General features: G+C 41.1%; 2 protein-coding genes and 2 long non-coding RNA genes across 7 annotated transcripts; 1 reads left to right on the top strand and 3 right to left on the bottom strand.

The window, feature by feature from the left end:
- The first annotated feature begins 78,422 nt into the window (after positions 1 to 78,422).
- Positions 78,423 to 107,564, top strand: SLC5A9 (solute carrier family 5 member 9). The gene is made up of 15 exons (XM_044770743.2): positions 78,423 to 78,560; positions 83,070 to 83,276; positions 85,711 to 85,782; positions 88,805 to 88,909; positions 89,239 to 89,403; positions 90,656 to 90,761; positions 91,650 to 91,730; positions 92,065 to 92,270; positions 92,474 to 92,609; positions 92,733 to 92,840; positions 94,755 to 94,905; positions 95,675 to 95,843; positions 97,312 to 97,527; positions 100,479 to 100,638; positions 105,940 to 107,564. Exons 2-15 carry the CDS (start codon positions 83,148 to 83,150, stop codon positions 106,146 to 106,148), a joined length of 2,013 nt encoding a protein of 670 aa, XP_044626678.2. The 5' UTR covers positions 78,423 to 78,560; positions 83,070 to 83,147; the 3' UTR covers positions 106,149 to 107,564.
- Positions 82,366 to 85,823, bottom strand: LOC139045313 (uncharacterized). 2 transcript variants are annotated; one of them, XR_011503402.1, is made up of 3 exons: positions 85,690 to 85,823; positions 85,283 to 85,387; positions 82,366 to 82,498 (listed from the first exon to the last, which is right to left on the bottom strand). It is a non-coding gene; the product is annotated as an uncharacterized lncRNA (long non-coding RNA). The 2 variants fall into 2 exon arrangements; XR_011503403.1 differs by lacking the exon at positions 82,366 to 82,498 and adding an exon at positions 83,762 to 83,890.
- On the bottom strand, positions 87,563 to 90,731 carry LOC139045314 (uncharacterized). Its single transcript, XR_011503404.1, has 3 exons — positions 90,596 to 90,731; positions 89,217 to 89,319; positions 87,563 to 87,693 (listed from the first exon to the last, which is right to left on the bottom strand). It is a non-coding gene; the product is annotated as an uncharacterized lncRNA (long non-coding RNA).
- A 21,516-nt stretch (positions 107,565 to 129,080) lies between the features above and the next one.
- On the bottom strand, positions 129,081 to 252,654 carry SPATA6 (spermatogenesis associated 6). Of its 3 annotated transcripts, none has more exons than XM_014845249.3 (13): positions 252,354 to 252,654; positions 233,903 to 234,040; positions 232,668 to 232,716; positions 217,411 to 217,452; positions 216,258 to 216,382; positions 208,616 to 208,696; positions 203,770 to 204,063; positions 197,567 to 197,654; positions 191,119 to 191,159; positions 174,754 to 174,938; positions 170,668 to 170,719; positions 141,269 to 141,360; positions 129,081 to 132,914 (listed from the first exon to the last, which is right to left on the bottom strand). In XM_014845249.3, the coding sequence occupies exons 1-13, from the start codon at positions 252,402 to 252,404 to the stop codon at positions 132,734 to 132,736; spliced, it is 1,419 nt and encodes a 472-aa protein (XP_014700735.3). In that variant the 5' UTR covers positions 252,405 to 252,654; the 3' UTR covers positions 129,081 to 132,733. The 3 variants fall into 3 exon arrangements, with proteins under 3 accessions (XP_014700735.3, XP_044626683.2, XP_070366082.1); XM_044770748.2 differs by having other exon boundaries at positions 170,620 to 170,719; positions 252,354 to 252,614; XM_070509981.1 differs by lacking the exons at positions 232,668 to 232,716; positions 252,354 to 252,654 and having other exon boundaries at positions 132,660 to 132,914; positions 170,620 to 170,719.
- Between the last annotated feature and the right edge of the window lie 21,116 nt (positions 252,655 to 273,770).

The following is a 273,770-nucleotide window of genomic DNA, read 5'->3' as shown; positions in this document are numbered from 1 at the left end:
TCTTTCTGGTCATTGTCTGGTTTTGGTATCACAGTGAAGCTGGCACCTAACAGTGAATGGGGGCATTCCCTCCTCTTCAGTTTTCTGGAAGAGTTTCTGTAGAATTGGTATTGTTTCTTCCCTTAACGTCTGGTAGAATTCACTAGTGAAGCCAGCAAGCCTGGAGTTCTCCTTGTGGGAAAGATTTAAACCACAAATTCTGTTTCTTTAATGGATAAAGAGCTATCAAGGTTATCTGTTTCTTCTTGACTAAGCTTGGGTAGCTTGTGTCTTTTAAGGTATTGGTCCATTTCAGATGAATTGTCAAATTAATAGGCACAAAGTGGCTCATAATATTCTCCTATTATCTTGTGATAATGTCACCTCCTTCATTCTTGACTTTATAATTTGTGTCTTCTTTCTCTTTTCCTGATCAAGCCAGCTAAGAAGTTAATCCATTTTATTGATCTCAAAGAACCAGCTTTTGGTTTCATTGATCTTTTTTCCATCGTTTTACCATTTTCTGTTTCATTGATTTCCACCCTAAACTTTATTATTTTATTTCTTCTTATTTTATGTTTAATTTGCTCTTATTGTTTTTTTACTGCTATGTCTTCAAGTAAACTAATTTTTTCTTCTGCCATATTTAATATACCCTAAATCCTAACCTGAGTGTTTTTTTGTGTAAGACATTGTAGTTTTCATCTCTGGAAGTTCTATTTGAGTCTTTTGATATCTTTTATGCCTCTTCTTAACTTTCTGAACACACAGAATACAGTTATAACAATTATTTTGACTTCTTATTCTGCTAATATTAATATCTGTCTCAGTTCTTAGACTGCTTTGGTAGACTGACGATGCTCCTTCTCAGGAGCTGTGTTTTTCTGCTTCTTTGCATGCCTGGTAATCTTTGATGAGGTGCCAGAAATCACGACTTTTACCTTGTTGGATGGTGGCTGTTTTTCGTTCCTAGAAATCTCCCTGGGCTTTGTTCTGGGATGCTGTTACTGGAAAACAATCTGATCTTTTGGGTCTTACTCTTATCCCTTGTTCGGCGTAGCTGCAGCGGTTATGGTGAACTATTCCCCACTGCTGAGCAAGACCCTGTTGGGCACCCTACCCAATGCCGGGGGACTGTGATTCCTTTCAGTCTGGCGGGGGAAGATGCAATAGTCCCAGCGCTGACTGAGTGTTGGACACTGTTCTCCAATCTTTTCAGATTATTTTTACCTGGACTCCAGTGTTTCTTCACACGAATTCATTGATGGCACTCTCCTGAAGATCAGGAGGGGATCCCTGGCAGATCTTTGGGGTTCTGTCTCTGTACAACTCTTCTTCTTTGTTATTCTTTGCCGTGAACTCTAGCCCACCTGATCCTCCCAACTCTCATCTTCATCTCCTCACTCAGATTTTCTTCCCTGCACCACAGCCTGGAAACTCTCTCAAGGCAGCACATGGGGAAATCACGGGGCTCCCCTCCCGCGTTCCTCGTCTCTCAAATTTGTTGTCAAATGTCTTGAAAACTCCTGTTTCTTATATTTTGTCTGTTTCTTTTTGTTTGTTTGTTTCAGACAAGAGGGTAAACCCAATCCCTGTAGCTGGCATCAGTTTCTTAGCATGGAGATCTGACCTCTGAAAACTTGGCAGAACAACCCACTTCGGAAGGAAGAACAGGCACTCTAGCGAAGTTTTTCTGAGAAGAAGAAAATGCCCTGCTCTGTGTCCACCTCACCAACTTCTCTTGAGCCCTTGGAGAGGGCAGGAAACAGACCTCCGTGTCTCCCAGGGTTCTACTGTAATGAGAGAATAGAAATTAGAGGAGAAGGTGGGAGCTCTGATGGCCACGGACCAAGTGAGATGACATTCAGACGGAGAGGAATTGGGGGCAAAGATCGCTTTAAGACAAAGGGAAGCATGGCTATCCCTCTCTGTGGATTTATCAGGGATGGAAAGGGGCTGGCATAAAGATGAACATCTCCCTTCGAAAACATATAACTCCATGCTCCACATTATCTAATAGGAGACCAATACACTGGCAGACGCCACCAGCAACAGATGGAAACAGATCAAGCCAATGTGACAACAGGGACTTTTCCACCAGTGACAAGCAGCCACTTATTTAAGGTGACCTCTGTTATCCCCCTTTTTCCCCCTTCTTCCCTCAGTTGAGAGGCACAAGACCCAGAAAAGAAAGGAGGAGGAGTGAAAGACAATCTCAAGCCCCCTTCCCACTCTTGGAACTTGAGTTACAAGTCTGGCAAACTCTGAAGGGAGGAGAACAATAGGATATTATATTGAAGGTGTGAACTGGACCGGACTGAACTTTGAGTAACTGATATTGATAGGAAAATGATGAGATCTGCCTGGAGATGTATATCATTAGGAAATGAGACTGAGCAACTGGGTAGAGCATGGTCAACTGCAGTGAATGGAGAAAATGAGCTGATCTTTCTTTATATCCCAATGAATTGAGGATTCTCAATAAACTGGTTACATCTGATCTGCTAACAATAGCTACCAAAAATTGAGACAGGCACTGTGCCGAGCGCTGTACATATGTTACCTCCTTTACCCTTCATAACCTATAAGGTCATTACTATTTTATTTCCTCCATTTCGCAGTTGATGTAAACTGAGGCACAGTTGACTTGCCTAAATATAGTGTGTAGAAATTTCGGATCTGAAACACTGACTGCAGCAATTTCACGTGCATCACTCCTGTCGAGGGAAAACCCCTTCTACTTAACTTCATTGCTCTTATTCATGATATTTTCCCAAACATTTTGCCTGTGTTCAGAGTGTTTTCCATTTCCCCAGGCTATTTTCTGTCCAGCCATCTCCTAGTGAGACCTGGACAGCTTAGCTGCTGGGGGGAAGGTAAACGAGGTAAGGGGACATTATGGGAAAGCTTTAATTTTAAGCAGATGAAATGTAGGATCAGGGCTTACAGAACCACGTGCCAGTGAGAGGCAGCAAACAGGTGAGTGGCCTTGGACAAGTCACTAACCTCTCTGCGCTTCAGGCTCCTTATGTGTAAAATGGGGACAGTAATGTCTTAGTCCGTTCGAGCTGCTATAACAAAATAACACACATTGGGAAGCTTATAAACAACAGAAATTTATTTCTCAAAGTTCTGGAGGCTGGAAGTCTGAAATCAGGTGCCAGCATGGCCGGGCGATGTAGGTTTTCCAGGTCACAGGCCTCGTTGTATCCTCACATGGCAGGAGGCACCTTTATAAGTGCACTCATCTGGCCTGGGAGCACGAATCCCACTTTTAAGGGCTCCACCCTCACGACCTAATCACTTCCCAAAGGCCCCACCCCGTGATACCATCACCTTCGTGGGGTTAGGATTTCAGCATGCAAATTTGGGGAGGGCACAGACACTCAGAGCAGAGCAGTCATAGTACCTGTTTCACAGGGCCATGTGAAGAACAGCTGGCGGGTATAGGTAAAGCTCTTGATCAGGATCTGGCACGTGGTCTGCTCTGTCTGAGGGGTAACCTTTATCATCTGCCCTCTATGTGGGGTAAGCTCCTTTCACTGCAAAAAAAATGAATGAACCCAGACATATGTATTCCTTTTTTCCCCACGTCTTCGCTGTCTCCTTCCTCATTACCCTATCTCCATCACCACCCCAAGAAACATATCTTTACTTAGCAGAACCACTTTCCTCACTCCCAAGGGAAAGAAGGGAATTTTTTTGCTATTCCTGGAAAGAACCCACATTTGACACTGGATTTCTGCCCAGATTTTCTAAGTACACCTCTGGTTACATTGCCGGAGGGTGTCGGAGTGAACCTTCAAGCCCAGCTCTGTCTGGCGGCTGGTTACCTGGATGAGAAATCCTAGAGGCCTGTTCTGCAGTGAGCTTCGTGGGCATGTCGGGTCCCTGCAGTATCTTCTTTGTGCTCCAGGTGGCAGGTGCCACACCTGAAAGGCAGGTAAGGCAGCTGTGGCACTGGTTCTGCTGCTGGCCACAGAATCACCTGGGAGATTTCTAACAGCACAGATGCCCAGGCCCCGCCCTGAGATCCTGACGGCCTGGGTTTGGTGTGGGGCCCAGGCATCCGCGTTTTTAACAAGCTCTTCAGGTAATTATGGTTCAGCTTGTTGCAGGGGCCTGCATTTGGAAACCACTCTTTTAGAGTATTCCAGAGAACAGCAGGTGCACACAAGCACGCAGTGTGTAACTGTGCGGCACAGATCCCCTCGCTGGGCTCCTGGAACTCAGAGAGGGAGAGATTTCACAGCACGTCATAGTCGACAGCGACCTTCCGGCTCACTGATGAAGCACTCGCATAAGGAGACGGAGGCCAGGAGGACTAGGCCGCGGTCAGAGCCTTGCCCTGCGCAGCTCCCCGTGGTCACAATGCTGTCACTTCCCCACCAGCCCACGGCTCTGAGAATACAGGAAGGACCCTCCTCCCTGAGTCAGTGCCATTAGCTGCTGTTGGAATAACTCCAAGGCCCAAATAATCCAAAACTGTGTGGAACATGTTTTTGCCTGAATCAGGATTCACACCCTGGCAGCCTGGCTCCAGAGACCACGTCCTTAACCGCACTGCGATGCTGCCCCCGTGCCACTGCCCCGGCCCCTGTGCCTCCCCGCTCCGTGCCACCCTCTGCTCCTGCTCTTGGCTTCTCACTGCCCTCCGGCAAATCAAAACTTCTCTGGGCCTCAGTTTCCTCCTCTGGGAGACGGGGATCATGATTGCGTGAGAAAATGTAGACACTGCTGTGTGTAATTGTAGAAAAGGATTGGAGCTTATCTTTCCTCTCTACCCTCTCTGACTTTCAACACTTTTAAGCTGGACTCCATTTCCACAGAGGCCGAGGACCTCGGAAAATCTGTAGCCTAAACCCCTGACAACCGGGCCTGGAAGCCGAGTTACTATGAGAGGGGGCTCAGGTCTCGGTGTCCTCGCTTCCACAGCCCTGTCCTTTCCCCCAGATCACAAGCGCTTGGCCCTGCAGCCCTCCACAGAGGCTCTTACTGTTATTACTTTAAATATTCCTGACCACCCGCTGGTCACCCCGACCCCTCTCCCTGTTTTCCTTCCATCCACATTTAGCGGGTACCTGTTTTATTTGGGGCCCTGTGTTAGGGTGCTGTCAGAGAACCTTATCCATAAATAAGTGTTTGATGGGGGTTTACTTATTTACATCTAATCACATATTTAGCAATAAGCACTTGCTTTGTGCAAAATTCTTTTCAGGGAAGCTGTGAGAGATCCAAGAGAAGCAGGCAAGGCTGTGATCCCCAGTGCCCTCGGGCAGGTGGCAGAGTTTTGGAGGGAGAGAGTGCACACACACGTGGACACAGACACATACAGACACTCGCAGATACACCCCCCCCCCCCCATGAGGATGCTAAGCACCAGCAGAAGGCCGAGGGCTGTCAGCACTGCTGAGCGCAGGACGGTGGCAGGAGAACAGTTGGGTTTGGGGTTGGAGGCTGAGAAATCAGGCCTTGGCTTCTGTTCCCCTCTCCACCCCCCCTGAGGTGCTGCTGTCTCAGCCTGACCCCTGACTCTCTTTCTCTTTTAACCCCTCATGTGCCAAGTTCCTCAGGCCTCCATCTCGGACCCTCTCCTCTCCTCACTCTGCGTGGGCCTCATGAGGTATCATCTGTTTCCCTACTTTTATGGCTTCTAACTGCATCTCCAGAGGGAAGTGCCTCTACGAATTTTAGACCCTCGCATCCAGCTGCCTCCTGAGCATCTCTAACCAGATGGCTCGAATGCCACTTGCCCCAAACCACTCATTTCCCTGCTTCCTGGCTTTCCCTCTTTGAACTCAGTTGCTCGGTCAGAATCCTGGAAGTTGCTCTCGACTCTTCCGTCTCCCTTGCTCCTGCAACATCCCAGTAATCACAACATTCTTCGAATCAGAGAATCTTAGAGCTCCAACTGTCCCTGTCACAGATTCTTTTCTCTCCAACCCATCATTTTTGCTTCATGGATGATCCAGACTTGCCTGGATTGTTATAACACCTTTTACCCAACTGGTCTGCCAATCTTTGGTCCTGCCCACTGTGCATTCCTCCACACTGGATCCAGAGGAAACTCCTTAAACAAAACAACCAAATAAAACCCCTCCATCACTCACAGCCCGGAATGCCCCCTCTGCCCGCAGGGTAAGCTTCATGCTCCTGACAGCGGCCTCTGTCACCTGTGTCATGAGTTCAGTTGTGGCCCCTGAAGAGCTGTATTGAGATCCTGACCCCTGGTGCCTCAGAATGCCAGCTTACTTTGGAACGGGCTTGTTAGAGTGTAATTAGATAAGTTAAGATGAGGTCATCCTGGAGGAGGATGGGCTCTTAATCCAACGTGACAGGTGTCCTTATAAAAAGGAGAAATTTGGACACAGACAAGACATGGAGGGCGGACAGCCGTGTGAAGACCGAGGCAGAGATGGGCGTTATGCTGCCATGGGCCAAGGGACACCTGGGCCTGATGCCAGACGCTGGAGAAGCCCAGGAAGGACCCTCCCCTGGAAGCTTTGGAGGGAGCCTGGCCCCGCCCACACCTTGATTTTGGATTTCCAGCCTCCAGATTTGTAAGACCACCAATTGCTCTTGTCTTAATCACCCAGTCTGTGGTACTTTGTTATGGAGGCTCTAGCAGACTAGTACTAGCTCCATGATCCGAATACCATCTACCAGACATCAACTCTCTAGCCACATCTGCGGTCACGCGCCTCCATCCACCTGACTACCCCAGCCACACTGGATTGTTGACAGCTCTCTAAACGCACCAGCCCCGTGCACATCTTCGCTCCTGCTGGTCCTTCTGCATGAAGGCTCTTCCTCTTCCCCAGCCAGCCACTGCTTCTCCTCCATGGCCCTCCCCTCTGCTCCTGCAGCACCTCACAACCACTCTCGGGTTCTCATTTGGTCCCAGGCTCCCTGGGAGCAGGGACTCAGATTCTCCCTTTTCTTTCTCCCCAGTGCCTCGCACTGCGTCTGCCGCAGCCTAAGGCTACAAGAATTTGTTTGAGTATGGTCACATGTTCTCCCAGAGTTTATGAGGTTGGTGGGCAGCGGGATTCAAAACACTCCTTCCTCGCTCCTCGCTGGGCTGCCAGAGCGCATGCTGCCCTGATTTCACCCGCCCCTAAGAGCTACTCAACCACAGGGCATGAATTCCAAGAAGCCTCCTGGAAACTCCTGCAGCCTGCTCCCCACACTGTCACCGGGGCTCTCCAGCAGGCCTGAGGGAGGGGACCCCATGGTCCTTTGAGGCCAACACCTAATCGCTGTCCCTCTTCAAATGAAAAATGGGGAAAACACCAGCTAACTGTTGTTTAGTGACCCCAACCCCCACCTCTTTAAAATAAACACTCTTTTCAATTAGGAAGATTTGTCACTGGGGACAGTAATTCCGTGTCCTACCAAAACAAACACAGTTGTAATTAGTTTTATCCAGGAAGAAAATTAACTCTGTTTATCTTAGCATAATTAATCATTGACCCTTTCTGTCCGGGCAGCTTGGGGGAGGGTGCGGGAGTACGGGTTATGATCTACAGCAAAGGGGCATCCCGGGACCCATCTATCTCTCCTCTTGGTTACACAGCTGTCCGCATGAGTTATTTGAAATAATATTCCTGGCCAAGAGTTATGGAGCTGCCTCCGAGTTAGACTTGGAGGAACACTAAATAAGGCTATGATTTTATGGTTTCAGTCTGCTGAGAAGTTTAGACGAGTACGTATCAGATGGGCATGAAGGCACGCCGTGGACCCCAGGGTTCGCTTGGCTTCTGTTGTGCCTTTCACCGTGACCCCATGGGCTCTGGGGCTGGGCAAGGAGCTGCGGGCAAAGGAGCTCGTTCTCAATCACGAAGCAGAGGCTGTCGCTGCAGGGAGAAGGGCATACGCTTTGGGGTTAGACGGATATGCTTTCTGGTCCTGACTCTGACATCCTCTAGCCGCATGACCTTGGGCAAAACACCTTCTAAGTAAAAAAAAAAAAAAAAAAAAGGAGTATGGGGGGATCAGAGTTAGTCATTGGTATGCTCAGGGATTTCGTGAGGTTTAGAAGTAAGGTCTGCCAAGCCCCCAGCACAGTGCCTGGTACCAAGGAGTCATTCAATAAACACTGGTACGTTTTTCTATTTTTGCATGAGCTGACCAAGGGCCCAGAGATGGAGGAACACACTGAAGGTCTTTTTTAGCTGTTTTAATAGTTCCTATAACTCACGGAGACCCTACTGTGTGCCGGGCTCTGCATTATGCCCTGGAAATAGACAGAAGGCTCAGTCATGACCCCTGTCCTCGAGGAGCTCCCAGCCCACTGGGGAGAGAGAGAGACATACCCAGGCTTTCTCAATGTGTCACAGCAAATGCTAAGCCAGAGACAATGAGTGAGGTCCCCGTGGTAGAGGTGCAAACAGAGACTGGAGGGAGTCTGAGTTCACACGCTCTGGACCATGCCGCTGGTGTATCATACCTCACTTAATCTTCATGATAACTCTAAAAATAGGCACAAGGATGAAGGGAGCCAGGGACGGGGTAATTGAGGCTCACAGATGTTGAGTCATTAGACCCCAAACTGCAAAGCCAGAAAGTGGTGCAGCTGGGCTGCGAGCCGGGCTCGTCTGACGTGGAAGCCTGCGCTTTGTCAGTTTCACCTCGGGGCTCCTGGCTGCGTTTTAATGGCTGGTGTCCTGCCCCAAGACTTCCAGTCTGGGGCATTAAAGCAGTGTGTTCCCCAGGGCTGGCATTAGGAGGCCCCACAGCTAAAATTGCAGTTTCTTGGGCCCCACCTCAGTCTCTTCCAAATCAAAATCTCTTGCCAGGGGATCATTGTAAACAATTATCTAAGGTGGTTCTTACACTCTCACCATCTGTCAGAGTCATAAACATCTACTTTCTGCTCATGATGTTGAGATGGCTTCTCCAAGACAAGTGCCTGGGGTGGGGAAGCTTGTCCTCTAGATGAGGGGACAAGAGACTGCGACACCAAGGAGCTCCCTGTCCTGAGATGAGAGAGATGGAGAGAGAAGGTGAGAAGAGCCAAGAGCCCTTGAGAGGGGCTCAGTGAGCTCACACTGGGATGAGGGTCTCCAGCCGCCAGAGGCCGAGAGATGGATGGGCACCTGCTTTAAGCACGAGGCTTCTCCCTCACACAGGACTGTAATGGGGCTCCCAGAGCAGTGAAGAGCTGTAGGAGTCATTTCTTTCCTTCCTTCCTTTCTTTCTTTCTTTGTTTGTTTGTTTTTTTTTTTTTTTGCTGAGGAAGATTAGCTCTGAGCTAACATCTGTGTCAATCTTCCTCTATTTTTTTTGTATGTGGGATGCCGCCAGAGCACAGCTTGGTGAGTGGTACACAGGTCTGTGCCTGGGATCCGAACCCACAAACCCTGGGCCACCGAAGCAGAGTGCACAAACCCAACAACCAAACTACGAGGCCAGCCCCTGCAGGAGTAATTTCTTGAGGCAGGAGAGAGCTCCAGGCTGGGAGGCGGCACCTTCTGCCCCTCGCAGACGGGACCAAGGCAGCCTTTATTGATCCATGTGTTGGGGAGGCTTCTGACTTCCCCAAAACTAGCAGGGAGCTGGAACATGGAAGAGTCCCTTTTCGGTGCTGCAAAGGACTCCAGGGAAGAGAGCAACCACAGGTTCTGAGGGCACTGAGGCAGGCTTTTCGGGGCCCTGTAAGGATGGACACCCAGGCAGCAGGGGACCTCACGCATCGCCGCAAATAGCATAGGCTGACCAGGCAAACAGAATTGTATGCTGTGTCCCACTCTGCCAGTGACAAGCCTTTCAAACTTGGAAAACTTCCTCCCCTTCCCAGTGCCTCAGTTTCCCCATCTGTAGAATGAGGATGACAATAGCTATTTCGTCAGACTTTTGTCAGCATTAAATGACTTTTGTCAGCATTAAATGACTACATTATACGCATTATCTTGTTTAATCTTCGTAACAACCTTTGATTGTAATCATTCTCAAATTTACACCTGAGTGACAGTGGGGGGTTCCAAGTGACTTGCCTGAGGTTACACAGGCTTTTAGTGGCACAGTCAAGATTTAAACCCAGTTCTGTCTGATTCTAGAACCTTTGCTCTTGCCATGTTCCATAATGCCTCTTTTCTAAGAGTGAATGAATGAATGAATGAATGAGTTCCCTTACCTGTAGTCATCCAGCCTCTGAGGTTTTCTGACAGTCCTAATTGCCTCCTCTTGAAGCCAGGTCTAACTCCTCTCGTGACTTCCTACTGTAGCACACAAACCTGCTGGCCCGGGTGGCAGACGCCGCTTCCGTCCTCGGGACCTCCAGCTGCTGACAGTGCTGGAGGCGGCGTGGCACCATGGTTTCAAGCACAGACCCTGGGCTCAGGCTCTCCCAGGTGACAACTCTGTTGAGGAAACCCTTGGACCGAAGGACTCTCAGTGAGGCAGACGCCAGGACCCCAGGCTTCTTGGGGCACAGGTGGGTCAAGAAGCAGCTTGCAGCCTCCTGGAGAACTGCCTTATGCCGTCCCCAAGAGGCTGCAGCCAAGAGATAAGGGGCCACATCCCTGGAGCCCGGGATGGAGTCTGAGTTTTGTGGGAAAGGAAGGGAGGATGTCTCACAGAAATGTTTTCACTGTTTAAAATCTTCCAGTTAGAACTTTATACGCAGGATTTAATCAGCGGGAAATCCAGAAGAGACTCATTTTCTCGTTGCTGCTCTAAGGCGCTGCTTGGACTGGCTCCCCAAGGCTCTTTGCAGCACAGCAAATGTGAACGTACTGGGTACCAGGCACTGTGCTGGGCATACAGGGATGAAAAAGGGACAGTCCCCATGCTTAAGGAGATTTTCAGCTCTCTGCAGCTAGGTGGTAAGGCAGTGTGTGTGTGTGTGTGTGCGTGCGCGCGTGTGCTTATGTGCATGTGTGTGGGTGTGCATGCATGTGTGCGTGTGTGTGTGTGTTGGGAGGGACGGGGGAAGAAGAGGAAAGACTGGTGCATCCACACGAACAGTGCCTTCTCATTTACAGCCCTGGGGGAACTGGTCCCTCCACCACTGGTCAGGACCAACTCTTAGTGCCGGCCTGAGAGGGCCCGGGGAGTCTTCATCTGGGAATTGGTTGGTATTTGCCCAGAAAAGAATCTAAGAGTTGAAGTCATTCGATAAGCAGCTTTTGAGATTGAGACAGCTGAGCCCTGTGGGTGCTGGTGGACAGATAGACACCAGTCTTTGCGCTGGGGAGAGGGCTGGGGAAGAGGTGGAGGGGAAGGGACAGGGAGGAAGGGGCTCTGGGATCAGTCTGGCTTCATGTCCAAGTCCCCGACTATAGACTTTAGTCTTCGGGAGTGCAGTCTCTGCACCATTCATCTGAGAACAGCCTGAGAACCAGAGGCGGCTGCAGGTGAACAGAGAGCAGAAGGCTGGCCAGCTGCCCCCAGGTTTTTGCAGGCTCAGCCGGCAGTGACAAGGCCACAGGATTGAAGGCACCTGAGAGTCCCTTTGCCCTCAGCCCTGGTCAGAACACACTGAGCCAGCCATCTTCAGGTGCGGGGAGCACAAATTGGGGGAGATTTTATGAGGATGGGGAGGGATTTGTTAGTTAAAGTTTGAAGGAGAGAAGACCCTGGGGGCCGTGTCTTTGACTGCGAGTCTCTGACGGGCCCACGGCAGCAGCACCGGTGGACAGCCAAGCTTTAGCCTAAACCAGGGATGGCTGTCCCGACAATGGGCTGATGGGTGAGGCAGAGAGTCCCAACCCTGGGAGTGGAGGCCGAGGACTGTGTGCCAATGGGGCTGGACAGTTGGCGGGGAGGAGGGAGGCAGAGCAGTGACGCCACAGGTCCCTCACTGAGGAGCTCTCCAGTGGAAGGATGGGTGACAGTCGGGGCCATCTAGGCGTTGTTCATCCCATGATTGGAGAAAGTAAAGTTTACAGCTTAGTTTATAGGACAGTCCTTCAGGGGAGGCTACGAAACGAGTTCCTACTCACAGGGAGGTGTGGACACTCCGGCTCAGGCTTTCCCTGCATGGTCTGGCTTTTCGGGAAAAAGGAGAAGGACGGTGTCTTAGTCCATTAGGGCCGCTATAACAAAATAATGCAGAGTAGGTAGCGTGGAAACCACAGACGTTTATTTCTCACATTTCCAGAGCTGGCAGTCCAAGATCAAGGCCCCAGCAGATTCGGTGTCTGGTGACGAGTTGCCTCCTGGTTCATCAATAGGCTTTCTCGCTGTGTCTTCACACGGTGTACAGGGGGCAGCTCTCTGGCATCTCTTTCATAAGGGCACTAATGCCATTCCTAAGGGCACCGCCCTCAGGACCTCATTGCCTCCCAAAGGCCCTCTCTCCTGACATCATCACATTGGAGGCTCAGATCTCAGCATATGAATTATGGGGGGACAGGAACATTCAGTCTACAGCAGATGAGGATGAAAGAAAGAGGGGAGAGAGGCGGGGAAGGGACGTCAGAAGATGGCATCTGCTACTTGTCAGGCACTTCCTCTGTCCCAGGCTCATTCACATGTGTGGTCACATTCAGTCCTCACAGAACCATCAGCGGTGGTACAGATGATGGTCTGAGCTGCATGATCCGCCTGGGAGGCCCCAGGCGCTCCTGGCTGTAAAGCCTGCTCTCTTCTGGGCAGCCTGCTGCCTTCTTCAGGGTGGGTGGCACAGCACCTCATGCCAGAAAGGTCATCAGAGGTGGTTTCTTGAAGCCGTCACCCCCTCCCTGGAGGGCCTGCCTCCTGCCATCTGCTGGATTAGGCCAACCCGTGGGTCTAGACAAACAAGACTGGGGGCCTTGGCTCCCTCTCGTGGTTGGATTAGTCAGGAGATGCTGGCACAGGAAGCAATGCCTTTCCGGTCGCTAGGAAGCTCACTGTAACAGAAAAGGTTTGGCCACCCTAAAGGGGTAGGCGCGTATCCCAGCAACGGAGCTCTCCAGGCCACAGGAGGTGCTCTGTACAAATCTGATGAACCGTTGAACGCAACAGAGACCTGGAGGCAGAGGTGGGCCATCGGGGGAGGAGGGAGCGCAGAGGTGCTGGGGCGTGGCAGCCGGACGGGAAGACTGCCAACTGAGGCAGAGCACGGGCTCCCAGCCACCCCCAGGGGGCCTGCACAGGTCACCCTCCACTGCCGGGCCACAGAGCCTCTGCCCGCGTCATCATAGGCCTGATTTACATCAGTGGTGTTCATTCTAGGCTGCGCTTATTAATCACCTGGGAAGTTTTAAAATATCCTGATAAGCGGGCCCCATCTCTTGAGGTTATGACTTAATAGGTGCGAGGTGGGGCCTGTGCAGGGCTGTTTTTCGTCTCCCCAGGTGATTGCACCAGGCCGCCAAGGCTGGGAAGGGCTGGGCTATTCTCTGAACCCCTCAAGCTCCCACTGCCTGTGATTCCAGGCTTGTTTTTGCGGAATTTCACTAAATTTAATTTGTATCCTGTGGTAGTAGATGATGTTACTTCACCATGAGGACAATGGGCTGATATTTGTCACCAATAAACCTAAAGATAGATCTGGATGTTTGCATCCATAAGGTAATCCCAACAGCAGGCAATGGAATATGATTTATTCCCCATGTCTCTAATGTAATTAAGTGTGCATTATAAAGAAAGCTGCACTATTGAGACGCAAATTAGTAATGACCGTTTACCTTCAAATTGCCATTTTGTGGAGGTTACCATTGTGTGGTTCCAAGCACTTAAAAGTGCATTATTCATGCAGCAAACACAGGAAGTCCACCGGGAGGGAAAGTGCAACGCACTCAAGAGATGATTCGAGGCCTCTGGACTTTGTCACATGCACAAGAACTATGACTTCATTCCCTCCCCTGTGCGCTCTCCCCATATTCTGCACTGAACTGTGCGAAGAATATCACACTGGAGAAAAGGAAAAGGAAAATGATCTGCGGCTTGGGCAGCCACTCTTTAGATGCGCCCCTCGGAGCAAGCTGCTCTCGTCAGAAACGTCCAAAGGTCAAGCATTATTTTGAGGCATTTCTGGAAAGTCTCCCTGTTGGGGAAGACCACATCCCCAAAGGGAGGGGAGGAGGAAGAATATCTGAGAATTCTGAGTGTGTCTGTGTCTGGTGGCCTGGCCCCTCTGAGCTGCTGTGTCTCCCTCCATCCTGACAGGGCTGTGGCCTTGCCTGAGAGCGAGCATTCACAGGGAGGTTGCTCACGGGCCCCAGATGAGGCTCCTGCCAGATGACACACGGGCTCTGGCTTGGATTAGCAAGAAACCACGTGGAACAGTCGTATCAGTAATAAGAACCACCATTGATTGAGTGCTACCGTATTCCAGATGCAATGCTTGAATGACCCCCTGCACCAGTCTGAGGCGTGAAAAACGGTTACAAGCTTTGACTTCTCATTGAATTGTTCAAGGCCTACCTGCCAATAGCATCTGCCTTTCTGGACTTCCAAGAACATGGTACAGTACGCAGGGTGTGGGGATGCTTCCGTGTGTGCTCGGTCTAGCAAAGAGCTTCTCAGACGGAGAGAACTGGCTTCCATCCCTCTTCGTCCTGGAGATTCCTCAACTGGGTGCAAATTTAGCCCCTTCTCCTAAGTAGTCAGATTTGGGGAGGTTTTGCACAGGACAATCTCTGTAAGCCTCACAGAATCCTGTCACACCTATTCCACATCTGAGTGCGTACTTTGTGGTCTTCGGTGTGCAACAACTAAGAGGAGCAACTAAAATGTTCAGGGAAAAATCAGAGATCCACTTCAAGGTGATAAAACTTACAATGTTTGTCAGAGAGAAGCCACTAGCCACGTGGCTTGATGAAAAAAGTGTTAAGCTCTGTCTCACTTGGCAGTCTATCATATGTGTGCGCGTAATTTAATCCTCACAACAGTTTTCCAAGGAAGGTGAGTTAATCTCGTAGTTAGAATTTTTATTATTATCAGAATGATAGTAAAAGCTAATATTGTCTTAGCACTTCTTGGTTTCAGGAATTGTGCTATGATGTCTATAAATAGTGAATGATTGCTAGTCCTCACCATAAGACCATGAGGTAGGTATTATCATTTCATTTAACAAACTAGGAAATCAAGTCTTGGAGAAGTCATTTGCCCACGGTTCAGTAGTTTGCACGTTCTGTAAGTCACAGAGCTAGGATTCAAGCTGTAGATATACAAGAGTATATCTCGCTGACTCCCAAACCCGTGATTTGACCTGCCTGCAGATGTTCACCCGCCCTGGAGATAGTGGGATGCATTCTTCCAGAGGATCCTGTCCTAAGGAGGACAGGGAACATGGTTCAGAGATGTTGCACACAGTGCTCCCGCCGGGTGAGGGGCAAAGGGGGCTGCACAATGTCCCTTCCAGCCCGGGGGCTGACTTGTTTTGAATCAGCAGACAGTCTCATTGCCAAACACAGCCTGGTGCAAAGAATATGTTAAAAATCTTGGTTGAAGATAGAAAGTGCTCTGACTTGAGACTGACTGAATGATAAAGACAATCTACTAGGCACTGTCAGGGAAGGGGAGCTTACTGTGGTCTGCACTGGTCAGGGAAAGTGGAGGCAGATTTTGACCCAAGATGTGAAAAACCTTGCTTACCCTCCTCATTGACGATCATAACAGCCATCAGGCTGTGATGACTAGGGGTCTCTGGGAGCAAATTTCTGTGACCCCTTTTGTATAGGCAGCCTTTAAAAAGTCTGAAGTAGTAATTTTACCCCTAGATGGCACTCACGTACTTTTATACTTTTACAGCTTAGCTTTCAAATGAACTCAGACAGTGGTTCTGTCCAAAGTCTGTCCAACTCTGTGTCCAGCAGTGTGTTTCTCTAGGCCAGGGTGTCCACTTATGGTTAATAACGTACCAGAAGATAAACACGTTTTCATCTTATTCATTCTTAATTCATTCATGTATACTTCCTCTCAGCCCAAGAAGCATTTGAGGCCGCACAGTCTGGCATCCTGTATTATACAGATGCCCTTGCGACAGTCCTTCTGATGCCAGAGCGACTCCCATCCTCTCTGGATCCTCAGAGAGTCAGGCCTCAGACTACAAGTCTATGAAGGGACAAGATCCTGGCATCGCTCTGCCCTGGGGTAAAGTACCTGTTTTGTCTCAAGTGACAGGCAGAGGAAATTTGTCTTCTTCAACTCCACATTTATAACTCTTAGTTTTTTCTCACCTGTTCTGCTCTTCTGAAACACAGATAGATAGACAGGATGAAGGTCAGGCAGGATCAAGATCACAATAATAAGCATTGTGTTTGGAGAGGCCACAAGAAAGAGTGAATCTGAAATGTACCAAAGAGATGCAACAAACAATAAACTAGGAATATAGGAAGCGGAGGTGAGGCGAGGGCTAGTGAAAGAGATCCTGTCAGCCTCAATTTTCTAGCCATGGAGAAGCTGTGGGAACGGGGCTCAGCCTGGGCTCGTTGCATTTTGCGCTGGAGCTGAAGCATCTCTCCTGCACCCACCCTGCCCAGTATCTCATGACTATGCCTTTACTCAATAAATATCTGAGCACCTCTCATGTTACAAGACTTGGTAGAGGCACTGAGGATATAGCTACAAACAAGGCACACAAAATTCTTGCCCTTGAGCTTACATTTTAGTAGGGGAAATAGATAATAAACAATGGTGAGATCAGATGATGGTAAATGCTATGAGGAGGAAAAAATAGGGAGCCCTGACAGAGAGTGATTAGAGGTGGGGTCTGTTTAGATAAGGTGGTCAGAGTAGACTTTTCTGGGGTGACGCTGGAGCTGAAACCTGAACATTGAGAAGGAACCAGCTCTGTATTGGTGTTCCTAATTCCAAGGAAGCTGCAGCTAAATGCAGTATACCTCCCTGGTAAAATCCTAGACAGGCTTGAGACCCCACGCACAATGAAGAACAGGAAAGAAAAGTTATACCTCTTAGTAATTGCAAACAAAAGACCATAAAGCACAGGCTGAGACGTGGAATAGGTGTGACGGGATTTTTTGAGGCTTTACAAAGATCGTCCTGTACAAAACCTCCTGAAATCTCGCTACTTAGAAAAAGGGCCTAAATTTGCACAGTTGAGGAATCTCCAGGAAGAAAAGGAATTAAAGCCAGTCTCTTCCCTTCTGAGAATCAACAAGATTAGAATCTGTGACAATTTCTCAGGCTTTCCTTACACTGAAAGTTTTGAGACGTCCTGGTGAGATAGTTTGTAAAATGTCTCTCAGTTGTGATTTGTCTAATGTTTTTCTCATCACTACATTGGGGTTGTGGGTTTTGGGAGGAAGACTATAGAGGTAAAGTGTCATTCTCATAGCATCATATCAAGGGTACATATTAACGATAATAACTCATCGTTGTTGATGTTGACCTTGATCTGTATGATTTTATGAACTCATGGATATTTACTTTATACTTTTGGGTTATGGTGCAACATGATTTTATTTCTTTTTTCTTTTGTTGCTCAAATTGATTCAGCATGAAATGCTATAAATTTCCTTCTAGGCACTGTTTTTACTGCATCCCACAAGTTTTGATAAGTTGGATTTTCATTTTTATTTAGTTAAAACTAGTTTTAAATTTCTCTTGAGGCTTTTTCTTTGCCCACGTAATTTAGTAGTGACTCATTTAATCTCTCCATATACTGGAGTTTTCAGCTATATTTCTTTTATTGACTTGTAGTTTATTTTCCCTGTAGTCTGAAAACATATGTTGATCTCTAGTCTTTTAAACTTTTTCAAGTGTGTTTTATGGACTAGAATATGTTCGATCATTGTGAAGTTTCCACGTGAGCTTTTGAACAATGTGACGTCTGCTGATGTTAGATAAAGTATCTAGAAATGTCAATTAGATCAAATTGTTGGTGCTGTTCAGGTCAGTTATAGCTTACTGATTTTCTGCTTGCATAATCTGTCAGTTACCAAATGATGAGTGTTGAAGTTTCCAACTGCTATAGTGGATTTGTCTATTTCTCCTTGCAATTCTATCAGTTTTTGTCTCACATATTTTGATATGCTGTTGTTAGGTTTGTATGCATTAAGGATTGTTAGTCTTCCTGCAGTATTGGTCCCTTTATCATTATGTAAGGCCCCTATTTATCCCTGATAATCCTCCTTGTTTTGCATTCTGTAATTAATATTACTATCTCAACTTTCTTTTGATTAGTGTTTGCATGGTATAGCTCCATATACTATTATTTCCCAATGAAATGTTACTATTAATATTTGGAACAATTAACCATTAAATCAATTAAGAGTAAGAAAAAGAAAATATTTATTTTATCTTCATTTATTATTTCTCCACACTCTTCTTTGTGTAGATCTAAGTTTCTGACCAATTTCATTTTCTTTCTCCCTGAAGAAATTCTTTTAACATTTTTTTGCAAGGCAGATCTACCGTCTGTCTGCTCGAATTTGTAACATATGTACAGGTAAATGTATAACAACAACAGCACGAAGGCTGATATGGGGAAAGGACAATTTACTGCTTCAAGTTTCTTAAACTATCCATGAAATGGCATAATACCACTTGAATGTAGACTGCGATATATATGTATACTATAAATGTTAAAGCAACTCCTAAAATAATAGTTATAGCTAATAAGCCAACTGAGTAGACAGAATAAAATAACAAAAACATCCAACGGATCAAAAGAAGACAGAAAACAAAGGATAACGGAAAAAGAACAAATGGTCTAAAAAAAGGCTTACTCAGAGAAAGAGAGAATAGAGCGGTGGTTACCAGGGTTGGTGAGGGTGGGGAGACACTGGTCAAAGGGTACAAACTTCCAGTTACAAGATTAACAAGTTTGGGATCTAATGTACAACATGGTGATAATAGCTAATAATACTGTATCATATTCTGGAATGTTGCTAAGAAAGTAGATCTTAAATGTTCTCCCCACAAAAAAGAAATTGTAACTATGTGATCCGATGGAGGTGGTAGCTAACGCTATGGTGGTAATTGTTTTGTATTTAAAAGTGTATCAGATTAACACCTTGTCCACTGTAAACTTACACAATGTTATGTGTCAACTATGTCTCAATAAAGCTGGAAAAAATCCTCAAGAAAAACAAAATGTATTTGAGGGATTGATGAAATAGTAATAGCAGAAAGTTAATCATTATTGAAGATTGGTTATAGTAACACAGGAGTTTATTTTATTATTCCATTTCTGTGTGTATTTGTAAGTTTTCATAATAAAAGAATTATACACTTAAAAAGAAAAGAAAAAGAACAAATAGGATGAGTAAAAACAAATAGCAAGATAGTAGATTTAGACTCAATCACATCAATAATCACATTAAATGTACATAGTCTATGCACCTCAGTTAAAAGGCAGAGATTGTCAGGTTGTATAAAAAAGCAATTATATGCTGCCTACAAGAAACCAACTTTAAATTAAAAGACACAATTAGATCAAAGTAATAGGATGGGGAAAGATACACCATGTGATTGCTAATCAGTGGAAAGCTAGAATGGCTATATTAATATCAGACAAAATAGATTTCAGAACAAAGAGTATTACCTGGGATAAATGGAGCCATTTCATAATTGTACAAGGAACATTCAGCTAGGAGACATAAGAATTTTAAATATGTATGTACCTGATAACAGAGTTTTAAAATACATGAAGCACATACTGATATAACTAAAAGGAGAAATAGGCAAATTCATATATCTGGAGATTCCAAAACTCTCTCTGTCAATAATTGATTGATAAGTAGTCAGAAAATCAGTAGAAGACTTCAACAACACTGTGAATCAACCTGACCTGGTTCACATTTATAGAAAACTCCACCCAATTACAGTAGCAGCCATGTGGATGAGTTCCAGTCGTGTCTACAGATCTCAATCTCTTCACTAGCAGCCACTTCTGAGAAACTCCAGCCTGCCCGTGTCCTCTGGCAATGGCAGTCCACTTCCACTGAGCAGTTCTGGTGCATCCACCCTCCTGCAACCCTAGGAAACTTCTACAGAGCACCTCCAGCCTTCCCACATCCTCGTCAGAACGGGGCCACTTCTACAGACCGGAACTGGCACACCTCCTCTGTCGAGTTTGTGTGTCACTGACAGAGTGCATGTCTCTGTGGTAGCCACGCCCTCATCACAGAGGTGTGGATCTCCACCCCAGGGCAGGACACTCTCTTCTCTTCAGTTGCTTTATCTTACATTCTTCCTTAGCCTAGAACTTAGGTGCTGCACTTTTGTACCTACTACTTCGGACCCCCATAAAATTAATTGAGCAATTAGCCATATGCTACTGTTCTAGGCAACAATAGTTTGTGTGAAAATTTCCCTGTTCAACACCTGGGGTGGTTTCAGCCTCCTGACTTGGCCTTGACTGATATGCCCTACAACGTTAGGGGTGGCAGTGTACTCAGCTAAAATACTAGTCTACAGCATCCCCTGCAGAAAAGGGGCGATTGATGAGATGTTGGGTGCGCCTGGAGGGAAGCTCTTTGCAGAAGCCTAACCTGGCTGTCAAGTGCCCTTTAACCTTCCCTTAACCTCATTCTTTGTGCTGGGAAAGAGAGCACAATGGCTTGAGCTCTAGAAGTCATCATGTGACCATGAGGTGCCCTTGAGGATGAAAGCCAAATTCTTCCCAGATGACAAAGCCGAAAGAATAGATGGTCTTCAACCCTGATGGTTTAATGGAGTCACCACATGACCTGTCTCTCTCTCAACTTCACGTCACGTAAGGAAAAATAAAGGCCTTATATTTGAGAAACACTTGGATTCTGAGAATATATTATGGGAGAATCTAGTTTCTAAAACTTTACCATTATAAAGATTATAGTTAACATCCCACCACATAACATTTTTTTTCTTTTTAAATTAATACATTTTATTTCTTAGAGTTGTTTTAGGTCAACAGAAAAATTGCACAGAAAGTATAAAGAGCTCCCATGTAAACCCCTGCTCCCATGGAGTTTCCCCTATTATTAACATCTTAGATTAGCCACAGCATAACTTTTTGTCCTCAAACCTGATTCATATTCTAAGGAAATTAGAGGGCATAGAGTTTAGACATCTGAAGGATCGGATGTATATTCTTCTGTGAATTGTCGATGTACTTTTTTTTGCTATTCGTTTTTTTTCTATTCAGACGTGCACTTTTGTTATTGATTTGTAAGGGCTCTTACATATTTCAGTATTAATTAACTTTCGCTGCATAACAAATTACCACAGTCTTAGCAGCTTAAAATACTAGACATACATTTATTATTTTACAGGTTCTGTGGATTAGGAATCTGGCCATGACTTATGTGGGTCCTCGGTTTCAGAGTCTCTCACGAGGCTGTACTCAAGGTGTCAGTCAAGGTGGGGACTCACCTCAAGTTTCATTGGGGAAGAATCTGCTTCCAAACTCACTTACATGAGTGTTGGCAGGATTCAGCTCCTTTTGGGCTGTTGGACTGTTGGCCACTCTTGGAGAACTAAAAATGGAACACCCTCAGCAGCTCCGAGGGTTCTTTATCCATCAGTGGCGGTGGTCTGCTCTGCTGGTGACAGAACTGTTGTGGACCTTTTCAGTGGATTGTGGGGCTTTAAGGCGACCATCAGTCCCCACTCTGCATTGGCCACCATCTAAGGGCTTCATATCAGCTTCTGGCAAGAGGAGACCAGCCCAGGAGGTCCAGCCCCTTTACCTGGCCTGCCACTATGAAAGCTAAGGGACACACATCACTGGGACCACCGAAAACCTGTCCACTGCACATCAGTTGGGAAGCTCTGACAAAAAGACTGTCACCCCATGAACAGAGCTCTCCAACGTCTACACTCTCGTCACCCATTGCGGAAAGTGCAGTTCCTCTGTTGTATAAACCTGATTTAAAGGGCTCTATTTTTGAGATATTGTATTGTACTTTTTATTGGGTTTCCTGATTTCATGAGGATAATAAAAATTTCCAGCGTATTACAAAGTAGCTCTGTACATATTTTTATCTCCAGAAAGGCAAATTAACTTAAAAGCTACAAAGATTGGCAGATGACTTCTTAGAAACTACAGAATCCATAAGGCAATGCATTGCTATCTATAAAGGGCCGAACAACACACACACACACGTGTACCAACCTAGAATTCTATGCCCAATAAAAGTATTCTTCAGGGGCCAGCCCAGTGGCGCAGCGAGTAAGTTCGCATGTTCCGCTTCTCGGGGGCTGGGGGTTCACTGGTTTGGATCCCGGGTGCGGACATGGCACCGCTTGTCACGTCATGCTGTGGTAGGCGTCCCACATATAAAGTACAGGAAGATGGGTACGGATGATAGCTCAGGGCCAGCCTTCCTCAGCAAAAAAGAGGAGGATTGGCAGTAGTTAGCTCAGGGCTAATCTTCCTCAAAAAAAACATATTCTTCAGCAAATAAGATGAAATAAAACATATTTAGAAAAGAAAAGCTGAGGAGATTTGTAGTCAGCAGATCTGCATGAAGAACAGCATTGAAGTGATTTCTTCAGGCAGAAGGAGAATGATCCCCGTTGGAGATAGGAAAAGGCAGAGAAAAATGAAGAACACAAAACAGGGTAAATAGATTGGTAAATGATATTCACCCTCAATAACTGAAACGTATTATGGAGGAGAATATATGTGTATAGCTAATATGGAGGAAAACAAAAATGCAAAGGTGGGAAGAGGCAAAGGTTCATTAAAGGTTTTAAAGCAGTACTGGGAAATGGTAAAAGCATGATTTTGTATTAAATTGTAATAAATCAAGGATGAATGATATAGTCTCTAGCATAACATCAAATAGCAATAGAAAGTAAAACTAAGAATTTAATAGCAGGAAAGTAAAATTAAAAGATTTATTTAGTCCAAAAGAAGTCAGGAAAGAAGAAAAAAGGAACATTAATGAATTAACAAAAGAACTGCAAATAAAATAATAAAAAGATGATTAATTAAAAAGAGGGTAAAAGTCCTTAAAACAGATGGAGCCAATAGAAAATAAAGAGTAAGATGATGCCTAACAACTCAACTATATTAATAACTATGCTAAAAAATAAATGGGCTAAATACTCCAAATAATAGAATAATATCGTCAAACAAGTTGAAAATGCTGCTGACAGGAGGCACATTTTCAACTTAAGAATACAAGATGTCAGAGGTGACATCAGCATCACGGTGGAGTGAGCTCTTCCCTTAGACTCTCCCCACTAAAACACGATGAAAAGGACACTTATAAACCAACAGAGGACACTCACACAACACAATAGACGTCTGAGAGATCCACACAGCCATACGTCTGAAGGTGGGGGCGCTGGACCCCCAGGAGGAAGTAGAAGGAGGTAAGGAGATCTCCTTTCCCTCCCTCAATGGCAGAAACCCTAGGGCGCGGGGCTGCACACAGCTCTGTGAGGACAGGAGAGAGGGGCAGCTATCCACTGAACCACTATGCCACTGGGCTGAACCCTATGGAGATTTCTTAAAAAATTAAAAATAGAAATACCATACAACCCAGCTATCCCACTACTGGGTATTTATCCAAGGAACTTGAATTCAAAGAGATTTATGCACCGCTATGTTCATTGCAGCATTACTCACAATAGCTAAGATGTGGAAGCAACCCAGGTGCCCCTCAAGGATGAATGGATAAAGAAGGTGTGGCATATATAGACAATGGAATACTATGGCCATAAAAAAAGACAAAATCATCCCATTTTCAACAACATGGATGGACCTTGAGGGTATTCTGTTAAACAAAATAAGCCAGACAGAGAAAGACAAACACGGTATGATTTCACTCATATGTGGAAGATAAACTAACATATGGACAAAGAGAACCGATTAGTGGTTACCAGAGGGGAAGGGGTTGGGGGGTGGGCATAAGGAATAAAGGGGCACATTTATATGGTGACTGGCAAACGATAATGCACAACTGAAATTTTACAATGTTATAAAGTATTTCGACCTCAATAATAATAATAAAAAATACAAAATGGGTTGAAAGTAACAGAATGGATAAAGATAGCCTGTGCGAAAGGTAACCAAAAGAAAGCGAATGTAGCTGTTCTAGTATCAGACAAAATAGATCCTAAGGGAAAAGGCATTAGCAGAGATAAAGAGAAACATTTCATAATGATATGTAATGATGAAGGTGTCTATCTAGCACAAAGTTATCAAATTCCTAATACATATAGGCATATACACTAATCTTGTACCCCTCGCTCCTATTTCACCATCCTTGTATGTATCAAGGGTGTAAAACAAGGTCCAACTATATGTGCTTCTGTCTGAGTGCCTGCAGTGGACTCAATGTTTGTGTCCCTCCCTAAATGCACCTGTCAAAGTCCTTCCCCCCAGTGTGATGGTATTAGGAAGTGGGACCTTTGGGAGGTAATTAGGTCATGAGAGTGGAGCCCTCACAAATGGGATGAGTGCCCTTTAAAAGGGACACCAGAGAGCTCTCTCACCCTCTTTCCATCATGTGAAGATACAATGAGAAGATGGCCCTCTGCAGCCTGGAAGAGAGCTCTCACCAGAACCCAAGCATGCTGGCACCCTCATCTCAGACTTTCAGCCTCCAGAACTGTGAGAAATAAATTCCTATTGTCTAGAAGCCACCCACTCTCTGGTACTTTGAATTGACTAAGAGAGTGCGTACCCTTATTCTCTCTATAACCCTTATTCTTCTAGCATGAGGCCTTTGTCAAGTTTTCATAATTTCTTTTGGGGTCCATGGTTTAGCATCTGCATCCCTACCCTTGTTTCTGGGCCCTCTGGAGCCTGACTTTCTTTCTGATTTTATCTATGTCCTAAGAAGGCTCTCAGGCTTATCTGTCGCTGTGACCTAAGCCATGGCATAAACATATACCTCATAGACTTTTTGGACAGGAGGTTGGCCTGATATTCAGTCCTCTCTTTCCAAAAACGTCCCATGACCAGCACTGCATATTTTGGAGAATAGGCTCTGCCTAGCTGAGCTTGCATGATTCACCTTGTCTGTGCCCATGTTGCTGCCTTGCCCAGGGATTGGTCCTCGTTATGAATTTCTAGTTTTCTTGCATATGACCTAGCCAAACTCAGATCAAATTTTTGCCTAAGTTGTAAATATCATTTTCAGGAACGAATAATTAAGTAGAAAATATTTTTCTCTTTCGCTGGTGGTGAGAGATTTTACCATCTCATCTTAAAGTGCATACTGCTTTTATCGGAAACTATGCCTCGCTAAACTATCTTGAAGTGGGCAAAGACTGACAAGCTGGGGCTTCAGCTAGTGCAAAGACTTCTGACAAATGCTAGAAAATGGTATATAATAGACAACGTGAAAGTGTTTTCTCCGTGTGGGACACAGTCAGAAGGGAAAAGGGGAAGAAGAGAAGGGAGTCTATTATAATAGTATAATGTTATGTCTTAAATGTGTAACACGTCCATGAACTTCAAGTCATTGGTAAAGCAAAGAACATTACAAATTCTTGCGATATTCAATTTCTTGCAGAAATTATTCCAGTCACTGAGGTGTGCTTTTGGGTTGATGTGGAAGCTCAAGGGGACAGAATTCTCAGATAGAGGGGCTAGAGACACAGATGACACAGATATTTTGATTCTATGGAAGTCTGAAGAGGTTTTTGGACTTCCCCCAAATTTGGAACTAGTTAGGGTTCGAGGACACTTTACTTTAAGACACTGGAGAAGAGGAGACACCCAAGTGAGAGCTGGATCACACATCCATTCAGTCAATTCATGTCCCATTGAATCACGTCCAGCTCTTATTTCTGAAGCTGCTGGATATATGCTCCCAAATACCGGCTGGTGACCTCCCAGGAGTCACCAATGTCGGGTTAGAGGGGGAGACTCCCGCTCATAGCCTCCTTTTATCCTCACCAACAAACAAAGCCCCCATGACTACTGCCGCTCAACCTTCTGGTTCATGGTTGGGATTTAATTTCAAAGGCCATGCTCTTTCTCCCCACCTGCTGTCTCTTGAGGCAGAGCCTCCATGGGTAGCCTTATCCCTGTGGGAAACGATCAGGACCTGAGGGGGGATGGCAGACACTTGCTAATGCTTCAGAGGGGTTGCAGTCTGTTCGCCCTGCTGCTTCGCCTGGGGTGACCTACAATCGTAGAAGTTCCATACGTTCAGAGATGACTTGTGAAGCCTTACTGTGTCCTCTCACATATCATTGCTCTTCTCTGGGACTTAGTTTCCCCAAATTTAGAATGAATAGAGGGGTTTGTTGATTGGTTCTACGATGCTGGGAACAAGATCAAGTCATTACAAGGAAAGATTGACAATGCCATCTACCTTTCACAGTATCTCTGTTCTATTTTTAAAATTCTCTGCTTGGTATCTTGAGTTCTAGTCCTTGCCGTGGCCCTGCCTGGAACCCTCTTTCCTTTGGGATGGGTTCTCTGCCTGGCTCTCATTGATGCTGGTGGAGACAGCACTTCTGATCCAGGACAATCGCCTCTGTCAGTTCTCTTAGAGGTCGGCCTCTGGCTGCTTACACTGCACATTATCAGCTCCCAGATTTCCAAGTCTCTGTGACCTAAGACCTGGTGGCCTTTAGGAGACTTGCTCCTGGGTTCTGCCCTCTTGACACCAAAACTACTGCCCATGATCTGTTACCATGTCTTCTGGGGACCGAGCAGATCCAAGTGGCCTGTCTGAGCTCTCTGTCTAGAAGTCCTCCCTTTGTTCTATGCTTTCTCTATTCAAGGACAGGGCTTTCCATCAAATTATGACTTCTCCTGTTTCCATTGGGATTCCTCTGTTCTTCTCCTATGAATTCAGGCTTCAATGGATGTCCTTCACTTTGTAAAAAAAGTATGACAGAATCTTGCAGATAGAACCTGGCTTGCTGCTGATTACTAGATCACAGACATTCTGGCTGGGAAGAAAAGACGAATCTCCACAATGGAGGAGCTCCCTGGAATTTTATATTGTATAAAGGAAGGATTATCGTTGTCTGTTTAGTGACTTACTATGTCTCCATTGCCTTTCTGTTTCAAAGCCCTTTCACATAGCCTGTTTTGAGGATCATCTGATTGTAAGATAGGTTGGTGAGCAATTTTATTTTTAAAAATATTAATAAGTAAATGAGGGTTTAGAAAATGTAAGAAACTTGCTTCAAATGATGCAAAACTATATCTGCTTGAGAGAAGCAAAATTGTTTAATCTGGATGAGAAGTGCTACGAAGGCAGACTTCCTTCCATTTTGGCCATCCCCCATCCCTCCTGCCCTCCGTTGCTTATTGGGACCAACTAGAGCCACACAGCAGCCCCATCCAGAGAAAACAAGATTCCAGGCAGGGCCAGGGCAGGGATGTGAATCAAGCAAGCAGCGTATCTAAAGAATGGAGAGGCAGTACAAGGAAAGGTAGATGCTGTTGTCAACCGTTCCTTTTATTTTCCATTTGGTCACCAGCATATAATCCAGGAATGACCTGGATTCTCTCCTAGGCTCTCCATTTCTATCCTCTCTTCAGCCCAAGCTCCTACCCGGCACTGGAGTTTCTGCCATGCTCCTAAAAACTCTCTACCTGCAGCCCCATTTTATATGATATTTCAGCTAGAAAAGGTTTACTTAAGCACACAATCCCACATAAACTATATCTGCATTATATGGCTTGTGGAGACTGGAACTCTTGCTCTTCCTCATTATTAGTTGTCTGCCGTATCGTTGGTTTCCAAGAGGGAAGGAAATGTGTGGGGGAGCGCGTGAGAAGTAATGAGTCTCTCACTCTTTCCTCCCTTCTCTCCTTGAGTATTCAGAAATGTTTCCTCTTCTGGCTCTCAGAGGAACAGGAATTCCATTGGGGTAATGGAGTGGGCAAAGGAGAAACGGGACTGAAAGTTCTATTTCTCCAGCATGCCCTAGATCCAGCTGTTTTGACATATATTTAATATCTTATAAGATATAATTACAAGAGGAAGAGCTTGCCATTTTAAGAAACCTTTTGAAAAGTGAATGATCTGTCCCTCCATGTTTGTGCAGAATTACCATGTTTGACTGTTATAAAGACTGTGATAATCGAGTTCTTCTGGCTGATTGGTGAATGGGACCACCGTCCTTAAGTTTCCCTTGTCCCAGATAAATGCAAGGGGGATGTCAAAGTCATATTCATAGTCCTTCATATTCACTCTTAACTAACTCAGCACTGACTTTGTCCAGCCACATGGTAGTTTGGTTTCACAAACATGAGCCCTAGTTCCATTTAATACGTACAATAACACTTTGAGAACAGAATGAATGTTCTCTTTTATAAACCTTGCTGCGGGGCACGCAGCCCAGTTAGCAAACAGCAGCCTGGAGTGTAACCTGGGCCAGCGTGGCTCAGTCTGTTACTCCACGTTAACTTCTCGAGGTGCTCAGGGCGGTTGTCCCACGGACCGCGAGGGCATCAGAACTTGGAGTTCCCTCTAATAGGGGGTCCTGGGAGTCAGTAAGAGAAGAATCCAGGATGTGGTTCAGATAGGCAAGTCAAGCAGGCAGTTACTGTAATGGAGCAGGCCGGCAGGCTTCAGGATCCAGAAGCTCAGGGAATCAGCTAAAATAGCCCCAAAGAGCAGCTTGGGCAGGCAGGTTTTATTATTGCTGTTTTTTGTTTTCTTTTGTTTGTATGAGCTTCTGCACCTAACACTATTGTCAGCAGTCCTCGCAGGAAGGGCTTAGAAATGCGCTTCATCGTGATGCTGCAGGAAGCACTCTTGGGTACAAAGCTGGGGTGGGTCAAGGCAAGGGTCAGTGAGGGAGAGTCATTCCTCAGGAATGGAAAGGAGGGAGCATGACAGAAGCAGCAGCCATACATGGGATACAGGAAGGTACACAGACGACAAGCAGACCAAATTCCAGCCGGAGATAGCCCCAATAAACCAGTTCCAGGCAAGGCTTGTGGAGCCAGCTGAGTTCTGACCTGGGAGGGGTGTACTGGGTGAGGCTCAGAGGCCTAAAGTAGGGAGGTAGAGAGGTCTGACAGGTTTGACACGCCCACTCGGGTATCTGAAAGGCATCTCAAATTTAATAATACAGATATCAGCAGTGCGGGCTGGCGGATTGAGAAAAGGCGAGGATAGCTGGTAGATTTCACTCTAGCAGCATAGAGAGACTCGAATCTTCCTCACGTCCACTTACAGAGCTGGGGGCTTCCTGACCATGGAGAAGGACTGACACTGGCGAGTCGGGGAGGGGATGAATCGCTCCCTGCTCCTAAGTGAGGGAAAACCTTCACCAAGAGATCAGAATGATGCCCAGCAACACTCCATTTCAGCAGAGAGAGAGTCTCGGGCTACTAACCTGCTCAGACCTCTGACAGCGCCGAGAGCTCCCTTGCTGGGGCCTGCCCTTCGAGAACTCTCAGTCCCACCATGCTTCTTGTCTTTGTCATTATAGGCCACATCAAAATTCAAACTCTTACGATCTCCTCTGCTCTTGGATCTTTTCATGCCCTTTTTTTCCCTCTTCTTTCTATCTGTTGATGCGGGACACTAATTCTATCCCAGATCTTCCCCATTTTTATATAATTCTCTTCTTTCTTCCTCCCTCTGATGGTTTATTTTATATGTCAACTTGGGTAGGTCACAGTTCCCAGTTTTTGGTCAAACACCAATCTACATGTTGCTGGAAAGATATTTTTTAGATTTGATTAAGCTTTAAATCTGTAGACTTTGAGTAAAGCAGATTACCCTCCATAACGTGGGTGGGCCTCATCTAATCAGTAAAGGCCTGAAGAGACAAGACTAAAGTTCCCCAAGGAAGAAGGAATTCTGCTTTTGGACTCGTGACTGCAACATTAACTCCTCCCTAGGTCTCCATACTCCTGGTCTGTCCTATAAACCTCACACTTGCCACCCCCCACAAACACATGAGGTAAAATCAATCTCTCTCTCTCTATATATACACATCCTATTGGTCTTGTTTCTCTGGAGAACATGGACTAACACACTCTTTTAAAGAAAACTTGACTCAGCCCCATGGAAACCACTTTCCATCGCATGGGTGTCACCAATTGCTACTGCTTTCTCTCTCCCACAGTAGACCACAGAGCCAGGAGGCAGTGTCAGCATTTTGAAAGCTCCCATATACTTCTTCAGAATCATATTCTTTTCTTATTTGATAAAAACCAATCCTTCTTTGTAATTGATGCTGTCCAACCAAGATAGTACCATTTGTGTTTTCTACTTTTGTCACCCACCAACCTTCATATCACTTCCACTCATTCATTCAAGATAACAATGTTTGGCTCCAGCCTATGCATTTGAGACAGCGGTATCTATCTTGAAGGATAGTGGTTGGAACTAGAGACAATGTATGTAAAATACTTAACACTGTGAGACCCATAGTAGGCTTCAGTACAGGTCCTTGTGTGACCCCAGGAGGCTTCAATGACCATCAAACCAGCCATCCAACACCCTGGTTTCAAGGTTCTTTGACCCTCACTCTAAGAACTTTCCCCTGAACTCCTCTTGGACTACTCCTGCCACAGAAAGGTCCTGTACCTTGTTAGTTTAAGACAGAAGCATATTCCTTAAAACTCCGCACCCACTTACCACAAACTTGTTTTACACATTACAGCAAGAAAAAGGACTTACCGAGCCAGCCCAGTGGCGCAGTGGTTAGGTTCGCACGTTCCACTCCGGTGGCCTGGGGTTTGCCGGTTCGGATCCCAGGTGCGGACATGGCACCACTTGGCAAGCCAGGCTGTGGTAGACGTCCCAAATATAAAGTAGAGGAAGATGGTCACAGATGTTAACTCAGCTCAGGGCCAGTCTTCCTCAGCAAAAAGAGGAGGATTGGCTGCAGATATTAGCTCAGGGCTAATCTTCCTCAAAAAAAAAAAAAAGGAAAAAGACTTACCTAAGAAAACCATTCCTGTGATTTTCATGAGAAGAAAATTTCCCTGAACTCTGCTGGCCTCTTGCCTACCACCTTGCTTCTCCCAGCAAAAGGGGAGAAGGTGTTATGGTTGGTTGGTGACAGCATTAGTCCACATCTTTCTCAATTTGCTTGGAGATAATTTATCAAAAGTCAATTATAGCAAGGATTCAATCTCTTTCCTAAACTCAGACCTGCATAAAACCCTAGACAGTACACTTTTTTTAAAAAAACAGTTTCCATTCAGGTGGTCCCAGGGTGATACAGCTGGGGGAGGATGGGTGGGCATGGAGTACTAACAGGCCCATTTGGTCCGTACCAATTTTATCGGTGATAAAAAGTTGTTATTTACTAGCCTTCTTAGACCAGAAACTGCCCTACCTATCTAAAATCTTAAAGTACAAAATATCAATTTCTGACATCCCTTTACACCCTCAGGCTTCCTCACATGTTTTCCCACTATAACCGCCCTTTTATGCCATGGAGACCTAACCCGATACTCTTTCTTTGCTTTGTCATGGTGACAACCAACGCTGAGCTGCTCTCAGGCCCAGGGCTCTGGCTAAGCGGAGCGGGGCCTGCCCGTGGCTGTTGTCAGAGCCTGATGGGCTTCACGCATCAGAAACCCCGAACAGGTCACTGTGGAGAGACTGGGAGGTCCCTAATGGACACAAGCAAGATATTGGTCCAAGCTCCAAAAGGAGAGATGTGCGTTTGGGTGTGACCATGTTACAAACTGAGAGGCTCCGAAGCGTGATCACCGGAGTCCCTGCTGGGCGAGCAGAGAGCCCACTGTCCGCTGTTGAGAAGTGGCAGCCTCGCTGTGGAGGCTGTGACACCTGCTCTCTGCTGACCCCTTGGCCATAACTGCCAGAGGCCAGATTGAAGTCCTTTCTCTGAGGAACTCCTTCTCTTTACCCAAACTGTGAGGGTTGTTTTAATTTCTTAAGGATTTCATGAAACAATCATAACGGATGAAACAAACTTCCAATTCCAGAAGAAAGAGAGTCATCACAGATAAACAAAGTAAAATGCCAAACTGAATTTTGTAAGACGATATTTGAGAGGAGAGTTCCTTCAGTGAGGAGGCTGGCTGATACTCTGGCATACTGCTGCTGCCATTTCTGTTGCTGGTGGCAACGTGCCTTGGCCTGACTTGAGTCTGCTCATTTGAATCACTCACTGGAGGGAGCTGCCTGATGGCGCACGTCTGCCTGCTCTGGTCTCACCACAGAGCAGCAACAGTTACCAGCGTGGTGTTTCTGGGAACACGAAGGCAGCAAGGACTTGCTAAAATTTTGGATGGATGCAGTCATATACAGGGGAGTAGTTAATCCTCCTCTGCCATCAAGCAGTGGCCATTCTCAGGTTCCATTCTGCAATTTTTTTTTAACAAAATCTCTTTTTCCTGACTATATTGGCTCCTGCTCTGCTCCACAAAGGGAAGTTTGCTACTGGCCCATTTTGGGAAAGCTCACAGAGATAAACCCTTTGAATTCCACCATGAGTTCAGAGGCAAATAGAGGCTCAGAAAAGAGGATGCAGAATATAAGGTTGCCTCATCTTCTGTCAGGCTGGTGATAGACACCAATAGAAGCAGGGGACGCAGGGGAAGGGGGTCCGGGTTCAGGGCAAGAACAAGGGATGCTCATTCCTCTTCAGACAACGACTCGTTCGATTTGTCTGGTGTTCACTGTCATTTAAACTGGTCTCCCTCAGACCTAAGGTGCTGCCATCTTTAAAAGACCAGGTGTCAGCGTACCTCAGCGTGATGATTTAGAGGCAGGCCATTACAGATAGGATGCCTATCCTTTTTCTGATTCGTTGATTTCTGGTCTTGTCTTTATTATTTCATTTCCTCTGCTTTCTTAGAGTTTGATTTGCTTCTATTTTTCTAGCTTCTTAAGATGGAAGTTTGGTCATCAATTTAACTCTTTTATTGTTGTTTCACGTAGGCATTTAAAGCTACAATTTTCTCTCTAAACTCTGCTTCAGCTGCACCCCACATATTTTGATGTGCTATGTTTTTAAATTTTCATTCAGTTAATAATATTTTCTAATCTTCTTCTGAATTCTTCTTTGACCCATGGGCTATTTGGTAATGTGTTGTTTAAATTTCAATCATTTGTCTACTTTCTAGATTAAAGCTACTGATTTCTATTTTAATTCCCTTGTGGCAAGAGAATGAATTCTCCAGGGTTTCAGTTCTTTGGACCTGCTTGTGGCTCGTTTTATGGTCTGGTGTATGATCTGTCTTGGTGAGTGTTCTGGGTGTACTTGAAAATAATGTGTATTTTCAGTCTCTAAGCATAATCTTTTATAAATACAGTGTTACATTTTTTATAGGATTTTAAAAATCTTCTTTATCCTTACTGATAAAGCTCACTCTTTATTTATTTAATTGGAAGAGTCAGGTTACTCCTCCAACCAGTTGCTGTAAGTGAAACATTAAAATCTGCAATTCCAGTTGTGGATTTATCTATTTCCCTTTTTAGTTTGGTCAGTTTTTGCTTCATATCTTTTGAATCTCTTTAGTTAGGAGCATACACATTTATGATTGCTATCTCTCTCTCTCTCTTTTGTTTTTTTGCTGTGGAAGATTTGCCCTGACCTAACATCCGTTGCCGATCTTCCTCTCTTCTTTTTTTTCTGTGTGAACTACTGCCACAGCATGGTCACTGACAGATAAGTGGTGTAGGTCCACACCCAGCCACAAAACCTGGGCTGCCAAAGCAGAGCGTGCTGAACTTAACCACTAGGCTACTAGGGCTGGCCTCATAATTGCTATCTTTCCTTCCTGAGTTGCATTTTCATCACTATGAAATGTTCCTCTTTATCTCTGCTAATATTGTTTGTTCTGAAATCTATATTGTTTGATATTAATATAGAAGGATATTAATATGCTTGCTGTTCACATGGCATATCTTTCTTCAAGCTTTTCTTTTATCCTTTCCGTGTCTTCATATGTAATGTATCTCATTTCTATCCAGTTTGACAATTTCTGTCTTTCGTATCTTCCTGTCATACCTTGTTTTATGCTAGATGAGTATCCTTTAGCAGTCTACTATTTTCTTATTAGCTGTGTATTTACTTTTAATGGTTGCCTTTGGTTTAAAATACGCATCTTTAACTTGTCAGAGTCTGCTTTAAAATAATATTACACCATGTATACTGTATAATATAAGAAACCTCTATGCTTCCGTTCTCTTCTCACCCTGTTCTTTGCGCCACTGTTGCTATTTCTTTCCATCAGTATGTTCTCAGCTGTACGCAGTCTCATCTTTCATTAAACAGTCAATTGCATTGTAAGGAAGAAAATTAAGAGAGAAGAAAAATATCTTTTAAATTTACCCACATATTTCCTATTTCTAGAACTTTTCTCCTCTGATAGATTGGGATTTACACCTAGTATAATAGTCCTTCATCCTGAGAACTTCACTTTACGTTTCTGATGCTGTAGAAATGCAAAGAATTCTCTCTGCTTTTATTTTTCTGAAGACATCTGCATTTCTCCTTGATTTTTGACTTACGTTTTTTACTTGATATAGATTTTAAGGCTGGATTTTTTCTCTTGCAGCCTGTTAAAGACATCATCCCATGTTCTTCTGTCTTGTCTTTCCACTGAGAAGTCAGTAGTCATTCTTATTTTTTGTCCCCTGTGTATAACATGTCTCATTTCTCTGGCTACTTTTATCAGTAGTTTTTAGCAGTTTAATCATGATATGCCTCAGAGTGGTTTCCTTTGGTTTCCTCCTGCTTCCGGAGCTGTCGACTATCTTATTTTTCATTGTTGAAATGACTGTTACCTGGATTGCCCGCAGCCTTCTCACAAATGAACTGTGAGAAACGTTCTCTTACATGTCTCTGTGGGCACCTGTGAAACAGTTTCTTTGAGGTATATTTCCAAATATGTCCTTAATATGTCACAAATACGTGAATCCTTAATTTAATACCAAATTAAGAGAGTCCAGAATAGATGGGCTTATTTTCACTCCTTCCTCGGTGGATGTTAGCTCCCACCGTCCCAACCCTCGTCAGCACTCAATACTATCCAACTTCTTCATGTTGCTCATCTGATGAGTGAGAAATCGCCGTTCCTTTTTCTTATATTTGTGTTTATCTGACTATTAACAGGAGTATGAATTTTTTCACACAGGTTTAGATATTCAGTCTACCCTTTCATGGATTTCTTAAGTACACAATTTCACAACGTATTTGTTAGGTTTTCTGTCTTTTTCCTCTGTGATTTATAGGCATTTCCTATGGCTATAGGTATTAATCCCTTAGTATCATTAGGCTTTGAAAATATCTTCTAAGCATATCAGATATCTACCAACTTTGTCTGTAATGCTCCAGTTTAGCATAGATATTGAATTTAAAGTTGTCAAATTAATTTTTTCTATACAGTTTGTACTTTGGGGCTTTATTAAGAAATCGTTTTCATCTCAATGTCACAAAGACATTATACTGAGTTTTTATTTATATTTTTTTTTCCATGGAGTGAACCAAATTTCCTCAGGAACCCATCCTGTGCCATCAGAGATATGATTTCACCTGTTTTAGTTGCAGCTGTGGCAGGGAACAAAAGGCAGATTCAGAAGAAATTCTGAAGATAATTGAAGGAAGAAAATGTTTATTCAAGAGTGACTGGAATTAAGTGAACAGACAAGATCCTCAAGATCTGGTTACTGTGGGAAGTTGTCACTCCTCAGCATAAGGAAGGTTAAAAGAGTGTTGCCAGAGCCGGGGAGATCCACAGCAGTGGGTGATGAGCCATGAGTAGGCGCTGTAGTTGTAGGGGGATGAGCCCATTGACAGAAGTGTGGCCCAAAGCAGGAAGGGAGCAAGGAAAGAGACACTTTGAACTCTTTCTCTTCCCATCCTTCAGTCTCCCACTTGTGCCTCCCACAGGCCAGAGGGAAGGGACGTCAGGTGACTGATGTGGTGGAGGTCAGCTCTGCAAGCTACAGAATACGGAAAAGAAGGATGAGAATGGATCTGAGAGGAGACATGGTGAAAGACCTACTTATACCACATATATCAAATACCACACTTATTTTTTTGACTCTCTATACTGTTCCATTTGGATTTGTCTTTTCTCGCACCAATATCACTCTATGTTTTTTCCTTTTACTATGGCTTAGTTATGTTAATATCTTATATAGTGAATTTAAAAACTTTTCTCTCTGTTGTTTTATAATTATCTTAGCTATTAGTAAACATTAATTCTTTCATATAATTTTGAGATTAAACTACTCTATTGCTCCTAATATTCTGTTAGCGTTGTATTAGAATTTTATTGAATCTCTGAGTTAATATGAAGATAATTTATATCTTTAGAATGTTTACCTTTTCCCCTCCATGAACATGATATAGTTATTGATATAGTTATTCAGGTATATAAAATTATTTTTTAAACTCAGAAGAGATCTCATGCTTTATTTATCTTAAGCTGGTGAAAAGAAGTACTATTTTTAAAAATTTATTTGTGTTTGTCATTTTCTTATGGCTTTCTATGTAAACTGTCATATCATCCACAGGTATTCATTTTTCTCCTTCCTTTCTAATACTTATGCCACACTGACACCTTTGTTTTCTTATTATATTAGATAAAACCTTTAACTATTTAGACTTAAAGAGAAAGATTCCAAAGATTTTTTCTCATTAAATATAATGTTTATGAAGATTTCTAGAGATGGCCTTGATCAAGATAAGAAAGATCCTTGCTATCTCCATTTTCAAAGATTATAATCATATTATTATATTATATATATTATAACCATAATATTCCCTGATATAATATTCTTAAAACACTTTATTGTAATTTCTCCATCATAAAAAACTTAAATCATCCAAATCATGTGATACATAATAAACAACATTGTTTCAGGCTTTATTTTCAAGGAGAGGCAAGTCAAGTTGAAACTTGTCCTTGCTTGAGAATTGTTGTGGAATCCTGATGATAAAAATGAGTTTGAACAAACAGTCCTACACACCGGGTGTGGTTGCCACCTTTGGATTTCTCTAGTGAGGAGATGTACACTGCAGGCTGAAAAACTAAGCTGTTGCATGCAGGCATTCATTGGGGGTCTTACAGAAAGTCCTGCTGGTTGCTACATGACTATAGCACATCTGATACTGGTTTCTGTGATGGCAGGAAGCCAGCCGACCATGCCCAGACCTACAAGGCATCCTTATGATGCTCCTTCCGAAGAGCCTGCTGTCCTTCCTAGACCCATCCTCTATTTTCTGGAATCAAGTCAATGGGAAATTTAAGATTCTTTTATCTGGTCCGTCTCTTTCATTGCTCGTTTGCTTGGCTACATGCTCTGCATAGAGTGCTATCCATTGTTCTTGACCTTAGGTTCTTTTTATTCTGTCTCTGTTTTGTTGTTTAACTTTTTGGGTTTTGCTCCTTTTTCACTTCTTTCCTTGCACAGCAGTTAGCTGTAGAGGTTAAGAAAAGTAATATGTACTGTGGGTCTCTATTACTTCAAAGGGTAGACTTCTTTCAACTTTCATTAGAAGAGAACTAATAAATGGAAATAATTATGTATCCACCGTGTACCAGCAAATATGTGCCACTCATTACTTTGAATACATGATAATAATAAAGAACATTGCCTCTGTTCCAGGTATCCCAAAAACACAGAGTAAGCTAATTGTTGCATTTCTAATTAGAGTAGAAGCCAAGACTGCATCCTAAGTAACTAAAATATTTCTCTGAGAATTTCAACAAAACTTTAATGAGTTGATTCTTATATATATATATATATATAAACAAGTTTCATGACTTTATAAATCATGGTTATAAATCTCCCACATATATAAGATATGCTTTCAGTGTTCTAAACACATGTATGTGTATTTGGGGGGAATATATCAGAAATATCTGGAAGGAACCTAGATCACTAACAATTTGGAGAAGCGGAAGTACCAGCCTTGAAAGGCATGCTTTCTGTCTTCTTTCATCTTGTTTAAGGAAAGTTTAAAGCTAAAGATAAATGTTGAGTAGAAATAAATATTACTTACATTTACATTATAAAAGATGGCAATAAAATGAACAACTATGTAACTCCAACCCATTTAGGAAAAAAAGACATATGATTTTCATCATTAAACAAGATGAAAGACGACCAAAGTTCGGTTTCCAGGCCTGGACGGGCTGCTTCACGAAGCTGAGGACCAGGCGCCTTCTCCTTCACTTGCTTCAGCCTGTGGCTTCCACTTCAGGGTCCACGGTGTATCTGAGGAATAGCATCGGGATGCCATGCAGGCGGGCTGTTAGGAGCCAGAGAAGAGGGTGTGTTTCCTGCCTTTAGGGATTCAAGAAGGCTATTTCCTTCCCACTGACCAGAAACCAGTCTTACAGCTCGCCTGGCTGCAAGAATCGGAAAAGTGTAGTGTTTGTTTGGGTTGTCCAACTTCCTCCAAAAACACTGGATGTTCTTTATACAGGAAGAAAGACAGAATTATCTCTGCTAAGAGATAATTAGCAACCCATATAATGAGTAATTCAAGTATTTTAGATGTAGATATGTCGTGAGTTCTAGGTGTTGCAAATGTCTTCCTTCATATCGAACTTGTCATTTTACTTTCTTCATAATGTCATTAGGTAAACACACTATTAAATCTATTAGAGGTGAATTTAACATTTTCCATTGCCATTTTATTTTATTCATAGTTTAAGAAATTTGCCCATATCCCAATTCCATAAAAATTATATTAGTATAAAATAATCTCACGTTTTTATAGCTTTGCCTTTCAGATTCATGTCTTTGCTCCGTATGGGACACGTTTGTCAATGGTGAGAAGTCCAGAGTCTAAGTCTCTGCTTTTCCTCTGCAGTTGCCTCAGCACCATTCATATTCATGGAAGAGTATATTCTTTTCTTAATTGACTTGTAATGTTAGTTCTGTGTGGGTCAGGCTTCCATATGTGTTTGGGTCTATTATTGGGAACTCCGCTTTGTTGATTTATCTATTTGTCTATGTCTACGCTAATACCACAACTTTTTAAACTACAATCATTTCATAACAGGTCTCGATATCATTTAATTCAGGTTTTCTCACATTTTGTTCTTTCAGAAGGATCTTGGCTTTTTGCCCCATCACTGTTCTATGTATGATTTAGAGTCATCCTTTTAAGGTTCGTAGTACAAAACTAAACAAAACAAAAACAGAAGAATTCAGAATTCTGACTAAAAGTGCCTTGAATCTACAGAATATTTTAGATAGATTTGATGTCTTTATGATATTGAGTTCTCTAATCCATAAACACTCATCTCTCTGGGATCTAAAATAATGATGTAATATCTTCCAATAGTGTGATAATTTTTTACTTTTATTTATTTATTTTGGTGAGGAAGATTCACCCTGAGCTAACTAACATCCATTGCCAACCTTCCTCTTTTTGCTTGAGGAAGGTTAGCCCTGAGCTAACATCCATGCCAATCCTCCTCTATTTTGTATGTGGGATGCCTCCACAGCATGGCTGATGAGTGGAGTAGATCTGCACCTGGGATCCGAACCCGTGAACCTGGGCTGCCAAAGCAGAGTACACGGAACTTTAACCACTTGGCCATGGGACTGGCCCCTGAGTGCCATAATTTTTTAAACAAAAGTTTTGCATTTTTGTTACTTTTATTCCTGAGGACTTTATATGTTTGTTGCTATTATTAATAAATATATATGCTATATCTCTGTTGCTGGCAGAAATGCAAGTGACTTTTTAATAAGGGAAGAAACAAAATAAGTATTATTCAGAAAAATATAATTTTCTATGTAAAAAACTCAAAGGAACATGCAGCTAAATTATAAATGACAAGAGATTTTAACAAATTGATTAATAAAACATCAATTATTAACATTATGTTTGTGAAATTGTTGGATGTTGACATTATTTTGGGTTATATGTGTGAGCTTATTGTTAAGGATGTTTGTATTGTTCCCAGTTTACTTATTACCAATAATGTCATCATGAAGTTTATTGTACAGGTCTCTTGTGCACATGTGCATCTATTTCTGTTGATCATATACCCAGAAGTAGGATTACTAGATCATGGCTATGTTTATTTTCACCTCTAGTAGAAGATGATAAAGTGCTTCCAAATATCATCCTACCTGTTGCATCTTCACCAGCCGTCAACGTGAAGAATGCCCTGTACACCGCATTACACTGCACCCTCGTCAAAACTTGGTACTGTCAGCCTTTTTCATGGTACCCATGGTAGGGGTGGTGATATTGCATTGTGGTTTTAGTATGCATTTTCTTGATTCTTAATGAGGGTCTGCAACTTATCTTTACTGCTATTTGGGCATTTTCTATGCTGTGGCTGTTCATGTCCCTGGCCTATTTTTGTTTTTGCTTATCTGCCTTAAAAATAATTTGTATAACTAAAATTTAAAAGCATGGGGCAGGCTCAATGGCCTAGTGGTTAAGTTCAGTGCACTCTGCTTCAGCGGCCCAGGTTTAGCTTCCGGGTACGGGCCTATACCATGGTCGTGCTGTGGTGTCGACCCCCATGCAGAATAGAGGAAGGTTGGCACAGATGCTAGCTCAGGGAGACTCTTCCACAAGCAAACAAACAAAAATTTTGTGTATATTCAGGATATAAGTCCTTCATCAGTTGAACTTTTGCAAATATCTATCCCCGCTCTGAGGTATTGCTTTAATCTATCACATTCTTTCCAATCCCACTTCCTTTTTATTTATTTATTTTTTAATTTGTTTAGTTTGTTTATTGAGGTAACATTGGTTTATAATACTGCATCGGTTTCAAGTGTACAACATTATAATTCGACATCTGTTTATACTACAGCATGCTCACCCAGAAAAGCATACTTTCTATCTGTCACTGTATAATTGATCCCCTTAACCTTTCACCCTCCCCCTACCCACTCCCCCTCTGGTAACCACCCATCTGTTGTCTGCTTCTATGAGTTGGTTTTTGTTTTTTGTTTGTTTGTTTTGTTTTGTTTTGTTATCTTCCACATATGAGTAAAATCACACAATTTTTGTCTTTCCATTTGACTTATTTCACTTAGCATAATACAGTCAAGGTCCATCCATGTTGTCACAAATGGCAAGACTTCATTTTTTATGGCTGAGTAGTATTCCATTGTGTATATATATATATGTATGTATATATATGTATTCCTTTGTGTGTGTATACACACACACATATATATATGTATATCTTTATCCATTCACCTGTTGATGAGCACTTAGATTGTTTTCATATCTTGGCTATTGTAAATAATGTTGCAGTGAACATACAGGTGCATATATCTTTTTGAATTAGTGTTTCCATATTCTTCAGATAAATACCAAGAAGTGGAATAGCTGGATCATATGGTAGTTCTATTCTTAATTTTTTGAGGAATCTCCATACTGTTTTCCATAGTAGCCGCACAAATTTACATTCCCACCAATGCACTTTCTTTTAAATGGGTTGATTACACCACTGCAAGAAACATGTAACCTGCAGCTTTTCTCTCCTTGAGTACATTATTTTCTATTCCTGTATCATAACACACAAATCTCACCATAGAATCATAGAATCACATTATCTCTATTTTTTTTTTTTTTAAAGATTTTATTTTTTTCCTTTTTCTCCCCAAAGCCCCCCGGTACATATATTCTTCGTTGTGGGTCCATCTAGTTGTGGCATGTGGGACGCTGCCTCAGCGTGGTTTGATGAGTAGTGCCATGTCCACGCCCAGGATTCGAACCAACGAAACACTGGGCCACCTGCAGCGGAACGCGCGAACTTAACCACTCGGCCACGGGGCCAGCCCCCACATTATCTCTATTTTGCATGTAAGCACTCCATTTTCTAGTAAGTAAAATCTAACTTTTAATTTATTGACACATTTGAGGTCCTTTGTGAACTAAACTTTGCTTAGCTGTTGAGTATATGAAACCAATCACATATCCCTCCACCCCGCACGCTGACACACCTCCATATCTCAGCAGTGTCTTTTTCTCTGTCTACGATCCCTAGAGAAACAGCCTATGCCCAAACTTATTAAAAACAGTGTATCAGAGGAGGGAGTTGCAATTATAGGCAGCAAAACTGAGGGGGAAATTAAAAATGAAGCAAGAAGGGAGAGCCATTTATCCGCCTGCTTCTTCCTATTTCCTGTATCTGATTGATCTAAGTTTAGCCTACAGGCATTTAAAACCCCTCTACATGTGAAATATTTTACCCAGGCTCTTGGGCAGCTCCCGGGGAGTCTAGCCCCCACTTCCATAATGTGGCATTTCTTTTGAATGTGGAGGTAGTGGGTGGAGCCAGAAGTTCCATGGATCCAGGGGACAGACCCTGCCCATAACACTGGGGTTATGAATGTTTTCTGAAAGCTGGACCATCCCCTACAGAAGGCCCACAGGTGTTCCCATCAGGAAATGAGGCAGTGTCAGAGGCGGCAGCCAGGCCTCTCCACTGGGCGAGTGGCTAGGCCAAGGGACGGATGGGGCCGAGTGATGTGGATGTGCATAGCTGGGTTCTCTACACCTTTTATGCCCTTGTCTACAACAGCTGCCCTTCAGAAGAGAAGTCTGATGAAGGCAATGAGCCACAGCAAAAGCACAGGAAGGAAAGAGAAGAGACCATCTCAGTGCCTCTGAGACCCGTGGTTTGATGAAGTTGTTTGGTTGCACATCAAAGGGAATTCTCTCAAAAGGCAGGATTTCAAAATTCTCTGTTTTTTTTCTGTGTTACCATGATTCTTGCTGCCTGATCCCACAATTGTTATTTCATTTTCCAGATGTGCAGGAGCCTGCATCTTCCTGTGTATCTGGATACTCTGTGGCCAATCTTCTCCCATAGATGGTGGTACTCACCTCAGGAGGGCTACCTATTTCTTTTTCATAGTGCGTCATGTCTATAAAGAAAGACAATGGAGGTAAATGATGCTGAAAGAAATGAGGCCGCTTTCTCACTGCTGTTCTTCAGATTCCACCCTTTCTGTTCCAGTTTTGACAATAGAAATGAGTGTTAAAGCAAGTTGTGATTAAGAAATGTTATTTCAGTTACTGCATCTTTCTCAGTCCCAGCTCTATGCCGTGGTGCCACAAGCATGTACCAGGGAGAAAAGACAGATGAACATCTAACATCTCCCCTTGGGGAGCTCAAATTCCCCCTGGAAAGTCATAATGAATATATCCCTTATACTTAAGAAGAAACTATGATCATTTGTGCATTGATATGAATTATAAGTTTAGTAGGACCTCAGATAAAGGAGAAGTTGATCTTAGCTGGGGCTGTCCACAAATTTTTCTTAGAGTAGTTGGCCCTAAGTCTGATAACTCAGATTCCTTATGATGAGAAAGATATACATTGTCGGCAGAGACAGGAATGAATCTGGCCTAGTTCAAGGGAGTAAAAACTAATGGTATGTGTGATAGTTACCTCTAGCTTCATAATAAATTATCCCCACAATGAGTGATTTAAAACAATAATTTTATTATAGCTCACAGCATTGTCATTCAGGAATTATGGGCAGTGCTCAGCTGGGTGATTCTTCTGCTCCATGTGACATAGACCATGTCACTTGTCGCCTGGTATATTCAGCTGGTGGGTGAGTGTGATGGTGCCAAGGGCCCAGGGAGGCTTCACACACATGACTGGCACTTTGGTGGAGCAGGCTGGGATCAGTTTGGATTGCCAAAAGGCATGTCAACATGTGGCTTTCTGCCATGGTGGTCTCAGGTAGTCAGACTTTGTATGTGATAGCTTGGGGCTTCCAGAAAGATGGGTACAAAAAAAAGGGAAAAGAGAATGAGAGCTCCTCACTTCTTACAGCAGGCCCAGAATCAATTGCAACTTGTCTTCTGCCATATTTTACTGAGCAAAGCAATCTCAGAACACAGTTTCAAGAGGAGGGAACATAGACCCTTTCTCTTCATGGAAGGAGCATCAAAAAATTTGCGGTCATCTTATAAGCACATGAAAAGATGTTCAAGATTGCTAATCATCAGGGAAATGCAAATCAAAACTATACTAAGATACCACCTTACATCTTTTAAAATGGCTATAATCACTATGACTGAAAATAACAAATGTTGGAGGGGTTGTGGAGAGAAGGGAACCCTCATACACTGCTGGTGGGAATGCAAATTGGTGCAGCCACTATGGAAAACAGTATGGAGATTCCTCAAAAAACTAAAAATAGAACTACCCTATGACCCAGCTATCCCACTATTGGGTATCTACCAAAACAACTTGAAATCAACAATCCGAAGTGACATATGTACCCCTGTGTTCGTTGCAGCACTATTCGCAATAGCCAAGGCATGGAAACAATCCAAGTGCCCATCGACCGATGATTGGATAAAGACGATGTGGCATATATATATATACACAATGGAATACTACTCAACCATAAAAAAGACAAAATCATCCCATTTGCAACAACATGGATAGACCTGGAGGGTATTATGCTAAGCAAAATAGGCCAGGCTGAGAAAGACAAACACCATATCATTTCACTCATATGTGGAATACAAATAAACACACGGACAAAGAAAATGGTTCAATGGTTACCAGGGGAAGGGGAGTGGAGGGTGGGCACAGGGGGTAAAGGGGAGCAATTATATGGTGACGGACAGGAAATAATGTACAACTGAAATTTTCCAATGGTGTAAACTATTACGAACTCAATAAAAAAATAAATAATTAAAAAAAAAATTTGTGGCCATCTTTAACCCACCAAAACCAGATACAGAAGAAGGCAGCTGGGGTATATGACAAGTAAAGGCTGTTGATAGCAATAGTGACCCACATCCCACCTCTCGCCGATGAGAGCATCCTCCATTCCTTTGTTAAACATTGTTGGGGTGACTACTAGGTTCAGGCAGTGTTTTATGCACTGGGAATAATAAAGAGAGTTTTAAAAAGAGAATAGCACAGAGACTCTGTTGTTGTCTGCCTTACATATTTGTGGGCCATGAGAGAAAATAATGACAGGATTTAAAAACAGCAGGTAGTGATATGTGCTATGAAAATATGTTTAGATATGGTTGGGGGAAACGTCGAATGGGTGGGCTAGAAAAGATTTCTCTCAGGGGTTGACATTTCAGCCAGGACCTGAGAGATAGGAAGGAGGCCATGCTGGGAGGGTCTGAGGGAGGAACCTGTGGTCGGAGTGAAGATGTCTCTGAGAGCAAAGTTCAAAGTCAGAAAGGACTCAGCATCAGAGTCCAGAAAGGAGGCCGACATGTCCAGAGCAGAGGATCCTGATGAAGCATTCTTCTGTGGCCTTCAGACTAGACCCTTGGTCTCCCACTTCTTCCACAGAGCAATTCACTGAGAGCAGCTCCAGGAGCCACCAGGTGGTCCCAGTAGGTGGCCAGGCTGGCTCAGCTGCCAGCTCTGTCTATCATGGAGTGCAGAGCACGTGGAGATGGGCTGGTTTCAGGATAACTAATTCCAACTGGTTTACCTGTATGAGGATGGGCCAGAACTCTCCTGAAAAAGCACTCGCAACTACGTATGAATCGCAGTGTCCCTGAAGGAAGTCCTGGGAGAGGGCAAAATGACCTCGGAATCCACAGGATCAATGTTTATGATGGTGGGCAGTACCACAGTTTCTTTAAAGATGGTGACACCTACAAACAGGCCGTCACGGATCTGAGAGTGGCAGTAAGGACAGAGGAGCATCATCTGGAGGTTTCCTTGGTAATGCTACTCTGGAGCCACGACCCTGAATTCATGAATGCTGGGCCATGAGGAAGAGATCTCAGGGCATTTTAAAAAATGTGTTAACTTTTAAATATAATGAATTTTAATATAATTTATAGAAAAATACAGAGAATAATATAATAGCCCAGATACTGGGTTAAGAGTTTGTCATATTTTCTTCAGATCAAGTTAAAATCACCTTTGTGCTTCTCAGTACTGCCTTTCACTTTCCTCCTTTCCAAGATTTAACCATTAAACTCATATTATGTCTCTTCTGGTTTACATACAGGCATTCATAAAAACAGAAAGTACTTTTTGTGTGTTTTAAAATTTAACATAATAGTGTCATGATACATAGCCTTTTGACCTGATTATACTCTGAGTATTTTATTTTTTGATATCAATCCATGTATTCAAATAGGTACAGTTCCTTCTTTTTAACTGCAGTATAGTATTCCACCACATAAATACGTGACTACTGAGTCTTGCATTCCCATATCAGTGGGCATATTAAGGTGGCAGACAAGTTTCTGATCCTGTGTTAAACTTAATTTTTAACACAGGAAAAATTTTGTGCGTGTTACTTGTATTTATTGACTATTCCCAGTGACTGTAAGGTGTTTCTGCCATCTACCCAGCCCCTATCTCTGAATGGGTCTTTTTACAAGTTTTTAATTTGATTTTCTTGTGTGTCACCATGTTCTAATTATCTATATAATAAATATTATCTATAATATATATACACTATATCTATATACTGTAATATACCTATGCCTAAGATGATACTGCCTTATTTAAGCTACTACAGCCACGCGCCTTGATAAGTGAAAGGGCATATCTTCCAATCTGGCTATCCTTCTTCAAGACTGCCTTGGCCCTTTTCTGTAGGAATTGTAGGTACAAAATTAAACCCTCTTTGGAATTAGGATTGAAATTGAATTGAATTTATAGACTAGAGAGATTTGTCATATTTCTTTATTGAATCATTATATCAATGAACATTTACTCATGTATTTATTTTATTTCAATTTTATTTCAGTTAAATTAGATATGTTTACCCATAAAGATCTTGCCCATCTTTTGGTGAATTTCATTAGTCAATTTTTTGGATTACGAATGAGATGTTATTGTTACAAATTTTAATAATTATGACTGTGATGTGAGAATGTTACTCATTTATTTTTTGGGATTTACTTTTTGTTTTCTTTAAATGTTATTTACTTTTTGAGTAAAAACCCCCTCAAGATTGAAAATTTAATAATTTAAAGGCTTCACGATGAAAAGTCTCCCTTACACTCCCATCCCATGGCCACGAAATTCGCTTCTCACAGGCGCTAACGTGACTGGTTTCTTCTGGATCACTTCCCGAGATATTTTACATCTTTATACATAAACATATATGTATATGAATATGCAAACATACAATTATGCAGGTATATATCTTTATATTAATATTTGTATATATCCATATCTTCTTTTTAAATAAATGCTAATATACTATATAGCAGCCCTGGTGGGCCAGTGGTTAAGATTCGGCGCTCTCACAGCCATGGCCCGGGTTTGTTTCCCGACGAGGTTACCATGTCACCTGCCTGCCGTACTGTGGCAGCTTACGTTGCTGTGATGCTGAAAGCTATGCCACCAGTATTTCAAATACCAGCAGGGTCATCCATGGTGGACAGGTTTCACTGGAGCTTCGAGATTAAGACAGACTAGGAAGAAGGACCTGGCCACCCACTGCTAAAAAGAATTGGCCATGAAAACCCTGTGAAGAGCAGAGGAGCATTGCCTGATACAGCGCCGGAAGGTGAAAAGATGGTCAGGGTTCTGCTCCGCTGCACACAGTGTCACTAGGAGTTGGAATCGACTGGATGGCATTAACAACAAAAACACTATATGTGTTGTTTTGCAACTTGCTTTTTCTTACTTAATAACATGAACTAAAGGAAATTTCATATCAGTATATGAATTCTTTTTCTATTTCTTCTATGGTTGTAAAGTTTTCCATTGTGTGGATGATCCAGAAATTATTTTACCTCTATCCTGTTAAAGAATATGTAGTTTGCTTTCAAGTTTTTGGTGTGCAAATAATGTTCTAATTAATAATTTAAGTAAATTACTACAGGTATAATTTCACACAAGCAAGTATGCATCTATGTATGAAAATCTTAGCATCAGTTTGTCAGATCACACACACACACACACACACATTCATATCCTTTGTGCTTTTAATTAGACTTCGTTGAATTCATAAGACAATTTGTAGAGAACTGACGTCTCTTTCTGCACCTGGTGCAGGTTATCCTCTGGGACCCTAATCCACAGCATCAGTTTCTATGGTGAGGTTTCTGCCTTGGCAGCTGCTGAACCCCTTTAATTAAGAGCTCCCTTCACCTCTACAAGCCTCCGAGCTGCTCATTATTTTCGAATCACCCCTAAGAAACCAGCTAAGTCTCCAGGGAGAAAGGTCGAGAACCGGCTTATACCCACCTGGGTGTGGGGTGAGGTTAATGCAGCAGGATCTTCACCCGTTTGAGCCTCTGGGTTCCAAGGCTTTCTCTTTTACTCCCAGAAGTTCTCTAAAAGAAACAGGGTCATTAGCTGCCCTCCCTGGCAAGCGAACGCCCAGGGACAGAAATCGCTAACCTCTCCCTGAATTCCAGTCCTTTCCCCATCCAGGTCCTGTCATTGCTCTTTATCTTGTCAGACCTTTGAGCCTTTTGTGTTTCATCCACCTTTGGATTGTCTTCAGCAGGAAGATTGGTTCAAATCACCTTGTCATCATTACTGGCTGCCCAAACTCTAAACACATCATTTCTATTTTTAAAAATTGTATGTATTTATTATTTTTACACTTATCTACTCCCCAAAAGAACTTGATTCAGTTTGTATGCTCAAAAAGTGATGATGCCAATTTCAAAATAGCCAGTGTAGAGACGGGGATACCCAGTGGACAGGAATTATTTTTGTTTCATTTCTCAAGAAGCATCATTACTAAAAAGAAAAAGAAGAGGACACTCCCTGAGGGACAGCATCAGTGTCCACCAGAGGGTCTTTGGTGTGGTCTCAGATCAGTGTTAGCCCTACTGTTGGAGTGCAGAGGAAGGTAACTGTTTAACCAGACCCAGTTCACGAAGGCTTAGTGTCAGGGGATTACAAAATAGCCTTTCTCCTCACAGTCATGGAAGAATAATTAGGAGGCTGATATAATGAATCCCGGAAGCCCTTTTCTCCTGTTCGTCAAAACCCCACCTTAGGTGCTTAGGTCCTTTCGCGGTCCAAAGGTGACTCCTTAGTCAACTCACAGTTTGAGTCCTCTGTGTCACCTCGTGGGAGTCTTACTCCTGGTCTCCCTTTCAAGCCTACATTTCTATTCTGAGGCATTCGGGTCTCCTGGTCTGGCCAACCGAGTCAGTGTTGTTGAAGCTAAAGTGTCATTGTAGAACCTTGGATCCCATGCCCTCTTCTTGTTGATTTTTTATTTGAATTGAAGCCTTCCATAAAATGAAAAAGCAAACTCAGTCTCAGGGATAGCCAAGAAGGGGAGATGCCTTGACAATGGAGCTGCTATTTTTACGTGTTTTTTGTTGATGTTCCCGGAATCCATGTGTCCCTTAAGTTCCAATGGTTTGGTGCTAATCTACTGGGTTGGCCTGCTAGACTGCAAGCCTTTTTTAATTTAATTGTATTAACATATTTATTTTGTGCTCTGCATCTGAAAATTACAATATATGGAGGTATTGCCTGTATGAGTCTGTGGCTTGTTTTTTTCTTTGTCTGTCTGTCTGTCTCCAAGCTTACCTTCTTCATTCCCTGGGAACCAATGTTTGCCTCTTTGTACAATATCTCATACACCCCACTCTCCAGGTCACCAGCGACTGGTAGTAACGACAGGACAAAGGCTGGCATTGCACTGTCCCAATTTTCTGAACTGTGAGGAGTTCCATGCTTTATCGTCACTCAGAAATTCATTACTTTTAAAAGAAGATATTTCGATCAGGATATTAGATGTTCTCTCCTGGGAGAAGTTTTCTGTCATATTAGTCCCAACCTATAAGGAACTTAAACAATGAATGTCAGAAGACTTTCTCAGTTTTATTTCCGGAATTTCAGAGCACTTACCTTTTCTTTAAACTTCCTAAAATCTCACCAGGGGCACTTCTGATCCAGGCCCACAGCCATTGGCTTCCCCAAGTCCCACATATATTGTGGTGCCTGGGGCCCTGTGCTGTAATTTCCTTCATCTCACAGATTTGTCCCCCAGAATGTAAGCAAAGAAGTAGAAAGTTATTCCTCCATCTGATCCTGTTGCATCTTTGGCCCAATGACTCCCTATTTCCACCAAGATAGCCCTATCCTTTCAGAGCCATCATTCCTTATTTCCCATCACTTGGGCCATTTTCTGGAATTTCAGTAATAATAATTCTGTCCTTTTCTACAGGCAGCCATGGATCTTTAGACTTCTCACTTAAATTGTTCAAAATATTTTACCTTGATAACAAGAAAAAAATATACGAACCAATAAACAAATTCTTGGTGCTCCTGAATCTCCTTTCAACTCTCCTTTTGCTCTTCCTATGAAATGAACCTGAACACACACTCCTTCTGCTCCATTAGAGGTAGGAAGTGGGGCCTTAATTCCAGGGAACTGAAAACAGAAGGCAGAGAAGGTACCAGGTACATTTGAGAGTGACTTAAATACTTGACAGGAACTTCAGCCCATGCAAGATCAGTGACAGAAGTGACAGGTTATGACATTAGATACTTTAGATTTCCTAAGAGAAAGGAGTTATACATTCCAGGCTGTTCTGATGGAGGAAGAGACAGACTGGGGGACTTTGGGAGATTATTGACTCTATAGATACATCTACACAATTCACAAGACAAGCTGTCTTTTGCGAGCTATCATGAAAGTGAGACTTATCTATGATTCAGGAAGCTTAGGGCTGAAAAAGAACACAGAATTCAATTTGCCCAGCCCTCTCCCCGGTTCAGGAAGATGTCTATAACTTTGAATGAGTAGATACCATGTGCCAGCAGATGTGATAAACAATTTATAGTAAGCATCTTACTAACTTATCCAAACAATCCTATGAGGTAGGTTCTATTTATTATCATCATTATTTATTTATTTTATAAGATTTATTGTTATTATTTTATTGAGGTCATAATGGTTTATAACATTGTGAAGCTTCAGGTGTACATTACTATTTATCAGTATTCTTTATAGACTGAATCGTGCTCACCACCAATAGTCTAATTTTTATCCATCAGCATAGATATGTGTCCCTTTACCCCTTTCACCCATCCCCGGCCCCCAACCCCCTTCTCCTGTTCTCTTTGTCCATGTGTTTGTTTATATTCCACATATGAGTGAAATCATGTGGTGTTTGTCTTTCTCTGTCTGGTTTATTTTGCTTAAACTAATACCTTAAAAGTCCATCCATGTTGTTGCGAATGGGACAACTTTGTCTTTTTTATGGCTGAGTAGTGTTCCATTGTGTATATACCACATCTTCTTTATCTAGACATCAGTTAGTGGGCACTTGGGTTGCTTCCACATCTTGGAAATTGTGAATAATGATACAATGAACATAAAGGTGTGTAAGTCTCTTTGAAATGTTGGTTTCGAGTTCTTTGAATAAATACCCAGTAGTGGGAAAGCTGGATCATATGGTATTTAATTTTTAATTTTTTGAGAAATTTCCATACTGTTTTCCACAGTGGCTGCACCAGTTTGCGTTCCCACCAGCAGTGTATGAGGGTTCCCTTTTCTCCACATCCTCTCCAACATTTGTTGTTTGTTGTCTTGGTAATTATAGCCATTCTAACAGGTGTAAGGTGATACCTCACTGCAGTTTTGATTTGCATTTCCCTAATGATTACTGATATTGAACATCTTTTCATGTGCCTGTTGGCCATCTGTATATCTTCTTTGGAAAAATGTTCATATCCTGCCCATTTTTTGGTCAGGTGGTTTGTTTTTTGGTTGTTGAGTTGTATGAGTTCTTTATATATTTTGGATATTAGTCCCTTGTCAGATATACGATTTGCAAGTATTTTCTCCCAGTTGGTGCGTTCTTTTCATTTTGTTCCTGGTTTCCAATGCCTTGCAGAAGTTCTTTAGTCTATTGGAGTCCCACTTGTTTATTTTTTCTTTTGTTTCCCATACCTGAGTAGACATGGTACTAGAAAAGATACTGCTAAAACCAATAATGTAAGAGAGTGCACTGCCCATATTTTCTTCTAGGGTTTTGATGATTTCAGGTCTTACATTCAAGTCGTTAATCCATTTTGAGTTAAATGTATGGTGTAAGATAATGGTCTACTTTCATTCTTTTGCATGCGGCTGTCCAGTTTTCCTAACACCATTTATTGAAGAGACTTTCCTTTCTCCATTGTATGTTCTTGGCTCCTTTGTCAAAGATCAACAGTCCAGAGATGTGTGGTTTTATTTCTAGGCTTCCAATTCTGTTCCATTGATTTGTGTGTCTGTTTTTGTGCCAGTACCATGCTGTCTTGGTTACTACAGCTTTGTAGTATACTTTCAAGTTAGGGAGTGTGATGCCTCCAGTTTTGTTCTTTTTTCTCAGCCTTGTCTTCACTATTCCGGGTCTTTTGTTGTTCCATATGAATTTTAGGATTCGTTGTTCTATTTCCATGAAGAATGTCATTGGCATTCTGATTGGGATTGCATTGAATCTGTAGATAGTTTTAGGTAGTATGGACATTTTAACTACGTTTATTCTTCCAATCCATGTGCGTAGAATATCATTCCATTTCCTTAGGCCATCATTGTTTTCTTTCAATAATGTTTTATAGTTTTCATTGTATCAGTCTTTCACCTCCTTGGTTAAATTTATTCCCAGATATTTTAATCTTTTTGTTGCAATTGTAAATGAGATTGTATTCTTGAGTTCTGTTTCTGCTAGTTGGTTATTAGAGTATAGAAATGCAACTGGTTTTTGTAATTTGATTTTATACTCTACAACTTTGCTGTAGTTGTTGATTATTTCTAATAGTTTTCTGATGAATTCTTTAGGGTTTTCTACATATAGAATCATGTTGGGGGCTGCTCCGTGGCTGAGTGGTTAAGTTCACGCACTCCGCTTCGGCGGCCCAGGGTTTTGCAGGTTCGGATCTTGGGCATGGACAGCACCTCTCTTTAGGCCATGTTGAGGCAGCGTCCCACATACCACAACTAGAAGGACCCACAACATATACAACTATATACTGGGGGCATTTGGGGATAAAAAGTAGAGGAAAAAAAAGAGGATTGGCAACAGTTGTTAGCTCAGGTGCCAATCTTAAAAAAAAAAAAAAAAAGAATCATGTCATCTGAAAAGAGAGAGAGTTTTACTTCTCCTTTTCAATTTGGATCCCTTTTGTTTCTTTTTCCTGCCTAATTGCTCTGGCCAAAACCTCCAGTACTATGTTCAATAAGAGTGGTGAGACTGGGCCCCCTTGTCTTCTTCCTGTTCTCAGAGGGGCAGCTGTCAGTTTTCCCCAATTTGAGAATGATGTTGGCTGTGGGTTTGTCATATATGGCCTTTATTATGTTGAGGTACTTTCCTTCTCTACCCATTTTATTGAGAGTTTTTATCATAAATTGATGTTAGATCTCGTAAAAATCTTTCTCTGCATCTATTGAGATGATGATGTAATTTTTATTTCTCATTTTGTTAATGTGCTATATCACATTAATTAATTTGCAGATGTTGAACCATCCCTGCATCCCTGGTATAAATCCCACTTGATCATGGTGTATGATTCTTTTAATGTATTGCTGTATTCCGTTTGCCAATATTTTGTTCAGGATTTTTGCATCTATGTTTATCAGTGACATTGGCCTGTAATTTTCCTTCTTTGTGTTGTCTTTGCGTGGCTTTGGGATCAGGGTGACGTTGGTCTCACAGCGTGAGTTAGGAAGTGATCCATCATCTTAAATTTTTGGGAAAAGTTTGAGAACAATAGGTTTTAAATCTTCTTTGAACGTGTGGTAGAATTCTCCAGAGAAGCCATCTGGTCCTGAACTTTTGTTTTTTGGGAGTTTTTTTATTACTGTTTCAATCTCTTTTCTTGTGATTGGTCTATTCAGATGCTCTATTTCTTCTTGATTCAGTTTTGAGAGGTTATATGAGTCTAAGAATTTATCCATTTCTTCTAGGTTATCCACTTTGTTGGCATATAGTTTTTCATGGCATTCTCTTATAGTCCTTTGTATTTCTGTGGTATCCATTGTGATTTCTCCTTTTTCATTTCTAATTTTATTTATTTGAGCCTTCTCTCTTTTTTCCTTAGTGAGTCTAGCTAAGGGTTTGTCAATTTTGTTTATCTGCTCCAAGAATCAGCTCTTAGTTTCGTTGAGTCTTTCTACTGTTTCTTGGGTTTCTATTTCATGCATTTCTGCTCTAATTTTTATTATTTTCCACCTTCTGTTGACTTTGGGCTTTGTTCTTTTTTTTCTAGTTCTATTAGGTGAAATTTAAGATTACTTATTTGAGATTTTTCTTGTTTTCTGAGGTAGGCCTGTATTGCTATGGATTTCCCTCTTCAAACAGCTTTTGCTGCATCCCATAAGATTTGGTATAATGTATTTTCATTTTCATTTGTCTCCAGATTTTTTTGATTTCTTCATTGATCCAATGGTTGTTCAGTAGCTTGTTGTTTAGTCTCCACATATTTGTGACTTTCCCAGCTTTTTTCTTATAGTTGATTTCTAGTTTCACAGCATTATGATTGGAAAAGATGCTTGATATGATTTCAATCTTCTTAAATTCACTGAGGCTTGCCTTGTTTCCCAACATATGGTCTATCTTTCAGAATGTTCCATGCACACTTGAGAAGAATGTGTATTCTGCTGTTTTTGGATGGAATGTTCTATATATACATATTACGTCCATCTGGTCTAGTTTTTCATTTAATTCCACCATTTCTTTATTGACTTTCTGTCTGGATGATCTATCCATTGATGCAAGTGGCATGTTGAGGTCTGCTACTATACTGTGTTGCTGTTAACCTCTCCCTTTAGGTCTGTTATTAGTTGCTTTATGTACTTTGGTGCTCACGTGTTAGGTACATATATATTCATAAATGTTATGTTCTCTTGGTGGAATGTCCTTTTTATCATTATATACTGCTCCTCTTTGTCTTTTTTATCTTGAAGTCTGCTTTGTCTGATATAAGAATGGCAACACCTGCTTTCTTTTGTTTTCCATTTGCTTGGGGTATTCTCTTCCATCCCTTCACTCTGAGCCTGGATAGAGTATTCTTGGCTGAAAGTTTTTGTCTTTCAGTATTTTGAATATATCATTCCACTCTCTCCTAGCCTGTAAACTTTCTGCTGAGAAGTCCACCAAAAGCCTGATAGGAGTTGCTTTGTAGATTATTCTCTTCTGCCTTGCTGTCCTTAATATTTTTTCTTTGTCGTTTACTTTTGCCAGTTTTACTAATATATGCCTTGGAGAAGGTCTTTTGCATTGATGTAATTAGGAGTTATATTAACTTCATTTACTTGTAATTCCAGTTTCTTCCCTAGGTTTGAGAAGTTGTCAGCTATTATTTCTTTGGACAAGCTCTCTGCTCCTTTCTCCCTCTCTTCTCTCTCCACAATACCTGTAATCCTTATGTTGCTTTTCCTAATTGAGTCAGATATTTCTCGGAGAATTTCTTCATTTTTTTTTAGTCTTAGTTCTCTCTCCTACTCCACCAGAACATTTCTAATTTCTGTCCTCTAAATTACAAATTTTGTCCTCCATAATGTAAGCTCTGTTTTCTAAGTATTCTAGATTGCTTTTTATCTCATTCATTGTGTTCTTCATATCCAGAATTTCTGTTTGGTTTTTTTTTAGAGTTTCAATCTCTTTTTTGAAGAACTTTTGCTCATTAATTTTATTCCTGAGTTCATTGAACTATCTTTCTGGGTTTTCTTATAACTCATTGAGTTTCTTTATGATAACTGTTTTGAATTCTCTGTGACTTAGGTTGTAAATTTCTGTAACTTCAGCATTGGTTTCTGTCTTGCCATTTCCCTTTGGATCAGGAGATATATAGAACACTCCATCCAAAATAGCAGGTTACACATTCTTTTCAAATGCGCATGGAATATTCTCAAGGATAAACTATATGTTGGGAAACAAAGCAAGCCTCAACAAATTCAAGAGAGTTGAAAAAATATCAAGCATCTTTTCTGATCATAATGCTATGAAGCTAGAAATCAACTACAAGAAAAAAGGTGCGAATGGGGCAAAAATGTGGAGATTAAACAACATGCTACTGAACAAACAATGGATCATTGAAGAAATTAAAGGAGAAATCAAATATTATCTGGAGACAAATGAAAATGAAAACACACCATACCAACTCATTTTGGATGCAGCAAAAGTGGTCCTAAAAAGGGAAATTCATCGCAATACAGGCTCACCTCAACAAACAAGAAAAATCGCAGATAAGCAATCTCAAACTACACCTAACAGAATTAGAAAAAGAAGAACAAACAAAGCTCAAAGTCAGTAGAAGGAGGGAAATAATAAAAATTAGAGCAGAAATAAATGAAATAGAAACAAAAGAGACAGTAGAAAGGATCAATGAAACAAAGAGCTGGTTCTTTGAGAAAATAAACAAAATTGACAAACCCTCAGCCAGGCTCACTAAGAAAAAAAGAGAGAAGACTCAATTAAATAAAATTAGAAATGAAAGAGGAGAAATCACAATGGATACCACAGAAATACAAAAGATTATAAGAGAATACCATGAAAAACTATATGCCAACAAATTGGACAACCTAGAAGAAATGGATAAATTCTTAGACTCTTACAACCTCCCAAAATTGAATCAGGAAGAAATAGAGAATCTGAATGGACCAATCACAAGTAAAGAAATTGAAACAGTAACCAAAAACCTCCCCCAAAATAAAAGTCCAGCACCAGATGGCTTCTCAGGAGAATTCTACCAAACATTCAAAGAAGATTTAATACCCATCCTTCTCAAACTATTCCAGAAAATTGAGGAAGATGGAGCACTCCCTAACACCTTCTATGAAGCCAGCATCACCCTGATCCCCAAACCAAACCAGCACAACCAAAAGAAGGAAAACTACAGGCCAATATCACTGATGAACATAGATGCAAAAATCCTCAACAAAATTCTGGCAAACTGAATACAGCAATACATTAAAAAGATCATACACCATGATCAAGTGGGATTTATACCAGGGACACAGGGATGGTTCAACATCCGCAAGTCAATCAACGTGATACACCACATTAACAAAATGAGAAACGAAAACCATATGATCATCTCAATAGATATAGAGAAAGCATTTGACAAGATCCAACATCCATTTATGATAAAAACTCTCAATAAAATAGGTATAGAAGGAAAGTGCCTCAACATAATAAAAGCCACATATGACAAACCCACAGCCAACACCACACTCAATGGGCAAAAATTGAAAGCCATCCCTCTGAGAACAAGACCAAGACAAGGGGGTCCACTCTCACCACTCTTATTCAACATAGTACTGGAGGTTTTGGCCAGAGCAATTAGGCAGGAGAAAGAAATAAAAGGATTCCAAATAGACAATGAAGAAGTGAAACTCTCACTGTTTGCAGACAACATGATCTTATATATAGAAACCTCCAAAGAATCCATTGGAAACTATTAGAAATAATCAACAACTATAGCGAAGTTGCAGGGTGTAACATCAACTTACATAAATCAGTAGCATTTCTATATTCTAATAACAGACTAACAGAAAGAGAACTCAAGAACACAATCCTATTCACAATTCCAACAAAAAGAATAAAACATCTTGGGGCAAATTTAACAAGGAAGTGAAAGACCTATACAATCAAAACTACAAGACTTTCCTGAAAGAAATTGATGACCACATAAAGAGATGGAAAGACATTTCATGCACATGGATTGGAAGAATAAACATAGTTAAAATGTCCATACTACCTAAAGCAATCTACAGATTCAATGCAATCCCAATCAGAATCCCAATGACATTCATCAGGGAAATAGAACAAAGAATCCTAAAATTCATATGGGGCAACAAAAGACCCCGAATCGTTAAAGCAATCCTGAGAAACAAGAACAAAGCTTGAGGAATCCCAATCCCTGACTTCAAAATATACTAGAAAGCTACAGTAATCAAAACAGCCTCGTTCTGGTACAAAAACAGGCACACAGATCAATGGAACAGAATTGAAAGCCCAGAAATAAAACTACACATCTATGGACAGCTAATCTTCGACAAAGGAGCTGAGAACATACAATGGAGAAAAGAAAGTCTCTTCAACAAACAGTTTTGGGAAGACTGGACAGCGACATGCAAAAGAATGAAAGTAGACCATTCTCTCCTGTCATTCACAAAAATAAACTCAAAATGGATCAAAGACCCAAAGGTAAGACCTGAAACCATAAGGCTTCTAGAAGAAAATGTAGGCAGTACACTCTGACATCAGTCTTAAAAGGATCTTTTCGGACACCATGTCTTCTCAGATAAGGGAAACAATAGAAAGAATAAACAAATGGGACATCATCAGGCTAAAGAGCTTCTTCAAGGCAAGGGAAAACAGGATTGAAACAAAAAAACAACCCAGCAACTGGGAAAAAATATTTGCAAATCATATATCCAACAAAGGGTTAATCTCCATAATATATAAAGAACTCACACAACTCAACAACAAAAAATCAAACAACCCAATCAAAGAATGGGCAGGAGACATGAACAGACATTTCTCCAAAGAAGATATATGGATGGCCAACAGGCACATGAAAAGGTGCTCATCATCACTGATCATCAGGGAAATGCACATCAAAACTACACTAAGATATCACCTTATACCTGTTAGAATGGCTAAAATAACCAAAACGAAAAGTGACAAATGTTGGAGAGGTTGTGGAGAAAAAGGAACCCTCATACACTGCTGGTGGGAATGCAAACTGGTGCAGCCACTATGGAAAACAGTATGGAGATTCCTCAAAAAATTAAAAAGAGAAATACCATATGACCCAGCCATCCCATTACTGGGTATCTATCCAAAGAACTTGAAATCAGCAATTCCAAAACAACCCTGCACCCCAATGTTCATTGCAGCATTATTTACAATAGCCAAGACGTGGAAGCAACCTAAGTGCCCATCAACAGATGAATGGATAAAGAAGATGTAGTATATATATATATATATATATATATATATATATATATATATATATACAATGGAATAGTACTCAGCCGTAAAAATGGATAAAATCGTCCCATTCACAACAACATGGATGGTCCTGGAGGGTATTATGCTAAGTGAAATGAGCCCGATAGAGAAAGACAATCTCTGTATGACTCCACTCATATGTGGAAGTTAAATATGTAGACAAACAGAACAGGTTAGTGGTTACCAGGGGAAAGGGGGGGGGTCGGGGGTGGGCACAAAGGGTGAAGTGGTGCGTCTACAACACAAAACGACAATAATGTACAACTGAAATTTCACAAGGTTGTAAACTATCATAATCTCAATAAAAAGTTTTAAAAAATAATAATCAAGCCAAAGGGACACGTTTTAGGGTGGCCAGGTCAGATGACCCACACGTACTTACAGTGATGAGAAGGTCACTAACTCATTAGATAGCTTGAATGATTTATTTATTTATTCAACAAATATATATTGAGCATCTCCTAGATACTAGGTGTGTCCTGCATATTGACAATAAACGAAGGAGGAAGAACCCTCTTTGCCCTTGTGGAGCTCACTTCTAGTGTAGAGTGAGAAAATTCTTCCTTTTGGAACTTTGTTGTTCCGAAGTTTTGCTGGTATTTGTGATTTAACAAACAAACACAAACAAAGAACCAAAAAAACCCTAAAATTTAAAAAACCCCATAATTCTTTCAGGATCTTCTCGACTCTAAGCCAGGTATTCCCAGTCATTCGTTCCTGGCATGATATGTCTCAGGATTACCCCACAATCTCATCATTTTCCTCTAGAAATGTTATGAATCAGTAAGTGAAACTTTTTTATTTGACTTGATATGGGAAGTCATGGTTTAATAAGAAGAGTTGTCCAGTCTTTAACGATCTTTCTCACACTGTGCTGAGTCCCGCGAACATAAGTGTGCAAGAAAGACTGAAGGGCTGGAAAGCAGGGATGCTTTAGAGAAGAGCCTTATGCCTTAAGGGCCTCACATCTGTGAAGTTCTTGACTTCCAAGGCATTTTTGTCCTCCTAGCTAACTCAGAGTTTCCCAAAACTACCCCTTTGCTGGTCCTATAACCTTTAGACCTTTGTGAAGCATTCACAAGGTTATGGTGACCAGAGCTCTATTATTCCTAGATCTTATTTCCAGGCTGACTGGTTACATGCTGCACAGCGTGGAGAGAAGTAGGAAGAAATCGTTCTTCTTAACGCTGCTCTATCCTTAGCCTAAACGACTGTCAGCCCTAGCCTCAGTCTTGACTTGGCTCTGTCTTCATCCACGACCTTGCCTTTCATGCCTGAGCCCTGACACAGGTTGAACAGATCTGAATAGACATGGCAATGGGAGCTTAAAAGAGTTTCCTGTATCCTGCATGTTTGTTGTTATTTCAATGCATCCCCAAAGCCCTGCCTTCCTAATTCTCTTTCCCTTTGACTCTTCTTCAGCTCCACAGAATAGAGGGCACGTTCTCTCTGAAACTGTGTGTGAGTGTTTGCATTCCTTGACGCATGCTGGCGTCTTTCCTGTCTACTCGAAATTCAGGAATGAAGGTAAACGGGGGTAGAAAATGGGGTCTCAGGTCATCCTTTCTCTACCTGGTGCCCTCTTTACTAGGAGGTATTTAGATAAGCTGGGTGACCTCTGTAGCAGCAACAAGAGAAGGAGTCAGGGTTTGGGTGACATCTCAGGGGCTTCAGATTCCGTTCCCTGAACTGTTTCAGGCCCAGAGCGCTAGGCTGTACTGATGGCTCTGTTTCTCCCACCACTCATGGCCATAGTTACTTGTGCACCAAGGAAAAAGAGATATTCCTTCAGGTCTCACAGCCATTTCATCCCAAATTACCAAGTCCGACACTCATTTACAAAACACAATGAATGATGTCCCCTATAGGTTAGCTCCAAGCCACGATTCATAAACATTTTGGGGATACAGATCTTCTTAGAAAAATTAGTGAAAAAATCCAAATGCACAATTTTACTGATTTCATTTCTTATTCAGTTTCAAGACTACTGAAAGCTGTCATTTAACCCTCTTGACTATGCATTTAGAAGTGCGATGATACTGTATCATATACCATATTATGATAGTGTCCGAGAACTGAGCAACACATTTCACTAGCTGGCAGTCACTGGGAAGAATTTTCATAGGACAATGACTATGAACGTTGGCAAAAGGATCACTTTGTTGTTTACTAGGACTTTTTCAAGTCTATTATATATTTCTGAATTGCCCCCAACCAAAGCCCATTACATCTATTTGCACCTCAAATCTTAACAAACAAATGAGCCCAAAGGACAGAGCCATCAGGGTCAACTAGGAAGTAGCAAGAATGTGTAAGAAAGTGTAAGATAGAATCCTGTTTCCCACAGTATGGGAGGGCTGAATACCCTCAACCACTCTCTGACTACAATACACGTGCTGCAATATCTATCTGTCTATCTGTCTATCTATCCATCTATCATCTATCTGTCTATATATCATCTATTATCTGTCTGTCTATCTGTCTATCTATCTGTCCATCTATATCTATCTGCCAACCATTATTTTCAAGTTATTTTTGAGCTATTGAGAAGCATTGCTAAAGAAAATTCTTCAGAGAGAAGGGAAATAATAACAGAAGGAAAGGTAGACATTAGAAATTAAGGAGGAGTAAGAGAAATGGTAAATATCTGGGTAAAATCTATTAGAATATTCTTTTTCTCTTGAGTTCTTTAAAAACTCCAGTTGACTATCTCTCCATGTGGCCTCACCACTTGGCCCAGGACACAGGTCGGTCACAGGAAGTATAGAGCAAAGTGGATGTCTTAGGCTATCCAGGCTGCTATTACAAAGTGCCACAGATTGGATAGTTTATAAACAACAGAAATTTATTTCTCACAGTTTGGAGGCTAGAAAGTCCAAGATCAAAGTGCCAAGACAGTTGCATGCTGGCGAAGGCTCTCTTCCTGGTTCCTAGCTGGTGGCTTCCTGCTGTGTCCTCACGTGGTGGAGAGAGCCAGAGAGCTTTGCGTGGTCTCCTTTACAAAAGAACTGATCCCACGTATGAGGGCTCCAACCTCATGGCCTCATCACTTCCCAAAGGCTGCACTTCCTGACACCATCACGTCAGGCGTTAGGATTCCAACACATGGATTTGGGAGGGACACATTCAGACCACAGAAGTGAGGGTAAGCGAAAAAGCTTTAAAATATGTTGGATGGTGGAAAGCCAAAATCATAGTATTGCCTAATCAGATTTTTAATGTATGTAGATGTAATCTACAAGACAATTACGATATAAATAGGGACAGTAAAGGGCCTATTGCAGTGGTGAAATAGCGAATCTAAACAGATCGTAGAAAGTTAGGTATGTATATTTTAATCCCCAGTGCAATCACTAAAGCCAACCAAACAAAAACTATACAAAATGACAGAGTAAAGCACAAAAGATAAGTTAAAATGTAATAATAAAAAGTTGCAAAGAACTCCAAAAATGCAGGAAAGGAGAAACAGAAGAATAAGAAATAGGGAAATTATAGAAAATAAATAATAAAATGGTTGACAAATCCAAACACATCAATAATTACATTAAATGTAAATGATCTGGTTTTGTCAATTTTTCCTTTACATGTTGGAGGCGATGTTAAAGTACATACACAGTTAAAATTGATAAGCCTTACTGATGAAGGAAACCGTCATGACAGGGTAGCTGGTATTTGTTCAACAATAATGTGGCTGCACCAGTAATCTACAAGATTGGTGTGTGCATTGCGTATCTTTTTCTAACCTTTCATTTAATCTTATAAAATCTTTCATATTTAAACTTTTCTGCATGCTTATGCTTTTATGTTCCTCTTGCAAAAAGCATATAATTGGATTGTAATTTTTTAATCTATTCTGTCTGACAATAATTGTTATTTAAATGGATCATATATCCCTTTTACTTATTGATGTTTCAAATCTCTAACACTATTTTGTGCTTATTTGACCTTTCCCGTTCTATTGACATATTTCCATTCTTGCCTTCATTTTCCTTTTATTATATATTTTTAATAATTCCATTCTTATAATTTTAATCACTCCATCTGTCTTCAGCTATAATCGACATATATTTTATACAGTATTTCTATTCTCTGAGTGGTTCCCTTTGAAATCACAGTGTCTGTACTTAACTTCTCAAGTTGAAGGTGAATTAATACCTTAAACCCTCTCAGAAGATTGGAAAACCCTTGGCATAGTTTAATAATGTTTAGCCCCATTGAGTTACATTCTATAGTTGCTGTGGATTTTAATTCTATGTTATTGAAGCCTCATAAGAGGTTATTATAATTATTGCTTTCTATAGCATTATTTATTTATATTTATCCATATATTTACAACTTTTTTGATCTTTATTCTTTCTTGCATGTGAGACTACAAATACAGTCACATTCTGTCTGGTGGCCTTTACTTCAACTTTATTTCATGGCTATAGAATTTTAGGTTGGAAGTTGTTTTCTTCTGGTCACTGAATACGTCATTGCACTGTTGCTATTCTGTGGAGAGATCTGCCGTCAGTCTGATGACAGCTCTTGAATGTGAACTGGTTTTCTCTCTGACTAATCAAAAGAGATTTCATTTGCTTCTCTGTGTGTGGTGTATGTGGGCATGTGTATGGTGGGTGCGCATGTGTGTGTGTCTTGGTGTGGAATTCTTTTTATTTTTCATAATAGGGATTTTTTGCGCTCCCTGATTTTCTAGATTAGTCTCTTTTGCCAAGTCTCAAAAATTCTCAACCATGTTGTTTCAAATACTTTCTTTTCTCCGTTCTTTAACTTCTCTTCTTTTACAATTTTAAATAAGTATTGATCAGAACTTTCTACTCCATCTTACATGTCTCTTATCTTATCTTCTTTATTTTCCACTTTTTCTCTCCATGTTCTTGTCTTCCCATTTATTATCCAGTTTACTAATTATCCCCTGAAATATGACTTACCTGCTGTGGAACACATCCTTTGAATTCTAATTTCAGGAGCTATGTTTCAATATTATCAGTTCTATTTATCACTTTTTCAAATGCACCATGTCTCATGTTACTTTTTATCATTTTCTGCAGATATTTCTTAGCTGGTCTCTTTCCATTTTTGAAATATAATGTGTATAGGTGTTTTATAAGATTCTGTCTCATAGTTGAAATATCTAAAATTGTTTTGCATCTGTTTCTGATTTCTGCTGAATGTTTTCTTTGTAGCTCTAATTTATTTAACAGATATTTAATAAGGGCCTACTTTGTACCAGGCACATTTCCAAATACTGAGGATTTGACAATGAACAAAAATGAAAAAACCCTGACCTTCTGGAGCTGACATTTTGGTGACAATGTTTTGCATTAATGGAAGGAAAACTACTGTCTCTAGCTTCTCTATTGGTCCTTCTAAGTTCTCACCACTAAGACAGCCCTTTAAAGATATCAATTTAGTAATCATGGTTCCTTCTTTATCATCATTTGTCCATTTGTCACTTAAATGATTTGACTTTGAGCTCCTTCAGTATTATGGTCATATCCAGTGCACACTGCAGGTTAAAATCCTGTCTTCCACCACTGGGCTGCGATTACAAACAATTTGGTTTTATCCAACTGCTCAGAGGCCCCGTGTATCATCTCTATGACATTTCCAGAACACTGTGCCTCTGTAGCTCATAAGCAGGGGTATAAAAGTAAGTGAGAGTGTGCTCTCAGCAACCTGTGGATAAGCGAGTAGAGACGATGCCTCAAGTGTGCATTCAGCACTCAGTCCAAATTGCATGCACCCTTGGCTCATCCAAACTGCCAAGTCTTATCCCGTCGTAGTCCCGGAGTTGCTGTCCCAAACTAGGCCCAGAAAAAACAAGTAAACGAGGGCTGGAAGGTGGATTTTCCTTTGTCAGTTCTCCCTCTTCTCCTTGTTAAGTGGGCTTACACATCTGTTTTCTTTATTTGTGCATCTTTTCCAGTCTCTGTCTCAGAAGACCTGTCCCCATTGTGTAGCACTTGGATGTGGGACATATGTGTGATCCTGGGTGTACTGACGACATTTTTCACCGTACTCATTTCTATTCTACTTCAGTCCCTGAAAGGTAAGTGGGGAGGCAAAGGTGGGAGCTCTGAGGACGCTGTCTCCTGCTCCTCCACCTGAATCCCGTGAGTGTTTAGCCCGCGTTCTGTGTGACTTCTATTATGGGGTCAAGGAAGCTCTAGAAAAAAATGGTAGCTTGGTTTATCGTCATGTTTCCTTCTACCTCAGCAAGCAGAACAGGGGCATATTAGGATTTACCTCGTGCCTTGCTAGGTGCTCATTCCACTAAGTTCCAAACTCCTCCTTGACTGATAAAGGAACACGTAAGTGTGAGAATGGGGGTTTGATCACTGAAAGGCTCAGTAGCACCAGAGAAAGACCTCGGCCCAACCACACCTTGCCATGGCCAGTTAATTGCTGTTGACCAGCAGATCCATAGGGAAGTTTCTCTTTGACATCTCCATGGAACTCTTCCTTCAACTCAAACTCATGACATGCTGATGAAAGTTCCTGTACAGGGAGGGGTGGCACACCATCCTAATCGTGAGCAGTTCCTGTGTAAGAGTTACACCTAAGTATTGCATTAGAGTCAGAGCAACCAATGAGGATTTATTTTATGCCCTTCTGGATGCCATGGCTCCAAACTCTAACGAGTTACTCAATCACTGTACTCGTCTGGGACAAATAAATAAGTGTAGTCCCTCTAAGCGTCTAAGCTTGTGAGTAAAATTTCAAGGGGCCGGCCTCGTGGCCTAGTGGTTAAGTTTGGCATACTCCACTTTGGCGACCTGGATTCAGTTCCCAGGTGTGGACCTACACCACTCATTGGTGGCCATGCTGTGGCGGTGATCCACATACAAAACAGAGGAAGACTGGCAACAGGTGTTAGCTCAGGACAAATATTCTTCAGGAAAAAAGTAAATAAATAAAGAATGACCTGCTTACTGAAACTTCTCTCATTTTGCTCAAAGTTTGATATTTAAATGTAGAGGTCTTTCTCCCCAACTATGTCATAGATACCTAAATTTTAGTCTCTTTTGTAAGAATTTCTTCCAATTATAGATATTGGGAATAGAAAGAGGTAGAGATATTTGGGCAGAGTTACAGAATCCAAACCCTTGAATCTTGTTATTTACCATCCACTTGTTACACCAGCACACCCAAGGGAAATAACGAACACAGACATGGCTGGGGAAATTGCCATTCCTTAGTACTGAGAACATTCTCCCAAAGAGTTAAACCTCAGTAAGTGGAGGTCCATCCTGCTGCTATTTAAATGTGAGTTAGCCTGAGGACATGAACTAAAATGGCACCAGGTAACTCCGCTCCACAAGTCCACCAAAGGCTCACCTGCTGACTTATTGCTCCCATGGTGAAGGGAGCCTAGTGCACCCAGGAGAAAATCAGCACAGGGCCAGAAAGTTGGGACAAGAGTGTGTTTGCCCCATAGCGGTTTGCATTCGGGCTCTGCTTCCTGCCGGAGATGCTAATGGAGGCACAGGAGGGCCGGGGTAGCGTCCCATCCAGACAGCGAGCAATCTGCATGTGAGAGTCGCAGCCAGCACAAAGAAAGAGCTGCAGTGACAGCGTGAGGGCCAGTGCAGGACTGCACTCACTCCCATACAGGCTCAGCACATCCCCTTCTTGCCGTTGCTCATGGGTTTCCCTTCTGTCTCAAAGAGGATCAGGTAAATTCCAAACTGGCCCTAATTTGATGGTATCCAAAATACTCATATGCCCTAAGCCTGTGAATCAGAGGCTTCCTTTCCTGAGGAAGGCCGAGTGTGTGTCTTGTCCAGCTTGTTTCTACATGAGTCAAGCATCGGGCTTCCTTTCCCTGGATGGAAACTGCCAAACGGCCAGGTCATAGCTGTGATGTCCGAGTTAACGTGCTGCATTCAAACCATACCATTTAACTTCTTCCTTGGCAAATATCTTCCAAATATTCCAATGTGGAATTAAAACTATGTCCGTCTTGGGGGAGATTCCGCCCCTTTTTCTAGATGGCACACTCCAAGTTTGCAGCTGGCAGCTCGCAAGTTTTGTGGCTTGCATGAGACTTACACTGATATCTTTGCTCGTCTCTTATGTATGTCTCCTTCCACTCAAAGCTTCTTGAATACACTTGTAATTTACACACAAATAATTTCTTTATTTGTGGTTTTGTTTGTTTGTTTTTTAAAGATTGGCAACTGAGCTAACAACCGTTGCCAATCTTCTTTTCTTTTTTTCCTGATTTTTTTCTCCCCAAATCCCCCCAGCACATAGCTATATATATTTTAGTTGTGGGTCCTTCTAGTTGTGGGATGTGGGACGCTGACTCAACATGGCCTATTGAGCGGTGCCATGTCCGCACCCAGGATCCGAACCCTAGGCCGCCAAAACGGAGCACGCGAACTTAACCACTCAGCCACGGGGCCGGCCCCAGCACACAAATAATTTTGATAGTGGCTTCTACTCTATAATTTAACTGCACAAAACATTACAATAAAGAGATTGCTTTCTTTCTTCAATTTTGCTCTGCCTAAATAATGTAGATTAGGATGCTGAGCTTCATTGTCCTGTCCATGTCAGTGAGGCCCAGCCTGGCCTCTGAGGCACGCGCCTCTCCCTTATCCTGAGTTTGATCAGGCTTAAATCCATATACCTTCAGTGATGCCCACGGCTTCCTTAACAGGACTTTTCTCCCGACAATGATGGACATCTGACCTCTCATCTGAAACACAGGGCACTTGAGGACAGTAGACCCAGTGATATAAAACTCTGTAATTAGGCCTGCTTGTAATGATAGTGTTTGTGAATTTATCTTTGCTCCTACCCCTTCCCCTCCTCCACGGTGAGCTCCTCAGAAGACAGCCTGACTAATTCATCTTTAAACGCCTAGACTCAAAAAAGGGCTGAGAGGGAGAGTGCTCAGTTATTGCCAAATAAACTGAAGTTTTCTAGAATTCTGTACTGTCTAATCCAGAAGCTACTACCCATATGTAGTTACTTATATTTAAATTAATTAAAATTAAATTAAAAATTTTGTTCCTCAATCGCACCAGCCACATTCCAAGAGCTCATAGCCACATGTGGTTAATGGCTACCATTTTGGACAGCATAGGTATGGGATATTTCCATCATCGCAGAAAGTACTATTGAACCACGCTGGTCCAAATGCTAAATATGGAGACATACTGTCCAACGGCAGCCCAGATTTTCAGCTACTCAAGAAATCCCCACCCAATGCTAAACGCTGCAGGCAGATGGGGTCACACACAAAATAGGGTCTAGGAGCGCCACCAACTGCGGAAGATACTAAAACCTGCTCTATTGTTCCACCTTGTGTCCAACTCTTGCTATTGCACAAAGTAAGCAGTTGGTAGGGATAAATGCCTATATCAAGAAAAAAGAATAATCTCAAATAAACATCTAACTTTATACCTCAAATAACTAAAAAAAGAAGAACAAATTAAGCCTGAAGTTATCAGAAGGAAAGAAATAACAAATATTAGAACAGAAATGAATGAAACAGAGGCTAGAAAGACAATAGGAAAGATAAGCAAAAGTTAGTGAGGATTTTTGTGTGTGTGTGTGAGGAAGATTGGCCCTAAGCTAACATCTGTTGCCAATCTTTCTCTTTTTGCTCAAGGAAGATTGTCACTAAGCCAACATCTGTACCAATCTTCCTCCCTTTTATGTGGGACGCCTCCACAGCATGGCTTGATGAGTGCCAGATCTGTGCCTGGGATACAAGCCCCTGAACCTCAGGCTGCCAAAGTGGAACGTGTGAAACCTAAGTACTATGCCACCCGGCTCGCTCCTAAAAGTTGGTTTTTTGGAAAGATAAACAAAATAGGCAAAACTTTAGCTAGTATAACTGAAAAAAGAGAGAAAATGCAAATAAAATCAGAAATGAAAGAAGAGATGTTACAACTGATATCATAGAAATACAAAGGATCGTAAGAGACTACTATGAACGATTATACTCCAACAAACTAAATCACCCAGAAGAAATGGATAAATTTCTAGAAACATACAACCTACCAAGTCTGAATCAAGAAGGAACAGAATTCTACCAAATATTTAAAGCAGAATTAATACCAGCTCTTCTCAAACTCCTCGAAAAAAATGAAGAGGATAGAACACTTCTCAACTCACTTTGTGAGGCCTGCATTACCCTGACACTGAAGCCAGACAAGGCCACTACAAGGAAAGAAAATTACAGGCTATTATCCCTGATGAACATAGATGCAAAAATCCTCAACAAAATACTCGCAACCTGAATTCAACAGCACATTAAAAGGACCAACCACTATGATGAAGTCGGATTTATCTCTGGGATGCAAGGATGGTTCAGCATCTGCAAATCAGTAAATGTGATACACCATGTTAACAAAAAGAAGGATAAAAATCATATGACCATCTCAATAGATGCACAAAAAACATTTGACAAAATTCAGCATCCTTTCACGATAAAAACTCTCAACAAGTTAACTATGGATGAAAGGTATCTCAGCATCCTTTCATCATAAAAATTCTCAACAAGTTAGATACGAGTGGAATGTACCTCAACAAATTAGGTAGAGATGGAATGTATCTCAGTATAACAAAGGCCTTGAACTTAGCCCACAGCTAATATCATACTCAATGGTGAAGGCTTTTCCTCTAAGATCAGGAACAAGACAAAGATGCCCACTCTCACTACTTGTAATCGACATATGACCGGAAGTCCTAGCCAGAGCAATTAGACAAGAAAAAGAAATAAAAGACACCCAATCAGAAAGGAACAAGTAAAATTGTCTGTTTGCAGATGACAAGATCTTATGTAAAGAAAACCCTAAAGACGCCAATAAAACTGTAAAACAAATTCATGAAAGTTTCAGGATACAAAATCAACATATAAAAATCAGTTGCACTTCTATACACTAAAAGAAAACTATCTGAAAAAGAAATTAAGAAAACAATCTCAAAAAGAATTAAATACTTAGGAATAAATTTAACCAAGGAGGTGAAAGATGTGTACCCTGAACATTGATGAAAGAAATTGAAGAAGACACAAATAGATGAGAGGATATGCAACGTTCATGGACTGGAGGAGCTAATAGTATTAAATGTCCATACTACCCCCAATGATCTATAGAGTCAATGTAATTGCTATCAAAATGGCATTTTTCACAGAAATAGAACACACAATCCTAAAATTCTTAGGGAACTGCAAAAGACCCCAGATAGCCAAATCAATCGAGCAAGAAAAGCAAAGCTGGATGCATCATGCTCCATGACTTCAAACTATATTACAAAGCTATAGTAATCAAAACAGTGTGGTACTGACATAGAAAACACACAGATAGAGGGGCCAGCCCAGTGGCATAATGGTGAAGTTCGTGCACTCCACTTTGATGGCCCCAGATTCATGGGTTTGGATCCTGAGCACAGACCTACACACCACTCATCAAGTCATGTTGTGGCAGCATCCCACATACAAAATAGAGGAAGACTGGCACAGATGTTAGCTCAGGGCCAATCTTCCTCACCAATAATAATAATAATAATAATAATAAAGACTTAAAAGTAAGATCTGAAACCCAAAAATTCCAGAAGAAAACATAGGAGAAAATCTCCTTGACATTGGTCTTGGCAATGATTTTTTTAATCTGACACCAAAAGCACAGGCAACAAAAGCAAAAAACAATCAGACTAAATTTTCCACACTAAACTAATGTTTAGTTTGCACGCAAACTAAAATTTCCACACAGCCAATGAAACAATCAACAAAATGAAAAACCAAACAACTCAATTGAAAAGTGTGCAAAGGACCTTAAAAGACGTTTTCCCAAGAAAGACAACACGTACATGAAAACATGCTTAGCATCACTAATCAGGGAAATGTAAATTGAAACCACAGTGAGATAGCACCTCACATCTGGTAGAATGGCTATCATTGAAAAGACAAGAGCTAACAAGTGCTGGTGAGGACGTGGAGAAAAGGGAACCCTTGTGCACTGTTGGTGGGAATGTAAATTGGTACAGCCACTATGGAAAACAGTAGAGAGTTTCCTCCAGAACTTAAAAATAGAACCACGACATGATCCAGCTATCCTACTGTGGCGTTATATCCAAAAGAAACAAAATCAGCATCTCAAAGAGACATATGCACTCCCACCTTCACTGCAGCATATTCGCAACAGCCAAGGCATGGAAACAACCTGAGTGTCCATCACTGGAGGAATGGATAAAGAAAATGTGGTATATCTATATCTACAAGGGAATATTATTCAGCCTTAAAAAAAGAAGGAAGTCCTGCCATTTGCAACAAGGATGAACTTGAAGGGCATTATACTTAGTGTAATAAGCCAGATAGAGAAAGGCAAGTACTGTATGTTGTCACTTATATGTGGAACCAACAAAAACCAGAAGTTAAATGCATAGAAACAGAGAGTAGAATGGTGGTTGCCATGAACTTGGGGATTGAAGAAAGGGGAGATGTTGGTCAAGGGTACCAACTTTCAGTTATAAGATGAATGAGTTCTGGGGGTCTAATGTACAGTATGGTGACTATAGTTTATAATACTGTATTGTATACTTGAAATTTGCTAAGAGAGCAAATCTTAAGCATCCTCACCCCAAAAAGGGGAGGGGTAACTATGTGAGGAGATAGATCTGTTAATTAACTTGATTGTGGGAATCATTTCACAGTGTATACATACACGAAATCATCACATTGTACACTTTATGTATATTACAATTTTATTTGTCCATTAGACCTCAATAAAGCTCGGGAAAAAGTAAGACAAATTCTTGCAGGTCCACAGAATCTGCAGAGGAGGGAGCATTGTGGGCTTACACAGAGCAATTTCTTAAATGCATGGACTTTCTGAATTACTTCCTCTCCAAGCCAAGGGCACGCCCAAGTAATGTGCCCAAGGTCACACAAATAAAGATGAGGAACGGGCAATGAAAGCCAAGTGTGACTGACCCCGAATGCCCGGCTCTCTTCTCTGGCTCCAATTCTAGCTGAAACTTCCCTTGTGGGAAGGGATCTGATCTCCACCTTCTTCTGAACCCAGAAAGGTGTAGCCCAGAGCGAGGAGGTGAGCAAATTCCTGAAGCTAGTGAATCGGGAAGGTTTGTCACAAACAGCACCTGTCTTTGTCCAACAGCCACTTGGGAAATGCTAATGAGCTATGGTAGACAGATGGACTGAGAGTCTCAGAGATTCAGAAATATGTGGTTTCCAAGTGTATAGAAATTCAGGAAAAGAGATCTACTTAGTGATTTAGAATTTCAGGGATTGATAGAATTTCCTAGCATCTCAAGGAGTTTCAGAATATTTCAGTGATAGTTACAGGGTTCCAGAGAAAGTTTCCAAAAGAGAGATGCAGAAAGCTGTAGATATTTGCATATTTTTAGAGAGATATTGGGAGAGTTATAAAGAGAATTTGAAAAACTTCAGAGCAAGATTAAGAGTAGAGAAAACGGAGTCAGAGGTTTTTCTGACACTGCCTCCTACCTGCCAGGAATGTCTCAGAGATTCACAATCTTGCTGCAAAATGAAAAGCCCAGTGAGTCTCTCTTCCATCCACAGACAGCATGTGAGGGAGTTTAGTTTTGAATGCAACATGAAATGGGGTGAGTGGGCGTGAAGAAGGGATGGTCAACTAGTGGTCTCTCTGCCCAGGACAGTGGGATGGAAGAGGCTAAAATTTGTCCTAGTCCTCCCCCCGGTGGCCATCTCTTGTACTGCACATTCTGAAAAGTGCCACATTTCCGCGGCCTCAGACCCACAGAGGTCCGAATCACCTGCTCTCCAAACCAAGGCCTTACAAGAGAATTCACAGGTAACTCGCTCCCTTCTCTGAATTCCTGTGTCCCTTTCAATAGTTATAGTTGTGTGCATCATCCTGCTTCTGACAGTTACCACCATCTGAGCACTTCCCGTGGAGGACCCGGTCGAGAGCGAAGTGTTTATGTTCTCTCCTTTTATGTTCACAACAAGCATGCCAGGTACCCTAAGACATCAAGACTAAAAAAGATGAGGTCACTTGCCTAAGCTCACACAGTCAATAAGCTGATGTGCTGTCGTTCAAACCTGTATCTGTCTGACTTCAAACCCTTTATTCTTTTCTCTGTTCCTTACTCTAATCTCTTCAGCTAAATGTAAGAAACCCAGTTTCCACTTTATTTTCCCCAGTTGTGGGCCAAGCACAGGGCTGGATACACAATAGAAGCTTGGTGAATGCTGATGATTAAAAACTAGTTGAAGATTGATTGATTGATTATTTATTGATCGTTATTGATCAGTGCCCGACTGGAGTCAGTGACTGGCTTGAAAGCCATCTGAGGACGTGCTAGATGGCTTTCCTTAAACCTAATAGGCTTGCTGAGGCCAATGAGATATAACACCTCTAGGCTATAAAGGCAATTTTTTGCCCATCACATTTGCCACCTCAGGATGCAGGGGAGCTGAGAGCCCTACAGAAGTGCACGAACGTGCACAGGTGGTTCTTGCATGGGAGGGAGCAGAAGGTGGGTGCCAGAGCCTAACCAGAGCTTCAGAGTCTTGGTTTCATGCAATGAGTCTAACAGAGCAAGCACAAGCCTGACAAGAGGCGAATCTCTCCCTCTTTCCAGTTGATGGGACGTGATTCTGACGGCTCCTCACAGACAATCCGGCTTCCAGCCACAGGGGCTGGGCCTGTCTGCCTGGGAGGCAGTGGGCACCAGCTGGAAGCCACAGCCATGGGAGTGGGGGAGGACCCGCAGAGCCTGGTGAGGGAGCAGGTCTGGCCTGACGTCGGCTGTGCTCGAGGCTTGCTCTGCCACTCACTGACTTTCCGACCCTGGACAGTGACCGGAACTCTCTGAGTCTCAGTCTTCTCATATGAAAAATGGGATTATAACTTGCCTTCCATGAGAAGAGAATAACACTTCCTGGTTTCAAAGCCTATAATCTTAGCCATGCTACACCACATCAAATATAAACAGTCATGTCCTTCGTCTAAGGTTCGAACCAGCCTCAACTCTCCAACCCCATCTCCTGTCCCAGAGGGGAAGGGTTTGGAAGGAACCTGACGTGGTGTGTCTCGCACCTTGAAGTGTCAGTCACCCGTCAGCGCCTGTGCTTACAGCTCTCCCATCGCTGATCACACTGTATTCCAAGAGTTTGTTGAAGGACCGGCCCCTCCCCGAGCAGACCATGGGGTCCTTGAGAGGGCCTGGATCTGGTTTCTCTCTGGGTCCCCATGGCCTGCTGCGCACCCTGCAGGTGTCCACTGGGAGCTGCCTGGGGGAATTGCGAGGAAGGAGCCCGACCTCCACCATTCTGGAGGAGGCCCGGCCGGGCTGAGGAGGAGGGGTCACTGCCCTGTGCTGGCGCCTGCGCTCCAGCTCAGTCCGGCCAGGGATTCACTCTGTGGCCTTGGGACTGACTTCTTGGAGCCTCAGTTCCTTCACCTGTAAAGTGGGAACAATGCGTCTTGTTCCTAAGCACCTTCTATTCGGTTGGTTTGGAGTTTTGGTAAAATCCAAAAATCTTTTCAGAGTAAAGAAATTTAACTGGCAGACCACCCAGGCCTCACTCTGGAGTGTCTGCTTTTGACACGAAGGACCAGGTTGTCTAAGTCCCGGCTCTTATTGGTTCATGTGAAATAATATCGTATTCACTTCTTTGTATATTACTTACAAATTAGAAAATGAAAAATATGCAAGTAACATTGTGTGAAATAAAACAAAAATCATTCTGAATGTATAACTTTGTAGCCTGGGGTATACATTTTTAATCTGGGCTAGTGGGTGAAGATAATGAGAATGGTGTGTCGTTTAGACTATAATAGACTATACCATGTGGTATGGCTGGGACTCCTAGTATCACCCAGTATCCACTCTCTCTTCTCTCTTTACGAGTAAAACTAATTCGGATTTTTGACAGGGCACCAAGCCACCCAAAATAATGACAGCGTTTCCCATCCTTCCTTGCAGCTAGATGTGACCACGTGACCAAGTTCTGGGCAACAGGATATTAGTGGAAGTGTTGTGTGCAATGTACACTGGAATATAGAGGCAATGGCTGGAGTTTGAGCAGCTATTTTAGGCAACGAGATGGAAGATGATGGAGTGGCAAGATAAAAAGAGTAGATATCTCTTAAAAAATTGTGAATTACCTTACCAATCCTGTTTTGTCCATCTCCAGACTTTTACCTGAAAAGACAAATCTTTCTTGTTTAAGCTACTTTTAACTTGGGTATATTACAGCCAAACTTAATCCCAGCTGATATATATGACTCTGCTAATGACAATTTGCTTGGTTTTGAGTTTCACAGTTTATGAAGAGAGTTCAGGGTAAAGAAGGAAACTAATGCAATATGCATTCATTCATTTATTTTATAAAAATGTAACGAGGATCAGGGCCAGCCCCACGGCTGAATGGTTAAGTTCGTGCGCTCCACTTCGGTGGCCCAGGATTTCACTGCTTCAGATCCTGAGCCCGGACCTAGCACCGCTCATCAAGCCATGCTGAGGCAGCGTCTCACACAGCAGAACTAGACAGACCTACAACTAGATATACAACTATGTAGTGGGGGGCTTTGGGGAGAATAAGAAGAAGAATCAAAAAAGAAGATTGGCAACAGATGTTAGCTCAGGTGTCAATCCTTAGGAAAAAAAATGTAACAAGGCTCTACTGTGTTCCAGAACCTGTGCCAGGACAGAAATGAATCTGATAAAGCCCCTGCCTTCCAGAAGTCCACCACTAGGAGTGGAAACAAGCAACTATAACACAATTGACAGGAGTTATAATGGGGAGAAACTGTGGGGTGCCATATAACCCAGAATCTAGGAAAGGACATGACGTGGGGTGGGACGGGATGGTGGACAGGAGCGTGAGCCCGGGTCCCCAGGCTGCCCTGCAGCTCCTCGGCCAATCTCTTGTGAGAGGCAGCAGAGAACTGCTTATGCTCTTCCCAGGGAGGGCCCAATGCTCGTTGGAGGCTCTCCAGAGCCTTGTTCCGGGAGCTGCAGGCTCTGCTTTCTGAGGGGACGTGACAAGGTGGGGTGGCGTTGACTCAGGCCTGAAGCCGCCTCCCCAACCCCATTTGGGGCCTCTCGGGGCTCAGGAATTTGTCAGGACCAAGGGTGCCTCTATTTGGCTTGACTGTTCCGGAGTGAACACCGGTACAGAGCCACACAAAGCCATCTCACCCACACAGACACCACCACCGGCAGCCACAGCGCGTGGTGACAGAGCCTTCCCTGTCCAGGCTCTGCGCTTTACATATGTTCACTTTGTTCCCCAGGATGGCCCTGCGAGGCGAGCTTTGTTACCCTCACCGCACATACAAGGAAACGGGCGGAGAGGGGAAAGTGAGCCGCCCGGCCTCGCACAGCTGGGGAGCGCCAGGGCCGGCTCGGTCCCAGGGCTGCCTGACTTTAACGCCTGTGGACTTTGAACCCTCACTCCTCTTCTGCTTTTCCATCACAGTTCCAGCTGGACCCCACTTCCTCCACGACTCTTAGCGGATCTGGTGGATAATTTAGTAGACAGCACTTCAGCAGTCCAAGGTCATTAGAACCAATTGCAGGCATCTCGCTTCACAGATGAGGGAACGGGGACCCTCAGTGGCATGGAGACACATGCATCCGTGTGTCAGGATCACAAATGTGCTTGCGGCAGGGCATAGCTCTGCTGGTTCCTAAGCAGACCTGTTTTTTCCCTGCCTCTGTCACCTGCTGCCGCAGATCTCAGCTGCTTGCTCTTGGATTGAGCTCTGGGTCCTCATGAAATGACGTCTACAGAGAAGACTCTGATGCCAGGCGTGCACAGTTCTCCCATTGTGCTTTCACTGAGTCCTCGGAGAGTCCCCTGAGCACAGGGTCATGGGTCACAAGGATCCATCAGAGCAGCTGCCACCCTTGTTGGGGACACAGCTGAGTGCAGCCTGGTGTGGTCAGTGCTGTGATGGGGAGCACGGGGCCTGTGAAAACACAGCGGAAAGAGCTCTACAGTCTAGGCTTTGGCAGATGAGCAGCCAGAGGAGAGGAGGGAAGGGAAGAAAGGATCTGTCCGTCAGAGGACCCCCAGCAGCAGCGGGAAGAGCAAGCGTGGTGTGGCCGGGCCTTAACACTCGTAGTCTTGCCTGCCCGGTAGGAACCCTCTCCGCAGCCTCCTGAGGCTCACTGTCTAGTCCTTTATGCTCCAGACCTTGGCATTCTAGAGTCTATCCCTCTGCTGCGGTCACTCTCCCCTTTCAAAATGCCCCCCAGACCGTCTTCCCTAAGTCACCAGACCCTTGGGACCTATATGAAGCTCTGCCATAGACCCTCTGGAACTCCTCTTTCCTAGCTTGAGGTGAAGGTGAAAGAACGCCCCTCCTCCTTGACTGAGGGGGCAGAAGGGAGGGGTCCACAGTCACCCCAGAGACTATTTCCACAGCAATAGCCACTCCCCCGGCTGCCCCTCCACAGGCTGCAGGTGGATGACCAGGGCTGGTGGCACACAATTCCTCCAAGAAGCTGTCGCAGAGACAGGACCAGACATCCAAGAGATTTCCTACAGGATCAAAGGGAGGAAGCAGGAATTACGGACAGAAAAGGGGGGAGGATGGGCCGGAAGAGGCTCAGATTCTAGGGCAGTTCTAAGAAAGTTTTGGCAGGTCTGTGAAGAGTCCTCCAGCCAAAAATGCCCGTTAGGTGAGCCACACCCCCTGCAGGAGGATGCACGCAGGAAAGGGCTCAGTCCCTGCCCAGAGCAGCTGGGACAAGTGCGACTTCAGGGTGAGTGCAACGTTCAGTCCCGAGGGGGCAGCTGGGCAGCAGGCACGCTGAGTGGGGCCACTGCCAAGGCCGCCAAGCGTGGCTCCCTCGGCGTGCGGAGTGCTGGGCACCTGTTAGATTGTTCTCACCCTTGGGACCTCAGCCAAAACTGAGACAGAAAGAGTGCCACTTCAACATCTTGTTACATATACATTACTCATTTAATTTTCCCATCTCTTTAAGAGGTATGTGTTAAACACTTCATTTTCCAGATTCAAAATCTTAGGCTTAGTGGGTTCCATAATTCTCCTATCCCAGTGTAGCTGGTGGGCAACAGAAGCAGGACTCAAAGTCTGGCTCCTTGTTACGGCTCTGCTCCTTTGTGGATGCTGCCATCCCGGGACCAGCCGCGGGGCCGTCAGACTGATGCTGAAATCCCACTGGGGGCTCAGGTCACAGCGATGACTTCCGGCTTCACTGCACTTGGCAGTTTATAAAACATTTTTACAGCTGCTGTTTTATCCCACCCCCCCCCCAACCACCTGTGAGATAGTTACCGTCTCCATTTTGTAGAAGAGAAAAAGGGGACTGAGAATGTAACATGCTCGCCCCGTCCACCTGCTCCCGGGAAGAGCAGCCTCAGTGAGCCTGGGCTTATTGGCCTCCAAATCCTGTATATTCATCTCTGCTCCACAGTCTTTCCTAGACAAGCTGCTGGTCATGTGTGTGCACACGTGTGTGGGTGTGCGCATGTGCCAGTCACACTTATGCATGAGCTGTGGCCTGATGCCAAGACCTTCTTCTAGGCTCCAAACAACGACGAAGTTTCAAGTGTCAGCCCAGCCCTTCCTCCCGTCCTGAGAAACCTGTTTTCCCAGGCGCGTGGGCACAAGGGCTGCCACAGCAGCGAACTCCGCGCTGGGGTCTTCCCATCTGACCCTGGGGGCCTGGAGAACCCTGAGCCAGAATGACAGCTCTATGCCCCGGACAACATCTGGCAGCACCGGCAGGCGCTGTCCCTCAGAAGTGGGGTTTCAGAGCCTCCCACCTGCCTCCACCCTGGGGAGGAGCCAGGTCTCAGGCACAGCCCTGAGCTGAGCTGTCAGAGGCCCGGCCTGCGCCACACAGACGGCGAGCTGCTGCCCGAAGCCTGAGGCTGAGACCCTGGGCCCAGGAGGTTTTGTCTGGGTTGTGCAGGGAGGGGTCAGCCGGCTCTGGCAGGGGTGAGTGTTCAGTGACTGGAGTGTGTGACTCTTTTCTTCTTCTTTGCTCTCTTTCTCCACTCCTGGGTCTCTGTTACCATCTCTCTCAGTCTTACCCGCCTATATAGGTATCCTTTCCTCTTGGAATTAAGCATCCAGCCTGTCCCCATGGGGCCTCCGTCCTACCCACTGTGTGGTCTGGATCTGGGAGCACTCCAGATGCCTTGGCCTTTTGGTGGCCGGGTAGGGAGGGCCTGTGAAGAAGAGAGTGCCTCCCCCACCTGCCCAGACAATGTGGTTTTCTCCTCCAGGAGAGCTCCTCCTGCAGGACCAGGCCCTGTTACCTCTCTCCCCTGTGCAGAGAACACGGCACCACTACGTTGTATTCTTGGGGAATGGTGCCCCCCCTGGAGTTGCACAATGGGACAGCCCTGACCCATCGTGCCCTGGAAGAGGAGCTCCCAGCAGAAAGGCTGGCCACGAGTGGTTTCTCAGGAAGGACTTGTGAGCAGCCAGGGTGAGCTGAGCAGAGGAGCAAGGAACCTGCCTGGTTTCTCCCTGGGGCTGGGAGGGCGAGAAGGAGACAGAGGAACACACAGGCTGCGGGCAGCGTGAGACGGGATTTCCTTCCACGGGGACAATTCCAACTCCACAGCGTGGACTCCTAGACTCCAGGGCCCAAGGGCTGTTCTGTGTCCTCAGCGCTCCATGTCCCAGGCTCAAGATGTCACCGTTAGTGTTTCCCTCCCTGGCTGAAGGCTTCCCTCCCTCCCTACCCTGGTTACAATGTCAGTCCCTTTGGGACCGGAACAAACCTGAGGCTACTTCTCACTCTGGCTCTGCAACGGGATGAGCGCTTGCAGGTACTGGGAGCTGAGGGGAAGGACCACCAAGGGGTCGGGGCACTTGACATTGAGGGTCTGGACCCTGGCACCATGTTCCGGGCAGGGACCCCAGTGGGGAGGAAGCCGCAAAGGTCTGCAGGACCCTCTCCTCCCCATCCTTCCAGCTAGGTGCCTGTCTCAGCCTGAACTGCTGTGCTGGCTTCCTCAGTCTCACCCAGTCCCAGGCTGGTCCCAAGAGGGGTTTTCTAAAATGCCAGTTTCTCCGCCCACTTCTCACGCTCCTCCCCCATGCTCCCTCCAGACTCTAGGCTCCAGCTGGCCCCCACCCTGCCCTCTGCCCCCACAAGCCATTCCCTGAATGCATTCCACCTGCTTACACGCCTCTCTGTTCCTCCTGTTCCCTCTGCCTGGAGTACCTGTCTGCCTCTGGCCCTGCCCACCCCCTCACTCCAACGCAGTCTATTAAAAACGTTCTCACGTCTAGTCCACACACACACAAAACATCCATACATTCTTTGCCCAACCCCAGGGTGCAGGCCAGCCCCAAGCCAGCAACTCCCATCCACTCCCACAGCTGAGCAGAGTCAGCCACGGGCTCCCACCGTCTACACACTTCAGGCCGAGGCAGACCCCTCCCCATGACCCCAACTGAGGGGGACTCTTACCAAGCCTTCCAGGTTCCCCTGTCAAAGCCCCTCTACCCAAAACTACCTGGGGGAGGGGGCAGGAAGCTCCACGCCCTCTCCCCTTCCTGCTGGGAAAACACAACAGGGATTTGTCCAAAGAAACACTCACAAAATCCTTTTATATCCACCTCCTAGAGCCCTTAGAATCAGCAATCCAGCTCTTAGTATTTCCTTTGCAGATCTGCCCCTCATTTTCCAATTTTTATGCATATGGTATCTTGATACCTCAATAGAAACTTCCATTTTATTGGCCTATTACACTTCTGTATTTTTTTAAGACTGACTCGAACCACCTCCCTTCCTCAGAAACCCTGCCCAAGCTCCCCAGCTGGACTTTGTTGCTCCTTCCACTGAACTCCTCGCTGAAGGAGAGGGGTGGATGGATGCTGACCTGCTTTGTGCAGGAGGTGCCCGTGCTGGGTGGCCATGTGTCCTCCCGCTGGGCTGGGAGCCATTGTCCACATGCTGGTGTCTCAGGGCCTCGCAGAGCCAGGGGCACCAGCGGTGATCGCCTCCTGAGAGAGTGAAAACACGGCTACAGCCTCAGTCTCGGGGGATCTCTGAGAAGATTTCCTGGATAAATGAGGCCTCATCCTTGAATGCCAAACACCTGCCCAAAACGTGCCACCATTTTGAATGACACTCTTCCTGCCAGGACTTTGTAATCCATGCCTTCTCCAGAGAAAATCTGCCATGGTCACACTGCAATCTTCCCTCAGTGACTCCATCATCAAAACGCATTTGAATCCTCAGCTGCTGTCCAAGGATGAGCTTGGAGGGAGTGGATGAACCCTGTTTTATAGGTCTGTTCACCCCAATTTGGGCTGTCCTTTGTGTCGTCCTTTCTGCTTTTCTGGATTTAACGACGTCTCGCGTGCCACTGGCATCAGCAGCCATGCCTCCCCGTGCCCTGCACAGCCCTGCCCGCCTCCGGCAGCCTCGCTCCCACTGCTCAGTTGTTGTCTCTAATTTGTTGGGAGCTGGAGCACAAATACTAAAGCAGAAATAGACAGGATCTGAGTAGGGGGCTCAGGGCTCCCTGAGACGTCAGTGGGCACAGGCTTTACCATATCTGTTCTGGCTGTTTCAAAGCCTCTTTTGCTCCCTTCCTGGCCCTCTCTGTGCTCTGGATTGCTAACTTGCCTAGTTGGCTAACAGATGGGTATCAGATGCAGGGAGGAGTGGCTGAGGTGAGCCCAAACCTGCTGGCTTAGGGTTAGGCAAGCTGCAGGGGTTGGCTCAGCCTGGGCAGTTGTGAGGATGGGGTGGGTCAGGGCCTGTGGGCTCTGCAGGTGGGGGCAGGAGGAAGTGCAAGACCAGGTTGTCTCCCACTACACTCAGCCTCCCTTCTCTGGAAGAGTGGTTGGGCCAGGGCCCTTGCCGTGGTACCCACTGCGGCCTGAGCTCAGACCTTTCCCTCTCTCCTAGCCTCACTGCCGCACCTCCACGCAGCTCCCCCAGGAGAATGAGGGGCCTGTCATCTCAGGCGCCTGGTCCTTCCCATTTTCCTGATGTTGCCGATGCCCGTCTCACTTCCCTTGCCCCTCTTGGTGACCTGAGAAGCTCTCACTCACCTTTAAATATGAGTGGGAAGGGCCCTTCCTCTGTGAGGACAGTGGGCTACATCTCTGCCCTTCCAGCCTCTAACACTAATGGGCACTGACCCAGCTGGGGGCTACCCTGGCCTTCCTCCCAGCACCATGCCCCCTCCTCAGGCTCAGCACAGCCTGTGCCTGATGTTCTGGGCCAGGGCACCAGGGGGCCAGAGGAGAGGAGGCCCAGGGCCAAATTTCACTTCCCTTTCCCCAAAAGGGGAGGGAAGAGGGCCTGGCTCCCACACCCAGGCCTGGGATCCTCATAGGATGCTGGGGACAGGGCAGTGAGCAGGGCCCGCTTGCCTGCTGCTCCAGCCTGGGCCCCGGCCTGTGAGTGCAGTGGGATGGAGAGCAGATACTCGCAAGACTGAAATGTCCCAGCTTCAGCCACTTCAGAAGGACGGTGAGAGTGGACGCGTCTGTAGGCCTGGCGTTTGGGCCCCTTGGCCGGATGGTGGTCAGTGTCTGTTTCTCTGTGTTGACCCCAAGAGCATACAGTCACTCATAGTTTGCAGAGGGTCCCAGGAGCACATCCCGACTCATCCCAACCTCAGTGACACGGTGTGGGGGCCAGACACCCAGGCTCAGAGTTACTTAGCATCCCGCCCGCGGTCACTCTGCAGTTCAGTGAGACGAGCAGCTGGGACTAGAAAGCAGGCTGCCTGGTCCTGGGGCAGATGCTCTTGCCTGGACCCAGGGCACTCTGCATCCTTTACAGGAGCGTCCATTTGTCACAGCACAGAGCAGGAGCGTGGACTCAGAGGATGTGAATTCTGGCCGTGCTCTGTGGCTTGGAGAAAACCATGCCTCCTCCCAGGTCTCGGTTTCCTATGCTGTAAAAAAGGGGAATGAGCCCTGGGTGAACTGGAGGTAGGAGCATGTGACGTGCCGGATGCTTTGCAAGGGGAGTGGGAGACTCTCCCCACGCTGCCCCACCCCCCAGTCTCCCTCCCACTAGGAGTAAGGAAATCGCAGGGACCTGACTCTAAGGGACCTGGACTCCAGGCCCAGCTCCACCTTTACTTCCTGTGTTGCCCGTACCTTCCTGGCCTCAGTTTCCCCTCTGCACAAGCAAGAGCTTGAACACTTTGACTTCTGAAGCCCCTCCCAGCTCCAGGACTCTAAGATGCTGCTCCTCCTCCTCCTCCTCTTCTTGCTCCTCTCCAGATGAGGCTGTGTGTGCCTTTGCATTTGTGTGCATGTGTATATGTGTGTGCATGCGTGTATGTGTTTGCGTGTGTGTGAGTGTGCGTGTGTGTGTGTGTAGTGGACCAGGCGAAGGGAGTGAGTCCTGCAGAGGATGGGGGTGGAAGTTGGGGGGATAGGGGGACCGGGACTTTCCGTGCCTGTGGGGCTCGAGCTTTCTCAGCAGCTAATGGCACTCGGGCTGTTTAATCATTAAAGGAAGGGAACGGAGCCAGGAGCACCTCAAAGTCCAGCCTGGTGGCGACTGACTAACAGACGAGCACAGAGCCAGCAGCAATGGGGCCGGGAGCTTCGGGAAATGGGGTCAGGACGGAGACAGCGCTGGGTTCTGGAGTCAGCCTTCACGCCTACGACATCGGGGTCCTGGTCGTCTACTTTGTCTTTGTCATCGCTGTGGGGCTCTGGGTGAGTATGCTCAGAGGTGAGGGCCTGGCAGGGGCGGCAGAGGCAGGCTTTCACCTCTGGGGGTCACTGGTCTGGTCCGGGAGCTGGAGGAGGGATGGGCAGGAGGAAGGTGCATCAGGGAAGCACAGGGGCTGAGGTGGAAGGGAATTTTCCTCTGCAACCCCTCCTCTCATAGCTGGGCAGACCGAGGCCCAGAGAGGGATGCATCTTGCCTGCTATCACACAGTGAGCTAGAGGGAGGCCAGGCCTGAGCTCCTTTCTCATCTCCTGACTCCCTGTCTCCAAGCATCAGCTGCCTTCAGCCCCACCCAGCGCTGGCTGCCCTCTTCCCCATGCCAAAATCCCAGCTCTGCAGAAGCTTGACTCCTGGCTACCCCACCCTCCACCAGGGAGTGTCTGGGCAAGGCGCTGTGCTTTCTGAAGGATCTGGGCTCGTGTGCTCCCAGGGAGGGAGCCAGGTGGATCCTTCATTCTCTGTCATTCCCCGGGCCTTGGCACTGTGGAAGGAGCGGGGCTTTGAGGTCAGGGAGCCCTGAGTTCAGATCTCGACTCCAGCAGTGAGGTCCGCATGGCCCCAGGAACATACGAAGCCTCTCGAGCCTCAGTTTTCTCACCTGGACAATGAGAACAGGAAGGACTACGCTGTAGAGTGGTCATGACATTTGGCGACAGGATGCACTTTGCATCTGGCTTAGTGCCTGGCACACAGCCAGCAGCAATAAACGGCCGCTATTGTCACCGCGGCACTTGAGGAACGCCAGTGCCTCTAGACTCCACTGTGAAGCAAGCGGTGATGTGAGCCCAGCTAGTCGGGAACCCTCTCTGGGCCTCAGTTTCCTCATCTGTAAAGTGGAGTGAACAGTCCCTGCCTCCCAGGGCTGGTGTGAGCAAGAAACTGGCAGATGATCTCTGGCTCCTGGAGGCGGGGGCCATGAAGAGCCCAACTCCTCCTGCGACTTGGACAACTTGCTCCCCATCTCTGGGCCTCAGTTTCCTCATCTGTAACACGAATTCTTTCTGCTCATCTGGTGTCCCCGAGGACCAGAGGCAACACCAGAGAGTCAAAACAAAGGCTTAACAAGCACCTGGCCCCACGCATGCTGATCCCCGCACACACTGATCCCCACGCACACTGATCTCCACACAATGACCCCTGCACACTGATCCATGCACACACTGACCCCCAATGCTTATCCCTGCACACACTTATCCCCCTACAGTGATCCACGCACACACTGATCCCCCAGCGCTGATCTCTGCACACACTGATCCCCCTACTCTGATCCCCCCACAGTGATCCATGCACACACTGATCCCCCAACGCTGATCTTTGCACACACTGATCCCCTTACACTGATCCCTCCACACTGATCCCCCCACACTGATCCCCACACACCATGATCCACGCACACTGATCCCCATGCACACTGATCCCCCTACACTGATCCCCACACACACTGATCCCCACACACTGATCCCCACACACCATGATCCACGCACACTGATCCCCATGCACACTGATCCCCCTACACTGATCCCCACACACACTGATCCCCACACACTGATCCCCATGCATGCTGATCCACACACACACTGATTCCTACATACCCTGATCCACGCACACTCTGATCCCTTCACACGCTGATCCCCACACACACTGATCTCTCCCCGTGACTAATTAACTACTTTCTCTTGGGGAAGAGAAGCATCTTTAAATCTCTCTTCTCCTTCTCTCCTTCAGGCATTTCTCCTGTCTCCAGACCCAGCCAGAGACCTGTTGCTTCAAGTTTCTGCTCCCTGCCCAGGCCCTGCCCTCACCCTGAGTCCCCAGAGAAAGTGCTCTCACTCTCCACTCTCCTTTTGCCCTCAGAGCAAGTCCCCACACAGGCTGCTGACCACTATTGGTGCGGGATGGGGGCTTGTTCCGGGCTCCTGGATGGCCCAAGTGGTGTCAGGCCCAGGGCAGGAGAAACCCCAAAACCTCTGCCCGGGGCCCCAAGTCCCACCCTCAGAGCTGCCGCACTTTCTATCCTCCAGCCTCCAGGGTGGGAGTCCCACTGGGCAGAGGGGACTGGCTGCTGTCACCTGAGCCTGAGGTACCAATTCATTTCCTGAAACAGTGTGGATGGAGGGAGGGATGAGGGGACAAACGACAATCATCTCATATGCTTGCACAGCACTGGGCCACGCACAGTGGCTTCTCACCATTGTGAGCTCCTTTCCTCTGAACACCAGCCCTGGGAGACGAGCAGGGAAGTGCAGAGAGGAGCTGACCCCCCCAGAGACACATAGCTTAAAGACGGTGAAACCATCTGCCTCAGTTCCCGCCCTCTGCATCCCGCAGTGCCTGTGCCAAGGGGCAGGGAACCTGGGGTGGAGGGCAGAGGTTAGGGGATGCTCAGGAAATCCTCACCTCTGGTCACTTCTTTTCCAGTCGTCCTACCGTGCGAGCCGAGGGACCATTGGCGGCTATTTCCTGGCAGGGAGATCCATGAGCTGGTGGCCAGTGAGTTGACCGTCCTCCTTCCCCGCCTCTCAGCATCCAAGTCCCGTCTCATCTCCTGCGTGGACCAAGGCAATAGCCCCCGGGAGGTTTCCTGGCTCTGGGCCCCTTCTCTCCAGTCCAAATGCACCCATGACCTGAGAGATCTTGTGAACACACACATGCCTTGGGCAAGCATCCACTGGGCACCTCCTAAGTGTGGGCACCAGGGTGGACACTGGACCTACCGAGAAAATTTAGAATGTTCCTGTCCTGGAGAAGATCAGAGTTGAGCTGGGCAGACGGACTCATAAACAACATGATCCCTGCTGAGCTGGAGGGCAGCACGGGGGCTTGTGGGCACTTGTGGGAAGCCCCTGAGATCCAGATGGTGGAAGTGGGATCAGCAAAGATTTTCCTTGGAAAGTGACGCATCAGCTTAGTCCTGAAGAGCAGTCACATGTGGGCGATCACAGACGTGAAGTCCCCAACAACCTCAGCCCCGATCCTGAGGCCTTGGTGGCCATCGCACCACCCGACACATTCCTCCTGGTCCTCAAAACCAACTTCCCCTTCCTGAAACAGGATGGAGGGACGTAAGCCCTGCCTCGAAAACTAACAGTGGAGTTGTCAGCTCCTGTGGTAGCTGCCGCTGTACACACGCCTGGGCAGGCACAACTCACACACATGGCCCGTGCATGCATGCACTCACACACTTGCACACACACCACCAACCTTCACACGCCATCTTACTTCTCACTGCTTCCCTGCCTGGCCCTGGTGACAGACTCACTAGTGGAGGAAACCCAGGGGCCCCCAGAGCACCCTGGAAGGCTTGGGTTTCTGGGACAGGACGAGATGGGGACAAGGAGCTCTTGTGCCCTCAGCATGATAGATTCCTCAGGGATGTGGGGGGCTGAGGGCCTGGCAGCTCACAGGGACAGTGACAGGGTCACTGGTACTGCCAGCCACCCTCTCAACAAAGACAGCAAGCCCCCTGGAAGCTGTTCTGCTGAGCTGGTGCCCCCCTCCCTAAATCACAGCCCTGGAGACGAGTCAGCAGGAGGGGCAAGAGGCAGGACAGAGCACATCTCCTCGGGTCCATTCAGGAGAGTGACTAGGGCAGGCCTGGCTGCTCGTTCAGTCCGGTGGAGAGCAGTGGTCTGTCTCTGCAGGTGTGAGGAAAAGCCGAGGCCTCATTTCGGGAGGAGGGTGCCCCAAAGATGGGCGGTGTGGAGCCGTGCATCCCGTGGGAAGGAGGGTTTGGTGTCTCTCCCGAGGTGGACAGGGCTGTGAGCTGAGCTCTTCCCTGAGAGCAGGCATCCCCGGAGGCCAGGAGCAGACCCAGCTCTGGGTAGGGGAGCTCCGTCGCATCTGCCATGCTGGAGCTGGTGTGTCTGGGTGTCTGCGACGAAGTCCAATAGCTTTGTGCCCTTCCCTACTCGGCCAGTCCTGAGACGTGCCTCCTTCCCCTCCCTGGGCCCTGCCCAAGGAGAGTGTGTGGCTGGGAAGGCAGAGCAGAAGGAACGGCAGTGTTCCAGGTCCAGAGAAGCCTGCATGACCCTGTGATGAGCTGGGAGCCTGGGCTGGTGCGGCTGAGGCACTCTACGCTCCGGGGAGCCTAGGGGAGACTTCTCCTTCCTCTGCTTCATCTCTGCTCTGGCTAGGTGGTCCAGTCCAGCCCAGCAGCATCCCCAAGACCACCTGAGGGAGTATGTGTGTGCAGGCATAAGTGGGGTTAGGCGATGGCGGGGGCCAAAGGCCTCAGTGACGAGCATGTCAGGCTGGCGTCATCTCTGTGCCTTCAGGATGTGTGGCCGCCTCTTCTCTGACCGTCTCAGTACTTTGTTTCTCCTTTCTTTCCGTTGCCCGGCTCCTCCAGAACAGGAAGTGGGAGCAAGTGAGCCTCACATATTCTAGGCGGAGAATCTGAGGCTTTGAGAGAGGAAGTGATTTTATGAGGGTGACACAGGGAGAAAGACTGGAGCATAGCTCTTCACCTCCGACCCCCAGCCCTTTCCCCAAGGTCTTGCCTCCCCCCAGGCTCCAGAGCCCCTCTCTTGGCCTCCCCTCCCCTCCCAATTAAGGATCCCATCTAATTGTAAAGGATAACACTAGCGAGTGCTTATTAGGTGCACGGCAGCAATCATGGAGTGTCTCCTGGAGCCAGCCAGCCAGGCTGCAAATCCCCGTTCTGTCATCATTAGCTCTGGAATTTAGGCAAGTCATTCATCTGTGCTTCAGTTCCCTCCTCAGTAAAACAGGCATGGTACTAGGACCCAGCTCCCAGGGTTGTGGTGAGGACTAAGTGAGTTAGTATATTTGGGACAGTCCCTGGGCTCTGGCAATGCTGGGTAAGTATTAACGGCCATGATTGTCGTCCTTGTAGCTACTATTGCTCCTATTGCCTTGGAGTAGTTGGCTGGCCTCCTGGAAAAAAATTAACTCAACTCAGATGGAGGCTGCCCAGCCTGTGCTCCGCCCCGGGCTCCCCCCTCTGCCTGGCCTGCCAGGGAGCCTGCAGGAACCGGGGTGGCAGAGGGCCTCCCCCAGTCCCTCTTGTGCGGACCTCCCCACCTCCCCTTCAGCTTCCTTCTCTCCAGAGGCCTGTATATCGACGGCCCAGTGCGGAACTTTCTCCTCCCTACATGAGCCTTACTTCCCGCGGCTTCCCTTCTTTCCCACTTTGCCACTCACTCACTGGGTGGCCCTGAGCCAGCGACTTCATGTCTTCTAACATTAATTCCTTCCTCTGTAAACTGGAAAGATTAATACCCTCCCTCCAAATATTTGTGGAGATTCAGTGTATTGGTGCATATAAAATGCCTAGCAAGTACCTGGCGTACAGTAGGTACCCAATAAGTGTCAGTTCTGCCCCTTCTCCCCTTTGCTCCCCCCACTTCCTCTCCTCCCTCTGATCTCAAATTCCCTGAGTTGGTCCTGTTCTGTCTGCCTCCTTCCAGGCTCCTGAAGCTCATGGTCCTGCCTCCAGACTGATTCAGATGAAAACTGACCCCTGACACTTGACCCCACTTGTGCTTTGCAGATCGGAGCCTCTCTGATGTCCAGCAATGTGGGCAGCGGCTTGTTCATCGGCCTGGCTGGGACAGGGGCTGCCGGAGGCCTTGCTGTGGGTGGCTTCGAGTGGAACGTAAGGAAGCTGGCCTGGAGGCTTCTCAGGGATAACGGGGGTCTCAATCCACCCCACCCCACCCCATTCCTGGCTTTAGTGCTAAAAGGAACCTCAGAGGTGCTTTGGGGAGGCTGCATGGTGAATTGAGAAACCATTTGACAGATGAGGAAACCAAGGCCTGGAGGAGGCAGAGGGACTCATCAGAGGTCGTGTAGGACCGAGATCAGATTCCCTCATCCCTTATCTCCCCGTTCAGGGCTCTCCTCTGCACAGTGCCACCCCTGGGTAGGGGACCACACCCCCGTTGCATCTAGGACAGGGATACCTTCTTTTCCCCACTCTCCCAGGCAACCTGGCTGCTTCTGGCCCTCGGCTGGATCTTCGTCCCTGTGTACATCGCAGCCGGTGTGGTCACAATGCCGCAGTACCTGAAGAAGCGATTTGGGGGCCAGAGGATCCAGGTGTACATGTCTGTCTTGTCTCTCATCCTCTACATCTTCACTAAGATTTCAGTGAGTACCCACTTTAGTGTGGCCATCCTGTCTCTCAGAAAATGCTGAGTATAGGGCATGGCTTTTTGCTGGATCAGAGATGGATGGATAGATGGATAGATAGATGGATAGATGGATGGATAGATGGATGGATGGATGGAGAGATGGATGGATGGACAGATGGATGGATGGACAGATGGATACATGGATAGATGGATGGATAGACAGAAAGAAGGAAGGATAGGAGAAAGGAAGGATGAATCCACAAACTTCATCACCTGCTCCCCCTCAGCATTCGGGTAATCAGAGATGAATAATAAATGTTTGCTGAGTAAGTCACGGTCCCTCCATTCCAAGAACTCATAATCTAGAGTGCATTCATTCATTTATCTTTCTATTTATTGATTCTTCATTCAGCACTGTGCATTAATTGCCTAGAATGTTACAGTTAGAAAGGTCTTTATTCTTCCTCTACTGACCTAAACTCAGAAAACAAATGTAGGTCAAATGATTTGCACACGTCCACATGGAGGGCTAGCTCTGGGACTGGCACTAGAGCTTGTGTCCAATGGCCCAGTCCAGGTCTCCTGCCACTTTGCCACATTGTAGCCCCTTTAATGGGTTCATAAAACAATTGTGGAATGGGATCAACAAGCATGCTCTGAAGGGACCTCAATCATTCAGTTGTCAGGTCTAGGGTGGGAAAAAACTGTACAACCTCTTTCCACCAGTGCTTGAAAACAAGCCTAACTCAGCTTAGGCAAAGGATGCACCCTAAATTTTCCAATAATCCCCAACACGTGGAGTATCCAGAACCCGTGGTTCTTTGTGCTGGGGCTCCTGCCCCATCAGGTCAGCCATGGGCCCGTCTGGCCGTTGAGTGGCCCTCTGCTCTGTCAGGGAGCACTGAGGGGCCCTCTGGCTCCTACTCTCCTCCCAAATGGCCTCTTCTCTGACCCCAGCTCTCTGTTCGCTTCCTCAGTCTTCCCCTTCATTCCTTTACCTCTCCCTCACGGCCCCAGACTACCCTCTCAATGGACCAGATGACATTGTCTCAGCTTCAAAGTTCGATATGGTCCTCATCTGCTTTAAAATCTCCATGGCTCCTCCGTGTCTGCGAGCCCATCCTCCTCAGCATGACACTTAAGGCTCATCCTCATCATGTGTTGAGGGCTGACAGTACCCAGTGTTGCTGAGCAGGAAGCTGACATACCCTGGTGGCCACATGGAGGGGCTTGGGTGACCTGGACTTCTGGGTCCTGGCTCTTTGCAGACTGACATCTTCTCTGGAGCCATCTTCATCCAGATGGCCTTGGGTTGGAACCTTTACCTCTCCACGGTGATCCTGCTGGTGGTGACGGCCGTCTACACCATCACAGGTAGGGCCGAGGGAAGGTCACGTCAGGGCGCAGATGTCTGGAACAGAGACTGAGAAAGAGGGAGAGGTGGAGAGGGAAGCTTCTGACTGGCAGAGACACAGAGGGAAGGACTGGGGGAGAGAGATGTCCAGAGAGAGGACAGAGAGAAATGGAACCTGAGAGAGCGAGGAAGAAACAGGAAGGGAGAGAGAGGCAGACAGAGACGTAGGATCAGAGGAAAATGCTGCAAGCCACAGTGTAACAGAGAAAAGAGGTGGCAGAAAGGGCAGAGCCAGGAGGAAAGTGCCAGCCAGAGAGAGACAGGGAAGGAGAGACACTCAGAGATACTGACCAAGACCAACGGAAACAGGGAGCAGGGTGGCGATTAGTGGACTGTCACCTGGACTAGAGTCGCTGTGGGCCGCTCCAGACAAAAGTCACAAAACCGCCTTCCCCTGTCTCCTCCAGAGCTCCTCGCACAGGCCTGGGCCCCTGGGACACTGGCTCAGGCCAGACTTCCTCATGGCCACGTCGGCCTGGAAAGATGGGGGATTTCAACGGGCGCTGGGTGGGGAGAGAGGGAATACTCCTGCTGCAGCTAACAGCACAGCAAAGGAAGAGACTTGGGGTATTTATTACAGAACGACAGCAAAGAGCTGTGGCATGACAGTCAGAGGCTGTCAAGGATGGAAAGAGCTAGACCTGAGCACCTGTGACAGTGACCAGCATCCACCCTGCTGGGTGGAACAGAGGGGAGCACGCAGTGTGGGCAAAGGCAGGGGCCAGAGTCCGCCTACCAAGGGGGCCCTGTGTCTTCTCTGGTCTCCCCGGTGGCACAGCACAGGGCAGGCACCCAAGGAGGAAGGTCCTGTTGGTGCTGACTACTGAGCCCTCTCCTTGGGTCCCCAGGGGGCCTCACGGCCGTGATCTACACAGACGCTCTACAGACGGTGATCATGGTGGGGGGAGCCCTGGTCCTCATGTTTCTGGGTAAGGAAGCAACGTGAATACCCACCACCCTCAGCCCTAAATTCCTTGCTGATCTGTCTTTGGCTGTCACCACCATGGTTTGATCAGAACTTTCCAGAGCACAGAGCCATGTCCCCCCTCCAGGTTGGGGCTCCCAAAGAGCAGGATTCTCTCTCCTCCAAATCAGGGGTCTTGAGCCTGAGCCTCACATCTCTCCCTCATTCCCAAGTCCCATACCTGTTCCAAGCCGAGGGGCCCCACACAGGACTAGGAAGTGGGGGCAGGGGGGATGCGTCATGTGACAGGCCCAGCGGGGTCTCAGGGCTGTTTGACTCACTGTGGCCTCTTCCCACAGGCTTTCAGGAGGTGGGCTGGTACCCAGGCCTGGAGCAGCGGTACATGCAGGCCATCCCTAATGCCACAGTCCCCAACACCACCTGTCACCTCCCCCGGCCCGATGCCTTCCACATGCTCCGGGACCCTGTGAGCGGGGACATCCCTTGGCCAGGCCTCATTTTTGGGCTCACGGTGCTGGCCACCTGGTGCTGGTGCACGGACCAGGTGAGGCCCCAGCCAGGCTTAGCCCAGCCCACTGTGAACGGGGGTGGCTCCGTGAGAGAAAACTGGGCATCTGGATGCACAGAGGGTTGGGACTTGTCCTGGGACCGTCATAGGGGCACAGTCAGTGACCATGTCAGGGCTCACCTGTGGCTGAGCTGAGCCTGGCCTGGCCTAGTGGCACACCTCCACTGCTGCCTTTTCAGGTCATTGTGCAGAGGTCTCTCTCCGCCAAGAGTCTGTCCCATGCCAAGGGAGGCTCCGTGCTGGGGGGCTACCTGAAGATCCTGCCCATGTTCTTCATTATCATGCCTGGCATGATCAGCCGGGCCCTGTACCCAGGTAAGGCTCGCCTCCCCCCCGGGTGATGTTGGACTAGAGTGGGGTCGCACACTGTTTGTACTAAGAACACATAGTGAGTATGTTAGGCTTTGTGGGCTCTAACTGCTGTCGCTTCTTCTGCAGATGAAGTGGGCTGTGTGGACCCTGATGTCTGCCAAAGAGTCTGCGGGGTCCCAGTGGGATGTTCCAACATCGCCTACCCCAAGCTGGTCATGGGTCTCATGCCCGTTGGTGAGTCGCACCTCCCCCACACCATGCTTCATTCCTGCCTCCCAGCCTCCTCCAATCCTCACTGCCCAGGAGGGATTGCATTAAGGATGGACATGGGCAGGAAGAGGAAATAAAAACATCCACCTCCGAATATCCCCTCCCCCAATACACACACACACATGCACACTTCACAAGTATCTGCAAGGCACTTCCCTGTGCCCTGGCTTTGGAGACGCAGGGATAAAAGGCAGGCCCCTGCTCTCGGGCTCCATGTAGTCTCCAGGGTACCCAGGTAGAGGGCACAACACAATGTGACCAGAGTGGGGACACATGGGGCTGAGAGAGCCCTAGGGAAGCCACTGGCCCACTTTGGTGAAATGTTGGGTAACACTTCCCAGAGGAGAGGAAATGGAGCTGAGTCCCGAGGAGAATCTTAGACAGACAAAGGCAGAGGGCGTGGGAAATGTCATTCCAGGAAGGAGGGGCTGCATGTGCAAAGGCCCAGCACTGAGAGGGAGCGTAAAGTCTGCCCTGTAAGTAGCCCGTGCGGGCTTATGTGCAGGGGAATGAAGACATGCTCCATGGAGAGGAGGCTGTGGCCACACCTCGTTCTGGGCATAGCCTTCACTCTGAGGGCAAGGGGGTTCAGGCCAGTGTGCACAATGGGATTTGTGCTTTAGCAGGACCACTCTGCAGGGAAGTTCCGCTTCGGGGGAGGCAGGGAGATGATTAACGAGGGGCTCGTGGTGGTCCACATGAGAGGTGAGAATGGCTTGGAGCAGGTCAGTGGCTTTAGAGAGGGACAGAAGGGTTTAAAAGATATTGGTGAGGTCAACTTGGCAGGACTTGATGACTGATTGCATCTGAGGGACCAGAAAGACAGAGGAATCCAAAGAGGGCTCCCAGGTCTTGGGTTTGTGGTGACATTGAGATCGGAGATCTGGAGGAAGGGAGGTCTATGGAGGGAAGTGGATGGGTTAACTCATTCCCTCCCTCCAGCAGAACAAGAAATGAATCAAAGAAACAGTGGAGACAGCAGAAGGCCCAGCTACAACAGAGCAGCCAGAGGGGCTGCTGGAGGGAGGAGGGCGGGAGGGGAGCAGAGGACGGGGTCTGGGGTAACTCGGAGGTGTCTGGTTGGAGACTAGAAAGATATTATTAACAGAAAGAAGAAAAAGAGAGCCCGGAGGAAGATGCTGGCCAGGTTTGCAACCCCTTGAGTCTCCCAGGGAGACATCCAGGAGGGGTGGAATATTTGGATCTGCGGGAAAGAGGACCGAGGTGGGCAGGGAGTCGTCTCCCCAGGGGGAGCAGTCTGTTTCAAGACACTTGGTGGTTAGAGTCACAGACTTCAGATATCAGTGGGGTCCCTCCCTTGCGACAGGGAAAAAATAGGCCCAGAAAGGAAGGAACTAGGTCAAAGATGACGTAGCTAGTTACTTGCAGAACCAGGAAACAAATCCAGGGCTTCTGCCTCCCAGGCCAAGGCTTCGGCCTGGCACGCCAGTGTCGACAAAAAGGTACAAAACCCACTGGAAACATTCAATTATTAACCATCACCCTCCTACCCACCAGGGACTCACTAACCAGTATCTACAAACTTTGAAATGCAGACTGAGACATCAAAGCTGCAGAGAACCTTAAAGATCACCTTGGCTCATACCCCTGAATGGTGTAGATGGGGAAACTGAGGCTCGGGGAGGGCAGAGGACTCACCCAAGGCCACAGAGCAAGGCAGAGGCAGAGAGTGGCCAGAACTGGGCCTCTGGTTCTCCTGGATTCCTTATCCGTGTGGGATGGGAACCCCATCCAATGCCTTCCCCATCGCCTCCCCTCCCCTCCACTCCTGACTCTGCTGAACGCTGCAGCCTCCATGGTTGCTGGTAGAGCCGGCATTATTGGGTCAGCTGACCCCGCAAACTTGTGTCTCCCCAGGTCTGCGGGGCCTGATGGTCGCTGTGATCATGGCCGCCCTCATGAGCTCACTCACCTCTGTCTTCAACAGCAGCAGCACCCTGTTCACCATCGACGTGTGGCAGCGCTTCCGCAGGAAGGCAACAGAGCAGGAGCTGATGGTGGTGGGCAGGTGTGCTCCCCATCCTTCCAGAGCACCCCGCCTTGTAGGCAGAGCCCCTCTCCCCTCTCCTCCTTCCCTGCATCTGGGCCCTTGACCGGCAGTCAGAGCACCTGGTTTTACTGCCACTTATTTCATCCGTTGGTGGAGTTTGGGTGCCATCTGCTGGCCATCTGCATTATTGCATCCAACACATCCAAGAAAATGTTTCATCCACTTGTTTACACACCTGCAAAATCATATAGAACGCGCACTTTGAGGACTTGGCCCTGAGCCAGGATCAGTGGAGGGGAGTCAGAAGGAGAAGGTAGAGTCCCTGCTCTGAGCTAAATGCCAGTGTAAGGGAGAGAGGAGCAGAGCTGGAGGAGCCTGGAGAAGGAAGTTCTGGAGGCAGGAACCGTCCAGAAGGGGGCTGTCGTGCACAAGGTCTGCATGCAAAAGAGAAGGCAAGGCACCCCGAGCAGAGGCCAGAGGCTGTTTCCTGAGGTGGGTGGTGGGGTGAAAGGGATGGTTCCTTCCTGAAGAGCAGGTGGGCCGCGTGACTCAAAGGCATCCAAGTCAAAACTCCTGGTTTCTTGGAATCTGGCATTCTGACATTCTGGGATTTTAAGAGTCTGAATTTCTGGAATCTGAGCATTTGAGATTCTGGCTTTCTAACATTCTCTGGTTCAGTGCCCATGCATTCCCCTCCCTCTCCCTTCCTGGTTTCTGAGCATCACCTTCGCCCCGCCCCACACCTGCCACCTCAGGCACTCCTCACGTTCCCTGTGCCCTCCTGCAGAGTGTTTGTGGTGTTCCTGGTCATCATCAGCATCCTCTGGATCCCCATCATCCAGAGCTCCAACAGCGGGCAGCTCTTCGACTACATCCAGTCTGTCACCAGTTACCTGGCCCCGCCCATCACCGCCCTCTTCCTGCTGGCCATCTTCTGCAAGAGGGTCACAGAGCCTGTGAGTACAGCAGCATACCCATCTCTCCCAGGACACCAGAGGGGCAGGGGTGCGGGTCTGTCTGTGACCTGGTCTCTCTCTGTGACCTTGGGCGCACCGACTGCCCCCTCTAGCTTCCATCTCCCCATCCATAGCGTCGGGTCTAGATTCAGTCATTGACTCAACAAACATTTATCAGTCCTATTATGGAGGCTCCAGGGATGCAGTGGTTTACAACATTCGTGTAGGCCTGCCATCACTGGGCCAGCAGGGAGGAAAGAAGATTAAGGGAGCAATAATACTACAGGATAATGGCTGACATGAGAGTAAAGAGTGGGGGTACCGAGCCCATGGGATGCCCAGGAGTGGGTCAGGGAAGTCTTCCTGGATGAAGTGAAGGATTAAAGGAAAAGGGAAGAGTGTTTCAGACATGGGGAGCAGTGTGCGTGAAAGCTCAAGACAGACTGGAAGATCTCAAGGGTCTGCTCCGTCTCTGACTCTAAGGCTCTCTATGTAGGAAGAATGACAGCAATGACGATGATGGAGCAAAGTGTGAACTTACACAGGCGTCCACACAGGCCTCATTCATGGAACTGCTGAGACCTGACAGAGCCTGGGAGGAGCTAGAGGTCCGGGGATGGTGACCTTGGTTACTCCCCAGGGCAGCCTAGGAAAGACTGCCCACACCTGCTGGCTGTGCCTCGGGGAGGTAAGGGAGGTCATGGGTGTGACTCCACCAGAGCCACATGAGAGCTCAAGGTCGAGACAAAGGAGATCACAGGAACCCTCCCCCAGTGGAGTACCTGCCCAGATGTCTACTGATGTCTCCTGTTCGCAGAGGTCTAATCTCCCTGCTGATGGCCATGGCGTACAGCAGGCCTCAGTTAATTCTGGAGGCCTCTGCTCATTCCAGAATTTTTGAAATTGGGGTCAACATTTCATTTTTGAAAATACAAGTCATCTGACTCTTACATATGAGGCACAGGTATAGGTTAGGGTCAAACAATGCTATAAAGAGGATATGGGAGGTGTCAGAACTTTCTTTTGCTAAAAAAAAAAGGGCAAAAGATATGAAAACATAGAAGCAACAAAAGAGAGATATCAATTCTGATTTCCAATGTATCATGACAGGAAATTGGGAAGGGGATCTTGGTATTCCCTGTTTATTACAAAAGCATGTTACATTCTAGTCAAATATTAGGACTCACTAATTTCTCTTAACTGCACATGAGAAAACTCCGGGCCAGGGAGGTCGAGTCAGTGCTTCAGCCGTTCTGGAATGGAGCCAGGGTCCAAATCCCAGTCTGTCTGAGTCTGGAGCCTGTGCTCCTTCCACTACCCTCTCTGTCTGCCTTTAGGTTGAGACAAAGCCCCAGCATTTGCGGGGAACCCACCAAGGTGGACTTGCAAACGTTGTAACAGACCAGGGCTTCCTTCCCGGGGTCTCCCCCCTGGATCTCAGCCCTGCCCACCTCTGCTCTCTCCGCAGGGGGCCTTCTGGGGCCTGCTGTTTGGCCTGGCAGTGGGGCTTCTGCGCATGATCCTGGAGTTCGTGTACCCAGCCCCAGCCTGCGGGGAGGTGGACCGCAGGCCGGCCGTGCTGAAGGACTTGCACTACCTGTACTTTGCGCTCCTCCTCTGCGGGCTCACTGCCGCCGTCATCGTCACCGTCAGCCTCTGCACAGCCCCCATCCCTGAGGAAAAGGCAAGTGGATGCTCGTCCTGAGGCCCCTCAAGATGCTCCCCCAGCCCCGTGCCTGGAATTCCACCACCGAGTTTTGCTCCATGGGGTCATGGTTCCCTGTTGCCATACAGAAGTCCCGGGGAGGAGAAGCTTTTTGGGTTATTAATTCCCAAGTGAAAAGGAATCATTCAATTGGAAAATGACTCAGCGAGCACCCACTCCGTGCCAGGCACTGTGCTGGGGTTACAAAGACGAATGGTCCCTGCCAGCGACTGTCCACACTGGAGAGGGGCCGAGTGGGGGGAGGACACAGACACCAATGCAAAGAGTTACTCTATGGGGAGAGAGAGTGCAGAAGGACCAAGCTCAAAGGAAGGGGCTGGATACAGAAGGCGAGGTAGTCAGTCACCCCTGGGGGCCGGGGAGGGTTCCCTGACAAGGTCACTTTGATTTGGACCTTGAAGAATGAGTAGGGATTTGTTGACTGGTCAAGCAGCATGTAAATGAGAAAAGAGAGTCTGCCGGAGTAAGAGGTCAATCGGAGGTCCTCGCTCTGCCATGCTGACGGATTCGCCTGCCCTCGGCACCGAGGCCCAGCCTTTGAAATCTTCTTTCTTTAGAGCAGCAGGGCAGTGGCTCGGGCTGCCATAAGAAAGGACCACAGCCGTGTGGCTTAAACAGCAGAAATGCACCTACTCACAGTTCTGGAGGCGGGCAGTCTGAGACCAGGCTGTTGGCAGGGTGATTTCCTCTGAGGCCTCTCCATGGCTTGAAGCTGAAATCTTCTACGTCTTTATCTTCACGTGGTCTTCCCCCACACCTGTCTGTGTCCGAATCTCCTCTTCTTATGACACCAGTCATATTAGGTTAGAGCCACTCGAATGACCGCACTTAATCTTAGCTACCCCTCCAAAGACCCCATCTCCAAGGTCAGTCACACACTGAAGTACTGGGGGAATTTGAGGGGAACACAATTCACCCCATAACAGAGCCAATGCCAGAAGCTGGCCCCTGAAACACTAGGTGGAAATCATTAACAGCACCCCTTACCTGTACGGCGCTTTAGAGTTGTCAAAACAACTTTATCCCCTTGGTGTCACGAATTCCTACAAACAAGCAGGACAGTCACAGATGAGCCAAGGGAAGCCGACTTCTCCAGTGGGTGACTCCAGAAACGACCTCCTCCCACTGCTTGAATCTTCAGCTTCCTCTCCACTGTCTGCTGTCTCATTCCCACACTGAAGTGTTTCCCCGTTAAAAATCCTCTCCCTGGGTCCTGTTCTCTAGTTCAGCTGCCTCTTTCCCTGCCCCTCAACAGCTGACTGGTCTGCGCTTCTCAACTCTTGTCTACATCTCAACGCTCTGTGGTCTGGCTGCTGTCCCCACCTTCCTACTGAAATCGCTCTCACCAAGATCCCCAATAACCTTGTCACTAAAAATGAATGCTCACTTGCCCATCTTTATTTTAAGTGAATTCTGAGGAGAACCAGACCCCACTGACCACTTCCTGCATCCTGAAGACCTCTCTTCTCTTCACTTCCATGATGTGTTTCCCTCTGGCATTTTTTTTCCTACCCTTCTGATCATTCTTCTGCCTTCTTCTTGGGCTTTTCTTCCTGATCCTTAAAGATCATTGTTCCTCAGGGACCTACCTATGGCCTACAAGCCTTCTCACCCCACAGTCCCTCAGCTGTCTTATCCACGCCCATGAATTCAAACACCCTCTGCATAAAGACACTCAACTTTCTATCTGCAGCCAAAACCCCTCTCCCAAGATTCAAACTCAAAACCCAGCTGCCTCCTGGTGACATAAAGAGACACTGATAAGGACACACATTGGAAGTATAAAGTTTATTGAGTGATATTTACAAGCAAAGCAGCAGGCCAGGCTCTCATAATCCCGTAGAGGGAAACAGCTGGAAGCCCAGTGGTAAGTGTCCCAGGAGAGGGGCCCTCACCCCACACTCTGTATGTATTTGTAGGAAGTTAGGGGCAAGCCAGGGGCACCTGGCTCAAGACGTAACAAACTGCTGCCTGGCCAGAAAAAGAGCTTTGCTGGAAAGGAGGCAGTCCAGACTCGGGCAGCGATGGTTGGGTGCAACTGACATCAGCCAGAGAACGTGCCGTGTTCTTCTCTGCTGAGTTTCCAAAAAGGTGGAAGAGCGAAGGCCACCTGGGCTGTGCAGGGGACACAAGGTTCGTTCCTCCTCACCTGGACGTCTCCACTCAGAGGTCCTACAGACTCGTCAAGCTCATCATCATATTTGCGTGTGTGCATGAGCCGCCCCTGCCGTTCGCTGTCACTTCCACTATCACCCAAACCCACTCCTCCTGCCCATCCTGTCTCTGCGAGGGGCACCACTGCCCACTCAAAGTTCACGGCAGGAACCCGAGAGCAGGTTAGCTGCTTCTCTCTCCCTCACCAAGCTCATTTAGTCACCTCGGCCTGTAGATCTCACTCCTTAACATTCCTTAAGACGCTCCTGCCTATCCCCTCAGGCCCTCTTGATTTCTTGCTGCGTTTTTGTAACAGCCTTCAGGCTGGAACCCATCAGTTCACTCCTGAGAGACCTTTCTAAATCCCAGAATTTATCTTCTCTTCCCTTTGCCTAAAGTCTGCAGTGACTCTCCACTGCCTACTAGTTTTTTTGAGTAGCTACTCCTCAGTGACCTTGGAAGCCTTTTGTCACTGGGCGCCTGCCTCCCTGTCTGGCTTTGAGCTCCTGGGCTCAGGGGTGGTGCCTGCCTGGACTTGGTGTGTTCTCAGCAGTGGTTACAAGCCCGGCGTGGAGCGGGTGCTCAGCAACTGCAGGTTTTCGAAGGAAGGGGCAGTCAGGCTAAGAGTCAGGCCCCTGACTCCCAGCCCTGCGCTCCTAGCTGCTCTGGCGGCCTCCCATGAAGGGGGCCCCCTTGTTACAGCAGGACTTCCCTCCAAAGGTAACTGAGTCCAGCAGTGTTCTCTTTCCCTCCAGCTTGCTCGCCTGACGTGGTGGACACGGAACTGCCCCCTCTCTGGGCTGGAGAAGGAGTCCCATGAGGGCACACCAGAGGCATCAGAGGTGCCATCCGGGGAGTGCCCTGCAGGAGACGGAGGGGCAGAGGACTCCAGCCAGGACTGCAAGCAGCCTGGAGGTAGGCTGAGGGCATGCTGGGGGTGCAGCATAGGGGAGCAGTGGGGACAGACATCGTGTCACAGGTCCCCAAAGACCTCATTAGGGGGTCACTGGGGATGCCAAAAAATATGTTCCCTCCTCCTTTCCCATATGTCTATTAAAGTATTTGAGAAATAAGACAAATGAGTAAGGCAGATGGGAGCCAATATATTGCCCTCGTTCCTGATAAAATGTAGTGGAAAGATTTGTTTTCTATCATGAGGAGGTGCACTTCCTGATACCAAACCCCAGCAGCAGACAGAGGCATCCATCACAGGGACCCTGTGAGCACTGCACTGCCAAGAAGGAGGGGGAAGGGACCAAGCCAAGCTGCCCTCTATCATCCCCAAATCTACCAACAGGGAAATCCCTTCACCTCCCCTGGGCTCAGTGAAGCGAAGGGCAGAGAATCAAATGGTGTTACACTAATTGAGTTCCTTCTCATGGAAGGAAACATCAGGCATGGCAAAGAAACAGCCCCCCTCACCGCCACTTTATTTATTTATTTAACATTTTTTTCCCCATTAGCCTGAGCAGTTCTGGCTACAGTCACACAGAAGCATGGCTATCCCTCATGGGATGAGAGTAGCCATGCGTCCACACGGTTCTGCCTATCTTGATGAAGTTCCTCCAGACCAGTCATCATTCCTATGGGGATCCTGCTTGGCTGCTGATGGGCCATATAAATTTTGCCTCTTGGAGGTTCTTAAAAGTGTTAGAACAGGACATTAATTAAATTCACTCCAAGGCCACACAGTATCTAAAGTTGAAAACTGGTGTAAGGTATAATGTGGCTGTTTCAGATGTAACGCAGCTATAACCTTCTTGTAGTGTGATGACATAACAACGTTAAGATATTCTGATATAATGACAACATCATTGAGATTTCCCAAAGTATTAAATTCCCAAGGAAAAATTAAAGTCAGAAAGTTAAGTCAGTTTTCAAGTTAAGCCCCCAAATCAATTCTCTTGCCCTTGTGAGTAGAACTATAATGAAACATAAGTCCGAAAGTTACTGCCTGCCTCTGGTAGAGGGAGCCCCAGAGCCCAGGGGGAGCTGGGGTGCCTTGGGCAGCTGCCCTCTCCCACTGGATTGGGCAGAGCTCCAGCAAGCATCAAAAAATGTCTTAGTTCCATTCACAGCCTCTAATGTGACAAACCGTCAATAATGACAGCAAATTAAGAGCATAGATAAGGTTATCAAAGCACCACTTGCTGGACCCGCATGGCTGGCCGCACTGTGCCCCTTGGCTCCCACGCCCTTGCCAGGTTCCAGGGGCCCCATGCTCCGCCTGAGGCCTGAGAAGCCTCCCACCTTTCCTGAGGCCCTTCACCTTTGCTAAGGCCCTGACTTTAGAGAAACAGCCACTTGCCTACAGTTAGTGACATCATCAGCTCCAGAAGCCCACCAATATCTAAAACTCAAAGCTTCCTGCCCAAGCTGCAGCAGGTAAAAGCCAGTGGTCACTCTAAAAAGCTATCCGTAATGGAGAAGGTAATCATTTACGAACTTCCAAGGTGGAAACCCAGGTAGGCTCTTGTCGGAAAGCACCAGCAAAACTCAAAGTCGCCCTCCCTCGTCTAATCAGCTGTCCCCATTAGTTGAGAGATATTTTGTTTTGCAGCAATTCTTTGTCTCTTTTTCAAACTTTGTGGTCCATGCACCAGACATTGGAGTCTCAAAACTGCTTCTACCACCATCATCCCAAGGCTAGGTCCTGGCCCCTATGAGCCTCATGGCATGGTAGAAGCAGTCTGAGAGCATGGCTCTCTGTAGATGAGATAGCGACCAAGAGAGAGGAAAGAGGAAGGGATGAAGAAGAGGAAGGGATGAAGAGGAGGAGGGATGAAGAGGAGGAAGGGATGAAGAGGAGGAAGGGATGAAGAGGAGGAAGGGATGAAGAAGAGGAGGGATGAAGAGGAGGAAGGGATGAAGAAGAGGAAGGGATGAAGAGGAGGAGGGATGAAGAGGAGGAAGGGATGAAGAGGAGGAAGGGATGAAGAGGAGGAGGGATGAAGAAGAGGAAGGGATGAAGAAGAGGAAGGGATGAAGAGGAGGAAGGGATGAAGAACAAGAAGGGATGAAGAGGAAGGGATGAAGAAGAGGAAGGGATGAAGGAGAGGAAGGGATGAAGAAGAGGAAGGGATGAAGAGGAGGAAGGGATGAAGAGGAGGAAGGGATGAAGAGGAGGAAGGGATGAAGAGGAGGAAGGGATGAAGAGGAGGAAGGGATGAAGAGGAGGAAGGGATGAAGAAGAGGAAGGGATGAAGAGGAGGAAGGGATGAAGAGGAGGAAGGGATGAAGAGGAGGAAGGGATGAAGAAGAGGAAGGGATGAAGAGGAGGAAGGGATGAAGAGGAGGAAGGGATGAAGAAGAGGAAAGGATGAAGAGGAGGAGGGATGAAGAAGAGGAAGGGATGAAGGAGAGGAAGGGATGAAGAAGAGGAAGGGATGAAGAGGAGGAAGGGATGAAGAGGAGGAAGGGATGAAGAGGAGGAGGGATGAAGAGGAGGAAAGGATGAAGAGGAGGAAGGGATGAAGAGGAAGGGATGAAGAGGAAGGGATGAAGAAGAGGAAAGGATGAAGAGGAGGAAGGGATGAAGAGGAGGAAGGGATGAAGAGGAGGAAGGGATGAAGAGGAGGAAGGGATGAAGAGGAGGAGGGATGAAGAGGAAGAGGGATGAAGAGGAGGAGGGATGAAGAAGAGGAAGGGATGAAGAAGAGGAAGGGATGAAGAGGAGGAGGGATGAAGAGGAGGAAGGGATGAAGAGGAGGAAGGGATGAAGAGGAGGAAGGGATGAAGAAGAGGAAGGGATGAAGAGGAGGAGGGATGAAGAGGAGGAAGGGATGAAGAAGAGGAAGGGATGAAGAGGAGGAGGGATGAAGAGGAGGAAGGGATGAAGAAGAGGAAGGGATGAAGAAGAGGAAGGGATGAAGAGGAGGAGGGATGAAGAGGAGGAAGGGATGAAGAGGAGGAGGGATGAAGAGGAGGAAGGGATGAAGAAGAGGAAGGGATGAAGAGGAGGAGGGATGAAGAAGAGGAAGGGATGAAGAGGAGGAGGGATGAAGAGGAGGAAGGGATGAAGAAGAGGAAGGGATGAAGAGGAGGAGGGATGAAGAGGAGGAAGGGATGAAGACGAGGAAGGGATGAAGAGGAGGAGGGATGAAGAGGAGGAAGGGATGAAGAGGAGGAAGGGATGAAGAGGAGGAGGGATGAAGAAGAGGAAGGGATGAAGAAGAGGAAGGGATGAAGAGGAGGAAGGGATGAAGAACAAGAAGGGATGAAGAGGAAGGGATGAAGAAGAGGAAAGGATGAAGAGGAGGAAGGGATGAAGAGGAGGAAGGGATGAAGAGGAGGAAGGGATGAAGAGGAGGAAGGGATGAAGAGGAGGAGGGATGAAGAGGAACAGGGATGAAGAGGAGGAGGGATGAAGAAGAGGAAGGGATGAAGAAGAGGAAAGGATGAAGAGGAGGAAGGGATGAAGAGGAAGAAGGGATGAAGAGGAGAAAGGGATGAAGAGGAGGAAGGGATGAAGAGGAAGGGATGAAGAAGAGGAAGGGATGAAGAGGAGGAGGGATGAAGAGGAGGAAGGGATGAAGAGGAGGAGGGATGAAGAGGAGGAAGGGATGAAGAGGAGGAAGGGATGAAGAGGAAGGGATGAAGCTATGAGGGCAGCGCCCAGAGGAAAGGAGAGAGGGCACAGCTCATGCTCTCTCACAGTGGAACCCCAGGACCAGGCAGACTGACATGGTCACTGACAGCCCTCCCTGGCTTAACCCCAGGGGGCAGAGCCTGTCCCTGGAGAAGCAGGGCAATGCTTGCTCCCTGTGGGTGGCTTGCTCCCAAGAGGGACAAAGGAAGCACTGAGTCAGCCAAGAAGTTTAATGAGAGAAGAACAGCGAGGCAAGTGCTAGGGTGTGCCACAGCCCCCTCCCTGCTAATGGAAACATTGGGAATGGGGAAGAAGCATCCATCCCTGGAAGGGCCACAGGCAGGGGAAGCTCATCTGTGTTGTCCCCAGGTTAGAAAGCAAAGTGGCAGTATAATTCGAAGTCTCCTCCAAAAAAGTAAAAAAAATTGAAGGGCAACAGAATGGATCAGAAAGAAGTGTATTCATCCCAGGTTGTAGATGGATTTAAATTCACTGAGCCATTGCTCACCAATAACTATTTAAGTGAATCAGAAGAGAGTACTGGGACTGACGTATAAAATGATGGAGTCTGGTCTACAGTCAAAATGCTGAATTTCTACCATTGCTCTTCGTGCAGCTCTGTGGCTATGCAACCTTACCCAAGTCCCTTCTTTTCTGTGAGCCTCTGTCCTCCTCTGTCCAATGAGAGACCACGACTAGATGGTAACCTGGGGTCTTCACGTCTCTGACACTCTGTAGTCACATTGGACTTACCAAGTTCCAAAGCCAAAAAGATAAGAATGAATTTCCAGAGTGTCTATTCAACCTCAATGAAAGGTTTTTTATATACATTTTGCTTTAACATGCTGTCTGCTAATCCAAAAAAAAATCTTAAAAATATGTTTTCTTTATTACTTCTTTAAAATTTAGTTTTTAATGAATAGTGCTGACCTTAGCGCCTCTCTTGGCGCTGGGGAGCCCGTGTCTGCACTGGCAGTCTGCCGCACATCTAGAACGTTATGCTCCCCAGGACCTCTGCCCGCTGCTCCAGCACTGGTAACTCTTAAAAGTGCTGTCAAAATCTATGCTCTCATTTGATGCTCAAAACGCTCTGGAGAAGAACAGGGCATATGCCATTGACCTATTTGGGGGAGAAAGAACCTGCAGCTCAGAGGAGTTGAGAGACTGATGGCACATGGCCTCAGTCTGGTGATGGCAGCGCTGGCCCAGGAACAGGTCCCTGGCTTCGGGCCGGGTGCCCTTCCCGTGGCGGTGCAGCCTCTGTCTCCTTCAACTGCTCCCTCCTTCCTTGGTAAGTTAACTCTCCCCTCCGTCCTCACACGGGGCGTGTGCTCTGAAGTGGGATGAACCGTTATCCTCACTCCTGAACATGCCACCTCCCCTGCAGCTTTGAGGTGCTTCTGCTCGGTGGCTGTTTGGATGCTGTGGCCAGGGTCAGAGCCCAGTCTAGAGTCCTGACTCAGGACCCAGTCTGGGGCGGGCAGAAAGGGCTAAGGGGATGACTCCGCCCCACCCCCTCTTTCTGTGGCCTCATCTCTTTCTTCCATTTCTCACCACTCTCTCTCTCCCCTGCTCTCTCGTCACTCTCTTTTCTTCAACCTTGCCTTGCTTCTTCTTTCCTTCCTCAGATCCCCGCAGGTCCTGGGGAAAGCTGCTCTGGGGCTGGTTCTGTGGGCTCTCCGGGGCCCCGGAGCAAGCCCGGAGCCCAGCGGAGACGGCCGCGCAGGAGCAGAAGCTGACCAGCACCGAGGAGGAGCCGCTCTGGAGAAGCGTCTGCAATGTCAACGCCATCCTCCTGCTGGCCATCAATGTCTTCCTCTGGGGCTACTTTGCATGAGTCCACAGATCTGGCTTCAGCTGACACACGTCCAACACACCCCGGGCTCAGCCACAGCGGCAGGCTTTCCTCTCACCTTGCTGTCCAAACTAGAGACTACAGAGGCTGAAGCTGCAAGAGCCCCTGCAGAGCATCTAATCCAGGCTCCACCCTGGACAACTGGAGAAGTGGAGGCCCAGAGAGAGCACTGGCTCTACTCAGGGCCACACAGCAGGACTCGCACTGGGTCTCCTGACGCCAGCTCTCTTTCCATTACATTGCCTTACATTCCTACCTCAAAAACACTCCTTCTACCCTCTTGGTATGTCTACTCAAAAACTTTTACTACTTGTGTGTTTTGAGGTTACAAAAGTGGAGGATACAAGGAAAGTTGTGGCAAGAATGTTGCAAAGGTCCACATGTACCTTGGCTCACCCCATCCCTGCCTTTCCGCTTCTCCTTCCTCCCTCTCTAGTTCCCAGTCCTTGGCCCCCTATTCCCGGCAGGGCTTCACCCAGGGGGGGCTTTATACTTCCACAGGCAGCTCCACAATCGTGGCTGTCAGACCCAAAGGAGGGAGGGACCCGGGTGGCATGCAAACATGGTGACAGGTGGTGTTTGGGACAGGGAGTTCTGGGCTGAGAGACTCTCCTTGGTGCTACTCAAATTCTGCCTTTTCCACTCTCATATGTGAATGTGTACAGTCTCCGTGGCCTTGAGGAACTTAGAGTCCAGCTGGAGAGACAGCACTTGTTGAAAACAAGAGGACTCGAGTTAGGCTGCTCTGTGCGGAAGGGTAAGCCCTGCAGAGGGGCAGCACGGAGAGCCTTGGAGCCACTGCACTGGGCTGTGCCCTTTGCCCGCCAGGCATCCTCCCACCCTGGAAAACACCATGGCCCTGCTTAGGTGTCCTTCCTCCAGGAAGCTGCCTGATGCCACCACTGGGCCAAGGTCCCACTCCTGCTCCCACACCCTCTGGACCTGCTTCTGTGGCAGCACTGATCCCTGTACTGTGATCTTTGTCTCCCCAACTAGATTGAGTCCTCCAAGGGGCAAGGACCAAGGACCATGCCCCTTGTGACTTTGTACCCATAAAGTAACAGGTGTTCAATAAATGTTGAATTAGTAATTCTCCAAGGTCCCAGTAGACTTTGCACTGTGGCTGGCAGGGAACGACCTGGGGAGCCAACTGGTGGGGAGGAACCTCCAGCTGGAGTTTATACCCTGAGTCTCAGACGTCTGGAATGAAACCACAGCCCTGTCCCATTGCCAAGGACACAGGTGAAAATGTCTCTGTTTTCTTCCATGTCCCCATCTGTCTAGGCTGCCCCTGCTCTCATTGGATCCCCTTTAACGCTGCCTTCCATCATCACTTTATACTAATCACTCAGCAAAACCGAATACAAATAAAATTCTAGTTCCTTGAGGTTTCAATACAGCTGATCCTATGAACGCCCCGTTGCTGCTGCCTCCAAATTTCTGTGTCCCCTGCCCTTTTGACCTCATCTGAGTCACCCCACGTGGCTAAGCTCTCCTCACTGCTCCCCACTGACCCTTCCTGGGAACTCAGCTTTCTCCCCTGATTGTCCCCAAAACCATTCACATAAGGCATTTGTGTATAACCAATTATACTGCAGGTTTAGGGAGGGGAAGATTTTTAAACCACAGAAGCACAGTTTAAAATGAAACATTGAACATCCCTATTTTCAAAAGTTCCTTGGCAGCCTGTTCTGAGTTTCCTACCAGTCTCCCGCCTCCTGCTGCCGCCGTTCTCAGGCCCCTCCCACGGTGGATTTTCTCAGGGCTCTGGGTCCTCCATTCCGGGCCCTCCTCCCTCCTCAGTTTCCACCTCCCTTTATTAGGCTGGATCTCCTCCGCCTCCAGACCTACCTGCTCTAACCCAAAGGTTCATGAGCATGCTGTTAAACACAGCAGGACTGCTGAAGGGCGGCCACTCTCCTTCCCTCCCCTTTTTGCCTGTTTAGTTCCTCCCTGTTCCTCACATCTCAGCATGAAAGTCACATACATCCTAAGGGAAGCCACATTGTCCCAGTGATGACCTTACCCCGGCCACCTGCATCCCAGATCAGGTAATCCCCATCACCCAACAAGTAAGCTCATGGTCCCCTGACTTTACCTGCAAAGAAAGTGTCAGAGTAACATATCCATCACGTAATTACTTCACTAATATTCATCTTGTCCCCTAGATTGTAAGCTCCCCCAGTAAAGTCCCCATCACCTACAGAGGTACCTGGAGCACGGGGGATGCTAAAAAAATGTGTTGTATGAATGAGTGAAAATGAGTTAATGAACAAGAGAGCATCGTTAGCAGAGGAGGGAGGGGGAAATCAAATATTCCAAACACAGAGACGGGGAAAACCACGGCATAATCAGGAAGCAAAAAGTAGTTTAAAATGTCTGGGTTGACAAGGCCACTGCTTGTCTATATGGCTTCTTTGTGCAAGTGAGGAAAAGGTGCCCTTCCTTCTGGTAGCTGTGACTCCCACAGGGCTCACAGGGACAGCCAGAGCTCAGGCTGCATTTCCGCCCTCACATGCCCCCTTGACCAAGTGCATCTCTGCAGGCGCCACCTGCACAACCATGGAGCGGGAGCCCTGCCGAGGTGGGAGGTGAGTGGTGGGGAGGTACACCGGGGTTCGCTCAGGGAGGAGGGTCCATGCTCAGCCTGGGACCTCATCAGCTCTTCCCAGGATTACTGCACCGGTTCTTGACTGTTAGCTCTGTTCTCACTCTCTCCTCTTCCTATCACCCTATGCACTACAGCAAGAGTGATCTTTGTACAACATAAATCCTGTGTCACCTACGTGTTTAAAATTCTCTAGAGACAACGTTTCCTAGCCTGGGATGAGGCCCTACAAAAACTGCTAGCAATATCTCCAGGGTTCAGTCCTTGCCCGCTTCTCTATCCCAGCCAAAGAGAGGCTGTTCTGTGCAGCGGTTAAGAGCAGGGACTAAGGCCTGACCTTCTGGAACCAAATCCCAGCTCTGCCATTTGCTCACTACATGATATCAGGCAAGTTGCTTAACCTCCCTCTCCATTTCCTTTCTACAAAATAGAGCCGTAATTGCAGCTACTTCAGAGTTGTTCAGAGGACTAAGAGTTAATTAACATAAAGTATTTAAAACAGTGCCAGGCACACAGAGTCATGATTAAACTCAATAAACACTAGCTATTGTGACCACTGTTAGTAGCAGGAGAGATGGGCCCACAGAGGCACGACACCACATAGCCTGCTGTCAGAGCAAGGGGGTGGGCGAATTAATTTTTCCTGAGGAATTGGGAAAAGACATAACAAGTTCTTCATATTTGAGCTGTTTGGAGGATGAATAGGAGTTTTCTAGAAGTCATGCAAGGTAGAGGGACGTGTGCGCGAAGGTGGGAGGGTGCAAAAGTGCATGCTGGGTTCCCATAAAAATAGGGATCATAGTTACTCATTCGCAAATACCAACCTGACACATTTAGTTTCCCTCATAAATCATGTTTTGTTTCAGCCTCTCACCTCTGAGGCAGAGCCGGGAGGTTTATTTGACCAGGGACAGGCAAGAAGGAGCATTTGACCACTGTCGCAGAGGCTGTCAGTGCCCCACCCACGTCCCCTAGGCACTCACCAGGCCTATTTGCTGGGTGACTCTGCTGAGGGCTTTCTCTGGCTGCACAAAATACTCAGCCCTGCATAGAACAAGCTGGAAGTGCTGGGGAATTGAGGGCTGGGAGCGGCCCTCAGCCAATGGCAAGCAAGAGTCGGCAGATGAGCACTTACCAGTTCCTTGCCCCTCAAGGGGCTTGTTCTAAACCATCTCCAGAGGTTCTCGGGGACTGAGTCCCAGCTGCCCAGAGTTAACCTGCTCGTTAACTCATCCCACACAGCTGCCTTCCCGGCCAGCCCTGCCCCTTTTCCCCCTCTCCTGCTGGCGATTCCTGGGATCGCTCCCAAACAAATTACCTGCACCTGGTTTCGTGTCCTCCTGGGGAAACCAAACAGAGAGAGTCGTTTAAGACTGGAACATTCTCAAGTCCTGGCTTAGTTTTGCTACCACTTACTTCTTGACTCCCCCCGCCCCACCCAGACCCCATACCTGTTCCGTCATCCTGACTAAGGGCCATGCAAAGATCTGAACTGGTTTAGATCACGTCTAGGGAGACTTCCCAAGTGCTGACATCATGTGCTTCTGACCCAGTTCCACCTTGTCTCCCTGGGGCGGGGAGCGGGTGGCCGGGCGGTGGAGAAGGGTTCACAGGGAAAGCGAGTCACGGGCAAGCACGCTTGAGTGGAAACAGCGCAAAGGGAAAAACTGAGAACTAGTTTTCAGAGAATTGAGATGGGTTTGCCACGAGCAATAATAACGTTTAGAAGTAGCTTTGGACTGTGAAAGGACGACGTTTAAAAACAAATAGCACTCTTAAAAATATCGTGAAGAAACGTTTCTGAAAGTGATTTGCAATTGAGCTTGGACCAGAAAAGTGCTCAGTTTAATATGTGAGACTTGTGACTCTGTCCCTGGGTGTGAGAGCTCACATCAGTTAGAAGGGGGTGGAAACTGCTGGAAACTCAGGCAAAAACAGTGTCAGTTTTCCATTAACCTAGAACTCACGTCTCTCTAGACTTCCAGCCTTAAGTAAGATTACTGTAATTTCTTCTTCTCTCCAGGGTGAAAAGTTGGGAGACCTTTAAAGGTTATATATAAACATAAATCCGAGAGACTTAAATTGAGGCAGTTACGGCTTACTTTCATATTTCAAAATCAAATCTCAGCTGTAGCCCAGGCTCAGAGTAGAAATGTCAGTTCTTTTACTGTGATCTTGCATAAAATATATAACTTTCACTTAAAGTGGAAAGAAAACCCCACCATTACACCTAAGTAGAATACAAAAGCCTTGGTGCATCTCTCAGTAAGGTTTGCATGTAGATTTTAGAATTATGTTCAGAACGGGAAGGAACCTCAGGAGTCAGCCAGTTCCTTTCCTCCTCAGTCCAGGTCAGAATTTCTCTGAACAGCCTGCCTGACAGGTCAGGTTAGCCAGCCTCTGCTTGCACACCTCCAGTGAGAGGGAACTCATTTCCCCCGAGATAGAGCTTCATTGGATGACATTGACAATTAGAAAGTTTTTCTTTAGTCACCTAAATTCTGCATCCTTGCATTTCCAACCACTTATACAAACAAACCAAACAATGTGAAAATAACTCAGATGAATCATTTACTCTAAAATCACATCCATACCACTTGGGATTTATTCTTAAAAGAATAATTCACAAAACTGGGAAGTCCCTGTAGAAGTGCAAATTTATCCAGGATGAGAAGAACATGAAGACGCATAGGACTGATAGCTTTAGAAACCCTCACCTCATTTTATAAGGCACACTCCCACGTCCACCGTCTCATTTAGTTCCCGTTACCGCTCCAGGATGGTGCATTATTTATAAATGAAGAAACAAACTCAAGAGAGGGGAAGTGATGTCCCCATGGCCTGTCACTCTGTAGCTGAATTGGCCCTTGAACCCAGAAATCCAGCTCTACCTTCAGGCCTCTCCCCACCACGCTACTCACATACGTAGGCAGAATACACACGCAGATTCTTTGGGAATGCTACTCGTCTCCAGGTACATGGAATAAATGTGCAAAAAATCTACAGTCCAAGAAGAGGTCAATCTAATAAAAAAGACAGGCAAGTAAGCAAGTTAGCGCAGTATATTTCAATAAGGACTGAAATTGGAGGTAGGGACAAAATACTTTGGGAAAACGCAGAAAGGAGCAACAAATTGCCTGGTAGAGTTGGAGAGGGCTTCACAGACACGGCATTTAGCTTGGATTTTGAAGGGTGAGTACAGATTTCGATGTGGAAAAACGGAATGAATTATATTCCAGGCAGAAGCAGCAACACAAAGCGAGACAAGCAGGTAAAAGGGCACAGTGTGTGTGGGGTAGAGTGAGATTCTCGGTGTGGCTGAAGCCGGTGGCGTGTCAGGGTAGAAAGCAGATGCGCTTGGAGAAGCAGGCAGAGGCCATCTTAAGGACATGGAACGTCACTATGAATTGGGCGCCATGATGTAGCCAGTGGGATAGCGTTGGGGAGGGTGAGCAAGGGCAACACATATATCCAAGGAGCATCTTATCGTTTGCTTTAGAAACATCATTATGGCCACAGAAAGAGAATAAATTAAAAGGTCAGAGGCTGCTAAGGGATGGTACTTTATGAGATCGTTGTAGTACCAGTGGAAAGAAATAAGGAAGAGTCCATCAACAGATGAATGGATAAACCAAACGTGGTGTATACACACACTGGATTACTATTCAGCCGTAAAAAGGTATGAAATTTTGATGTATGCTACAACATGGATGGACTTTGAAAACATTATGCTTAGTGAAATAAGCCAGACTTAGAAGGACAAATGTTGTAACAATTCCATTTATATGAGGTACCTAGAATAGGCAAATTCACAGGGACACTAGGTAGAGTAGAGATTACCAGCGGGTGTGGGGAGGGGGGAAGGAGGAGATATTGTTTAATGGGTACAGTTTATGTTGGGGATGATGAAAAAATTTGGGGTATAGATAGTGGTGATGGGTACACAGAATTGTGAACACATAATGCCACTGAATTGTACATTTTCAAATGGTTGAAATTATAAATATTGATGTATATTTTTTATCACAATAAAAAATAAGAACTGGTGGATGGATATATGCTAAAGCAAATGTAGTAAAATGATGAGCTCAGATTTGAGCACACTGATGTTGAGGCACCTGTAAGATATGCCACTAGAATTGCCAAGTAATTATTTGTATCCATGGGTCTGAAGTCTGGTGAAGAGATCAGGGCTGCAAAACTTCCTTATAATTTCAGCTTGGGAGAAATACAACCTACTTCGTGGAACAAGTAGAACTGTGTTTTTGCATTGGGGATGGTAGTGCTGCCCAGTGGTGTAGGTAATTTTTGGATAGTGAGTTACTTGAGACTTTATTTTGTGGGGGAAACTGGGAAAGGGAGAGGAGTCGTCTATTTGTCCAGTAAGGCTCTGGGAAGTGATGTGGATCACATATGTTATAATAGAACTTGGAGGTGGAGGTGAGGACAGGACTTGTTGCCCCAGCTGCTGGCAGTTCCATGGGGAGGCGGCCTTCCACTGTCAGCCCATCAGAAACTTCCTCAGCTGCACAGCATCCCTGCCTGAGGTCCTACCCTTCCGAGGGCAGTCCATAGCCAATGACTCATAAGTCCAAAGGCACAACCATTTTAGCCTAACGTGAGACCACTCTGATGGGTCCAGACCCCCCTGTGGGGTTGGCCAAGACTGCTATCAGATCTGCATTGCAGCGCAACTTCTCCCTCTGCCCACTCTCGAGTCCTGCCTTTCACTGGTGTGGACCCAGGGCACTCCCTGATCAACATCCTGCACACTAGACTCCAGTCTCAGTGTCTGAATCCAACCTGAGACAGTGGTGTAAACAGCTAACCAAGCTCCTTTGACTTCACCTAGTCATAGCAATCACTATAATCCCAAACCATGCTGGCTAGATCTCCACAGACAGCCCCCAACCTCTGCATTCTCCACATGCCCTGGTAAGTAGCTAATGGCTATTTTCTGTTTTACAAGACAGAGTGTTAACAGGCTTCAATTAATCCAGTTGGACAAGTAACAAAAAGACTCTCATGTGTTCAGCAAATAATTCCATTCCAGCTGCCCCAAAGACCCCCACAGCAAAAGTCATTAAACTTGGGTGTTTTATTTTCTCTCTCCTGTGACCCTGAAGTGTTTGCTGACATTTGAAGTCTGGTCATAATCATTGTCCCCTAGCCACGTTTCTGAATCTTCAGGCAAATTCACAGCTGTCCCATTTTCTGAGTCAGATGTTCTAATCAACTAATCCATTCTAAACAGCCTTGCTTCTGGACATAAACAGGGAAGAAAAAATGAACCTCTTTAAACTTCAGGGTCACAAAATTGTGCTAGAAAAAGTTCCAAATGGAAACACTTGGATGGTCAAAGAAGACAGGTTTTATTAGTAAAAATAAATATATTTGAGACTTCTATGCATTGGCACGAATCCAATGAACCAAGATTGAGAACAAAAAAACTGGTCATTTAAAACCTTTAGGGGCCGGCCCCGTGGCCGAGTGGTTAAGTTTGCTGCTCTGTTTGGGTGGCCCAGGGTTTCACTGGTTCGGATCCTGGGCGCAGACATGGCACCACTCATCAAGCCATGCTGAGGCGGCATCCCACATGCCACAACAAGAAGGACCCACAACTGAAAATACACAACTATGTACCAGGGGGCTTTGGGAAGAAAAAGGAAAAAATAAAATCTTTTAGGAAAAAAAACCTTTTAGACGAATTTAATTTTTTGTTGTTTTGTTTTTGTCTTTGTACATTTCCTTTACAACAAATCTTGGAAGCCCAGTAAATTAAGCAAAGTACATCTTGCATTCTCCTCAAATTAATCTCAGGGACACACAGAATTCTTAACAAGAATAGAGCTGTATAAACCTTTATAAATAAAAGGGATTTCAAACGGATTCATTTTTTTTTTTTTGAGAAAGATTAGCCCTGAGCTAACATCTGCTGCCAATCCTCCTCTTTTCGCTGAGGAAGACTGGCCCTGAGCTAATATCCGTGCCCATCTTCCTCTACTTTATATGTGGGACGCCTACCACGGCATGGTTTGCCAAGTGGTGCCATGTCCCCACCCAGGATCCGAACCGGCGAACCCTGGGCCGCCGAAGTGGAACATGCGCACTTAACCACTGCGCCACCAAGCCAGCCCCTGATTCATTCTTTAAAATTGTAGCTGCCCAGTCAACAGTAGCTACTGTTGATTGGGCCCTGACTACGTGCCAGCCACTGTGCTAAGTGTCTTATATGTATTGTCCTGCTTTATCCTCCCAACTCACCTGAGATAGGTAGGCCTCTGTGTACAGCGTGAATGATGTTTCCTACAGTTGTGCACCATGGTAGCCCCAGGGATAAGTGTTACTTTCTTTTTCAGATAAGGAAATGGAGGTGTAGAATGATTCCACACCTTGCCACCAACTCACACAGCTGGTGCTTGATGGCAACAGGACTCAAGCTAGGCCGCTTTGACTAAGCCAGGGCTCTTACTATGCTACATTGTACCTCCTCCCCTGCTAGAAGATACAAAAACTAATTGTGGCAGGATAGATAGTGTCATAATCTCTGTAATCATGACTTTCCCTGCCTTTGTTCTTGCTGTTCCCCTTGCCTACTCTGTCCTTCTGCCTGCCGAAATTCCATGCATCCTTCAAGGCCCAGCTCAAAGGTCTGTAAGATTTCCCCTGGGCCCTTCCCTTCTCTAGCAGAATTAACCCTATCCTCCCACTGCCCTGCGTACCCTGTACCTGGCTATTTTCTGTTTTTCCAAGAGAGAATAGTAACAGCATTCAAAAATGTTTAATGGATGCAGCTCTAGTATTCCTCACATCGAGTTGAGGATGCGCATTTCTCTTACTCCTTAGACAGGAAAGGGGCATTTTCTCCAGCCCCTTTACACACCACCCCCACCTTTCTCTCTTTTTTAACTCTTCCTTCAGCCTCTAGAGTTCAGGACCATATTTGTTCATACTTATTATATTTGTTCATACTTATATTTCCATGTTGAAGCGTAGCCCACCTGTTTGTGTTTTTCTCCTTAGGACTCCACATCCTCAAGAGCAGGGATGGAGTTTCATTCACCTCTGTATCCCCTTCCCTTGGCGCCCAGCACTGTGCCCAGCACATAAGTTCTCAACAAACTTCAAAGAAATCCTTCTGTGACCTACTAAAGCGGTCTGCCGGGCGTGCATTCCCATGTCTCAGCTCAGGGAGAGAAAAGCTCTCATCAACTGTATAAATCTAGGGATACAATTCAGAATGTATTTATGGAAATTAAGGTCAAGTGTTGCTGAAGGAATAAAAAATTTATTAGTCCATTTCAAAATAGCTGCACAGAATATACAGAGCCCTGTATTTCAGCTGTTTCATTTGTGTTGTGATTGAAGAAAGGGTTCCATTTCATAGAGGAAACACCATGAGCTTAAATAAAATGTACCAAACGTCTGGGATAATGATAAATCTTGCATTATAGGTCATGCAAGACTATAGTTAGAGACATGCATTCTAATCAATCTGAGGCTGGGAGCTGTATGATATAGTATGTTATCATATAAAGGAATCTCAGTGTAGTTTAAATGCATTTATGCTTCTCTCATGTTAAAATTTATATGAAATTAGAACATTAGGCCAAAGTAATTTTATCCTTAAATGTTTAACTCACTTTGGAGAGAGAGAGAGACTGTTCACACTTTGGACACAGCAAGTTCATCCATCTAGATGGAAGAAGCAGCACACAAAAAATCCTCCTAATAGTCAAAGATGATGACATAATGTCAATGCTTAAAAGGTCCCTGACAGGACGTTTTTATTTTTGTTTTATGTAATCATATCAAATTGGTAACCTGGTCCCCAAGCCTACTCTATTTCATAAACAGAAAATTTGAAAAGGAAAAAGTGGGGCCAGCCTGTAGCTGAGTGGTTAAGTTCACGTGCTCCACTTTGGCAGCCCAGGGTTTCACCAGTTCAGATCCTGGGCACACACATGGCACCGCTTGTCAAGCCAAGCTGAGGTGGCGTCCCACATAGCACAACCAGACGCACTCACGACTCGAATATATAACTATGTAATGGGCGGGTTTGGGGAGAAGAAGAAGAAAAAGATTGGTAACAGATGTTAGCTCAGGGCCAATCTTAAAAAAAAAAAAGGAAGAAGAAATTCTGAAATAATGAAATGTGCCAATTGTCAGCAAGGGAAGGACAAACAGCAAAGCAGCATAAATGCTGAAAACAAAACAAAACAGAGCCACAGGAGAGTGGAGGCCGTCACGGCAACACAAACAGCCCTGCTCCACCTCCATAGCCCTGCACGTCCGTTGGCCAGTAGAAGGCTGACCTTCATCTTGATGCCAGAAACATCAGGAACGCATTAAAATACATTCAGCACCTGTTTTAAGGAGGTTAGGAAACACGTGATAAATTGAGAAGATGTTCCAGTCAATAGTTAAAAGAAAAAATACTTTAAAGTATAACAGAACTATTTTAAAAATTCAGATATTCAGAACTCATTCAGGGTTCAAATAGTGAGGGTTTTACTATTTGGGGAATTTATGTTAGGAAGAATGTAAAGCTTATTACAATTAATAATTTCTTTAAAGGCAAAGCACACTTTCTAATGCCATCAGATCTAACGCCTTTTCCAATTCAGATTCAAATTAAACATCACTACTTTTTAAATTAGTTCGTCTCTGACTATACCTAAATCAAAGTATAACACAGGTTATCCCAAGAACCACTTAGGTGTGTGGACAATCCTGCAGAGAGACTTCCAGATGACAGCATGATGGTGTTGCTGAAAACAAAAGGAATAATCTGACTTTTATGCCTCCTTTTCCCCCCAATCTTCACATTTGGTTTAATAATCAATACCAAAGAATTGCAATTTATATAATGTGTGCTATTGCCAACTGGCACCAATACTATCTTAAGTGTAATTATTCATATCTGGCAAGACCTGAGGTCTCACAGGACACATTTTCCCTTCATATCTTATAAACATTAGGAACTTAAGAGAGGCTACATTGTTTGTAATCATGTATAACCTAACATGCCAGAGAATCATTCAATGATTCCAGTTTGCTATTTTACCTTCTGACAAGTTCTATACAAGAGAAAGAAATAAAACTAACTTGCATTACATTCAAGATGTTGCCTATACAAATGCCAGGAAGGGAAGCAAAATGAACAGCCGGAGCATATGGCAGTGAGCTGACGGCATAAAGAAACTCGCTCGGCACGAGCAACAAGGAGCATCTTGAAATGTACAAGACATATGTGTTTTAGAAAGAAGACTGAAGTGTTTCAAAATAAAAACAGGACAAAGTGAACCATGAGTGCTGAATAAAGTTTTAATTAAAAATGGGTTTTTAGCCTGTAATGTGAATATACAATATGCTTCACAGATGGATTTTATATTTAAGCCTTATCCAAACCAAAAAGTAAGTGAGACAAATAAAGCTTCTGAAAATGGCACAGAGGCTAAAATGTATGTAAACAATAGAGAGTTCTGGTACAAACAAATAAAGAAGGAAAAGCAACCCTCTGTCATCCATTTTCTGCTTGTACATTGCAAAAGGAGATCATATAACCTACCTTTGGTGCAAGCATATTGCTTCTCAGTTTAAATATAGTAGACACATACAATCAGGAAACAACTTGAATATCCAACCACAGAGGCATGGTTAAATTGCGTCACAGTATGTCAATGTAACAGTAGATAACCATGCACCATTTCAGAAAAATGAAACATGTATGTATTGACATTAAAGTAATAAGACACAAAATGTGTAGAAAACTAACAACTTTGTAGAAATAGAATATCACAATAAAATACATAAAAACTACCAACTTATCCTTACTTTCATATGAATACTTCTGGAAAACTTCCAATTTTTATACGTTGTTGCTTTCTAAAATCAGAAAATAGTCTTAAAAAGTCCAGTTAAAGCTGAAATTTTTACCTAGAAAAACTGATATAAAATAATAATGATTCTAACTTTGTCAGAAAATGTTTTCATATTAATCTTTGATGTCTGAGTTGTGGCCCTTATCTATATAGCTGCATTCTTGGCCCAAGGCAAGAAGCAATTATTCCTAAGTTCTCTGGCTATAAGCAAAGAAAGAATGAAACACAGGCATAGAGCAAATGAAGATGTATACAGGGCCAATGGCTGTACTTTTCTATTTTTTTCCTTGAAAAAAAGGTCTAAACCAAACATAAAAGGTTATCTAAAGCTCTTTCCAATGCATTTAAACAGCATGGGTTTAAGCTGGAAAATCGCTGGCAGTGACTGTAGTGTTTGAAAGTATCTTAATGCCAGGAAATACTCTTCTATTACAAAGTATTTATTTTTTAAAGTTCAGCTGAGGTTTAAGTTTTATGTGTAATCTCTAAGATGGATCAAAAGTAAACTCAGGAACAGCCTTTCCTACTAGGTTTTCTGAAGGTTCCCTTTCGTTTAGAAGCCATGTTTATTTACTGTCATACTCCCTTGTGCTCCCCTACTTGAAACTCTAGCTCCAGGCAAGAGGTCAACTTGCTGCCCCCAAATACGCTTTGCTGACCCTATTTCCACACCTTTATGCCACTGCTCAATTTTTTTCCACTTAAAGTACTTTTCTCCTTCCCTACCTATTCCAATCCAACCCATCCTCAGACTGAGCTCATGTCCCCTCTCTGGACTCATGAAGCCTTTTCAGATAGATGACTTTAGTTCTCTCCATCCTTTGAACTCTTATTACTCATCGACTCTTCAGCAATTATGGATTCCTTTGTGATATTTCTTACTGTGTTCTTTTCAAGTATTTATGTCATCTGCTAAACTAGATTGAAAGTTCAGGAAGAACATTTAAGAAGTATTTTTTTTATGTTTGACAAGCATTCGACACTCAAGGGCTCAGTAAACATGCTGAAAGGTGAAAAATGGCTGGAGAAACACAGACTACAAAACCCTTACCCTTGGTCTTAACATGAGCTTTGGGATGTCAGATATATTTGCTTAATGATACTGTGAGAATGAGACGGCATTATCTGAACACCTAAAGATGTTTTTGGTATGAGGACACGGTTCAAATTCTACAGTTGGGCATACGGAGAGGGGTCTTGATGTGATTTCAACATACATTTCGTCCTCATCTTGGGCCCCGGTTTCACCGTATGCTCTGTACTCTGACCATACGAAACTTGAGCAGTTCCCTGAACATGCTGTTCTTCTTTCACGTCCACACAAGCTCCGACGCCCTGCCTCTCTTCCGAAAGATCATCCATTAAGATCAAGATGAAAGGCTGCTTCCTCTGTGACGTCTTCCTCCACTCATCAAGCAAGTGGTTGCTTCCTCTTTCACGCTCCTAAAACACCCACCCAGACATCTCCTTCATACATTTACTTATATTGTCTACATCCACGGCACATTAATATTTTACAACACGCTATCATAATGTGTTTCTGAGAAGTGAGAATATATCTTCTTATTTATTTTATGTTTGCCCAATGCCACTCACAATATCTAGTTCATAGTAGGTACTCAATGTTTGCTTTATGAATACATAAATGAATGAATGACCTTGCTATTTAGATAAAGGGAGAAAAAACCCTGGTATTTAAAGGTTAGTCATGGATAACCCAAATGTATACAATTTCCATGGAAATTAGGAGCCAGCCATTATTCTTCTTGGAGCTCAAGGCATTTTGTGCCTAAAGTAAAAAACCATTCAGATTATGAAGAGGTTAACAAAATGAAAACGAAAAAAGGAGGAGAAATTTAAATCAGCAAAAAGAGTCCTACATGCTCCTCACTACAGAGGAAGCTGTGAACAGGTGCTAGGCCCACGGTTCTCCAGCCTGGGCAAGCACCGCAGTCACCTAGAGACTCTCTTGGAAACACAGCCAGCTTTACTGTGTCAGGAAGTTAGGAGGAGGAAACTGTTTTAACACTCTTCCTGAGCGATTTGGATCAGGCAGGATTCGGAACCACCGAACCGGAACATAACCGGAAGCTCTACCAGGCTTTAGACCTGGATGCTATATAGTCATGCACATTCCAGTAACGAGATGACTATTAGGTATGTCTCAGATATTCTACTTCTGAATCCTATACCTAAGGAAAAGTTATCTCCAAATTATGGCAATTTCCAATTATTTGTAGTAATTAGATCACTGAATTCTTTAAACCCCACAGAACTCATTACTAAACCTTTCTAGTATAGCTGGTAAGCTACAAGTTGACTAGTTTAATTTCCCTCACTGTTCAAGGGAATGGAGGTGTGTTGATAAGTAGGTGAACTGGCCAACAGGTAGGACAGAGTAGGGAGCAGAAAAAGCAAACGTTTGGAGCTATTCACAAATATATATAAAAAAATCTGAATAATGGAAAACTAGCCTCCTCCAAATACAGAAGTGAATCAATCACTGAGAATCAAGTATCATGTCTTAAAATCCAATATTAAATCTAATCCCTAAGAAAAATCAAACAATAGTAGGAAAAGTTGTATAGGATATTTACGAGAAAATACTAACATCTGGGTTTAAATCTTAGTTCAGCCATTTACACTCCCACTGTGTGACCTGCAAGACACTTTGCCCAAATTTGAGTTTTCTCATTTTTAAAAATGTAGATTATAATCCCTGCCCTAACTAATTCATAAACGTGTTATAGAGAGATATGATAAAACAACTTACGTAAAAATGCTTGAAAATGGTAATGAGCTACAAAAAATACAAGCTATTATTTAACATAACAGTTCAGTGGAAACAGTCTTTCCAAGGCTTTAAATATTTGGTAGATAAAAATTCACTGAAGTCAAATGTTCTTTTCCTTCCATTTTCCCCAACATAAACATTTGAAAGTACTTCCTAATTCAAAAGCTGGCGTCTTTTCTCTCATTTGGCAAAAACAATTCCCCCATTGGGTTTCCAGTGGAACTGAAATGAGTTTGACTGTTTTTGTTTAAGATTATCAACAAAAACCTCTCCAAATTATGCAGTTTCTATGCCAAAACACATTCTTTATGCAGCACAGTTGTAGGAATATATCATATGTGAACAACTGCTGGGCCACAAAGGAGAATGAGAATCAGGATAGCATATTTTTTCTATCCTTTAGGAAAATGCAAAATATTTTTAACACATTCTTGTTGAGCAGAGTGGTAGATGCCTTTTCAATGTAACTTCTTATTTAACAATAGAACATTATTAAAAATGGGGTGAAAGGGGAGATAAAATGTTTCAGAAAACATACAGGTCTCAGACAAGTCCAATAGATAATTAGTCAGCTATGTAATAAATAATAAACATCATTTATAGAGCTTTCACCATGTGTGAGGCATTGTTTTGAGCACTTTATATTTGTTAACTAATTTAATCTTCAGAATGACCCCCTGTGATTGGTGGTAATGTCTTCATTTTACAGATGAGAAAACTGAGGCACAAAGGCACCACCGCCTTGTCTAACATCGCACAGTGATTAAGCGGTTGAAGACGGAGTTGACTCAGCAGTGTGATGCTAGAGGCCACATATTTAACCACTGGGCTTTTTTTCTGGACAGTGAGTAATTCATATGCAGTAAGACGCAATAGCTAAAATAGAATACTCATTAGCCAGCAATTTCCAAAAATATATTTTAAAATTTATTCATATATTTTTACTTATATTATTTATATCTTAGGTTGAGATCTCTAAAGGAAATTTTTGTAATTAAAACATTTTTAATTTAAAACTTCTAAAGAATTACCTGGTAAACCTGAGATAAGTCTACTTGTAGAAAGCTATGTGTGTATGTAGATACATGAGTGTGTATACACAGATGCGCTCACGCACGCACACACATATATACACACATACATACACCTCTGTGACTACTGTCGAACAGTATAATCTTCTGAAAAATGCGGCTGTCCAATCACATTCGTTACAAATTCTTAAAAGCTACAGAGATGTTCACCTGCTGAGATGGTCTAGCGTTACTTCTATTGATTTAGGGTGATTTAATCTAACTTCTACCTCTAACATTCCTCCACGTCAAAAGAATATAGTTAATCTGTAAAACATAACTGTGCTAAATCCAAAGCAAACAAAAGACAAAATAAACTTCCTAGGATCGAAACTGGCTTTACAGGACATACTCACAAACTAAATTTATTTTTATTTCAAAAATACTTTAACAAGTGAGGGAAGTCACACATAAAGTTTAAGTGGACAATATTCTCAGAGACTTACGTCATATGTTTAGTTTCACTTGTGAGCTCTACATAAACCTCCACCAAAGTGCACAGGTACACAAGGAAGACAGGATTCTAACAACAGAAATAATGACGCTAAGGCAGCTGTCTATGCCTGGCTGGATTTATGCACAAAACAATGAAACTGATGACAGGGAAATTATTTCTGTATCACATGTATACACAAAATTATTTATTTTCAGTAACCTCTGTATGTATTTTAAGCATCTACTATTTGTCAGGTACAACGCCAGTCACTGCATCATTTACCTAACATATTCTTCATTGTAACCATCCTAGGTAGTACCACTCCCATTTAATGAATAATAAAGTTAAAGGTCAGTATCTCCAGATAGCACCACAGTACAGAATTCAAACCCAGGCTTATGTGGCTCTTTCCACAATACTGCACAACCTACAGAAATCAAATAATTAGTAAATTTAAGAGCCATACCAAATAATCTGGATAACTTGGTCTCATGTCTTAAAATAATTTTGAAATTTTAAAATATTTATTCATATAGCTCATATCGCATTTTTCCCCTAATCAGAGCCTTAAGATCTTCCAGAATATTACCTCTATATTGACTTGGAATTTTAGTAATTATAGTTACCCTTACTGAGCACTGTGCATTGCCTGTGATGCTCCGCAGGCATCAACTGTTTAAATGATCACAACCACCCTATGAAAATATCTTCCTTTTTACAAAGGAGAAAACAAGTTCAGAAAGGTTAAGTAACACAGAGGTGACAAATTCAGAGAAAGAAATCTGACGTCTATTCAACTCTAGAACCAACAGTACTGCTATTATGCCAGAGGAAATATTTTTCAGATTGCAAATTCCTTTTCCCAGATCATTTCCAAAAAACAATATGACAGTGCCTAACATACGTGAAACAATGTCCACACTTATTTTCTATTTAATCCTAGTATTTCTCTGAGGAATGGAGGGCAATGTTTATTAATATCCAATTCCACAGGTAGAAAAAAATGAGGTTCAGAAAAGTTGTGAAGGAAGTGCTTTTTCTACTATACAATGTTGCTGTCAATCTCCTGAAAGTAGAACTTTCTGAAAACCTATATATACTTAAATCTTTCTTCAGCACTTTGTTTGCATATATCACTAATTTTACTAAAAAACAAACACACAAACAGAAACTCCAGCGAAGAATGAGTTTCATTGATAAAAGGAAGCCTCTAACAGGATCCACTTATTTTTGATTCTATTACATATGTTCAAAGACATTAAAGGTTTTCTCTCACCTTATTTCTGAACTATATCATAAACTCAGAAAGTTAAACGTCTTTAAATTTTTTTCTGCAACAGAAATGTAGTGATGCTTGTGACAGTATTTGACTTAAAGTCTATTTTGTTTTATATTAATATAACCACCTATGCTCTCTTTTGTTTATTATCCCAATAGTATTTTTTACAGAAATAGAAAAAAAAAATCATAAAAGTCATATGCAACCACAAAAGACCCAGAATAGCTAACGTGATCTTAAGAAAGAAGAAGAAAGCTGGAGCCATCACACTTCCTGATTTCAAGCTGAATCACAAAGCCACGGTAATTAACGCAGTATCGTACTGGCATAAAGATGGACATATGGCAATGGAACAGAATAGCCCAGAAATAAAGCAACACACATATGGTCAACTGATCTTTGACAAGGGTGTCAAGAAGATACAATGGGGAAAGGATAGTCTCTTTAACAAATGGTGTTGGGAAAACTGGATATCCACGTGCAGAAAAATGAAATTGGACCCCTAACTCACACCATACGCAAAAATCAACTCAAAGTAGATTAAGACCTGGAACTGTAAAACTCCTAATAGAAAACATAGGGGAAAAGCTTCTCGATGTTGGTCTTGGCAATGATTTCTTGGATATAACACCAAAAGCACAGGCAACAAAAGCAAAAATAGACAAGTGGAAGCACATTAAATTAAAAAGCTTCTGCGTAGCAAAGGAAATCACCAACAGAATGAAAAGGCAACAGAATGAAGAGGCATGGAGAAAATATTTGTAAGTTGTGGATCTGATAATATCTCTTTTATTTGTTAATAACAAAGTTTCAGTTATATAAGATGACTAAGTCCTACAGAACTACTGTACAGCAGGGTACCTATAGTTACCAAACGAAACAAGGGACACAAGGAAACTCTGGGAGTGTTGGGTTATGTCTATGACCTTGACTGTGGTGACCGTTTCACAGGTGTCTGCATATGCCCAAACTCATCAAATTGCACATATTCAATATGTGCAGTTCTTTCTGTATCAATGATACCTTAATAAGGCCGTTTAAAGAAATGGAGTGATGCTTGAATGTGCGGTTGGGTAACAATGCTCCACAGAAAGCACATCATCAGTCGTTTATCTGGAACTACCCCATAATCAACACTGATTACCATGAACTCTCGGGTCAGTTAACATAAATCTGCAGTGATATTCCTTTCATACACTTCCACCGACTTCTCCCTTAGTTCACGAGATGATCTCTTTAATCATTGTTAGTGTTTGGATGTTGGAGATTTGCCCTAGGTTTTACCGCATTAATGTTCAATTTACAGTGCAATCACTGAGGTTTTCTCTGAAGAGATCACAGCTCCACCATTAAAAACTTATGAACTGTTACAAGCTGAGTTTTTTAGCCACTTATCTATTTGAGAGGCAGAGTTTGGGTTAGATTCAAATCCAAGCTTTACTCTTTACTGGCTGTGTCTATCACTGGCCAACCACAGTGGCTTGATCCTTAGTTACCTAGTTTGTAACACTGAGGTTACTTATGCCTGCCCAAGCTCACAGAGCTGCTGTGAGGCTCAAATAAGATAACGTAGGTAAATTGTCAAGTATAGATGGTAGTCCTTAAGAAATATTATTTTAATTCCCTTGTTTTAAGAACTTTAAAAATGACACTAAGGTAGGGATGGAAAGTAAAAAAACCAAAAAACAACTTCCCCCCCAAAAACCTGCAAACATTCACATGCTATACAAATGAGAGCAGAATCCATTCTCTCCCATCAGGTTCATTTAGGTGAATTATCACAGCTTGAATGCAACGTACTAAGATTTAAGAAATTAGTAAAAAAGAAGAAAAAGACTATTTCATTGGGACAGTTTTGCTTAAATATTTACATACTAATTCCCAATTATTCAGGAGAGCCATAGTGTCTAGATTGAGTAGGTTGGTTACATGTGAAAGCTAGAAGATAGAGAATTATTCAGTCCTTCAGTTAAAAATGTACTGCTTTGTGAGTGACAAAAGATAAGACATTGGGAAAGAAAATATTTAAGCTTACCTTGGGAACTAAGAAATTTGCATTTCATAGAAGGGATTTACACTGCATTGGAATACAAGACGCTAGAAACAACTGCAGGCAATTGCTTCCTGGTCCATTGCCTAACTCTGCACTTATCGCCCAGTGCAGGAGCAGTTTAGGAGCTGGCCCTGGTCACCTGACGCTGTGTATCTTAGTCGGTCAGCCAAGTAACAGACAAACAAAAAGGCAGGCCATCATATTATATGACTTTTTTCTTAATTTAAAAGTACTCTTGAAAAATAGATTTCACTACAAAAACGCTAACCCTCTCAACTGAGGAACGAACCATTTCTTTCTTCTTGAGGACCACTGTACAACGAAGATTTTTCTCTCATCTTTTCCACTTTATCTCTTTGGTCTACAGGTATAGATAGACTAGGCTGATAGCAACAGTCTTGTTGGGTCTTCTTATTTTTTATATCCAGATAGAGTTAGGCTTTGCACTGTTTTTAGAGGCCCTTCATGTATTTTTCTGTCATGTAGTCACTTAACAAACATTGTACACCTACTGTCTGCCATGGATGCAGAGGTGAACAAGATCCTAGATCAGCAGAAAAAGACACATAGGCAAGTAATTGTTAATTCAGTTTGTTAAGGGCTGTAATAAAGATGTGCCCAGATTGTGATGCTAGGGATACACAGATGAAGAAATACACCTGTGCTAAAAGATCCTACACAGAACATAGAGTAAAACTGAGGGACTCCATAGATTATACCATCATTGTCCACCAATGGTCAAGGTAAAGTCCTTGAGTTCAGACCCTGGTTTATCTCACTAACTCACGTTCAGTACTTTTGTGGAGGTGATCTATAGAAGTACAGCAAAATGCACTTTCTTCAGTATCTTATAGATATACCTGTTTTCCCTCAAAAGCAGAGTTATTTTTGGTAAAGACAGTAAGAGCTTCTTAACTAACTTCATCAACCTTTAGAGAGTAAGGGAGCTGTGGCAGTTTGTTGGCTCATATCTGTTCTGTGTTGGGTTATTTCGCTCCTACTCTACAAACCTACTAAGTGATTTTCTAAGGCTCATGCTATCCAGGCCGATAGAACATCAGCTAATTTCGATTATCATCCCTCTCTGGAGCATGTGACGTCTCTAAGAAGAATTAATTGGGACTGCCTTTTGTCCTTACAGCATTTCTATCAACTACTATAGCACTTCTCTCACTGTGATCAGTAAATGTCAATCCCCCCAAGACTCGGGTCAGGAACTGTGTTTTGTTGATCTCTGGGTGATCAGTCAGTACTTTGCAGATTGCCTGGAACAGACTACCCTTTCAATAATATTTGTTAAATGGATGAATAGTCACAAGTTCTGGTTGTCTAAGGAATTCTATATAGTTAAATTCAAAGTATATCATTCAGAGATAAATAATACCCTCTTAACAACTCAATAACAAAAATTTGGGTTTTCCTTTACCTCTTCATTTTGTCCATGAATTTCTAGCTAGTCAGAAAATCTGGGATTGGGAGAAGATACTTCTTAATTCCTAGAAGGGCAGCCCTCACACTAACTTGCTACCCCCAGGGTCCCAACAATAAGCAAAGCGTGCAGGTGCCTGGGGTCTGATCCTCTCAGGATGCCTATTATGGCCACATACAAACTAGGGCAAGAACAACAGAAAGTTTTCATTTATTGTTATCGGACTTCATTATTTTTATCTGACTTCACAAATGCATTTTCTATTCTTGAGTTCTTCCAAGTTCTAGATTTTTAACATTATTGTACACTTCCTTCGACCTCACCTCCACCCTCATAAAACCTGCTCAATATTTAGTTTATTCCATCTTGATTTCCTATTCTCGAAAGTTCTTCAACGTCCAGCTCAAAGGTCACCTTTCCTAACGCTGCTCCAGGCCTGTCATTCTCTTTGTGTTTCTCGTACTGCACTCATCAATATCATCCGAAGCGTTTGCAACCCTGCCCACCATCTGCAGCTAAAGCGCTTGAAGTTTCCTGAACAATCACGCCCTCTCATTTTCATGCTTTTGCAAGTTCTGTGGCCCTATCACCATTCTTACATTCTCATATCATACAAGTTACCAAACCACTGCAAATGTTGAAATACACTGGTAATTTGTCTCTCTCAATAGACTCTTCAAGCTTGTGGGAAGATACATTTTTACATTTTATAGCCTCTACATCTCACACAGTGCTCAGCAAGCACGTGATGAATGGGCGGATGAATGCTGGAGGGTGTAACTGGCCTAAGATCTTAAGGTAAGATAAAAATAAACACAAGCATGTCGCTTTGGAAAACAGTTTGGCAGTTCCTCAAAATGCTAAACATACAGTTTCCACCTGATCCAGCAATTCCACTGCTGGGGGTATACTAAAGAGAAATGAAAACATGTTCTCACAAAAACTTGTACACAAATGTTCATACCAGCATTTTTCATAATATCTCAAAAGTGAAGACAATGAAAATGACCATCAACTGAATGAATGAACAAAATGTGGTATATCCATACAATGGATTATTATTTAGTAACAAAAAGAAATGGAAGTACTGATACCTGTTACAACAGGCATGAACCCTGAAAATATGCTAAGGGAAAGAAGCCAGACACAAAAGGTCACATAATGTACGATTGTGTTTATATGAAATGTCCAGAATAGGCATAGAAACAGAAAGCAGATCAGTAGTTGCCAGGGGCTGGGCGAGAGAGGGGAGTGGAAGTGATCGCTGATGGGTATGGGATTTCTCTCAGGAGTGATGAAATAATTTATAATTAGCTGGTGGTTATAATAGCATAACTGTCAATATATTAAAAACCACTTAATTGTATACTTTCAAAGGGTGAATTTTATAGTATGTGAATTATATCTCATAGAGCTATTATTAGAAAATGAACACAATAATGAGAATTCTCTATTTGCCCCAGATTTTTAATCACAGGTTTAATCTTTGAAGTCACAACACGACTCTGCTGCCTACAACTTCCTGATCTTCCACATTAATCAATTATACAATTATAGAAATGTTGGAACATTAAAGGATCATTCTAACTTAACCCCTTCATCACCTTACAGGTAAGAAAACCGAGCTCCAAGGATAAATGACTTAAACAAGTTTTAATTAGTAGTAGAACCAGGAGAACTCACTCTTGGTTCAAAGGTTCATCTTTTTTCTTAGTTGAATTGACATTTTCCTTCCTAAAATTCCCAGGTTTTTCTATTTAAAGGAAAAAAAAACATTAAAAGGAAGAAGTAAGGCTTATTTATCTTTCAGATTAAGTCCAATAACTATTACTAGATTGTGGAAACATAGAAAAAATGCTAAGAGAATAAATAGCTGCATCTTTCAGCTTCTATCAGTGAGAAAAGACAATTATTAGTACTTAAAGGCTTTACTCTTTAAGATAATACAACAGAACAATCCACAGTAATCGTTAGGGATAGCAACAAAGACTATTCCTTCCCCTAGGCAATGGAGATAATCAGACACTTAGCAAGGATGCAGCATATCTGAAAATTTGCAGCTTATCCTTCAGAAAGATGTGAGAGTTAACGCACAGGAAAATGCCTTTCAGAATTTCACCTTCTGAAGTTCCGCTTTGAGACTGACTTTTGCGGCCTCTGTCACAGCCAATGGCAGACACAGGTGCAGTGAGAACTTAGTCACTCAGGAGATTTTCTCTGATAGCAAAGCATTTTCTTTGAAGTTCATATTTGTCCTTTTTACCAAGCAGCATTTTTAAAAGGAGGAAATTTTCATTTGTTTACACACACACACACACAAATCATACTAAGTTTCACTGTTGTTAGGGACACTGAATCAATTCCGACTCCTAGGCGCCCCGGTGTAGAACACAGCAGATCCCTGCCCGGTCTTTTTGCTCCATCCGCTCACCTTCCAGCTCTATATCAGACAATGCTCTGCTGCTATTCATAGGGTTTTCATGGCCAATTTTTCGGAAGTGGGCGGCTAGGTCTTTCTTCTGAGTCTGTCTTAGTCTGGAAGCTTCTCCAAAACCTGTCCACTGTGGGTGACCCTGCTGGTATTTGAAATACTGGAGGCATAGCTTTCAAAATCACAGCAACACGCAGCCACCACAGGATGACAAACAACTGATGGTTAGTGTGGTTCCCTGACCGGGAAACGAACCCAAGCCGTGGTGGTGAGAGCACCAAATCAACCACTAGACCAACAGAGCTGGCTAAGTTTCACTGAGGATATAAGGTTTTTTTAAAAAAAAGCATTATTCAATGTTGACTTTCAAAAACTTATTGTACAAAACATCATATAACCTACAGCCAGACGGTACCTCAGTGATTGTGTGGTCCAGCATGTCCCCAGCTGGGGTCCACATGCACCTGAGGATGGCATCTGAAAAGGAGTGTGCAGAGCTGAGGAGGGCAGAATGGAAGGGAAAGAATGGCCATAACAACAGAAATGGTTACGTGCTCAATTTAGTTTAGGAAATTCTAGATTAACTCAATATTTAATAAGTACCAACTATGTGCCAGGCTCTCTACCAGGTGCTAGGCAAAAAAGGCTCATGCCCGGCTTTCTTCGAGCCTCTAACACACTAACGTTACCATGACCATGATGACCACAGGTTCTCGTTTCTGGGACGGTCACAGTTTCTCACTGTCGTTTCTGCATTAATAGCCCTCCCTTTATCCCTGTCATCCTACCTATGACTCTCTAAATTGTGGGGGACAGGGGGGTGAATACAGTCCACAGATTTTCCCAAACTTATACGACCAATGAAACACTTGCGTCTACCTTCCTTCAACCATCTCCTAGGTCAGAGGTCCACAGAACACAGTTCAGGAAATGCTCATCTACTCCATTCCCTTCAGCTCACAGCCGAGGAGACTAAGGACCAGAGAAGTAAGGTGACTCTGCTAGAAAACGGCAGAGATGGAACTACAGCCTGGGCCTCCTGCCTTCGTCTCTGATGGGCTTTCTGATCCATCATGTTGCCATTCTACATCACTCTAAAATCAATTATTAGATAACAAGCATTATATATTTTCTCCTAATACAAAAATAAGTCACCCAATTTTACATCTTTATTTCAATTTAAGTGAAGATCAAGTCCATTTTTTTTTCTTTCTAAATCCTAACTGTAGAATTAACCAAAGACGGAGTCAGTGAGAACACCGCTTGTCGTCAACTCTTCCAGCGTGGACGCCCAGTTCACCTACTTCCTCCTCTCTGCTTCCCCTCCGCTCACTCTCTGATAAGTACAAGGTAACTGATTGCTTCATGTCTCCAATGTGTCCCTGGCCTCACAGGTGTATGTTTGGGGGCGAGAGAGGAGCTAATTTTATCAACCAACAGACTCTCCAGCGCCTACAACAAAGAATTCTGCTGTAATATTTTACTCCCCTTCATGGTTCCAAGTGTCCTTTAGAGTAAAGATACTACTCTCTTGGGCCATTTGGTATCTATGACAACTCTAAAGAGGTTATATTACAATATAATTCCCTTATTCTTTACATGCTCATTTACAAAGGCTATTTTCTGATTCTGGTTGCACCAAAAGACATGGCCCTAAAAGATAATCACACAAAGAATGCTATCTTTAAAAAGTAGTTACTCATTGGGGCTGGCCCAGTGGTGCAGTGGTTAAGTTTGTGCACTCTGCTTCAGCGCTCCAGGGTTCGCAGGTTTGGATCCCAGGTGCAGACCAACTCCCCTCAGGAGCCATGGTGTGGAGGCATCCCACATAAAATAGACAAAGATTGGCACAGATGTTAGCTCAGCAACAATCTTCCCCAAGCAAAAAGAAGAAGATTGGCAACAGATGTTAAGCAAAAATCAGTTACTCACATTTTGGGTCATACATGCCTACTGCTATCTCTAGCTAACTGTTACACATTTTAGGTAACTTAGGTAGTTCTTTTAGAGAAGAGAGAGTGAATGATTATACAAACGTTAAAAAGAAAGCTATTTATAATGAGCTAAGAAATATAAATAGCTCTTTCTAAGGGAGAAAAGAGTAGAAAATACTAGTTAAAACAAGGTTTAAACTCTTGGGAAATTCATTTCTGTACAGTATATCTTTTTGCTCATTACCAAGAAAAGGGAGCTAATATAAATTAAATCTTACTCAGACAAGGTAGCCAGTCAAGTACATGAAAAGAAAATTCCAAGGTGACTAAGGCAGAAGACTATTTCTGGAGAGAACCTGTCCTGGACCTGAGATGGACATGACAATGTCCTTCTCATGTCGGACTCGGCGGCGTAACTGTTTGCAGAGCTCTGACTTTGGGAACACAGTACTCTCTTCTGTGATCAAAAAGGCTTGCCTGTGATAATTTACCATCTGAAGGAATGAACTTTTTCAAGTCTAACCACAGTACTCAGTTAGAACCCCCTGGTCTTTACAAAAAAAGGAATACAGCTATTGATCACATCAAACGTTTTCATTGAGAAGTTGACACGGGTACTCATACAGTGTATTGTGTATCGTGGATGGTCTCAGAAGCTTTCCTGTGTATGAGAAACAGAACTACAGGCCTTTTTGTATAAGTTCCTGTATATCTTGTCCATGCTGTTCTCAAAGATGGGTCGGTGGGATTTCCCTTTATAAGAGGCTGCCCTGTTGGACCAGTATTCACCATCATCCAAATGGAGAGTGCCATGTGGCCGCTGAAATGAGCTATAAGAAGGAAATAAATGATTAAAACAATAGTGAAACTAAACGAGAGGTAGCACTATATAAATCAAATATTTACTGAGTACTTTGTGGGTATGTGATACTCTGAGCTATGAGAAATAACAGACAATAAGGCCTGTGCCTTCAAAGAGTGACACTATTTTCATGAAACAATTATAAAACAATAAAATGAAAATTGTGTATGAGAGTTAAAAAGAAGTCATAGAAGAGAGATAGGTGCAGCATGGTAAAAGCACAGCCAGATAGCATGGTATGGCCTGCAGGAGAATGCTGGGCTTCACGGCAGACGGACCTGGAACTGAATTCCAGCTCAATCCTCTGTAAGCTGTAGGACCGTGAGTAATTTATTTAATTGTCCAGAATCGCAGCTTCCTGTACTATGTTTTTGTAGTATTGTTTTAAAAATCAAAGAGAATATAAGTAAAGTACAGAGTAACATGCTTACCTTGCACAGAGAAGTTATTAAATATGAGGCACTGAACTACTAGGCACTTTATACATATTTATGAAAAAAAACTTACAACCCTCTGAAGTAGTTAATTGTGGAAATTGAGGCTCAGTGAAGTCAAGTGACTTGCCTAAGACTATTCAGCTAGTAAGTGGCAGAATAGAAAGAGATACCATGTCTGTGGCTCTAAGACCCTTTCTACTATGCTATGCTGCTGTTGTCCTCAAGGAGGATAAACAAGGCACAAGAGTCTGTATTTGAAGTGAGAAGGGTCCACTGTAATTTTGAGGGTTTTTAAGAAAAAAACCGAGAGAACAGATAGGAAGCCATGAATTAGACCAGGACTAGGCTAGTTGTAATGGGAATAGAGAAGAAAAGACACCTCTTTCTGAAAGCTTGATAGTACTTTTCTAAACATACCAAATTTACAATTTTATTATCATAAACATTGAGTTCTGGGCTTAACATACCATTTGCTAGAAAGAAAATGGTGACTTTTTCAAAGACTGAGTTCACTGTATTTTTTTAAAATAAATAATTGACCTACTTGAATAAATGAAGTACTCGTTCTAGATAAGACCTCTCAGGCATGTTAGAGATTATGAATTTTGTGCCATATAAAACTGTATATCCTGGCTAGTAAATGCCACAGATATTTTCTTCATATATTTGGAATCTCACTTCATACAATTTCTTCCTTGACTTATCAGTCCCGTGAAGTTACCTCTATTGTCAATTGTGAAACAGGAACTCTTAGAGCTGGTATCTGTAAGAAGAATTTGCTATTTGGCTTGAAGTCAATCTACCACTTGAACACAATAAAATTTGACCATGAGAAAGGCAGGGAGTGGCTACGTTATTCTTAGAGCTTCATACAGTATCAGTGAGAATGTAAAGTAATGGGAACATTTATACACTCGCTTTGGAAAACACTTTGGCATGACTCAGTAAGGCTGAATATGCAACTTTAACCCAATAATTCCACTCCTAGGTACCCCACTGGAATTCTTGCACATGAGTACCAGAAGACATGGATGAACATGTTAATAATAACCACTCTTTGTAATAGAGCTAAGAATTGGGAGCAAACTAAACATCCATCAACATTAGAACAAATAAATCAAACTGTAGTATACGTATATAATGGCATAGTATACAGCAGGGAAAATTAATGATTTCTAGCTACATGTATCAACATGGATGAAACTGAAAAATCAATTGAGTGGAGAAAAGCAAGCTTCAAACAATATACAGTTATAATTACATTTATATAAAGAGTAAAACAAGAAAAATTAAATATTTATTGTTAAGAATAGATATATGTGTGGTATAACTATAAAAAAAGAGAAAGATTAACAGAAAAGTCACAATAACAGTCATTTCTATGGAAAGGGATGCAATTGGTTAGGGGCATAAGGTGGCTTTATAGATATGAGTTGTGCTCTAAGTATTTCTTAAGCTGGATGGTGAGTAAATGGGTATTCATTTATATTATTATTATTATTTAGGATAAACAAACCTTAAATATATTCCTCTGTTACAGCTGACATATGTCACAAAAAGTTTGAAAAAATTCGCTTCCATGTACCATGGCAATAGGTTCCTCCACTTCCTGATGGCTTTGCTAAAATGGGATTCTACCTCTACTTTCTAGCAATATTTACTGGATCCTGCCAAATTTTCTTCATACTTGGTACCACCTCTTTCACAATGGAAAATTTTGAAAATGATGCAGTCTTGGATAACAAAGGTATTTTAAAACATGATTATCATTACTTCTGTCTTGTCCATTCAGCATCAAAGAGTTAATTAAAACAATTTCTAGTAATGTCAGTATAATCTTTAACATTTTTCAAAAGGCCTTGGCCAAGGCTCAATACTATTGCTTCGATATAGTCACCACATTTCTTTCATTAGCTTTGCTCAAGAAGTAGTCTAGTCAACCGAATACAAGTTCTTTCATACAATTTTCACCAAGCCTAACTCCTGTCACTTAAGACAGTTTTCGACAATGTGAGTCAAGTGACGGGGAAATCACACACACAAATTCATTAAATAGAAACATTTCTGCATGTACTTCCTACCTCTGCAAACGTGTCTACCAGCCTAGTCCCCGCATTTGCCTCTCCTCCCCCACACTACATTAGGAGACCCATAGGTTGTATTTTGTTTGGTTGTTTTCTGTTTATTTGTTGTTTTGCAGTAACTATGCACTAATTAATATTTCAAAAAACACAGATATGTTCCTGTCTCTCTGTTGTCCTCATCATCAAATTTACTGTGTACTGATGGCCAGACAATAATGTCCTTTTCTAAACTCTATATTTGCCAGGCTGGTTCTACTACAATAAACCTACTAAACGCGAGCTTGACTTTCTAACACACACCACCACCCAACCCTCAGAAAGGTAAGTAGTGGTAGGGCTGCTAACCTTAATGCTCACTGTGAAGGTTTTTCCAAGATCATCGTAAACCAAATTCCTAATCCCTATCATAAATTATCATATTTAATGTTATCAGGCATAGATTTGCTACTGCTTTGGTTCCAGTAGACAATACCTTCTTTTTTCATGTCTCAAAGCTGCCTTAAAATACCACCTCAGTGGCCTGCAGTGAATAAATAAAATTCAGAAAGCTTTTTAGGAGCAACTGTGAACCTGATAAGGTTCTGTAAAGATCAGTTAAAGTGGCCAAAATAGACATTCTAGTGCTTTTAGGTATTGCAAAATTTGGCAGGGAGTTTATTTCTATTTAAAATTGCAAAATTTTTCAATTTAGTAAATAGCATTATGGTTCTCTGGAGAGAATTTGGGAATTGGTTCAGCCTTGAAGTCTGAATCACAAAACAGAGATGTGAACACAGAACAGGTCCTGATATGGTCCATGGACAGATGCTAGCAAAGAGTATCAGAATCCTAAAAACAACATTTGCTTCCAGACATGGAAGCATTGGCTTTCTAACTAATGAAATAGAAACATATTGAGTCAATTTCGATTTTCCATTACTGGGTATATTAAGTTTAGAATGTGTAAGTGACACTAAAAAGTCTTGTTATAGTAACAAGCTTTTAAAGACTACACTTCTCTATTTTACCCTGTCTCCAACACGCATCCATTCAAAGCATTTAGTAAGTTCCTACTACACTCTACAAAATACTGCATCAGGGCTGTATACCACAAAATGGTTATCTTTAAAGTGGGGATAATATTGTTATTTTATTAAATGCAGTTCACTAGTTTTTAGCAACTTACTCTTGCTGCTTGAATAGGGAGACTTCTATACAATTATGACAATGCTATTAAGAAAAAAAGACAAAAAAGGAGAGAGACCAGGATAATATCTGAGAATTGGACAGTTTCAAATCCTAAGTGTTGATAAGGTATAAATTATAAATTTATTTTTTAAAGCCTAGCCTATATGCAGAGAAGAGAAGGTCTTATGCAGCTTAGTATGAACTAGGACACAAAGGGCATGATAAAAAACAGGGAAAAAAATCGCACGTTGTCATTTATCTTCTTTTATTATTACCAGAAACTATACAGCAAACGTTAAAAGAAGTCTATTCAAATGAATTTACTGAAGAGTAGTTCTTTTGTTTACTTATAGGTCACTTATTTCCTTTCCCTGAGTGAGAATGTGTAGAAAAGAGCCCTTGACAAGAAATAAGGTATAACAGCTTTCATCATTAATTCCTCTGTTGATCCCTTAACTAGAAATGTTATTAAATATCACAATCATAAAATGAGTTTACTTAAGTAATGTCTTAGAGTTTCACCAATGAAACTGATCGTTATTAATAAAGAACTCAATTTCAATATTTAAACTATTTTTTTAAATTGAGCTCCTGATACATGTCAGAGACCTTAATGGGCAATAAAAAACAAAGTAAAACATCTATGACTTCAAGGGGCTCACACTTACAAGAAGACAAGACAGATGTACAATAAAATAGTTATTGTAAGATAAATATTGCTAAGTGAAATTATACATATGAGAGGGAGTGGCAGCATAAAGGAGAAAATGCCTAACAGTCTGTTGAGGTTGTGAAAGGTATTTCAGAAGAGGGAATAACTTGAGCTTAGTCCTACAGAATGAGTAGGCCTTCACTAGATAAGCGAGAAGACAGGGATTATTCTAGGCACCTTATTCTAACAGAACCAAGGCATGAAACCGTCTGGAATATCATGAAATACCAGCTATGTCTGAAAAGGCAACAATGAAGTAAGATTTAACTGTTAAGAGCCAAGTAGAGAATTTTACCCTGGACAGAATAAGGAGCCCACAATGGGAAGACACAGAAGGGATTTCTACCAAGAGTGGGAGATTGAATTAGGATCACTCTAAAGTCTCCTTAACCACAAATATTATTTTTAGTATATGTCTTGGTAAAGGGGACAAGTGGTCTTTACGTAAAAACACAAAAATAGTATTTTAAACTGATATTTTAAGTCATCCCTCTGGTTTCACTAATTCAGTTTGAACTTAATATAATTATCATCTCCATAGAGAACATCCCATTGGTTTTCGTTGTGCTTTTCTGAATCCCCTACCAGACACCCAGTAAAAAGAAACAGACGTAAAACTGACCTAATGTGGAGTATAGCCAGAATACTTCAGAGCATTTTCATGTTTTACCCAGTTAAATAAAATAATAAACATTTTTTATTCCTAAAGTCAGTTATCACTAAAGCTTAAACAATCACAGCTGATAAATGCAATGTACATCTAGATCATAAGATGAAGTACTGAGTCTTGGGCATAATTTTTGCTGAGAAAAACATGAAAGAAATAATTTCTACCTCTTTCTTAATATTCTCTACTTGATGAGTCACTGTCATTATACTTCCCTTTAATTCTGTAAACATGGTTTCCTTTAGTCGTTGAACATAGCTGCTAAACCCAATATCTGGGCCTCCTCAGAGACAGTTTCTAGTAACTCATTTTTTATGTGCATGGGTCACACTTTCCCATTTCTTTGCATGTTTCATAATTTTTTGTCGAAAATGACATTTAAGATAAAAATGGCAGCAACTCCAGATTCTGACCTCCTTAACAGAGTTGTTGTTTTTGATTATTTGTTTAGTGACTTCCCTGGACTGATGCTGTGGAGTCTGTTTCCCTTGCACCGTGTAGTTGTGGTATCTCTTGTTCTTCTTCCTTTTTTTGAATTATTACTTCTATTTTTAAGCCTAGCCTCCTGGGTGCTGCCCTGGGTCAGTACAGCTTTGTGGCCAGCAAATGGTTGGTCTGAGTCAATAAGCCTATAAGGCTTCCACGTTTTGCCAATGGATCTGTGTGTGGCTTGGGGAATATACTCAAAGTTCATCCAGTTTTTTTTTTTTTTTTTCCTTTTTATCCCCAAAGCCCCCGGGTACATAGTTGTATATTCTTCGTTGTGGGTCCTTCTAGTTGTGGCATGTGGGACACTGCCTCAGCGTGGTTTGATGAGCAGTGCCATGTCTGCACCCAGGATTCGAACCAACGAAACACTGGGCCACTTGCAGCGGAGCGCGCGAACTTAACCGCTCGGCCACGGGGCCAGCCCCAAAGTTCATCTAGTTTATAAGTCTGCCCTGGATTCTACTTTCTGCATTCACAAGGCCTCACATTCAGCCATGGACTAGTGGCCCCCTAAGACTCTCTCCAGTTGTTCCTGAACATATTTTCAGCTCTATGCATACACATAACATTCTAGACTATCAGGGATAAGTAGAACTTGTATCAAGGCCAACTTTGGCTATACTGTCCCTGGATTTTTGTTGTCTGCCCCAACAAGCAGTTATACCTCAAGCCTTCCCTTATCGTTTGCCAGTGGGATCATTATTGTTTCCATTAATCCCCCTGCACATGGAATTTCCCACGCTCTGCTTCATATAAAGGCAGTCCCCTCTGGCAGCAGAGCTGCCAGTTTTTCAGCATGACTGCCCCAGTAGAACTTTTGTGCCAAGGATACGGGGGATGGAGGATGGGGTTGGGAGCTCTAGGCAAAATGCCACAGACTCCTACTGCTCTTATTGATGTTCAGTAGATTTTCTTGATAAACACTTCTCAATTTGTTATATGCCTTGGGTCATTTTCCAGAGTCCTTTAATTGTTTTTGACAATTCTGTCTAGTTTTGTTGCTGCTTTTGAGGATTTGCTGAGCTCCTCATTCAGCCATTCCAGAAGTCTATGAAGACTTCCTCTTGACCCCTGTGTCAATAGGCATCCGCAGAGGGATGATATTAAGTCAAGAGCCCAAGCTCTCTCTTGACTTCTGCTGATGGAAGCCTTAAAGCAAGGAAGTGAGTGATTACTTTGAGTGTGAGTTCTCTCACCTCTGGGATGGAAAGTAGAATGGGAGTGACTTCTTTGCCTAGTACATAATAAGACTTGGGGATAAAACTAAAATAGCATCCTGATCATTTCAGTAGCTTCTGGAGCTAATATCAAAGGGGCTCTTATGAAAGGTCTTGAAGGACTGACCACTCTGTCCTACTTGGTCCAAGTATTTACATAAGAGAAGTGGCAAGGATTATAAAGTAATCTCAAAATGTGTAAGCAGAACTTTCCTGATACTCTGCTTAACTCTCTCACTTGAGAGGTATCAAAACAAAAGCTTAGCCATTAACATTACTCGATGAACTGGAAGAAGAACCAATACTGAGATTCACTGCAAACTTCAAACAGAGACCAATGCTTTTCATAAACACTACCTGCATTAGAATCATCCATGATAATTCTTAAAAGGCAGATTTCTAGGTCTCACCCTTTTATGTAAGAAAGCAGAATCTATGGGGGTAGAAATCTATATTTTTAAGAAGCAACCAAGTAATTACCATGCATAAAAAGTTTGAAAATCAGACCCTTTCCTTTATCAGCCCTACTCACGTCTCACTCAAATCAGAATTAATTATATGGATTAAGAACCCAAAATTGGGATGCTAATCCATATAGTAGCAATCTAGGGAACAGAGCTTTAAGTAAGAACTATAAAGGGGAAAAATCCTTCTTCCTCAAGGTGTGCACTTTCTTGGACCTTTCTTTTCCTGTTTGGATTGCTTCTGCTTCAAACTCACCTATAATATACTGCTTACCTTGATGAGAGGCCCAGGTTGCCTCTTGGTTGGAAAGCAGTAACTTTGGGAAGGGAGTTCACACTTACACCCTGTGTAAGGGGCAAAAGGACAAGTCCTCGCATGTTCGTAGAATGTCTAGTCTAGCTTACCAGGGTAAAGATCAGAGATTTCAGTCCAAAACCCCAGTTAGCAATAAAACATAGTCTATTATCTGGAGCTTTTTTCTTATACTTGTTTCTCAGGAAACTCAGGAAGGTGGAAGCATTATGGCAATCAGTGGTATAGCATCAAAGAATTTAGAGAAACTTTAGTTATATAAACTCATAATTTACATTCACTTTTTAATACCATATTTTGTGGCAATTGACACAGAGCTTTCAAAAGTCTTCATGAGATTTGCTAGTATAATCTTGTAAAAATTTTATTATTACTAAATTTCTGAAATCTTAGACTAAAAGAACAGAATTTCTCTTGTGTTATTAAAAAACGTTTATTCATGGTCTAAAATTACGGAAATTGTTGTTTGGATGAGAATAAATACATCTTGAAGTAAGCCCTGGATATGTGGATTTGTAGGGTAGGCATTACCTACCATTAAGTAGGATGAAAGGCCTCACCATTAGTTGACTATATTTCTTTTCATTGATAAGTTTCAGTAATGTAAACATGAAAATATTTTAATAGGATTTTATATAGTTAAAAATAATTACAAAGAAATAATTATTAGTCTGAGTTTAAATTTCCCACAAATCCAGCAGATTAAAAAGTAGGTTATCTTTATACCAACTAGGAGAAAGATCTCTATACCCTGAATTAATCAAGCTCTTACCTGTACTCTGGGTCACTGTCATAGGCAGAGTCTCTGTAGAAAAGACCTCTCTTCAGTTCTAGTTCGTCTTCTTTCTCTGGGTCTCTCTCATCCTGCAAAATTTAAAGATTTCCATTAATTGAATTTATAATTAAAATGATGCCTACGTTTCTTTGGGAAATGCTCTCCCTCTCCTCCATTATAAGAAATTGAATTAAATGCTTGGATTTCTTAGGAAATAGAAAGGTAAGTGAGGATTTATTATTCTGTTCAATAAAACTAATATAGTCTTATAATATTTTTGCTAATACTGCTTATCAAAGACTAGACACCCAGTAGATATTTCCTGCCTGTATCAACGAATGAACAGAAATGAACACTGTGTCACGGTATGTAGTAAGATGTATAGTAATGTCATACACACTGTTTGTGAACTCCTAAAATATTGTACCTGCACTCTGAAGAATAAGTATTTGGGAAAACTATGTAGATGTAAGCATTCTCACATGTACCTATGACTTAGAAAGGAAATGACTGAGACTTATCACTCACAAGCCAAAACACAATAACAAACCACAAGAGGCAAAAATGAAAGGCACAGTAGCTGGAATCAAAGTACATGGCTGCTCCTCCTTCTATGGGCAGCCTGTCCTTAATTTCTAACAGACACATTCAAGGGCACAGGAAGTAGGATTCCAAAGACACAGCTTTGTAAACTATATCATTCACAGTAATTATGTTCTCATGTATGGTAATTTTTATAGAATTTAGTATCATATATCTTTCTCAACTACTAGTCAGTGCCCTTGTTACTTTGTCAAACAAGAACAGAAATAAAGAGAACTAACAAAAGGAACTAGTAAGCTCAAGTAGATTGCTGTAAGGATTAGTATTAATAAGGGGTTTGTTCACTTTATATAAGAAATTAGCTGAACAAAAAATTATGAAGAAAAATGATTTAATAAATTTGCTGATAGCATGAGACTTGGAAGAGAGCAGAGCATTCAGTCAAAAAATGTAAGCAACTGATAGTTAAGCAAATTTAAAAATCACAGAAAATGTGAATATTTATAATTACTATAGCTTTTAGGTGAACTGAAGTCTTTTACCATTATGAAGTAACGCTGTTTATTTCTATACATGCTTTTTCCCTTAACTTTTTTTGTTTACTATTAATATAGCTACTATAGCTTTCTTTTAGTTATTGCTTGGATGGTATATATTTGTCCTTTTATTTTCAACCTTTCCTTATTATTAAGTTTATATCTTTTCCTTAAATAGCATATAGCACGATGCTGCTTATTTTTGTCCAGTCTGATAAGTCAATGAAGTGGGGCATTTACTATATTAACATCTCAGAAAAGGTAACTGCCTGTAACGAGCGCAAAAGACTCTACAAAAGAAAGTGTAAGAAATAAAAAACAACGTAATATGTTTTCAATCTTCAGAATTATGTTACAAGAAGAACTGAATGAAAGAGATGGAAATGATGACTTTTAAAATTCTATCTATATTTTACATCTATATTTTATATATTTTAAATTATATCTATATTTTTAAGTGATATAAGACATAAACATAAATCAACATTCCTTGTTTGATTTTGTCAATACAGTTGAAAAAAATTAATTTTTGACCAGGAGTAATAAAAAAATGTTGACTAAATTTTAAAAGTTTATATAAGAAAAAATATATAAAAGTACCTTTACGAAAATCTGAACCTCAATTATTCACTAAGTAAAATCCCTATTTTGAGTGGCGTCCTTCTATCCTAGACTCTGAGGACAGTAGATGACTAAGACATGGTTCCTGCACCCATGTGGAACAAGGTTTGTTTGTTCTATGAAGCTTTATGGGTAGAATGGGTCAAAGGGTGGAATTATTAGGAAACATAGTAAAGGACAAAGTAAGGAGGAACTGTCTAATTAACGGAGCATTCTAAAAACAAAATGGCTGTCTTAAGAGGGAGTAAGATCACAATCACTAAAACTATTCATGCAGAGCATGGATACCCATCCAGGTCAAGGATGTCATGGAGGGGAATTCTGCCCTGAGATAAAAAAAAAAAGGACTAGATGACCTTCATGGTTACTCCTTTCAAATTTTAAGAGTATATTTTGTGACATTTTGTATATATTCAAAACACATATCTCTAATAAGAGTCCTTGTATAATCTTTTTTTTTTAAGGTCAAGTTATATAAGCAAAGCAAGAAACATCACACCTTATTATAAGCTATTAACTATGGGTAAAGCAAGCATTTGAAGAGATGTATCATTCTTGTTAGTGCCAGCAAATACATTCCTGGGGCACGGAGAAGAGTCCCCTCTTATTCCTCACCAACATTCCCATTTGCCCACATGTAAATACAGAAAAAGATGGATGACACCAACATTTGTTGAGATCCTTCAAGATATCTAGGACTGAGTTAGGTACCTTTTAAGCCCTCAACCTTATGAAAAAGGTACTGAAAAATTAATAATTTGTCCAAAGACACAAGTTATTAAATGGAAGAGCTGGACTTTAAACCCAGATCTAACCTGATTTACATTATACTGCCTCCTAGAATGCAAATAAGCTGGACTATGAAACCAAACCCTCCATCCCAAGCCATTGTATTATTCTCCTCCATGCAAATTAGGCTCAAACTCTTTCGGCTGATATCTAGTTATTTTTTTTAGTGAGGGTATTCTGAAATAATATAGCCTGGAAGAAACTTTCAGGATTTCCATGAAGAAATGTCTTTCTTTCAGCAAAAGTCATTAAGAAAATGAAACATTATTAAAAGCAGCTCTGGGTTCCCCTTCCCTAAAACTGGCAGTAAGCTGGATGTTCTCTCGAGATTCCCTTCATCAGTGATCACTACTTTACACATGTAACTGACATCACACTTAGAATATGCCTGGGACAAAGAAATAAAAGGTATCCACTCATGCTTGCTAATTGGAAATTTTAGGACAAAAGTGGTTAAATAGTCTAAGACAAAGCCAGAACTAAAATGCAGTGATCTCACTAATTACGTCATATTTAAGGAAAACATGCATCTGTCATTCTCAAATGAAATTCTCATGTATAGTTAAAATAACTGTAAGATGTGTTTCATTGCTATCAAATTCGAAACATTATTTATAATCAGTTGTGTACAAGGACAAGAATTCAAATAGAATTTGATCACTAGTTCTAATTTGCATTATTACCCTGGACAAATCACTTAAACCTAATGGCTTTAATTTCCTAACTCATAACCTAGAGAAAATTTAGGTAGAGTTGCTCAAAGTCACAAAGATAAGAAGTTGCAGAGCTGGCCTTGAACTCAGGTTTTTCTAATTCTATAACCTGGTTTATATTACACATGTAAGAAAGTCTAGGGGGCCAGCCCCATGGCCGAATGGTTAGGTTCGCGCACTCCTCTTCGGTGGCCTAGGGTTTCACTGGTTTGGATCCTGGGGGTGGACACAGCATGGCTCATCAAGCCATGCTGAGGTGGTGTCCTGCATAGCACAACCAGAAAGACCTACAACTAGAATATACAACTATGTACTGGGGGGCTTTGGGGAGAAGAAGAAGAAAAGAAAGAAGATTGGCAACAGATGTTAGCTCAGGTGCCAATCTTCAAAAAAAAAAAAAAAAAACAAAATAACACCAAGAAAAAACATCAAGTTAAAAAAAAAAAAGAAAGTCTAAAGGGAAGAACACTTAAATGGTAATTTTGACAAATTGTTGGAGGTGTAGTGTGAAAAAGCAAGTGTGATGGTTAATTTTATGTGTCACCTTGGCTCAGCCATGGTGCCCAGATATTTGGCTAAACATTATTCTGGATGTTTCTGTGAGGCTTTTATGGATGAGATTAACATTTAAATTGATAGATTTTGAATAAAGCAGTTCTCCCTCCTCAATGTGGGTGGGCCTCATCCAGTCCGTTGAAGGCCTTAGCCTTAACAGAACAAAGACTGACCTTTCCCAAGGAAGAAGGAATTCTGCCAGCAGACTGCTTTTGGATTAGAACTGTAACTCTTCCCTCAGTATCTAGCCTGCTAGCCTAGCCTATCAGAGTTTGGACTCATCCAGCCTCCACAATGGGGTGAGCTTTAAAATTTCTCTCTCCACACACATACACATATACATCCTGTTGCTCCTGTGCTTCTGTTTCTCTGGAGAACCCTGACTAATACAGCACGAGCACGAGAAATTCCTGCAGCATATTAGCTGGAGACTTCAACACTTCACTTTAATGACAGAGAGAACAATCAGACGGAAGATCAGCAAGGAAGCAGAAGACTTGAACAACACGGTAAACCAAGTAGACCTAACAGACATCTATACAACACTCTACCAGACGACAGCAGAAAATACATTCTTCTAAAGTACACAAGGAACATTCTCCAGGAGAGACCACATGTTAGACCATAAAATGAGTCTCAATAAATTTAAAAGGAATGAAATCACACAAAGTATGCTATCTGGCCACAATGAAATAAAATTAGCAAATTAAACCCATTATTCAAAACTTTCTCACAAAGATGGGATTATTTAGAAGATTTAAGAGATAAATAATCTTACACAAACTCTTCCACAGAATCTTGGGGATATTTCCCAACTCTTTTTTATGAGGCCAGCCAACACTTGAAGGGGACACTACAAGAAAGGGAACTTACAGACCAATCATTGTCATTAACTTAGGTGCAAAAATCCTAGGTAAAATATTGGCAAATTGAAACCAGTGATATATAAATATTTTAAATTATGACCAAAAGTTTTGTTCCAAGCATGCAAGCAGGGTTTCACACTTGAAAATCAGGTAAGTAATTCATATTAAAATAAGGAGAAAGTGCACATAATCACCTCAACAGATGCAATGTGATAAAACTCATACATTTATAATAAAAAATTTTTAAAAACTTAAATAAGGAAAAGAAGAAACTTCTGTAATCTGACAAAAAATACCCATAAAACACCTACAGTAAGCATCATACTTAATGTTACATTATAAAAAGCTTTCCTCTCTGGATGGTGAACAAGACAGGAATGCCCTCTATCATCGCTTCTGTTTCATATTGTTTTGGAATCCCTAGTGTAATAAGCCATGAAAAAGAAATAAAATAAAGATTAAAGAGGGAGAAATAAAAATATCATTATTTTCAGGTTATATTATTATATATATAAATATCCCAAAACTACCATCTATTAACATTAATATGTGAACATAAGGAAGTCAGTGGATACAAGGTCACAGTACAAAAGTCGATTATAGTCATCACGCCAAGAACAAATAGAAGATAGAATTTTAGAAGATAGAATTTATAATAGCATAACAATATCAAACATTTAGGGATAAATCTACTGAAAGATGTGCGAGACTCCTAAAATTAAAACTATGATATAATTGTGAGAAATTAAAGATCTAGATTTTAAAAAATATAATTTTTGTAGATTTAAAGACTCAATATTGATAAGATGTTAGTTTTCCCCTAATCAAAACACAGATTCAAAGTAATCCCGATCAAAATCCTAGCAGTTTTTTTAAAACTGACAAGCGGATTCTGGAATGCAGATGGAAATTCAAAGAATCAAGAACAGCCACAGCAATCTGCAAGCACGAACAAAGCTGAAAGACTTATGTCATTAGACTTCAAGAGTTACTATAAACCGACAGCAATTGAGAAAGCATGGTATTAGTACAAAATTAGACAAACCAATGAAACAGAAGCTAATCCAGAAACAGACTTACATATATACAGTCCCAATGGAATAAAACAGAATCCAGGACTATCTCCATGTAAGTGCAGTCAGGAAAAGAATGGTCATTTGAAAAAAGATGCTGGATCATAACCATATGGGGAAAAAATAAACTGTGACCCAAATCTCACATTATATACACAAATCAAATCCACATGCATGGTAGATCTAATGTGAAAGGCAACCTAATAAAAGATTTTCAAAATAGAAGAATATCTTCAGAACCACTGTTAGCTAAAAGTTTCCTTCACGTGGTAAAGAAAGCACTAACCAAAGGGAGAGGACAACTGGACTACACTAAATTAAGAATTTCTATTCACAAAAGGGTATTTACTAAGAAAATAAACATGCAAGTCACAGATTGGAATATATTCATAATACAAAACTTGCTCCTCAGAAAACATCCAGGAATGACAATGAAAGATCTTAGGAGACATATGGCAGACAGAGAAGTCTAACATGTGCTTTCTGAGAAGCATTACAGATGCCAAACCAGATAAATACAAAGAAAATCACACCTTAAGTATATAATATTAAACTGCTGAAAATATACCACAAAGAAAAAACTCATAAAAATTGTTAGAGAGGGGCTGGCCCAGTGGGGTAGTGGTTAGTTCACACACTCCACTTCAGTGGCCCGGGGTTCACAGGTTCAGATTCCAAGTGCAGACCTACACATTGCTCATCAAGCCAAGCTGTGGTGGCAGCATCCCACATACAAAATAGAGCAAGACTGGCACAGACATTAGCTCAGGGCCAATCATCCTCATCAAAAAAAAAAAAAAAAAAAAGTCAGAGAAGGAAATTCTATGAAGATATTAGTGACAGAGTGTAGCAGGCAGAATAATTTTTCCTAAAGATGTCCATGCCTTAATTCCCAGAACTAGTGAATATGCTACCTTACATAGCAGTAGAGAATTTTGCAGATTTGATTAAGGTTAAGGATCTTGAGAAGGGGAGATTACCTTGGATTATTTTGGCAGGCCCAATCTAACCAAATGAGTTCTTAAAGACAGGGAAACCTTTCCTAGCTGTGGTCAGACAGAGTGAGATGAGACTAAGAATAAGGGTCAGGGAGACGGCAATGCTGCTGGCTTTGGACATGGAGGAAAGCAGTCTCAAGCCAAAGTGGGTGGTCATCAGAAGCGGAAAAGGCAGGGAAATGGTCCCTCCCCTGGAAACTCTAAAAAGAAAACAGCCCTGCTGAGACCTTGATTTTAGCCCAATGAGATCCATATCAGACTTCAGGTCTATAAAAATTTAAGATAATCAATTTAAGCCACTAGGTTTGTGGTAGTTTGTGATGGAGACAATAAAAAACAAATACACGGAAGTGCAAGTCCGCTCATAAAAACATACAGAAATTGTTTTTAATTTAGATGGAATAATTCATGGCAGACCAATACTCCGGCTGAAAACTAGAAAAGCCAGAAAAAATAATTGATATTTTTTAAACTATTAGAAAGGTGCAGAAACAATGAAAACTAGAGATACTAAAATTTCAGAGGCAATAACCTTTTAGAGGTGGACTGATGACCTGCACCTCCATTTTTCCTCAGAGCATTTGCACATGCTGAGCATGGGCTAGAGGCTGAGAACCAAGGCTTGAGTTAGGACAAGCGTCATTGCTGTGATAGTGAGAAACCAACGAAGCTTTTGATGACTATATGAGAGTGGAGTGATGAAAATGGAGTTTTATGAAGCCTTAGATACACAGCCAATTTATCAGTCATGACATTTATTGACTTATGAAACTGCATGGGACTAGAGTGTATAAAACTAACCCAATACATCTGAAAACAGAGCGGATATTCCTACAGTCTCATGGTGCTTAAGAGATAAAGATCTACCAGGGCAACAGGTCCTGAAAACACAAAAAGCAAAACTTCTGGAGGCAGTGCTCACACTTAAGGACCTGTAAGTATTTTTAAACTGGAGACACTTGACAATCTGGGACCAGCTAGGCTAAAAAATCTGGTCTTGGCTCAGGCAAAGACTATTTCTGAGGACTGAGCATCAGCAGAATTTTTTGTGAATCATACCAGACTAGAGTTGTAAAACTGAAGACTAGAAGAGCCTCAAACACATAAAAGGTCCTTGTCAAGATATTTGCCAAATTCTGAAGTTATGCCAGGTTGGGGACAACAAACTAATCCAAAAACGACTCAAAATAAAAGAACCATGCCGTACAACCAGATGGTACTTAAAAGACAAATATCCATCAGGAAGAAAGACTTTGATAACACAGAAGGTGAGAGCTGAAAGCCCTGAAAAGTAGTGAACAGACACTTGACCAATTGCAACCACATTTCCCTGAGGGTGCCTGACTTCTGAGAGCATCTGGAACTGGCCTTAGAGATGGTGCCGGTGGACAGAGAAACCAGCAGACATCTTGGTGACTATGCAGAACTGGTGTCACAAAAACAGAGACTAGAAGGGACTCAAATACATGAATAATTTCTGAAGCTTCCTGGTGTGGAAAGTAAGGAACTAAGCCTAAAATCTCTGACAAGCAGGACAGAAGTTGCCTTAGTTTCTTGATACTGAGAAGATAAAGACCTAAAAGGCTCTAACCTGAAAACACTAGAGGCTAGTGCCCAAAAAAGAGGGCTGAACTGAGATTTAGTTAAAGTTTAATTAGGGTAAACTGAGATTTATCAAAACATCAATACAGCCTCAACCCAGTTTGGTCACTTTTGACTCAAAGTTATCAGCCCCTGATGCTACCTGTCTAGTAGAGGAAATAATCACCTGGAAAAATCTAAAGTTCTTTTAACATAATATCTAGAATTAATTACAAAATAAGTGGTAAACAGAGTCAGGACAATATGACTGGTAAGCAAGAGTAACAAGACAAAGGAAGCAGATCACAAATGTAATCTAGGTATTGGAGTTAAGAGACAAGTACTTTAAAGTAACTATGATCAATATGTTTAATAAAGATGAAAAGTTACACAAAACAGACATAAGGATAGAGGATTTCCAAAAGATTTGCATCTATAAAAATGAATCAAAGAGAAATTTTACATTTAAAAATTAAATAGTTGAAATAAAAAATTTAATAGATGGGTTTAATAGCACACTGGAAACAGTAGAAGCCAAATCAATGAACTAGAAGATAGGTTCATAGGAAATGTTCACAATAAAAGAGAAAACATAATGATAAATACAGAAAGAAATGCAAGAAACTTGTGGGAGACAATCAAAAGGTATAACAGATGCAACTGGACACCCAAAAAGTAAGGAATAAAGAATCAGTCACACAGCATATTTGAAGAGATACTGGGCTAGAATTTTTCAAAATAATTTAAGTCATGAATTTACAGATTCAACAACCTCTGAGCATCCTGAGCAGAGTTAATACATAAAACCAAAACTTTGAAAGACAAAGATAAGAGTAAATATTAAAAGAAGGCAGAGGTAAAGGACATTACCTTCAAAGGAGCAAGGGTAAAACTGATCACAGACTTCTCAAGGAAATGATGGAAGCTATAAGATAATGAAGTAACCTTTTTCTTTTTGAGGAAGATTAGCCCTGAGCTAACATCTGCCACCAATCCTCCTCTTTTTGCTGAGGAAGAGTGGCCCTGAACTAACATCTGTGCCCATCTTCCTCTGTTTTATATGTGGGATGCCTGTCACAGCATGGCTTGACAAACATTGCACAGGTCCGCACCTGGGATCTGAAATGGTGAACCCTGGGCCACCAAAGTGGAACACACGAACTTAACCGCTACGACACTGGGCCAGCCCTGAAATAACATTTTTAAAGCACAGGAAGAAAACCATCTGCCAACATGGAAATCTATACCCAGTGAGAAAAAGTCCTTCAAAGATTTAGTAGATATGTAAATAAATAATAAATAATAAGTAAATAAAAATGAGAAAAATTTCCAACAGCAAGCCTGCACCAAAGAACACTAAAGGAAATTCTTTAGGCAAATGGGAAATGATCCAAAATGAAAACAGAATCCAAAAATAAAGAGCACTCAAAAAGATGAGTATACAGGCAAATACAAATATTACTATACAAAACAATATATAGACAAATATAAGTGAATATTACTATATGAATCAATATTATCAGTGTATTGTGGAATCTAAAATACATGTAGAATTAAAATGTATGGCAACAGTAATTTTAAAGGGGAAAGTGGTGTAAATGGGGTGTAAGTGTTCTAAAATTCTACCATTATCAGAAAACTAGTAAAAGAAAAAGATTAATACGTATTAGACTGTAATAAAGGATACATATATGTTATAGGGCAGCTATTAAAAGAATAATAAGCAAATATATACCCTGCAAGTTAAAAGAGGAAAAAAAATGGAATAAAAATATCTTATTGTCAAAGCAGGCAAGGAGGAGATAAAAAAACCGAACACAAACAGATCTGTCAGATGGAAAAATAGTAAGAAGATGGTATAAACCCAACAATATCAGTAATTAAACGATTACACTAAATAAAGCAAGGGAAAGAGTGAATAATACAAAATCCAACTATATACCACACATACCTTAATACAAGGACATAAAAAGGGTGAACGTACAAGGATAAAGAATACCAATCAACATTAACCAAAAGAAAGCTGGTATGGCCATAACAATGTCAGAAAAATTATATTTGAAGGCAAGAAGCTTTCTTAGAAATAAAGACATTTCACAATGATAAATAGGTCAATCAACCAGAATAAAAACGTAATCTAAACCTGTATTCACCCAATAACATAGTTTCAAAATATGCAAAGTAAAACCATAAAACGTTATCAATTGATACCCTCTGGAATAACTACAATAAAAAAACAAACAGAAAATATAATGTGTCAGCAAGGGTGTGGAGAAATAAGAACTCTCAATCCACCGATGCTGGAACACTTGGAAAAACTCTTTGGCAGTATCTTCTACAGAAGAATACACACATTCCTTATGCCCCAGCAACTCCAGTTTAGGTATATATCCAACAGGGATACATACGTATGTTCATCAGAGAACATATACAGTAATGTTGATAACAGCACTATTTAGTATCAGCCCCAAATAAAAAGCAAAATAAGCTGATAAATTATGGTACTCTTATTGTAATACTATAAAGCAGGGTTTGGCAAATGATTCTTGTGAAGGGCCAGATAGTATGTAAGCTCAGCTTTGCAAGTGACAATAGATTTTCACATATTGAGGTACATGGGGTAACTATTCGGGTTCAAAACTGACTCAGCTTGAACTAAAGAAGCCTAACTTACAGCCTATCAGACAAACATTGTACGTCTGCTTTAACCATTGAAGTAAAGAAGGCACTATCCTAAGATAAGAAAGCATACTTCCCTTCTCACGCCCTATTAGGAACACCCTACGGTAACCCTGCCCCAAATTAGTCCATTTTCCAACATTAGGGTCCTGTTGATCTGCTAATTTATAACTGAACACCTCTTTGAAACTTTGATGAATATGTATCATGGGCATGTTTAATGTATTTTCTTTGTTCCAAAAAGGTATAAGACTGTCCTGAAAACCATGCTTCTCTGGAATGCTTTCTTTCTTTCTGGAAAAGGCCTTCCTGGATGGGTAATAATCCTCAGTTTGGGTTCAACTAAAACTCACCTTATCTCTCATCTACAGAACGGCTATTCATTATTTTGTGTCAACACAGGTTACATGGTCTCTGTTGCAATTACTCATCTCTGCTCTTGTAGCTTGAGAACAAACATAGCTAACCTACAAACAAATAAATGAGCCTACCCATGTACCAATAAAAAATTATTTAAAACTTAAAAGTCTAGAATTTGCCTGTGGCCATAGTTTGCTGACTCTTGCTATATAGCAATAAAAATGAAGCACATGGATGTCAAAAACATAATGAACAGCCAAAGAGACCAGATACAAAATAATAAATATTGTATGATTCCATTTGTGAAATGTTCAAAAAACATACAAAACTAATTTATATGTTGTTAGATATTAGAATAGTGGGGAGTAGAGTGACTGAAAAGGCACCAGAGACACTTCTGGGATGTGGATAATATGTCTCAACCCAGATGCTGTCCACACATGGGTTCGCTTTGTGAATTCACTGTGCTGTACAACTGAGGATTTAAGTGTGTTATACCGAAAGGAAGCTTTTTTTTAAAGTACCTATAATAGCAGTACTAAAAAAGCCACAGAAAACACTTGCAAGAAAATTAAGCGACAAGATATTCCCATGAACTCAAAAATAGGAGGAGTTAGGAATAAACCACCAGTAGCTACAATAGACAGTTGGTAACAGCATCTCTGGAAGAGAAATCAGAGGAAAGCATTAAGGTATCTGATAAACTGAATAACCTCAAAATAACAAGAGGATTCACTCAAAACCTCAGTGGGCCAACTCAAGAACAGCAACTGAAATTGGAAGAGGCTGTCCCACATGCATAGTGATGAGTACAAACAGTATGCAGTAAATTCTGAAGGAGCTAAAGCAGTCTGGGACCCATTAAGTATCAAAACATGCCTCCCAAAATAAAACTTTACACTGAGTAAAAGCATTTGGGAGAAGAATCCAAATTGAGCAGGGAAATAAAATCAAGGAAGGAAACATTCTATATAAAAGTTGAGAAGAGAAAGAAAGCCAGGAAATCTCAGAAACTAAGCTGCCATATTTCAGAACAAGTGACAAAAACAGAAAAAAAGAGCTCTCAACCTACAAATTTAGAAAAATGAATCTAAATCATATATCCCTTCTCCAAGTTTGGGAAAAAAGAATTTCACAAAAAAATAATCATCATAAATGGATTAAATTTCATAAAAAGTTTTAAGAGAAAGAAAGACCAAATAAGGAACCCTCAAAGAAAGCACGCCAGAAAAGATGTGCTCACAAAACAGACTGAAAACGTATTAAGTTATCTACGTCCTCACAACCTGACAACTGACTCCCCAAGAGTAAGTGATCTTACAAGAGAACAAGATGGAAGCTTCAACAGCTTTTAAGATCTAGCCTTGGAAGTCACACCCTGTAATTTCCGCAATAGTGTATTGTTTACGCAGATCAGCCCTACTCGTGTATGGAGGGAGGAAACCACACAGGGGTGAGAATACTAGTAGGCAAGAATCACTGGCAGCCATCTAAGAGGTCTACTATACCCTAGGAATAAAATAAAAAAGCTGAAAGTCTTGAAAAATGATATGATTAAGAAATCAGAAAAATTTTTTTAAATGAGACGATAATCAGAAAAATCAAAAATTAAAGAAAAATAATTTGAGAAAAGAAACATAGAAGGAATGCAAAAGTGCATAAACAATCACAGGAGATAATGTCATAAGAGAAAATGATAAAAAGCAGAAAAATATCTGATTTTAAGAGAAATGAGGACATGAAAACAATTTGAGAGACAGAGAAAAATACATTATCACGTGCAAATAAGATCCAACATACGTATAACAGGAGTTCCTAAAAAAGAAAAAAGAAAAGAAATCAAAGACAAGGGGAACAGAATACTAAAAGTTACAATTCAAGAAAATGTTCACAAAAAAATTGAAAACATAATGAAAGGCACACATGGTATATGGAAAAAAATAATCCAGAATAATTAACACCAGAATGTATTCTCGTATTGTTATTGAACTCTAAAGATGAAGAAAAAAACACACACATTTGAATTTCCAGGATAAATGACCAAGTCACTTACAAGGGAAAGAAAATTGTATTTTAAGCAGATTTTGACAGTGACATTCTGTGTCAGAGACAATCAAGTAACATTCAAAGTAAAGAAAATGTAAGCCAAGAATTTTTATATGCAGCCAAACTAACTTTCTGGCATAAGGGCTACAGACAAAATGTCATTGTCATGCAACTGAGGAAATATTCATCCGTGAGCCTTTCCTTAGGTCTACTAGGGAGAGAGCTTCAGACACCAAAACGACTGGAGAAGACACTGATACAAAATGGTGAACATTGAGTGTTTACATGCAGAACTAACTCTAAACAAAGGACATAAAAGAGAGAGTATAGTATATAATGGTATATTCCCTGAAAATGTAGATGAGCACAATTGTGAAAAAGTGCAAGAGGAAAAAATGTGGAAGGCACATGTAAAAAAATTTTTAACTGTTCAGTAACCATACTTTGGTGATAGTTGGCTATTTTTGTCCTGAGAGTATTTTGTTGACAAAGGAAATGAAGACTTGGGTTACATTCCAACTTTATCATCTCTGGTGCCCCTTGAGAATTGAGACTCTTGATGTGGGAAAAAGAAGATATACAAAAGCTATAAGTAGTTAGGATAAAAACCCTGTGATCCTAATTTTGAATTGAATACATAAGGTATTTTATGGGTTTTTTTGTTTTTGTTTTTGGTGAGGAGGATTGGCCCTGAGCTAACATCTATTGCCAATCTCCCTCTTTTTTTTCTCCTCCTCAAAGCCCCAGTACATAGTCGTATATTCTAGTTGTAAGTCATTCTAGTTCTTTTTTTTTTTTTGAGGAAGATTAGCCCTGAGCTAATTGCTGCCCATCCTCCTCTTTCTGCTGAGGAAGACTGGCCCTGAGCTATGCCCATCTTCCTCTACTTTATATGTGGGATGCCTACCACAGCATGGCTTGCCAAGCGGTGCCATGTTCGTACCTGGGATCCGAACCGGTGAACCCTGGGCCACTGAAGCATAACGTGCGAACTTAACCGCTGCGCCACCAGGCCACCCTACCTAGTTCTTGTACGTGGGATGCTGCCACAGCATGGCTTGATGAGTGGTGCTAGGTCCGTGCCCAGGATCTGAACTGGCAAACCCCAGGCTGTTGAAGTGGAGTGTGCGAACTCAACCACTCGGCCACAGGGTCAGCCTCCTTATGTTTTAAAATACAACTTTGCTAGTTCTGTCCATTGAAAAGACCTAAAAAAACAACGACCAACCCTGTAGCATGAGCATCACTAGTACACAGATTTTGTTCTGAAAACATAACTTCCCAGGAAAACAAACCAGAATTTCTTAGAGAAAAGGCTGGTTTCAAATTTGGGTGAGGGAATGTGCAAGATAAGCCTAGAAGTGTTAAAGCCCACCAGGCTTACATCAAAGACGTGGAAGCCAATGTGAGGAGTTTCCCATCGGGCAAAGTGGGGCTCAGCTAAGCACCAATAAGGATAATAGCTGAAATACATCAAAACACACGAAATATATTCACATCCACGAGTCCACAATGATTTAAAAATAAATTAATTAATTAAAAAACCAATTGGTCACCTTTGTAGGATGTTAAAGGACAAAAACCTTTATTACAAAAACTGGAAAAGAAAGTAAAGGAATCATTTATTTTGTTTTTCAACTATGGATGGTGCCATTGAGTAACCAAACAGACGAAGCAAAGTTGCTCTTTTTAGAAGTATTCCAGCAAATAAATGGAGAATGGATGAAACAGTTGGAATAGTACCAGTTTTGCAACTCCTATTTAATGCATCTTGGAATTGGAATTGCTACCATGAGAGGGAGAAAGAGAGAGAGATTGAGAATATGAATGAATGAATCAGGCATTATTGCCTGCTGATGAAAGACACAGCATAACTCTTGAAAATAAAAACTGAATCTGATTAAACCTCTAGACCCCACTACCAATTTAAATGAAAGACTGCAGACAAAGGAACATGCTTAACTACCCCACAGGAATGGCATCAGCAAAACCCTGTGGGAAACTCAGCAGGACAAATGACCCAATGCTTCCAATAAACAAAATATGCAAGACAAAAATATAGTGGCAGAGTAAAAGAGAGATGGAGAATTAGCCTACAGACCAACAGAAAATTAAAAGGTAAATATAATCGTTTAAAAAAGAAAAAAATGCTCACTTGGCGGATAATATCATAACGAAAAGTAAGGAAATAATTTCTGTAACAATCAGGATACTGGACTGCTCTTATGGACGAGAGAGGATTACATGGAGGGCTACTGGGATGACTGGCGAGAGTCTATCTTCTGATGGGGTGGTGGCTAAAAGAATGCTCAGAAAAAATCATCCAGCAACATATATTTCATGCAGTTTTCTGTATTTGAGTTACATTTGTCAGGTTTAAAAGCTTAAAAATTAAAAATGACATGTTCAAAATAGTAACAATAAGACTGACACAACTTTCTACCAAAACGATACAATGATAGCTTAAAATTGCTGAAAGGAAATAACTGCCAACTTCTAATTCCACAACCAGAAGAAATATCTTCCAAAATTGAGGTAAAATAAAGAAATTTTCACACAAAAGAAAAAACAAAACAAATCAACAAACCTGGGAGAATTCATCTGTAGTAAGATCCACACTAGAGAAAACACTAGAGTATTATGACCCCCGAACTAAATAGTCATAGAGGAAGCTTGGTGCTGCAGTGTGGAATGAAGAGCCACAAACAGCAAATATGGCTACATCTAAATGAGTATCACCTACATAAAACACAAGGATGTGGGGCCAGCCCTGTGGCCTAGTGGTTAAGTTTGGCACACTCCACTATGGCAGCCTGGGTTTGGTTCCTGGGCAGGACCTACATCACTTGTCGGTGGCCATGCTGTGGTAGTGACCCACATACAAAACAGAGGAAGACTGGCACAGATGTTAGCTCAGGGTGAATCTTCCTCAAGCAAAAAGAGGAAGATTGGCAACAGCTTTTAGTTCAGGGCAAATTTTCCTCAGCAAAAAAAAAAAAAGAGAGAGAGAGAGCGAGAGAGATGTAATATCATGCTTAATAAAAACACAAGATAACAATAGTATGTTAAGTCAGGAAAGGAATAATAAAATTAACATGTTAATTTATGTTAAACTTTAATAAGAACACTTGTTTTAATCTTTAATGTAACCACCAAAAGAATAGAAAAAGAAAGTACCACAAGTTAATATGGTAGAAAAATTAAATAATAATATATACTCAATCCAAAAGAAGGCAAAATAGAAGGTAATACAGAATACAGAACAGGCAGGATAAATAATAGCAAATAGGAGATTTATACCCAAATATATCAGTAGGTACATTAAATACAAACAGACTAAATACTACAATTAAAACATGATGATTTCTACATTGTGTAAAAATGTCAATATATGCTATTAAAAAATTTCCCCTTAAATATAAACAGAAAGGTTTAAATGGTAATGATGAAAGAAGATAATCCTTACAAACCACTAACCAAATAAAGCTATTTTAGCTACAGTAATATCAAATAAAGAAGACCTAGAGAAACATTATTACTAGAAGTAAAGGTGTAAATAATACAATTCACATTTATATGCATCTAATCATGTGGCTCCAAAATATATAAAGCAAAATTGTTAGGACAAGGGAATTAGGCAAATTATAACGGGAAATTTTTAAAAATTGTTCTTTCTGTATCTGATAGAACTAGCAGAGAAGAAAAAGCAGTAAGGATAAAGAAGAACTGAACCACACTAACAAACCTGGCCTAGTTGTCAAGCACATACACTCAACAACAGATATCACATTTCTTTTTTGAAGTTCACTTGGAACCAAAAATGACCATCTAGTATGCATAAACAAAGTCTCAACAAATTTCAGAAGACTGAAAAATCAAATTTTCTCAAACCACAGTAGAATGAAGCAAAAAATAAAGAAAAGAAAAAAATAGAATCCCCCACTTAAAGAATGTTTGGAAATCTGGCAATACACTTTTAAATAACCCAAGGGTAAAAGAAAAAAATTACACTGGAAATTAGAAATGTATTTTTGTGTGTGTGTGAGGAGGATTGGCCCTGAGCTAACATCTGTTGCCAATCTTCCTCCATTTTATGTGGGACACCGCCATAGCATGGCTTGACGAGTGGTGCTAGGTCCACACCCAGAATCCGAACCTGTGAACCTCAGCCCGCTGAAGTGGAACAGACAAACTTAACCACTACGCTGCTGGCCCCTAGAAAATATTTTGAACCAAATGGTAGTGAAAATATGACACTAAAACTTACGGGATCCAGCTAATACATTGCTTAGAAGGAAATCTATAACCTTACATTCACATTATATTAGGAGAAAGCCTAAACATGAATGATGTGAATAGTCACTGAAAGTTCATAAGAGAAAGAACAGCAAATTAATTCCAAAGGAAGGAAATAATATAGAGCAAAAATTAATAATGTACGAAAAAATATACAACAGAGCCAATAAACCAAAAGTTGGTTTTTCAGGGGGGAGAAAAAGTAGTAAATCTCATAAATCCCTGACTGCAGTAAGTCAGTAAGACTGATTTCTCAGTTGCTTATAATAATCTCCATTTTATTTCCACCACAGATAAGTGATAAAAAAAAAAAGAGCACCAAACATTTATTAAACGCTTTCTACATGCCAGTGTCATTCTAAGTATGTTGCATATACCAACTCTATTAATACAAGAAACCTATGAGGAAACTGTAGCACAGAGAAGTAACTCCCCTAACGGACTGGTTCCAGACAGAGCCTTCACAAAACAGCACAGAGTCCAGTGCTGGCACATAGTAACTATTCAATAAATGTTAGCTAAATTTATTAATCGACTTCAAAATACTAAAATCTAAATTGTAATATTCCTGGAAAATCACGTATCTTTTGATTTATTCTTGATTTTATTTTTTTTTTCCTCTTTCTCCCCAAAGCCCCCCGGTACATAGTTGTATATTCTTCGTTGTGGGTCCTTCTAGTTGTGGCATGTGGGACGCTGCCTCAGCGTGGTTTGATGAGCAGTGCCATGTCCGCGCCCAGGATTCGAACCAACGAAACACTGGGCCGCCTGCAGCGGAGCGCGCAAACTTAACCACTCGGCCACGGGGCCAGCCCCTCGATTTATTCTTTCATTATATTGTCTTGGCAAAACTCAGCCCAAATTCTTACTCTTCCCTTAAGCCAATTTCTTAATGCTATCAAATCCATTTCCTTAAAGAAAAATTGATCATACACTTAGACATCTCAGTAGCTATTTTCCACAGGAAAGGTTGCCAATTAGCAGTATACGTGCTTTGCTTGGCCCACAAAATGTTTTATGTCTCTAATTTAAATTAAAGGCAACACATTTATATAAAAATCAGTACTTTTAAAAATAATTGGAAGATCTGGCAACAGTACCTGAAGTCCCTGACGGCCGCACTTCACCAGAGCTGAGAGCGCTGTGTCCTCCGGAGAGGCGACAGCCCGTCTACTGCTCACAGCACTCGATGCTCAAGTGCACCTGACTTCACGACTCCTGGACCCTGGGATGAAGTCTAACTTCTCATCCTGTTTCTCCATGATCTGGCCCAACAAGAACCGTCTGCTTTAACTGGATTATTCTTCAGAATTTCCAGAATGAGTTTTATCTAAAATTATGAACTTCTAGACAGGATAGGCTGATAGGATCAAGTCCTATTCTCTTATTTCAGCCAAAAGGCACCAGAACCTGAGGTTTAGATGTGATAGCAAAAGGACTAGGGTCTTTGTTGAAGTGATCTTTCACTTTTTCAAATAAATATGTAAATCAAAATGTTGAGTGTTTGCTCCTTTTTCAACTGGGTTTTATTTTCAACAAGAATCTTTCCTGATCACCGACTTCCATTAGCTCGTTTGAGATGGGTTTTCATTTGTTGATCGTCAAACTTCTAACAGAGTATGTTTTACTCTCCTCTGTACTAGTCGAAGATTTAAAGATTCATAAAGGACTTCTTCACTGTCCCAGAAGAGGTTGAGATTTAAATAATAAATTCTTTGTGAAATAAAAAATCCTTTTTAGACTTTTAAAAGTTCTCTGTCAAGTAAAAAAAAACCATACCTGAGGTTTATATTTAAGATGGTATGCCTTTGTCTATGGGTATCCTTCAAGTGGGACCGACACAGACTTCGGTCTGACCTGTGCTGGTTCACAATGTCAGTACACAGCTCACAATGTCCACCTCTGGTGTGTCACTGTTTATTTCTGTTTTTGAACATGTACTGTGTCCTTAGATCTCATGCTTGCATGTTTTTACGTGTCTATGCTTTCTTATTATTGGGATGATGTGTATCAGACTCTACTTTGTGTGTTTTTCTCTATAGAACGTAGTGGTTAAGAGATCAAAGACTATTAATCTGGATTCAGATCTTGGCTCCAATCATCTTAAGTAGCTATATGACCTTATACAAGTCATTTAACTTTTCTGAGCCTCAGTTCCTCATCTTTAAAATAGTACTTCTTAATAGTACTTACTTTGTAAGATTATTGTGAGGATAAAATGGAATAATACATGCATAGAGCCTGGCCTGTAGTGAACATTTAATAAAGTTATTATTTCCATGTAATCAATATCAGTTTTTCTCTGGAAGAACAATGGCATTTCCTATTTATGCTGTTTTATACTTTATCATATGCTGGGCCACACTGTTTTTTTAATGTTCCATATTCACTTTTGGTTTATTAAATACTCACTGGATTATATAAGTTCCTTATGGGCAGGAAATTTGATTTCACAGAAACATGCCCAGTGCTTTGCATAACCCCAAGGAGAGAGTATGCAGATATTTGACGAAAAATGTTCAAAATATACTATATGAATGAACATAAGCCAAAAAATATGACTAATTTCAAGAGCTTGTGTTCAGTCTGTTCTTAATGTAAACCAATTCAAGATATTGAGATTAACGCCCAGTATAAGCCAACACAAGCAACTTACTGCCTTCCATTCAAGACAGTCAGGCCAGGGACAAATATAAATTAAGACAAAAGAAGCAATGTGACGGTCCTCCACTTCTGAGTAGGAAGGAGCATTTTGTGTGTGTATGTATAGCTACACACACATAATATGTATATATATGTTTATACACGTATACATGTGTATACGCCCATATATGTATATGTATATTGTTTTTGTTTAAAGGCAATAGAAAGTTGCTTAAACAATAGTACCAGTGTTGCCAAGATTCCTGAGAGGAGGGGTAAGCTAACAGTCTGCAGCTGTTTTTTTCCTGAGGGGCATTTGTGGATTCTAAGAACAGAACAAAATGTTGAGAATCTATGCTTTGTCACAGGTCCACTGTTGGAGGACAAAGAAAGCAGCAGGGTTTTGGCAGTCTTACCAAGCTAGATGGACAAAGTCAAAAATCTGAGAGGCCAAAATCCAATGAGACAAGATGGGTGCAAAACTGAGCTGATTGTCTCCTCAAGATACTTGCAGAATGTCTGAAACTGTGCAGGGAGAAGGGACAAAAAGCTAAGCAAAAAGCCTCTGAAAAGCTGAAAGATTTTCTGCTGTCTCACTTGAGAAGATAAGAATTAGGGGGCCTGTAACTACATCGACTCTCAGTTAAAAGCCCTAAGGGCTGAAGTTAAGCACTCAATGGTTTAACTTTATTTTTGAGTATTTAGAGTCAGAGAAAGCTGTAAAGATAAAGAGTTTCTGTATACAGGAACTTCACCCTCCACTCAGGTTCTCTTAATGTTAACATCTTATATAACCACGGTACATTTTGCAAAACTAAGAAATTTAACATTGGTACAATACTATTATCTAAACTGCAGACTTTATTTGGATTTCACCAGTTTTTCCAATACTACTTCTGTTCTAGGATCCAATACAGGATATATCAAATTTCATTTAGTCCTCATTCCTCCTTAGTCTCCTCTGATTTGACAAGTTCCTGTCCTTCCTGTTTCTTCTGACCTTGACAGTTTGGAAGAGTACTGGGCAGGTATTTTGTAGAAAGTTTCTCAATTTGGTTTTGTCTGATGTATTCTCATGTTCAGACTAAGGTTATAGGTTTGGGGAACAACATCACAGAGAAGTGCCCTTCACATCCCCTGATATCAAGGGTTATACGACATCAACATGAGCGTCCCTAGTGATGTCAACCTTGATCTCTGGAAGGTAGTCTCCGCCAAATTCCTTCATCTAAGTTACTTTTTCGCCTTTCCACGCTCTATTCATTAGACGCAAATCACCAAATCCAGCCCACACTCAAAGGGAGAGGAATTAAGCTCTACCTCCTGGCGGGGCAATATCCACAATTATTATTTAGAATTCTTCTGTAAGAAAGGTTTGTCCCTTGTCACCTTTAGTCATTCATTGTTTCACTCATATCTGTACGGACTCATGGATATTTATTTTATTATTTGGGTTATAATCCAATACTAATCGTATTTATTTTGCTGCTCAAATTATTCCAGAAATGGCCATTGGGGGTTCATTTAGGTTGGCTCCTGTGTCCTTTGGATATGCCCCTATTCCCCTCACCCCCGTTTATGGACAATTCCTCACCCTCCTCACTATAAGATGTTCCATGCTAACCTTGTGTTTTCCCTGCCCCACCCCTAGAACCAGCCATTGCTCCAAGAGCCCTCGTAACTTTTATTGAACATAGGTATTTAGAAATATGTAATGGGTATTAGATCTGGGATCTGGGAGCTGGGTGTGCTTATTGCTATTGGGTTTTGCTCCTTGAGGTCCTTTTGGAGGACAAAGATAGGAAATGTGTGCAAACTAACTCATGTATACACATATCTATATTTCTGAATCAATCTATCTGTACATATATTAAAATAAACATGAATTAAAATTATATTAGACTGTAATCCAACATCACAGGGTTTATTCTAGACTTTATCCACCTTGCAACTTCTTTTTCTAACAATGAGAAACTGGCTGTCTTTATCCATAATTTATTTACTTATTTGTCCAGCTCTTATATACACATTTAGTATTTTCAGAATTGCTAATCCATATCCTTGTATGAAACACATTTCTCTGCTACAGCAGGGGTTGGCAAACTACAGCTCCCAGGGTAATTCTGGCCCCTTGCCTGTTTTATATGGCCTGATAGTTAAGAGCAATTTTCACATTTTTAAATGACTGGGGGGAAAAAGATGAAGAATATTTCATGAAAATTCACGTGAAAATTACATGGAATTCATGTGCACATGGGTAAAGTTCGATTGGAGCACAATGCTCATTTGTGCACATATTGTCTATGACTACTTTTGTGCTATATCAGCAGAGCTGAGTAATTGTGACAGGCACCCTATGGCACAAAAAAACAAAAATATTTACTATCTGCCTCTTTCCAGGGAAAAAGTTTGCTAATCCCTGAACAAGAGAACCGTGATTATGTAGTTCTTTTTGTCTTTACCCTTACAGTATCCAACCAAAATACCATATTCTAAAGTTATATACATAAGCTAATTTAAAGATATGTCTTACATTTTTAATACTGCTAGATTCATTTATTATAATCTGCATTAAGTACTTAGAAGACCCAACATCATCTTGATATTTTTTCTTTTAATTTTCATATAGTAAAGTTAACTCTCCCTGAAGTACATTTCTAGGAGTTTAGACAAATGCATAAAGTCATATATCAACCACTCCAGTATCCCAATCAGCTCCATCACGCTAAAAATTCCCCTGTGAGGCTGTTCTCTTTGTAGTCAACTGCTTCTGCATCCCCTAAGCTTTGCTATTTTAACAATGTCCTATAAATAAAATCATACAATAGGTAGCTTTGGGGATCTGGCTTCTTTCATTTAGCAAACTGAATTTCAGATTCATCATGTTGTAGCATGAATTAATAGCTCATTCTTATTGCTGAATTACATTCCACTAAATGTCTGTACCACAGTTTGTTCACCCTTAACCACTGAAAAGCATCTTGGTTGCTTCCAGTTTTTGATGATGATGAATAAAGTGTCTATAAATATTCAAGTACAGGTATTTGTGTGAACATGTGTTTTCAGTTCACTTGGGTAAATACCTAAGAGTAGGATTGCTGAGTTGTATGATAAGTGTATGTTTAACCGTATACAAAACTGTCAAACTGTCTTCAAAAGTGGCTGTACCATTGGGTACTCCCACCAGCACTGAATGAGAATTCTTGTTGCTCCATATTCTTGACACCATTTGCAACTTAATTTTTTTGGGGGGAGGGGGTATTTTTGTTTAACAATTCTAATAGGTAGTTAGTGGTATCTCACTGTGGTTTTAATTTGCATTTCTATAATGACTACTGAGCATCTTGTCATACATTTATTGGGTGAAATCTCTGTTCAGATCTTTTTGCCCATTTGTAATTGGGTTATTTATTTTCTATTGTTGAGATTGGAAGGGTTTTTTTTTTTCAGTTCTGGATATAAGTCCTTATCATATACGTGATTTGCAAATATTTTCATCCAGACTGTGGCTTGTCTTTTTATTCTCTTAATAGTGTCTTTCACAGAGCAAAAGTTTTTAATTTAATGAAGTTTAATTTATCAATTTTTTTCTTTTATGGATTGTGTGTTTGGTGTCACATATAAAGTTATTTCTAATTATAAATGAAATGGATTTTATACTATGTTTTAGGTCTATGATCTATTTTGAATTATGTGTCAAGGAGGGTTTTGTTTTGTTTTGTTTTATCTAGAACCATGTGTTGAAAGATAAAAAATAAACATCAAGATATATATCAGATACAGTCCAAAGGTCTTAAATAAGTGTAATTGAAAGTTCCAGAGAGAAAGCAAAGAGATATTGGGGCAGAAGCAATGTTTAAAGACAGAATCACTACGGGTTTTCCAAAACTGATGAAAGATATCAACCTAAAAATTTAAGAAGCTCAGTAAACTTAACATAGAATTAATTAAAAAAACCCCTACATTTAGGTATATTATATTATAGTAATATTACTAAAGACAAAATTGAAGAGCAAATCTTACATGCAACAGAGGAGGGAAACCCCACATTACTTCAAAGGAATAACAGTTGACTTTTCAACAGACACAAAAGTCAGAAGACAATGGAATGGCTTCTTTAAAATGCCAAAGGAAATAATCAGTAACCTAGAGTTTTATATCTGGTAAAACCATCCTACATAAAAGTAAAACTAAGATGTTTTCAAACAAACAAAATCAGAATTCAAAGCGAGGAGAATGACATAAAAAGTATTAAAGAGAGTTTTTCAGGCAGAAGGAAAATGACTATAGAATCCAGATGGGAACATAAAATCGCAGGAAAGAATGAAGAATAATAGAAAGCACAAACATGTGATTAAAATGAATAAACATTACTATACAAACAAAATTAATTCTTGTGTTTCATATTTGTAGAATTAAAATGCATGATAATAGATATGCAAAAAAGGCAGGTTAAAAAGAGTTAAATGTTTTTAGGTCCCAATATTATTAGGGAGGTCAACAAAGAAATAATTTGCCATGTATGCATGTCAAAATCTCTGGGGAAATCAACAACAGAATAGTAAAAAAATGAATAACAAATTAATAAAAAGGAAATGGATTATAAAAAATACCTATTAATCCAAACAAAAGCTGCATCAATCTACATAAAAATTCTAGATTATCATTCTTGGAAAAAACCTCATGTGCTACTCAAAAGATATACACTTTAGGTATAATGATAAGAAACAAAGGACAGAAAAATATACACCATGTATACACTAGCCAAAAGAAAGCCACTATAACTATATATACTAATATCAGACAAAACATACTGTAAAACAAAGAATATTACTAGAGATAGAGACATTTCAAAATAAAAGGTTTATATCATAGTCTGCAATCTGTATCCAAACAAGGATATAGCTTCAAAACATATAAAATAAAGTTAACAGAACTAGGAAGAAATAGACATGTCCACAATCTTTCTTGAAATTTGATACCTACCACCACTATACAGAGAAAAATAATTCCAACTAGATCATATATTTAAATATGACAGAAAAGAAAAAGCCTTTAGAAGAAAACATAGGAAAAACTCTTGAAGAAGACAAAAATTCTAAAACTGCTAATCAAAAAAGTAAAAATGATAAATTAGATTTATTACACTTAAGAACAACTTGAAGAACAAAAGACCCTGAATAGACAAAGCCATCCTGAGAACAAAGAACGAAGCTGGAGGCATCACACGCCCTGACTTCAAAATATCGTACAAAGCCATAGCAACCAAAACAGCAAGGTACTGGCACAAAAATGGACACACAGATCAATGGAACAGAATTGAGGGCTCAGAAATAAACCCTCACATCTATGGACAACTAATTTTTGACAAAGGAGCCAAGAACATACAATGGAGAAAGGAAAGTCTCTTCAATAAATGCTGTTGGGAAAACTGGACAGCCACATGCAAAAGAATGAAAGTAGACCAGTATCTTATACCATATACAAAAATTAACAAAAAATGGATTAAAGACTTGAAAGTAAGACCTGAAATCATAAAACTCGTAGAAGAAAACATATGCAGTATGCTTTTTGACATTGGTCTTAGCAGTATCTTTCTGAATACCATGTTTCCTCAGGCAAGGGAAACAAAAAATAAACAAGTGGGACCAAAGCAAGCTAAAAAGCTTCTGTACAGCAAAGGAAACCATCAACAAAACAAAAAGACAACCCACCACTGGGAGAAAATATTTGCAAATCATATATCCAACAAAGGGTTAAATTCCAAAATACATAAAGAATTCATACAACTCAACAACAAAAAAACAAACTACTCTACCAAAAAATGGGTAGACAAGGCCTGCCCAGTGGCATGGCAGTTAAGTTTACATGCTCCACTTTGGTAACCTGGGGTTTATAGGTTTGGATCTGGAGTTTGGACTCGCACCACTTATCAAACCATGCTGTGGCAAGCATCCCACATACAAAATAGAGGAAGATGGGGACAGATGTTAGCTCAGGCCAATCTTCCTCAGCAAAGAGAGGAGGATTGGCAGTGGATGTTAGCTCAGGGCTTATCTTCCTCAAAAAAAAAGAAAAGTGCAGAGGATATTAACAGATCTTTTTCCAAAGAAGATACACAGATGGCCAACAGGCACATAAAAAGATGTTCAACATCACTAATTATTAGGGAAATGCAAATCAAAATTACAAGGAGATATCACCTCATGCCCATCAGAAGGGCAAGAAATTAAAAAAGCAAGAAATAAGAGTTGGAGAGGATGTGGAGAAAAGGAAACCCTCATACACCGCTGGTGGGAATGTAAACTGGTGCAGCCACTATGGAAAATAGTATGGAGATTCCTCCAAAAATTAAAAATAGAAATACCATATGATCCAGCTATTCCACTTCTGGGTATTTATCGAAAGAACATGAAAACACTAATTTAAAAAGATACATGCACCTCTATGTTCACAGCAGCATTATACACAATAGCCAAGACTTGGAAGCAAACTAAGTGCCCATCAACAGATGATTGGATAAAAAAGATGTGGTGTGTATATATATACACACGCACATAGTCATATATAAAAGCCATAAAGAGATGAAATCTTGCCATTTGCAACAACATGGATGGACCTTGAGCGTATTATGCTAAGCAAAATAAGCCAGATTGAGAAAGACAAATACCATATGATTTCACTCATAGATGGAAGATAAACAAACAAACACAGATACAGAGAACAGATTGGTGGTTACCAGAAGGGAAGGGGGTGAGGGTTGAGTGAAAGGAATAAAGGGGAACATGTGTACAGTGACTGACGGCAACACCTGAAATATATAACGTTATAAACCAACGTTACCTTAATAAAAAAAATCTTAAAAATAAAAAAAGAACTTTTCATTAAAAGATACCATTAAGAGAATGAATTTATCCAAAGAGCCTGAAGTCAGCAATCCCAAAAGTCCTGTGCACCCCAATGTTTATTGCAGCACTGTTTATAATAGCCAAGACGTGGAAGCAACCTAAGTGCCCATCAACAGACGAATGGATAAAGAAGATGTGGTACATATATACAATGGAATACTACTCAGCTGCAAAACAGAACAAAATCATTCCATTTGCAATAACAGGGATGGACCTTGAGGGAATTATGCTAAGTGAAATAAGCCAGCGAGAGAAAGATAATCTGTGTATGACTCCACTCATATGAGGAATTTAAAACTATGGACCAAGAACAGTTTAGTGGCTACCAGGGGAAAGGTGGGGTGGGGGGTGGGCACAAAGGGTGAAGTGGTGCACCTACAACATGACTGATAAACATTAACGTACAATTGAAATTTCACAAGATTGTAACCTATCAATAACTCAATAAAAAAAAAAAGATACCATTAAGAGAATGAAAAGGCAAGAGACAGAGTGGGAAGAGAAAATTGCAAAACATATATCTGACTAAGAACTCATATCAAGAATCTATATGGAACTCCTAACAAATCAAAAAAGAAAGGGAGAAAACGCAGTACAAAAATGGGCAAATGACTTGAATGCTCACAAAAGAAGATATTCAAATAGCCAATAAACATATTTACTAAAGCTCAGGAAACTAAATTAAAACCATTATGTGATAAACTACTTTTTACCTATCAAATTGCCAAAATGAAAATATATACAAGCACACACACACACAACCTATCAACCAGTAGTGAGGATGTGGAACAAGTAGAACTCACACACGCTGGTAGTGGGAGTGTAACCTGTTAAAAATCACTTGGAAAATTCTTTGGCAGTGTCTACCAAAACTGAATGGACATACACTCTATGACTGAGCAATTCCAGTGGTAGCTACATATCCAGATACAATTTATACAATGTTACCCAAGGATAGCACAAGCTGCTGATAGCAGCTCTATGAAGACCCAAACCAGAAACAACCCACATGTCCATCAACAGAGGAATGAATAAATCATCGGCCGTATTTTCACACAATGAAATACCGTACAGCACAAGAGTGAAGAACTATATAACAAGATGTCTGTATGACAAAAATGTCTGAAATGCAAAAATAAAGTGAAACAGGTAAAAAAAAAAAAAAGGAATAGACACTGTAGAATGTCATTTATAAGACGATCAACACACGCAATCCTAATCTTGCTATGAGAAGTTAGGATAATGTTTACCCTTAGAGGGCGGAAAAAGGAGAGACCAATGCAGAGCTGATAATGTTTTGTTTCTTGATCTGGTAGATAATTTACATGAATCTGTTGATTTTATTATAAATCATGAAGCTATTACTTATGATATGTGCATTTCTATATGTATATTCTGCTTTAGAAACAAGTTTAATTTAAAAACAGTATGTATATAGAAACTTAAAATGGTACAAACTGATGCCCATGTCACATAATCCAGTTACAATCCCCAGGACCAAGTTTAGTGCCCAACATGACTCATGATAAATAATTGTTTTTAAACTAACTACTAACACAAGATATCAAACACAAAGAGAATATCCTGTAATTATTTCCGAGCTGTCATTCATGTATATGTTTATTTGCCTTATATAAAAAAATATGCTCATGTTGATGTTCTCTAATATTAAACCTGATAAACCTGACCTGCTCCTTTCCTTTTTAAAATATTTAATTAACATAAAAATCAGCTGGGAAGCTGCTCCAAAATACATATTTCTCAACCCCTCTCTCATTTTACCATTTAGAATCAAATCCTATTTGCAGAAAATAGAATTGCTTTATACTGGGCCACAAAACAAGAGTTCCCATATTTCGAAGGCTGTGAAAAAATTATCATAAAGTCATTACTTACTGACTCTTTCTGAGATTATCACTAACATTGTGTATAGTTCAGAAGATCTGTGGCAAGCATTTTGCATAATGACTCAGATCGGGCAGGAAGTTAGATATGTTGCCTTTAGCAAAACCATTGACTTCCATCAAATGAAGGTTGTATCTTTTCCTTCCCAGCGATTAAATATTGCAAGCTTTAAGCATCTTGGGTGGTTTTCCATCCCAATTATAAAAAGCCTTCAAGAGAAAGTTTTAGAAACTAACATATAAATGTCTTTGATGAGCCTGATGTGATTTCAAGACATTTTTTACCCGGTCATGGATCTCATCGCAGTTTGAAGGTGAACACCAATCAGAATGGAATCTGTAGGCATAAAAAACAAAGATGACTTGTAGCCAGAGGGAGAGAAAAATAAATCTTTCCAAATGCCAGACAGAAAGTCATTTTTTCCTTATTCCTATGTGACAACATATAAAGATTATAATAACATATTTTCTTCCTCTGACCAAGGACGAGCGGCAGATCCGGAATCAGGCGCCGCTTCTCAGCTGCAGAATTAAGTCCTGACGATAAGGAAACAGTCATAATAACAGAGTTTGACGTGCTTTGGGGAGAGCAAACATATATATCTGACCGTTTTAATTTCCACACATAATTCTTTAGAGCTTTATCTCTAAATAAAGATGTAGATTTTCATACCAGAACAGTATTTCATGCATAGCACCTTTAAAATTAGTTCTTCTTTTCCAGTAATTTAATCATACTCTCAAACTATGTGGAAGAAATTCCTTTCTGCATACAGAAAAATAAAACTAATTTTATCTAACAAACTGTTTATACTAGACGAAAATATTATTTAGAATCCAACAACATTCTTATTCCTTCAGAACACAGGGGAACAGAAAAATGGAATGATCCTGTCCCAGCACAGACGATGGCACTTGTCTAGTCCCAGCTAAGAGAAAGTGTATTAAGTGTATTTAAAAAAATACAAATATTGAAAAATAGGAAAGAAAAATATGACTTAAGAGTCTGAGTGCTGGAATTAAAGACGTCAAAGAAGAAATAAACCTACCATTCCTCTTCTTTAGGCCCTTCCCAAACTCAAAACTGGCATTAGTATAATTAGGCTACTCTATTTGCTTTATACAAGTAATAATGAAAATTTCCAGATCCATCTGATTATAATGCATCTATATGAAGTGTTCGTGAAAATTCCTTTATAAAGGAATGAGTACTAAAATGCTAATAGGTTGCTTAAAAGTTTGCCTTTTTATCTCCCAGTTTGTTCTTACAAAGTTACAATATTACGTTTACAGAAAGTATTAACTATTAACAGGATAAATGATTTACATAATCTGTTTTAAAGAATGCAATTAATTAATAATGGATGATCAACTATATCTAAATTTTAATCTCCTGCATTGGCAAAAGGAAGAGTTATTGCATCCATGCAAATATACTGGCAGACTTTGTTATTTGCTACATATGTAACACATCTTGAAAATCTGAGATCCAAATAGGCAGCTTCAAGGGGATCTCTTCAATAATACTACACAAAGATCCACTAGTCTGTGCTGTGGTCTAAGAAATGACTGCCAAGCCCTCGAATTCCATTTATAAAAATCGAAACCTTAAGCATGATTAAAAGCATATCAGCTCCTTTTTAATGAGATTTGCAGTATTTCTTAGTGTGATTTTAGTAATAACTCTGCAGGCTAATAGAAATTATGTCATAATATTAATTTTTATACTTTGAGGAGAAAACTGCTTCTGAAATCTAACACATAATCAAAATTGAAACCATTTTATAGTGTACTGACTCTACTGGAGGTATGTTTTAAATGAGCTTAAAGCAAAAAGCACCTTCACTATAAAAAGAAATTCATTTGCTTAGAGTCACTGATAAAGTTTTCAAAAGTCTGTTTATTCATATACATGATTAAGGAGTCAGCATTTTACAGCAATCTTAGAGGAAAATATTTAATTTTAATGAATATTTACCCAGATAAACTATACCTGTATGTTCTCTCATACTCCCAATTTTGCCTGGGATTTACAATCTACATTTACATCGGTTTAAATTGTTTATGGATTCCAATAGATTATATAAACACCCTGTAAGCATATTCCTCAGTGACCTAAAAAGCCAGATCAGAGAATGTCTTATACTTAAGGATGCGGTACTGAGTGTACTAAAAAGAACAAAATATTTTTGTTCCTAGCAATACATCTTAAAGACATTTTATTTTCCTTTATAGATGAAATTGAGATCTTTTTTAGAAAATACACTCAAAGTAGAGGTGTTCTATCTTAGTGAAAGTAAAAAAGTTTATTTACCCTAGAGAGTACTCCAATGAAACTTTATTTATTTAGATAAATTCAAAACTAAATTGCCATTATATTCTTTTAGTTTAAAAAATATCTCTACCTTCCTCAACTCATAGGTAAAATAGATAATGTTTAATATTTAGAATCACTCATTTCCTTCTAGCAAAGAACTTAGCCACGTCTACCATCCAGCATCAAAATAACCGTGTAAATGCCACTATCTACTCTAAGCCATCCCCTTTATGAAAAAGGGACAGGTGACTTAGCTATCCTCAATGAAGAATTTTTGAAGATAGGCTCAATGAAGAATTTATCAACCTGCAAAGGGACAAGCCTCAAAAGCTGGGAGAAAATTATACACAAGGGAAAAATAACACAAGACTAAAACTGATATAGTACTATAGTGGTAGACAAGTGCAGAGTTCTGCAAAATATGCGAAAAGGTAAAAAAATGAAACAACACTTATAAAAACATATTTCAAGGAGATACAGGTAAAAAAATTCTTGAAAACCTACCAATATGGCAAAGAACCTAATCAACCAAACCACAAGTCCTTAATTCTAAAAGCAGGTAAAAAGAGGGCAGCACCAACTATGTGTCTGAACATGTGAGCAGACAGGGAGATCAGAGAAAGTCCCCTGATACTGAGATGCAAGACCAGACTTCAGCAGAAAAGCTTCTCAAGAGCTTCTCCTGAACTTTTGAAGCCTAAAGATGCATAGATATATATCTCCCTCTATAAATATATAGATACATCTTTTTATCTATCCATCCATCTATCTGAACTTGGGGATCCCAATAGGCATGATTCTAATCAACTTGAAGCAACATTCATCAAAACTCCCTATCTCAGCATTAGGGCCTCCAGCATACCTCCATCTAGGCATCTGGAATGCTTAGAGCTGATGAGGAAACAGACAAACCTATCTGGCACAAGAGGGATGTTTTAATACAGCCGCCAAATTGACACACCCTTATTTGAATCATCAGTTTTGAGATGAACTTTTGAGAGACTCTCCACAGTTAATTTACACTTTGTCAAGCATGATGGCCCTAATATTCCGTAGGAATTTAGTGTGCTACTTCAGCTTTCTGATACCACCAGTAGAGAGAGGTTTTATTTCCATGTTGTTGATGGTATATCTCTTAGGTTTTCAAATTTCTATAACATGTTTTTAAAACCCAGGGTTGTTATTTTATGTCTTTTTTTAAATTTATGACAACTTTTATTTTCTATGTTACTAACCACTTGTGAGAGAAGTAAGGAATGTCCAACTTGGATTCAACAACAACAAAAACAGATGAACAGGAATTATATCTTTCATATTCAAATTATAACAAGTATCTAATTTTGGTTGCCAAAGTATTTTTAGAGGGAGAGCTGGAATCTATACATGATTAAGATTCTCTTGGGGAGTTGAGGGGAGGCTATGTGAGCAAACTAGATACCATTCACCAACAATAACAGCAGCATCATTATCACTAAAAGGAAAATATAACTTATGCTTGTTCTTTTCTTTGCTGAGGAAGATTCTCCTTGAGCTGACATTTGTTGCCAGTCTTCCTCTACTTTTCGTATGTGAGCCACTGCCACAGTATGGCTGCTGCTGAGTGGTGTAGGTCTGTGCCCGGGAACCAAACCCAGGCCACTGAAGCGGAGTGTGCCAAAACTCAACCACTAGGCCACCGGGACTGGTCCTAACCTATGCTATTATTCTACAGAAGCCATGCCTATAATAGTAAATCTCTATGGATCTACTAAAAACAATCACATATATCACATATTCTATTTTTCACTTTTATGAACAACAGTATTCAATTAAGGTTAAAGTGACCCTATTCAACAAACTCACTAATAGTTAATAAACTCACTTCAAGAGAACTAGGCTGGGAGGAGTATCTAACACTGTGGAACAATGCCATATGTCCTAAACAAAAACAAGTAAGCCTCTTAAAATCAAATTATCCTTTTACAAATAATCATTTCACATACATATTTGCTGCTTTTTCTTTTCTAATGATTATTATTCAAAAATATTAGCACAGACATGAGACTAAGCATTACCTTTCCCTGAGAGAAGCTCGGTTTAGCACAGGGCTTGGAGAATGCTTGGGCATTGTTGAGGGTGCTGAATGGACTAGTAAGGTCCTCGCCGAATGCTGGGGCTTGCCACACGACCTCGAGCTCAAATACTCATCACATCTTTCCAGAGGGTCGTCGAAGTCTCTCCCATGGGAGGTCCTGATAACCTGTTTAAAAAATTACATATGGATAAACATAATATATACATTAAGACTATACACCCCCACACATACCCCTTTGGAAAAGTAAAGAAACCAAGTATGATACCACAGCTATATTTGAAAATAAATTTCAGAACGTAGCAGTCATTATTACCACTCCATGATTAACCATTAAATACATCTGGATTGTTCCTTCCACATGTCTAAAATTCATAAAATTTTTATCAATTCTAAAGGCTTTTGAGTAGGGGTGGGGTAAAGGTAGGGGTGTACATGTACAACAAAGGACAAATACACATAAACTAACGACAGCCTAGTCTAACGATGAGGACAAACAAAATGGAATTCCAGCCCCAATATTCATTCATTGCTTCATATGTTCTGGGGACAAATAAATAAATCAGGATAGACAAATTAATAAATTTCTTCCCTTGTGGAACTTACATTCTAGTAAAATACACATTTTAGTAAGGAAAGAGAGGTTTAAAAACACACACACACCCCAAGATAAACAGGTAAAATATATAGTATGTCAAAGAATGATAAATACCATGGGGAGAAAACAAGGCAGGAAAAGAGAAGAGAAGTGCTGAACAGGTAGGGTGGGAAGGGTATATAGGGAGGAGCTGTAATTTGAAATGGGATAGTCCATGGGGACCTCACAGGGAAGAGAATGTCTTAGTAAAGAAAGACCTAAGGAGTAAAGGCCTGAAGACCTTAGTAAAGACCACATGACCTAAGTCATGGGACATCTGTGGGAAGAGCATTCTAGAAAGAGAAAAGAATAAACGCAAAGATCCTGTGGGGTGGGTGGAGGGCATGCCTTATATATCAGAAATAGCAAGAAAGCCAGTAGGGCTGGACTGAATAGTAGGAGATAAGGTCAAAAAGGTAGATTTTAAGGATTTAGGCTTCTATTCTTAATAGAGAAAAATATGCTCTTTTCTTTCTTTCTTTCTTTTTTTTTTTAAATAAGATCTCCTTTGCCACTATGTTAAGAACAGTCTATAGAGGGGCCAAGGGCAGAGGCAAGGAAATCAGCTGGAAACTATTACAACAAAATATGGAAAAGAATGCTGGCTTAGATCTGAGTGATAGCAAAGGAGGTGAAAAGTGATCAGATTCAGATGGTACTTCAAAGATAGAGCCAAGAGAATTTGTTGATGAATTAGCTGTCAAAGATAACACCAAAGTGTTTCGGCCTAACCAACTGGAAGAGCTGCGTTTGCATGATTTAGTTATATTCTTCCAACTGGAAGGGCAGAAGAGGAAGATACAAGGAATCTGGTTTTAAACATGTTGAGTTTCACATATCTATTAATCGTCTAACATATTAGAGTGGAGTTCAGGGAAGAGTCTAGGATAAACATATAAATTGGTAATTACGAGAGTCTAAATGGTATTTAAAGATATGGCACCAGGCATCACCAAAGAAAGTGAGAGTAAAATGAAAGAAGAAATGTCTGAAGACTGAGCTCTGGGAATACCCCATTATTTAGAGGCTGGGAAACAAACTGAGGAGTGGCCAGGGAAGGAGGGGAAGAAACAGGAGAATGTGTCATTCTAGAAGCCAATTAAACAATGTATTTCAAGGGAGGGGAGTAATGAACTGGGTCAAATATTGCAGATAGGTCAAGTTAGAAAAGACTGAGAATGGGCTTTGGATTTCAGTAATAGGGAGGTCATCAGTAATATCAACAAGAGTGGCTCTGATGGAGTGATGGGAGTGATAATCTGGAGTTGAGTTCAACAGAGAATGAGAGGAAGGAATTACATTAATTTAACAAATGTTTAACTTCCAGTCACTGTGTTAAGTGTTAGGACTACAGCAGTGAAGACAACGAAGTCCCTGCCTTTGTGAACTGTTCCAGCAGTCCTATTTACTAAATATTTGACCTTTAAGAAGGTCAATTTGACCTTTAAGAAAGCTACCTAATCTTTCTCAGACTCATTTCCCTCCTACGTAAAGTAGGGTTGGTAACAGCTACGTCATAGAGCTTCTATCATTTATTTAAAGTATCTTGCAGAATTTCTAGGTGTACAAATGAGTTATACAATAAATATAAGTCATTTATTATTAAAATATCAGTCCAACACAGCTTTTTGCTTCAACACTATCACAATTTTCACTGCTTTCCAGAATTACAGCAACATATGGTGAGTCACCAGTCAGCTGAGAGAATCAAGCTTTCATCCCAGAAACAAGTAGCGTGTAATTCAAATGACTCAGTTACAGTCCCAAATAACTGACCAAGAAATATGTGACATAGATTGAAAAAATTAAAAATTTCTCCATTATTAGCTGTTCACAGACACAAAGTAAAAACACAGTGAATGTCAAAAATAAGATCAAAGAGGTCCATGATCAACAAATGTAAGAGTACATATTAGAAGACTGATAGGACAGAAAAAAAGTGCCATAATGCTGTTTCTAGAATTATATTTGAATATAAGCCACCTGGCTTATAGTTGAGAGATGAGTTTCTCTTCATTAATTTCATTGCCAATTGAGTCATGTTAGCTAGCAGATCATCTCATTTTTTGAATACTAAAATTTCACCCCAAACTAGTCAGCAATGCTTTAAATAAGCCTCTTCCAGGTAACAATAACTGACTTTTTCTCTATTTATCGAATATTCATTGAGAATCTCTTGAAGAAATAATATGTTAGCTAATACTCAGATCTAGAGAAGTACAGGGATTTGAACTCACAATCCAGATAAGACAGGGCACAAACACAAAGATAACTGACAATGAGATACATTAAGTGTCAAATATGTCCTAATGACAATAACTGCAGAAGGAAATTCAAAGACTTCTAATGGTCGATTGGTGGAGGTCCTAGGGAGGAGGTGAGATGGGAATTAAGGCTATAAGTAGAGATCAGGGGGAGAAAGGGCATTCAGAACTGGGAAAAGGGCACCAGGAAAGATAATGACTACAATCACTTGGCTATCTCTATAGGAAAGTAACAGGAGAGAATATTTTAGAGGTGGAGAGGGGCACATGGTAGAGAACCTTAAATGCTGTAACTCAACACTATCCAACATTTATTAAGCATCTTTTATGTATAAAGTACTGAACAAGGTAGGAGACAGCAATCAAAGATAAATATAACCGGGGACTTTAAAGAAATTACAATCCGGAATGGGAGATGTGAAAAAACAAGTAATGATAAAACACTGAGGAAGGAAATTAGAACTAACTAGGTATACGGTAAATAATTATGCACTGGGAACACAGTTGGGATGTATTCTTTCCATGGAATTAGAGCAAATACTTGTTCAGGGAAGTTTTAAATCTAAATGGGGGACTGGGAGGTATAATGAGGGGTGGGTCTTTGGTAAGAATTCACTTCAAACTTTCAACCTCAAGACTTAGTTTAAGAAACGTTTCCACGGCTCTTGTGAGTTTTCCATAGGTTACTTATCCACTTTCAAACTCCAAATTGAATATTATCTCTTTGGCTCATGACAGAAGAGTTTTATGTCTTGGATGACTCCTCCAGAACACTGGCTTAGAGTCCAAAGACCTGAGTTAAATCCCTGTTTGTCACGTGACCCTGAGTAAGTGACTTACTCTCTCTAAGCTTCAGTTTCCTTATCTACACACTAAGGAAATAATCTTACAGATTTGCTACAAAAAATAAATGAGATAAAATTAGCAAAAACACAAAGCAGAGGGTTTGGATTATGAAAGACAATAATATTTATTTCCTCTGTTTACAGAAATCTTCATATTTCAGCATGGTTTTTTTGTTTACATTTATGGAAATAGTTCTTTAAATGGCTTTTCTAAGATCTCAGAAATGTAACAATTCTAACATTGCAAATGTTGAAATGTATCAAGATAAAAAGTCTAATATTTTTAAGCCAATCTGAAACTGTGACAGGTAGAAAAGAAAATTTCATACATTAAGTTAATTGTAATTATATAAATGTAATTATGTAAATGACATATTTTTCAAATATGTGATATAATAGTTTGGTTATACCATACTTAGGAAATAAGATTCCTGAAAAGTTGCTTACACAAGTTAAATCATAATAATGGCCATAAAACTTTTATATTTACAGGAAATTCTAGGTCAAATTGATGGAAGAGAGAATTAACCACGAAGTATATAATAGGAACCAGGAAATTCACTTCTCCAACAAATATATGTTGGAAACCTGCCTACTTAATGCTTTGTACTACACATCATGCTCTAAAATTTCTCCTTTCTCATGGGGCATAAAGTTTAAGAAATAAATACAAATAATTCTAATGGAATTAGCTGGCAAGTAGTAGAGAATAAGGATTGTAGGAAAGAAGTGCAATATAGGTACAACTTTCAGGATGGGTTCAAAAGGGAAAGAAGCAGATGTTGGTAACTGAGATCAGTTTCTCAATTTTGCTGAGAACCTTCCTTTTGAATCCTACTTCAAGCAAATGATCAGTTCCTATGTTATCCATTTTAAAAATCTATATGCTCAACTATCTGGTTTGGGTTAAGGAAGATGTACTTTCTTTACACTGGAGAAGAATTTAGAAGAAAATTCCAAAATAATGCCATGAAAATGATAAGTAATTCCTAAATGTATCAATCCTTACGGGGGGAAAATTCCCTCCCTTCCTAGACCACTCTTCTATGCATTTATGTCAATAACTTGTTTAATCCTCACAGCAACCTTATGAGGTAAGTATTTTTATTATCTATACTTTACAAGAGAGGAAACTGAAGCAAAGCCAAACAGCTATTAAATGGGAGGGGTCCCAGACCAGTGACATATGAGATCCATGGCAGAGACAAATGGAAAAGTCCCACAGCCCAAGCCTCACTGGATGCCTATAAAGAAAGTCCCACAGAAGATGGGCTCACAATCCAATCTACCAACAAGCCAATACACAGAGCTCAGGAGCAAACTGACAAACTGTTCCCAAGAAGGAAAGAAAACATCCCCCAACTAATTTTATGATGTGAATCATAACAACGCTACCAAACCATTCAAGGAAAGTAGATGAAAGGTAATTACAGACCACCCTCTAGTGACTTACTAGTGACTATAAATGGAAAAAATCTGAAATAAAATATTAACACACTAAATTCAGTAATGTTTAAAAAAAAAGAATACAACATAACCAAGTTGGGTTTACTCAAAGAATACAAGGGTGGGTTATCATTAGAAAATCTATTAATTCACTATAAAAAATCATTATCAATTCAATAGATGCTGAAAAAACACATTCAATGATATTCAACATCCACCCATAATTAAAAAATAGATATTCTTTCCAAACAAGGAATTTCAAAGGGAACTTCCTTAACTTGCTGAGATATCTAACAAAAACCTACTGCAAACAACATTCTTAGGTGTAAAACTTATCATGATCCTATCAAACACAATATCAAGATAAGAATGCACACCATTTAAGTCTATGCTGCAGCATATTAGGCTATGCTGCAGTAGCAAATTACAGTTGAAAATCAGTGGATTAACATAATAAATGTTCATTTTTACCTGTGCTTTATGGTAATACAGGTTAGCAAGAGAAATTACACTTCACAAAATTACCCAAGGACCCGTGCTGATGACACATGCAGAACAGCTTATAGCTGGACCACAGAATATAAGGCCTCATTGTCACCGTAATGAGAGAGAATTCAGTTCAGTCCTACGCCTCGTCCTGGAAGTGATCCACATAATTTCCACTCACAGCCGACTGGCTAGCCCATAGGCTCCACACACCTAGAAGAGGGCTTGAAAACACGGGAGAGGACCCGAATAGCCAATAACAATAAATGTCTCTGCCACATCCACTATCAACCACCACCTCTATTCAACATCGTATTGCAGATTCTAGTAAGTCAAGACAAAGAAATAATCTGAAAGGCAGAAATAAAATTCACTATTTGTAGATGATATGTTTTCCTCTATAAAAAAATTCAAGAACATCTAAGACATGAATGTTATACAAAAATTACTTTCAAACATCAGTAAAACATAAAAAATGCAATTTTATATAAAAGACTATTTACAATGGGAACCAAAACTATAAGTTTTCTAGGGATAAATCTAACAAACAATGTGTAACACATTAATGAAAAAGCATGTATAACTGTAGTAAGACGTGGGAACCGAGACCACATGCATTCACACAGCTTAACAGAATAAAGCACTGAGGCTCATTTACCCCAACACGATTTTACCTCAGTTCTAAGAAATTCTTGCCAGGAAAATAATGCTATAAACCATGTAATAACTTCACTATTTGCTTCAGGAACTTCCCATAAATCATCTACCTGAACAACAGTCTGCTCAATCATCAATCAGCTTCCTTCTTGAAACAATAGATTCTTAATCTGGGCAAACAGTTCCTTCCTCAGGACAACAGATCATTCAACGGGACAAATCCCTTCCTTATCCAATAACTGTTTGCTCATCAAGGTTTGCTTTAAGACCCAACCTTTGTGTCCATTAATCCTAAACTTTTCCGGAGGGGGGTGGGGGGGGGAAGTGCTGAGGAAGATTGGCCCTAAGCCAACATCTGTTGCCAATCTTCCTCTTTTTGCTTGAGGGAGACTATCACTGAGCTAACATCTGTGCCAATCTTCCTCTGTTTTATGTGGGATCCTGCCACAGCATGGCTTAATGAGCAGTGCCAGGTTCATGCCCGGGATGTGAACCCGCAAACCCCAGGCCACCAAGGCAGAGTGCACAAACCCAACCACTATGCCACCGGGCTGGCCCCCTAAACTTTTATATCACAAACTTTGCCAATTAGATTCCCTCATAAAAGCCCTATCATAAAACACTGGAGTCCAGACCCTGAAACCCTTTACTAAATATCTCTCCTTAACCTTCCCCTTTTAGAGACACTACTGAGACTTTAAAGTTGGTGCCCTCCCTTACTGCACTATGTCATAAACTCAGCTTTGCTTGGTATCAACAGGTTATTCAGTTATTGTGGCAGTCTTTGGTGAGTTGTCAGTTAATAATCCTGGAAATTCAGTAAGATCCCAAGAGACTCCCCTTACTGTCACAGCTAAGACCCTCAACTAAGAAGTAGTGCCTTCCTCTGAGACTTCTTGAGCCTCTTTCCTTGGGAGGGTCTCTCTGACTACAATGGTGAGGTGAGTGAATCTTGGCGTCGAGTCTGGGCTCTAATTCCCTTTTGTTAAAGCTCCCAAATGCTGAGCTATTTTGCCTTGCAGGGATGCAGAACCCTTTTAGTAATCTTTTCCTTATCTGATCATATTTGAAAAATTGTATTCCAGGTAGAAATGCGTCTTATTACTAACAACACTAGTACGTCTCTGTCTGTCTTTGTCACTTTTTGTTGTGAGTCTATAAGAAGACGTTCTTAGGGAAGTAAACGGGCATAAGCTACTAAATCCATCCTCGAGCCAGGCCCGAGGACTGACAGGCTCAGGCGTCCTCATCATACCAGAATCCTTACAGTAAAAACTTTGCTCTGGGTCACTTGTCAAAATATCATGAAAACTTTCCTTAATTTTTTCTTATTTTCTCCATGGGAGAAAACACCTCTGGGAGAAACTGCTTCTAAACCTTCTGTCTTCCCAGAATTGCAGATCTGTCAGGTCTCCAATTTAAGACACAAACCACTAGGCTGGGCCGCAAGACACAAGGTATACAAGCCACACACTGACCAACATATCACCAGACTCTTCTGTGTGTGTTTCAGCTTAGGTCCATGTCTCCTTTAAGTTGGATTCAAGCTTCTTACACGTATTCACACTATAATTTTAAATCACACATTTATTATGCTAAACAGCATTAATTTCACTAAGGATATTTTAGAATTACAGGGGCCACTTTGGAGAATTTTTTATACGAACAAAACCGTTTGTTTGAAAGATGTCATAGAATGAAATGGAGCAAAATCCCACACATTCAATGGTTTTCATTTCTTAACTGGAATGACAAAATTTCAAAAAAACAAATTCAGATTCCAAAAATTGCTTCCTAAAAAGATTTGCTGGGAAACAAACAAACAAACAAAAACCTCCCGCAGGAAAAAAAAATCGCTGGCCAAGGCAAATTAAAAAAATGTGAAAATTTCAAGTTACAGTTCTTTTAGGTACCCCCACATCCTAACTTGAAAGAAACAGGCTTTATCCCAGGCTTCCTCACGTCCTGTCCTGAGCTGCTCCCTTACCTCAGATCCCTATCCTCCCTCCTGTCTGCTTTCCTTCCCATCTGACCTGCCACAAACAAAGGCTAATAACTTCTTAAAATTAAATCTCCTTCAGAATACAAATGCCATATGGTTGATTTTTAAGCTCTGGTCTGTTTCTCAGCTGAAAGCCACTGTCAGACTCTCCAAAGTCTAAACAAGATAAACAGAAATTTGCTGCCGAATTCAGAATTCTGTGAACTCCAAACCAGACTTTACACATTTTCCTATCTCAATAAATGGTGTCATCAAACACCGAGTTGTGAAAATGAGGAATCTAAGAGTCATTCTTAACATTGCATGGCTCAGCTCCTTTCAACGCTCCCTGCTTTCAAAGTTTTCCTGGCTATTTTTGCCTAGTTCCTGGAATTAAAAAAAAAAACCTTAGAGATATTCTTATTGAGATCTTATTAATTTTCAAATTAAGTAGAAGAACATCTCTATGATATTGAGTCTTTCTCTACGAGAACATAGTACATCTTTTCCATTTGTTAAGTCCACTTTTCTATCAGCATTAATCCTGTCTAACACCTCCACTGCTATACGCCTCCGCTCCCACCACGCAGAGGAAGCTACCACCGTTTCTCACACTGACTACTAACTTGTCTGCTAGTACCCAGTCTTTTCCCAAGCCAATCCATTTTCCATACTGCACGCAAGAATGATATTTTCAAAGTACAAATCCAACCATGTGATTCTGCTGTTTAAAACAATTTCATTTGCTTCCCATTGTACTTAAGATAATCGCCAAAATTCCTAACACGGCTTAAAAGATTTGACTCCTATCCACTATACCAGCCTCAGTTTATACCATGTCTTTCACTTCTAGTAAGACTGGTTTTTTAGTTGCCTAGCCACTGAACCTTTATAAATGCTATTTCCCCTTTTCTCCTGCACATGTTCTTCCCTCCTTTTCATGTAGTGAATTCCTATTTATCTTCCGAGCTCCAGAGCAATCACTAATCCTCAAGATGCTTTTTCCATCCTCCTTCACCAGATCAAATCCTTAGTATAAAATGTCCAAGCTAGTGTACATGTCCCTCATGACATTTATCACAGTTCCAAGTATATATTGATTTTGTGATTTTGTTGATATCTGTCTCCCTCATTATGGTGAATATCCACGAGGGCAGAGATAATTTCTAGTTTTGCTAAATTTTTATTTCCAAATAATAGAGTTTCAGTCACATCTTTCTTAAAGGGGAAGAGAGAAATTGGGAGGGGAGAGAGACAAGACATTCTAGCTGTGGCAGGAATGGCCAGCTTTCCACTACAATTCATCTTTCCCTCCTCCAAAGTAGAATTATTGTTGAGAAGAAATCCTTGCATCTAGGTATAGCCACGTGATTAGTTCTTGGCAATAGAGTGTAGGCAAGAATGCTATGTGTCAATTCAGGCCAAGGTTTTTAAGAAAAAGATATGCCTTCTTCACCTTCTTCTTCATTTTCCACCATGTGAAGAGGACAACAAAGCTCCAGGGCAAGCCAAAGTCATAAGATGGGTCACTGCACGGAGAAAATAGCATGCAGAGCAAAAGCAGCCTCACTCCAACTATTATGTGAATAAAAACTAAATTTCTATTATATTAACCTTCTGAAGTCTGGAGGTTTATTTCCATAGCAAATAGCATTACCCCAACCAATTCAGAAATCAGTAGCTTACTGTACTGGCTTTAACATAAATCTAAATATGCACTGTCTTATCAGTCGGGTGCAGGAAGCAAGGGAATAGATATTTGAGGATGGAAAATTTAAGATCCATGTAATGCAGTGGCAAAATATTTAATAAAACTGTGGCCTGCAATAGCTTGGAGGATAGACCACATAACTTTCAAGCTTATATCTCTAGGAATATTGCTGGAAAGGACAAGAGTAGCAGTGTATGTTGGCTTTTACTTGTATTTAGCAAGAGATTTCAAGAAAGTGATGAGTTCAGGAAAGAATGGACTGATTGGAGAGTAGAAGTGATAGATTCTAGTAATTGAGGGGTTCTCAGGTCAGGAAAAGTGAAAGCCAACTCCTTGTGGACCCTGAAATGTACAAGGTTAAGACAGGAAAAGGCTTTGAGCAACAACAAAAACCCATTAAGACTTTTTCTTTTCTTTCTTTCTTTTTTTTTTCCCTGCTGAGGAAGATTCGCCCTGAACAAATATCTCCTCCCCTTCCTTCTAGATATGGCCATGTGACTAGCTCTTGTAATGGAATATAAGAAGGGAGTTGTTTGTTCCAGGCTTCTAAGAAGCAGGTGTGCTTTCACAGGTGCACCGGACTATTACAAAAATAATTTCTATTGTGTTATGACACTGAAATACCAGAGTTTGTAAGAACACCTAGCACTACCATAATAAATTGGGTGAGTTAAAATACAGAGCTAGAAATATAAACATGACTTGGATGAGAAGGATAGTGATGACATAATGGGAACAGAGTGTGTGAGTTCAGGAGCAACAGAAGAAGCTAAATTATAGGCAGCAGAGAAATCTAAACAGAAAACTCTGAACTTGATGTGATGTTCACTCATGCATTCAAACAATACGTAAGTCTCCATCCGATACCATATGCCTTGCTAGCCAGCGAGGATAGAATGAGCAAGACATAACGCTTAGCTTCATGAGTCTAGGAAGACATATTAAGTCCCTATTCTGGTAAATCAAAAGGCACCCAGTGTAATAAGGCAATGCTAGGTATGTGAGGATGTTGAAAGTGATGTAAGGCTTCTAGCAATCAACCATATATTCCACATGCATTCACAATTTTGCCTAAAGCCATGTCTGCTTCTCAATTCCACTAAGATGGTTTCCTATCTCTTTTAAAGAGGTATTAGAACTCTTCAGTTTTGAAAGTTCTCATAAAATTCATTTTTCCCAAATATTCTAGGAGTAAGGGATAAAGAAGTGGAAGCAATGTCCATTTGAGTGTCTAGCAGCAAAAGGAAGGAGAAAGAGAGGATGATAAAGATAGAGGGCAGCAGACTGAGGGGTATGTTCTTTTCGTTTTTCTTTTTTTTTTTTTTGACGAAGATTAGCCCTGAGCTAACATCTGCTGCGAATCCTCCTCTTTTTGCTGAGGAAGACTGGCCCTGAGCTAACATCTGTGCCTATCTTCCTCTACTTTATATGTGGGACGCCTACCACAGCATGGCTTTTGCCAAGCGGTGCCATGTCCGCACCTGGGATCCAAACCGGCGAACCCCAGGCCTCTGAGAAGTGAAACATGCGAACTTAACTACTGCGCCCCCAGGCCGGCCCCGGTATGTTCTTTTTCAGAGAGCTTTGCAGAAACTGTTTTCTGTCATTTAGATGAGAATAAAAATTCCTGTTCAATTTATAAGGCTGCAGATAATTCAGTGATATAATCAATATAAAAAAGCTTTAAAATAGGAATCCATTATACAAATAAAAGTTGATTTTATTATGTTTGTGGCCAAAAGAGATAGAGTCAATAAAGAAATCAGAAGTGCCAGAGAAGGTGTTAACCTTATTTAGAAGGTAAACTAGAAGGGAAAAAAGTGAAGATTAATAGGAAGATTGAAGTAGAATTGAAGACAACTCAGAACAATTCCATCCAACAGTTGATCCACATTTTCCTCAACAGGTAGAATGTGAAATCATATAGAGAAAACAAGAAGATACTTCTTAGTCCAAACTGGACTGTGTAAGAGAATTAACAAGAGAACAAAACGATGAAGCTGCATCGCAGGTCAAATGAAAGCCAGAAAGGGCACGTTTGTACAGGCCAGGTAAAATGGGCTCCATGCTCCTTTCCAGAAGCACTCTATCGTATCTACGTATCCGTGCACTAACTCGCATCCTGATTACACACGGCATCAGGGATTTTTCAACCCTTAGTCCCCAAGCCTCTGCTATGTACTGAATTGGATACCCTCAAAATTCCTACGTTGAACCCCTAACCTCCAACCTAACAATATTCGGAGTAAGGAATTAAGGTTAAATGATTATATGGGTGAGCCCCTAATCTGATGGGATTAGTGTTCTTATACAAAAAGATGCCACAGAGCTCACTCAATCTCTCTCTGCCACGTGAGGATGGAGTGAGAAGGCAGCTGTCTGTAAGCCAGGAAAAGAGTTCTCACCTGAACCGGATAAGGTGTCACCCTGATCTTGGACTTCCCAGCCTCCAGAACTGAGAAAACAAATTCCCATGGTTTAAGCCATGCAGCCTATCGTATTTGTTACGGTAGCCCAAGCTGATTAAGACAGGCTTCATTTTAAAAACAAGTATTTTGTATTGCCCTCTTCTATATCATGAAATAAAATGTATTGAAAATGTAATCTACATATTTACATATTTTTGAAATAAAAATCAATGTATTATTCCAACTGTAGTATACAGAGAAATAAAAGGAACATGACTTATAAAATGTACTTCAATATGAAAATGCTCAAATACAACTACTCTAGAAAACATAATGGATGCTTGCACTCGCTTGCACAAATAAGCCTTTGTGAGCTCACGAAGTATCTGTGAGCTTACAAGTAAGTGAGCTTGCACTCACCTATATAAAACTTCTACAAATAAGTTTGGAGTTTAAAAATGTAAGATCATAACCATTCCGTACAACAAAATCAGGACAATAAAAGAGCAGTCACAGGCTTCATCATGGTGTAATGTTACACCGTATATTTTTAACACCACAAAGCATAATCTCTGTACTATACCCCTACTCCTTTAATATACGCGGTATCTTAAAACACCAAAAAATGCTGTGTTTTATGTAGAGTTAGGCTGGTTCTAATAATTATGAACATGCTTTTCACCTCCACAATGGTCGGTGAGGCAGCTGAAAGCCATGTGGGACAGGAGAAGTCCTCACTGTTCAGAACGGTCCCACCCTCTGTAGAACAGCCAGCATCCCTGCTCATTAAATGCCAAGAGCACTTCCCCTAAATGACTGTAATAACAAAACATCCCTGTAAACGTCTCAACTGCCACCATGAGAATGGTATGATCCTCACTGAGAACAATGTATTAAATGAATGCCTATTATACACAAGACATATGGAACTACACATATGGGAGAGAAGAAGCCAAGGATTCTGGATGGAGTAATGGTAGAACAGAAAAGAGGTGCCAGCCCAGTGGCGCAGTGGTTAAGTACGCACGTTCCACTTCAGCGGCCTGGGGTTTGCAGGTTCGGATCCTGGGTGCAGACATGGCACCGCTTGGCAAGCCATGCTGTGGCAGGCATCCCACATATAAAATAGAGGAAGATGGGCAGGGATGTTAGCTCAGGGCCAGTGTTCCTCAGCAAAAAGAGGAGGAATGGCAGTAGTTAGCTCAGCACTAATCTTCCTCAAAAAAAAAAAAAAAAACAAAAACAGAAAAGAAATGAGACTAGAAGAACATAAGTAATTATAGAACAGCTGATTATAATGCATCCAGGGTGAAGAGAGTTGAGTTTGGTCAAAAGAACAAATAATGATCAAGCAACTAGAAATCTTAAAGAGAGAAGCAGCAGATAAAATAGGTATAGAGAAGTAGAAAAAATAGAAAGTAAGGATGTTAAGTAGCCATTATTCCTCAATATATATCATCCACTCAAGCCAGACCAGTAGTTTCTCTTTTCTCCCAGGACATTGTACTTATTCCAAACTCCAAGACTTTTTCATATTGCTTTCCTTCTGAAGACACTCCTCTCTCTTCTCTTGCCTACGCAAAATATATTTCTCAAAAGAACTCAGGCAAAGTCCCACATTTCTAGAAAATTTTTTGCAAGCATTCCTAGCTTCATAACTCTTTCCTTGCAGAAATCCTATAGAGTTCCACCACTGGAATATTTATTAACCAGCTACTATATGCCTATAAGGAAACAATCCTTTTTTCTTTCCATAGAAAATACAGCAGTGTTCAATGCTGCATATGTATTTCTATGAAAATCTATCTCCTCAATACAAAAATAATCCTGTAAGCTCATTTACCATCTATTGCCTTACAAGGGTAGTAGGAATAACCAATTTCTACTCTAACCCTAAAAGTGAAGAATCCAGAGGTGAGGGTGAGGGGAATTTAAAGATAGACAGAAGTGCAGTCCTTTAAAACAATTCATTTAGAAGAGAGCGTTCCAAATACACACACCTGTCTTTAAATGGGCCAGCCAACGTAGAGCTGGATTATTGTTACCTTTGGATAAAAATTAGCGTCTTATAAACTTTATCCCTTTCTCTTCATTCTGTACTTTTATATTTTTGGTTTACTTGCTTTCTCATAATAATCCACTCATACAATACACATATTTTAGGAATCCACACTATGTATCAGACAATCTGCTAGGTACTAGCAATTACCAACAAGCAAGATCAATAAGATCCTTGCCATCCTGGGACTTACAGGTTAGTAAAACAGGAAGACTTTCAACAAAGACGAAAATAAATACATCATTATAAATTGTGACGTATGACTTGAAGGAAATGTACAAAGACAGGCTTGTTCCTTAGGTAGGACAACTAAGGTGGCTTCCCTTGGCCCCATGCAAGACACTGAACATTATGTTTTTGATGTGTGTATGTGTGCGCAGGTATGCAGGTGTGTGTGCATGCATGCGTGTCTGTGCAAGAGCATATATATTACACACATCAGTGTGCAAGTATCGGTGCATGTGTGTTTGAGTAAATTCCACATAACAGGTGAGTCAGTACCAGGTGAAGTATGCCAGGCCCATACTCCTCCAGGGACAGCCTTAAACACAAGCACAACTCTACACAAACACTATACAAGGAACAGTTCTGTCCTTGTAAGCGCTATATTCATAGTCTATACTAATGGTTCTCAAATGCCAATCCTCCCATAGACGGCAAGACAGCTGCATAAGAATCACCTCGAAAGTTGTTAAAAATAAAAATTTCCAGTCCCTGTTCTCAAGTATTTCAATTTAGCAGACCTGGAATGAATTTTTATGAAGTTCCACCTGGTTGATTCTGACACTACGGGAGATTTGAGCCTTAGTCACATGGTGCCTTGACTCGTTACTTAACTGTTCCATATTTCGTTTATCACACTCAAAGCAAGGCACAGCACTATGCTATTCAGTGCCAGTAAGCACGAAATAGACTGTTTTCAAGTAAAGAAACAAACGTATTATAAGGAAAGTTGTGCTCTTTGTTTTGTTTTCCCAAATATAAAACACTTCTTATTAAGAAGCTTTCACTTAGGGACAGAAAATACAAAGTCTGAGGCACTGCTTCTCAAAATGTAGAAGAGGAACTGCTATGGCAGATAATTTAATACGTTACCCAAAATGATTTTAGATGATACACAAGAGGATTTTGCATGGCACATGGATACACACTGTACAACACTGAATCACAAAGGAAAAAATGTATTTTCTTTTCAATTCTCTTTCATTCAGAAATCCTCAGTTAGCTATCGGTATGTCTCTTACATCTATCGTTGCTTCTCTCATTTTAAGAAATAGAGAACATGACTCAGAGCCTTTGGAAAACAACAGTTACCTAGCCAGAATTTAGTAACATTGTTTTGTTTTCACCATATTTTTTAAGGCTATCATCCATTTAAAGCATGTGATATTGATTTTTCAATTACACTGGTGAGATAAATAAAAAGATGGTGAATTTAAAGAAAATAGCGTAAGTTGAATGAAAATATTGCATAAATTATGAGGATGCTCTATGAATGACTAAAATTTAGAAATACTACTGTGTGAGGTATTACTAAAAGTAACAAGCAATTTCTCTATTTGTCTCTCTCTCTTACATACACACATATATACATAGACTAACACACTCAATAAATAATTAATCCAGATGAACAATCAAAAGCCATAAAATAGTTGTAGGAAGATATTCAAGGAAGTCTATTCTACCACTTGACAACATAGCCAAAATAATAACATAGCATAATATGACAATTATTGTCTGTGCATTTTCTTGACTAAATGAATGTGAGAATCTCTGATTATACATATAAGAAACATACTTATGCTCTTTTCTGAAAGCCAGGACAATTATCCTTCTGTAATTTATTCTACATACCTTATAATCCTTGGGTCGGTAGCAGCCAAGATGAGAGTGATCTGAAAAAGGATGTAAAAAAGAATTAAACCCAACATATTTCATACCAAAAGAAGAAAATTTGGTTACATCTTTGATTTCTGCTACTGTCACTCTGTTTCTATGATTATAATTCATACAGCAGTTTTCAGAAATATCTTAAAATCCGTCAACAATGTTACATAAGCAAAGATGACAAGTTAAAATCTGTATCAGGCCTTCAGTAACTGATTTCACAAGCACTACTTTCATTAGAGTAGGACATATCTGAATATAGACCAGATTAATTTTTAATTGATAAACTAATTTGTCTAAATGAAATGGATAATTTTAGTTGATAAATTAGTTTATGATGAAATGTAATTTCAATATATAGATTTGATATTGTCAAACTACATGTATTCCTACTATTCTTGAAGTCGATGCTAGAATCAAGCGAGTATAATGGAAACAGGATGAGCTTTAGATGGTGGTAGTATACTATAGTGTACAGACCTTGTTGATGAATAGATCTGTACGACAGTCCAGGCTCCAGTATTTCACGTATGACCCCTTGGGCACATTACCTAACCTTTCTAAGTCTCAGATTCCTCAACTTTCTGGTGTACCTCTTTCATAATATTGTTTGAAAGGTTACATTAGATATTACACGTAAGGCAACAAAATAAATGTTAACTATTATTACCAACACCATCATCAACATCATTACTACTGAATTCTAAGTCAAACAAGCCTAGGTTCAATTTCTGATTCCACTACTTTCCAGATATATTAATTTGGTCAAGTTATATAATTAATCTGTGTTTCATTCCTCATAAAAGTATGAAGACAATGCTCACTTTACCTCAGAGAGTCATAGTTATGATTAAATTATACAACTTATGAAAGTCCCTAGCACAGCATCTATGACATAGTGGGTTATAAAACTATTCTAAATCTCTCCCTAAGATAAGGTCCCTAAGATAAGGACCACTACATGGTAGATGCAGATTTTGAGTTTTACTCATTACTTAAAGGGGTCAACTTTCAAGAATCAACTTTTAAGTATTATAATCTCTGTTACATTGATAGAACCATTTGCAATTCTACTTCCTTACTCACACATTCTGATCAAAAGCATTCCAATATTCTGTATTTTACCTTCCCAAACCATTTTGTCCAGGAAAAAAAACATGGCTATATGGATAGAGACCTAGGATAGCCTATATTCAGTCAATTAATTATCTTTGTTTTACGGCACAGATGTCGTTTGTTTTCCAAGTGTCCTGAATCATTATAGAGAATAGCTGAAACATTAACATCTTTCACACAAGGCCAACTTCACCATTTAATTAAGTAAGATTTAACTTACTTCGAGTGCTTTTTAAAATTCAAAATGAAAATAAACCCCAGCTCAACTCCTCCTCTGTCAAGTCTACTGTACAGCATGGCCACAAGTAGCAGAAGAAATAAAAGAATTCTAAGAACATACTGAGCTGAATTTTCCAAACTTGCTAACTTTGAAAAGTAAGGTAATAATTTCTGGACATGGTATATATTCTTTCTGACAGCTAATATAATATTAAAAGTATCAATATATTAAAACACTAGTATATCTTCTGCTTTCCACAAACCATTTATAAACTTACCCTAATTCTGATAGATTTATAATTTTCTTTCATTTTTACAAATTAAGCTTCCCAGTGTTCACATTTAATCACTCTTACCAACAATTAGGCACTAACTATATTGTAAATGCAGGAGACAAAGGAGATAAAAGTCATGGCCCATGGTTGTGAAATGCTTATAATTTATTTCGGTTAAGTTATACAAAGTTGACTAACAGCAGCATAAAAGAACAGGCTAAAAGAGAATGGTACAGACAATTAACACTATTAAAAAGTCATATCAGAGATCAATCTCTCAAGGTTGAAGGCAATCAGGAGAAACTTCCTAAAGAAAGGGAAAGTTGACCTGGGCCTTAATGAATGGGTCACACTTAAAAGCATGAAGAAAAAGAAAGAGCTAATTCAGAGAGTACGTGCGTGTGCATGCGTGCATGTGTGTGTGTGTGTGTGATCTTAAACAACTTGCTTCTTTAAACCTCATGTTTTGTCACCTGTAAAATGGTGGTAAATAATAGTATCTAAAATTCTTGAGGTTACCGTGAGTGATTAACCAATGAAATATAAGTACTTAGAATAGCAGTTAGCAGAAAATGTACACTTGATAAATTTTAGCTATTATTTGATTCTCCAATGACCTCATGAAATATGGACTGCATGTTTGTGTCCCCCTAAAATTCATATGTTGAAGACCTAACCCTCAAAGTGATGGTACTTGGAAATGGGACCTTTGGGTGGTAACTAGGGTTAGATGAGGTCAGGAGGGTGGGGCCCTCATGATGGAAAGAGTGCCCTTATAATAAGAGACGCAGAGTTTGCACTCATACACATGCACGTGCTCACACGTGTTCTCTCACAATCTCTTTCTCAATGCACACACAAGGAAGAGGTCATGTGAGCATACAGTGAGATGACAGCTGCCTATAAGCAAAGAAAACAGATCTCAGAAGGAAACCTACCTTGCTAGCACCTTGATCTTGTACTTACCAGCCTCCAGAACTGTGAGAAAAAAAACACCTGTTGTTTAAGCCCCCATTCTACGTTATTTTGTGATGGCAGCCTGAGAAGACTAATATAACACCTAAGACTGGTTATTATTTCTACGTTACATTTCAGGAGGTTGACTTTCTATACAGCTAACAAGTAATGGAGCTGAAGTCTTCGATTAGTTCAGTGCTACTTCCACTAATATAAGGATAGTAGAAGATTTCCTTATCCCAAGAACAAAAGCACACAGGAGAATAAAAGTGTCTTTAGTTTCAAAAACGACATCACATTTGGATTTGTTAACCAAATGGATGTGATATATAATCCGATTAATCAAATACCAAGTAGTGAGAAACAGTACTGGTCAAAAACAAAATGAGGCAATCAGTCATCAAAACATTTCCTTAGCAACCATCTAGTATAGAAATTAAGACCCACTTTGTACTACAGTCACCATTCACACTGGGAGTAGTCTGATAACTTAGAGCCTCTGCATCCTTCCTCTCTCCATAGCTGACCCTCACCCAACATGGTCAGATATGACTCAGTCCTAAAGGACCAATCCTGACTTTAAGCAAGGACTTAAGAAGCTTTCACCTAAACCTCAGCACTTCTGTATCAACTCATTCTTTCTGTCAAAGTAGTTCTTGAGCCCCATTCTGACAATTATAGCCAGTACATGTTCCCTATGAGTCAATCCCTATCTTGGCAACCTTCATAGCACCCTATTGTTAAGGGTATTCATCTTTCCTTTTCACAACTTCAAGGAATTGAAGCCCATTCCGGTAGTTAGTGCTACTACTATTGCAAAACTTCCATGATGCTGAATGTGTGTATCTATTTGAACCTTCAAAGAGCATCTTCCCTTAAAGTTCTTTATCAGCACTTACTCTACTGGTACCCCAATGCCCACATAACATTCTAAGGTGGGCCCCTACTCTCCTGCGAATCTTCATGGAGCGTGCAGCCAATGCGTCTGATATATGTCAGTCCCTACAACTAGAAGCAAAGCTAGGATGTCCAGCTTTATAAAACAAAACCAGGGTTTAATATCTTTCAGGGGATCCAACCTTCTAAAAAGGAAAGGCACATAACAGAGTGTTTCCTATCTCTTGTTCACTTATGATATATTCACCTGAAACCGTTTAGTCCAACCTCTAATATTTTTATCTTTCTTATTTCTATGGCAGTCAAAGTTTTGGTAGCAAGAGTCTCACACTTTTCCCCTCACTTTTCTTCTTCTCTGAAGTTTAGCACACAGCAAGTTCCCTGCTTACCAGTCAGTGACTAGAAGAGTGATGATCTTCAAAAAGGATACACAAATGGCTAATCAGCATGTGAAAAAACACTCAATGCCATTAATCAAATGCAAATTAAAACCACAATGAACTGGGACTCCATACCCACTAGAATGGTTACAATAAAAAATGGCAATAACAAGTGATGTCAAGGATGAAGGGAAACTGGAAACCTCATACACCGCTGGCAGGAATGTCAAATGGTGCAGCCACATTGTAACACAGTTGGCAATTTCATAAAAAGTTAAATAAATTTACCAAATGAATCAGCAATTCCATTCCTAGGTATCTATGCAAGAGAAATGAAAACATACATACCTGCAAAGACTTCAATGCAAACGTTCATAGTAGCATTATTCATAATAGCTAAAAAGTGGGAACCATCCAGGGGATCAGGGTGGGAATGCAGATTTACTGCAAACGCGTATAAGGAAACTCTTTGGGACGATGGAAACATTCTAAAAGTGGATTGTCGTGATTTCACAACTGTGCAAATTTATTAAAAGCATTTAATTATACTTAAAACGGGTGAATTTCACGCTATATAAATTATACCTCAAGCTATGAAAAATGTTTAAGATTAGAGAAATAAAGAAACTAAAAAAGAAGTTCCTAAAACAAAAACTATTCAGCTGCCTGCTGCTCCAAGAGACAAGGAGGCATACATTCAAATAAAAGCTGAAACAAATATTTTGCTAATAAGTATATACATGATGACTACATACTATTGTATTCAGAAAATATCAGAATATTACCATTTGTTGCATTCTACTCAAGATATGACCTATTAGGATTTGGAATGTTATTTCCAATTTATTTTACTTTACAAACAATAACCTTCAAACAGAGGGATTAGTGGAAGCTCATAGAAGATTACAATCTTACGTAAAAATGAAATGATAATTTGCAAGAAAATGTTCAAGGAGAATTTCCATTAAAGATAGTCACAAGTGAAAATTCACTCTACTGAAGAGACTCTACCATAAATTTCCATAGGTATTTAAGTAGCTGATGAGACCCCAAAATGTAACCATAGGCCCACCAGAGCCAGTTCAAATTGACACCATCTCTTATCAACAGAGTGATTAAGAGTTGTTTCTCAGAAAATCTGCCAAGTCACATAGCCAGAGAACGCACAGAAGAGGAAACCTTGACCTGAAATGACCGTGGAACCAAAGATTCTCCTTCCCACGGAACTAAAGGACCAGGACATGACCAGAAGTTGAAAGTTGGACTCTCATCAGAGGCAAGGGAGTCCATCACCCAGGAAGATCCGGTGTTAAAATCCCTTCCTCACCTTACCATAAATGGTTAAAATCTTACTATGAATGCCCACCAACCAAAACCCACCCTGCCAGGGTTTCCATGTGCCAGACTCTTCTCCCTAATCTTTTAAATTTCACCCCAAATCCCGAATTGGGGAGAGAGATCTGAGAACATATGCCTCCTGTCTCCCTGCAGATTGATCTAGCAACAAAGCTGGTTTTTTTCTCCAAAGCTGATGCCATAATAATTGGCTTTTTTTATGTGCATTGGGTAGGAGAACCCCAATTTTGAGCAGTAACAAAACATAACTGCTCAACTGCCAGGCAGGAAAAAAATATAGTCAAAAGAACAGGGGCATTAAAATTAGAGAAATGAGAAGGAAAAACTCTGTATAGTAGAAAGGCAAGTAATAATCGTATAAAGAATAATGGAATTTAAAAAAATCACTATTTAGCAAACATCATGGCAATAAACTGTTTCAGGCAAGAATCATCAATGTATGCTAAAAGGGTCAAAGTTGACGAGTAACAGGATATTACATAGTCTGAAAGTATCTCCCCAGAATTACAAAGGGAAGAATTAGCACCTCTGTGATGAAGAAACCTAGCAGACACCATCTTAATCAAGTGAGCAAATTAACATCACCAGTAACAAAGCAACATCACGTACCTCCTGACATGATGTACCTGAGAGTAACACATCTCCTCTGTTGTATTCTGGGGAAAAACGAATAATCTAAAGCTAATCATGAGGGAAAATCAAACAAACTCAAATTGAGGGACATTCTACAATATAACTGGACATTTTACAAAATAACTCTTCAAAATTATCAATGTCATTAAACACAAAGACAGACTAAGGAACTGACCAATATTAAAGAAAACTAAAGAGACATGGCAACTGAAGGCTATGCATGATGTGGGATTTCTTCTGCTATAAAGATATTGTTAAAACAAGTGGCAAAATCTCATTCAGCTTTATAGATTAGTTAATATTATTATATCATTGTTAATTTCCTGCTTTTACTAACTATATCACATAAGATAATATCTGTATTAGTCTTCTCAGGCTGCCATTACAAAGTACCATGGACTAGGTGACAAACTACAGACATTTATTTCTCACAGTTTTGGAGGTGGGAAGTCCAAGATACAGGTGCCGACACAGTCAGGTTCTGGTGAGAGCTCATTCTGTTTTCGTTAATCTATGCCAAGTTAAAGGCCTGATGGTAGCCATGGCAACTAAAGCAATGAAGAGAGAGGACTTGCAGCTTACCACTGTGCATCCTGGACCATCCATCTCTTTCACAGTCTCTGCCAGAAGGTCCAAATAAACCATCAGCCCTGGGACTTGGGGGATCAACCTAGAAGAAGGAGGATTTCAATGTAGAAAAAAGCTTAAACGTTCTTTCAGTCTCACAGCACCAGAAAATCAAGTATATATCATCAGGTTACCATGATAGTGCCAATATGGCACATTCCAAAACCAGAGCTTAGTTGAGAATTTTGCCATTCATTTTTAAATAAAATAGAAATAAAAATCCAGAAATTTTTAATTATATATTTGAGTCTACTTTAAATGAACAGATTTACACTTGAAATGTCCATTACTCCATTGCTTAGTTTGCTTTCCATTACAAAGTTAAAAAAAAGAGAGAGAGAAATCTGGCCAGCCCGGTGGCCAAGTGGTTAAGTTCGCGCGCTCCGCTTCGGTGGCCCAGGATTTCACCAGTACTGATCCTGGACGCGGACGTGGGTGGCACCACTCCTCAGGCCATGCTGAGCACAACCAGAAGGACCCACAACTAGAACACACAACTATGTACTGCGGGGCTTTGATGGGAAGAAGAAGAATAATAAAAAAAAGACTGGCAACAGATGTCAGCTCCAGTGCCAATCTTTAAAAAAGAAAAAGAGAAATCTTACTTTGCCACATTCAAAAGCCAAGTTTAGCCATTTGCTACTTATCTCCTTAGCGCATAATTTTGAATTCAAACAGTCTTCACTTGCCTGTGTTCAGAGCCCAGCACACTGAGAGCTTTAGAGCTGATAGACAATAACAGTCAACCACATTTTCTAACCAAAAATTAAAAAGTCAGAGTGATATAAATCTGTGTAAAAAGACAATTGTGTTCAAAATTAAAGACGTCATGCCTAAAAGGACAATATCAAAGAGAGTGAAAGGGAACCCATGGAATAGAAGAAAATATTTGCAAATCATTATCTGATAAGGCATCGATATCTACAATAAATAAACTTCTACAACTCAAAAAAAATCTAAAAATGGGCAAAGAACTTAAATAGATATTTCTCCAAAAGATATACAAATGACCAATAAGCACATGAAAAAATGTTCAACATCACTAATCATTAGGGAAATGCAAATCAAAATCATAGTGAGATGCTACTTCATACCCATTAGGATGGCTATTAACAAAAAGAAGAAAATAATATGTGTTGGCCAGGATGTGGAGAAACTGAAAGCCCTGTGCTCTGGTGGTGGGAATGCAAAATGGTATAGGTATTATGGAAAATAGTATGGTCGTTCCTCAAAAAATTCAAAATAGGATTATCATATGATCCAGCAATTCCACTTCAGATATTTTTACACCATGTTCACAGCAGTATTATTCACAACAGCCAAAAAGTAGAAGCAACAAGTGTCCATCAACAGATGCACAGACAAACAAAATGCAGTATATATCTATAAAAGAATATTATTCAGCTGTAAAAAGGAAGGAAATTCTGAATGTAAGACCTGACACCAGGAAATTTCTAGAAGAAAACCTAGGCAGTACACTGTTTGACATCAGTCTTAGCAGCATTTTTTCAAATACCATGTCTGACTGGGCAAGGGGAACAATAGAAAAAATAAACAATTGGGACTACATCAAACTAAAAAGCTTCTGCACAGCAAAGGAAACCATCAACAAAATGAAAAGACAACCTAATAACTGGGAGAGGACATTTGCTAACCATATATCAGATAATGGGTTAATATCCAAAATATACAAAGAACTCATACACCTCAACAACAAAAAAACCAACAACCTAATTACAAAATGGGCAAAAGGTCTGAAGAGAGATTTCTCCAAAGAAAATATATGAATGGCCAACAGGCACATGAAAAGATGTTCAACATCATTAACTATCGGGGAAATGCAAATCAAAACTACAATGAGATATCACCTCACTCCGGTCAGAATGGCTATAATTAACAAGTCAGGAAACAAGTGTTGGAGAGGATGTGGAGAGAAGGGAACCCTCATACACTACTGGTGGGACTACAAACTGGTGCAGCCACTATGGAAAACAGTATGGAGTTTCCTCAGAAAAGTAAGGATAGATCTACCATATGATCCAGTTATCCCACTGCTGGGTATTTATCCGAAGAACTTGAAAACACAAATGCGTAGAATACATGCAACCCTATGTTCATCACAGCATTATTCATGATAGCCAAGACTTGCAAGCAACCCAGGTGCCCATTAAGGGACGAATGGATAAAGAAGATGTGGGATATATACACAATGGTCTACTACTCAGCCATAAGAAATGATGAAATCTGGCCATTTGTGACAACATGGATGGACCTTGAGGGTATTATGCTAAGTGAGATAAGTCAGAGGGAGAAAGTCAAACACTGTATGATCTCATTCCTAAGTACAAGGTAACAACAACAACAAACAAACACATAGAGACAGAGACTGGACTGGTGGTTCCCCGAGGGGAAGGGGGTAAGGAGAAGGGTGAAAGGGGTGATTAGGCACATGTGTATGGTATGGACTGTAATTAGTCTTTGGGTGAGAACATGATGTAATCTATACAGAATTTGAAATATATTACAATGTATACCTGAAAATTACATAATGTTATAATTCAATGTTTACTGCAATAAAAAAGAAAAAACAAAAAAAGAATATTATTCAGCTGTAAAAATGAAGGAAATTCTGACACATGCTATAACGTAGATGAACCTTGATGACATTATGCTAAGTGAAATAAGCCAGTCACAAATGAACAAATATTGTATACTTCTACTTAGATGAAGTACCCAAAGTAGTCAAATCCACAGAGACAGAAAGCAAAATTGTAGGTGCCAGGGGCTGAAGGGAAAGAAGAATGGGAAGTTATTGTTTAGTGGGTACAGGGTTTTAGTTTAGCAAGATGAAAATGTTCTGGAGATAGATGGTGGTCATGATTACACAACAATGTGAATGTACTTAATGCCACTGAACTGTACACAAAAAACTAATTAAAATGGTAAATTTTATATTGTGTATATTTTACAATTTTTTAAATTAAAATTTAAAAAAGGGAGAGTGAAACGACAAGCCACAGAATGAGAAAAAAATATTTGCAAATCATACCTGATAAAGATCTAGAACCCAAAATATGTAAAGAAAACTTACAACTGAACAAGGAAAAGACACACAACCCAATTAAAAATGGGCAAAAACTTGAATAGACATTTCTCCAAAGAAGATACACAAATGGCCAACAAGCATAGGAAAAGATGCTCAACATCATTAGTCATCAGGGAAATGAAATCAAAACCATAATGAGATACCACTCCATACCCCCAGGACAGCTATAGTAAAAAGAAAACAAAACAGAAAATAATAACTGTTAGTGAGAACGTACATAAATTAGAAACCTCATACATTGCTGGTGTGAATGTAAAATGGGGCAATCACTGTGGAAAACAGGTCGACAATTCCTCAACCATATGGCCCAGCAACTCCACTCCTAAATATTCAAGCAATGAGGAATTAAAACAGTATTTAAACAAAAACTTGTATACAAATGTCACAGAAGTACCAGTCACATAACCAAGAGGTATAAATAACACAAATTCCATCAACAGATGCATAGATAAACAAAATGTGGTATAAATTCATACAATGGATTATTCAGCCATAAAAAGAATCAAGTACTGATACATGCTATGACATGGATGAAACTCAAAAACATTGTGCTAAATGAAAAAAGCCAGACACAAAAGGCCAAATATTGTAGGATTCCATTTATATGAAACGGCAAAATAGGAAAATCCATAGAGAGAGAAAGCATGTTAGTGGCTGCCAGGGTCTAGGGAAAGGGAGGCATGGGAAGCAGATGCTTAAAGAGGACAGGGTTTCCACGCAGGACGACAAGAACAGCTCTGGAACTAGATAGTGGTGACAGCCGCACAACAATACGAATGTACTTAATGCCACTGAATTATACACTTTAAAATGGCTGAAATGGTAAATTTTACATTATGCATATTTTACCACAATAGAAAAAAAAAGATCCTATTCCGCATGAATGAAAAAAGAATGCTGGTTAACTCCTCTAGGATGGTTGTGCCAGTTTTGTTTGGGAACATGCTAGTTGATTTCATGAAACTGCTCCTTATTCTTTAAGATTACTCTTTATCCAATCTATGTAAAACTGGTATGTCTTCCCTAAAAGTGTTAACTTTTTGCGTATGCATGTATTAAATTAAAATTTTTTTGGTTACTTATGTGTTTTTAAAATCACGAACGGCTATGGGGAAAAACAGACATCTCTATGTTTACAAATAAAACTGGAAAAATCTAGTTTCCTGTAAAATAAGGTAAACAATTTTCTAACTAGAGGTTTAGAGTAAGCATTTCTTTCTGTTCACTGGAAAGCTGACAGGGAAATCATTTAAATAAAAATGTCAAGGTTTATACCAAGCAGTATTAGAATTATTCTATTTTGAACACTGGTGTGAAAGAGAATAATAGAAATAAACATTTTAAGAGTACTTATTTCCCCAAACAATTTTTATGTGGCTAACGCCCAAAATATTCCTGGTTATCATTGTACACAGGCATTTTAAATAAAATGCTACTATTCATTCAGATTCGAATTTACTATGTCCTTTCTTTTCAATTTAATTTGCAATTGTGGGCAGACATAAAATTCAAGGCATTCTGAAACTGCCATCAAACAAGCAAGTAAACATTATCTGGATATTGTTCAAAAAATGTAACCAAAACCTATAAACAAACTCTATAGAAATAAGAAAAATGTCATCACAGTAATCTCAATAAACTATTATCATTTAAAAGTACCATTACGTTATAAATTTTCTTTTTACAATAAAAAAAAGTCTATTACTTTAGGATAAAGAACAAAGGATTCGGGCCAGCCTGGTGGCATAGTGGTTAAGTTCCTGCACTCTGCTTCGGCGGTCTGAGGTTCACCAGTTACGATCCCCCGAACGGACCTACACACCACTTATCAAGCTATGCTGTGGTAGGCGTCCCACATATAAAATAGAGGAAGATGGGCACAGATGTTAGCTCAGGGCTAATCTTCCTCAGCAAAAAGAGGAGGATTGATGATAGATGTTAGCTCAGGGCCAATCTTTCTCAAAAAAAAAAAAGGGGAGAATAAATGATTCATAGTCAAAATATAAAGATGGAATGAAATGTTGCTTAAGGAACATCTAAATTTTTTTTAACGGATGTCACAAAGAAAATATGAATTTTCAGTTGGTCTATGTTCAAAAAGCTATTGGGCCATCAAAGGAGCATATTTACATGTTTACATTTGTATTTACATTTTAGAATTTGGAAAAAAAGAATTAGAGACAGTAAAGTTAGAAATAGTTTTATAGATATTCCAAAAAGTTGTTTTGTTTCTACAGGCACTTAAATCTTAAAGTTTATTACTATTATGTATATTCATTAGTAATTTCCATTAATTTGCAAGCTTTTCTTAAGGAAATGCTTTTAAGGTAAAAATTCTTTACAAAAATTCAATAAACCATGAAGATTCTGGGAAAATCATTTATTAAATATTCTGATTATAGACCCTTAAAATTAGCCAAAGTCTATTCAACTATCACATGAACACAAGCTGTAAAGTTAAACCACATCAAAAGCAGGCTTCCATGTGGAAAGATTAGAACTACACTATCCTTACGTTAACTCTCTCCACTTTCAAAGGCCTTCCCATCCTCATGAAATAACGATTGGTTTCAAAGATCCATCATGTAAGGTTTACCCAAGGGACATAATTTCAAAGGAAACTTACTTTTCATTATAATTTTTTAAAAGGCTGGATGGTGGGTGGGGGGGGGGATTTCTTTCTTTTCTAAGGAAAACTTAGTTCACTTTTAAAACTCTATTTCTGCCATTTTAGTACAAATGTCAATTACACCTAATTTCAATTTGTAGAGTTATTACACTGCCCACTGTTTAAGGAAGGAAGGAAACGGGCACTCAGAGGATTTAACACGGCATTCATAATAGACCTTGATTTCTGTCAGGTTTAAAGACTGACAAAAGAATATTCTTTTATTCTAAGTTAATTTTCCATTTTAGATTGCTAGGCTAACAGACTGTTCAGGGAAGAAAATTATTAATATAAACTAGAAGCTGAAAGAAGTTTCAGAATAATCTTTTAGCGGAAGAACAGATTAGATCAATTTCAGATGGAAATGTTTAAGAGAACACATACATGTCTAATCACAAATGGAGGTTTATCTGTTTCTTTTTTGAATTCATAGGGTCCCAGATTTAAATGGGCTAGCCGCCGCCTGGTGTCTTCAGATAGCTCACACATGCGTCTTTTTGTGTAGGGAGATGGAGAGTGTGATTTTGAAGAAATTGTAGGCTGTTCGTAGTTTTTTGCATTTACGCAATACTTATTTCTCTCAGGTGACTTGGACTTTTTCTTTTGTGATCTAGATGTTCTGCTTGGCAGTCTGCCGTGTGATTTTTCAACTGGAGCCGGATGGTAAATAAATTTATCCTAGACAGAAAAAATAAAAATTAACTTGGATAGAAGATATACATACATAAACTACAAGGAGAAAAAAACCTGAAAAAGTAATTTAAGGCACACATCATCTATCAAAGTCAACTAAATCAGTCTTTCCTACCTGTGCAGATCCTGGGGGAGGTCACATCCACATTCTCCTAGATAACTCTGTCTAGTAATTTTTAAAGTATACTGTATCAAACAAACTTCCTCCTTAAGTCTAACAAGTATTTTATGAAAATGAAAGCCCAATATTTAATCATTTGAAAAATCTAAGAAACAAAGTCAGAAAACGTATTTTTTCAGTTTACTAAAAAATTAATGTAAACAGTTTATCATTTATAATTAAGTATCCAAACAATTGGCTATAAAATTTAAGAGATTTTGTTTGGTAACATTATAAATACACATGTCTAATTAGTTTATTATGAAATTTGTACAGAGAAAACTGTTAAAATAAGTTTAATTCACACCGCTATGATCATATTCATATGTACAATGTGAAAATCTGAATAACAACTTTATACATATTTTCATGAAATGTATTATTTGGATTATACAAGGTGATTAGGATCGTAAGATCTCTTCCAAACTATGACTTTACAATTCAATGACAGATAACCATACCATCTGAATTCTGGATCCATATTTTTACAAAACTAAAAACATATAAAAGACATTATAAACTTTAATGACTAATACTCTACCTTCTACTAAAATTGGTGAGCAGTCTAAAATTTTAAAAACCAAATGTGATATGGCTAAATTCTTTTGCATTATTAGGATAACATGTCCTCCTTTAAATATCCTCCTAACTTTAATCACTTTAAAAAACCACTAATCCTAGCCCCTTTCTAATTTCTCATCTCCCTTCCATACTTGCTAAGGGTATCTATTCTAAGTAAATAAAATATAGATGTGAAATAGAAGGGAGAAGAGTCAAATATTTTTCAAAAGTAGATAAATAAACAGGAAAGAAAACATATTTTCTTTTCTTTTCTTCTTTTAAAGATTGGTATCTGAGCTAACAACTGTTGCCAATCTTTTTTTTTTCCACTTTTTCTCCCCAAATCCCCCCAGTACATAGTTGTATATTTCAGTTGTGGGTCCTTCTAGTTGTGGCATGTGGGACGCTGCCTCAGCATGGCCTGATGAGCGGTGCCACGTCCATGCCCAGGATCCAAACCGGTGAAACCCTGGGCCGCTGAAGCGAACTTATCCACTCAGCCACGGGGCCAGCCCCGAAAACATATTTTCCAATTGGAAAAATAAGTCCATGAGTTTCATACAAACCCGCGACATCAGATTATTTCATCGTCTTTCTTTCCTCTACAACTCTTGATGTGCTCCTGAACCTTCTCCCACCTTGTTCAACAACTTCAACAAGTGATTCAGAATTTTTCTGCCTTATCCCATTTCATCCATCTCTATGACATCACACTGACTCACAGAAGCAGGAATGTTAGCACATGAAAGGCCCTTTGAGGTTTAATAAAATGTTCAAGCAATGAATCTTTCCAAGACCTTGGACTTAAATTTTCTAGTTCTCAGCTCTAATTATCTTCTTCGACTTCATCTTAGATTTCATCATTCTACAGATCCACTGTATCTCAGCCTCTGAAAATCCCAAAACTTCTCTTCCCCAACCTACTTCTTTTATTCTCACTGAACTTGTTACTTGCCGTCCTCACCTCCTCAGCCCCTGGACCTCTTTCCCCGAGACCTTCATACATTTTTAGTGTCTCTTACCGCCAGACCCAGATGAACCCATTATGATCCATTTTGGCAATTTCATCCATTTCAGTAAAGTTCCTTCTTACCCACCTCTGATTATACCAAACCTAAAGTAACTAACCTCATCATCTTGTTTCTTCATTACAATTTTTGAATGCTGAATACTACCAGAGGAAGTCATAAACGGTGGAGTATCTACTACAGATACATGTTGTCTAACTCTACTCAATCCTAACGCATCCTATTAATAACCCATAAAACGTAAAACAGCAGCTGTTTATAAAATTTATATAATTAATAACAATAATAATAATAATTATTATATAAATAATTATATATAAAATTATATATATATAAATTATATATAAAAAATAATTATAACAGCAGCAGTTTATAAAATCGTTCTTTCCTTTGACCAACAGGACAATAGCACATGTGACACAAGGAGAGACCTGAAAAGTGCTTGGGGTCTTCTAGTTCCGAAAACCTTCCTGCCACCACGTGAATGAGCCGAAATTAACCTACTAGATGATGGGAGTCTTGTGGCTATTGCCCCAGCTGAAATCAAGCCAACTACCAGAAATGTAAAGTCCCTCCCAGACCAAATAGTCAGCCAACTGCCAGACATGGGAGTGAAGCCACACTAGATCACTCAGCCCCAGCCGAGCCAGACCAGACCAGAGAACACACATCCCATTCACACAACTGTGAGAAACACTGTTTTAAGCCACTAAATTAGTGTGCTAGTGCACTGTTTACACAGCAAAAGCTACCTGATATAACAGATTAACAAATATATTAATAAAGCTATGAATATTTAGCTATTTAATAATAAATTATTTGCAGTAGGTTAAAAGAATAAGTAGAAAACTAGTTTTATTCCAGAAAAATCACAATAATATGCTTAATTTTTTCAGTCCATTCAACTGGTGGTAAAACATCTAATTTGAAAATAATGTGCCAAAAGGGATAAAGATCATGGTAAGTACTTGTACACCTAAATGATCTTATAAAGTTTATTTTACTCACTCTTCTCTTAAAAACCAAAAGAGTTTGTCTTATTCTTATATTTGAACTTGAAAATGTTGTTTTATAGACATTAAAGTTTTAATTGTAACTAATAACCCCTTTTAAAAAAGATTTATCATGTTCTCAAATAAGACCAATTAACAGCCAGAATTTTAATCTAAAAGTGTATATTCTGTTGTGCCTACCAGATGATGCTTTCTATCTTATATTGCAAATACCGGCTTCTGATCTCCCCCAATTATCTTAATTTAAAAAAAATAACCTTAGTAACAGTCACAAAATTCATTAATTATATGTTATGTGCCAGGCACATATTCTCCAATTTAATCTTTAAAGCAGTCTTATGAGGAACTTGAACACAAATCTGTCTGATTCTAAAGCATATTTTCTCAAACACCATCCGACACCACAGCCCATTCTCTTACATCTCTGTTTAAGAAAGAACGAAAAACATTGAAATAGCAATTTGAAATAAACAAGACAGTCTTCCCAAAAGTTTATAGAAAAAAACATTAGTTCATAAGTCCAATGAAACTACGAATGGGGGTGACAGTTTCACATTTAGAAGGTCCTCTTCCACTAAGTTGTACGCTTTGAATGTGTGTGCTTTCTGTGTGTATGCTATACTCCAGACAAAAAAGACTTTTCTATCCACCCACTAGAAAAGCATACCCCAATGCAGCGAGAAAAATTTTGTCTGAGCCCAATTAAAACATTTCTAACAATTTACCAATGGGTACAGTACACATCTCAAGAACAAGTCAGTAACAGCTCTGCATTCAGCAAGCATAGGGTGCTAGATCTCTGCCAGCTGTTTCAGCTTGCATTTAAAACATAAATAACTACAGCCAAACTCTGACCTACTAAGTATCTTGCTAAACCAAATAAAAAGGATCTCCTTGATAATTTTATAACTATATTTTACCTTTCTTAGCTTAAGTCACAGTTATCATCCTCAACAAATTTACTCTAAAACTGATAAAAGTAAATGAACATTCCACTCTTTCCATCAAAGGTACAGTCCTGCCCTGTTGGGCCCACTGGGCTTTAATATTACTGGCTCTTCATCTCAGGCTGGTCATTGTTACCTGGTCATAATGCAACCACATGTGAGTGTTGCCTAGACATTATTAGACAACCTGTGGACAAGGGAGGAAGGCCATCTCAGTGACTCAGTAAGAAGCTAGACCAGAAGGAAATATCAGACCTAGATATCTCAGTTTACTAAATGAAGTTTTTACAAATACAGAAGGTACTTAGACGGCAGTATCCAAGCTTCCCTTGACTGATAGCACCAGTACAGCCACCAAAGTGAGCAACAGTCCCTTAAAGAACTAGAGACACTCAAGAAACTATACTCACTAAACACCAATACCCCAGCCAGAGAACCTGTGGTCACAGTTGCTAAAAAACCACCCTTTGAACTTTTGATGGTAACCTGTAACTGCTGTAAGGAAGCCCCCATTCTTGTTCTCTGTGGGGCTTCCTGATCCTAACGTTCTTCTGACAGCCTGATTCCCCTGCAGTGAAAAAAAAAGCCCATGATGTTAAACAAACAAGCAAACAAACAAACATCGTGGCACCTTCTAGCATGTGTATCAAACTTTTCCCTCTTACAGTTAAGATGTAACCAAACTGCTAGATACCTATGATAATTGTTTTACTTTAAAAATTGACCAGAAAAAAATGAAAAGAGCTGCAGAAAAAATAAAAGAATAATGGTTGCCAAACGCCCATAAAGATGAATAAACCAGGAAACACTTTAAATAAATGATTTCACCTGAGTGCGGCACTTCCTTGAACTTATCAGACATTCAGTAATCACTGAGGTTGTAGAAAACTCCAGCTTTGGAGCAATTCCCTGAGGGGGAGAAAGAGGACATTATTAGACGTTTCAATTTAAAGAAAGATAATTGTTAGTGATGAAAATACAACCTAACGTAAAACCACTCGTCAAGGTCCAGCTGCTTCACTTGCTAGTTTGAACTTTTTATTAACGACAAAGACAACACAGTCATGCTGAATGCCAGCAAGAAACTTTCCTTGCTGCTGCTGATTCATTTGCGAGTGATCATACTACTTTTACGGAAAAATCAATATACTTTTTTCATTTTCAAGCATTTCCCTGTCAAATTATTCTAACATTTTAAAACTATTATATAATATTAAAGTCATAAGTATATGAAAATATTTAATGGATTTCAGCTCTTTTTACTTTTACAAATTAAGACATATTTAACTACATAATCAAGAAATTCTTTGGACAATCTCCTCACGTTAAGAAAAAAAAATCACAGCTGCTAGGTACGCAGTTCTCAAAAAGAGAAGAGAGAGAAGTCTCTACCAATTCCTCCAACATCTTTTTCCAAAATGTAGCTTATATTCAGATCTATGAACAAACCTGGCTTCTATTTCTCACAACATTCCAATCATCAGCTGGAACATTGTTTTTAAATAAATGGAGACAGGGCCAGCCCTGGTGGCCTAGTGCTTAAGTTCAGCACGTTCCACTTTGGCAGCCCAGGTTCAGTTCCCAGGCATGGACCTAAGCCACTCTGTTAGTGGCCATGTCGTGCTGGCAGCCCACATACTAACAAACAGAGGAAGATTGACATGGATATTAGCTCAGGGTGAATCTTCCTCAGCAAAAGAAAAGAAAAGAAAAAAAAGTAGAGACAAAGGACAAAATTCAAAGGAACAGTCACAAAGCACATGAGAAAATATTTGGAAGCACATAAATTATGCATTCACCAAAACATTAAAAGATATTGTCTGCGTCCACTGCAGCTTCACTCTAACATAGTAGAAGTCAGACATCTGTCCTCTACAAATCCAGCCTTTGATCTACTTCAGAGTTTAGAGTTTCAAACATCATGTGTTACAGATAGGGTAAATCTGAGTTGCCTAACAATTAACTGAACAATTGTTTTTCAGCAAACATATCTTTTGTCAATGATGTCCACTATGCCTAGTTGTTAGTTAGCTGCTGCTGCACAGCATATTACTTAGCAGTTTCAGACATAAGTAAACACTTATTATCTCACGTAGTTTCTGTGAGTCAGGAATCTGGCAGAGGCCAAACCAGCTGGTTTTGGCTCGAAATCTCTCACAAGATTACAGTCAAGATGTTGTTTGGGCTTCAGCCATCTGAAGGCTTGACTGGGGCTGGAGGATCTGCTTCCTGCCCGGGCTCATTTGCACAGCTGTTGGCTGGAGACCAAAGTTCTTTTCTAGCTTTTAGCAAGAGGACTCCGCTTCTCATCATACAAACCTCTCCACAGGACTCCTTGAGTGTCCTCATGACATGGCAGCTATTTCTCCCAAACCAAGTGATCCCAAATAAAGCAAGGAGGAAGCCACAATCACTTAACGACTCAGCGTCAGAGTCCAACACCATCACTTATCTCACATTCTACTCATTCGAGTCCCTAAAAACAGCCCGCACTCAAGGACAAAGGAGTCGGGCTACCTTTTCAGCAGAGGAATATTAAAAATTTTGTGGGCATATTTTAAAACCACCACAGCCCACCCACTGAACAAAAGTTATTTACACTTTTCCCATGTGTAAACTAAACATTATGCTCCACAAAAAAACAAAAGAAAAAAGTGTCGTCCTTTTACAACTTCAGCTTGAAATCCAGGACGTTGGCATCTAAGTCAAATCCTTACTCAGTCTCGTCAGCTGCGGTTCTTTAAGTGCAGTTTCTAGAATACTCACAATTAGAAGACCCATGAACTAAAGAGACAGGTCATGTACCCTACACATACCCAAAGTACACACGTGCACAGGATAATCACTATAGACAGTTCTGTTAGAAAAGGGAGAAAACAAGAGGCAAACAGGAATCACTGGTCCACAGCAATTCCAAAATCCACCCAGGAAAATGTTAGAAGTTCCTCAATTAGTTTAGTCCTATTCCTGCTCAGAAATAACTATCCATTGTTCTTGGCTCACTCTCTGCTCCCACTTCCATCCTGTGAATTATCGTTCCTTTGCAACGAGCGGTAGACTATGTTTGGAGGTGCACAGGGTTCTGAGCTTGGGTCCTGTCAACAGAATTTTGGGGATCCAAAGGCCTTTTCATTTTGTAAGGTCTGTCTCCATTTCAGACCAAGCTGGTGATGTTTCTGCCAATATAATGCTCTTAAAAAACATTTTTGGGGGCCAGCCCAATGGTGTAGCAGTGAAGTTTGTGTGCTCTACGTCGGTGGCCTGGGGTTCGAGGGTCCAGATCCCAGGTGCAGTCTACACACCACTTACCAAGCCATGCTGTGGTGGCGTCCCACATACAAAGTGGAGGAAGATGGGCATGGATGGGCACAGATAGCTCAGGAATAGTCTTCCTCAGCAAAAAGAGGAGGATTGGCAGCAGATGTTAGCTCAGCATTAACCTTTCTCAAAAAAAAAAAGCATTTTTGGTCCTAATGTGAACTCCTTATTGCAATTGATTCCATTAGACAAAAGCCACACCTTTCTCAATATTGGGCTTCTGCTGAGATTGGTGAGGGAGAATGCCCTCAAGCATCTTTGGGCGGGGAAAAAAAAACAACAAACTATGTTTGATTAAATTATTTCCTGAGGTAACATCTTGGATCTTTCTCAGATTTTAATGAAGGATTTTACAGTCACACCCTTGATTTCACCATCAGACCACAATTTCCTGAAAGTGTCTGGAATGATTTCTTCTCAGATGTAATTTCTTAATTTTAGCTTTATTTGCTATTGGGAAAGGCTAGGAATCTTTGGAAACACTAAGTTCCAACTCCTTTTGTTTAACAGCCTTTCCTTTTGCTTCTCTCTCTTCTCTCATATTTTGCTGTAAGCAGCAAGAAGGAACCAGGCAGCCCCTCTAACACTCTGTCTGAAAGGCTCTGCAGACAGATTCCCCGTTTCCTTAGGTGTTCTCTACATCCCACATTACTGAAGGTCGCTGCGTTGCTAAACCTTCTTCACTACATAACAAAGATGCCTCTTCCCTCTAGCTTCCAATAGCATTTACCTCCCTTTCCTGCAAACACTCATCTGACAGTTTCTCCAAGGCTCCTCAAGTTTTCACACACACTCTAGCAATGCTGCTCCAGCTTCTGCCCTCTCCGCAGAGCTGCCTGAGTGTCCTCACACGGAGCAGTTGGCTTACCCCAGAATGACGGAGACACGAGTGAGAGCAAGGAGGAAGCCACCACGCATTTAATGACCTGGTCTCAAAAGTCTAATACTGTCACTTCACCACATTATATCTGTTAGGGTCACTAAGTTTAGTCCATGGAATTAGCTCTGCCTTTGGAAGAGAGAAGTATCAAGTCCGTTGTGGACAGAGTTTATAACTACCATATAGCCTGATGGCAAATTATCACTTTACCCCTCCCCATATTATTGCTGGTCACAGAGAAAATACTCAGTGTTTTATCCATTATTTTTACTAAGCTTTCAAAACCCATATGTATCAGTTGGAGTTCTCCACGGAAATACAACTAATACGATACATAGAGAGAGAGAGATTTAGTTAAAGGAATTGGTTCACACAATAATAAGAGTACCAAGTCCAAAATCCACAGGGCAGGCTGGAAGGCTAGAAATTCAGGCAGAAGCTGATACTGCAGTCTTGAGTGTGAAATTTGTAAGCAAGCCAGCAGCCTGGAAACTCAAGCAAGATTTCTCAACTGTCAGTTCCTCTATGAATTTAAGTACCCACTCCATGCAAAGTACTGTGCTAAGAGTTAAATTCAAAGATGAGAAAGTCACAGATTCCGTTCTTATGGAGTTCACTGTCTAAAGGAGATATTATCATCATCACCACCACCACAATCATGATCTCCACAGCCATCGTCATATCACTAACATCTACTGGGTGTTCCCCACATGCCAGGTACTGCTATAACCATTTACAAGTTTTCATTAATCCCCAACAGCCCTATGACATCTCCATGTTATAGCACTTTGTTCCAATTTACTCAGGTAGTCTGTGGTAGTGCCAGGATTTAATCCCAGATGTGATTTAAATCCTTGCCACAGTGATGAGGACAACCTGAGACTCAGACAAATGTCTACGCAGAATCACAAGAATTCTGAGGAAGACAAACCACTGACTGGAGTGTTTTGTCCATTCACGTTTAAATATAATAATTGATACGATTGGATTTATATCTGCCACTTTGCTGTTCAGTTTATATATGTGCCATGTCTTTTATTCTTCTGTTCTTTCTAGGGATCTCACCTGTGCATGCATAGCTTAGTGGTCTCCAATGGACATGTAAGTGTTCCATTACACTCTGTGGATTATCTGTGTTTGGGCTGGGGAATGCACTCAAAGAGACAGCCAGGTCTCTAGTATCTCTTGGCTTTCACTTTTTGCTGGGCTCTCACTGTCTCCCCTGCACATTCACAGTTTCACAGTCAGCCAGGAAGGGGTAGGGAGATCATCTCAGCCCTTTCATTGCTCCCTTACTTCCAAGATCTCCCTGTCAACCTTCTGGCAGTTATGCTGCACACTCTAATTGGAACTGCAATCTGCCTAGCCAAGCTGTGGGGTTTCCTCACCCACTCCCATCTGAACCCGCCACGTTTAGCTGGCAAAGCCACACTATTTGTCCCTGTGATTCTGACATCAATTCCAACATGTGGGTTTTCCAACACCACGAGCAATTTTCCGCGACAGGAGCTAGGTGTCCTACAATTTAACTCAGTTCTAACACTATGTACCTGGTGATAGCATCAGATCCCACAGGTTAAGGGCTCAGTTTCACAAGATTGTCCCCTCTCCACTTCAGATACCAACTACAAGTCCAGGTTGTCACCTGTACTTCTGACCAATCAGCTATGAATCTGAGGTTCTCACAACCACCAACTTGGGTTCAATTAATTGACTAGAGTGGCTCATAGAATTCAGGAAAACAGTTTATTCACTGTTTACCAGTTTATTATAAAAGAATATGATAAAGGATACAGATGGAAGAAATTTATAGGACAAAGTACGTCGGAAGGGGCACGAAGCTCCCATGCCCTCTCTGGGCATGCCACTGTCCCAGCACCCACCTCTATGAGTTCACCAATCTGGAAACTCTCTGAACCCAGTCCTTCTGGGCTTTTATGGAGGCTTCCTTACATAGGCATGGTTGATTAATCATTGGCCACTGGTGACTGAACTCAGTCTCCAGCCCCTCTAGCCTTCCCAGAGGTCAGGGTGAGGCTGAAACTTTCCAACTCCCTAATCACAAGGCTGGTTACCCTGGCAACCAGCCCCCACCCTTAGGTTACCTGGGGACTTTCTAAAAGTCTCGTTAATATAACAAAAGACATCTTTATTGCCCCCATCACTTAGGAAATTCCAAGGGTTTTAGGAGCTCTGCGCCAGAACGGGGATGAAGACCAAATATATATTTCTTATTATAAATCACAATATCACAGTCCCACTGCCCAAAATTGATTCTGACTCCTCTGGGAGCAAAGCTGCTTTTTCTGCCCAGCCCCAGGCTTGGTGAAGACACAATTCTCACTGGCCACACAGAGTAAGGGAGCTGTTCCAGGCAAGAAAGCCACATACTCCTGCCATTTTTACCCAAAACTTTAGCAGTTATTCAAGCATAAATACTCTTAATTTGCCTTGTCTTTTTTTTTTTTTAATAGGGTTATTCTCTAAGTTGTTTTTTGTTTGTTTTAAGGTATACTTTTCAGTGAGGAAGACTGGCCCTGAGCTAACATCTGTTGCCAATCTTCCTCTTTTTTTTTTTTTCTCCCCAAAGTCCCAACACATAGTTGTACATCCTAGTTGTAAGTCATTCTAGCTCTTCTATGTGGGGTGCCACCACAGCACAGCTTAATGAGCAGTGAGTAGGTCCATGCCCAGGATCTGAGCCAGCAAAGCCTAGGCTGTCAAAGCGAGTGAGCAAACTTAACCACTGGGCCACGGGGCTGGCCCCGTTTGTCTTGTCTTGATTGTCTTAATTGCCAGTCAGTTTCCAGTGTCCTGAAACTGTCGTTTGTGACACTCTTACTCAGTTTTATCCTTGTTTTGTGCACTGAGAGGAAATACCAATCTCTTCATACCATCATTACCGGAAGTACCACCTTTATACACATATATTTTGCCTTAGTAATCCAACATCTGAATATATATAAAAGTAACTCAAATTAAATGAAGAAAGATACCTGTTAATAGTCCATACTCTAATGTTTAAATTGCCAATTTGGTATAATACAGCATTTTAAATTACTTTTTAAAAGACTATAATTTTTAAATCAGGTATTTTTTTCAGGGCAGGTTTCTAGACAGTTGCTGATAGAATAGAAGGTGTCTGACAGACACTGAAAATATCCCAAAGGAGGGACACATTCACAGATTGGCTAGTTAGTCAGCTTTTAGACTTTCAGCGAGCTGAAGCTGCTCTCTCCTAGGGCAGAGCGCATCATAAACCTAGACCTACAGGAGAAATTACTTAAGTCACCATATTGACTCATAGATCTCCCCAGTTTCCTTACTCAGACTACTCTAATATTTTATAAAGTTAGTAAAACAAAAGTTTGTCCAAATTATTTCCACCTAGACAATTTTTGCTTTTTTCTTCTTTGCAACAGCAGAGGCTTCTCTTAGTTTCTCTAAGTGGAAAACATTTTCAGGGATAAAAATATTTTGAAATCATCCAAGGAAAGTTGAAGGAATTTGGAGGAAGATAGGAGAGCTGGCCGTCACAAGGCAGCTTTCACTTTTAGATGTATGAATATATATTTCCATCACAGGAACATATAATAATTAATCTATCCAAACTCCTACTAATGGACATTTCAATTATTTGCATTTTTCACTATTATGAACAACACTACAAATGAACATTCCTAAGAGGGCTCTTAGTATACAGAGAGAACACAGCTCCAAGATACACACTTAGAAAGTAATAGGCGATGAGAATCTTTGCCTTTACTAGATAATTCTGAACTGTGATGTTCCAATTTACATGGCATGTAACAGTTTCCATTTTTTCAAACTTTTGATATTGTCAGATTTATTAAATTTATGGAATCATCTGGTTGTTTTAATTTGGATTTCGTTACATGCTAATGAGACTGAGCACCTCTTCAAATGTTTATTGATCATTCTTTTGAGAGAAAAATAAAGGGATGAGAAGAGAGAAACAGATAGGCATAGTGAGGAGGGGGAAAGGTGGGAGAAGAAGAGAAGAGAAATCTGAAGTATACAAGGCCAAATAACATTTGTTAATTTTGGATGAAAGATGCATGTGTTTTGTTAAATTATTTTCATTTAGATTTGAGTATGTATAAGATAACATCATAACTTCATAAAACAATTATACTTTGAACCAAATTAAACTTTGAATTAGTTCACATTTCAAATCTGAGGGCTATGTGGTGGTTTTTGACAATAATCCCATATCACAAATTGATTCAGAAAACAGTAAAAAGCACTTACTCGAAGGCCAGAAATCCTCCTCATGGTAACCTGGCGGTTTGAATCATGGTGTCCAGAAATTTGGTTTGGACCCGGGAACATGAAATCTCGTGTATTTTCTTCATATGTAGACAGTGTTTCACCCACTACAAGAAAGATATGTTATGATTCAAATTATAACAAAATATTCTATTTAGAAACAAAACCATCAACTACAATATATATAATGCCTGATGCCTTACTGAAATAAGTGCTTCAGGATCATGTTTTTTTCCTACGAAAGGAAAACTAAAATAAGGTTATGTTAAATGGATTAACACATTTCCTTATTCAGAAATGCAGTACAGATTACTAATTCTCCCTCTCCCTTTTGTAGATTTAGTACCTATGAGTTCCTAGGGCAAAAAAAATGTCCTTGTAAACATATCAAGTTGGTATGACATTTACACATCTAAAACTTAATTACCATCTCCACAAACTTTTCCTATCTTCCATTCTTGTCTACCTGCCATTATAAGATATTAGGTTACATGTTGAAAAATACGTAGGCATTTTCTAGAATTTGTGGCTACCTGAATTAGGTATGTATGTTAATATTCAAAATTTTTCAGATTATTAGTTTTGAATAAAACATAGCTCTCCATTTTTCACATAAAATAATTATCTGATTGAGATAGATTTCTTCTATAATCATAGAAATCAGTAACAGAAATAAAACTATCCTCTATATTTTAACTCGCTCTATCTCAGAGATGTGATAGGTTTACTAAATAGGTAAAGTTTTATTCCCCTCCTCTCCCAATAACAGTCAACACATAAAAACAAAGATAATTAACTACTTTATCAACAGAGGCATACAGAGTGAGATAAATCACAAAAACTTAAAAGTCAATTTTTATGAATGTCATAAAATATGCTAGATAATATCATGTTATTTTCCAATTTCAATTATTACTATTTATTTAACTTTAGAACAATGTGTTCAAATGCTATTTATGTCAATCTTTCTGAATATATAATTTTGATCTATTGATATTTTACACATAGTGGACCAACACTAGAAACTCAATGTTGTTCTTAATTTGGAAAGAAGGGGAAAAAGTGATAGTTTTAAAAAGAATTTCACTGAAATGGGTTCACACACCAATTACCTTATCAAAATATAATACAGTACCTGGTGGAACTAGTTGGATCAACTCAAACAAGGCTGTATCATCTGAAAGTTTAAAAAAGATTTCCTTAAATAAATAAAATTAATAAACAAAAATTTTTTAGTTTAGCACAGAAGTATCTAAAAGCCAAACAATTACTAGGTAGACTACATATGCTTATATCTTAGCACATTTACTGTGTATATACATATTTTTAGGTTGATACGTCTCTTACAGTTTTACTAATCTATAGTAGGGATTAACTCTTCAATCTCTTTGGGTGTTTTTTCTTAATTTTTTTTAAGACTTTATTTTTTAGAGCAGTTTTAGGTTTACAACAAAACTGACAGGGAGGTACAGAGATTTCCCCGCCTCCACATAGGCATAGCCTCCTCAATTATCAATATCACTCACAGGAATGGTACTTTTTTACCAAGGATGAACCTACACTGACATATCGTGATCACCCGAAGTCACATAGAGTTTACCCTAGGGTTCATTCTTGGTGATGCACATTCTGTGGGTTTGGACAAATGTATAATGACACGCATCCATCACTATAACATCATACATAGTATTTTCACTGCCCTGGAAAGTGTCTGTGCTCTGCCTCTTCATCTCTCTCCTCCCCTTCACCTCCCCCTCCGCTCCTATAACCACTCATCTTTCTATTATCTCCATAGTTTTGCCTTTTCCAGAAGGTCATATTTGGAACCATATGTTATGTAGCCTTTTGAGATTGGCTTCTTTCACTTAGTAATATGGACTTAAGATTGGTGAAATGATCACCACAATAACATCCATTACCATACACAATTACAAAATTTTTTTTTCTGGTGATGAAAACTTTTAAGATTTACTCTCTTAGCAACTTTAAAATCTACAATACAATACTATTAACTATAGTCACCATGCTGAACATTACATCCCCATGACTTATTTGTTTTATAGCTGGAAGTTTGTACTTTTTAACCCCTTCCACTTATTTCACCCACTCCAACCCCCTCTGCCTCTGGCAACCATCAGTCTGTTCTCTGCATCCATGAGCTTGGTTTTGTGTTTGTTTGTTTGTTTGTTTATGATTTCACATATACAGAAGATCAAACAGTATTTGTCTGACTTATTTCACTTAGCATAATGCCCTCAAGGTCCATCCATGTGATTGCAAATGACAAAATTTCCTTCTTTTTATGGCTGAATAATATTCCATTGTATATATATACTATACTTTCTTTATTCATTCATCCATCAATGGCTTAGGCTGCTTCCATATCTTGGCTATTGTAAAGAATGCTGCAATGAACATGGGCGTGCATATATCTTTTCAAGTTAGTGTTTTCATTTTCTTCAGATAAATGCCCAGAAGTGGAATTGCTGGATCATATGGTAGTTCTATTTTTAATTTTTTGAGAAGCCTCCATACTGTTTTCCATACTATCTGAACCAATTTATATTCCCACCAACAGTGCACAAGGGTTCCCTTTACTCCACATCTTCACCAACACTTGTTATTTCTTCTTTTTGATAACAGTCATTCTAACAGGTGTGAGGTGATATCTCATTAAGGTTTTGATTTGCATTTCCCTGATGATTAGTGATGTTGAGCACCTTTTCATGTTACCTGTTGGCCATATGTATGTCTTCTTTGGAAAGAAGTCTATTCATATCTCCTGTCCATTTTTTAAGTGGATTGTTTGTTTTATTGCTATTGAATTGTATGAGTTATTTATATATTTTGGACATTAACCCCTTATCAGATATATGGTTTACAAATATTTTCTCCCATTCTGTAGTTTGTTTTGGTTGATGATTTCCTTTGCTTTGAGGAATGGATATTTATTAAGAATCTCCTATATGTCAGCCTTGATGTGATATCTGACATAATGAAACAAATAATGTAAAATAAGATATAGAAACTTTTGAAGGCTATAACCAACACAAAGAGAACACAACTGTCTTGTCTGCTTTGTTTGTGAGGAAGATTGGCCCTAAGCTAACATCTGTTGCCTATCCTCCTCTTTTTGCTTGAGGAAGCTTGTCACTGAGCCAACATCCTCATGCCAATCTTCCTCTCTATTTTATGTGGGATGCCACCATAGCATGGCTTGACAACAGGTGCTAGATCCACACCTGGGATTCAAATCTGCAAACCCTGGGCCGCTGAAGAAGAGTGCACAAACTTAACCACCATCCCACCAGGCTGACCCCAGAACACACCTTTTTTAAGCAGCCAGGTTATATTTATATTTGATCCCTATCATAGATACTCAGGGGAAAAAAATCAATAAATTCCAAGAAGCAGTAGTATTATAGGCCACACACTGTGATTACAATGTAAATTAATAATGTATTTTTTAAATATTCAGACAAATCACAAATAAATATTTGAAATAGACCAAAAAGACATTAGACTCAATATGAAGGTTCAGTAAAATGACTGGATACATGATCAATATATTTTATTTGTCACTTTATTGTATATCAACCGCAAAAAAAAAAAAAGAAAAGAAAATTGAAGGACCTTATTCCCAAAAGCCACAAAGCATACAGTAGTTAGAAATACAAATAAGAAATATATGCCAAGTATACACCACCCCCAAAACCTTAGCAATAGATTAAAAGAAAACGTGTTTAAATAAATCTATATTCATCACACATCTGGAGGAGAAGAATGAATAATGTAAAAATGCCAATTCTCCCCAAATCTAATTACAATGAAAACTCAGAGACTTATCATAGACCTTGAAAAATGATTCTAAGTTCATCTAGAAAAACAAACATGTAGAAATATGATTGTGCATATATCAAATGAAAAGAATATAGATTACAGAGAGATGTAATAATTAACTATGCAATATCAGCCCAATAATAGATACTGAGAACAATAAAACAGACATAATCTGGGAAAGGAGAAGCATGGGAGAGTACAGAGAGACAGGATGAGAGTAGAAAATATTAATGGGGAACAGAGTTCTGCTTTGGATAATGGCAGTTTACACAAGCAGACCCATCACCCCACTAAGAGAACTAATAACATCTGGTCAAACTATTTTTTAAAATCTGCTTAAAGGCACAGAGAAGCTAATAAGGCAGTGAAGCATTACAGGGCCAAGATCTGGGAGAAGAAGGGAAAGCTAGGGAGATGAGCCAGACATTGGAGCTGCTTTCTCCCTAAGGGCATCTGCTAATTTCAGAAAAGGCAAATGAAAGACTGAAACTTAGCTGAGATTTTGACAGTCTCACAGACCTAGAAGCAAAATATGACTGCAGGGTCTATTAAGAAGCGGGGGGGGGGGGGCCTTCGTAAATTCTCCACGCTGTGGATAGGGCACCTAAAAGACAACATCGTAGCGATAAGGAGGAACCGGAAATAACCTGGTGTCAGGAGGAGGAGGAAGAGAAGCAGGAGTTGTCATCCTCACTGGAATGGAAACAGCAGGTACAGGTGACAGCAGGGGCAGTGTATGAAAACAGATTAAGAGACTTTACTACAACTTCTTTCTCCATAAACCTCTAAAAACAGCGGTAGCCTAGCTTACAGCCTCTGGGAGAAAGATATGAATGATTTTTCCACTGAACATGACCCGCTGAAGCAAAGAGACATAAAAAGATAGTGACATAATAAGTTTTCCAATAAAATGCCTCAGAGAAATCACCCTACGATTGACAATCTCCATCCAGGAGCAACCCCCAACAAACTTAGTAATCAGTAGTGCCAGGCACCTGTGCCACATAACTTCCAAAAGCATTTTAGTTTCTACCATTAAATATGAACAGATGGCCAACAATTAGACGATATCCTTTAATATGAAGGACAGAAGCAAAAACACGAAACAGAAAACAAAAGCAGAGGCAGCAGAGTTTTCAAGTCTCCCCAAATTCTCCCATAAAAACAGACACAGCAATTACAAAGCAAACTCAAAACCTACAGTGGACAACATCCATGACAAATTAAAGTGACAAGATATCCCCACAAACCCCCAAAATAAAGCAGATGGTGACAAACCACTAACAGCCACAAAAACCTGCAAGGTATCAGCATCTAATGCAGGAGGAAGCAGAAGGAAGTAAGGAGGTATCTAAAAGAACTGGGAAGAGAACCCCAAAAGAGCCAACAGGTGCTCGCTGGGAAGCACAGTGAGGCAATTTGAAAAAAGTAGCTGCGAATGGGAGGGAGCTTGCCCATTCCAGTAACAGGGGAGTTCAAAAGATCTACAGTAAGGTTCGAGAAATGTAGAGTGATCTCTACCACAGACACTGACCCCCCCGGGTTCCCAATCAGGATAGAGCCAAAGAAACTTCAGTAGGAGAAACTACTGTACACAATAGAATACAAATTAAACAGGATTAAAAAAATAGAAGGAAAAGAAAACCCAGGGGAAAAAAAGGACTAACAAAAGTTGAACAGAACAGAGGCAGAAAAATGCCAGAAAGCAAGCCATCATACTTCGAACACTACATAAAGGAGGACAGCGAAGCTAAAGTTATCCTGAATCACATTTCCTTCTGAAAGTTCAGGAAAAAACTAAATTCAATTACGAATGAGCAAAGAAAAGCATCAAGGCCAAATATATCAAGTTCTTATTTAAAAAATTAATAATGAGCAAAAGAAAAAAATTCGTACAATAAAAACAGCCAAAAAGATATATTCACAAAATAAATCAAAACTAAAGTTTACTATTAGAAAATGAAGAAAGTAATACAAGATACTGAAGAACTACATAAATCAAAATTAGAAAAACACGGAAGTGAGATGGTATAACTCAGGAAAGAAGCAGAAATAGAAGAGGAAGTCATTTTAGAAATGAAGACTAAAATAAAATAAACAGAAAAGCAAATAAACATAACAGATAATACCTTAAAAGAAATAGAACGAAAAATGGATTTTTTAATCAATAAGAAATGAAAAAAGATTTTAAAATATGGGAGAAAATAACAAATATTAAACAGGCGAAAAGACCCTGCTTACCACGATAGTAGTCCCTGTTGAAGAAAACTAGGGCAAAGGAAGAAAATAAATACTAAATGGAAACTCCGCCAAAAGGAAAAAAGATTAGAAACTACAAATGAAAGAGAACACATTGTACCTACAAATACCAAGCTATAAAAAACAACTTCAGGACATATTCTAGTAAAATTACCAAATTTTAAAGATAAATAAAAAATATCTTAGGCATCTAGGCAGAAAAAACAAACAAAAATGACTTACAAGTGAAAGAACATTAAACTTTGAGAAAATGATTAAAAATCTAAAATAAACTATAAAACTAAGCAAAGGAGAGAAAATAATTATTAATTCAAGTGAAAACAAAAAGTCTTGTAGGAAAAGTAACATAGTATGTATACGACACAGTTCAGCTATAAATACCTCTTACATAGTCATAACAATATAAACCACAATTGTGATAGAACTGTATTGGGGAGAGAAAGTCAGAAAATGGGCATATATATGTTTTAAGGGCAAGCAGAGAATGTACAAAAAGTATTTGAATCTTCATTTTCCACAGGGGAAAGAAGACATACTGTCTAAAATTGAAAAATGAAAATGTTTCAAGTGCAATATAAGCATGTTAAAGATATGGAAAAAAAAACAATTTAAGAGAAAGATAAAGCAGTCCCTAGGGGAGTGAGAAATGATGGAGGAGAGGGATGCCACAGGATGGCTGTCTTTGGAGTAAACTTTGTAGACTACATATAACTCTGATAAGAAGAAAAGAACATAATTCTATAACCAATTAAAAATAATGTAATTTTGACATAAACAAAAACCACATTTAAAAATGTAAGACATTGATATTTACATATATGCATAGATGTGTGTGTGTGTCTGTCTGTATGTATATATCTGGTCTGAGAGCAAGTATCACAGAATAATAAAATTAACTTCTACTGAAAAACACTATTTCCTAGTTTCTATGAACAATCTTCTATTCCTTTACATTTAAAAAATACATTTTGACAAAAATACTTCAGGAAGAAAGACCTTAAATTATTAAAGAAAAAGCTTTATAAAGAACAAATGCTGCTAGAAACCAAGTAGTGAGTTAATGTAAATTCCACCTGCTGGAACCTACGGTATTATTAGCCTCCTTTTACACCCGCCCTTTAGCGTATAACTAAATAATGACGATTTTCCTCCTTCCTCTGTAAAACTTCTCCTTTTCACATGTACTTTTACTGTGAGTTACAAAGCATAAGCACTACAGTACTCTAGAATCCTGGTGACATACAGCAAATCAAAAGCCACAGTGAGTACCCTAAGGGAGACTGCCAGAGTGCTGTCAACCCTCTGCACCAGCTAGAACAGCTGGTAATTTCCATATTTCCGTTCATAATTTCCTCTAAACGCCCGTTTACCTGCCCCAACGACAAAGTGAGCTGGTCAGAACGCCTTTGCCATTGTGGACGTAAAACACACCCCGAGTCCTGGGAGCTGTCCTGAGGATGGAGGCGGGGGACTCTCAGTCACAGAGTCTCAGACTTGGGAGGACGTACGCTCAGCCTTCAAAGCTCCTCCTAAGAGCTTTTTAAATACCTCAGACACCAGGGAGGCACTAAGTCCCAGAAGCTGGGAAGCAGGGGATCTAATGAAAACGCTACTTTTCCCTACAGGCAAGAGAAAGCAATAGGGACACCTAGTAATCTACCGCAACATAAAGTCACGTCTTCTCTTTCTCCAAATGTGGAAGGGAATGAAGCCAGAGCAGCTATTATACTATAAATTTTCAAATACAAAATAAACTTCCTAATCAAAGGATTATAACGCTAGAAGTAGGTATCTCTAAATAGGACAGTTCCAGCAATCATAAAAGTCATAACAAGAGGCAGCTATATGAGGTGTTCATGATATTTTAACCCCCTGGATGTCAAAAACCTAGTGTGTGCAGGTAGTGCCAGATGCACGAGAGACACAGCAGTGAACACACAGGGAAGTCTCTGCTTTTATGAAACACATTTTAATGAGAGAGAAAATAAAAAGTAAGCAATATATTAGTGCTAAGAAGAAAAACAGGAGTATCATTTTTTCCTATTTGCTCTGAGCAGGACCCTTTTTACACCTGTTGTCTTGGTGGAAATATTAAAAGCATACTCTTTTACTCTCAAAATATCCCATCGTAGAACTTTAGAACTCTAAGGAAAATGGGATAGAGATTGAGATATTGACCAAAAAGGTGTGCTATTTTAGATACATGGTGAGGAAAGTTCTCTTATTTTGATGATAAATCTGAGCAGTAAGTGGAAAAAAGTGAGGGAGCAAGCAATACGCGTATCTATAGAAGAACTTCTCAGTATATTTGTGGAAGTATACTGTGAGAAAGAGGGGAAGGAAGGAGGGGTACAGAGAGGGAGAGAGACTGCAGAAGAGAATCTGTCAACCTTCATGGAGAAAGGATGGAAATCTACAGTTTCAATAGAGAAATCTATGAAGTAGAAAACTTCATTCTCTTTCTTGCCTAAAAATCGCTCCCAGGGTATAGTTTAGCCATAACTAATTTTATTCTGGTCGATTCCAGGATTAAAACTGTTCCCCTAAAGAGAATGCCTTTTCTATGAATTTAAAATTGCCCTATTATAGCTTTAAATATCATTGGCATTCGATATCATTTCATATGTCATATATATATATTTCCCCAGAACCTTAGGTGATTCTGGGCCTCTAGAGTTTCCTTCAGAGGTGCAGATATGATATGAAATGGAACTGGTAAGTTCCCCACTAATAATAGTAATAATAATAACACACCATCAATAATAATAAACAAGGGACATTTTAAGTGTTTACTGTGTACCAAGGACTGTTCCAGGCACCTCATCTGAGGTTACTCAAGGATCTGACCATTCATCAGACCATCCACTTAAGGGGTCCTCAGATTTCCTTGAGCATTTGGACCATGCTCAATTTGCTATTTAGATAACATATTCTTGATGAATGAATTTTAGATTTTAGACAGACAAGCACGAAATCGTTTCGTATGTTACACAATGGGAAATGGTATATGTGACTTACAATGCCATAGTAGAATAGGTCAGTGAAAATTCTGGAAGAGTGTACATTGGTTCAGTGTTTCCTTACTTGAAATGCTTCTCTTTTTTTCCATTGACATAAAGCCGGCTTTACTTCTTTGGACTCAATTTTATATTCTATCTCAAGGAGCTGTTTCTACCATTTCCACCATCACCCTGTTTAAATTCAAAGTCTCGGTGCTATGGAGGCTCACCGCAGGGACATCTGTGAGCTGTCTCCACAGCCTGCCCCTCCCCTCCCCTCCCATTACAGATCTGCGAGGTTCAAAAGCTGACCCACACACTACCTGACCTAAAGGCAGAACATGTGTGAGCTGAGCCAAGAGCATATGACCTCGCCCACCCAACTGTGATTAGAATGAATCAAGACTTGATGAAAATTATGAAACACAGACCTCTTATTCTTAAAAACATGGTAGGAAGGTGTGAGGCCTGAAACTTCCACAATTTTGCTACTGTGAATTTTACTACCAGAAATGAGGTTAAGATCCAGGAAGATAAAACAACTATAAATGTACAAACAATTAAAATAGAGCCTCAAAATAAATATGTCAATCTGGGTCCAATTAGGAGAGAGAACCCACACAGGGAAAGTTTAATATAAAGAACTATAGACTATAATGGGAGTTAAAGTAATGCAGCATTGTCCAGGAAGATGTAAAGAGAACTTAAAAATACAGGCACAGCAGACAGAAGGAGCAGCTATTACTCCAGGGCTCAGACAGTGCACCTGAGGAAGAGCTCTCCGAAGCCCTCCTCCTCAGTGCTGAGATCCAGAGAGGGTACAGCCTTGGCTCACTGAAAGAGAGAAAAGTTGCTCTAGTGCCATGCCGGTAGAACTTACTGGAAACGTGCCTAGGGAATTTGTCAGAAATCATCCCTCTAGGGTGCCAGGAAAGCTATGCACAGGGAGGTGTTTCACCAGAGGCACTTTACCGCAAAAGCACCTGAAGGGGGATGGCTAAAGGAAGCTGCTATTGGCCACCACGTACTGCAGTACCTGGGCACCAGAGCAGCTGTAAGGGCGGCAGAAGTCTGGTGCTGGAAAAGGCAGGTGCAATGCAGGAGGCTGCCAAGCAAGCACAGCAGCAAAAGCACCTGGAAGCAAAACCCTTTCCCTCTGCCGTGTTACTCCAGGGCCCTCTCCTGCGCAGAGCTTCAGTGCCAGCCGGAAAGAAAAGAAATATTTAAAGAGCCCAGATCAATTACCACAGAGCAGACCAGAAGACTGAATTTGGAACTGAGGAGCAATAAATCAACAAACAGCACATTACATGAAGCAAAAACTGATATAAATGTAAGGAAAAACAGAAAATTCAATAATTATAGCTGGACATTCAAATGCCCTTCTTTCTGTAACTGATAAAACAAACAGACCTTCTCTCCCCGCCAGAAATAAAATCAGCAAGGAGTTAGAAGACTCGGACATTATCAACCAAGTTGACCTAAATGACTGAAATAGACTGATACAGAATAAGTCAACCAACAACAGCATAACACACATTCTTTCCAAGTGCACTTGGAATAGTCTCAAGGATAAGCCTTAGGATAGGCCATAAATAAGTCTCAATAAATTTAAAAGGATTGAAATCTTATAAAGTATATTCTCTCACCACAACAGAGTTAAATTAGGAACCAACATTAAGAAAAAAATATAAGAAGTCCCAAAATATTTGGAAACTAAAGAACATATATCAAAAGAACCCAAAGAGCAAGGAAGAAATCACACAAAAATGTTAGACAATACCTTGAAATTAATGGAAACAAAAAATAAACATCAAAATTCAAGAAATACAGCAAAATACAGCAAAAATGTGTAGAGAGAAATTTATAGCTTTAAATGCTTAGATTAGAAAAACAGAAATATCTAAAATTAATCATCTAAGTTTCCATCTCAAGCAGTTATAAAAGGAAGAGTAAATCATGCATAAGTAGCTAGAAGAAAGGAATAATAAAGATCAAAATGAAAATCAATGAAATGGAAAAGAGAAAAATAACAGAAAAATCACTGAAATAAAAAACTGGTTCTTCAAAAATATCAACAAAATTGATAAACTTTTTGGCTAAACCATCCAAGAAAAAGAGAGGGAAAACACAAATTATCAAAGTCAGTAATGAAAGAAGGGACATCACTACTAATCCTGTAAAAATCACAAGGATCATGAGGGAAAAGTATGAACAACTTTAAACAAACAAAGTAGACATCTTAGATGAAATGGACAAGTTCCTAGAAAAATACATACACAAGAGTTAACTTAGGAAGAAACAGATATATAATAAGAATTTGATATAGTAATTAAAACCTTCCCGCACAAACACAAAAAGTCCAGATGCCTTCACTGGTGAATTCTAACAAATATTTAAAGATGAAATAATATCAATCCTATACAAACAGGTTCAGGGTTCAACATAAATATATAAAAACAATTTTATTTCTATAGAATAGCAAAAATGAACTTAAAAAAGTAAGAAAATTCTATTCATAATAGTATCAAAAAGAATAAAATACTTGGGATTAAATTTAACAAAAGAAATACATTGACCTATATAATGAAAACTCCAAAACTTTGCTGAAAGAAATTAAAGATAACCTAAAAAAGAAAAAAATGGAATGACACATGTTCATAGGTCAAAGATTTGATAGTTTATGAAGGTAGTTCTGCCAAAATATATCTCCAGATAAATTATTTATTTTTTACAGACATTTGGATGGACATTTGGATTGTTTCTAGTTTTTGGGTATTATAAACAATTTTGCTGAATATATGGATATAGGGTGGGTTGTATGCTAAATATATGTTTAACTTTTTAAGGAAAATGTCAACCTGTTTTCCAAAATTATTGTACCACTTTACATTCCCACTAGCAATGTATGATGGTTTCAGTTTTTCTACATCATCCCCAAGACTTGATATTTTCAGTCTTTTAGACTATAGGCATTTTGGTGGGTGTGTAGCACAATCTCACTGTATTTTTTTTTCTCCCCAAAACCCCAGTACTTAGTTGTATATCCTAGTTGTGAATCATTCTAATTCTCCTATGTGGGATGTCACCACAGCATGGCCTGATGAGCGGTGTGTAGGGCCACGCCCAGGATCTGAACCAGCAACCCTGGGGTGCCAAAGCAGAGCACTTGAACTTAACCACTTGGCCATGGGACCAGCCCCAATCTCACCGTATTTTCAATTTGCATTTCAATAATGACTAATGATGTTGAGCATCTTTCCATGTGCTTATTAGCTATTCATATATCTTTTCTTATAAAATGCTTATTCAAATCTTTTGCCCATTTTTGAATTGCATTGTCTTCATGAGTTGTAAGGTTTTTTCTTTTTTAAAAATATTCTAAATATAAGTCCTTTATCATATAAATGATTTGTGAATAATTTCTCCTACTCTGTGGCTTGTCTTTTCATTCTCTTAATGCTTTCCTCTGAAGAACAAAAGTTATTAAGCCCAATTTTTCTCTTATGGATCACATTTTTGGTGTCATATCTATGAAATCTTTTTTAACCCAAGGTCACAAAAACTTTCTCATAACTTTTCTTCTAGAAATTTTATAGTTTTATCCCTTACATTTACGCCTATGGTTCATTTTGAGTTAATTTTTGTGCATGCTGACAGGTAAAGGTCTAGTTCTTTCTTTCCTTCTATTCTTTTTTTTTTTTTGGTAGATTTTTTGGTAGATCCAGTTGTCCCAGCATCACCTGCTGAAAAGACTACCCTTTCCCCTATTGAATTGGCTTTGCATCTTTATTGAAAACTAATGGACTAAAAATGTGAAGGGTTACTTCTGGACTCTCTAGTCTATTCCATTCATCCAAATGGCTATCCTTATGTCAATACCAGTCTTGATTACTGTAGCTTTAGAGTAAGTTTTAAAATCGAGTTCAGTCTTTCAACTTTGTTTTTTGACTATCTCTAGGTTCTTGCATTCCATATAAATTTTAGAGTCAGTTTGTTGATTTCTACATAAAAGCTGGCTAGGATTTGATAGGAAGAGTGTTGAAGAAGAATAGTGTTGATAGAAGGAACATTAAATCTAGAGATAAATTTGGGGAGCACTGCCTTCATAAACTATCAAATCTCCGATCTAGAACACGCCATGTTGTTCCTTTTTTTTTAGATGATTTTTAATTTCTTTCAGCAATTTTTTGCAGTTTTTGGAAGGGGAAAAAAGTTCCATAAAATGGAATATTCATCAATAAAAAGGAATTAACTACTAATCCATAGAGCAACACGGATAAACCTCAAAAATATTATTCTAAGTGAAAGAGGCCAAAAGACTACATATTATATCAATCCATTTATATAGAGAGACAGAAAATAGATCAGTGGTTGCTGGGAACTGGAAGTGGGCATAGGTTCACAACTGTATAAATTTTCTAGAAATCATTTAATAGCAGTTACGATGGGTGAACTTTGTGATAGGTAAAGTATACCTCACTAAAGCTGTTAAAGTAAGGGAAAGAGAGAAGAATGACCTTGCCTTTCCTATGAGAACTGTATTGCAGGGTAAGCAAACTGCTGATAAGGAAACTTTCTTTTATAAAAGAGTTCCAGCTAATAAATACAGAAAGAATGACAATATTAGAAAAATCACATTTTGTAACCCTTAATGAAAAGATGGATCTCAATGGATGCTAAAGCTATTAAATGAAAGGCTGACGAGAAACTTTACAATGAAAGAATCAGGCTGATGCTGCCTGAAGCCAAACAATCAACCTTAACATCACTAAATTTATGACAATCAGACATTATATACCACTTGATATGATGCAATAATAAGTACACAGCACCAACTGTGAAGGATTCTTGCCAAAAAATAAGCCTGAATCTAATTAAACTTCTAGGTCTAATTAGCATTTTACATAATATAAGCGGTAAACAAGATAAACAACACTTTAAAGAAGCAATCAGCCAATCCAAACCGTAGGACACTCTAAAGGACCTGGTTTGTCTAACATGCACAGCATTAAAAAAACAAAAGTGACAGACACTATTACAGAAAAAAGAAACTTAAGAGCTAACTAGTTGTGTACAACATGTGACTCACACCTTGATTGGATCCTGACTTAGCAAACTAACTGTAAAAAAAATATTTTGGTGACAAGTGGGGAAATCTGCATAATGATTGTGTATTTGATGTTATTAAGGAATTATTATTAATTTTGTTAGATGTGATACCAGCAAGGTGGTTCTCTATATACTTTTTTTTTTAAAAAGTCTTTATCAGTTAGAGGTCATGCCAGAGTATTTGTGGTGAAATGATGTATGTACAGAACTTGCTTTTAAATATTCCAACAATTTTTTAAGCGGCAGGGTGAACATGTAATGGTAATATGTGGAAAATTGCTGAAGCTGGGTAATAGGTATATGGGACTTCATCATTCCATCCTCTCTATTTTTAGAATGTTTTTAACTTTTCATATTAATAAGGTTAGGGGACAAAAAAAGATTGCAAAACTGAGGGGGGAAAAAAAAAGTAAAAGCAAAAGGGGCCCAAAGCTCACAAGAGAGGGCAGGGATGAAGACTGCTGTGGACATCACCCGGAGATAGGTAAGACATGAAGCCAAGTCTTTGCAGAGTATCATATAAGGAAAGAAGGGAAAAGAGATCAGAGAGGTGAAGCCAGTGAAATGCCAATATTTAAAGACAGGGCAGAGAAAGACGAATTTGAAAAGGATACCAAAAAGGGGAATGTCAGTGGTGTGGGAAGAGACCGAAGAGAAAAACGGAATCAGGGACATCAAGGCAAGAAAGTTTCTAAATAACAATAACCATTAAGTACTCTTCTTATGCCCTCAAATTTCAAATCAAATAAAACAAAATTGTGTTTTTTGAACAGGAGAATTTCAGAATGATGAGAGAAATAATTATCTTCATATTTGCTAAGCTACACAATTCCCCACACACTGAACAAAATGTTGAGGAAATATTAAAGTCATACACTCACTAGCACCAAATTGCCACCTAGCTAGGCTGCCATAGCGGAAGACAGAATACCAAGTGCCAGAAAGGTCATAAAAGATAAATAAGATACTGACACTGGCCATAAAGAGTTCTCTGGAGAAGAGGCACTAAACTGGAAGCTCCCTCAGCGTAAGACAACGAGCGGCCCTATTCCTCCTGTGTGCCCAGATTCCAGCATGGTGCCAGGTGCCGTGTTTCTACACTGCTAGTGTCCCAACGGGGTGCGGAGGGGAAGGCGTAGAGGAAATGGCTGACACTGATGATGCCCAATGTTGCTGGCCTTCTGAGCCACAGTTATGTATTAGACCAATATGGTGATCCTGGATCCCTTTCTATTAACAAGGATAAATAACAGAGCTTTTCCTTTCAGAACCAAAGCTTGAATAACTTACTCCCAAATGTATACCTTTGCATTGCTGCTCTCACAAACAGTCATCCCTTTTGATAGTTGATTCCTAATACTTTCAAGAATTTGTTGTTATCCAGAACCTTGAAAATCTCTTTCAAATAATTTTAAAATATTTCAAATATTTTATTTTTAAATATTAAATATTTCAAATAAATATGTCAAATAATTAACATATTGAATGTAATACAAAATGCAAAAGCATACATATTTTAAGTTACCATTACTTCAATCTTCTATTATTTACTCTCTTGATTTTCAATACACTAAGGTTAAAGACTTTTTTGCGTGTGTGAGGAAGATTGGCCCTGAGCTAATGTCTGTTGCCAATCTTCCCCTTTTTGCTTGAGGAAGACTGTTGCTGAGCTGACATCCGTGCCAACCTTTCTCCATTTTTTGCATGAGGGATGCCACCACAACACGGCTGAAAGAGTGGTATATATATAGGTCCACACCCAGGATCCGAACCCACAAATCCTGGACCACCAAAGCAGAATGCACGGACCTAACCACTACACCACTGGGCCAACCCCTAAAGACATATTTTTGTTTGTGGAGCAAAGTCCCACCTAATACGAATCTCTATCCTTACATCATAAATACTCTGTATCATCTTAATCAGTAAAAAGTTCAGATAAATCTTTTGTTTTCCATAGACCAAACACAGAAAAAGGAAAATTTTCCAGCATCTCTGCAGCACATATATTTTTTATTATTTCCAGGTATACTTCGAAATTCTAAAAAGTGTAAAAAAAAGTCTCAGGTCTGGATTTTAAAAATTCTATTATTAGACCCTTTTAAACTTTTATCTAAGCCTAAGATTAAAAAGTATAATTCTAAAATGTCTTAGAATTGGGAAATAAAAATTAGAAACTCACATTCAAGCTGTGCAACCACATCTCCAGGGTCTACTGCTTCAGGGAACACCTACAGCGAGAGAACAGAGAGGCAAGCAGGAAGAAGGGGAAGTGAAAGAAAGATACATATAAAACAGTCTTTGTTTTTTTACTCTCGTTCCCAAAATATTCCTTTCCCAACCAAGAAACTTTTGACATTACTGAGAACGGTCACTTCCTCTCTGCTTCCCACGATCACTATGGAAGATTTTACAAACAAACAAACCCTACAGCCGGCTCTGCCTCCCTCTCCAACTTCGTCTGCTAGCACTCTTCCCTTTGTTTGTTACCATGGTCTTACTGGCCTTCTTGGTGTTCCTCCAACTCATCAAGCTTATTCCCAACAAGAAGCCTTTCTATTTGCCATTCCTCTGCTCAGTATGCTTTTCTCCCAGACCTTCAAATAACTGATACTGTCTCATAATTCAGGCTCAGCTTAGATGTTATTGCATTTCTGACCACCCTTTAAAACAGACAATCCTCCTAATCCCTCAGTCCCTTTCTGTCCCCTTACCCTCCGTTTATTCCCTTTATGACACTTATCACTATCTAAATTATATCATTTCTGTGTTTACTTGATTATTGTCTGTTTCTCCTATTACAGTGAAAGCTCCAAGAGGGGAGGATTCTCGTCTTGTTTACCAAGTGCCCAGAACAGTGCACAAAACAGAGCAGGAACTGGGTAACTACTTGTGGAGGAAAGGAAGAAGGAAGGAGGAAGAAAAGGAGGAATGGAAGGACGGGGGGAGGGAGAGAGGGAGGGAGAAGACGAAAAGGAAAGGAGGAAATAAAAAAAGTGAGAAATATGATGGTAATAATTAACCAAAAGCAGCAGTTTTAGAGGAAAAAAGAAAAGAGACCAAAAGAAGTACCACAAGACAGCCATAAGTAAAATATGACCTATTCTTACCTATTAATATCTCCTCTCTCTTTTTTATGAAAAATACTTTTTAGAATTCAAGGTGCTATATTTTACATAAAACCTGCTAACACAATTTTAGACATAAACTGATCTATCACCAAAAAACGCCATTGATTCATTGTATTATATAATGCATATTTATTTTCAAGCTTCCAAATTTAAGTTACAAAGCTCCTTTTGAATTAAGTCAAAGTATGCAGTCAGCAATCATAGTTTGTGTTCTGGGCTTTTACTCAAAATTTGGAACTGCTTTGATTTTTTGCTTGTTAATATGTGATCTGATATTTGAACTCACCTTTTCAAACACCATTCTGGCATTGAAGACCAGTGGAAAGGTGGCTGGGACACATTGTGTCTTTTTGTATTGGCCAAACACACAGATGCTAAGATAGATGTCCTCCTTGTCTTTCAGTAGCACTCCTGGACAAGTTACCTGAAAGAAATTACAGAGATGATGTAACTGCTTTATGTATGCCCTCAACTATCCCAGTAAAATCACTCATAAAACATTACATAAAGAAGCTAGTCTGCTAAGCTAATAAAAATACGCACAAGAGAGAGAGAGATTCCCCTGTTTACAGAGTTAAATGAAATGCCTTTATAACTTCCACCTGTCTGAGAAATCTATGATTTTCCGTTTGGTGACTTGTGCCGTATTCAAAGCTCCACGTTCTGGCTCTCGGGACAGACACTAATAGATTTAAACAGTCAGCCTTAGGCACCCACTTTATGCTGAATGCTGACATAAAGCTATTCAGCATCATTTAATCACAAAGGATTAAACTCAGCAGAAATCAAGCACTACACTAGAGGACAAAAAAATAAAGAAAAGAAAAGAAAAAGCACAAATCTGACCTGTATTACCCTAAACAGCAGCGCACACACACCCTCATGAAAAGCAATATGACAAAGTTTCAAAGCCAGTGAATTATAAGTTTCTAGCCCAATGAAATATTTTTAAATATGAAATTGCACTTAACTATCCTCATGACAGACAGAAAGTATAGACATAAAATGTGGAGTTTTAAAAGAATACACAGCACTGTCTCTGCAGTCCCTGCCATGTTCATTGTCAGTCATCAGCCATACCGTTAATAGGATATTAAAGGCTAAGATTTGAATCCAACCTACCCACATAGCAATATCACTCAACACTCCCTAATAATACAACCAAAGTATATTTTTTATTGTCCTCTGAACACACACATTACTTTCCTGTCTCACAGTCTTCCATTATCTGGATTTCTACTCCTTACTACTCCACTCCATCTCCTCTCCGTTTACTCTGCCACTTCCCGAGGCTTACATCAACTGCCATCTCCTACAAGAACCTTCTCCTGATTCACCAGCTATTTCCATTCAATTCAATCTAGTTTAAACATTTATTATGACTTTACTACACCGAAGGTCCTCAAATTAACGATGGTTCGATATAAAGATTTTCGAACTTTACAATGGTGTGAAATCAATACACATTCAGTAGAAACATACTTAGAAGTTTGAATTTTGATCTTTTCCCAGGCTAGCGATATGCAGTAAGATGCTCTCTCCTAACACAGGGCAGTGGCAGGGAGCCACAGCTCCCAGTCAGTCTCGCCATCATGAGAGTAAACAAGTACACTTACAACCATTCCATACTCATAGGACCATTCTGTTTTTCACTTTCAGTACAGTATTCAATAAATTACAGGGGATATTCAACACTTTATTATAAAACAGGCTTTGTGTTAGATGATTTTGCCCCACTGTAGGCTAATGTAAGTGTTCTGAGCAAGTTTAAGGTAGGCAGGGCTAAGCTATGATGTCTAGTAGGTTAGGTATATTAAATACATTTTCAACTTAAGATATTTTCAGCTTAGGATGGGTTTATTGAGATGTAACCCCATCATAAGTTGAGGAAGATCTGTATTCAAGTAGTATGTTTTAGATTCTCATAGCATTTTGTAGTTCTCATAAGGGCCTAATTACTGTCTCCACGTATTTTAATTAAGTGGGTACATCTTACATCTTCTGATTATAAATTCCCTGATGATAGAAATTTTATTTTCCTCATCAATGTATCCAAAAACACAGACTTTCAGTATTAAGAAGAAGCTTAGAGGTTATCTAGTACAGTTTCAGACTTTTTATAAATGAAAACAACAGAGCCCCAAGAAGGTGTAGGTGATTTACTTACTTAAAGTCACACAGTAAATGCATTAATACAATACATTCAAAGTGCTTAAACAGTGCCTGACAGAGCATTCAACCAACACTAGCTATAGTTAGACTGAAAACCATTACCATCTGCCATCATAACATAAACTACTGCAATGAATAAACGACTAAGGCATCACATCCCTTTGCACATAGCAGTTAAGATTACTTTCTAAGTCAGCTATTTTGACTCCATCTACTTTTGCCTCTTACACTATTTCCCACTTTTGTCCTAATATATTTATTCCCTATTGATTATTAAAAATCTATTAAAATCAAGATCCTCAGCAAATTTCATTCTATCCATCAGCTTCTTTTCCTAATGTGCCTCATTAAAATCAGACCTGTTAGAGACTGTCTAAATCTGTATTATTCACTGCGGTAGCTCCTAGCCACTTATGCCTATAGTTGTGACTAGTCCAAACTGAAATGGACTGTTAAGTGTAAAATACAAGATTTGGGGGATTTTGAAGGCTTGTTCAAAAAAATTTTGAACACTCATTACAAAAAACAATATAGAATATATCTCACTAACAACTTTTATATTAATTACATGTTAAAAGGATAATACTTTGAATATATGGATTTAAATAAAACTATTGTTAAAATTAATTTTATCCACTTCTTTTTTTTTTTTTTAAAGATTTTATTTTTTTTCCTTTTTCTCCCCAAAGCCCCCCGGTACATAGTTGTATATTCTCCGTTGTGGGTCCTTCTAGTTGTGGCATGTGGGATGCTGCCTCAGCATGGTTTGATGAGCAGTGCCATGTCCGTGCCCAGGATTCAAACCAACAAAACACTGGGCCGCCTGCAGTGGAGTGCACGAACTTAACCACTCGGCCACGGGGCCAGCCCCTATCCACTTCTTTTAACTGTTTAATGTAGCTGTAGAAAATTTAAAATTACATCTTTGGCTCTAATTTGTAGCTCATATTATATTTCTGTTGGACAGCACAATCCTAATTGTTCTCACTGGAGACTGAGTCTCTTTCCAATTTGTAAGATATGCAAGAAGCCATGACTTTTTTTTTCTCATCCATAATTCTGCAAATTCTGCCATCCTTTAATGAAATACTCAGTAAATTTCCAAAAAAAAAGCAGGAAAAGGGGGTTAAAAAAATCAGATGGAACAAATAGAAAATAAATAGCAAAGTGATTGACAACCCAACCATGTGGATAATTATATAAATGTAAATATTCTGAGCATTCTAATTGAAATGCAGAAATTGTCAGGTTGGATAAAAAAGCAGGACATGATACAGTGTCTGCAAAAAAAAAAAAACACTCTAAAGGTAAAGAAACGTATAGAAAAAGCACTTTCAGAATGGTGGAGCAAATACCTCCAAAAGTGAGCCCCTCTATAAAAGCAATGAGAACACTACCAAAAACTATCAAAATCAACTTTTTATAGTTCTAGAAATTGACCAGAGGCTTGCAACAATCTGAGGAGCATTTATTCAAGAAAAATAACTGACTTTTGATAAAAACAGTAGTACAGTAGTGTTTTAACATACTCTATTCCAAATCCCCTCTACTTAGGTGTTCTGTAGCCTTGAAAATCAAACCTTACAATCAAGGTAGCCATAAGAACCAGCAGCCTCACAGCCAGTGGAGGACAACAGGGTTAGAGTTCTGTCCCCAAAGCTCCATCCCCAGGGAACTGCAATTATCTGACCTGTCTGAAAGTGACCTGCAAACCCCACTCACAGAACTTCTCTTTATTTGGCCTGAATCAGAGCTTACTCACTGCAAACAGCCTTTCCCCCAAGGTGTTTGTCAAAAACAATCAGCAGCAATTGTTTAACATCACAGATGCCTGAGGCAGTGATCACAATTAAGGCAAAAAATAAGCTGATCAAAAAATTTAAAAGGCAAATCTGACAAATCACGTGTGTGTGTGGTGGAGGTGTGTGTTGCAGGGGGTGTCTTTGACAAGCAATGTTACCTTATTGGCAATTTAGAAAGTCATGCACATGTGCAGGGCTGTGTGCACGCCTAGAAATAACCCAAGGAAGCCCTAATCTCTCATCTCTGGCTGACCTTGAGGCTTTGGGAAAGTTGGAAGTGAAGGCTAAGACAGAGTTGTAAATTGTCTGCAGGGCATAGAAAGCATGCCCCAACATGCACATACACATCCTCAGCAAAGGCTCAGAGACTTATTGGTTCAAGATATTTAAGAAAATATAAGTCCAGTCATTAGTGAGCCATGAAGCTCACTGAGCAGACACTTCAGTGGCCATACACAACAAAGAATACAGACTTTTCAGAATACAGACTTTATTTAACTCAGGAAATAACTTAAAAAACACAACAGCAAACAATAAACTCTGGGAAACAGAAGTCTGAATAACAGAGTTCCACATTATATTATTTAAAATGTCTAGTTTTCAACAAAAATTATGATATGCGAAGAAACAAGAGTATGGCCCATACACAGGGAAAAAAGCCATCAACATAAACTGTCCCTGAGGAAGCCCCGAAGTTGAGCTTACTAAACAAAGACTTTAAATCATCTATTATAAACATGGACAAAGGACCAAAGGAAATGTTGTCTAAAGATCTAAAGGAAAGTATAGCAATATGGTAATGATGTCTCATCAAATAGAGAATATCAATAAATAGAGAGAAATCATATTTAAAAAGGGAACCAAATAGAAATTCTCGAGTTGAAAAGTACAAAACAGAAATGAAAATTTCACAAGAGGAGCTCAAGAGCAGATATGAGCTGGTAGAAGAAAAAATAAGTAAACCTGAAAATACGTCAATTGAGATTATCAAGTCTGAGGAACAGAGAGAAAAAAGAATAAAGAAAAATGAACAGTCTCAGAGACCTGTGGGACACCATCAAGCACAAAACACAGATATAATGGGAGCCCCAGAAGGAGAGAAGAAATGGCCAGAAAAAATATTTGAAGAAATAAAGGATGAAAACTTCCATAATTTAAAAAAAAGCAATTTACACACCTGACAAGCTCAAAAAACTCCAAACCACACACATCATAATCAAATTTTCAAAAGACAAAGATGAAGAAAGAATCCTGAAAGCTGCAAAGAGAAGTGATTCAGCAGGCACCAGAAATCTTCAACAGGATTAACAGCTGATTTCTCATCAGAAACATGAGGCTAGAAGGAAGTGGGATGACTTATTCAAAGTGCTGAAAGACAACTTTCTTTCAAACAAGAATTCAGTACCCAGAAAAATTTTTCTTCAAAAAGGAAGGGAAACAAAAACATTCTCAGATAAACAGAAAAAGATAATTCATCACGGCAGAACTTCCCTACAAGAAATACTAAAGAGAATCCTACAGTTGAAATGAAAGGACACTAGACAGTAACTCATATCCACCAGAAAAAAATAAAGGGAACCACACAGGTAAATATAAAGACAGTATACATGTTTTTTCTCTCATTTCTCCATTCTTATTTAAAATAAAATTACAGGGGCTGGCCCCGTGGCCGAGTGGTTAAGTTCGCGCGCTCCGCTGCAGGCAGCCCAGTGTTTCGTTGGTTCGAATCCTGGGCGCGGACATGGCACTGCTCATCAGACCACGCTGAGGCAGCGTCCCACATGCCACAACTAGAAGAACCCACAACGAAGAATATACAACTATGTACCGGGGGCTTTGGGGAGAAAAAGGAAATAATAAAATCTTAAAAAAAAAAAATAAATAAATAAAATAAAATTACATAAGCAACAATTTTTAAACTGTGTTGATAGACTTATATGTATAAAGACGGAATTTGTACAACAATAAAATCATTAAGAAGAGGAGAGGGAATGGAACTAAACAGAAGCAAAGTTTTGTGTACTATTCAAATTAAATGGGTATTAATCCATACTAGACTGTTATAAATTAAGAAGTTAATTGTGAACCCCAGGACAACCACTAAAATAATAACTCAAAAAATATAGCAACAGAAACAACGGAATTAAAATGGTACACGAGAAAATAGCTAACCCAAAGGAAGGTACTAATGCAGAAACAGAGAAACAAAAAAAGACATAAGACATACAGAAGACAAATAGCAAGATGACAGACGTAAATCCAACCTCATCTGTGATTACATTAAAGGTAAATTGACTAAACACTCCAATCAAAAGGTACAGCTTGGCAGAAGTGATTAAAAACTATAATCCAACTATATGTTGTCTACAAGAGACACACTTTAGATTGAAAGTCACAAATGGGTTGATAGGAAAAGAAGAGAAAAAATTTACTATGCAAGCAGCAACCAAAAAAGAGCTGCAGTGGTTATACTAATATCAGACAAAATGGACATTAAAACAAAAAGTGGTACTAAAAATAAAGGACATTTTATAATGACATAACTAAACATATATATGACACATATTTCAAGCAGACATAACAATTACAAATATACATGCACTTAACAGAGTCCCAAAATACATGAAGCAAAAAAAGACAGGCACCTCTCCAAAGAAGACAAACAAGTGGCCAATAAGGACATGAAAATATGTTCAACACCATTAGTCATTAGGGAAATATAAATCAAAACCACACTGAGATAGCTCTTCACACCCACTAGGATGGTCAAAATAAAAAAGATGGACAAAGACAAGTGTTGAGGAGGACACCAAAAAGTTGAAACCCTCATACATTGCTAAAGGAAATGTGAAATGGCACAGCCACTGTGGAAAAAATTAAACAGTTACCAGCAAATCCTAGGTGTGTACCCAAGAGCACTGAAAGCATATGTCAATACAAAAAAATGTGTAGAAGAGTATAGCAACATTATTCATAATAGCCAAAAAGTGGACACAACCCTAATGCCCATCAACTGATGACTGGATAAGCAAAATGTGGTATAGCCACACAGTAGAATATTATTTGGCCATAAAAAGGAATAGAGTACTAATAATACATGCTACAACATGGATGAACCTTTAAACATTATGCAAAGTAAAAGAAGCCAGACACAAATGGCCACGTACTGTATGGTTCCATTTATAGAAATGGCCAGAATAGGCAAACCCACAGACCTAGAAATTAGACTAATGGTAGCCAGGGGCTGGGAGGAGAGGGAGAATGAGGAATGATAGCTAATAGTACGGGATTTCCTTATAGGAAATGTTCTGGAATTACTGGCGATTGTTGTACAACTTTATGAACATACTAAAATTTACTGAATTGTACATTTTAAGAGTGGACTTTATAATATGTAAACTATATCTCAATTTTTAAAAAATTAAAGATTCAAGATAAAAGCAAAATGATAGAAAAAGACATACCATGCATTTAATAACCATCAGAAAGCTGGGGTGGCTATCTCAATATGACATAAAGTAGACTTCAGAAAGAGAAAGATTACCAAGGTTAAAGTGGAACACTTCATATTGATTAAAAATTTGATTTACCAAGAAGATATAACAAAATTAAATGTGTAAGCACCTAATAATACAGTGTCAAAGCAAACGAAGCAGAAAATTATATAACTGAATTTCAACACTTTCCTCTCGGTATCTAATAAAATAAGGAGTCAAAAAATCCTTAAAGGTATAGGAAACGTGAACATTCAAGTAATTTGACCTAATTGAAATTTACATAAAACTCCATTCAACAACAGAAGAATAAACATTTTCTTCCAAGTGCTTATGAAAACATTCATCAAGATAGATGATATTGTGAGCCATACAACAAGTCTCAATAAACATAAAAGGACTGAAATTGTGCAAAGTATATTCTCTAGTCACATGAAATTAAACTAGAAATTAATAAAAGGAAAATATCTAGAAAAAAATACAAACATTTGGAAATTAAACAACATATTTCTAAATCATTCATGAGAATCAGAAAAGAAATTACAAGACAAATTAGAAAATACTTTCAACTGCATGAAAATGAAAAGACAACATAACAAAATTTGTTAGATATAATTAAATCACTTCTAAAAGATATACTATAGCATTAAATTTTAGAAATTCCCTTCAATTCTTTTACTGTAGAAAAGGCATTTGACAAAATTTAAGACCAATTCACAATAAAAGCTCTCAGCAAACTAGGGACTAAAGGAAATTTCCTCAACTGGTAAAGAATGTCTACGAAAAAGCCTGGACCTGATATCGCACATAGTTAATGTCGAAAGACTGAATGCTTTCGCTGCAATATCAGCAGAAAGGTAAAGATGTCCACACTCAACACGTCTATTCGACAATGTGCTATAGGTTCTACCGATATGAAAGGACAAGAAAACGAAATTTAAAAATAAAAAATAAAAAGAACTTAGATTGAGGAGGAAGAATCTATTTTCAGACAACATAATTGTGATCTACAATCTACAAATATACTACTAGAAATAATAAGGAAGTTTAGCACAGGATATAAGTTCAATACACAAAAGTCAATTCCATTTCTCCATACAAGCAATAATGCTTATAAAATAAATTTTTTAAAAATACCATTTACAATAGCATTAAAAACTTAGGTATGCACTACTTAGGCATAAATTTAACAAACTATGTGCAAGACATGTATACTGAAAACTACAAACATCACTGAAAGAAACTGAAGACCTGAACAGGTGGAAAAGTATACCAGGTTCACAGACTGAAAGACTCAAATGTTAAGATATTAATTCTCCCAAAATTGGTCTATAATTTCAGAGCAATCCCAAGCACTAGGAAAACCAACAGAATGGACATGAGGAGATCACTTAATGAAAATTAATTTGCACAACCTGAAAACAATTTTAAAATAAGTATTTAGGATCTTTCATCTACAAAGAGAAAAGATTCCATTAAAAACAACTATGAAATTAAAACCGATAAAAATGAAAATATTTGGCCAATTTAAAAAGAGACTAAGTGAGATTCTTGGAATATGTAGTCAATGAAGTTAAAAATCTCAATAGAAAAGATAAAAAATTAACTTAATAACTAAATAAGAACATAAAACTGAAGAATTCTCCTAGAACAAGAAGATATAAAAATAAATATCACACCAAAAAAGCACTTAAGAAACATGAGGAATTGATAAAAGTTCCAATATCCGTCTAATAGTACTGTCAGAAGAACAGTGAGAACAGTAGAAAACAATATTCAAAGATATAATAGGTAAGAATTTTCCAGAACTGAAGAAACCCATAAATTCTTAGATGAAAACCACACACCCAGTGCAAAACAAAATAAACTGAAATGAATCCACAGTTCTAAACATCACAGAGTACTGGAAAACATCAAGGACAAAGTGAAAACACATCATCATAGTGAAGATTTTAATACATCTCCATTACAACTTGGTGGATCATACAAACAAAAAAAAATTAATATGGAATTGAAGATATTCAGAGAAAATAAACTTGATCTGATAATGGCAGATAGAGCGCTACATCCAACAAATGAAGTGATATATTATTTTCAAGTAAATGGAGAACATCCACAACTGGATAACTGTTCAGATGCAAAGGAAATCTCAACAGAAATAATCGATATCATGCAGACCTTGTTCAATACTCCAATGCGATTAAATTAAAATAGCACCATAAAAGACAGTATGTATACATATGTGTAGGTATGTATGTGTGTCAGGGGGTGGAAGGGGAGGAGTATATACACACATATACATCCTTGAAATTAAAGCAAACTCCTAAATAGCTCATAAGCTAAAGTAGAAATCACAAAAAAAATAATAAAATATTTAGAGCTATATTATCGATCCTTTTAGGACACCATTTAAGCAGCACTTGAAAGTAAATCACGACAGATATTAAAATTGGAAAAATATTGAGAAATGCAGAATGATAACACAAAATTCAGAATAGTGATTAGCCAAAAGGAAAAAGGGAGGAGAGGTTCTTTTAGAGAGGGAGATACAGGAGACGTCACCTTTATCTATAATGTTTTACTTCCTAAGCTGGTGGGTGGCTACATGGGTGTTCATTATGTTACTCTTTATAACTTTTTGTATGTCTGAAGTATTTCAAAATAAATGTTTTAAGAATAAAAAATCTAAAATTAATGCAATAAGTATTTGACTCATAAAGCTAAAATCTACAAACACAAATGAAAGATCCTAAATGAAAAATTAGCCAATCAAATCGAGCAAAATAGAGTAAAAATAATCATCCTGACTAAAAAGATTTTACCATAGGAATAGAAACAGTGCTACATCACAAAATGTGTCCTTTTCATAGACTATGGGAACAATATTATATAATAATCTTATTATATTGAGAAAAAGCATTCGATATAATTCAATCTCAGGATATTTTTTAAATTAGGAATAGAAGAGAACTTTCTTAACTCAATAAATGAAAATCTTACAGCCAATATTATACTACATTGAACTATATGAAATTGCCTTTTTTTTCCCAAAGTGAAAAAATGGTCCCATGTCCGCAATTTCATAAGATTCAATCTAATACTTACTGGTGAAACTTCAAAAGCATAACTTAAAATAAAAAGACAAGTATGTCTAGTACTATTCCTATTATTTAACATTATACTGGAGATTCTAGTCAAGGACATAAGTAAGATAAAGGAAAGAAAAGAAAAAAGATTGTATAAAAGAAGTCAAAACTGTCTTTATTTGCAAACAACGTGATTTTCCACACAGAAAATCCAAGTAACTATGAGAACTAATCTGAGATTTCAGCAACGTTGCTGAATACAAAATGTGCAACAAAGACACATACAAGAATATTCATAGCAGCACAATTGGTAATATTCCATCTAAAACTGGAAAAAATGAAAATGTCTATCATCAATAGAATGGATACAGAAGAAATGAACAGATAGTTCTCCAAAGAAGACATACAGATGACCAACAGGGACATGAAAAGGTGCTCAACATCACCATTCATCAGGAAATGCAAACCAAAACCACAATGAGACATCACTTCACACCAGTTAGAATGGCTATTATCAAAAAGACAAAAGATAAGTGTTGGTGAGGGCATGGAGAAAAGGGAACCCTAATGCACTGTTGATGGGAATGCAAATTGGGTACAGCTACTAGGGAAAACAGTATGGAGGTTCCTCAACAAATTAAATTATGATCCAGCAATCCCACTTCTGGGTATACACTCAAAGGAATTGAAATCAGGATCTCATAGAGATATCTGCACTGTCATGTTCACTGCAGTGTTACTCACAATAGCCAAGATATGGGAACAACCTAAATGTCCATCAAGAGATGAATAGATAAAGAAGATGTGGTATATATACAACTTGATATTATTCAGCCATGAGAAAAAGGAAATCCTGCCATTTGTGACAATTTGGATGGCCCTTGAGAGCATTTGCTAAGTGAAATAAGTCAGACAGAGAAAGTCAACTGCTGTATGATATCACTTATATGTGGGATCTAAAAAGAACAAACTCAGAGAAACACAGCAGAGTGGTGGTTACCAAGGGTTGGGGGTAGGGAATGGGGAGACACGGGTCAAAGGGTACAAACCCCCCAGTTATAAGATTAACAAGTTTGGGTATCTAATGTACAACATGGTGATATAGCTAATAATACTGTTTTATACACTTGAATGTTGCTAAGGGAGTAGATCTTTAATGGTAACTACGTGACAGGATGGAGGTGGTAACTAATATTACGGTGGTAATCATTTTACAATTTATAAATGTATCAAATCAACATGTTGTACACTTATACAATGTTAGGTGTCAATCATATCTCAATAAAGCTGGGAGAAAAACACAATAAAATGGATAAAGAACTATTGCCTCACAAAACAACAGAAATACATTCTCGCAAGGAAGTTAGATGTAAAAAAGTTCATTCTGGAGAGAGATTTCGAAAGTTCAAATTAGGCTGTGAAGTCAAGAGAGTGCTTACCCTGGGGCGGGGAGGCGGGGCAGGTGGAGTGGCTGGGAGGGATGGAGCGCAAGGGAGCAATCTGGGGGGCTGATACTATTCTAATTATTGATCTCAGCGGCGACTACACACTTGGGATTTTTGCACTTTCTGAATATAGGCTACAGTTCCGTAAAAAGATAACTTAAGAAATCAAAAGCATTCTTTCTTTTCCAGTGATAAAAAAAAAAAACGCATTTATTAAGGATAGTAAAAACAGGGGCCGGCCCAGTGGCAAGGTGGTGAAGCACGCATGCTCCGCTTTGGTGGCCCGGGGTTCGCCGGTTCGGATCCGACTGCGGACATGGCACCACTTGACAAGCCATGCTGTGGCAGGCATCCCACATATAAAGTAGAGGAAGATGGGCAAAGATGTTAGCTCAGGGCCAGCCTTCCTCAGCAAAAAGAGGAGGATTGGCGGAAGATGTTAGCTCAGGGCTAATCCTCCGCAAAAAAAAAAAAAAAAAAGATAGCAGAAACAAGTAAAAAAAATAAGCTTCAACTAGAAGATCTTTGAAATTTACATTACATATGATGAATAGGTTAGCATCCAAAATATATTCAACAACAAGAAAAAAAAGAACTCTTACATTCCTAAAGGGCAAAGGATATAAACTGGCTATTCGCAGAAGAGGACACCTCTAGGATTGGAGACTGGAGCTATGCAGCCACAACCCAAGGAGTGCCCAGAGCCACCAGAAGCTGAAAGAAGAAGGAAGCCTCTCACCCCCAACCTCCCCAGCCCCCTGAGGGCATATTGACCTCACCATAGCTTTGTTTTGCACTTCTGGCCTCGAGAAATGACAGAATAAATTTCTGTTGTTTTAAGACACCAAGTCTGTGAAATATTGATATGGTAGCCCTGGAAACTAAGACAATTCCCTAAGACTCAGTAGCTCTATTTCTAACTCTATTCCCTAGAGCACTGGGTCTCAATTCTATAAGACCCAAAACCCTACTTTTACAAGAAATAGTTTGCAATTTATCTATACACATAACTAAAAAATAAACCAATGCCCTAACTGAAAAAAAATACAGAAATAATTTACAATAAAACATATATTTCTATACGTGAATGCTGAGGCAGGACTAAGCTAGAAGGTTTCATATTTGCACCTATACACAAAATCTCCGTGAAATGGACAGCTTCAAAAGCAGAATGATAGGTGTCACATATTGGCAACTCAAACACAAGCAGTGCTGCCATTGCTGCAACAATTTTCCAAAAAAGTAAACTCTTAGCAGAGTTCCAAACAAAACAAAGTACATTCTTTCCTCAATTTACATAGTAATTGTATCCCTGGAAAATTCACTGTATTTTAAAACCTTTAAAAAAAAGAAAAAGACTTGTGTTTATAAATAAAAGTGAGTTACGTTCTTAATCTCTAATAATTATACACAGGTTTTCAACTACATATGTTATGTAGAATTCTAGGTATTCAAAGTCATGCAGAATATCAGATAATTAACACCAATAGGACCCCCCAAACACTCTGGTGAGCAAAGCTAGCCCAACAAATTTCTAAAATTCTCTCCAGGGCACAGAACTTGCACCTGAGAACAACTGACACATAGACACCAGGAGATGTGTACAAAAATACTCATTGCAACATTGTCTGTAATATTAAAAAGGGATGGGGGGCAGCCCCATGGCTGAGTGGTTAAGTTCACATGCTCCACTTCAGTGGCCCAGGGTTCGCCAGTGTGGATCCTGGGTGGAGACCAATGCACTGCTCATCAACTCATGCTGTGGCAGCATCCCACATAGAAGAAGTAGAATGACCTACAACTAGGATATACAACTATGTCCTGGGGCTTTGGGGAGAGGGAAAAACAGGAAGATTGGCAACAGATGTTAGCTCAGGGCCAATCTTCCTCATCAAAAAAAAAAAAAGAAAGAAATCTTCCTGGGAAACTATCCTTGGGTGGGTTAATAGTCACTAAAAAAAAAAAAAAAAAATTGGTATTTAAAAGTCCATCAATAAGGGAACAAAAATTAAATCACTGTCATATAAATACACAGCATTATACAGGAATTAAGGATATGAACTAGATCTGCCAGAATCAACACTGACAAATTTCAACAGCGAAGTAGAAAAACTAGTTTGCAGGATACATAAAGTATGATATATTTGTGTAAAGTTTTAAAACAAACAAAATGATAGAATAGGTTGTACACAGACATACACAAGTATATAGTAAAGTAGAAAACCTGAATGAACAGAATACACTACAACTTCAGGATATTGATTACCTTATTCCTAAGAAGGGAAGGAGGAAAACTGGGGTGAGGAAGAGGTACAAACTATAAGAGGCCTTAACTATATCCGTAACATTTCATTTCTTAAAAACAAAAATCTGCAGCAAACACGTAAAATGTGGCTTTTGTTAAACTGAGGGGTCATGGCATTCAATTTTTTTCTGTAAGTTTCAAGTATTTTATAGTTAAAGTTTTAAAAAGTCTATATTCCAGAGAAATTTACTACCAACCATATTGGAACCATAGTGCAAGTGTGAGTGAGACACCATTGCACAGAAACCTGGATAAGGACCACAAAGGTTCAGATGAGCAGTGACTGAAAACGACCAAGATCTGTTCGCCCCAGTGCTCTCAATAATTTGAGCGAGGTAACGTGAGTGAGTAGAAAGAAGAACAACTGGGAAATATGTATATAAACTACCCCCAGACTGACACCGTTCAGGTAAAGCAAACAGCCGGTTTCATTGCCCAGGCATTGCGCCTTACTTTTGTATCTCCCATCTCTTCCTTCTCTTTTCCCAAATAATCTCATGAAAATTGAATTACTGAATAATAAAAAGAAAAGAGAGAGAAGCAGCAAAAATCTTTCAAGCGTTGAAAATATTAAAAGTGTAAGTGATGGGAAACATAATTCTTTTGCCGCTCTTTAAAAACAAGTTACTTAGCACATCATATCGTTCTCTGAAGATTCCCTGAGAAAAGTTACACTTTCTTCCCAGCAATATATTTTCTCTCAAGTCATATGGCTCTGTTGAGCAACACAAAATGTGTTATATACCAAAATCTTTCATGTTTACTATGCTCTTGTTCTCATATTAACACACTATTAAACATATGAGATTGTCACTAATACAAGACTGCAGCAAAAAATACACATGGGGGGGAGAGGGGAGAAGAGAATGGAGTGCCACACTTTCAACAGGCATGTAAAAATAAAACATCTCATTTCCAGTTTATAAGAATTGGGAACAAATTAAATGTCACCACAAAGGGAAAAAATTCAGACAATAACACAACATGGTATATTCTATATCTGAGCCTAGTCTCTTCAAAAGACAATGTGCACAAAAGACTTTTTACAGGAACGAATGTTCATAGCAGCTTTATCCATGACAATCACAACCTGGTAACATCCAAGTAATCATCAATAAGGAGAACAGATAAATATGCTGTGGTATACAAATACAGTAGACTACTACTCCACAATACAAGGGAACAAACTACTGATACACACACATGGAGGAAGCTCAAAATCATGCTGAGCAAAAAAAGCCAGACACAAGATATCACATACTGCATGGCCCCATTTCATATGAAGTTCAAGTCCTGGCAAAGGAATCTACAGTGATAGAAATCAGTAGAGTAGTTCCCTCAGCATGGGGCTTGACAAGGACACAAGGGAACTTCCTGGGGTGATGGAAGTGTTTTAAATTCTTGATCTGAGTAATGATTATATGAGTGTATGAATTCATCTAAATCCACTGGGGGAAAAAAAAAGAGGAGACATCGTGGGAATGAAAAATTAGAACTGCTTCGTATTAAAACGGACTAAAAAGACCCAACAACCAAATGCAAATGTAAACCCTGATCGGATACAGGTGTGAAAAAGTTAACTATACAAGTCCTTTTGGGGACAACTGGGTAAACTTGCGTATGGACTTGATACTAGGAAACTCTAATTATGCTAAGTGTGATAATGGTATTGAGGTTATGAAGAACAACGTCCTTATTTTTAGAAGATGTATTTAGGGGCGGAGTATCATACTATCAACAATTTACTTTAAAATTTTCAGCAAAAAATATTTTATACATTTACATATGTACAGATAAATTGAATTAACGTACATAGGCCATGGGATAGCTATTCATTGTACTATTCTTCCAACTATTTCCTATGTTTGAAAAATGTCAATCAAAAGTTGAGGGAAAAAGAATATGCCAACTTTTCTAGATATAGAGTGATCTCCAGGATAGACTAAGTGAAGAAAAACGGCAAAGTACAAAATAGTTTCTATAATGTCAGCTACTATGTAAGAAAGGAAGGAAAGGAAAGAAAATACATGTGAGGGGAGGGTAGTGTGTGTGGATCTATGTGGTTATATTACAAAACGAAATATTGGAAGAATAAATCAGAAACCAATAAAAACGGTCACCTACAGCAGATGAGTATAGGCGGGAAATAGGTTTGAGGTGACAGGGCTGGAAGTGAGATTTCTGTAAGTACATTATTTTAGATAGTTTTGACTTTTATACCATGTAAATATAAAAAATTAAACTAAATGAAAAAGACAATGTGGAACATATTTATGGTCACATAATTCCTCTATTCAATCAAAGCCAAATTAATCTAGCTTGTTAAACTTGTGTGGTTATTAATGGTCTTTTTCGCTCCTTCAGAGCCATCAGCGCCATTTAACAGGGCTTTTGCTGGTCAGAAAACTTAGTGTCTTGTTGCAGATCTGCCCCTTTATAGCTGTGCAACTAGAAAATCACTAGCCGTGGTAAGCCTTGATGATTTTCTCACCTGTAAAAAGGAATTAAATCCAATGATAACTAAGAGTTTTTAGAACTGTAAAATTCTGTGACAAATGTTTGTTGAAAAACATTAAATAGGAATGTTTCCACATGCATAACCTCTTAAGCCTCAATAAACCACCAAGCTCCATTTACATTCACTTTCTGCTGTGCAACTAATACCGAGGAGAAGGAGAAGTGAAATAAAATTTATTTCTCCGACTCCTTCAGGCAGTAATCAATTACAACAAAGCCCTTCCCCTAGGAAGGTCTGCATTGGCAAAGGCAGGCAGGAGGGACCAGCCAGTCCCGGCTGCACTCACCAGGCTGCAAAGCCCATTGGTCAGCAGAGGAGGAAGCGGCAGGCAGTCGTGAAGTCTGTCGAGAGGCTGCACGCCGCAGGAGTTTTACTAACTGCCAGGGCCCAGCGGTTTAGAAAGGTTCATGTATTCTTTTGCTAAACAAATCTTACTTTACAAAAAAGCTGCCAAACTTTGGAGCTGTGGGAGGAAAACATCTGAAAGTAGGGCTATAGAGAAACATCTCTGCAGCCTTAAAGACAAACTGAGCGTGCCAGGAACTTTCTGCTCCTCCACACGCTGCCCTACCCAGCCTTCCCTTCTTTAAGATCTAACGAAAGAGCTAAAACGGCTTGTGACTTCCCAGGAGGGTTCATGGACTGTGCTGCAGCGGCCTCCCGTTACTGGAAGGAAGGACAGCCAGGAAAGGGGGGTGAGGGAGAGGGGAGGTGGGACGGGATGCTGCAAGGGTGGGCTCCGTGGAGAGAAGCCTCGCCAGCAGGGCGTGCAGGAAGGAAGTGAGGAGGTTTCTCGCTGCAGCACCCGGGGGAGTGGTGGTGGATATGTCAGTACCCCCGCCTCCCTCCAGCCCCAGTTTTGCTGGGAGGTCAAAGAGAAGACTGAGAGGAAAGAAGACTTAAGTGGAAGGAGAGAAAAGGAACTGAAGGAGGAATTTTGGTTCCAAACTGCTTGTAGGTCTAAAATAGGGGCACAGAAGTTCTCTTAGGGGATTTCCTCTAGAGGCGGGCTCTCTAGAGGAAGGGGAAGGAGTCGGAAACCCTTGGAAGGGTCTTCTGAGATTACTAAGCGGGATGGAGGTCTCTCCGAGCGTGGAGAGGTCCAAGCCCTTCCCTGGAGGAAGGCCGTGGGGGCTCTCTGCCTCAGCTGGACTTGCACAGTGGGGTCGGGGGAAGGAGGTTCTCAGCAAGTGTGGAGAGCGACTGGGTGGGGCTGCAGGTCCTCTCTAGAAAGTTCAGAGAACTAACAGTTGTGCCTTCCTTGGAGCGCCGGGAAGGATACGGGATCCCTCTCAGCGCCGAGAGGGTTTGGGGATTGGAGGGCCTGAAACCATTTCTGAGGGGCTGGCCCTGGGGGGGATGGCAAGGTGCTTGGACACATCCCGGTTGCTGGGTGTGGGATTCCACATTGACGACGGAGAGTAAAGGCCCCTTCACTGATCAGAAGCTTGGGAATTTGTCTGAAAGTGTCGGCCTGCAGTGATGAGGAAGGAAGAGTCCCCACTGAAGACTGGGGAGACGCGGCCAGGAATCCTCTCGCTACGAGAACAGGGGCCGAAGAGGACTGTCAAAAGACCCCCACACGCACACAACTCCTTGGAGAGTCGGGGCGGGGGAGGAGGGGCTTTCCGACGCGGTTCGGAAACGACGTGAAGGACCGGGCCCTGGAAACGGGGACGAAGGAGGAGAGCGGCGGCGGGGTCAGACCTCCGCGCGCTGGGGGGGAGGGCGCCCCGGACCGGGACGCGGGGAAGACCCAAGGGACGCGGGGTCACGGCTCCCGAGGCTGACTCGGAGGGTGAGGGGGTTCTGGAGGTGACTTGAGGTTCTCGGACGCGAACGGAGGAGGCGTCCTGAGTGAATCCCGGGGGCTCCCTGACCCCGGCGGCGGGGCTGGGGCGCGACCGGTACTCACAGAGCGGATCTCCAGCGCCAGGGCGCATTGCAGCGCCTTCACCTTCGGCATCTGCGCGGGAGGTCGGCGGGGAGGGACCCCGGCCGCGGGCCCGAGTGAGGCGAGGAGACGCGGGGCGGGGCGGGGTCGGGGAGGAGACGAGGTGGCGGCGGCGGTGGCAGCTGTGGCCCCCAGGCCGGGGCCCGCGGTCCAGCCTGGGTCCCGCCCGAGCAGCAGCTGTGCGCGGGGCGCGGACCCGTTGTCATGGCAGCCAGGAGGGGCGGGGCCGGAAGAGAGGCCGGGCGGGGACGCGCTGGAGCCGCGGCGCGAGGGCGAGCGGCTGGGGGCGGGGCTCGGCGCACGCTGGGCGGGGCGGGGCCGCGCGAGGAGGCGGGGCTTCAGAAGGGGCGGGGCGGGTCGTCTGTGACATCAAACTGTTGGCCCAAAGGAGACAATAGCTGTTTGTGTAATGGGACAGTGCACTGGTCAGGGAGTTGGACTTAGGAACCCTGAGTTCCAACGTGGCGATGGCACCTTGGGCGAGTGGCGTTCCTCTCCGGCCTCAGTTTCCCCAACTGTGAAAGAAGAATAATTGTTATTAGTTCTCTTGTTTGGATTTCACAATACAGTTTACAAAGCCAGTATGAAGAAACTGAGGATTAGAGAGGAGACTTGCCCAAGTCAAAGTCTGAACCAGGATTGGAAGTCAGGAGCTCTCAAGGAAAACATCACTTGCGTCCCTGAGAAGAGGTCTTGAATCAGATCATCACGTTCTTCTTCCTAGTCCCCAATTCTGTGATCCTCTCTTTGTTAGTGTGGCCCCCTCTCCCTTCAGGGTTTCCTGTCTGATTCACCTGTGTATGCATCTCAATGTATGTGGCTTAAAGTGAACCGTCAATGAAGGACCAACATTAAAACCAGTTGCGCAGGGCCTAGGCTGTAGGTCATCAAAGATGAAAACAATCTAAGAGATTGCTCAATTAAAAATCATTTTAATTGTGAAACAACTTATACAGACAGAAGTGTATAAAACATAGTCATCCTTAGCAATAACAGTAAAGTGAATACCGGTCTAATAACACCCAAGTTAAGAAATAGAACATTACTAGCACCTTAGAAATGCCCCAGCATTGCCTTGCCTTCCTTGCCTTGCCCTGGGACCACAACCCTGACTTTTGTTACAATAATGCCCTTGCTTGTCTAAATATTTCATTATTCATGTATGCATTTCTAAAGAAAATATTGTTTGATTTTTTGCCAGTTATTGATGTCATGTAAGTGAAATTAATATAATATGTATTCTCCGGTGACTTGCTTCTCTCACTTACTGTTATGTTGTGGGATTCACCCAATGTTATGCTGTGTAACTGAAGTTTTTTCCATTGTTGGACAGTACTCTAGTACATGAATATATATTGATTTATTTATGCTTTCTATTATTGATGGTCATTTGTACTGTTTCTATTGTTAGCTATGATTAACATTGTTGTTAGGGACACTCTGGTACATGCTGACTAGTGCACATGTGCTAGAGTCGGAGTGGTTTGACTGGTATTAGTTTTTGCACTAATAGGCCTTTAGCAGGTAATACCACACCATACTACAAAGAAGTGGTACTAATTTATGTTCCTGCCAGGAGTGTTTAAGAGTTCTTATTTTTCTACATCCTCACCAACATTTGGTATTGTTTAGATTTTTAATTTTTGTATATTTGGGTGTGTGTAGTCGAGTGTCACATTGTGGATTTATTTTGCATCTCATTATTCTTGAGGTTGAGCAACTTTTCATGATTTTATTAATCTTTCCACTTTCTCTTTGTGAACTGCCTAGTAATTTTCTTGCCCATTTTTCTATTAGATTGTTTCTCTCTCCCCCCTCACTGATTTATAGGAGTTCTTATATATTCTAGATACTAAACTTTGTCTATTATATGTGTTGCAAATATCTGCCCCAGTTTGTGCTTGAGTCTTTTAATTTTCCATGTGGTGTGTGAGGAACAGAAGAGAAATTGTCATGGAGTATAAATATTCTTAGTTTGACCAAATAATTCCAAGATGCTGTCCAGAATGCCACATGAGTCTGCACTCTCACCACCAGTGTTTGAGGGTTACTATGCCCCCAGGCTTGGCATTATCGAGCTTTCTTGTTTTCCCCAGTATAACAGATATAAAGTACCATCTCACTATTAAATTTCTCAGATTACTGATGCGTCTGAGCATATCTTTATATGTTTATAAGATTTTCTGTTTTCTTTACTATAAACTGTCTGCTCATATCGCTTGCCACTTTTCTATTGAAGTTTTTTGTCTTTCTTACAGGAGTTCTTATATATGCTGGTAATTAATCTCGTCAGTTTTAGACATGCAAATATCTTCTCTCTTTTTCATCTGTTTGTAAACTTTGTCCAGGGTCTACTTCAGTTCATAGAAATACCCAACTTTGATTTAGTCCATCATTTTTACTTTATCTTTTATGTTTATGTTTCTGACATTTTAAGAAGTCTCCCCCATTCTTAGGTGACAGAAATAATTCCTGTATTTATCCTGTCCACTTCATAGGTTTACCTTTCCCATTTTGTTGTTTAATCCATCAAGACTCAATCTTTGTCCATGATGTTGGATAGGAATCCAAGCTCCAGTTGTTGTTTTTCAAAACTCTAGAGGGTGAGCTGGATTTCCCAACAGTACCTACTAAACATTCTATACTTGTCCTCCTTGATTTGTGGCACCAGCTGTACCGTGTATTAACTACCTCAAGTTCCGTCTTCAAGCTTTCAACTCTGTTCCGGTGTTCTATTTGTCTCTTCTTGCAGAAGTATCACACTGCTTTATTACTATGAGTTCTTAATATCCTGTTTGGCAAGTCTGCCTCTCTCTTTTTCGTTATGAGGTTGATTTAGCTATTTGTGATCCTTTATTGCCTCTTTCTGTTTTAGAGTAAGTTTATCAAGTTCCTCAAACAGTCCAACTGGAATTTTTATTGTAAAACATTACATTTATAGACTAATTTGGGGAATTGACATCTTTGGAATAGTACATCATCCCATCCAAGAACATGAACTGTTTCTCCATTTATCAGATCATTTTCTATGTCCTTTACTAGGGTTTTCAAGTTTCTGCATAAAGGTCCTACCTGATTCCTACATAGTATTTAGTTATAGTTTTTTGTTTACACTGTTGAGAGGAGTTTCCTATTTTTCACTAGATTTACTAGTTTATTATTGTGACTAGTGAGAAAAAAATTACTTTTATAGGTTAGTCTAGCAAATCTGTTAAACTCTTTCTGATTGAATAGTTCATCTGTTTTTTCCATTCTTATTATTGCTGTTTTTCTCATAGAAGTGATAAGCACTGTATTGGATTTCTGTTGCTCCCATAACAAATTACCACACACTCAGAGGCTAAAATAATAGAAATTTATGATCTTACATTCTGTAGGTAAGAAGTCCAACACAGGCCTTACTGGGCTAAAATCAAGGGGTCAGCTGGGTTCCTTTCTGGAAACTCTAGTAGAGAATCTGTCTCCTGGCCGTTTACAGCTTCGAGAGGCCACCAGCATTCCTTACCTCATGGTCTCCTTCCTCCCTCTTCAAAGCCAGCAATGGCAAGTCAAATCTTCGTCACGTTGCATCACTCTGACGTACCCTCCTACCTCTTTCTCCCACTTTTAAAGATGTTTGTGATTACATTGAGCCTTCTTAGATAATCTCTTTTTCTTAAGGTTGGCTGATTAACACCTGTAATTCCATCTGCAACCTTAATTCTGTCTTTGCCATGTGAGATAGCATAGTCACAGATTCCAGGCATCAGGATATGGACATCTTTGAGGGATCATTATTCTGCCTACCACAAGCACCAAAAAGAATAACAATTGTAGTGCATCGAAACACATCAGATGTGTTAAAAATCCATGAGTTGGTAACGTTACTCAAAGGGGGAAAAAAGCATTAGTCAACTGTGGATGATTTAAGAACCAACTCACTCTGAAAACTGATAAATAAAAAGAAAGAATCAACCATTCATCCTGAATTTCTTGTTTGGACTATACCTCAGGATGACCAAAGAGTTGATGAGTTTTCTTTATAGAAAACCCCCAGCTATGATTGGACAGAAACGAAGAATTCAAATATTCATGGCTGCTAAAACCATTAGTGAAAAGCTGATGAGGAATTTCATAATGGGTAGGTCAATCAGACAAGATTTTGTAATCTTAACATTACAAAAAGAGAGACAAGCAGATGCTATGTCCCTTCTGAGGTGATACAGTTAGGAGTACACAACACCACCTTTCAAGCCCAAAAATCAAACTTGAATCTGACCAAGCATCCAAACATATCACCAACGTACAGGAAATACAATATTCAAAGCAACTAACTTGTTAAACAAAACCATAGGGATGCAGGCAGCAAAATAAAGACAATATTGTTTCTTCAACAAATATGCTGCAAAGGAAAAAAATAGGAGAGACTGTATTTTAAAAAAAGACTAAAAAGACATATCCTAATGTAGAATATTTATGAGACAATAGGGGAAATTTGAACGCTGACTGGACATATGGTAATCTTTGATAAATTTTTAGGAGTGATAGTGGTACTGGGGTCCTGTTCTTTAAAAAAAGACCTCTTGGGGCTGGCCCCGTGGCGCAGCGGTTGAGTTCACACATTCCGCTTCTCTGGCCCAGGGTTAGCCAGTTCGGATCCCGGGTCTGGATGTGGCACCGCTTGGCAAAAGCCATGCTGTGGTAGGCGTGCCACATATAAAGTAGAGGAAGATGGGCATGGATGTTAGCTCAGGGCCAGTCTTCCTTAGGAAAAGAGGAGGATTGGCGGCAGATGTTAGCTCAGGGCTAATCTTCCTCAAAAAAAAGAAAGACCTCTTATCTTTTAAAAAGTCATATGCACTGAAGTATTTATGGATGAAATATGATGTCTGGGATTTGCTTCAACAACTCCAGTGGTAGTGGGAGGTGGGAGGTGGTAGTGATGGCAAGTGGGTGAGAGTATGAATGAAACAAATTAGCCATGTAATTGTTGATGACAAGTATGCTAGACTTCATTATACTATTTTTCTACTTTTGTATATGTTTAGTTCCACATTAATTCATACAAAAATAAATAGGTGTTGAACAGTGTCAAATGCTTTTTCTGTACTGAGTATTGAGATAATCATATGAGCTTTCAACTTTAGCCTATTTATGAAATGAATTATATTGATAGATTTCTCTGATATTTTACCTTCCTTGTAGTCCCCTACTAGGCTGTTTTGTGAATATGCTTTGGTATTTTGTTAGCTAACATTTTATTTATGTTTTCGCATTTTTGTTCATGAGCAAATTGGACCTATAATTTTCAATATTGTTTCTTTTGGTTTTGGAATCTAGATTACTCTAGCTTTATAAAATAAGAGTGACTGTTTGCTTGCTCCTGTCCACAGTTCTTTGATGTTCTCTTCACTTTTCTTCAATCTTTTTTTCTCAGATTCTTGAGCATATAATTTCTATTCGTCTGTCTTCAAGGTGACTGACTCTTTCTTCTGCCGTCCCCAATCTGCTGTTAAGCCCATCCAGTGAATTCTTCATTTCAGTGAATGTAATATTCAGTTCTAAAATTTCCATTTGGTCTTTTTTTAGTTTCTACTTGTCTGCTGTCATTCTCTGTTTGCTCAACACCAGGACCATATTTTCCATTACTCTTTGACCATATTTTCCTTTAATTCTTTGAACATGTTTACAATAGCTGCTTAAAAGTCTTTTTATGCTATATCCACCATCTATGCCACATAAGTTCTATTTCTCCTAACTGAATGTTTTCATGAGTATGGATCAAATTTTTCTGTTTCTTTGTATGTCTAGTGATTTATTTTTTCCTGAATACTGGATGTTTTGCATAACACATTGTAAAACTTTGGTTTCTCCTATCTTTCTCTGAAGAGTGTTGGTTCTTGTTTTAGCAGCCATTGTGAGTACTGGCTGATTACCTTAAACTTGTGCTGACTTAGCAATATGCTTTGTTAGTGCGGATAGGTGGGAAGCCCAAGACGTTTTTAAAGCCCCTGTAACTTGATAGCACTCAACTTCCAAATTGTTTCTCCTATGGGCTTTGTCACACTTGGTTATAGACTTTGTTAAAGCAAGTCTAGTGTAGGCCTTACCATGAGGAATGGTCCTTTCTGCTACAGTGCAGCCTTTCTCATGTATCAGCTGGATTCCAGGAGTATTAACCAAGTGTTAAAAAAAGATCTCTCCACAATAGAAGGTTCAGAACTCCAGTGTCCCCAGCACTGTTTGATCTCAAGTATCTCTGTTCTGCTCCCAACCCTGTAGCAGCTGCTAATTTGCAAGTCTCAAGCGGTCTCACCCTGTAAATGTAAAACTCATCCCTCAGCCTTGAACTTTTAGGGAGACCCCACGCAGGTTTCTGGGCTCTCTCTGCACAGCTCCTGTCTTAGCCAGTTTTGGCTGCTGTAACAGAACACCGTAGACTGGGTGGCTTATAAGCATCAGAAATTTATTTCTCACAGTTGTGGAGGCTGGCAATCAAGATCAGGGTGCAGCACGGCTGGGTTCCAGGTTGCAGATGGCTGTTTTCTCATTGTAGCCTCACTTGATGGAGCAGATGAGAGAGCTCTCTGGGGTCTCTTTCATAAGAGCGCTAATCCCGTTTGTGAGGGCTCCACCCTCACAACCTAATCATCTCTCGAAGGCCCCACCCACAAACACCATCACACTGGGGGTTAGACTTTCACTGTATGAGTTTGGGGGGGACACGAACCTTCAGTCTATAGCAACTAGTTTGAAGGTGTTCCCTGTGTTATAGCCTTCGAGTTGCAGCCTCATACAAAAATTCAGCTGCCAATTTCTAAGCCCAAGGCACAGAATTTTTGGTGAACGTTCTAATAGGCCTGAATAGCAGCATTGTGAATAGCACCACTATAATTAATGGTATCTCAGGAAGATTTCTAATCACAGGTAGCACATAAATCAGAAATAGGACTGCTTCTGCCCTTCCCCTCCTTTTATCCTCTAAGAAATTTTATGGGAATCCCACAACTAGAAGGACGTGCAACTAGGATATACAACTGTGTACGGGGGGGGGTTGGGGAGATAAAGAAGAAAAAAAAAAAGATTGGCAACAGTTGTTAGCCCAGGTGCCAATCTTTAAGAAAAAAAAAGAAATTTTATGGGAAATCAGTCTAATAAAAGATGTAAGCTCTTAATCTTTCCCAGAAATCCTACTTCATTTGATGAATACTTTGAGGGAATAGAGCGTTTTTTTTTTCTTTTATACAGTCTCCTTTGCATTTATGAAGCGAAGATGGTAACTCAGACTCCCCGACCAAACGGTCAGAAGGTCAGAAGCGTGTTTAAAGACCTCTGTTGTCTTTCATTCGTGTGCAATCTCCGTAAGGGAAATGATTTCCAACAAAGTCAGTGTCTTCATTACTTATAGCACTATTAACAATAATTATAGCTGTAGTAACCATTCAGTGACAGTACATCATATATTAGGCATTATACAAGGTACTTTATATACATAATTATATATCTCACACATCTCTCCAAGGTAAATATTTATATTCCCATTTAACCAATGAGGAAACGAGCTCAAAGTAAATTAACTTGTCCGTGCTCACACAGAAGGTATTTGGACCTAAGTCCGCCCTTCTCCCAAGGCAGGCTTCTTTACACCATAAAATTCTGCCTCCTATTATTTATTATTTTAATTTGTCAATAACAAACATACCAATTAGTTTGATACAATACAACCAGATAATCATGATGACAATAGTAATTGTTATATTAACAGAATAGATGTTATATATAATATATCATTATGACCTTGCATTTTGACTAGAAAGTTGTATTTCTGAAAGCATGTTTTCGTCACTTATTCTCAGAATGATTCTGTCTATTTTAAATGAGAACAATTTCTAAACCTGTAACGCTAGACTGTGGGTTTGTTTATCACTGAGAATGGTATGGAAGGTTTAAGAGAAACAAGACTCTTAAAATTTCTGATATAGCTTGGAGTGAAAAGATAAAGCAGGAGTCATCCTGTAATAAGAATTTTCTTATACAGAACAGTATGAATTGTACCCCTGGGAAAAATGTGTTTGGCCTTGAAATGCCTTATGCAACTAGAATAATACATAGCCCCCCAAATGTTTTGTTTTACTAATCTTGTCTCCCTATGTAAGATACGCTAGTTTGGTCAATGATAATTAGATGGCCACTCCTCTGACTGAGTGTTAGAAAGTAATAAGCCAATGAGGGATCACTTCTAATTTCTCATATAAGAGCCTTAAGGAAAATGGACATGCAGTAGGCCAGCTTGCTTTTGAAAAACAAGAGGTGGGATGGGAAGACACACTATAAAGTTCTGAGCCCTCATTACAATTGAGTCTGCTGCAATTGGACGTTACTTCCAGCCTGGCAGACGGCCTCCTGAGACTCGACCCTACCGTCTCCATTTCGGGAAAGATAATGATGACCTGGGCAGCTGCACCAAAGGGCCGGTAGCAATGCATCGACTGAAGCCTCCTCCACTTTGGGGAAGAATTTCTGAATGAGGAAGGGTCCTCTGATGTTGTTGGAGCTAGGGGGGAAGAGGGGAATTCTAATGTAGGTACCAGTTATTTTTCTCCACAACTACTAAGCTGTGAGCACCTGGGACATGGAGTACTTGTGGTAAACTGAATAATGGCTTCCTAAGGATGTCTACGTCTTAATCCCTGGAACCTATGAATGTTACTTTTTGTGGCAAAAGGGACTTTGTAGATGTGGTCAAGTTAATGATCTGGAGATGAAGGATTATCCTGGTTTATCCAGGTGGGCCTGATGTAATCATAAGGGAACCAGGAGGGGTCGGAGTCAGAAAGAGGGCAATGTGACAACGGAGGCAGAGGGAGAAAAGGTGACTTGGTGTGGAGCCATGAGCTAAGGAATGAGGGCAGCCTTTAGAAAGCGGAAAAGGCAAGGAGTGGATTCTCTCTGAGAGACTCCAGGGCAACCAGCCTGTTGCCATCTTGGTTTTAGTCCCATAACACTCGTGTCAGACTTCTGACCTCCAGAACTGTCGGGTAACAAGTCTGTGTTGTCTTAAGCCCCTAAGTTTGTGGGAATTTGTTACAGTGGCAACAGGAAACAAATACAGTATTTGATTTGGTCAAAACTGCAGGAGGGTTAGAAGTTAAACAGGCTGACTGTAAATTTCTTAACCTAGTCCAGAATTAATTTTGCAGCAGAAATTACAAATTTAAACGTCATGACAGAAATAGCGACCTCAGGAGGACTTTTTAGGTCATGCTCTTAAGAAACGGTATTTCCTTTGTCGTTGGGGTTGGTTTCTTAGCACGTTGATAAGCATTCCTTTTCAGTCCTTCCCAGGCCACCTGCAAGTTTCAAAAAAATTAAATTCTAATACCAGCCTCTAAAAATAAATAAAACCTATTAATTGACAGTGTGGCCCAAAATCCTAAGGCCATACTGGCACCAGTGACTGCCTCCCACTGCTTGCCACCCTGGGTATTCCATTTTGGCTATTCTTCCTCAAATGGATGTGGCTGCCAATGCCTTTGGGTGTCTTCGCTTCCCCCTATTCTTACAGGGAAGAAGAGTGGAGATGAGTTGGGTCTCTCCTCATTTTCTGAACAAGATATGTAGCCTGACCTCTACACTGAAGTCTCCCTTTTAACATTGCTCTCTCTCAGCTTCTATCCATCAGAACAAAGTTGTCTTCTCACCGTTCCCTCAAAGTTCTGGGGATTTTTTTTAAAATAAATAAAGTAAGCATATTTTCTTTAATTGGTTTAACCAACTCTTCCTTGGAGAAATAATGGTGGACAACACCTAAAATTAAATATACACCTGGTCTCATCTTAGACCAGTTAAATCCACACCTTTGGGAGTGAGGTCTAGGCATGTATAGTTTAAAAATTTCTCAAAGTGATTATAATCAGGATTGAGAACCACCGGTCTAAGCTAGTCATGAACAGCCTATCCTTGCCCAAATTTTGTCACCAGTATTATGGACTGAATTGTGTCCCCTAAGATTCATATGTTGAAGTGTTAACACTTAGTACCTCAAAATGTTTGGAGAGGGGGACTTTAAAGAGGTTATTAAGATTAAATGAAGTTATTGGCCCTAATGCAATGGTGTCCTTATAAGAAGAGGAGATTAGGACATAGACACACACAGAGGAAAGACCAGGGGAAGACACAGACAGAAGATGGTTATCTACAAGGTGAGGAGAGAGGTCCTCAGAAGAAACCAAACTTGCAAACACCTTGATCCTGGACTTCAAGCCTCCAGAACTGTCAGAAAATAAATTTCTGCTGTTTAAGCCTCTCAGTCGGTGGTACTTTGTTATGGCAGCCCTAGCAACCTATTACAGCCAGTAAAAAAAATGATCTCAATCTAGTGTACATTTTCATCCTGAGGACTCTCATTTTCTGAACGCTGAACATTAGCATGGGCTGTACTCCTCTTTTTTCAAGGGGATAAAAAATCATAATAGCTTTCATCACAAGAAAGTACCAAATACTCAGGTAAATGGCTTTTACTTGCAAATAACAGAAAACTCAATTATTGTTGGCTTAACAAATAAAGATATCTAATTCTCTCATATACCAAGAAGTCTGGAGGAAGTCAGCAGTGGGAGGCTGTAGAAGCTCAGCTGGTTTGAAAGCCCAGGCCCTTTCTATTTTTCCATTTCACTGTCATTAGCACTTTTTTTTTCATGCTGGTTTTCCATATTCATACTGGGAAAAAGAAGAAAGGGCAGCACCAACAAAGTAGAAAGTCATGCCTGTCCCTTTTTATAAGGAAATAAAGGTTTTTCCAGAGGCCTCCCCACAGACCTCCGTTTGCTAGGCCACATGGCCTCTGCAGCTGCAGGGGGGCTGGAAGTGGAATTCTCACAGACAGGGAAAGGATGCTCATGACTGAGAACCCGCGGGTCTCAATCCCGACTAGACTCACCTGCAGAAATTTAAAAAATATAGACACCTGCACTTCATTCCCAAAGGTTCTGATTTTATGTATGTATTTATTTATTTATTACAAAATATATATATTTACATATATAAATTAAATTTAAATATATATATTTTTTAACTCTATAGATGATTCCACTGTATAACCAAGTTGAGAACCACTGGTGTAGACCAATTATGGTTCATTCCTTGGTACCACCTGGAATAAAATTGAGACTCAGATAACAAGAAGACAGGAAGAATAGCAGGATAGGGATTAACATCTTGTGGCAGACACAGCTAGAAATTATTTGTTCATGAAACGGGCAAGATGCAGCTGGATTTGGGCATATTTGGATACAAGATTCAAATGATCAATCAATCTTTCTCTGCTCTTTCTTCCTCCTCTACCTCCCTTCCCTTTCATCTCTCTCCCCCTCCACCTTCCTCTCTCTCCATCTCTCCTCCAACCCACTCCACTTTTTCTTCCCTTCATCTCCCTCTCCTTCTATCTCTAGCACATCTTCATAACCAGAGTTAGATAATAATAAGCAGGATTATATGAAATATTCCCTACAGAACCAAAGCAGATCATCCAGTCATTGGGGTTGAATGTTTCCAATGACAGAAAGCTCACTACCTCCCACAGAGTTACTAGATAAGATATGCAAGTTATGCTGTCCACTAGGGCACCTGTCCAAAGGAGCAAGTGGGCGCTGGGTGCCATTTTGTCAGGCCATGATTGCTAGAGAAAGAAGCACCTTTTTCTAGTTCACATTAAGGTGCCATGTAGGCTAGCAGGGACACTGGTGTGATGAGGGTCCCTGGTACATGGCTATGACCATTACGAAGTTCTCTATTGCAATGAGACAAAATCTGCCTCCTCAAAGATTCTTTTCAATGATCCATTTAATGGTTTATAGCTGCTTAGAACACATTTGCTCTCTCCTCTCCAGTCCCCATGACGTCTTTTCTCCTACAGGTTTCTCAACTCTGGTTCCTTCAGCCATCCTGCTTCAACATGGCCTGGATTCCCTTCATCTTTCCCCCTCCCTCTTCTGTGGATACACTGTTGAGTGGTCAGTGGCCCTCTTAAGCTGCAGCACCATAGCCTGTACATTGTAACAGGGAGAAACAGCCTGGAGATGGGGTGACTTTACTGCTTTTGAAGGGGAGAAAGAGGATGTGGAAAATAAAAGCCTCCATTCACAGAAATCATCTTGCTGCCCAGCCGTGAAGGAGACAGACATGGGTAGGCACAAGAATGAGCAGCAGAGTTTAGCATCATGGAAGTCAACAGAGGAAAGAATTTCAGGGATGGAGTGATGACCATTGGTGCCCCATGCTGTTATGAGTTTGGTAAGATAAGTACTGAAAGTGCTTAATGGATTTGGAAACTGGTCATCAGCAACCTTCATTAGATGAGTTTCAGCTAATGGATGAATGCCAAATAAGGCAGTAGGGACAGCAAATGCAGAAGAATGGAGAACTCGTAGATGGCAGATACGGGGGATATGGTCCAGAAGGTAGAGGTTGGGGGGTGGGGGGTGGGAGGTGTGTGTGTATGTATACTTAGGGATGGGAGAAGTTTGAGTATGGTTATAGGCTAAGCAAAAAGAGGCAGTAGAGAGTTAGAAACTGAAACCAGGGAGCAGGAAGATGAATACTGGAGCTATGTTCTGGAGGATTTAGGAGAGTCTGGGGCAAAGGGCACAGGTGAAGGGATTGGCCTTGAACAGTTAGATTAATGCATCTTCTTTGAAGCCTAAGGGAAGGAGGAATAATGTGTACATAGGAAAGTGGAAGACTCTTTTGAAATGAAGACACAAAGATTTGGGGAGATTGCTTTTAGTCTCAGTGCCAACATGTCTGTTGGTCTGTTTTTATCCTCCCTTCATTGAAATTTTCTTTCCTCCCTGCCACCCAGCCTTGTGGATACAAGCCAAAGCCTTTGTCCTTGCAGAGCTGCCAGTCTGGACAGAGATGGCTCTGCTCTTCCCCTGCTGATCTCCATGATCAATAGGACCCAGAGCAGCAGTCCAGGAGGCCGTAGATTAGAGAGAACCACTTTCCTATAGCCCACGGAGTCCTATTTCCTTTTGCTCTTTCTAGATGTCCTCGATTTCCTAATCATTTTGTCAAAGCTGTATAGGAAAACACAGCTCACTGGGATGGTTGGACGAGGGAAGAGAAAAAGGAGTCAGGGATAGGCCAGCTGGGGAAGAAATAGTTATTTTAAAGCAGGTGGCCTAATTCTTCTTCTGGAAAGAACTGTGTGTGTTTGGAAAAATATTTCAAGACCTCTCTACAGGTAAGAACAGGGAAACCCAGAGGACATGAGCAGAACAACCTAGTATGGTCAAAAGGAAGACAGAAGTGCTTTGTACATGAGGTGGAATGAGTTCTGAGGTTTGGGTGTGGGGAGGGGGGATTCTGAAATGCCTCAGAAGCGAGAGGGAGACGTGAGGGATGGAAGCACCATGAGAGCAAGCAGGGTACATGAGCTCCTAAAATTCGTATCTGAATAGAAAAAAAAATCTGAGTTGGGGGTAGAAAGTGAGGTAAAGGCCCTGAACCTCGTGGTGACCCCCTGGGTAGTGGCTGGTTTATGTATCAGGCTGGCCCAGTGGCCTGTGAGGTCCTTGAAGGCAAGGGCCAGATCCTGGCTATTCTGTGCCCAGTGGCCATCATTGTGCCTGGGCAGTTCCAGATTTTATGGACTCTGAAGCTTATATAACTTGGGGAGTCTCCTTTAAGGAAAAGAATACAATATATATTATTGGAAAATTAAGTAAAAAAGTGAAAATTTATCTAAGATGAAGGAATGGATCAAATTAAATTTTTTAAAAATCTGAAGATCCAGAAAAATCACATTACATTTTTGTTAATTAACTGCCTGATATACAGCTTTAATACTTTTCTTCCTGTATTTCCTGAATTTTTTTCTTTGATCATCTCTTCATATGACAACTTTTGTAAAATCATTTTCTTTTCACAGAACAGAAAAATAATTCGGTCTGTCTTCTAGCACAATTGATCAAAATTGGGTTTTTATTTTCCAGAATTCAGAAAAGTTTATTTAAGCTTCACAACTCCTTATTGGTCATGTTTTGTAACTTTTTCAGACTGTTGTTCTGGAAACCTCTGTCGAGTTTCTTGTGTTGGGTGCTATAAGAATTCAGGGCATTTGGCATTGCCTCGTGCAGTCTAATCCTGCCCTCTGAACTGGCAGCACTCCCTCAGTGGCTTGTTGCCCGTCTCTTCTGTAGGGCCCTGCACCCTTGGGTCACGACGTTGGGCAAGTCAGTACCGTGGGCAGTAGGGCTACTCCTGAAGCCATCCCTGTGCTGATGACGGCCAGCAATAACTGAAGTTCCACGGGAAGTGACTGTGAATCACAGAAACATAACCCACTAAACCCAAACTTCAATCAGCTTCCCCGTAGCTGGATCCCCAAAAGGCCTATGGCCACGTCATTGCCACCATATGTGAAGGCAAGCGAGGTGGAGGGGAAATTGGAGTGGGAAGAGACAAGGTCGTGGAAGACTGCCATTCAAATCGCCCTTACGCAATTTACAGAAACATATGCTCAGGTGAACACAGTACTGGGGAAGGGGCTCGGACACGTCAGGGGCCTGAAGCCTCTTGACCCTACAATAAATCTGTCCGTCTGACACATGGTGCGCACTGGAATGAATACACGTGAGAGGAAGGGAACAGAGGAAGCAGAGGAGTGAGCAGGAGCCATAAGCCGGTGCCTGACAGAAGGAGCCACCGACACTGCCAGTGGCTGGTGAGGTCCCGTCAGTACCCAGCCTGACCTCCGCCGCCCGGGAATCTGCTTCCCTTGGCCACTGGGCCTGCTGACCTCCCAGGGAAGCTGCCTGCGTTCCCCTCTCCTCTTCACCCCGAGCTGTTCTAGCCACACAAAGGGCTGTGTTCTCATCACTAAGGCAGGAAGTTTGCTAGTCACCAGGCCTCCCTGTGCCCTTCTTTGATTTGCAACATCTAAAGGGCATGAAGAGATGCTTTCAGAGGCAGGCTTTTAAATCTGAACTTACCCCAGTGTGAGTCCCAGCTGAAACATCCTTGCTGGCAGTGACCGCTGAGCACAGCTGGGCGGATGGCAGCATTTGCCCTATAAAACACTTGATACTTTGCCAATAAACTGTAAAGAGGAAAAGAAAGCCCTTGTCTAGTTTGAAGTTACAGGGCAGCTTCGGAATGTGCTGACCAAAGTGAAATGTGCCGCTTGCTCCATCCGATTATAGTGCCCGAGCCCTGCTGATGAGGACGAGTACAGCGGTCGGTAACACAGGCCTCCAACCCGAGCCCCACTCAGCAAAGCCACTGGGGTCTCAGGGCCTGCCCAGATACCCCCGTCCCCACTGGGTTTGGGGGGTTAAGGGTGTCTTGGAACCAGTGGAGCCATCCGGCCATGGGTGCCACGGTCACTCTCCACCCCACCTCCTTGTGGCCTTGTTTATCAACTGGTGCTACCACCTTGGCCAAAGAAGAGAGACCTGAAGCTCTGCTGCCAGTACTGTCATCCTTTACAGCAGTTTCTGCACTTGCACCCTTGTGTCTCTGTTCTCCCTGTAACAAAAGTCCTGGAAGGGCGAGTCTCCCAGCCAGTGACAACACCCCCTCAGCCAGACTTCAGAGGGCCTGGCAACCTGCTGAAAACAGCTACAGTAGCCCCCCAGTGGATGTCTGCATAGCACCAAACCCCATTTATACTGCTTTCCCATACATACATATTTGATGTGTGACAGCAAAACTAGCGCAAACTTCTTTTTCCTTCTTCACAATTTCACGGATAGAAGATTCTTTCTTACAGTAGATCTTAGCAACCTCAGCTTACGCTATTTTTCTTTCCTTATTAAGTGGAGAACTTTCACCTTTTCACTTAAAGGAAACACTTTAGAGCTTCTCTGGCATATTCCAATTGCCAGCATCACTTGCACTTTGGGCCGTTATTAAGTAAAACAAGGGTGACTTGAACACAAGCACTGCAATACCGCGATGGTTGATGATAACTGAAACAGCTACCAAGTGACTAAGGGTGGGTAGCATATACAGGGTGGACACACAGGACAAAGGGATGATTCATGTCCCAGGGTGGAGTGAGTGGGATGGCTTGAGATTTCATCGTCCTACTCAGAATGACACACGATTTAAAACTTACAAATTGTTTATTTCTGGAATTTTCCACTTAATACTTTGGGACCACGGTTAGCCATGGGTAAATGAAACCTCAGACAGTGAAACTGCAGATAAGGAGAGCTACTGTATTTATAAAACTTACAAAGGTAAATGCCCTGATGTTCAATCCATTCTTGACAAGTGTGGGTCATGTCATCCAGGGCAAAGATGGAAGAGAGTTGAATGGTAGCATCCAGTAACAGGTGCAAAACGTGATTCTTCCCTGCCAACCCACGAACCTGCAAAAGTTCCAGCACGGGAGTCCTAACCCTCCTGCTTCAGGCTGAGCTCCTTGAAAACCTGCAGGTTTTACTTGAGGGCATCCTGTGAGATCCAATTTTCTTGAAGATTCAGGTGCCAGGAATCTGGGCTCAGCCACCAGCTTCAAGCCATACTCACTATTTCTCCCCGGAGGCCCAGGAGGCCTTGTGCAAACAGGATCCTGGAAGCTTTGCTCTCCCAGAGCTGCTGTCTTAGTTTGGGTTCCCTCAGACCCTCAGACAATTGTTTGAGTACAAGTAGTTTCTTGAGACAGTGAGCACAGGAAACTAATCAGAGAATGAAAGAGGCCAGTGAAGAGCATGTTTTCAAGCAGTTCACCATCATGGGCAACTGCAGCTTAATTCCACTCGGAGCAGTGTAGAATATACACATTAGCGTCATCCCATCCTAGGGGTGAGGAATCTGAGGCCTTTATCTACCCATTCCCATCAGCCATTGGTTGAGAGTGTTAATTCCAGCCCCACTGGCCTGCCGTGTGGGCGAAGTGGGCTCCAGCAGCTAGAGAAAGCAGAGGATCACAGGTGCTGGCAGTTGAAGTCCAGTCGGTGAGCACAGACCTGGTGCATACGAGCTAACAGGGGCGGGACACAGACATGGGAGGCTGCAGTTCCCAAGGTGGACAAGCGGGACCCACTCCTGAACCATAAAGAAGGCCACAACCAAGAAAAGTCGTTTGCATGATCTTCAGAGTGTGATGATTGTATGGGAGCCCTGAGTAATCTACCCAGTAAGGAACAGCTGAGAATACAGGAACTGGACCCGTCCTACATCCCTAGGCCATTGGGCATGAAGTGTAAGGCAGGGAGCTGGGACTGAGGACGGAAATCCTAGTCCAAAAGGGAATTGGTGTCGGGAGGAAGGGAAACTAAGGCATAAATCTGCATCGTTCCAGGTAAGTCGTTCCCCAGGAGAACAATATCACCTTGTCGGTGTTTCAGAAATTCAAGGCCTTTTAAAAATGGCTATCGCAACAATTGGGGTTTGCTTGGCACTTTGTGGGACATATTCAGAAATGTCAGGCAGTCTTACACAATGAAGAATTGTCCAGCATCCCCAAATCCTACCTGTTCACATATTCTTATAGCTGAAAAACTTATTTATAAATATCTGTTTTCAGCCTAACTTCATTTCACATGTAAACTCAGCCTTTTTTGCATAATTTTAATACAGAACAGTTTTTCCAGGATTAATGAAACTTTCTTTTAACCAAGAGAAGACTGTACTTTATTTTGTTCAGAATTATACCAAGAGTTGTACAAAAGTTTAGAAACGCACATGGCTCTCAGCTAGTGGTAGTGTTTTAATCACCAGTACAACACACCCGACTGAGTGTGCATTAGCATTTCTTACATTCAGGGAATTTTCTAAAGAGATGAAAGTGTGTGTACTTCACTATATCTTTTTATGCAGTTGAGCCAGAGTATTTACATATGAAAATACATATTATTCTTAGACATTTCTTCTCTTTTATTTCTCCTTTATATTACAGTTAGAATAATATATGTATTTTTAAAAGTTGTGCGTGTAGGCAGGTTGTATTTTCTATGAATTTCATATAGAAAAGAAAGTGTAACAAAACGTTAGTTATAAAAAAGACCATTGGGTCTGGTAGCGCTGAGACTCACTTCTCTAAGCTTCTCAGATAAACACCAAGAGGAGCTGGAACAGTTCAGACGCCCCCTGCTGGTGAGGACCAGCTGCTGCCATCCTGACAGCCTCTTTCCTCCCGCCGTGTGTCGACCGATTCTGGAGTTTGTCTTCAGATTTTTGGTAACAGCTTTAAAAAGGTGATCAGCAAATCTGGTAACTTCCAGACAAGAGAGGCTAAGGTGTCAGTGAATCTGAAAAGCGTACCCTAAAAAAAAAGTGGTTGAGAGGGATGGGAGGTTTTTACCTCGGAAATGTGATTAAGGAGTGAGCGAAGGTGGAATGAGGGACCTAAATCCTATCATTTAGTTTCTAAAAGGCTGACACCGGGCAAACTGGTTCTGAGTGGGAGAGAGGGGAAGCCTAGGACCTGTGGTCACACAACTGGAATGAGTGCTTCCAAAATATTAGGGTGCAAATATGGTCACTTTTTTGGGAATTAAATAATCGAACTCTCCCTTCCCTCATCCCTAAGATGAGTTATCTTCTGGAGGTCCAGATTCTCTTTCCTGAGTCTTCCTGTCATTCCTCTAATTGTTTAGAATCAAATCCAAATTGGGGTCTATTTGGCTTTCACAGTCAAATGAAGACAGATCCGCGGCCGCGGTGTCCCGCTCCTGCTGTTGCGCCTTGCTCCCACACGGTGGCACTGTTGAAGACAGCCCCGGAGAGTCCAAAAGATGCTGCAGGCCCGCGGCAGAGTTGACAGTGATGATTGCCGTGGTTCTTTGAGGAAGGATAACCACAGCCTAATGGAACCCCATACTTCAGCCCTAAAGTTTTCAATTCTTACTATTTGCTCTTTCACCCTAAATACCCAGCCACCTTTCCAGGAACAAGTCAAGCTCCATTTGCACTGTGACTCTGATGTGTGATTTGAGACCCAAACCTCTGTCTCTTCCCCTCCCCTAGTGTATGGGTGTATGGCAGCTTTTCCACTTGAACTCGTAAAATGCAGGGTCTCATTCTCCCTATTTCTCAAACCAATTGCCCTCCTTTCCACAGTTCCTAACGTATTTCCATTCCTGCCTATTCTGTGTGGTCAGTTTCCCTTATTACACAGTTATGGTTATATAATAATTACACCCCTGGCAAAACATCTTTAGCAGGCATTGACTATTGATCCTAGGAGGGGGACAGATTTTAAATTACTTTGATAAAGAACTTGCACAGTCTAGAGCTCTATCATGGCTGCTGCAAGAGAAAGTGAGCTCCTCTTCTCCAGAAATACAAAAAAGGGGCTGTTTGAGCATCCCCCAGACCAATATCCCAACAGGCATGCACGACAGAGATTCCTTCTGTCGTCACGACGGTGGGGCTCAGAGAGGACAAGGCTCTCTTTGTATTAACTGGCAAACCCCCAGTCCCCCAAATGTGCCCACTGTCACAGTTTTCCCTCTTTTGTCGAAACTAATGAGTCACGATTCAAGCAATGTTTTTCTGTGACTCTGAAACCATTTTGCTTAATGAGGTACTAAGTCTTTATAATTAGGCCCAGAAGGAAATGAGGACGTGGCCCTTAAGAGCAATAATTATTTCAGTTATTTATGGTAATAAAAAATTGAAAATAGGAATTCTTCCTCAGAATGTGACTATTTATTCTTTTACATATTGCCTAACAGGCAATTACCCTATTAAGGCGGCGTTTTGTTGCTAAAGACATTAATTGAAATGTAAATTAAATGTAAATCAGCTAATTAAATTGATACGTAATGAACTTGTCAGGCGGGCCTCTCTGATCAGACGCATTTCGCTAATAAACAAGCATTGCAGCCGGCCCAACACACAGCTGGGGCCAAGGGTGTCTGGGCTGTTCCCCGCCAGACGCTGATGAAGAAGGGAGGGTGTACGTCGCCCAGAACCTCGGGAAGAAAGGAGAACAGCTCAGGCGCAACCTCAGGAGCAAGTTTTCCTCAGGATACCTTTTGGGCCTCTTTTTCCTGGTTTCAGATACAATGCTTTCAGATGCAAAAGCTAGAAAATTCAACTCAAACTGGGTCGAGGGAACAGAACATGCAGACGTAGGATGAGTTAGAACTCTAGTGAGTGGCTCCTTCAGGGATGCGGCTCCACGTCTCTCTGATGCTTTCAGCTGTGTGCTCCCCCCTGTGTTGGCTTCATCTTTAGGTTTGTGTCTTCATGGACTTCATACTTATCGCATGCAGGGCGGCAGGCTGTTGTTTCTGCAACCACTGAAGGGAAACATTGAGGCTTGTGCCAATTGAACCAGGGCAGCTTTGCAGCTGGTCTGCGCTGGGACAGCTGTACCAGTTATTAAAATAGTGAAGCACTTCCATGATTCAGCAAGGGAAGTGACCTGTGAAATTCCATTTACTGATTAGCTACACCCCTGAATTTACACTGTGGCAAGCTGGAAGAATTTTTCCTGATTGCTCTAGACTCTAGAGCCGTGGTTCTCAAACTCGAGTGAGCATCAGAATTGCCTGCAGGGCTTGTTAAAACGCAGATTGCTGAGTCCCACTTGCAGAGTTTCTGATTCAGGAGTGGGTGCTGTGACCCACTGTCAAGGTCCCAGGTGATGCTGATGCTACAGGACTGAGGACCACACTTTGAGAACCACTGCTCTAGGTCTTTGTCATCCTTGGAGAATTGAGAGCATAGTCATTCCAATCATTTTCTGTGTTGGGTCATCAGATGAGGAACCTGGTTCAGAAAAGCTACTCCAGGCTAGGGGTCAGCAAACTGTGGGCTGCAGACCAAATCCCCCCTCCCACATGTTTTTCTAAATAAAGTTGCTTTGGAACACAGCCTTGTTCCAAAGATTTGCATATGGATTGTCTCTAACTGCTTCCATGCTACATTGGCACAGCTGAGTAATTAGGACAGAGCTCTTATGGCCTGCAAAGCTTAAAATATTTACTAACTGGCTCTCTCAGAAAAAAAGTTTGCTGACCCTTGTTCTATAATAATCAAGGCCCATCTCTGGAGTTGAAAGTGGGGATAAATCTCATCCATTAGCCTGGCTGCTGCACAACTGAAGACAAGAGAAATGGATGGAAAGAAAACAAACCATGTCCACCACAGTCCTCATCTATTAAATGGGTATGATAATCCTTGCTGTAAAGCAGATTTATTATTTTGCAATCAGATGATCAAGTTTACACAAGTATTAGAAGAAACAAACAAAAAGGTTGATTTAGCATCAAGGATCTGGGTATGAGGCATAACAAGATTTATCTTAGGACAGTTTCCTTGGGCTGCCTCCGTGACCTGTTCACCAGCAGACTGAACTCTGAGCTATGTCTGCAAATCTAGAGACGGCTTGAGTTCTGGGGAACCTAAGAACTTCCCCAGGCTTCTCCTACATACTGT

Source organism: Equus asinus, chromosome 5 (genome assembly GCF_041296235.1).
Source record: "Equus asinus isolate D_3611 breed Donkey chromosome 5, EquAss-T2T_v2, whole genome shotgun sequence".
Classification (NCBI taxonomy): domain Eukaryota; kingdom Metazoa; phylum Chordata; class Mammalia; order Perissodactyla; family Equidae; genus Equus; species Equus asinus.
This window is presented reverse-complemented; position numbering and strand designations above follow the sequence as displayed.

Bases quoted from the DNA above. Each gene is read 5' to 3' on its own strand.
- SLC5A9 (XM_044770743.2), top strand. From the start codon at position 83,148: ATGGGGCCGGGAGCTTCGGGAAATGGGGTCAGGACGGAGACAGCGCTG. The intron at 90,762-91,649 runs GTAGGGCCGAGG...TTGGGTCCCCAG, and splicing joins GGCCGTCTACACCATCACAG to GGGGCCTCACGGCCGTGATC. The intron at 94,906-95,674 runs GTGTGCTCCCCA...GCCCTCCTGCAG, and splicing joins GAGCTGATGGTGGTGGGCAG to AGTGTTTGTGGTGTTCCTGG.
- SPATA6 (XM_044770748.2), bottom strand. From the start codon at position 252,404: ATGCCGAAGGTGAAGGCGCTGCAATGCGCCCTGGCGCTGGAGATCCGC. The intron at 204,064-208,615 runs GTGAAATCATTT...TTTTCTGTCTAG, and splicing joins CAAGGAAGTGCCGCACTCAG to GATAAATTTATTTACCATCC. The intron at 141,361-170,619 runs GTTAGTTTCTAA...TAAATTTTGCAG, and splicing joins CTCATCAAAGACATTTATAT to GATGAGAGAGACCCAGAGAA.